At 37.4% G+C, this 288,358-nt stretch overlaps 1 long non-coding RNA gene across 1 annotated transcript; it reads right to left on the bottom strand.

The window, feature by feature from the left end:
- Window positions 1–245,903: 245,903 nt before the first annotated feature.
- LOC150039041 (uncharacterized) lies at window positions 245,904–248,234 on the bottom strand. Its single transcript, XR_016534542.1, has 2 exons — window positions 247,619–248,234; window positions 245,904–246,150 (listed from the first exon to the last, which is right to left on the bottom strand). It is a non-coding gene; the product is annotated as an uncharacterized LOC150039041 (long non-coding RNA).
- Window positions 248,235–288,358: the final 40,124 nt, after the last annotated feature.

Genomic DNA, 288,358 nt, shown 5'->3' with positions numbered 1-288,358 from the left:
TTAAAAGACAAACAAGCAGTGTTTTTTCTAATTAAGACACAAAATGGTCAAAATAGTATATAAATATATACACATTACTAATTGCTGGGGAAATACAAATCAACACAGCATGTTATTGGTTTATTTGTATTAAGAGGGTCACAATTTTAAAAACTAATGTTATTAAGGAATCACGAGATATTTTGTACATTGTTGGCTGATAAGGATGTAAAACAGCAAAAGCATCTGTGGAAAAAATATAGAAATGATTTCAATCCTTAAAAATAGACTACCAATCCCACTTATAGACTAATATTGAAAATTTAAAGAATGTGAAAGAGATGCTTAGATGTCCTTGTTAATTGCACAGTCTTTCACAATAGCCAACATGTAGAAGTAACACAAATGTTCATGAGTGGATAAATCAAAGACATGGTCATTGTATGCACACAATAAGTTAGACTTTTAAAAGCAGTAAAGTCTGCCACAAAGCTAACAAGTTCTGAGATTTTCTTAGTTTGGACCAGTAAAAGTTCTTCCTGTTTCAATGGTCAAAATAATATTGTAAACATGTGTATAAAACAGAGAAACCTTGACTGTTTTGAGAATAAGTGAAAGAAAAAAAAGTAGAAATACTCTTGAGAGGAAAAATATCATGCAATATTAAATAATAGTCAACAACGGATACATTCAGAGACTGACATTTGCTACCAATGTCAACATTGACTCATTCATTTCCATGAAAATCAGTTGGGAATGGCATGAGGGTGGGCCAAGTTGATTTCATGCCATTTTTCCTTCACCACATAATTTCCTTGTAGTCTTCAAGTTGCTTTCCTTGTGGTGTCATATATGGGTTAACATATGACCTAGTTAGGCATAACTATAAACCACATTGAGATGAGATATGACTATGATAATGAAGAGGAGGAGGAGAAGGAGAAGGAGGAGGAAGAGGAGGAGGAGGTTAATGTTGATGATGACAACAGCCATGGTAATGATGATAACAGTTATAATAGGCCAACAGTAGTAACAGATGCAATGTATTCAGGGTTTCCTATATTAAAATATTGTGCTAGGGATATTGCATACATGACTTTCCCACCCCATTGAGGACTGCTGAAATTCAAAAATGCAACTTATGTGGTTATGGAGGTATAGCTTTTCAAATTCAACTTCCACATCATGGACAAGATAACTATTCATTGCAGAGGACTAAGAACTGTGCACTGTAAACCACACAACAGTTTAATCCTGGCCTTCACAACTCTAGGTGTAAACCAGAAAGTTACTCAGGCATCTTTGAAATACAATATCCAAATCTTGTCTGTACCCATCACAGCAGAAATTACTTGTCTTAGTCTGTTTTGTGCTGTTAAAACAGAACGTATATGAAACCAAATAAGGCACAGTGAAAACAAACCTATCAGCACAGAGCTCTGGAATATGGGAAGACATAGATTAATTTTCCAGCCAGTTTCATGTCTAGGTGGTCAACTTTCTTCTTGGATCTTTGCCTGCTACTTTTTTTTCCAAGTCAAAGAAGATAGAATGGCCAAGAATGGTGAAAAATGTCCAAGCTTGTTATTTAGTAACAACATTCAAGCTATCCATGCAGGGAAAGTCCTACTAACCTAAACCTCTCAAAATTCCTATCTTAACATTGTTGCAGTGGTAAACAGAACTAAACATAGGTTTTGGAAGGAACAAATATTTCAACGGTAATATTACTGACAAGCAACAGAACTGAACTTTGCTTTTTGTGAGTGGAATGATCAAACAGCTCGCTGCTTAGAAAATGTGTCATGTTACCATGGACTATAAACATAACAGCTATTGATTTTTAAAAATCAGACAAAGGCCAGACAAGGTAAAGTCACCAGGAATTGAACTATGTCAAGACAAGGCCCTTGTCACCCTTGACAGGGATGTCAATTAAAGTGGAGGTCTGAGACGTATTTTAAAAGCAGTGAACAATGTACCTGCACACATCACATTATCCTGATTATCCTCGGTCAGTGTGTGTGTGTGTGTGTGTGTGTGTGTGTGTGTGTACACATGCATGTGCACCTGCCTGAGAGTGCAAATACTTCAGGGTAGAAAATACACTGATAACTGTAAAGCTAAGCTAAAGCCAAAATTGCATATATATTTCTCACCTAATATAATTTGTCTGCAAACTAAAGGCCTAGGAAGTAATCTTGAGGTAATTTTCATTATCTCCAACTTAGGACTAATAAATTGTCAAACTGGTAAATGGATGGCTCCAAATTTGAACTCTTTCCTGCCTGAAACTGCCTATGCAGTTAAGCCTTCACAGGATATATGAGAAAATGCAATACAATATAGTTTTCCAAGCATGAGGAATCAAATTTTTTCCCTGAACTAATAAGAATATTACAAGCTTCTTTTATAATACATGCATATATAAATATTTTACTTTTCCTTAGGAACCACCTGTCTGATTGAAATGAGCCAAATGAACATTTTCTTCAGAATAGGAGAAAGCCACTTATATCCTATTAAGGATATAAGAGAATGTCAGCTTGTACACATCTCCTCATAGTAATGATTAGTATTGAGTAACAGGGGAAAGAAAGCCAAAGCTTGGAGAGAAGGGAGGATTCTGTGTGGAAAACTGAGTAAAAAGTAGGAGGAAACTATCTTCCAACCAGACAATAATCATGCTGGTATAATCTGTCTGCTAGGACCATGTTGAAACTCTGGAATCTTTTGAAAGTTTATCAATCCTAGGAGAGATTTGGGCAGCAAACTGTGATGCCTATAGGAAAGTTTCAGCTCTTAGCTAATAGCATCTACTTAAATCTATGTACGTGTAGCAGACTGTTGAGTCTATATCTAAAGTGGCTTCTAGAAATCAAAGAGGAACTGACCACCTCTGCAAAGTGGGTTCTTGGTACTGATCATGAAAGTACATTTACTGAGTTATACACCTTTCATCTAGCAAGCCTCAATTCAGCTGGACTTTAGCACATGATTTTGAAGAGCCATCGTTTTTGTACATGTCTAATAAATATGAGTATAGGAGTCAAACTACAGCACCATCACCACAAAAAGTGACTAGAACTTTTATTTAATTTTCTTATTTGTCTTCTTTTCTTGGTTTAAGATTCAGATATGAATATCTAAAACATCTATATTCAACTATGTATGTCTGTAGGGTTGGATAGTAACTGTGCTTGTGGAAGAAACATTTAAGAAATACCTATCAAGATTTTAAGTTTATATTTCAAGTTGATCCTCAGTAAAAAGATAGCTAAGAGCCAAAAGCAAAATGTAACAAAGAAAAGAGATAACTTTGTTAAAGAAAAAAATTTATTCTGAAAGTTGCTATCTTATTATATTCAATTATCCCACCCCAAGACAGGGAAGAAAAACAAACTGGAAACTGTCCCTGAAAGATCCTCATGGAGTCAAATGTGCCAGCAATGACATTCACTATGTTAGAAATCAACTGCATAATTTTGGGCTTGGGGAGGGAGATGAGGAAGGAAGAACCTAATGGGAAGTCTGTTTGCTAGACAAAGAATATCAAATACTGACTTAAAGATGTGGAAAGACCTAAAGCAAGATGAAAGAAAAGAAAACAAAATGATGAATGAAGAAACACTATGAAATACTATAGAAAGCACAAAGATAAATTCTAGAGATTAAAAGAACAAGAACTGTAATTAATTAAAAAAAACCTTTCCTAACAAAAATCCACAACCTGTTGACATTCTTAAGCTGACAGGAATAAAAAAGAGCTCATATTGATTCCAGGGAAATTACAGTAACCTATTGAAGAATGAGGGGGGAAGGATTAAGGAAGAATGAAAAAATCCTAGTAGAATTGTGAGACAGCCATCTAACAGACTTGTTGCACATTGTAGGGATCCCAGAAGGTAAGAAGAAAAAGAACGAAGAGAATCTGTGAAATGAAGATCAAAAGTTCACAAAATTTGACCAGTTATACAGCCATAACCCCACTTTACCATCTCAGCCACAGCTCTACTTCCAACTTTTTGGTAGTTTATTGGAGATAAGACCCTCATGGACTTTCCTGCCTGGACTAGCTTTTAACCACGATACCCAACATTTAAGACTAAAGACATGAGCCAATGGTGACCAACTTAGGAGAAATATATATTTATAATGCTGCATCCAAGAAAGCCCTGATAATTATTATAGCCAAAATTCTCATTCTTAGAATTTAACCTCAATTGGGTGTGAAGAATGTTTCCTGATTTCTATTCAAGAGTAGAAATGAACATATGATTTTAAACTGCTTTATATACTTTTAATTTTTACTATTATATAAAAAAGCCAGAGGAATTTTTGTGGTTGTTTTTTTCCTTTACTTCTTTATTTTTTTCTTTTTTCCTTTCCTACTTTTTTTCTAATGTACTATTTGTAGTTAGTGGTTTAATCATTCCTTTTTTTTCTTTCTCTTCTGTTTTATTCCCTGTGCTGACTATTTCTGTTTTCCGTATCTTTGTCTTACATGTAAGATTATCTAATTTGAAAGGGAAGGGGAGCCACAGAAATGGTGGGACAAACAGTGAACCAATGCAACGATGATATTCATCAGACACAGTGTTGGAAATGCACTTGAGTGGAGGGGGGGAGGAAAAGTGGAAGAAATCAAGGGAGAGAGTAACACTGTTCGAAAAGAAATGCACTTATTAACTTATGTATAGATCTCTACACATCTGTACATCACCATCACCATAAAATTAAATTTAAAAACTCCTTGTTAACATAAAAAATAAAAGCCAAACATAAGTTTTAAAAGTTTAACTTTATTTTTAAAAATACCAGAATCTTTCTTTTTTTCCCCTTTATTTTTACAGATTTTAAAACTAATAAGCCTATACAAAGTGCATGGTATATATTGTTTCAAACTGAGATCTGAACCTGGGAAAAGAAAAATAAATCACAGCCCCAACTCCTCTGCAATAGTAAGGTAAAACTATAGGCCAAGTTAGTAAACAATGAGTTTTAAAACAGAAGTATTGTCACATCTCCTAAAGAAAGTGCTTAAAATGTATATTGGATAAAATAGGTTGGTTAGGATAGCTAGTGCCTTTAAATTTATAGTGAAGATAAGATATATCTTATGAAAGTAGGTTGACAAGGATCTTGACCATCTTTGTTGCCTTCTATAAATGAAATTAAATTAAGTAAGCTAAAAAGGCAAATGGTTTTTTGCACACAGATTCCTGGTATTCCCAAATCTTGCTTCAGGATCAGCTGCTTTCAACCAGGTTTATTCCCCCTGTCTCCCATTCAGACATTTCTGTTATTGCTCACAACCTTGAAATTTGCCCTAAGAAATAGAAACAGAAATAAAAAATAATCTTATAAATATTTCAATAGAATCTATTATTTGTAATATAAATGATTTTTTATTTTATCCCACTGCTGTTTATTTCTTTATCATTAAATGCCTAACAATATTTGCCTGCCAGGTGTATAGGTATTACTCTTATTTTTCATTGTGGCTCAAAAACTCATTATTAATGAATACAAGTGATGGCAGGCTTTCATTGTATTTTTTAAATTATGGATTATGATGCTTATGATGGCATTCAGGTAAGTGTTTTTTAAAAATGTTTTGTATGTGTTCTTTAAAAGGAGAAAAATGAAGACTGAAAGGACACAGTATCTGTTTGGGGATGGGTATTTCTTTTCCTGTCTCATCATAAAAATAAAAATAATCTGACTTGTGGTGCTGGCAGAACTGGTTAAGCACCTGCAGAAAACTAAAGTTGGATCCTTCTTTGTCACTTTGCACCAGGATTAACTCCAAATGGATAAAAGACCTCGAGGTTAAAGCAGATACACTGAAAACTTTACAAGAAAGAGCAGGAGATATACTAGGTCTCCTTGGAACAGGTCAAAACTTTCTTAATAAGGACCAAGAATCACAACAAATCAGAGAAAGTCTGCATTAAACTGCAGAGCTTCTGTATGGCAAAGGACGTAGCTAGCAAATTAACTAGAAAGCCTACAGAGTAGGAGAAGATTTTCACTAACCATACAACGGACAAAGGCCTCATATCTAAAATATATCAACAGCTCAAAAAATTGAATCACTCCAAAACTAATCTCCAAAGGAACAACCATTCCATTAAAAGATCGGCCAAAGACTTAAAGAGAGTCTTCTCTGAAGAAGAAACAAAAATGGCCTATAGACACATGAAGAAATGCTCAACATCTCTGGTTGTAAAAGAAATACAAATTAAAACATCTCTAAGATTCCACCTCACTCCAGTTAGAATGGCCAGGATCAAGAAATCTAATAACAACAGATGCTGGAGGGGATTTGGCCAGGAGCGATCACTAATGTACTGTTGGTGGGAGTGCAAACTCATTCAATCACTATGGAAAGCAATATGGCAGTTTCTCAAAAGACTAAACATAGAGATCCCCTATGACTCAGGAATTCCAGTACTTGGCATTTACCCAATCGGCCAGAAACAAGGACAAACTAAATCCACTAGCACAACGAGGGGAGAGAAATAGGGACCATGACATGAGAAAAGGTATCAATGTATGTGAAGTAATGCATCTTCTATTATTATGTGAGTATAATGTCACCCTTCTATTAATTACAATAAAAATATATGGAAAAGAAAACAAATTAAAAGCTGTACAGCTAAACAAAAAGTAATAATCTGACCTCATAAAGAACATTTTTTTTCAGCCAAGCGTGGTTTTTTCAGCCACTTATGGTGGCTCACACCTGTAATCCTAGCTACTCAGGAGGCTGAGATCTGAGGATCTCAGTTTAAAGACAGCTCAGGCAGCAACATTCATGGCGCTCTTACCTCCAATTAACCACCTGAAAACCAGAGTGGCGGCACTGAGGCTCAAGTGATAGGGTGGTAACCTTGAGCTGAAGAGCTCAGGGACAGTGCACAGACCCAGAATTCAAGCCTCACGACTGACCACCCCCCAAAAAAAAGATGCTTTTCTCCCATCCTGGGTCATACACTCCTTCTCAGTACTTTGTTTTTCAAATATTTCTTCTCTCCTGTCTCCCTTCTCTCTATTCCTAGTTTCTCTCCTCAAAATTCCTCCCTCTCCAAATTTTATTGCAAAATTCCTTGAGTAGACATAACTTGGGGAGCTCAGTAGCTGGGGATTTGAGTGGAATATTTAAATCTCTTTTGTAACTTTATTTTGGCATGCTCTGTGCTTGATGAACTTGTCATTTGTATTTGCTCTGTGCTAAAGGTGTTGGGAAATTAATTCACTCTGATAGTAGGGACTAGTTGCAGAGCATAGACAGGAGAAATGGAACAATATATTTGGGGAAATCAAGACAGCTTGGGACACTGGAGCTTTACAAGAGGGTTTCCAAATTACTGTGTTTTACTCAATAAGTTTCTCCGAAAATATATTACTATTGTCAAGTTTTCTGTCAGAGATAACAGAGTAGCTTTCTCTTGAGGAAGAGTAACCATATATCTGTAGAGGGAAATTAGACTATAACTTTTCAGATGAAGCCATATCAAGCAATTTATAAGAAAAAAGAGGATTGAGGTGTTAGGACCATGCATACATATTATTGACAAATGGAGAAAATTATTTCATATCTCCTACAATTGCTATAATCAAAACTACAGAAAAAGTTAGGTGTATATTTATGGATCTCAAGCCCATATACACTAAATATAGGACTGCAGAAACATAGGGATCTTATAGGTGATACTTGCCTAGTTCCTCAAAATGTGAACTACAAAGCGAGGCAGTGGTGACTCACATCTATAATCCTAGTTGTTCAAGAGGCTGAAATCTGAGGATCATGCTTCAATGACAGCCCAGGCAGCAACATTCACAGGACTCTTGCCTCCAACTCACCACCAGAAAACCAGGGGTGGAGCTGTGGCTCAAAGAGTAAGGGGACTATCCTTGAACAAAAGAGCTCTGTGGCAGAACTCAAGCCCTGAAGTGCTACAACCAATAACCACAACTAAAATGTGAACTACCGAATTATTTAGTTTGACCCAGTAATTCTGCCTCGAGAGAGATGTATTCAATAGAAACTCCAAAAATTGCCACACACATTATATACAGAAATATTCATGAGTATTAGTTATAAACAAAACAAACTTTGCAATCAAGTTGAATGTTCACCAGCTGAAAATATGTAAACAAATGTGTGTTTCAACAAGACCTCAGCAACTAAATTCTGAAATAGAAAAATATGAGCCAATGCATGAACAAGTACTAGTTATCAGTGAGATTAAATAGATTATCTATTTAATTGAAGTCATAAATTGCCATTATTAAATTTGAATTAAGTTTGTGTTTGTTTTTCTCACTTATGTATTTATTTCATTCATTAATAGCAGGAATCCAATTGGTTTCTTTATCTACTGTTAATCAAGAATATTACATAATAAAATTAAATTTTACAGTTGGCAGTTCCTCAGACTATGAATGACAGGATCATTTTATCTGACCCAGCAATTTCATCTGACCCACTCTAAACAGATTCTAATACAATAACACACAGGCTATCCTTTTCTTACTTAATCTATTTGTGTTGCATGTTCTTTTGTGTAGACATCAGCTATGGTTTCATATTTGTATACCAGATTTGAAAGGTCTGCCTAATGAAAAGCTGAGTATTTTAAACACTTGTTGAATTTTACTCAAATTGTCCAGTCCTCAAGTGAAAATATAAAGTACACCTGGATTAAACAATATGCAACTCGTCTGTCTTCAATATAATAATGTCCCTTGGCCATCTATAATCCTAGCTGCTCAGAAAGGTGAAATCTGAATATCTCAGTTCAGAGCCAGCCAGAAAGGCAAAACTGAAAGGCTGTTATCTGTAATCGACCAGGAGAAAAACTATAAGGTATGTTTGGTTCAGGTGAAAAACCATCAGCCATTCAGTGAGAGCTTGAACCTTAAGTTTATGCACCAGAACTTGTAGAAAAAAAAACTCAAATAAAATAATGTCCTGGCATTCACCACTAGCTTTACAAATAATATATGTACTCAAATATATTAATACTTTCCAGCATCACATCAACTACCAAATACATTCGAGATAGTAGACTGATTTTCCTAAAAATCTTACCAGTGCATTTGTTATTGGCTTTAACATCCTTGTTACCTCCGTTTTCTTTCCAAAAATGCTTTTCATTGGAAGATAGGAAGCCAAATCTCTTTTTATCAGTAAAAAGTGCATGGCAAAGAGAGATACTGCAGTCCTGTAAAGAAGCTCATTGTTCAATATGACTCACACCAAATAAGGGAACGGCAGTTGCACACAGCTCGTTTATTAATAATGTCCTCCAGATTTAAATCTGACATACTGACATATTCCCTCCTGCTGAACAGTTCCAGGCTTATCTTTGGTTTTTCTGTTTGACTGCAATACATCCATAATATTTGATTCCATATGATAGATAGTGTGACAAACACAAACCACAACAGGGCTTGTCATAGTAGTACGTGCCTGAATTCCCTACTGTGTTTTATGTAGAGATAGGAGAGTCAAAGTTTGAGGTCCACCCAGAAAAATTTAGCCCAAACTATCTTTAAAAATATCACAAGGAGGTAGCCTGCCCAGGAAGATCTTCAGTTCAATTCTAAGTAAAACAAAATAAAAATCTTTCAGTGCAACCTTTCAAGCACATCTGAGACTGTTGCAACAAATAACTTCAATAAGCTCTTTCCAAAATTTTCGATGACTACCAACAATTATGAGTGTTTCTAGAGAGCCAGATTTAAAGGAAGATGAGTGAAGGGTGAGATATCCCTACATGATGAGACGAAAAAAATTAAACAAGGATAGGAGACCAAGATAGTGTGATTCACAAAAGTTGGAAGCCTGGCTGAGATGTATCTACATATAACTTTATAAGTAGATCTCTCATCGCTTATTTTTGTTCTCCTACTTTTAGCTTTAATTTATGGAGATTGCAAAGATTATTGAGAAAGAATGGCATTTGAGCCTTAGTCTATCACATAACTGTATTTTTAGTCATATTATGTGGCAGCTATCTCACGGGGTTAATTCTGTTGGCTTTAGTTTCTTCTGATCGTGATTCTTTTAAATGGGACATTTTACTATGCTTCAATAAGTGTCCCTACAAATCACCACACAATTCAAAAATCATACAACAAAGGCAAAAATGATTGTGGGAAAAATGATATTGGATACAGAACACTCACAAAAGTACTGATAAGTGAAAAAGTATTAGCTGTGCACAGTGGCTGATGCCTGTAATCCTAGCTACTCAAGAGGCTGAGATCTGAGGATCAAAGTTCAAAGTCATCCCCAGCACTAAAGATCCTAAAGACCATGAAACTCTTATCTACAATTCACCACTAGAAAATGGGAAGTGTGGCTGAGTATCCAGTGGTAGGGCAGTAGCCTTGAGCTGTAGAGCTCAGAGATAACACCCAGATCCAAGGGTGGGGCCAGAAGCCTTGAGCTGAAGAGCTCAGGGACAGCACCAAGGCCCAGAGTTCAAGTTCTTCATGACCCCCCCCACACACAAAATAAAAAAATGATAGAATGTTTAAAGAGGCAGCAGAAGTTTTGTATATATGAAATAGTTAAGAAACACACATTGCTTCAATAAAGACAACAGTTCATCTTTAAGAGAATTTTGAAGTTTGTGGAAGCAGGCAGCTACATGACAGGTGCAGGTAATAGATAACTGTAAGATGGCCGAAAGAACAGAAATTTGTAACACCACAATTAGCATGAATTTGAATTATGAGTTGATGTAGCTCAGAAACATTTGAGGTACACATGAGTGGTTATTTTTCATATTTCACAGACATCTCTTCTACTGGTTACGGTGTTCTGAATCCACCTGTTATTTTCCATAGTAGTTAGAAAACTCATACTATGTTCAAATTTTCCCTCATATAACAATTACTTAGAAGAAATTCACACTTGCAAAACTTACAGAAATGGTTGAATGAATGCCTTATTTAACATGTATGCATATATAATACATATACTACTTTGGGGTTAGGCAATAAAGCCAATCTTAAGTGAACTAGGTTGGGTTTTGTAGGGGGGGGTCATGGGTCTTGAGCTCATCCTCGAGCTCTTCAACTCACGGCTACCACCCTACCCTTGAGCCAAGCCCCACTTCCCATTTTCTAGAGGTTAATTGGAGCTAAGAGTCTTAAGTACTTTTGTACCAGGGCTGGCTTTGTACCTCAATCCTCAGATCTCAGCTTCCTGAATAGCTAGAATTATAGGCATATGCCACTGTGCCTGACTTAATCTAGGTAGCTTTACGCAGTTAGTCAATACCCATTTGATGAAAACCAGCATTGTAGATTCCCCCTTTATACAAAGTTTATGGGATGGGATTCTTGAACCACTATATTAATATATGATTAAGTTAACTTGGTCAAAATCAACTGGGGAATATAAACCAGATCAGTCATTCATAGCATCATCTGTTTGGTGTTTGAGGGATCTGAAGCTCTTTAATTACAGTAAATTTGTTTTCTGAGTTTGATTTGATTCCAAACGATATGAAATTTACTCCCATTCCGAGACGATACTGTGGAAATTGGATAATGTACAATGTGAAACAAGTTGGATGAGTACTATCATGGTGATTATATTTACCCTCAAGGATTCAATCTCGATGGAACAATTTGGGTGAGAAAATAAATCTGAGAGCTGCCAGTATTCTTGAGGTTTTTTTCTCACCACAAAATGTCCTCAGATGAAGGAGCCTCTCCCATACTCATTGTGGAAACAGCTTTATTTTTATTCTTCATGGCTAAATGTCTTTAAGGATTTTATTACTGTTAGATTACAGTATACACACATATACATACATACATACATACATACATACATACATACAGACAGACAGACAGACAGACAGACAGGCAGGCAGGCAGACAGACAAAAATACATGCACATACACAGTTAAAACAGCAAATTCATACAAAAATTTGAACTTACAGCAGCCACAATGACAAGCAAAGCAACAGTGATACTCTAACCCCCACCCCATCTGATCATGATCTTTCCATCATCGGTCTCTTCAATCATCTAGTCCAGTATAGAAGTATGCTAGAAGATGCACACATGCAATTCAAACAAATCTTTCTTCAAGTTACTAAGTGGATGTGGAAGGAGGAATAATACCAGCAGTAGTCTAATTGGGAAATAAACTAACCTGCATTGGATCCTGCTTTTATTTCTGGGTTTCATTCTTGGAACAAATCAAGACATATCGTCTGCTATCCAAACATCCAATTCTTGTTTCCACCTCTGTCCCAAGAACCAACATGCTTCTCACTGAACACCTCACAAATAGCATTACCTTAGGTCTCCTATTCTCTGTGTCTTTAGCTAAACATTTGATGCTTTTTGTTTTCCCTGCATTTTTCTTTTCTCTTCTTTTTTTCTTTTTTTTCCATATCAGGGTGATGTATAAAGGGATTTCAGTTACATTTGTAAGATAGTGAGTACATTACTTCTTGAACATTGTTACCCCTTCCATGTTTTTCTCCCTCTTTCCCCTCCTTCACCCCTCCCAAATTGTAAAGTTCATTTCCAACACATTGTCTTGTGAATATCACAGTTACACTGGTTCATCTTTTGTACTTGCTGCCATTCTACAAAGCAGTTTTATGAATACAATGCATCCTAACCAATGTCACCCCTTTAATCACTCTCCCCATCTCTTCTAACCCCATCTTTCTCTCAATTTTCCTTAGTTTTGTAGGATATTCAAACATTTTATGAAGACATGCTACCACCCCATCCTCACACCCCTTCCTCACTTCATTTCTCTTCCCTGTATTATTTTAATCTTTATTATCTTAACTTTTGCTACTAACTTATCGATCAGTGACTGTATAAATTAACCAGATGTTAAAATCAGACAATTAATGGTTCAAACAGGAGATTAGGGTTTCTATCCAGTTTTTGTAGTGTTACTGTGATCCCAGGGAAGTAACTGTACTTCTCTCAGCTTCAGTTGTTACATTATTAAACTGAATATAATAACCTTTCAGGAGTGCTCTGAGAATAAAATCAGTTCTATAAAACATGGCAAAGTATAAGTGTGGGACAAATACTTCACTTTCCCTATAATTACATTCTTTTGCAGAAAAGAAACAAAAGGATTTCAGTATTAAAAGGTTAGTCCTACCTTCTATAGGGTTAATACAGTATGTCTCAAGGACAAAGAAAGAAGTTAATTGATGTCTGGGACAGGATCCAAGACCTTTACTTTAAAGACTTCACATATTCTTTAGATTATACTGTTTGTCACATGGTTAAAGCCTCTCTCAGTACAATTCAAAAGAGGCAGACAATCTTAACTCAGTATTCATTGAGTTTCTTAGGAAATGCTACTTCAGAACTGTGTTTAAAGCAGAAATAATAAAAGATACCTACTTCACATACGTATATGAGTATGTGTGTATGTATTTGTGTGTGTTTTAGTTATGTGTGTTTGTGCAAGAGTACCCAAAAGAGAATTCAGCAACATTTACATTTCTTCCCTGAGTCATTACCTACTTACATAAATACTTTAAGTTTATATTAGTGATGATAATAACATTATGGAATACAGAAAAATTATCAGAAACTCAAGGAGACAGCTAATCCATAAATTATACATAAGTACTTTATTTTATCAATTGCTATGTACATGATTCTATTTGGATCTATTTCCTCTTTTAAAAGATACCAGGTTAGCACTTGATAACATATTAGGGTGTATTGTGAACTACTGTCAGAATGATTCCTTGAGGAAAATAAGCCCAGAATTTCCCGCTCCCTTTGCACAGCTCCAGGGAATAGGAGCATCAGCATGCATTTTGTCAGAGTTAACTTCAAGTATTCACTGTGGCCCACTGAAATTCCATCTGATTAGCAGTCCTAGGAAAATGACAGAGCAGATGCGGATAAATAGAAGAATACAGATTTTATGTATGCCCCAAATTTCTATATATAATATATGTCCACTTTTCAGAGTTTTTAGTAACTCATGGTCAATGGGATCTGAGTAACAATTAATTCTATTTTATCAATTTTATAAAGGGAATTTAAGATGAGAATGTATCTCAGCTACAAAGTTCTTGCCTAGCAAGTTCAATACTCTTAGTTTAATTATCAGTATAAAAAAGGAATAGATGCAGTGGGGGAGGGGGGAGCGAGGTCAGCCAAGATGGAGAAGGCAAGAATTAGAACTTTCAGGAAGTAATGAAAATTCAACTAGGATTTTGAAAACCGTCACAGCATGATTTCAATTTACTAGAACACATATAATCTTGCAACTAAAATGAGAATATAAATTGTATATCTCAATCTCAAACTTGCTGTTAGAAAAGAGATAACTAGTCTGGCAAGCCAATAGAGTAAAACTTTAAGACAAAAATCAAAATTTCCCTTGTTTATTTCATGTGATTCAGAGAGCCATGACTTAAATTATAGAAACTGATTGAGAGACAAACATGAATAAAGGAAAATAATTTCTGTAATCCTGGTTGCAGTGGGCTTATCTGAACTGACAAATTTTATCCTCCAGATTACTTTATGACTTGTGTAAATTAGAAAAATGGCCCATATACATATTTTCATTTTAAAATGTAATAATGCTTGATTCTTCATTCATAGAACTCTAAAAGAGTGAATAACTGGAAACCAACCAGTTTTACCCACAAATCTTTTTCTCTTTCCTTTAAATTATTGCTACTGAAAAGGACAATTTATACTGGGAATTATTATTGACTATTTGCATAAAACATAAAACTTACCTTGTGGCAGTTTGGATTCAATTAAGCTAATAATAAGGATAAAATGTGGTTGTTGTATTATGCATGTAGCTCATTAGAATTTCTATGGTTTAACACATTTATTAAATTTTAGTTAATGTCAACTCCACATAGAACAAAAAGACCTTTTGTGGTGTAGACACAACCTGAGGGGAAACATAAGCAAAGTCCAACACCATGAAATCAAAGAAGTAAATTTTATATATCCTTAAGAGTAATGAGGTATTAATAATTATGGATAATAAATTAATAACAAAATCAGGACAAAATATATCATTGCTCATGGATAGGAAAAGTCAACATAGTGAAAATGGCCATACTGCCAAATTTCAGTGCAATCCCCATCAAAATCCCATGGACATTCTTTAATGAAATGGAAGGTGAGATCCAAAGGTTCATATGGAACAACAAAAGACCTAGAATAGCCAAAGCAATTCTAGGCAAAAAGAACAATGCAGGTGGAATTATAATACCGGACTTCAAACTCTACTATAGAGCCATAATAACAAAAATACCATGGTATTGGCACAAAAATAGACTGGAAATTCAATGAATAGAATAGAAGTTTTAGAAATAAAAACATTTCTATAGTCAACTTATTTCAACAAAGGAGCCAGAGATATACAGTGGAATAAACAAAGTCTCTTCAATTATTGGTGCTGGGAAAACTGGGCAGCCACATGCAGAAAACTAAAAATTGATCCCAGCCTGTTTCCATGCACAAACATTAACTCAAAATGGATCAAAGACCTCAATATCAGATCTGAAACCCTGAACTACTACATGACAGAGTAGGACAGACAATGGAATTCATAGGCACAGGCAAAAACTTCTTGAACACAGTCCCAGGATCACAACAGATTGGAGAGAGACTCGACAAATGGTACTACCTAAAAATAAAAGGTTTCTGCACAAAGACATAGCTACTAAAGTAGAAAGACATCCAACCAACTGGGAAAAGATATTTACCAATAATACATCAGACAAATGCTTAATATCCAATATCTACAGGGAACTCAAGAAACTAATCCCTGCCCCTAAACCCAACAAACCAATCGCTAAATGGGCAAGGGAACTAAAGAGAGAGGGTAAAATGGTAAAGAAACATATGAGAAAAAGCTCATTATCCATGATCATAAAGGAAATGCAAATAAAAACAACCCGAAGATACCACCTTACCCCAATCAGAATGGCCAATATTCTGAACTCAGACAATGACAAACACTGGCAGGGATGCAGAGAGAAAGAGGAACCCTAGTGCACTACTGGTGGGAATGTAAACTAGTACAGCCACTCTGGAAGGTGGTTTGGAGGTTCCTCAAAATACTAAAAATAGACTTTCCATAAGACCCAGTCATACCACTCCTAGGCATCTACCCTGAGCATCATCACCCAGGACATGAAAAGGACACTTGCACAGCCATGTTCATCTCTGCATTATTCACAATAGCCAAATGATGAAAACAACCCAGATGCCACAGTACAGAAAAAAAAAACAAACCTGTGGTACATATATACAATGGAACTCTACATAGCCAATAGACAAGATAAAATAATGGCATTCTCTAGGAAGTGGATGAAACTAGAGCAAATCATGTTGAGTGAGATAAGTCAAGACCAAAGGAACAAAAGGTGCTTGGTCTCCTTGATATATAGCTATTAGATCCAAACAGTACAAGAGTGATAACTCAATACTCAGGTACTCAAGGTCATTGAGATGATCTTGGAGATATAAATATAACTAAACAGACATAAAAATGTATGATTGGTATATACTCTATAGACATAATGTTATATAGAACAATATTCATCTGTAACATACAAACTCTTAGCTTAATTTTAATTTTGTTCTTAAATTTATGTACCAGTGATTGCATATAGAGATCCTATTCTTGAGTACTTAGTTATTAAACTTGCCATTTGAAATATGGTATAAAAATCAATGTTAATAAAATCTTTTAATTAAAAAATAAAAAAATATATGTCACTGTAAATATATTACATTTTAAAGAACATAGAGAACCAACTGAACAAGACCTAATACCATCTTGATAACATGAGAGTCCCAAACTCTGAATTTTAATTTTTAAAAAATTTTAATGCAATTAGTAGTGGTATTCCCTCCAGGATTCAGTTCAGTAATGCATATGGTATATATTATTAATATATAAATTACAATGTAAATCTTGGCAATGTCTGTTATTTCTGCTATTTTAAGCTATTCCAAAATTTAATTTTAGATAATAAAAGTATTTCCATAATGGAACAGATTGCTGTTCATGAGTTTACTTTAATGCCTTCTAGTTTCTATAGAGTTTGTATTTGTTCAGGTGAATGGTAATTTTCTTAAGCAACAGAAGGAAGAAATAATTATTAGAGCTGAACTGAAATGAAAAGAGCAACACAAGGAATCAGTAAAGCAAAGATGGATATTTGAAAATCTAGCAGATCATTAGGAAAGATGTTGAATAGTTAGCATCCAATTGAAGAATATTGAAGATAATGACAAATTTCTAGACATTCAAATCTACCATAATTGAACCAAGCAATATAAAAAACCAAATACCAAATCAGGGTCATGCATGTGTAATCAAACCTGTAATTCCTTGAGGATCTGGCTTTTGGGGCCAACCCAGTTGACACAATGAGTTCCAGGCAACAATGGGCTATGGATCATTACCCACAATACAAAAAACATTAACAGCTCAATAGTAACCAAGGACATTGAAATATAAGCCCAAGATAAGAGGGATTCACTGGATAATTCTATAAGACCTTTGAAGAAGTAAACATCAGTTCTCCTCAAATTATTCTATGAAACAGAAAAAAAAGCAAGAATTCCTTGCTCATTCTAATGAGGCCAGTATTATCTTGCTACTAAAATTGGATGAGAATACAATAAACAAAATCAAAGATTAACATCCTTGGTGAACCTACATGCAAAAACCACAGTAAGTTATCTGCAAATTAAACTAACCAACTTGTTCAAAAATCATCATTGTTGTGGTTTCAGGGTGTGATGGCCTTTCACAGACTCATGTCCTGCTCATTTTGTCACAAGCTGGAGACACTACTTTAGGTGGTTGCGAAAACAAGTACAAGGAGCCTCATTGGAGGAAATAAGTCACAGGTGGATGCCCTTGAATAACACATCTGGTCTCCAGTTCCATCTTCTTTCTGTTTCTGGCCACTAGAAGTTGAACAACCTAGTCCTTCAAACTCTCCCGCATGATGACATTTGGCTTCACTTGATCTCCAAAGTGATGGACCCAGCTTACCAGGGACCAAAACCCTCTGAAATTGTGTAACTCCCCTCTTGTCATAGTTATGGACAAAACTAAAAAATCACCCTTATATACCAGGAAATGCAAATCAAAAGGACATTGAGATTCAACTTTACCCAAGATAGAATGGCCATTAAAAGAAACAGCAACAAATTCTGGCAAGGATATGAAGAATATATACACTTATATACTGTTTGTGAGACTGTGAATTATTGCTGCCACTATGGATGTCTGTTAATTTATAGTATAAATAGTGTTGATCAAAAATGCCATAGAAAATGTCATGACCTTATCTCTGCAAGTAGTCTCAGTGATTGAGGAGACACCTGGATATACATGGATTCTATGAAGAAACTGAAGCCAAGCAACAGAAGACTCATTTGTAGTTTGGAACCAAAGAACCACTAGTGCTTTCTGACTATAATTAATGTCTATCCCTGCTCCCACAAAGGACTGCCAGTAATGTTTCATCTCCATTCACAGATAAAATAAGCCTCAGACAGGTACTGTTCCCATCCAGAAATTGAGACACTCAGGCTTGGTCTAGATTCAGTATGGAAAGAACAATATTCATTTCCCCCTTATTCTCTGGCATTGCCCTTCAAATCCAAGCATTTGACCTCTAAACCTGGGCTTTTGATAGTATGATTTAACTTTAATTACAGTGAAGGCTTGCCCCAGTGGTGAATCCCTTTCCTAGTTTAACTCCTATCTTAGGCAAAATAGCCATTAGATCTCCATGACTCCCTAAGAAGAAAACGTCAAAGAACATGTGGATAACTATCAGGAACCAAAGGAGGTCAAAAGCCAGCAAAAGATAGGCTTCTTCACATTTCAACAACATAACCATGCATAGAGAGTGGCTCATTGAGAACCTTAGAACATCTGGCTTCTTAGTGTCCATGACTGTTCTTTGAAAGAATGGGGATGAAGCCAAGAACATCATTAATACCATCCTGCCGACCAGCCCACTAGCCCAAAACAAGTATGCTTCACTCCCTCATACAAATAAAGTCAACCAGGAGGTATTCTTCAGACAAAAAAAAGATCATTTTGCCATAGAAAAATATCCAAGTTGCTGAAGCCATTGGGTCATTTTATAACACAGCTTGAGGAGGCCTGCCTGTGGGCAATGGACATGTGCATGTGTGGTTCTGTATTTGTCAATTTGCTGGGAGCACATTGCTCTTAAGGTTATGGTTATGAAGGTAAGCCTTCTGGGGATCACAAATGATCTTTCTTTACAATTATGTTCCATCCAACCTTTCACAAACCACAGTGATCAGAACAAAAAATATAGGTGACAAAAATCACCATTATAAGAATAAATGACAAAATAATAACTATCAGAACATTATATCACTATATATATTGGCAGGAACACTTTAATATATTTCATAAAGGAAACATTGTTAGGCCTTTCCTCTATTACTGGAATTGCTTTCCTGACACCAGAATAAATACCCACATAGATTTGGATATAAGATTGTAGGTTAGCTTTGATAGAAATTAACATCCTTAGACATCTGATTTCAAATCTACCAGACTTAAAAGTCCATGCCCCTACATGCATATTAGGATATACCCTTGTGTGTCATCTCCTAAGATGGTTACTATCTCTGATAGCCAGCCTTATTTGGTATGAGAAAGAAGAAAGTCCAAAGTGCAATCAATTGTCACAAGCATAAGACATAAGACATTATATAGCCAATGTGTCATATAAGCTCCATTGTGAGAGAAGAAAACATATTTTGATAGAAGAAAGCAGAAGGAGCAAAAAGGAAGAAATGGATATGTATAGAGTAGAAAGCAGAAACGAAGTGCCTCACCAAGAGACAAAAATGAAAGATGAAACTTAAGTTATCTGAGAGAATCAGAGACTTGAACAAAAAATAGAGAAAGGAAAAGAAGATGCAAATTTTAATTCTTCATGACTCTCCAGCTTTCAGAACCTACAGACAGCAGACCATAGACAGTCCTTTATTCTGAAAGCTCTCCTCTCATTATCTTTGGTCCTGTTTAGGCAAATTTGCTTAAATTCCTTTTCTTCAATCTTCTATTTCCTGGAATAGCTCATTTAATCTTCAACCAACATTCTGTAGACTGGATAGCAAGACTCTCTGCATTTTTAGGATCCATAAAGTCTATTTTGCAAACACAGATTAGTAAACATTAGCACAACACCAGAATATCCTTTGTCAAACGCATCATGTTTTAATAAAGTTCACTGAGGTATGTGAGCTAAGTCTAGAGGACCCAGATTCCTTATGGGTCAGTAGGTCAGATCAGAATGGCTCTAGTTTACTTCTGCAGTTTCAACCTGTTTGCACTTTTATTATTACTATTGTTTACAAAATCACTGATAGAAACAGCCAAGAAATAGAGTTGACCCACAATATCCTATAATGACTCAAAGATAGATTTTAAAAGGTGAAAAATGCAATTAGGGTCCTTAAACTAAATAAACCATGTATGCAAGTTTAAGTGCTATTCTTCCTGACTCTCCACTATTAATCATGGGCAGGTCTGTCTCTGCAGCTATTAATCTGATGCCACCACCTTGAACAAGGGAAATGGCAAAGCTGAACTAGGAGTCCTGCTGTGAGCACAGGGGCCTAGAAGTTGATGTGGATGGGACTTTTACACTGCGTGGCCTTTTGTTGTTGTTGTTCTGTGATTCTATCAGAACTGGATCTTGAAATTTCATGAAGACAGGTCACCCCTACCTTTGGAGAGTATCAAAAGAGTTCCATGCACGCATGAAGTATAAGGGTTCTCTCACAATTTCTGGCATGAGGATGAAGGCAGTAAGCTGTAGGAATCTTTAAGGAATGCATAGCCAAGTAGTCTTTGCCCCTTTGTATATTTTATCTAGTATTAAATATGGGGTATAGGAAAATATACTGCCAGTTGGTGACAAGCTTTTTAAATGTTGCCATATTTTCAGCTGGTTTGGTCGTTATAAAAATGGACGTTGGAGCCGGACACACGTGTTTAAATTTTAAGATTGACTATAATTTACTAATTAAGCAACTATTCATAAACTATCCTCTCTGTCATCAAAACTGAGGATATTGAATATTTAACTAATGGGATCTACTGAGGAGAAGCAAAACTAAGTAAATATGAAATGTGTAGAGGTCTTAGATTGTTTTGATTGAAAAAACTTGCTACTATAACAAATACTCAATTTTTGATGAAATCTTGCTGATAGTATTTATAATAAAGTTTAGAACAGGCTTATTCAGAAATTCTGCAGGAATAGAACAGGATATAAACCTGGTATTTTTTTTTTAATCTGGTATTTTGTATACAAAATTTCTGTGAAGAAACAAGGAAGCTAGACAGTGGTAGTCTCAATAGTTTTTTTCAGGATTTTACATAACCAAATGAGTGCATATTCTGTTTAGGCAAGAGCTATACATACACACACATTCACATACAACATACAAACATGCACATGCAACACATATACATAGACATCTCTCTAGATAAGAAGACATTGTCTTTGAGATGCTTATAGATATATTTGATCTATTCAGCTCATTATATGTCTGTGAATACATAGAATTTTATATTATATTATAATTATATGTGATAATATAATTAGCAAGAATTTTTGAGAACTTGAGAGTGAAAAACACCAAAATGAAGTTAACTTTTATGTTCCTAAGTAACATAAAAAATGATAATTGTCAAAATTATTACTGATAGTCTCCTCAATCACTCATACCATAAAATAGTTGCATTTGGAAACATACATCCCAGCGAAACCATATGCCTGAGTGTTATGAGAAAGGAATCGCTCCTCCAGTTACAAAAGTAGGGCCATAAAGAAAGCCCCCCTTCTGTAACACAAATCATTCTGCTTTCTGAAGTCCAACCAAACTCTCAGTAATATTTTCCCTTCCATGGAGTCTACAACTCCCATACTCGTACTGAGTAGGTCTAGATTGAAAGTGATTCAACTGAGCAGGCACAGCACGGGGAAGCCATTTTTACAAATAAAAAGCTGCTTCTGCTATTTAACAGCATGTGTCTTCAAAAGTGATTATGCATCAAGTTAAATTCACCCTGGTGATACAGTGATTGTTTTCCCTTCTTGACCATCACTGGAATGATAATGAGCATCAACTATGTTCACTCCATCCAAGAGAAAAGTGTAAAGCAAACCCCTCTCTGTGGGAAACACCTGCTTGTGGGAGGGGCACAGATTGACCTGCAGTTCTATGTATGGCGCAGATTTTTATTAAGCAGATTCTTGAAGTGGTGGCCAGTAGCAGAAATGAGTTCAGAGAGCCAGGGGAACTAGAAATGTGGTTTTTCAATCATTAAGATACTGGGGTTTTGATTTCTGACTGCTACCAGTGTACACTCCCAAGATTCCCCTTTCCAAATGAGCTCATTCAACTAAGGAATCTGAACTATGCCCAGAGTAACATGGACCTCAGAAAATGTTAGTCTGAAAGGGATTCTGTATTGAGCTACATCACTTTCTCATGAAGAAAGCATTGGCAATATAATTGCATGATGTGTTGAAGGTAATATTATACAGAAGTTTAAAAAACGAAAGGTATCTGTCTCTTTTTACACAGGTCCTAAAACCTCAAAGAAGTGAATTCTCAGAAAAAGATTATTCTGTCACTCAGACCTATCAGTGTGCTCTTTACTGTTTTATTTATTTATTTATTTATTTAGCTTTACTTAAAGTGTTCGATTAAGTTTACATGGAAAAGTTCATAAAAATAATTGTATACAATTTGTACAAGTGAATAAGAACAGTAGAACAACCCAATGCTTGGTAAATAGTCTCATAGTTTATGCCACTAATGTGTGCCATGTTAACAGTGTACATGGTTGATGGAGTAGTATAATAAAGAATCTAGTATTGGCCAATATTTTATAGAAGCATCTGATCCATTTTCTACCCTGAAGCAATTCTGTGATAAAGACATCTTTATGACCATAGTGCAAGCAGTAGAAGGGAAATTTTTCAATTCTTTGTAGCAAATTAATGATTGAGCAGGAAGTTAAACAAAAGTCTTCCTTCTCTCTCTCCACTCTTGCAACCTTTTCCCCAGGACACAACTGGAGGAATTATACCCGTGGCAGTGTCTTTCTATGGATCAGAAATAGGTAATGTGTCAGATGAAGACTTGGCTTTCCTCTACAATATAAATAATTTAACAGTGGGGGAAAGATCCCTCAGGAATACTGTATGTTTGTTAAAAAAAACTCCCACACTCATTTTATAACAGTGTACAGGGAAAAGAAGACATAATTCTGTCATGTGTGGCAATGTGGATGAACAAAGAGGACATTATGTTAAATAAAATAACCCAAACACAGTAAGAAAAATGTGGCATGATCTCACTCATGTGAATCTAATTTGACATCAGAGAAGTACAGAGCATCCTGCTGCTTTCAGGAGTTTGGAACGGGAGAGACAGGGACAAAATAGAGTACTAGTATAAAGTGGCAGTTAGAAAACAGGAATAAGTTCTGATGTTTTATTTCACAAGTCAGTCGCTATGGTTTATAAGGTTACATTAACTACTTCAAAATAGCCTTGGAGGATTTACTATAAAGGAGTAATAAATGTATGAGGTCATAGGTTAACGAAATAGCCTTATTTAATTATCACATAATGTATGCATGTATCAGAACATCACACCATACCCTTAATTATGTATAATAATTGAGTGTAAAGCTAAAAGCGATTTACAAACTTCTGACAGACATGTCATCTAATTAAATTCTGAAGTCAATCCATGGACAATGTATCTGCAACATTTCAAAAAGAGAAAATCCTTAATAATTTTTCAGTTTGAGTTAACTGTACTATTTGGTTCCAAAAATCCTGTCCCTTTTTCCCTATACCATTCTGTTAATTTTTACTTAAGTAACCATGAGCTACCTGACTGTGGTAGAAATTTCCTCAAGAAAGCCTACAAAAACTATTCCTCTTCATGTTACTTGTATCCAGGAAGCCAGCAGTGCTTAAATCTTTCCATCGTGAAAACCCATCAGTGAGGAGCAGAGAACAGACTACTTAGAAATCTTCCCCCTCTCTGCACTAGTAAGGAAAAGAGGAGCTGGATAGTAAGTTAGGGCTTGTGTATAACCAGTGAGCTTCTGGCTTGAATTTACAATCTCTTCTCTCTCCATCCAGTGGGGAGGCACGACCTTACTGCCGACCAAACTGAATTCCTGTTTGTTCAGAAAGTTTAGGATTCTTAAAGAAATTCTATAACTTGCTGCAAGTACAGACATCTGTGTACGACAAGGTGTATGGTTTTGCAGAGCAGTTGACCTGGCTTTCTAAACTGGCTCTCTCATCGAATTATCACAGCCTATTTTTATTCCTCTTAGAATATCATCCTATGATACTTCCTAGATGCTTTTCTGCTTTGATACATTACTATTTTGATTATGTTCATTATAATACTGACTACACTTTTAAAAAAAATCTCTACTAATGTATCCAAGGTTTAAAACACATTTATAACAGTGCATTTATCTGTGGCTAAGTGAATTCATTGCCCTAAGTCTAAACCCATGCTTGCACCTTTTATCTGTGGAATTATTTCTACTATTCAATCATAACATTTTTACATACAACCTTCCTTTAGAAACGTTTATACAACTGGATTCTGATTGACAATTATTGAAAATTTGTTTCCTTTTTTTGTCTAGTTCTCGCCCTGAACTCAGGGCCTGAGCACCATTCTTGCTTTTCCCAAGGCTAGAGGTCTACCATTTGAGCCACAGCACCATTTCCGGCTTTTTTCTATGCATATGTGGTTCCAATGAGTTGAACCCAGGTCTTCCTGCATTCTAGGCAAGCACTCTACCTCTAGGCCAAACTTTCAGCCCAAGGACTTGCTTCTTTAAAGAGAAACATACTTTCCTCTACAAAATGAAGGAATCTGACTAGATAATCTATAAATGAGATGGAGGAGTAAAAAGGAGAAAGGGATTCAAATTATTTGCATAAATACAAGATAAATGATCAAAATTCAACAGCAGGTTTGAATTAAGGTAAAAAGAAAAACTACTATATTTACTATTACTAAGAAGGTAATTATTATGTCAATAACATTTAAATGTTATGGGTCATGGACTTCATTGAGAATTAAATGAAAATAGGGATATTTACTGAAATAAAGTATGTATTTGTAGACATAGGCATCTATTCCACTGAAGCCCAGTTTGAGGAACCCTCAATCATTAATAAATCATATCAACACTCCATGCACCAGAAGTGAGTGCTAACATGCTTTATACTTGACTTGGAAGACAAGTTTAAATGTTGCATGATTATATTCATGTCCTACAGGTTGTTTCATGTGTGTTTACCTAGAGTATTAAAATACAGTCCTTATAAGTTTATATCAAATATTTACATGTCTATATGTCAGAATGAAATATATAAAAATCTTCATCAAATTTAATGATTGATCAAATTTAGGGAGCAAAGACAGAACATCTTTTAATTTAAATTCATTTGTCTCTATTATATTAAGAATTTTATGTGAAATATAATATAAATAAATGTACACATTACCAAATGAAAGAAATCCTGTACCATATGAAGTACTATACTTTTTAGTGTGGATTTTATCTTCAAGCTGAGAAACTTGATGACTTGAGTTAAAATTCATATCTTGAGATACTTGAACTTGAAAAATTATGAGGTTGGGTTTTATAGTAAGTTGATCAAATGTAAACTAAAGAAAGAAAGAGATGCTTCTCTGCTTGGGTGATAAATGATTGTGCATCTAAAATTTTATTACAGTTTCACTGAATCATGAAACATACCTAATATAATTAATCATGAAACGAAATATGCTGAGGAAAGACAAAGAAAAAAATTTGAAATCAGCAATATCCTCAAACCTAATAAGAGATATTTAAGATGTTGCTTTAACCTTTATTGCTTTCAAATAGATTTATATTCTTATGTAAGACCTAGTTCAATATATTCTATTATACAAATTTATATACTGTAATCCATAAACATACATAAACCTAGACCACAAATTGCAGAAGTATCAGGGGACAAATAAATTTGAATATGCAAAAAGTCAGAATGTTCTTAAATATATATCTCATGTTTCTTCTGAGCTATTTAATAATAAAGACCAATGGAAGATGAATTCTTACATATTATTGGCGAAGGAGAGGTTGTTCAAATAATTTTTCAGATGGAATATCTTTGCAAACTCTGAGGTTCAGAAAAATTAAGTCAACTAAATTTACTGGTTCTTTAGTTCTCTCTAAAGCATTTATCAAGTAAAGAAAAGTAATCCCAAAGATCTGTATTCTAAACACAAAGTAGGATTTTTATTAACCCAGGGTCTAATTTCAATATAGAGAGTCAGGAAACATCAGCTGAGTCTAAGATTGGGTTGTAAAAGAATTTGTATTTCTCTTCCCAACCCTAGTTGATCCAATCTCTTTGTGAAAAAGTGTGAATCCAAACTGGTGGGGAAATTATACAGCAGTCTTCAGAAAGAAACATATATATATATATATATTTATACTGTACCCATATTGTATGTAATTATACTGTACCCATAATAGGGCTTGATCCATGGCTTCATGCTGTCACTTGGTTTTCTTTTTCGTGGCTCTTTTTCTACCACTTGATCCAAACTTCTATTTCATCATTTTGCTGGTTAATTGGTGCCAGAGTGTATTGAATTTTTCTGTCCTTGCTGCCTTTGATCCTGACCCTCAGATCTGAGCCTCCTGAATACATAGCTTGGGTTACAGTTGTGAGCCACCAACACCTGACTTAAAATTCTTTTTTTACGAAATGAATTCATTTAATACTCAACAGATCTAAGAAGTGAACTGAATCTGAAGTTAGATCTTCAATAATGTGTAAATTTAAACATCAAAATATGAAGCTACTGAATGTCATGACTGTCTGCCTTATTCAGGTAGATAAATTTCTTGCCAATAGCAAGGTACTTGTAGAATCTGGAACATGTTAGAAGATTGTGATTGATTGGATGATCTTTGTAGTGTTGTGCATTCCTGCAATGCTAAACTTTCATGATTGTGAATATAAAACACAGTACAGTACTTGTTTTTGGAAAAGCAAAGTGTACTGAGGTGCAGTTTTACTGCCCACACATTGAGACTTGTATCCATCACTAAATGCTACCCAGACCTCAAGCACATGAAAAACCTTGCTTCTGTGCATAGCATACTTGGTCACATCCCAAGTGTTCTTTCCTCAAGTCCTCAAAGCCCTAATGATCCTGAACATGAAACCATGTATTGTGCTGCCAAGACCACTAATGACCAAAAGCAAATAAGAGGAAAATGAGAGCACGAAGGGGACCCGACCCAAATTTGGAACCTGGCCAGATGTTTGAGGAGTGCCAAATGCTTTCTGCACAGGTCACACCTGCTTAGTTAGCAATAAGAACGTTTGGAAGTTCAGGGGGAAATTAAATAGTTACAGATAAATGATCTAACAATTTTGTCTCAACCAGAGAAGGGACAGGATGCAATTTAATAACATGATCACAAATGGAATTGCAGGTTAATGACCTTGCACTTTATAATTTAATGGAGCACACACAGTTCCAGGCTGAAAGTAAATGGTTTGTCAAATGCAAATGCATATAGTGGCATTTTATAAATAAATTATTATAGCCCTAATTGCAACTAAATTGCTGTGCTTTAATATTGCCTAGTAATTAAGTCATCAGTGGCTTGCTGCCTGGTTTTCTCCTGAACTGGTACTAAATAAAAGTATTTGACTCAGCTAAAGTTGTTCTGAATGTGTCCTCAAACTTCTGTATCTTAGGAGAGAGAGATGTTTATCTCAGATTTACACATAAGGATTATTTTTCTTCCCTTTGTTATTTACACATATTTAGAAAGGCCAACATCACCACCTTGAACTAAATAAACTAAATCTCCTTATCTTTGAGATACATTGTCCATTCTGATGCAGTTTTCTCCTAAAACCTTGGGTCCTTCTTAAGTCATTTATTTTTCCTTACCCCATCTATTCTTTTTCTTTGGTACTATATTGACATTAGTCTTACAAAAAAAAGTGCCACAGCAATTATAAGTTGTAGAGTTGTGTCAAACCATCACAGGGTTTTTTGGGGTCAACATTCATTTCCTGTGCACCCATGGATCTGTTTATCTGTGATATAACTAAACATCATTTTCTCTACTTTTCAATGAGTAGCTCATGGGTCTATGGATATGATACTGCAAAATATCCATTGGTTAGGGTACCAATGTATGTAAAGTAATGCACCTTCTACCTAGTGAATATAATGTAACCCTCTATTAATTGCAATAAAAATATATGGAAAAAAGAAAGCAAAGAAGAAAGGAAAGTTAAGTCAGGTACAAGCTTGTGTGACATAATTAGTTAAACCTATCAATATTTATTCCAGTGTCTACTAACCTTGAGTATTTCTGAAGACACAGTTAAGGTCATCGTTAAGCCACGAAGGTCTTTGTTTGGGCACTGAGCTCATTTACTCAGTGTCCTGCCTCACTTACTTTGGCTAAAGGTGAAAGTTGAACATGACAGCTATTTTGTGCATTACTATTTCAATGCACAAGGCCTTTTATTAAATTAGAAGAATGAGTGATGGGATATTTCTTGACTTCACCATTTGTGAATGATTTCTTATGTCAAGAAAGAAAGATAGCCTGCTTTCTGCAAGTTTTCAGTGAGGTCACTGGGTCTGCAAGGTCTAGATTTCTGGCTTAGTTTATTCTCAAATTCCACCTAGCTTCTCCAGGCCCCCTTCTAATAAAAACAAAATTCTTTGGACTTAGTGAAGAACACAGCTCCTCAAAGGGCAGGAACTGACCTTCAGGAAAGCATGAGGAAAATTTCAAACACCTCAGACTAATTCATTTAGAAAAGTTAAAGCAAGAAAAGAACTGAAATAGAATGGTTATCTTGTAATCCTCGGGATATGAAAAATCTTAACCATTTAAGATGCACATTATCGTTACTCATACCTAATGATAACAAGGAAGGTATTATGACCATAATTTGAGTGCCGTACTATAGTAACTGAAAGATAATAGCTGTCTTATATTAGAGGGATGAAAAATCTTATCCATTTAAGATTAATATTGTTGTCAGTCATAGATAATGATAGCAGTGGAAGATGTTATATCCTTAATTTGGATGTCTTTACTGTCTAGTTAGATACTACTTTCCAATAGTCTGCATTTTAGTCTTCATTTCAAGTATGAGAGGAAGTTACACTTACATTGTCACATTTCTGGATGAGGCAACTAAAGACAAAATTATGACGCAACTTTTTTATATGGCAGTTAGCAGAAGATTTCTGAATTAATCTCACATTTTTTTCCTGCAGCTTGGGCTCTTGAATATCATGTTTTAGCTATCTCATTCATTCATATTAATGTAAGATATAAGACTCTCGGACATACAACCTAACTTTTTAAATTGAAGAACCTCTCTATCTTCTGTAAATTTAGAGATAGCAAAAATGTTGATGAGATATCTTCCAAATACTTGGGTACAGTGACTCATGCTAATAATTCTAGCTACCCATAAAGGTAAAATGGAAAAGATTGCCTGCAAAGCCATCCTAGGAAAAAAAAAAGAATAGATAGAGCCTACTTCAAGAGAAAGCACTGGATATCATGGTTCGTGCTTATTATGCCAGCTACGGCTGAAAGAAAAATAAGTGAGAGGATCTTGTTCCAGGTTGGCCCCAGGCAAAAACAAGACTGTAGGTATCTAAGCCTGACATTATTTGATTTTGCTTTGCTGAATTTTCTTTAAATTTATTTTGCATGTACAGAAGGACTACAGAAAAGAAAATAGGAATTGGCTCAGTTATCACAGGCACAGTTAAAATAGATTCTTCACACTGTTCTTAGACATGAGTTGGTTCTTCAACAAAGTAAGTAGGAGAAAATAATGTAGACCCAGGAATTATCAAAGCTCATGGTCTAAGCCTGGTACTCTCCAAAGCAGCCTCGTTCACTTGCTGGTTCTATTGTGTTCCAAAATATCTCACATTAGATGGATAATCTTAGTTCAACAAAGAGGAAATATGTGTGCCTATTTGTAAACTTGTATATATGTACACATGTGTGTATGCTTCTACGTTTTTTCCCAGACACTTAAAGTACAGACATAGCTACTTCTATTCTTCACATATATGTAATAATCTATCAGAAGTGTGTTAGGATACTATTTATTTTTCTCAATAAGTAATTAAATGGGAAACTAAGATAACTAAAATCAAGAAAGTATGAAAGTTTCACTCAAGTTTAAACTCTTAAAAGGTTTTTGTCTGTTTCTAGACATCTGACTTTCCTTTTATGAGAGCATTTACATTAGATTTAGTTATGACAAGTCCTTTCTCTGCTCCTTTTTGGCATAAATATTCTCCCAGACTCTTCTCAATTTTACAACCCACTAATGCTTCCCTCAAGAATCTAAAAGCCGTATCTTTAAAACATAACCATCAAATAAAAATAATCCCCATTGTCCCATCTTTGTGGGAGGGTAAGAGTCTAACTTTGGTAAGTGCCAATTTGTAGGCACAGATGGCCTTATCTCATGGAACCATTTCCCCACAAATGTCTTTCAGTGTCCTTTCACTTGAACACTTGAGCATTTGGTACTTAAAAGTCTGGTTGAGTTTGATCGCTCTCCCCTTTTTGCAAAGTTGTGAATAACTTTTTTTCCTCTTTCAATGTCTCATTAAATTTTCCTTTGATAAGTATTTTTCACAATCCCATAAACCTGAGAAAAGGTTCTAAAATCTCTTTGTTTTCAAGGCCACAAAACAGTTAGTGTATACTGTTTCAGAAGTTGTCTATTTTATCCCAATATTCATTTGGTTGTCAGTATGACAATCAAATAAAAAGTCAAGACCCGAAAAATCAAATATTTAAAATATTTGAGAACTGAACTATTATGAAAGTTGGTATATTTCATGTGATTCATTTTCTGATGATATCACATCTCATGGATTAGAAAAGAAGAAAGGTCTGTGTATGTGTGTGCACAGCCTTGGTACACACCGAACCCTAGTCAGATACTCATAGTATGTGATCTTAGAGATGCTATTAGCTGCAAGATCAACCTAAATTTCTCTTCTTCCACATAGGTAATGACCAAAAGAGGAGCAGGGACAACATGTTGGTTTTATGGAATGTGAGTCAATTCTTTCATATCTTCCATTTGCTTATTAATAAATAAAGTACAGAAAAGCTTATTTCCCAGGTTACCTTGTTATTTATCAAGTTATGGTGCTGGGATGGTGAGGATTGTGAATAGTGATGAAGAAGAATTCTTCAGGATCTCCAAAAGATAATAACGATTAGAGTAATGTGTGTGGTGTACAACTGTGAGTTTCTTGCCATATTTAGTGTGCTCCGTTTATGGGTGAAAGAGGGAAAAATTGATGCTGTGTGTAGTGAAAAGTTATAAATCATGTAAAGCAAATACACTTGAGCCATAGAATTCTATGTCCTGCAAAGGGTGAATCCATCTATTGAAACAAAAGCCATATAATGAATAATTGTTGTCCTTAATGTACTATGTTGTCTCTATCTCCTTTGCTATCCCTTGGTTATCTCATATTGGTATAGTATCTCACTTTGTTATCTGATATATTGAATTTATTTGTATTTGGATATTTGAAATTTGATAGGGAAGGGGGGAAAACTAAGACGGGAGGGGGGTGTGGGGGGGAGGGAAATGGGTACCAAGACATGTGAAAGGGTATCAATGTATGCGAATTAATGCACCTTCTATCTAGCAAATATCATGTAACCCTTTTACTAATTACAATAAAAAAATTTTTAAAAAAGGGTGAATCCATCCACCCATGACACTTATAGACATTGTCTTGGAAATGAATTTTACAACCAAAGGAGGGGAGAAAAGTCAGTAGGGGGAAAAGTGGAAGAAAGGGAGGGAGAGGGTAACACTGCTCAATAAGAAATGTACTCATTATCTACTTGTAACCGTAACCCCTTTGTAAATCACCTTTAAGATAAAATTTACATTAAAAAATTCTATGTCCTGGTTCTAGACATGATTATGGAGGCTTCACTAAGAAGTTATTAGGTTGAGATGATGACCTATCCTTGCCAGATGCTTATTCCTGGAGTCTAATGCTCAAAATAGCCACTCTCAATACTCTGTTCTGATAAAATTCATATATAACTCAGTAGAAAAAAAGTGAAATTGCTATAGCATAATCTTGACAGAGCTGATGGATGGGTATGAACCAAATCCAATCAGATCATAAAAATGTGAAGTCAAGTGCACTGGCACATACACATAATCCTAGTCTATGAAGGGCTGAGGAAAGATAATTCCAATTTCAAGGCTAGACTGGACCATATAACGAGATCCTAGCTAAACAGCAATAGTAACCCAAGAAATAATTCAGGAGTCACAACTATCTGTTGATTGCAAGTAAGTCATTATATGAAAGCATTAGAGATACATTTTATACATTTTTGCCTTTAACGACATATCCTCTAGATGAAGAGACCTGTTTTTGACATACAGGACAAAGAAAGCAAGTATGCATAAAAGACACAGACATACATAGCTAACTCATGTGTTGGTATTACAGTTAGTTTTTCAGAGTGGAGGCCCTAGGTTTATGTCCAACTGTGCTACCAATACTTCTGGGATGTTATTGCACTATCTATAACAAAAAAGGTAAGTGTGATAGGCAACTCCTCACCATGAGTAAAAGGAAGCAAAAATAGGAGATGAGCTCAGAAAGTCTCTAAGAGAGAATTTTTCTGTTAAAATTAACATCACCCTAACAATAAAATGTTTAAAAAAGAAAGAAAATATGACAATTAAAATCTCCTGATGCCCCCATTGACCTCAGCCCTGTGAAAATAACTTAGGAACAGGAATTTCTCACGAACAATTTCAGTAAGTTTTCAAACCCCAAAGGTGAATGCTATTGTTCTTTTCCTTCACACAACCTATTTTCTGTTCCGTAGAACTGTATTTGTATAAGACTCGGCAACATCTTTGTTGCTAAGAATTAACTGAAATTAAGGGTTGGGGGAATCCAATATCCTCTATCTCTATTTTGTGATTTTTTTTTATAATTCCAGGCAATTTTTCCCATAGTCTCCTTAGATTTAAGGGAAAACAGAACTAATCAATAACTTCTTCATTTCAAGAAACACAAACTAACACTAAGGAACAGTGAAGCCTTGTGAGAGAATTCACCATCAGATGAGGATAATTACAGCTTAGGATAATTATATGTAGGCTGCATACTTGAGCCAGATGAATTATCTGATGAAAACAAGTTTGCCACACTTAAGTAATATGTGATCATATGTTCTATGAGACAAGCATGTCCACTCTCCCCACTCCTCTTCAATATAGTACTGGAATTGCTAGCCAGAGCAAAAAGAAAAGAAGCAAACATAAAGGGGATCCAAACAGGGAAAGGGGAAGTAAAAATTTCCCTCTTTGCAGATGACATGATCCTGTATTTAAGAACCCTTTAGAATCCACTACAAAGTTACTCAAGTAGATTCAAAACTGGCAAAGTAGCAGCAGAGTATAAAAAACTCTCAAAAATCAATGGATTTCCTGCATACAAATAATAAGAAGAGCAAGGCAGAAATCAGGAAAGCAACTATTTTGCAATTGTCTCAAGAAAAATAAAATACTAAAGAATTAACCAAGGAAGTAACTTTAAAACCTGAAAAAGGAAATTAAAACAGATCCAGGAGAATTGGGAGGCTATTCTAAATCTCAAAGCATAAGTAGCCATCAGAATTTCATTCTGTCAAACAAGCCTATCAGTCACTCTCTTGTGACACCTTTAAAATTATGGACACACACAGCTTTATTATATAATTTTAAAGGAAAAACCGGGCACAGATAGTCTTTTTATTGCTACCTCCTTTTTTTGTAATTTACCTTGTGAAAGGACGTGGTGTGAGGGAGATAATGCTCATTTGTTTTATTCCATATATTTTTTATTGTAATTAAGACAAGGGTTACATTATATTCACCAGATAAAAGGTGCATTGCCTCACATACATTGATATCCTTTCTAATGTCTTGTTCCCCATTTCCCTCCGCCAACCCTCACCCAATCCCTTCCCTGTCCATTTTCAAATAATCAATTATGCATATATCCAATATATCAGATAACAAGGTGAAATATTGTAACAATATGAGATAAACAAGGGACAGCAAAAGAGATGAGCGATAACAAAGTACGTATAAAATAACAATCGGGGGCAGGAGTTTGGCCTAGTGGTAGAGTGCTTGCCTAGCGTGCACGAAGACCCGGGTTATATTCCTGGGTACCCCACATACATAGCAAAAAGCCTGAAGTGGGGCTGAGGCTCAAGGGGTAGAGTACTAGCCTTGAGAAAGAAAGTCCAAGGACAGTGCTCAAGCCCTGAGCCCAAGCCCAGGACCGGCAAAACAAAAAAAAACAATCACTCATTATATGGCTTTTGTTTCTATGTCCTTTCATTTAGCATCATACTATATGGCCTAGTGTATCTAGATTTCATTCTATTGTAAATCTCTGCTAAGAGAGCCCAAGGTTTCTACTGATAATGACAAATGAGGGAAACCATTGAGCCTATGTTCCTTTGAGTCTGGCTTACTTCCCTTAATATGATTTTTTCTAAGTCTTTCCATTTCCTTACAAATGGGGCAATGTTGTTCTATCTGATGGCAGCATAGAATTCCATAGTGTATAAATACCACATCTTGTTGATCCACTCATTAACTGAGGGGCATCTGGGTTGGTTCCATGTTTTTGCTGTGGTAAATAGTGCTGCAATGAACACTGTTGTGCTAGTGGCTTTAGTATATCCTTGTTTCTGGAGGACTCGGTAAATGCCAAGTAGAGTAATTGCTGGATCATAGGGGAGCTCTATGTTTAGTGAATTTTGAGGAACTGCCATACTGCTTTCCATAGTGGTTGAATGAGTTTGCACTGCCACCAGCAGTGTAGTAGTGATCCCTCCTGGACACATCCCCTCCAGCATCTGTTGTTATTAGATTTCTTGATCCTGGCCATTCTAACTGGAGTGAGGTAGAATCTTGGGGTTGTTTTGATTTGCATTTCTTTTATGGCCAGAGGTATTGAGCATTTCTTCATGTGTCTATAGACCATTCTTATTTCTTCTTCAGAGAAGACTCTAAGTCTTTGGCCCATCTTTTAATGGGATGGTTGTTCCTTTGGAGATTAGTTTTGGAGTGACTCAATTTTTTGAGCTGTTGATATATTTCAGATATAAGGTCTTTGTCCATTGTATGGTTAATGAAGATCTTCTTCTAACTTTGTAGATTTTCTAGTTAATTTGCTAGCTATGTCCTTTACAATATAGAAGCTCTGAAGTTTAATGCAGTCCCACTTATCCAGCCTTTCTCTGATTTGTTGTGTTTCTTGGTCTTTATTAAGAAAGTTTCGACCTGTTCCAAGGAGACCTAGTATACCTCCTGCTCTTTCTTGTAAAGTTTTCAGTGTATCTGCTTTTACCTGGAGGTCTTTGATCTATTTGGGGTTAATCCTGGTGCAGGGTGACAAAGAAGGATCCAACTTTAGTTTTCTTCAGGTGCTTAACCAGTTCTGCCAGCACAACTTGTTGAAGAGGTTGTCATTCTTCCATCATATTTTTTGGCTCCCTTATCAATGATTTGGTGGCAATAGGTCTGTGGGTCCTGGTCCCCTTTCTATTCCATTTGTCTTCAGGCATGTTCTTGTGCCAGTACCAATCTGTGTTGGTCACTACAGCTCTGTAATAGAATCTAATGTTTGGTATTGAAATTCCTCTACGCTGTTCTTTCTACCAAGAAGTGTTTTGCTATACAGAGTACTTCATTATTCCATATGAAATTTTGGATTGACTCTTCTATTTCTTTAAAGAATGACATTGGGATATTGATAGGTATTGTGTTGAATTTGTAGTTATCCCTTGGCAAGATTGCCATTTTCACGATGTTAGTTCTTCCAATCCAGGAGCATGGGAGGTTTTTCTATTTCCTCAGTTCTGCTTTGATTTCCTTTTTCAGTGTCTTAAAGTTTTCATCAAAAAGGTCATTTACATTCTTATTTAAGTTAATTCCTAGTACTTTATTTTCATTGAAGGTATTTCAAAAGGAGTTGCTTTCCTAATTATTGCCTCATTCCTCTCACTGTTGGCATATAGGAAGGCAGTTGATTTTTGAGGGTTAATCGTATACCCTGCTACCTTGCCAAAGTTTCGAATCAGCTCAAGCAGCTTGGGAGTGGACTCTAAATGGCTCTTGAAATACAGAATCATGTTATCTGCAAACAGGGAAAGTTTCATTTCCTCTTTCCCTATTTGGATCCTCTTTATGCTTGCTTCTTGCCTTATTGCTAGGAATTCTAATACTATGGTAAAGAGGAGTGGAGAGAGTGGGTATCCTTGTCTTGTTCCTGATTTTAGAGGAAATGGCATTAGTTTTCGCCATTAAGTGTATGTGGGTTTGTCATACACAGTCTTCATTATACTGAGGAATGTTCTATGGATTCCTAGTTTCTCCAGAGCTTTTAGCATAAAGGAGTGTTGGATCTTGTCAAATGCCTTTTCTGCATCTATTAAGACAATCATGTGATTCTTGTCCTTGCTCCTGTTGAGATGTTGAATTATATTAATTGATTTGCACATGTTTAACCAGTTTTGCATCCCTGTGATGAATTCTGTTTGATCATAGTGTATAATTTTTTTTGATAAGTTGCTGAAGACGGTTGGCCAGTATTTTGTTGAGAAGTTTTGCATCAATATTCATCAAAAAAATGGGTCTATAATTCTTTTTTTGATGACTGTCTGGCTTTGGGATGAGGATTATTGTGGCTTCATGGAGTGAGTTTGTCAAAGAGCCTTTGTTTTCAATTTCATTGAAGAGCTTGAGGAATATTGGTTTGATCTTTCTTTTGAAGACCTTATAGAATTCAGCTGTGAATCCATCTGGCCCTGGGCTTTTCTTGGATGGAAGGGCTCTTATTTCCATTTCTATTTCAGTGCTTGAAATAGGTCTGTTTAGTTAGATTAGGTCTTCTTGGTTCAGTATGGGTATGTTAATATTGGCTAGATTTGCTAAGGGTCTGTCAATTTTGGTAATTTTTTTCAAAGAACCAACTCCTTGTTTTGTTGATTCTTTCTATAGTTTTTTTGAACTGCAAATTCATTTACTTTTGTTTTTATTTTAATAATTTGCTTTCTTCTACTGGGATTAGGGTTGGTTTGTAGCTCTTTTTCCAAGAGCTAAGGTCAGACATTAAATTGATGGTTTGTGATTTTTCCAATTTATGAATGTAAGCACTCAGAGCTATAAATTTTCCTTTGAGTACTGCCTTTTCTGTGTCTCAAAGGAGCTGGTATTTTGTGTGCTCCTTTTTGTTAAATCATAAACTGTTGAATTTCTGTTCCGATCTCCTCGATGACCCATTAGTGATTCAACAATGTGTGTTTCAATCTCCATGAGTTACAGGGTTTTTGTTGGTGGAGATGGTTGTTCAGTTCCAATTTGATGTCCTTGTGGTCTGAGAGACCACACAGGTTTGCTTTATGCTGTAAAAAGTGGTCCATTTTGGAAAATGTTCCATGTGCTGCTAAAAAAAACATATATTGTAATGTTGCTGGTGAAATAATCTGTAGATGTCAGTTACATCTAGTTCGTCTATACAGTTGTTCAATTCTGAGTTTTTCTGTTGAGTTTTTGCCTGGTTGATCTGTCCATAGGTGAGAGTGATGTGTTAAAATCACCAACAATCACTGTGTTTTGAACTATGCACGGTTTTAGTGAAAGTAAAGTTTGCTTGATGAAGTTTGGTGCTCTGGAATTAGGTGTGTAGATATTTAGGAGGGTTATGTCCTCCTAGAGGAGAGATCCCTTTATTAGTATGTAATAACTTTTTTTATCTTTTCTCACTAATTTTACTTTGAAGACTATTTTATCTGATATGAGGATGGTAACTCCAGCCTGTTTACAGGTTCTGTTGGCTTGATAAACTTTATTCCAACTTCTCACTTTCAAAAAATGTTTGTTTTTGTGGACAAGATGTGTCTCTTGAAGACAGCAGAATGATGGATCTTGCTTTTTGATACAAGTAAACAGTCTATGCCATTTAATTGGAGAGCTAAGTCCATTGATATTGAGAGTTAGGATTGAAAAAATATTTACTAGTTGCTGCCATTTTTAAAAGCTTTCATTGGGGTCTGTGGCTTGACAGTTCTTGCACTACTTAGCTGGTATGATTTTTAGGTGTCATTTCTTTGTCAGTATCACGTTTGTGTTGGTTTTCAATGTGTAGAACATCTTTGAGGATTTTCTGTAATGCTGGTTTGGTTGCTACATAATGTTGCAACTTTTCCTTGGAATGGAAGATTTTTTATTGTTCCCTCTGTTATGAATGAGAGCTTAGCTGGGTACAGTATTCTTGGTTGGTAGTTATTTATCTTAAGAGCATGACATATATCCTTCCAATCCCTTCTTGCTTACATGGTCTCTGCTGACAAATCTGGGGTTATTCTGATTGGTTTTCCTTTACAGGTGATTGTTCTCTTCTCCCTGGCTGCTTTTAGGATCCATTCTTTGTTCTCTATTGATCTTGTACAGATGTGGCAGTGGAATGTCCTTTTCTGGTCAGGTCTGATTGGGGTTCTAAAAGCTTCTTGTATCTGGATGGGCCTGCCCTTCTGGATATTTGGGAAGTTCTCTGAGATGATTCACTGAAGTATATTTCCAATACAATTAACTCTTTCTCCAAGCCTTCTTCAATACCAATTAGAATTAAATTAGGTTTCTTAATTGTATCTTGGACCTCCTGAAGCATTCTCTCATATATCCTAGATTTGGTTTGACTCATTACCTGTTCTTTCTCTATAACAACTAGGTTATCTTCAACCCTGGAGATTCTTTCTTCTGCATTGTCTAACCTCCTATCAATACTTTCTACTTTATTCTTAATCTCCCTCCCTTCCAATTGCTCATTTTTGATGACTTGTATTTCTTGTTTTAGATCATGTATGGACTTCTTTAACTCCTTGATTTCCACTTGAGTGGTTAGCTCAGCAACTTTACCCTCATTGGACATTTGTTGGAGTTTGGTATACTTTTTGTTTGTGGATTCTATGAATTCATCCATTTTTCTTTGTAAATCCTTTATTATGGCTTCCTTTATGTTCACATATCATCTTCTTTATGGTTTCATCTCGTTTAGATATGGCTTCCTCATATATCTCTTTCTGTATGTTTTCAAACTTTTCATTAATCATGTTTATCAATTCCATTTGTATAGCATTTAGAGGACTCTCCTATAGTTTTGCCACTGACTGCCTCATTGTCTGTTTATATTGGATGGGAGATGCTATTCCTTGATTAGCCATTTTTCTTGAGTTTCATGTTCTGCCTATTTGAAAAGAGGAGCAAGATTAATACTGCACAATATTACAATTTTTAAGATATAACCAACCTAGAACTCTTTAGCTGGAGAGACAATAGATGTTCACAATTTTAGGTTGGTATTCTCTCTCTTTTTGTGCACTTAGAGACAAATCTAATACCACCACCGGTCGCCATTTTATGACCAAAACAAACCCTTCAATCCAATCTCTATTGTATTTTAGTCCCTCTGGCCCTACAGTATAAGTGAACACCTAGATAGACAGTATTGCTCAACAACCATCAACTGTAGATCCATGCATTATAAAAGTTGAAGTCCAGAGATAGAAAAATAGTATGGAAGATAAGAGGGGAGTTAAGAAAAGAGTAATGTAGTAGTGTAATATTAATATAGTAATGAAGAAAAGGGATAACTGACCTAAAATGATAGAAGGGTAACATAGTTGAGTACAAAATTTAGAAAAAATAAAACTTATGAAAGTAAGAAGAGTAATATGATGAATATATGAAAAGAGGAAGATATATATAAGTGAGATCAATGATTAAAATTTACTAAAAGTAAAAATAAACAAAAAATAAAAATAAGGAAAAAGCTGGGGAGAGATCCTACACAATTGTGAGTTCTTAGACAAGAAATACTAGGGTTAAGAGCCAACATATTAAAATGCAGGTGGCTGTATCAATAAAAATATCATTTGTATCCAGTCTGTACCCAGTGCTGTCACTATGTTTCTAGGAATGACCAGAATGACAGAAGGAAAAGGGGAAAAAATGGAAATAATCATAACATAAATAAAAAGGGTGGAGGTCCATTGGCAAAAAAAAGAACACATAAAAATGCAAATGCAAAACAGTAGGAAAAAAGGGGGGTATTCTTCATTTTTTTGTGTCTCCACTAAATTTGGAATCCAAACACTTCAAAAAGCCTTTCTCTCTTGCGATTTGGCTTTGCAGTTTTTCTGATCAGTTTGCTTAATTGGGCAGAAAACAAAAGCCTATGGAGCCACGAGTGGCTTTGTTTACCAGGAGTGGGGCCCCACCCAGGAGGAGGAACTTCCCATAGCGCCAGGTGCGGACATCTGGCCAAGCTACCTCTGGGAAAACCTTTGCCCTTTTGAATGATGGAGCTGATGGAACTTTCCCCTACAAAGCTAGAACTGGTATCTTGGTGAGAGCTCAGAAAAACTCACACTGAACCGCCGCCATATTCTGCCAATCTCTGTTCATTTGTTTTTAAATTTGTTTCAGGTTTTAATTTCTGAGTCAAGGCATTTGGATAATTGTTAAAAGTGACATTTTCTTGTCTCCTCATTTTTTCATGCTGCTTCACTTCTTCTGACCATTGGCTTCAGGAAAGATAGTAGAAAGAACAATAAAACAGAGAGCCAAATATAGGATTCTATCTAAAAAAAAAAAGAAAAGAAAAAAAGTAAGCCTCCAACAACTAACTATTAAGAGAGCAAAGAAACTTTTTTTACTATATGGTTTAGTTATTTAAAGAGTGCTTAGGTTTCTGGCTGTGCTTTGGGTTTAACTATGCCCTGCTATGAGCTGATGCAGAGCTGGACAGAATAGCAGCTGGGAAGCATTCGAGATGAACTTTTGTTTCTGCTTCTCAGGTACCTCATTTGGGATCCTTCCATCCTCACCTCTTGTACTTATTCTGACCTATAACTGTGCTCAGCTCACCCGTACCAAATTGCATAAGAGATAGGCACCTGAGTAAGTTCAGGACATCAATAACATGACTTTGAAATATGAGCCAAGACTGCAAATTTTACCCAGAAGATGAAGAGAAGTAATTCCAAAATCCTGCATTTTTCAGGATGAGGCTTTCATTTCCAGTCTATGTGCACACTCACAGTCATGTAGAATCCAAGAAGAAGAAAAGAAGAGAAACAGAGCAAAGGGAACATTTATTCAGATGATCCTCCAGGAGAAGGAAGATAAAAAGTGAAATCAAAGTCATATCACATTACAGAACCACTGGGTTTTCTGTAGCCTAATGTTCAGTTGTTCTCAGCTGGCCCTGAAATTCTTTTTATTCTTACCCCTCCGATCCCTCCTTTTCTTGAATAAATTGCTCTTCCTGGCATAAATATAGACCTCAGTGGGGGAAAAGGACCATATGTATTCTGAAAACCAAGATCTGGCTTGCTTCTCAGTTTCTGGGAAATGGGGTAGTGACATTCAACTTGCAAAATTAGGGTTGATACTAGCTATATAATTCCAATATAGTTCCTACCATAAATTTGAAAATATAACCCTTTGCCCTCACTGGGAATGTTCTCAAATGAACTGAGTGCTGGCTCTCGTTTACTCCTTCAACCATGCAGGTGCTCTTCAGTAAGCTACAATTCCAACAACGATATGAGCTATGTCACAAATGTGAGCTATCGTCATGGTAATTGTAAGTGATGTATATTGGGAAAATGGTAGATAGGCATAAGGAAGTTGGAAGTAGCATATTTCCTCTAGAAGATTATGTATCTCACTGGCAGAATAATCAGGATGAGAATGAATTAGTTATTATAAAGTGTTTCAGGTCGTTAGAGAAAATCAATGCAGTTCAGTGAATTGTCAAAGGAACCACTTACATCTTACTGGACAGACTGGAAAGTGGATTGCACTTAAAATTTCTAATTAATTTTGAATCTTGATGCCTGACCAAAAAGAAGGCTGGAGTCCTGAGAGTGATTCCCTGGCTTTTAGTTTGGAGTGTCAGTGTGATTTGAGGATATCTGTTTCTGCTTTCAGTGCCTGCACACATTGCTTCAGACTATGAGTCTCGGGAGGACTTCGGGCACAAAAGCGAAAGAATAGCTAAACTGAGTGCTCTAGAATCAGAGTGCTCATTTGAACACCAAGATGAACACTGATTAGCACTGTGACCTACGGGAGAGTGGGCGTGGGGTGTGTTGCTCAACGCTCTAAACACAGCTTTAAAAAAAACAGGAAAAATAAAAATACTGATCTTACATTTCCAAACTTCTTACCATCAGTTTTTAAAGATTCCCTTTTGAGAATAGATCCAATAAAATGTCTTCTTCCTCTGTTGAACTCAGAGATTGAATTCAATGCTGAACACATGTTGGCAGGCACACTACTGTTTGAGCCCTGCACTTAGCTTCACTTTTTACTTGGATTCTGTTAAGGTGAAGTCTCCCTTTATTATCTGGCTGATCTGACCTTGGATTATCTTTACCCTTCTTACATCACCAGAAATAACAGGGTCCCACCATTCTATACCACCATTATTTGAAAGAAGTCTCATGAGATTTTATGCCCAGGCTGGCCAGGAACAACTATTCACAGAGTAGCTAGGGTGATAGGCTTGAACGATCAAGGCCTAGTCAATCTTTTCAAATTTCAGAGCAGCATGTGATCGAAAATAAATAAAGAATAAATAAATAAGATGTATAGAGTTCCTTCCAAAATCATTTTTAAAATTGATTTTTGTGTGGTTTGCTGAATTTGGGCAACATGAAGACAAGTACATGATTGTATACTGTTGGAAGCTGAGTGCAGGGTCTGGCTGGCCCATGAATCTGCATCACTGAGTAAGATAACCACACAAAGAAATGAGCTGTCATGTATGAACGCCATGCCTAACTTTGAGCTATATCATCGGTATTGTGAATCACTTTCTGCTGAGACTTGATTACCATTGGGTAGGAATGTGTTATTGCTTTATCACTCTCTGCTGAGACCTATTGTGAGAGTAACACAGGGACCTCCCCCGCCCTGCCCACTTTTGTGCTGATAGGCTCCTGCACCCTATATTAGCTGAATGTATTTCCTCAGTAAACAAGTTCCTGCGTTGATGGGTCTTCCGGATGCATCTGATTGTCCTCTGGTGAGGGAGGGCTGGGTGCAGGTGGTCAGTCAGCCCTCTCCTTTCTTGACTTGTCCTGGTTAGGGCGTGCTCTCCCCATCCATCCTGAGGGTCAGGAGGGACCTAGGACTAAAGACCCCAACAGTGTACCATCCAAATTACTATAGCTTTCATCTTGCTGCCCAGACTCTCTTGATAGGAGGCATTCTCTCCTGCCCTTCATTTTTGCCTTCCCTTGTGCTGGCTGTATTGGAAATACATTGCCTGTCATAACACCTTCATTGTGCATCTGGCTAACCACTTCTGCCAGCAGCCTTTAAGGTGTACGTTGGGAGTGGGGGAGGGAACTGGGACTCTGCCCATCAAGTCTTGTTTAATCATTATTTTGTGAATGAACTACAGATAGAGGTCCCAGTAACTCCATACCTAGTTTCCCAACCTAGAAACCCTATATTGGTTTACAAACAGAGTTTGTAAACAAGTTGTTGTGCCATCAACAGATAATTAATGGGAAGTCAGAAACTGTGTCAACACCTGGGGAATCCTGTAGTTCTAGCCAAGGTCCCAGCTTTCATGGTATAAGAGAAACGGTGCTGGTGACCCAGAAGACAAAGGTGCCAATTAGAACATGGGCATCTTCTACGCAGAAGCATGCCTTAGACAAATAGACTGGGAGGAAAATTTCTGTATGTACTCAATGTCTGTTTGACATTTCTCTCTTGGTTAATATTCATTGAAACTTGCAGGAATCTCTGTTAATACCTAGATTCGAAATCTCAGAGCCAAGTGCTATAACAGAGGGGCCTGATTTGCATCCATGAATATGCAGCATCACGAAGCCCTTGCTTTGGATTTCTGCCCTCTGATGGGTGTCAGTGGTATGTTTATGACTGTCACTTTTCCCTTCGAGACTGAATGTCCCACTCAGGAAATGAACTCAAACTGGAAAGTAGAGGATAGTCGACCTTTTCCCTCTTTCTCTTTGCCATAAAAGTTATATCCCCATTCCCTGAATTGTTTTCACTTCTGTCCAACTTATTTGAAAGGAGAGGTGATTTTATAGCTTCCTTCATCTGTGAGGCTTAAGAAATGGTGAGTCAACACTCTCCTGACACACTACCCAGAATCAAACACACAGACAGAAACTTAGCCATTAGTGACATGTGCGATGATACTGAAAACACAGAAGAAGCACTATTTACAAAGGTTTCAGACTGAATTACAGTATTGGCTATTTTCAAGTCATGTTGAAGGTAAGTGTTACGGTTTCCGATCCAAGAAACAAGACTGACAGAAAGCTAAATTTAAGCAAAAGTTTATTTTGTGCCAAGCATCGAGAATTGCACTGACTGGTCAGGGTCCTCTCTATGGAGACAGTGACCCCTCCCAGCCTCACAGGCTAACTTTTATAGGGCAAAACTTCAAACTACAAGCTTACCAAACTCATATAGCTACTAAAGTCTGATTGGTTACAAATTGTACAGTTACATATGAGTTTCTATTGATTGGATGTCTCCACCTGGCCTGTCCAGACCTTGTTACTGGGCCTTGTTATTGAAAATTGACTGGTTTTTTAGAACTGTTTTGTAAGCACTTTTTAGTCTTTTCATGGTCAGGTCAGTTTGAACTTAAATATAAAGAAGTCTTGTTTTGGATTTCTTATTCAGGCAAGGTCATTTCGTACTTTACATATATAACACAATGGCTGTTCAAATTAGATGGAGTTATTCAAGCTAAGATGGAGTTACTCAGGCTAAAAACTGGCCCTTACAGTAAGAAGCTTTGAAAGGTCTAGACTTGTTTTAGCTTCTTCCTATTTCCTAGAAGAGGGTAACTGGCACTGGGGACACCCTAAAATTCTGTGTGAATGACCACTATGTCTTTCACATCGTCTATCTTCCTTTTTATTTTTTCATTTTGTGAAGGGGGCTTAAATGATCTCTAAGGAATCATGGATTCCATCTTTGCAACTAAAATCAGGCTGCATGCATGGCCTAGGCAAGAGGCTGCCCTGGATCAACTAAATCATCAGGAAATGATGCACAGACCCGTGATCTCTGAGACCTGTTACCAGAAGACTGATGCTGGAAGCTGAGGTCAGCTGAATTCAGTTGGTTGTCAGGTCTCAACTCTGAGACACTCAGAAATGGATTAATGAACTCAGACAGTGGAACACCACTGTAGAAATGTCAGGAACACTTAAAAAGATAGAATACTACTTGATAAGTGGCAGGATTTATACTATCAGAATAGAAAGAAAGATTAAAGATTCCATTTTAAAATGGCCTTTAAAAAGGAAAAAGATCTCGTATTTATGGCATATCCACTGTTCACAGACATTGTCACAAATGTAGTCAACTTTTCTTGAGATTATTTCCTTTCATTTCCTTTTCACAGTCAAAGAAACGGAGTCCCAGGAGTGTTAGGGACTTTGTTAAGATCATGAAATCATTCCTTTTATGATCCAGAACTCATGGCCCGCTATACTTCTTTCTTACTTCTGGCTTTTTTCCATCACATCATGGCAGAGTAAAAGTTATGTATTTTGTTTCTAAATTCCATTGTACATTCATCCCTGCTGTGCTCTATTCTATGAACAAATGAGCTGTTTGCCATAGGTTTCACCTTGTGTTTCTTAAAGTAATGAGGTTCACACTCTGTGGAATAACGGGGAAGTGAAGAACTGAAGGAGCTGGACATGCGTGCTAGGCAGAGTGGAATAATCATTACAAGGGACTATATCCAGTTCAGTATTTTTAGTTTTCTTTGAAAGAGTCAAAAAAAGTATCATAGCTGGAGCTCATAAAGCCTGATCCAAAGCTGAGATGACTTAGATAAGGCCAGAGACATCACAGAATGGGATGAGCTGACTAATAAAAGTGTTTTCAGATATCCTCTAATGGACAGGCTCATTCCCCATGAAGTCTATAAAATAACTCTCTGTCCTGTGGAACTACAACTCCCTTAGACAAGAAACTGTAACATTAACCTCTCAATTTCTATGATTTTTAAGTTTTATTTTATTGTCAGGATGATCTATAGAAGGGTTACAGTTACATTTATAATGTAGTGAGCACATTATTTCTTGAATATTGCTACCCCTTCCCATGTTTTTCTCCTCTCTTTCCCCCCACCCCCCCCAAGGTATAAAGGTTTATCCCAACATATTGTCTTGTGAGTACTGGTGTTTCACTAGTTTACCCTTTGCCCTTTGTCTCATCATCTCGTTTTATTTATTTTTTAAATAATTTTATTGATAAACATCTTGTTTTAATAGATATATCTTCTGTGATCTCCATTGGATTGCAAAATGCTAAATAAATATCAGAGGCAAAATGGTTTGTAAAATAAAACAGTGTGTAACATGACTAAAATTTGAACAGAAAATATATGATCTAAAAATTATAAATGATAAGTACCATTTGTTTTGACAATTTAGACCTGCTCATATTATTACTCTCTTTGAAATATTTCTAGTTCAAACACAAACACTCCCAGAAAAACTGCTGTGGTAAATATGTTGGTTTTTGTTAATATCTTTTAAGTAGTTGTACAAAGGGTTTCGATACAACATGTCAATTTATGTTGGTATTTAACAGTGCTCAGATTTTCTCATGACATAAATTACTAAGAAATAAGAGGGAAATTTCCTATAAATGAAAAGATCTCTAGGATATAGAAACTAAAGCCATATAATGAATGATTGTTGTCCTTAATGTACTATGTTATCTCTCATCTCTTTTGCTGTCCCTTGGTTATCTCATATTGTTACAGTATTTTACTTTGTTATCTGATATATTGGATATATGCGTATTTGGTTATTTGAAATTGGATAGGAAATGGGGGAAAACAAGATGAGGGTAGGAGTTGGGGGGGAGGGAAATGGGGACCAAGACATGAGAAAGGGTATCAATGTATGTGAAGTAATGCACCTTCCATCTGGCAAATGTAATGTAACCCTTCTATTAATTACAATAAAAATATATGGAAAAAATCATATTGCTGGGACCAACGTCCACTTTCCTGGATCAGAACCCAATTTCATGGTATAGAGTCCAGAGGAAATTGCTTTTGAATTTATAGCTTTAGTGATTCTTTGATATCTGGTCATGTTCTGAGCTTCTCTACACTATCTTCAACTGTGCTCAAAGTCTCCAGGCACAGATACCTGTTGCTTTTTCTACTTAACCAAAGACCTTAGGAAGAAGATTCTTAAGCCTGTCAAATACTGCCAGTATGCCCTAGAGGTTTAGACTGGGGTGTGGGAAAAACTCAGGTTTGCTTGACATGGAGAAGCAGAAATCTAACTTGTATTCCTGAAGAGATTTGAAAAGATTAGTGCCTTTAAAGCCTGCCTTATGCAGGAATGTACTTGATCCTCAGCTTCTTCCTTCTGAGGTTTGTTTTGATCTGTGGACCAATGCCAAGTCTCACAAATAGCACAGAGTTTGCTTAATGTGTGTTGTTCCTGGCATTTCTACATATAACATTCTCCAATCTAATATCTAACAAAACTTCGGCAAAAACTCCATCCTATGTGTTTCATCAAGCCAGATTTTATTTTTCTCCCATGCAATGATACTGCTGTTACTTTCTTTGTACACTTGTCAAACTTTTTATGCATTTGTAAATGTAACCATTAATATATATGTATATGCATGTATATACATATATATACATATATGTGTTTATATATATATACATATATATATATATATGCCAGGTGCTGGTGGCTCCCGCCTGTAAACCTACCTTCTCAGGAAGCTGAGATTGAGGTGGTTCAAAGCAAGCCCAGGTACAAAAATCCATGATACTCTTATCTCCAGTTAACCACCAGAAAACTGGAAGTGGTGCTGTGGCTGAAATGGTGGATTGCTAGCCCTTGAGCTGAAGAGCTCAGGGGCAGTGCCCAGGCCCAGAGTTCAAGCTCCACAACTGACATAATATAAATATTCAGAACTGGCACTGTGGTTCCATGATAGAGTATCTGCCTAGTAAGCAGTTCTCTGAACCACCCCCCAAAAATACATAAAAAGTAATTAGTAAAGATGAGTCATTTTCCCACTGTTCAAAAAAGGTAGCATTTAACATAACGTTTCTCACTTTATTCCCTCATTTATTTTGATGAAGAAATTCAACAAAAATCTCCATCCTATGTATTTTGTCAAGCCAGTTTATATATTTCTACCCATGCAATGAATACTGCTGTAGCTTTCTTTGCTACCCTAGCAAAACTTTATATGTGTTTGCATGCATAGCCATAAAAGAAATCTTTATTTTCAGAACTAGAGATGTGGTTGCATGGTAGAGTATCTGCATAGTAAACACAATTACCTGAATTCAAATCTCTGTAAATATTTTTTAAAAATAAGTAAATAAAGGTAAAACTCAATTATTTCCCTTTTTCCATAAAAGGTAGGATGCAACATAACATCCCTCAAATTCCCTCCATTATTTGGATATATATCTTGCAGAACTTCTTAATTACATGGAAGGTTTTTGCTGAGATGCTATTTATGGCCCAAGTGGGTGAGCATAATTTTTGTGCCCAATTCCTATTGATGGAAATAAAGAGTATTTTTACAATGTTTGTGTTACATAGAGTAATACAGAGAATAAAAGCACACCTCTAATCTTGGTAGAAAAGTAGAAAAATACTACCTGCAGATTTGCTGTGTTATACCACATAGGTGTAAGAAATTAAAATAGCCAAAAGACAAACTCAACAGATAAACAGGTATAATTGGGAAAGAAAATCTGGGAAAAGCAGCCATGTCTCCTTCAATCCAACTGTAAAGAAAATGGTGTCTCCCTTACAGCATAGTTCCTTTTCATCCAGTAGAAAGATGAAGTCAGGCAGTCCAGAGGTCAACTGTGGTTTGTTTCACATTTCTGGGAGTGGGATACCAGATGGGAACAGAGGAAGGGGCTCTTTGTGCAAAGATAGAGAAGCTGGATGGGAGAGTGGTCTTATGTTGACTCACAAGATAAAAGGTTTTAACAGCATCTTTGACATCTGACATGGCTGGTAACAGGTTATGGCTTTTATATCTGCAGGTGTGTTTGAAAAGGGGCAAATGAGAGGGGAGATGATTCAATGAGGTTGATAGGCAAGAGCAACACTGGCATTTTTCCACTTGTGTCTATGAAAAAGGGAGATGAATCCTTCTAGTTTACATTCATACGTATATTCATAATGGAGAAACATGTTGGCCACATTTTCTAAATAAGTTAATAAGAAAAACTAGAAAACTAATATTTGCACAAAATTATCTTATCCAGCATAAATCCATTAGCTACCATAACTATTCTACTTTAGTCAGTATTCAGAAATATTGACTGTTGACAATTTTATTTGATTATATTTTCCATGTGAGATCTTGGGGTTAGATTACATAGTCCCTTGCAGATCTAAATGCTGTAACTTAGCAGCCCGGTGAGCCAATCTGTAACTTCACACACCAATTTCTTTTTTGTTAAATTTTATTGTCAGGGACCCTTCCCAAATTGTAGAATTCATTTTCAGCATCTTGTATTGTGAATACCCTTCTTATATTGATTCACCCTTTGTCCACACCAGTTTCTTATCATCGTCAACTATCAAATCTATGCTATGAAATAATATCCTAAAATTCTAAAGCATGCAGGTTACCCTTTTCCCTTAATATTTCTCATTTGTCTTTATCTTCCTTTTTCCCAGTTTTCTTTCTGACCTGAAATTTTACTGTATTGCCCAGCCTGACCCCACGTCAGGCTATCTTTCTACCTCAGTTTCCCAAAGAGCTGGGTATGCAGAACCACCATATCCAGATTCAAACTCTAATGTCACACAGTGATCAATGAGCATTTACTTACTTTTTCTATGAGGAGCCTGATGATGATGACCAAGGAGTCAGATTTCTATGCACAATAATGATATAGGAAACCAAAACTGGCCCCACAGTCTGAGTTCAGATGAAACTCAAAATTTTCTATTAAAGAAGTGGAGGTCATGGGTAAGACAGCAGCCTTGAGCTGAAATTGCTCTACTTCAGCACTCAGGACCAAAATTCAAGCCCCATGACTAACCCAAAAAAATTATATTATAAACTAGTTACCAAGTTGACCCATTGTAACTCTTCTTTTTTATATATCATAGCTTTTCTTCATTTTTTCTTTTCCATGTTTTTCTTTCCATTCCCTTCCCTTCTTCCTTATTTTAACCTTGACTACCAGCTTGATAGATTTTTTTGTGTGAATTTAAGGAAGCTTAATTAAGATGTACAGAATAGAACTTCTGCCATATTAACAATGTCAACTTAAATGAAGCTTTGCTTCCAGTTTCTGCTAATCCTCATGTCATTGTTGATGTTTGGTTATTTTGATTAAATTACATTTTCCTGATAGATTTCCTGGCCCTTAACCATAAAACAATACACCCACATATCTCATGATATATTACACCAGAAATAGATAACAAATTAAATTTCCTCCATATCATACTCATTCATTTATTTATTGTTTTAGATATGTAGGTCTGTCATTTCTCATCAGCTTAATAATTCATTCAAGATTTCATTACACATAACTGAAACAGTAGTTATGAAAAATTCCAAGCATAATCATAGTATTGGTAGGCAAAGAAGTAACTATACTTCTTGTATATTAAAATATATTTTCATATATTAAAATATATGAAAATATATTTCAGGTATTAAAATATTTAATATTTTTATTTTTTAACTAATAGGAAATCAGAATTTATTGACTAAAAATTTTGTTATGTAAACTTTTCCACTCTTTCAAATTGTTTTTGAATCTATACCCTCAAGCAGGAGAAAACAAGAGGTATCAAATCTAACACCTCTTAAATAACTGTAAATCAGGACAGTATATAACAAAACCTTTCTCCAGGTGCTGTATAACAGGAAGCATAGGATTTTGGTCCCTGAATAATAGGAACCCATGAAGCAAATGCTTTGTTTTCTATGACCTTTTCCCCTAAGGATAGATACTTTAATACAGTCATACAAAGTAAATCCCTAACATAGAACCTCTGTTTCTCATTGGTGATTTCCACCATGTCAGAAATAAGGAGCAAATGGCAAAGAATTCTTATTTCATAACATTTATGAGTTTTGAATTATAGAAAATAAAGTGTATTATCTATTCAGATGGTAAAAAGAAGTATATTTAACTACAAAGAATTTAAAACTTGAATTTAATTAGAATCATCATCTCCTGGACTGTCATTGTAGAGATATTCTTCTTCCACTAGACCCCAGGGATGAAATCTTGAAAGAGAAAAATCTGAAACATCAATGTAAAATATGCTTGTGAGACTCTCAGATAGCCTAAGCAGGTAGAAAGTTAAGGGGAGAGGGGAGAAAATGGAGGTATTCTCGGTACACCCATAAAGGCTATGTCATGGCAACCCCACTTCTTAAGAATTACATATCCCAAATAAAAACTCATGAGGGTATAAACGTAAATCTAGTTTAAACCCTAATTTTAAAAGATGAGAAGATTCCTATTTAATTCTCTACCTATGCTTCACATATTCAGGAAGGGCAAAAAGAAAGAAAGAAAGAAGAAAGGAAAGAAAGAAAAAAAGAAAGGAGAGAAAGAAAGAAAGGAAGAAAGGAAGAAAGAAAGAAAGAAAGAAAGAAAGAAAGAAAGAAAGAAAGAAAGAAAGAAAATGAATCCTTCAGATTGTATGTCATTGTTCAGCACAGTTATTTCAATGGTCTTTGATGAATAAAGCTTTAAAGACTTTTTCCTAGTGTTTTGTCATTGGTTAATATAAGTAAAGAGAAAATAAAATTATGTGGCTTTGTTTTTTTTTAGTACGGAAAAGACAGGTCAAGGCTAAAGTTTAAAAGAGAAACAAGTAATAAACTTTCTATGATTTGATAATGGCAACAAATTTTTATAATTCAGACCTCTTGGTAAACTTCCATGGTGATAGCCTGATGGAGCTTTTTGCTGGGAGATTTTCTTAATCTCTTTAATTTTAATTTCCCAGGAAATAATTTATCTCTCATTTGTAATGAGATATTTCACACATCTTCAATTTCTAATAGTAGCAAAAGGTTAAATCAAGATTGAATAAATTATTTTAAGGATTAAGGATATGATTTCACACTCACTCTTCTTAACTACTCCAGACTGGGAGTAGTGCCAAAAAGTAATTTTAAGAAAATAATTTTATAGCAAATGTTACATCCTTAAAGATAATTGTACAATAATATTGGACACTTCACTATGAAATGTGTTTTAATTTAAATACATGTTCACCAATATGTCGTTTACAGTAAGCTCACCTAATTTGTGGATTGATTACAGGCAGATTTTATCAAGATTAATCTGAATAAGCAAGTAAATAATCCAAAAGAAATTTCAAAACAGAAAGCTAATTTTTCACATGTACTTTACATGGCTCAGATGCTATTGAGTTCCTACATAATCTTCCTTTCTCTAAGATTTGTTCAAAACAGGGGTTCTGCTGAGTGACTCCCTGTCTTTTGTTTTATGAAAACATGTCTCCCAGTGAGAAAAGGGTTGCCCCTAAAAGCAAGGTAAAAGTTTAATGTGTTTATATTAAGTGGAGTAAGCCAGACTCAAAGGAACATAGGGTCAATGGTTTTCGTCATTCATCATAATCAGTAGAAAGTAGAAACTCTGGGCTTTCCAAGCAGAGGATTACAATAGAACAAAACCTAGATACATAAGGCCATATAGGATGAAGCTAAGTTAAGGGACCTCTAGTATATGGAAACAAGAGCTATATAATGTGTGATTGTTGTTCTTAACGTACTATTTCTATCTCTTTTGTTGTTCCTTGGTTGTTCTCATATTGTTACAGTATCTTACCTTGTTATCTGGTATATTGTATATATGTTTAATTGTTTACTTGAAACAGGAAAGGGAAGGAGGAAAACAAGATGAGGCAAGGGGGTGGGAGGAGGGAAAGGGAGAAAAAAACGTGAGAAAGGGTATCAATGTTTGTGAAGTAATGCACCTTCTATCTAGTGAATATAATGTAAAGCTTCTATTAATTACAATAAAAAGTTTAATGTGTTTAAATTTAAATGACCAAGTTAAAAGTTGACATTTGCTGAACTACAGTATATAATTTGTGAAAGTTGGGCAATATTATGAGATAATGCATCAAATATCTGCAGTACTCTAGTAAGTACCCTTAATAAGTTTATGTTTGACGTGCATTATTAATGCATATGACAGTAATTTTTGTAACAGTAACATATCTGAATCCATGCTATCTCAAGTTACAGATGCTCAGAACCCTGTATATAGTCTAGGTAAGTTCATTGGAATCACTTTAGAGTACTGAACTCCATGCCCTTTATTCAACAATCATAGATTACAGGAATTCTAGAAAAATAAAATACTGAAAATGATGGAAAATGAAATAAATTTCTAGACTAGAAAATAGGAAATATCTCATATTGTTACAGTATTTCACTTTGTTACCTGATATATCGGATATATTTGTATTTGGTTATTTGAAATTGGTTAGGGAGGGGGGAAAACAAGATGAGGGGTGGGGGTGGGGGGGAGGGAAATGGGGACCAAGACATGTGAAAGGGTATTAATGTATGGGAATTAATGCACCATCTATCTGGCAAATATCATGTAACCCTTCTATTAATTACAATAAAAAATATATATGAAAAAAGAATTATTTTATCAAAAATTATCTCATTCAAGATTATTTCATGTAGGGGCCGGGAGTTTGGCCTAGTGGTAGAGTGCTTGCCTAGCATACACGAAGACCTGGGTTCGATTCCTTGGTACCACATATATAGAAAAAAGCCAGACGTGGTGCTGAGGCTCAAGTGGTAGAGCTCTAGCCTTGAGAAAGTCCAAGGACAGGGCTCAGGCCCTGAGCTCAAGCCCAGGACTGGCAAAAAAAAGATTATTTTATGTTGTAATATTTCCTTTTCTCTTAATATATTTTTATAGTAATATTAATATATAAAGATTTTTCTAGCTCTTAGCCACCATAAAATTTAAATTGTATAAACCTAATAAATGAATAAAACTTCATGGTTCCTCCAGCAAAAAAAAAATAAGAAAATAGGAAATATCTATCTGTAAGTCATACAGAACCAAAATTATAAAATGGAAGACTGACGGTATTAAGTGTGACCATGGCCAATTATCCTCCAGTGTGGAGGGCAGAGAATATCAAGAACAAAACTAAGTGAACTGAAAATTTATAATTACCAATGAAAGAGAGCAAAGACTACACAAATCAATACTGTTAATAGAACAATTTATCGTTTGATTACTCTTAAATATAAGATATTAAAGAATAGGGCTTGGAGTTTGGCCTAGTGATAGAGTGCACGCACAGCATTTTTGAAGCCTTGAATTCGATTCCTCGGTACCACATACACAGAGAAAGCCGGGAATGGTGCTGTGGCTTGAGTGGTAGAGCGCTAGCCCTGAGTAAACTCAAGGACAGTGCTCAGGGCCTCAGTCCAAGCCCCAGGACTGGCAAAAAAATATTAAAAGAAAGTATACTTCACCTTGAGCAAGATGCAATATATACATAAATTGATTTGTTGAATAGAAACCCTTTGTACAACTATCTAAAGATAATTTCAAATAAATATTTGTAATCATCATAAATAAGTAATAAAGAAAGCCATTAATAAAATATAAAAGTAAAAATTAAAGCCCAAAGTCTAATAAACAATTCTTCAAGCATTATGCTAGCAATTGGCCTTAGAGCAGCTTAAAGGCTAAAGTAAAGGCTAGAATATAGTTAGTAACACAAGTTATAGTTAATAAAAGAAAGTCAAATAGATAAAGAAAGCAGCACGTCTCACCTTGGAAGTGGGAAGCAAATTCTAAGTTTTCATAAAGATAATATCACCCAACTACCCTCAGTACATTTTATAATTATGTTTCTAAGATTTGTTGGCACATCCCTCAGGACAAATATAGCAATCATCTTTTGAAAACATTTCCTTCTCTCTCCTTTAATTACCAATAGCTAATTGATTTGTAATTTAAAAAGAGTTATATAAAAGGATATTTTGGGGCTTCTCTAGGAATGCTATGCAACTTTTTGTAGAAGCATCTTAATGACCACATATCAAAATCTCTTCTCCCAGACAGCTTGCAGAGTGTATCTGATCTGATTTTTTTTTTTTTTTGCCAATCCTGGGCCTTGAACTCAGGGCCTAGGCTTTCTCAAGCCTAAAGCTCTACCACTTGAGCCATAGTACTATTTCTGGCTTTTTTTTATGTATGTGGTACTGAGGAATTGAACCCAGGTCTTCTTGTATGCTAGGCAAGCACTCTCCTACTAGGCTAAACTCCCCGCCCCCTGATCTGATCTTTTTATGAGTCAAAATTAATAGTAAAATCTTCTGACAGTTATACACATGAATATAGCATACCTTTGTCATATTTACTCCTTTTATTACTTTCTGCCCCTTCCCCTCTCCTCCCATCCATACCCCAATAGTCTCTATTTTACTTTCCTATCTTCTACCCTCTTCACGTATGAAAGAAAACATGCAACACTTGTTGTGAGACTGGATTATTGTACCTAACATGATGTTTTCTGGTCTCACCCATTGTCCTGCAAACCGTATAATTTCACTCTTGTGTGTGACTGAATAAAACTTAGTTGTGCATAGGTATCATGTTTTCGCCATCCATTCACCTGTTGATGGGTCTTAGACTGATTCTGTAAGTCATCAAGTTAGAGTTCAGCAGTGCTTCATGTGGGTTCAGTGCATGATGGAGACTTAGTCAAACTGGCCTAGAGAAAGTTATCAGTTTAAAAGAAGTTCTATAGCCATAGCAGGCATTTTGACTCACCATGTATGACCCAAATCAGACAAATTTTAGCTTGGTTCTGATCTTCTCAGACATTTAATACAGAGATAACACGAAGATTCCTAAGTATAGCAGATGTGCCTTATATCTGAGTAGTACATTATCAACAAGCATCCACTTGTGGCTAATAAGTCAAGACAACAAAATTCTTTTTTGCAAGGCAAGTGATGATATAGGCATATTAAAAATTATCCTTGGGCCGGGAGTTTGGCCTAGTGGTAGAGTGTTCTAGTATGCACAAAGACCCAAGTTCGATTGCTCAGTACAACATACATAGAAAAAAAGCTGGAAGTGGTGCTGAGGCTCAAGTGGTAGAGCTCTGGCCTTGAGAAAGTCCAAGGACAGTGCTCAGGCCCTGAGCTCAAGCCCAGGACTGGCAATAAAAGATTATCCTTTTGGGAAAGAATTCAGAACTTGTAGGAAATCCAGTTAAAGAACAAAAAGCAAACCCATTAGTGAAAATTTGACTAGAAAAACTAGTCACATTTACCAAATGATCATGACAAGACACTGGAATTGGTTTGATTAGCAGTTCAGAACTTAGATTACAAAATAGCCACACTAGATGTCATATCAGTAATACCACGAATAATTCCAGGCCCAATGATTTGGTTATTAGATGTGTTTCTGAATCCATTATCAGGTAGTAGGCAAATAATACTTAAAAGTAGAAAATACAATTTTAGTAGAGAGGAAAAATCAGAGTAAAAGACTATATTATTTCAGTAGAAACCTTGGGCTCTACTAGCAGAGATTTACAATAGAGCAAAACCTAGATGCATAAGGCCATATAGTACGGCGCTAAATGAAGGGACCTCCAGGATATAGAAACAAAAGCCATATAATGAGTGATTGTTATCCTTAATGTACTATGTTATCTCTCATCTCTTTTGTTGTCCCTTGGTTATCTCATATGGTTACAGTATTTTACCTTGTTATATGATATATTGCATATATGCATATTTGGTTATTTGAAATAGGATAGGGAAGGGGAGAAAACAAGATGAGGGGCAGGGGTGGGGGACCAAAACATGAGAAAGGGAATCAATGTTTGTGAAGTAATGAACCTTGTATCTGATGAATATAATGTTACCCTTCTATTAATTACAATAAAAATATATGAAAAAAGACTGCATTATTGCAACGTAAAGCAAACACAAAGACCAAGGGAAAAATCTTGCAATAAGTTATAGATAGAGAGGTAATAGGAAAACAAAGAAAGGGCAGTGACATGGAGAGGGGCCACAGAACTATTAGACCACATCTCATTCAATGAATTAAGGAGGAAAAGACTGAAGATCTGGTAGGAGTGGCTACAAAAATCCAGAAAGGCTCAGGGTTATTGAGCCAGTCAACAGTATAGAGAAGTCATATGCTTACTCCAGCATCCATGATACATCACTGGGCAGGACAGGTCCTTGAGCAAATCCAGGGCTTCATGCAAGCGAAGGCTAGGCAAGCACTATACCACTAAGCCCCATTCCCATCTCTGGGCTATTTTTTAAACTTGTAAATTTCAAAAAATCTTCTGAGTTTGATCAACCTTTTAGTGTTGTATAACCAACCTACCACCTATGCTCACAAAGCAACTTTGATTTAAGTAAATTATATCTTTGATAAATGAGCTCTGCCTGAATGATTTATCAACATAATATAAAATTGCCCTATAATTGTGTAATTCCAGGCCTACTTTGCATTTGAATTTCTTATTTCAGGCTGAGAAAATGAAGGTGAATGTCTAAGTTATTTCCAATTACAGATTAAGTAAAAATTAGTTTTGTGTGTGGTTCAAACAAGATAAAACAAATAAAAAGTAATAAAAATACAAAACTTCCCTCTACATTTTTATAAATAATATGCCTTCTCAGTGAGACAAAAAGAATACCTTTATGATTTTCTGTTACTAAAAGTGACAGCTTATATTATAAACTTTTTCCCCAAAGTCCACTGCCCCCTACCCTTATTGTCAACTAAGCATCAACTAGCCATTAAAGGCTCAGAGAGATTAAAATTTCAGGGCTTTTGTAGGATAGAAGGTACTGGAATGATTAGCGCATAGGTCACTCTGATAAGCAAAATGGACTCTTGATTATATCAGTTTAGAATCTATATGAACTTCATCATATATGTAACATAATTTTCATCCCATCTTACCAAATGATAGGTATAAGCCTTGTAAGATGGCACATCAAGAATATAGTATACTAAATGCACAACATAGCAGCTACAAGGCACATATATTCATTCAGTCAGTAAATAAGCATTCAAAATACTGTCCATGCCTGTATTAATCATATGAATTACAGTCATAAAAAGCACAGGACTGCTTCACATATATTTTAATATTTAATCTAATTAGTAAAACTAACAATGTGGAAAGAACACAAATCATTAATAACCATCATGCCTAAACAGAAATAACTGGGAACTGTGGACTTCCCAAGAGAAGCACACAGGGCCAATGCTGATGCATTTGTTGCTCAAAAGATTATGTAAACCTAGAAAACTCCCAGAAATTAAGCATCACTTTAAAGATAATTAAGGAGAAAAGATGATTATATTTAATGTTATGTTAATACCATAGATACACATTTTGAAAATTTTAGACCTAAGACTTTCAAAGGTAAATGTTGTAGAGAATCAATATATTAAGAGTTTTCAAAGGTTGGAATATATGTGAACTGTGTCCTCATCTTGATTCTAGCAAAGGACCGGAGAGAGAAAATGGGAGGGATCTAGAAGAATGCATACTGTTCATAAACTTAGATTTGAAAACAAGCCTTAGTTGAAATAATTTAAATATTTATAAATTAGAGCTAGATGTGGACATGTTTAACAATGAAATAATATGATGTCTAGGATTAGCTTTTAAATATTCTTGGAGTTTGAGATGGTATTTGAGTCTGAGTAACATGACGAGCAGTCCATCACTGATGCTAGACACACTGATGTGTACTCTTATCGTGCAAATCTTCGTCAAATTGAGTTTAGTTCCACTGAAGCTGGAAAACAGGATATGATAGTGTTTTCAAAGGAAATGTATATGTGGAAAACCATATTAAGAATTTTTGGCACAATCTGATGTATTTATAGCAAAAAGAAATTAAAAATCTGAGTATCAATATGGAAAAAATAACATATAATTGAATTTACTGATGACCCTGATTTACAGTTAGCATTTGAGGAAGATACAATAGCTATGACTAAGATTCGAAAGAACATATAGGAAGCTTAAATCAAATGGACAAAACAGAAAATATCAAGGGACAATCAGTATTTACAAGGAAAGATTAAGTGAATATTTGAGAAGTAAAATTTAGGTTATTAGAAAAAATTTAGGTTATTAGCTATTAAGAAAAGTGAAGAGGGGATTGATAAACTTACAATTAATCCAGGAGAAATTTTTGTATTGAAATAGAAAGATGCTCAGGAACATTATGTAGAGTAAGAGCTATAAAAATAGCTACACGATCAATGTAGCTTCTCCTAGCACTAAAGTATACTAAAAATTATGATGGCTAGTTTTATGGCATGAACGTTAACATTCTGTATAAATTTGTAACACTCTACACCATTTTCTTATGGCAAAGACTTGACAAAATTGACAAGTGAAAAATCTGAAGTAGCTCTATTCTTGTTAAGGAAATTAAATTAATGAGTAGAAAATTTGTAAAAACAACAATCAGGGTTCCTAACAAGATGAAATCATGGGACAATGCCTACTAATATTTAAGAACAAATGTCACCATTCTAATAATTACTGGTTCTACAACATAGGAGTATTACTTCCTATAGGACATTATAAAGGTAATGTACTACTGATTTTAATATTTAACAATATTATTGGAATGGAAATTAATAATCCAGAACATTTCATAGACAATGTGAAACTGGAATACTAGATATTAACAGTACATAACACTATACTGTGCTATTTTATGATCAATTAGTTTTATTTCAAATTTGGGGGAGGTTTCTGAAGCCTCCTAAATTTAACAAACAGTTTAAATAATTATTAAAGTTAGAAACCAAGTGCTTAATCATCATAAAAACAGGGGAAATTATTTGGTGAACTCTTAATAGACTCTCATAAAAATACTTGACGTATTATGAATAAAGACAGTTTCCTCCATATGACAAAGTGTCTATAATGAGCATTATATTCAATATCAACTTACGGACAATCTCTGAAGTTGCAAGTAATGTAAAATAAATACAAAGTAGAGATATAAAAGGCACATAAAAAAGACAATTCTGCTCACCCCTCTCTTAAGAAAACAGAACCACGACTGGTGCATAATAGATTTAAAGTATTCAGTTGTTTAGTGTTTATTTTTTAAACATAAAGATTTTTACCCTCCATAAAAATACAAAATGGAGTCTTAGAATTTGCCTAATTTGCTTCAATTTTTCCACATGTAAAATGGAGTCAAAGAAGACACCAGGAGTGATGAGAGGCATGGAGTTTAGTGTTACTCTAAAATGGAGACTTGCATCAATCATCATCAAAGTATCTGCTGAACCACATACTTTAAATTCCCACAGCAGAGATAAAGAATAACATTAAATCAAAAAAATAATTTTCCTGAAACATCAGGCTCCAATTTTGTAGTGACCAGAAAGGAAATATAGTATTATCATCATAATAACTGCTATTAAACTATTCCAACACACTATTGCTAACAAAAGGCATGCATCAGGCGAGAGAAGGTGGCCTTTCCTAAATTTACTTCTCTAAGACAATAACCTCCCTATGCAATGAAGGAAGGGCTAGAGCACAGTTTATTCTGATGGTTACCAAGAGAAAGAAAATAACTCGGTGACTCCAACTTTCCTTGAGATAAACACCACTAATTTGCATTTTTAGCATTATATATATGACCCTACCCCCTATAGGAGAGCCAGCTGGCATTCTCATGCCTTCGATTTTTGAAAAAAAAAATTATTGCTAAAATTCTGTCTTTCATAGTAATTTTGAACCCTTAAACATAAATCATTATGATTTCAGCTCACTGTCTTCTTAAAAACAGGGACATTAAAGTCTTTGTGTCTCTGCTCTTTTGCTTCAAAAGAAATGATTTCACGACGGAAATTACTGTAAGCTAGGAGTAATATCCATCCCACATAGACTGGCTGATCATCTGGGCCCAAGAGAATAGATTAAAAACAAAACTCACTGAAAGATGTTGAATAGTAAGGGGTTGAAAGGATGGGCAAATGAGAGTAACCTGGTGAGTCAGTCTGGTCATACTATATATACACGTGTGAAATAGCATATCCAAATCCCTTTGAACAATTAACACACATTCAAAACAAAGTACAGGAATGTACTTTCAGGAATATGCGTACAAGTGGGAAGATATGTAACAGAAGCTAAGTTAAGGATTCACCAAATCTTCTATTTTAACACTGGGTGTAAGTGAAGATGAAGAAAGAAAATATGACTCATTCTGATCATTGGTACTTGGATGGATGTGGAATCTACATTTTGAATGTGAATTGTAAATCTTCCTCCATTCTATCAGAGCCATGACAATTCTGTAATTTTAATGAAAGTGGAACAACAAGGAAGAAACCAGACTTCCTTACTCACTAAATAGACTGGTGATTTCTAGGAAGATATCAAAAACAAAAACAAAACCCAATAACTACCACCTTTGCTTTGAAGAAATGAACATTGTCTTCTCTGGCCTATTGCTACTAAAATGTGTTTGATGTTGTGACTTTAATTAATGGAACTAGTATTAATTATTCTTCACACATACAAATCATGAAGGCTATATTATATATGTCTCCTGTAGAATGTTTGGTTGTCAAGGAAAGAGAATGTAATAGTAAAACAAAACTGCAAGAAACTCATGGACCTAAATAACACGTATTCTATTTTGGAAGACTAGATATCTCAGAATGAATTTAGATTATAAAGACAAATGTGAAATTTTCAGGGTATCTGCTTTTATCTCAAGGTCTTTGATCTATTTGAAGTTGTGGTACAGGGAGACAGGTAAGGACCTATAGCTTTCTGCATGTGTTTAGCCATTCTGCCAGCACCATTTATTAAAGAGACTGTTTTTCTTCCAGCAAGTATGCTTGGCTCCTTTATCAAAGATTAGGTGGCCATAGATCTGTAGATTGATTTCTGGGTCTTCAGTTCTATTCCAGTGGTCCTCGGGTCTGTTCTTGTGTCAGTACCAAGTTGTTTTGATTACTATAGTTCTGTAATAGAGTCTGAACTTTGGTATTGTTATTCTTCCAGTGCTGTTCTTTCTGCTAAGGATTGTTTTTGCTATTCAGGATCTTTTATTATTCCATATGAATTTTTGGATTGTTTTCTCTATTTCTTCAAAGAATGACATTGGGATATTATTGAGTATTGCATTTAATTTGTAGATAGCCCTTGGCAGGACTGCCATTTTCACTGTTAATTCTTCCAATCCAGGAGCATGAAAGGTTATTCCACTTCTTAGATCTGTTTTCATTTTCTTTTTCAGGTTTTTAAAATTTTCACCATACAGGTTCTTTACTTCCTTGGTTAATTCCTAAGTATTTTATTTTCTTTGAGGCTATTACAAAAGGAGTTGTTTTCCTGATTTCAGGCTCACTCTGTTTGTTGTTGGCATACAGGAAAGCCATTGATTTTTGAGAGTTAACTTTATACCCTGCTTCTTAACCAAAGTTCTGTATTGGTTTGAGTAGCTTCAGAGTCAAGTCCATAAGGTTCTTTACATACTGAATAGGAGATGCACTTGGGCTCCTTGGGCATAGGTCAAAAATTTCTTAATAATGACCCTGGAACACAACAAATCAAAGGAAGTTTGGACAGATGGGACTGCATTTAACTGCAGAGCTTCTGTAGGGCAAAGGACATAGCCTACAAGATGAACAGGAAGCCCACAGAGTAGGAAAAGGTCTTCACTTGCCATATAATAGACCAGAGTCTTATATCTAAAATATATCTAGAGCTCAAGAAATTAAATCTTCCAAAAACCAACCCTCAAAGAAACAACCATCCATCCCATTAAAAGGTGGGCTAAAGACTTAAAGAGAGACTTCTCTGAAGAAGAAATAAGAATGTCTGATAGACTCATGAAGAAATGCAAATTAAAACAACTCTGACATTTCACCTCACCCCAGTTAGAATGGCCATTATCAAGAACTCTAATAACAACAGATGCTGGTGGTGATGTGGCCAGAAGTGATTACTATTGCACATTGGTGGCAGTGGAAGCTTGTACAGATACGCTGGAAAGCAGTATGGAGTTTCCTCAAAAGACTAAACATAGAACTCCCTTGGACCCAGCAATCCCACTTCTGGGCATCTAGCCAAATATCCAGAAACAAGGCCATACTAAACCTCTCAGCCTAACTATGTTCATTGCAGCATTATTTACCATAGCTAAGATATGGAACCAACCCAGATGCCCCTCAACCGATGAATGGATCAAGAAGATGTGATACTTATACACAGTGGAATTCTATGCTGCCATCAGAATGACATTGCCCCATTTGTAAGGAAATGGAAAGACTTGGATATAACATAGGCCCCATGGTTTCTCTCATTTTTAACAATTAGTATATGTTTGGGATACTCCTACCAGAGGATCATAATAGGTCAAAATCTATGTACATATATTCATATAGGATGAGGCTAAACAAAATAAACTTCATGATATGGAAAGAAGAGGCTTATCTTTGTGATTGTTGTTTTTAATGTATACTGTGAAGCTATTTCTTTTTTTCTTCCTTTGTGGGTAAGATTTTTCTCATGTGGTCACGGTATCTGTACCTCTATATTGTATATACCTTTATTTGTGTAATTGAAAGTACACAAGATAAGAGAAAAACAAAATGAGAGGGAGAGGTAGGGATAGGGAAAATGTGAGAAAAGCATGGGAAGTGTTGACAATGTTGAAGAAGTAATGTACCTTCTCCCTGATGAATGTAACTATAATCCCTCTGTACATCACCCCAACAATAAAATAATTTTTAAAAGGCAAGTGTGTGGACAAAATGCAGCACTGTTCAGTAAAAGACTTACTGAAAATGGTAGATTTTTTATTAAAGAATTAATTAACAATGATTTTTACATCATATTTCAAATGACAAGTTTAACGAACAAGTATACAAGAAGGGAATCTCTATATACAATCACTGGCACTTAAATTTTAGAATATAATCAAAATTAGGCTGAGGGTTTGTATATCATAGATACATAATAATCTATGTAATAAAACATTATACCTATAGAGTCATAACTTTTTATATCTATGTTGTTGTGTTTATATATTCAATACCATGTCCATAGCATTGAGTATGCAACTTTTGAGTTCTCGCTCTTGTACTGTTTGGATCTAATAGCCACATATTAAGGCTACCCTGTGCCTTTTGTTCCTATGGTCTTGATTTGTCTCACTCAACATGATTCGCTCTAGATTCATCCACTTCCCTGCAAATGCCATTATTTTGTCTTGTCTGTTGGCTATGTAGAATTCCATTGTGTATATATATATATATATATATATATATATATATATATATATAGCACATTTTCTGTATCCAGTCATCTGCAGTAGGGCATCTGGGTTGTTTCCATCACCTGGCTATTATGAATAGTGCAGAGATGAACATAGCTGAGCAAGTACCTTATCATATCTTGGGTTATGATGTTCAGAGTAGATGCATAAAAATGGTATGGCGGGATGGTAGGGAAGGTCAATTTTCAGTTCTTTAAGAAACCTCCACACTGCTTTCCAAAGTGGCTGAACTAGTTTACAATTCTACCAGCAGTGTAGTAAGGTTCCTTTTTCTCCACAACCCTGCCAGCATCTGTCATTGTCTGAATTCAAAATCTTGGCCATTCTTGTTGGGGTAAGGTGGTATCTTAGGGTTGTTTTTATTTGCATTTCCTTTATGACCATGGATGATGAACATTTTCTCGTATGCTTTTCTGCCATTTTAATCTCTTCTTTTGATGTCTCTCTTTAGTTCACTTGCCCATTTAGTGGCTGATTTGTTGGGTTTGGGGGGATTAGTTTCTTCAGTTCCCAGTGGGCACTAGATATTAAGCATTTGTCAGATGTATTATTGAAAAATATCTTTTCCCAGTTGGTTGGCTGTCTCTTTACTTTTGTGGCTATGCTTTTATCTATATACAGTGGACCAAACACACTCTATTCAATTATTGGTGCTTGGCAAAACTGGGCAGCCACATTCAGAAAACTAAAAATTGACCATAGCCTTTCGCCATGTACAAGCATTAACTCAAACTGGATCAAAGACCTCAATGTCAGACCAGAAACCATGAAACTGCTACATGATAGAGTAGGAGAGACACTGGAACTCTTAGGCACAGGCAAAAGATTCCTGAGCAGAATCCCAGGGTCACAACAGATGGCAGAGAGACTCAATAAATGGGACTACCTAAAAATAAAAACTTTCTGCATGGTAGATGGTTTTTTAAGCTACAGATGAGAAGATTCCTGAAAAATTGTAAAGAACCATACCACCTATCTATACACCATAGTAGAGAACCTGGGTTCTGTTGGAGCTCAAAGAACAGAAGTCACAAGAAGATGCATTTGGAGTTTATGGTGGCCAAAATTATCCAGGGGAAGGAAATACAAACATATTGCTCTAGGAAATACAGGGTTTCCTGTTTGAGGGAAGTGTTCATATACAAGCTGAGCACAGAATTATTAGGGGTTTATTAAAACAATGTAAGTTTTCTAAACAGTACAACCACCACAATTTTAGAAGCCATTTCCTGCACTCTGTATCTATCCAATATGATACAAAAGAACAAAAAATTGCGAACATTCTGATCTTCAACTCATGGTGTTGCTACCATCAGCCTTTTCCTTTCACTAAAGAGCCTGTGAAGCCATGGTAACAACCAGGTGTGGAAATGACAGCCATCCTTCTGATGCATGACTGCAGGAGGGAAGTAAACATTCTCCCAGAACTTTGTAAATTTCTTATCCAAGGAGACCTCTGAGAGAAAGCCTGGTTGTTTTTATGTATGAACTATCTATCTTCTGGAATAACCTTTCCCATGTTTTTACTTTCTAACTCTACAGTTATGATGATGAGTCTGGAACAACAACACATCTTCAGAATGCCTTCCCTACTGACCCCTCAGAACTGTTTGGAACCAATAGAGATGCTCAGAACACACTGCCCTTTCCTGCAGCCCTTCAACTCTAAGGTACTCCAAACCCACCCTCCCAATAACTGGCATTCTCTTTCCTTTCATGCCACTTGCTTGTTTCTCATTTTTATCACTTGCAGTTTTGACAAAGGTGAACTTTTTGCACAATTATCTCTACAGCTTCATGTCTCAAGAATGACCTTTCTCTTTGACAGAGGAATAAAATACCCCCGTCTAAGAGAATACAGTTCTCCTGGACCTTCTTTAACAAGCAGCATCTCATTTCTGTGCTTGAGTCTTTCATTTTCTCAACATTTTTATAGTCCCTGCTCATAAAGATAGGTTCATTTTGAAAATCCACGGTATTACTCCATTTCAGTTTTTCCCTTTCATCAGACTTTATTCATTTTTCATTTTTCTTGTTATTTATAACAATAGAAACCCTGGACTTATACTGGAGAGTGACTGATTCAAAGGGAACAATTCAATTTACTTCTTTGGAGCTCGATTCCATGAACATCATATTTACAGAGCACTGGCTTATTTAAATATATCAACCTGTGATGTTTTTAAAGACTCCCTGGTTCTCTTTGAGGTCTGGATAACCCCAGTTACTGTGATGTAAGAAGGATAAGAGGAAAGTTCAATTCTTTCCACACTAACCATAAAACATGTACTCCCGAGAAATGATACTTCTTAGAACTTTACAAATCCCTGAATTACAGTGACTTGGAGGGGGACTTAATAGGAAAGGCAAACTGGAAGACAATTTATTGATCATCTGTGAGTTATATATACATTATACTTCTTACCCTTCATGCACGTGCATTTTTAGCTTGAAATAGCCACATTTGTCTTTTTTGAAATAAGGAAGGCTAGGGAAAGATAACAAACTTGAATATCAAGGTTTTGGGTTTTTTTTTGTTTTTTTCATGACCCCAAAACAATAAAAAAAAAAGCGAGGCAGAGAAACAGTGGTACATGAATGGAAATTTACAAAAACAGACTGGAAACATAAGACAAAATTTTGAGGAGAGATGACGACATACCTATGACACTTATCAGCAGGGAAAACAAATTATTTTGAAAAATATCAAAGTAACTAAATATTCACATAAGACGATATGCACACTTCAAGCTATTTACATAAAATTGTATACAAAAGTCACAGTAGTTAGTAAACAGCGTAATTAAAACTAGTGTAAAGAGCTGAGTAGATAAAATACATACTATCAGTAATATCAAGATCTGTACATTAAACCTATAATATCTCCTCAGCTGGCTGTGATACACACCTGTGAGTCTCTTATGTGAAGTTGTTTTTAAATTGTAATTGTACAAAGAGTTACTAATTAGCAAAGTAATTTATAAATATATTATATCTTGATAAATTTTACCCCTTCTAACATTCTTACCCATTTTCCCCCTAATTATCCCTTTCTTCATTCTTCTTACTTTTGTAGAAACTAATTTCTTAATCTGATCTCTTTCTTAAAATTGGGGAAAAATTAATTTCAGCTGGTATAATATTCTAATTCCTCTTCCAAACATTCAAGTACCAGAAAACACAGACATGTCCTTTAATAAATTTGCCATCCATTTCAATAATTTAGTTACATATATTCTTAAACAATAAGAATAATGTTCTTTGGAATTAAGATTTTCTGTTTATTGTTAGAATTATATCTTACTTTAAATAGTTGTACAAAGGAGTTACCATTCAAAAGAATCAGCTTATGAATATAATGTCTCTTGGTTGATGTTGCCCCTACTCCACCTTCTCAAGATCTTCAGGAGTACTGGAAAAAAATAACTGCCCCAGCTACCCATGCATTTTTCCTCAATGACAGTTTTGCTGTTTCTATGATTAATTTGTATAGTATAGAATCATGAACAAGAAATCCCTAGATAAAAAATAGTGGCCTTTTTATCCCCAAATCATATCACTCTCAGGAGATGAAATTTATTTTTTTATATAAATTTATTTTTTTATATAAAGTTCCACTAATTAAGCAGTGTCAACCACTGGTTACCAGCTGATACTAATAAACGTATTAGAAGACATAATGAAGGAATTGTTATCATAATATACAGTCTATATTGGGGTATAATTATCAAGGCAGGAATATGGAATTTGATGATTTTTTAATGAAGAGTGGGATGATTTTAAACTATTATTATTCATCTCAAAAGCTCATTAGCAATCATATTTTAATCTAATGGAATAAAAATTAACAAAGGGAAAAAGTATGATGGGATAGTTTATCCATGGTTCCCAGTTGAGAAGTTTCAATTTTCTTTGAAGTTGCGAAGATAGTCATAACAAATTGTTTACACAGTGGAGTATTGTTCCCTTAGAATGGAGTGGTCCTTATAAGAGTGGTTTCATTTTGCTGGACCTCAAGCAATAATGAAAAGATTGAGAAAAACAGTAGTAAAATCTGGGGAAGTTTTGCCAGATCTAACGATGGATCTGTTATCCTTAGAACCTCAGAAATCAAGTCCATGTCTGCAATCCTAGTTACTCAAGAAGGTCATATGGGAGGATCATGGATCAGTTTGGGCAGGAAAGTCCATGAAAGTCTGATCTACAATTAACAACCAAAATATCAGAAGTGGAACTGTGGTTCAAGTGGTATATCAGCACTCGTCTTGAGCCACAAAGCTCAGCAATAATGCTCAAATTTCAGGACTTTCACCCATGTGTGTGAAACAAGAAAAACAAAATGCGACCAAGAATATCAAAACTCTTAAATACAGAATACAAAATCCCTCACCCTCTTTGCTTTGGGCATGATAATATCACCAAGGAGCTACTTACTGGAATTATAATATTAAAACTCTCGCACATTAAATATGATTTCCAATGTTTTAGAGTATATGTCAGGGAAAAATGCACCTTTCTACAATGCAAGTACTAATGGATATTATTTTAAAAAATAAACTTCTCCAGGATTCTGAGGATGATTATTTCAAACAATTATGTCAATTCAAGAATCAGGGCTGAGTTAAATTAAAACTGCGATTTTGTTATAACTTTCTCCATCCTCTGTCCTTACTGTCCAATTTTACAGTAGAATGTTTAAAAAATTCGCCCTTTTAACCATGAAAATCATGAAAAATAGTTGATAATGGTCACTGGGATAAGAAATTCTACATTAGAACTTAGCAAATATGCCTCACCAGATGATAGTTTCACTTGAAAGCTACTGGAAGTGGGTACATTTGCCTGGATTTCATTATCACTGAATTCCATTATTTGACCTTAAAAGTAGTTCACTACATTTTTTAAAGTCTTATATGGAGAAATTTATCCAGCATGAGAAGAAATTATTAAAATTCATAGGGGCCTGAAACAGTGGTCTGAGTTAAGAAAGACAGTAAGTTTGATTAAAAAAATAAAACTATTAAGAGCAGAGTGTGTGTAGCTGATACCCACAATCCTAGTTTTTCCAAAGGTGCAGATGGGAGAATCATAGTTCAAAGTCACATCAACCTGGGCAAAAAAATGATCCAAGATGCTTCATCTTCCAAACAACCAGCAAAAAAGCTGGCAAATCAAATGGTAGAGTACCTGGTAAGCAAGCAAGACAAACTAGGGCTAGAAACTGAGTTCAAGATTCCTGGTACTTAAATATAAAGTCTTGGTAGCAAACTGTCTAAAAGATTTCTTAATGGCTCAAACAATAATGCCAACATTAACTGAAAAATATATATTTTTTCAAGAAATTTAGAAAAACTACAATGAGACTGAACTTGAACAGACTTCTCTCTTACACATTCAATGAAACTGTCAAAATCCAAAGTCAAAGAAAGGATTTTGTGAACAGAGAACTGACTCATTACATACAAGCACTATGAAAAACTCCATATATATAAAAGACAATAAATTGATATCTCCAGTGAGCTGAAAGAAAAAAATAATTGGATAAACATTATATCATTTCAAGCAAAATGTTTTATAATAATTATAAAATTAAATATTCCAGGTCAAAATAAAAAGAAATTGGATAGAAGTTCCAAATGACACAAAACATGATATAATTAACGTTAATTACCTCATTAAGAACAGAAGATATTATAAATGCCCTTTTTGTTTGTGGCTCTTTTATCTGAAAAAGGTGGAAGGATAATAATTACAAAACATTTTGGTGAGCTTACCAGATATAAAAAAATACATGATAATGACAACAAGATGGAAGTTAGAAGAAAAAGATTTACATTTGATGTTTTATGCAACTGGCAAAATAGTATTAATCACCCTAAAGAATTTAAAATATTTATGATGAAAAACAAAGCAGAGTTTGCTAAGTTACCCAAAAGGATTTCAGATGACACTTTCCCTGAGCAGGACATCTTATTTACAACAGCTATATACTAATATTTGGTATATATGCCATTTGGACATATTATATTCTGAATGAATTATTATCATATGTCAGGGAAGAAACTTATTGTAAATATATAGATGTATGTACATCATGGACTAAATAGAATACTTTTATAAAAAAATAAAATGGGGCCAGGCACCACTGGCTCACACCTGTAATCCTCATTACTTAGGAAGCTGAGATCTAAGGATCAAGGTACGAAGTCAACCTAGGCATGAAAGTCAGTGAAACTCTTAACTCCCCATTAACCTTTAGAAAACAGGAAGTGGTGCTGTGGTTCAAGGGGTAGGGTGGCAGCCTTGACCTGAAGAGCAGATTTGAAATCTCATGACTGACCAAAAATAAACAAACTAAATAAACAAAATACAATGCAGTCTTTCAGGAAAAGAACTAAAACTAAAATAGCAAGAAGAGAAAAGAAGAAACAAGGAATTAGCTAGGCCCAATATCAAAAGTTAAAGCAAGGCAAACTTGTTGGTATGTGCCTATAGGAGCCTGAGGTAGGAGAAGCCCAGGTTCACTTGAACATACGAATTTATGAACAGCTTAGACAGCACAAGTAGACCTGATTCAGAAAACAAAATAAGAAAATAAAATAGGAAAGAAAGAGGAAGTAAAATGGCTATTTTGTTGTTGTTGTTGTTGCTGTTGAACTTAAAGTCTGTTGCATCTGGCAGCATTTCAATTTTCACTTACACATCTCCCCCAAATGATGAATGCTCCTCTCTGGCAAGCATTGTTTCCTAACCATTCGCATCACAGTGTTTTCACACAGCACTGAACGCTGAAGGCGAATTCTATCCAACTTAGAAGAGGGAGGCTGGGTGCAGTTGCTCACGTCTGTAATCTTCTAGAGGATCAAAATCTGAGGCCAGCCTAGGTAAAATGTTTGCAAAACCTCATCTTAACAAAGACACCAAACAAGTTGGTTCATACTTGTAAACCAAGCTAGGCAGGAAGCATAGGATGGGTATCCAGTGCCAACTTCTGGAAAAATATGGTACTGTATCTTAAATAATAATGGAATCCAATATGGCTGAAGTTCTGGCCCACATAAATAGAGTGCAAGAGAGAGAGAGTAAGAACACAGGAACCCAGCCTGCTGACTCCAGCATGTGTATATCTCTCCAGCTCTACCATTATTCCCTTTAAAGAAGTGTTGCTAGTGAAATTCAGCTACCAATCTCAGAGCAAGAAGCTGTGTTAAGGGAGGAGGGTAGGAAAGAGGAAAAGGTAAAACCATTAACCTATCTCATTATAGCCCTTTATTGCATTTATTTAAAGAGTTTTTACACTTTCTCTTTATGAATCAAAATCCAATTCATGGCCTCAATTTCATGAAAGCTTGGGAGATTTAAAACTCACTCTCTCACATGAAAGTTAAGTTCTTAACTATTCAGCACATGTAATGGAAATGTGAAGAGCTAGGTTTTCAAAAGTCCACTATCTTCACTTTAAAAAAAAAATCAGAGACTTCCAGTGCCTAAATGTAATCAAAAGACTCTTTTGTTCTGTATTGAAAGATTCAAACTTCTTCCTTGAAGCAGGTGAGATCACTAACACAGTGTCAATTCAGGACCCTCTCCATAGCATTGAATAAAGTCGCATAATTGGAAGCTTAGTCAAGCATAACAGCATTCACAAGTGATGGTGCCATTGGATGCCACCCTTATCTTCTTGCTTGCAAACTCAGGCCATTTCACATTGGAAAGAGTTATAACCTCAGAAAGGACAAAGCACAAGAAGCCAATCAAAAGAGAACAGTTCATGAAGGTAATGATATTAATACCTGCCAGCAACTGCAGTGACAAGCCAGGTCCAGGTGCCTGGAGCTCAGAACTCCCGGAGCATAGAAAACGTAGATGTCAAAGAAGAGCTTTCATCAAACAGGCCTTCAAACACACAATAGCATCGATGATGAAAACTGTTTTTAACAAATCATTAATAATGACAGCAATATTTTGATAACTCTCATTTTACTGGAAATAAAGTTTTATCCTAAACACAGATTCTATGTTTTGCTACTCTACTCCAAACATAGTTTTCAATGAACTGCACAGGGAAACATTGATAGCCTACTGCCAAAAGTAGAGATGTTTATAATTTAATTTATACACAGTCTGCAGAGCCCTAAACCATACAGGGAAGATTACCAAATGCAATGCAGAGAAATGGCAACAAATAAATTGTAGTGGAAGGTAAAATAGACCAAGTTACAGTATAGCTTTATCTGGCTCAATTGGAGAGAAATATTTAATTATTGATTCTCTCTGTGTTATTTACTTAGTAAGATAAATTTCTCTAAGACATTGATAACAACAGACCTTGTTTATAAATGAGAGAGATTTTACGGACAGATAACATGTACTACTCACCTGACAAATACCAAATGCATGACCCCATTGATTCCACTTTGTGCCTCTTTCCTTTGTTCTACTTTCTTCCTTCCTCCTCCCTCCTTTCCTTACTTGCTTCCTCTCCCTCCCCTTTCCCCTGTTCTCCCACCCATCTTGCTCCCTTTCTTCCTCCTCCTCTTGACCACTCTCCCAAAGGAGAAATCTGCAGAACTAGAGACTTTCAGATTAAACTCACAACTACAGCTGTGGAGTTTCTGCTAGTCATTATTATTGGAACTCTCTCACTTCTTATTTCCTGGTGCATAAGATAGACTTTCTCAGGCCTAAATTTTCCTATAGACTGTATTTCCCTCAAAATTTCCCAAATGTTGCTGCAGAATTTGCTCCTCTACTCTACATCTTCACCCTAAACAATTTTCTGTCCTTTCCTGACTCCTCTAGGGCTTTTGCTCCTGTTCTTCCTACTTACATTTCTGTCCATACACAAACGCCACCCCTCTAGTTTCCTCAGCATTTTTCTTCCTCCCACTCCTAATCACTTCCCTCTTCATCAGCTGATAATAGCTAGCTGCAGCCATGCTTAGATTTCAGAGCAAAGAAAACTGAGTCTTAATGAAAGATTCATGGATACTTATAGTTCCACTTGAAGAGGGACAGTTATTCATTTCTGAATTCATAACCAGAAATCCTCTCCTCCTTCCAAAATATCTTGAAACAGTGATTAGAACACAACAGTGTTAGCATAGCCCAAGTAGCAATCGTAGATACAAGTTTGCATGAAATACAAGGAATGTGAAAGATGAAACCTCAAACAAATCTCGAAATGCAAAGTAACAGAATAGACAGATTGAAGTGCAATTGGGATGGTGCTATTTTTATGCAGAAAACTTATAATGAAAATCACTTGATATAACAAAAAAAAATCTTGTAACCAAGAAGTTGTGATGTCTGCCCAACTGATTCAACGCTGAGTTTCCAAAAACTACATATGAAATGAAGAAGAAAGCAGTTAGCACAGCTACACAGCTAGCCATTAGCATTTGGTTTTGTACATTTTTTGCCAGTCCTGGTGCTTGAACTCAGGACCTGAGCACTGTCCTTGGACACTTGTTGCTCAAGGCTAGCTAGCACTCTGCTACTTTCTATGTGGTACCCAGGAATTGAACCCAGGGATTTGTGCATGTTAGGCGAGTACTCTACCACTAGCTAATGATTACTCCAAAACTTTTACTTTGTTTAACAGAGCAACAGTTTCACTGGTATCCTTGATAGCACATAAATACAAAAGGACCTGCACACATTATGTTAACGTGGCATCAAAGGTAATTATGAGTATTTAAGGGCAATGAGACATGGCATTAAGTTGGGGATGTATTTTAAAATATCTGACTGCTTCTGAAGTATGATCTGAAATAAATTATATAAACTCTCATTGCCTTTATATACTCCTCTAAATCATAAGGAAAATCACAAACTTTGTAGTTAATTACATGTGTAAAACCTAAACCCAGAAGATGACACACACCAAACATTGGGTTTTAACAAACATTCACATATCATAACAGTGACACACACAAAATATTAGGTTCTAACAAGCTTTTGTGTATTATAACAATTTTTCAGACATAAAGCAAAATATCTTATTTCCTTTAAAAATAACACAATAAAGTTATTAAAATAGATCCAGGTAATGACTTGATCTTCATAGCATCTTAATAAGAGAAAAATGCTTTGTGTCATTCTGACATTGGTACTACAAATGAAAATGCAGACACCAGCTCAAAACATCAGAGCAAGGTTCAGAGACACTGGGTAAACTTGGCTTTCTAGAATACATCAAAGACACTTGCACACCCAGATTTATTACTGTACATTCACAATAACTAAGGCATGGAAACAGCCCAGCTACCCTACAATTGATGAGTGTCTCAAAAAATATGTGATACCTATATACAATGAAATTTTACACAGCCATTAGAAAGAATAACATTACGTTATTTGCAGGGAAATGCATAGACCTAGAACAAATCACATTAAGTGAGATTAGCTAAGCTCAGACAGACAAAATCACATGTTTTCTCTCATATACAGCAGCTAACTCTAAAATATGCTGAAACATGATAAATTATGTAAGACACTGGACATTCATATGCAATGAGGCCACAGAAGGATATTCCTAAGAGAGGAATGCAAAGGTACAATTCCTAGGTACATTTGATAATATAAAATAATATTATTGATAGGAACCACAGGAAATGGAATCCAGAAGTCTTTTCTTCATTGTTATGGTTTGCTTTTCTTTTTGTCTTCTCTGCTTTCTGACTATCTATGGGAGTATAATAGGGAGCACAGACATGGAGAGACAAAGGGTAAACAAATACAGCAGCAGTACTTACTAGACACTATGTTGAAAATAAATCAAACAACTTATGGGTGAGGATGGGAGGGAAAAATGGGGAGAGAGTGAGGGAAGGGGTAAGGTTGTTCTTAATGTACTATGTTATTTCTCTTCTCTTTTTTATTGCCCTTATGGTTAATCTCATGTTGTTATTGTATCTGACTTTGTTACCTGATATAGTGTATATAAGTTTATTTGAAATAGGAAAGGGAAGGGAGGAAACAAGATGATTTGGAGGAGACGGGATAGGGCAAAGGGGGACAAAAACATGAGAAGGGACATCAATGTGAGAAGTAATGCACCTACTACCTAGCGAAAGTAACTGTAACGCCTCTATACGTTATTCCAACAAATTATTTTAAAAAAGAAATGTACTCTTTACCTGACTGATATTAATTGTAACCCCTCTGTACATTACCTTTATATAACAACAAAAAATAAAAATTTAAAGGAAAAAAAGAACTTTGTTATCTAATACCTGGCCCATAGTCAACAACCAGTATATATCACCACAGGGACCTTAATGTCAATAACACCCCATTCCTCTGGTACATCACTAATCGTGACACTATTAATTGTTATTTTGTAATATAAAATCTCTACACTGTTTCTTTTACATTTTAATTTTCACACATACATATCTTAGATGCATAACGCAGAAATGGGTCTATGAAAATATTTTACAAGCCTAGAAAACTCCATGTCACTTATCCCATGATCTTTACAAATTAGAATTTATATTGAAAAATATTACAAATACAATACATATTTATGAAAATAGAATGCTTATCCTAGAAGAATGAAAATGTACCAGCAGGGCATGGGCTGAATAAATTTCAGTAGAAGGAAATGGAGGAATGATGGAGAGCTTGTACAAATCAAGATATGAAATAATACCTGATAACATAAATACAGACAAAAATCACTAAATGAGAAATGAGTTTACAAAAATGTAAACACGGTTGGACATCAATTTTAGGTAAAACAGAATTATGTGTATAGATCTAAAAACAGAATGATCTGCAAAAATTGAATTTGGGGTTTGACTCAGATATATGTTTATATATATTTCAACATATAAATATATATATACACAATATACTTTCTATCTAAATCAAATAGCATGTATGTATGCCTCAAATTTTCTTTCTTTCATTTACATGTTTCCTATTGCATATACTTCTAGAAGTAGGAAGAAATTACATTCTTAACTTTATGAATGGGGATAATTATTGGCATGCCATGTTCATTTTGCAATGAATTACAGGGTAACTAGGTGATTTGTATGATCACCATTCACCAGTGAGTATGATTCCATACTCAAGGAATAATATTTTTTTTCTCAAAGAATCACACTAAAAGAAGAGGATTGTCTTGGTCACATCTCTAGTCTCAGATGCTCACAGGAAAGAGGGCTGCTTTCAAGTTCCTCCACATTGCCTGAAACACAACACTTCTAAGAGGGAAATGAGGGATTCCTGAAGCAAAATTTATATATGAAAATTAGCCAAGGTTCCTTTTTTCTTCTATTTTATTGTCAGAGTAAAGTGTAGAGGGGTTACAGGTATATTCATAAGGTAATGAGCACATTAATTCTTTTTTTATTATTTTTATTAGTTTTTTTATTGTAATTAGTAAAAGGGTTACATGATATTTGCCAGATAGAAGGTGCATTAATTCACATACATTGATACCCTTTCACATGTCTTGGTACCTGTATCCCTCCCCCCCACACCCCCCACCCGTCTTGGTTTTCCCCCCTTCCCTATCAATTTTCAAATATCCAAATACAAATAAATTCAATAAATCAGATAACAAAGTGAGATACTATACCAATATGAGATAACCAAGGGACAGCAAAGGAGATGAGAGACAACATAGTACATTAAGGACAACAGTCATTCATTATATGGCTTTTGTTTCACTATCCTGGAGGTCCTTTCAATTAGCTTCACATTATATGTCCTTATGTATCAAGATTTAATGAGCACATTAATTCTTGAGCATTGCTAACCCTTCCCATGTTTTACTCCCACCTTCCCCCTCCCTTCACCCCCTTCCAAGTTGTACATTTCCAACATATTGTCTTGTGAATATTGCTGTTAGCCTGGTTCGTCCTCTGTTCTTTGTCTCACCATCTTGTTCTTCCTATTCCCTTCCCTGCACCAGGTACGAAAGTCAGGTGCAGCAACAACAGTGGATAAACCCTAAGGGAAAAAAAAAGAAAAAGAGAGAAATAAAAGAAAAAGAGTAAAGAAATAACTTCACATAGTACATTGAAAACAACAACTGCAAGGATAAGTCTCTTGTTTCCCTATCCTGGAGTTTATTTCACTTAGGCTCTTCCTATATCAGTGAAGATTTGATGGGTTTTCAGTATTCTAGAAAATTCCTATCTTCTCTTCTCAATACAACTCTTTCATATAATCCAAAATTTTTCCCTTAGGATTTCATTGCTGTTGTTGCACTGAACATATCAACTCTCCAAGGCATACACACAGAAGCAGAGCTAACTGGCCTTATGGTACTATTGCCTCTGATGGTGACTTGTCATTCCTAATGCTTTTTTATTTAAGTATCGTTATTAGAGAAGGAGAGTAGGGCACATAGAGTTCAAAGTCTAGTGTTTTCTCATGTGCACTTGCTTGACATCCTGCTAGGTTCTGAGATTCCAGTAATGCAGTTATTCCCCAGTGTTATTATCTTGTCTACTTCCTCATTAGAATTTGATAAGTGATATAATCATCCTAAATATTGTATAGGTTAAGTATCCTTGATCCAAAATATCCAAATCCAATATATGTCCAATTCACAGTTTTAGAGTATGAATTTCATGAAAAGTCCAACTTCTTGTGATGGGTCACAATCAAACATAGGCATTCTGAACATAATATACACCATTCTCTTCAAGCCATGTATAAAAGGAATATAAGAAATGGAAGAGAATGTTTAAGACAGAGCCCTCAAGGTCTAATCCTGTCTGGAAATGTCCTCACAGAAAAACCCAGAGATGTAATTTATTAATCTCTTTGGCATCTCTTCTCTCTCCAGTCAAGTCGACAGTTTAGATTATTACAGTTAAACAACTAGTTTGATTGTTTTCCCCTCTCTTTTTTCATGTGTCTCTGAACATCTACTATTTATTGAGTATTTAATATGTGCTACGGCCCTAGCATAAGTGTTTTCCATATATTTCCTTCTATTTCATAATACCTAAAGAGAAATGTATATATATATATATATATATAAATATAGGTTAAATTAATTTCCCAGTCCACTCATCTAGTATGTCACAAACAAGCCATTCATACCTTCACTTATTTATTCTGTCTCCAAGAAATTTATGTAGAATTTATTATATAATGTTATTCTACTATTCTAGGTGCTGGGGATATCATAAAAAAAATCAGGCCAAAAGAGTTCTTCAGATCCTGTTGCATATAATCTACGAGATAAATGACACCTCAATAAAGAAAAAAATGCATAAAGAACTGTGGGGAGAAGAATAAAATAATCAGATATGGCAAAGTGGACAAGCAACTTGGAATGAAACTGTCCAGTATCACCTCTCTGTGCATATGATCTTTTTCAGAGTCTGAAGTGAAAGAGGACTCTATTCACGGCAGCCTCTGGAGGACATGATAATTGACAAAGGATGCATTTCCTGCAGGAAATGCTCCTAACCCACCTCTTGCAATCTATACTCTCCCATTTTCTCCTCATTCTTTACATCCCGCTTGAACTTCTTATGCTATATGAGTTCTGTATGTGTTCCTATTTCAGTTTTCTTACTGGGTTCTGCTAGAAGATATCCTGTCTAAACTCTCTGAGTTATTTCCAGTTGTGTTGTTTTTCTTACCACTGGACATATCTTTAAATATTCACCACAATTAGGACAATTCAAAAAGAAGTGATATGCCTCCTCTTCCTATCTTGACTAGACAGCTGGATGAGTAATGAGAGAGAAATATGATTTGCTAAGATCTACTGCTGCTATTTATCTCAAGAAGTTTCAGTACAAGTCAGTATTTGCTTGCATATGTACACCAACCCTGCTTTAGTGGGAGGAATGAATTCTTTGTCTTGTTGGTCTTTAAATCTGCAATCAAATGCATTGCCAGACTATGCATCCCTCATCCCCCTGTATGTTCCTCTGCTTTTCTGAATGGCTGGTTAGGAATGATTTATGGGAAAACAGTTTTCATCTATAAACTATCAGGACTCCGTTTTTCAATAATGTGCAGCTTCACATAATCTGTGTAGATCAATTCCTCACAAATTTGTCATTTTAAGCTTTTTTATCTTCTTGTAATCTCATTTCTTCCCTTTGCTCTAAATCTCTTTTCTCCAGAATATCTCTTTAATCAAGCAGCCAAATCAGGCCAGTAGATTCCCCTTCAGGTTAGAGGCTCTCTCCGAGCACCCTCAATTTGTTGGAAACTTCTGAGTGAGTGATATACATTTTTGAGTCTGAAAAATAGGACAATAAATCCCATCTACAACACTCCAGGAGTTACTAGATTAACTTAGCAAACTGGTAATTATGAAAGATGATCTCATCACTTTAATCTCAATAGTTTAGAGATTATTATTAGCAATATTATTGGCATTATTGCCATTATCATCATTAATATGGTGACATAATCACCATATAATCAGCACTATTAGTGATGCCACCACTAATATGTGAATATGGAAAACTAAATAAACATGTCAAAAGATCCTGAAAGATGTTACCAGTTCCCAGCCTAATGGACCCAGCTATAATCTTACTTCCTGAATACAACTAATGTTAACAGTCTTATTCTGTATGCTTTACATTACAGTGCTTTCTATAACATTTGCATATTTCTATGCCTTTCTCGATTCTTTTTAGTTGTTCATCCTATTCATCTCAGTGACATGCCACATCTTTTTCAAAATCTCTCTTTTTCCTATATAAAATACAAAGAGAGAAACTAAGTAATATGAATGTAAAAGATACAGCTAATTGGAAAGACAGCTTTTCACTGTCATAAAAGTTTAATAGTCATATCATAATGCATCTTCATTGTGCTCTTAAATATTAGGCAACCAATTTAAAAACTTATTTCTCTATAAAAATGTACATATGGAAAGAAATGCAAATTAAAACAACTCTAATATTCCACCTCACTCCAGTTAGAATGGCCAGGATCAAGAAATCTAATAACAACAGATGCTGGAAAGAATTTGGCCAGGAGGGATCACTACTACACTGTTGGTAGGAATGTAAACTCATGCAGCCACTATGGAAAGCAGTATGGCAATTCCTCAAAAGATTAAACATAGAGCTCCCCTATGACCCAGCAATTCTACTACTTGGCATTTACTCAATCGTCCAGAAACAAGGACATACTAAATCCACTAGCACAATGATGTTCATTGCAGCACTATTTACCATAGCAAAAACATGGAACCAACCCAGATGCCCCTCAGGTGATCAGTGCATCAACAAGATGTGGTATTTATACACAATGGAATTCTATGCTGCTGTCAGAAAGAACAACATCCCCCCCATTTGTAAGGAAATGGAAAGATTTAGAAAAAAATCATATTAAGTGAAGTAAGTCAGACTCAAAGGAACAAAGGCTCAATAGTTTCCCTCATTTGTCATAATCAGTAGAAACCTTGAGTTCTCCTAGCAGAGAATTACCATAGAACAAAACCTAGATATATAAGGCCAAATAGAATGATGCTAAATGAAAGGACCTCCAGAATATAGAAATAAAAGCCATATAATGAGTGACTGTAGCCCTTATTGTACTATGTTATCTCTCATCTCGTTTGCTGTCCTTTGGTTATCTCATATTGTTACAGTATTTCACCTGGTTATCTGATATATGGTATATATACGTATTTGGTTATTTGAAATTGGATAGGGAAGGAGGAAAAACAAGATGAGGGGCAGGGATGGGGGGAGGGAAATGGGGACCAAGACATGAGAAAGGGTATCAATGTATGTCAAGTAATGCACCTTCTGTCTGGTGAATATAATGTAACCCTTCTATTAATTACAATAAAAATAAATGGAAAAAATGTATATATGGGCAGGTGCCAGCGACTCACACCTCTAATCCTAGCTGCTCAGAAGGCTGAGATGTAAGGATTGAAGTTTGAAGCCAGCTCAGGCAGGAAAGTCTGTGAGACTCTTATCTCCAATTAATCATAGAAAAAGCCAAGACCGATGCTGTGGCTCAAGTGGGAGAGCAGTAGCCTTGAGCAAAAAGGAGCTCAGAGACAGCACCCAGGCTCTGAGTTCAAGTCCCAGGACCAGCAAAAGCAAACAAAAAAAAACCCCACCAAACATGCATACATACATGTTGATGTTTAGAACAGGACTAAATATAGTGGTGAAAAATTTAGAATTAATCAAGATGCCCTTTAACAGATACAAAGATAAACAGCCAAGATAAGTGGGGGGAGGGTGGGAGGGAAATGGGGACCATGTCATGAGAAAGGGTATCAAAGTTTGTGAAGTTATGCACCTTCTATCTGGTGAATATAATGTAACCCTTCTATTAATCACAACTAAAAAATTATTTAAAAAAAGATAAACAACCACTGTTATATATCCATTTTATGGAATGTTGTTCAACAGGAGAAACAAACAAATTCCTTTCTATGTTAACTACATAGAGATCACATAAAGACACTAGTGAGGGTACACTGCATGCTTTGATTATACGGTAATCTAGAAAAGGCAAAACTATACAAATAATAAAGTACCAAATGTCCGTAAAGATTCAGAGAAAGCAGAAAATTTATGCTGAAAATAGTGTTGAAACCAATTCATCCCAGTTACTCTATAGGAAAGGAGAGGAGAGTTGTATTCTGGTCTAGACTGGGGAAAAGATTATGAACTTCTGTCTCAAAATCCAGTGGTGATGTGTCTGAGCTCTGTTAGCCAAAATGTCTTTGTGGTGGTCCTGGTGATGAGTGATGAGACTTATTTAACCTCTTGGGAAAGATGGCTAAAGGATTTGTAATTCAGCAGACCCTCATTCGCTTTACTCCTTTAGCCAATGGGAACAAATGGTAAAAATCAGTACAGGAATCTGAGTGGATTTTAGGGAGATTGAACATAAACTGAGCTATTCACCCTGAAAATATTAAAAGAAAATGATTGAACCATGTGTGAGGAAGGAAAAAGAGGCACAGGCTTAGTAAACTTATCCAAAATGCGTGGAACAGAAATTGGTCACATTTCAAATTTAGGTTTAAAAACAATCATGTTATTTATGAAATTCAACAAAATAGTGAAGTACCTTTGCCAAATAAAAGAGATAGGACTGATTTAATTATCAATAGAACTGCTTTGTTTGCAATAAATAAAATGAACAAAATTTCATAAACTGACATTAAAAACAATTTCAAATAAACAAGCAGGTGAAAGAATAAAATTCATGTAAATAATGTACTTTGAAAGAATATGGTATAATATTCAATAATTTGAAAATAAATTGGAACTCTGTATTGGTATAAACAGGAAGGCTTTTAACGAGGTAGATTAATGTTAGTAAATTTAGTGTTTAGAAAACTAGCGTGTTAAATAAACAAAGATACATGAGAAATACCCCTAAATTGGGGGACCTCCTCCAATTTGGCACTGCAACAAGGTCAAGCATTTAAAGAATACTATAAGCCTGTGAAAAGGAGGTCCATGGGAAGATTCTGCATATAACAATAGCAGTGACATATAATGTAACCCTTCTATTAATCACAAAAAATATTTAATAAAAAAACAATAGCAGTGACAAAATAGAGACGTGGGATGAGTCCAAATGGTTACTACATTGTACCCACTGCTCACCTGACTTTAGAAAAATCTAAAATAGTAAATCTATGATTATCAGTCTCTGAATAATTGATAATTTTGGGGTTTGTTTCTTAAAAAGATTACACAAGATTGAAAAGTTTAAACTCAATATCTGGAGGTATACTGAATTTTCAGCTAAACAGAGTTAAAAGTTTTAGGTTTCAGTAGAATGATTCTAGGAAGAGTATTGTGGCCCTGCTGATATAGACAAAGGACTGATTATCAATCTTCGTTTTGTGCAAGAAGAAAGAATTTGGACTTTAGACATGGGCAGACATAGGTTTGATTCCTTGGCTTACTCTTTCAGACTGTGTAATACATCTCAGCCTCACTTACTTCACCTGACAGAAGGAGACAATATCACCTATCCAATGTGTCTGCAGATTAAATACCATGGCAGAACCAAGATTACAACCCAGGAAGTCAAATGCCAGAACCTCATACCAAAAACAGATGAAGTAAAGTGTGCTTTTCTGCACCATCTGCAAGATGTAAGTGCATAGAAATGTGCCTGGCACACAGTCAACACTAACACAAGTAGACATTGGAAAACTCTCCTCCAAATTTCAGCATCTATCCAAAATAGATCAAGGAGATAAACACCAATCATTGGCCTAGCATGTCACCTCAGATACGAAAAACTCCACCTGAGATATAGCAAGAAGTCAGGTGAGGCTGGTGATAGAAGAAAATTCATATTGTGAACATCAGCAAGACATGTACTTCCACAAGCACCTGCAGGGATAATACAGTATGCTCTTTCTTCCCTCTTTTGAATGCTTTACTCATGGCAAATAAATGTTACCCTCTCAAACTAGTACTAGCATAAGGGAATCAATGCAATTTAGATGGATTAATCTGTGCCCTGTAAAGAAGGCTCTTTCCAGCACACCCAGGGAGAAATCTGGGGTTTAAAAGTCAATCATTGCTTTCTATTGTGAGTAAATCGTCTCTACACTAAATTTAAATTTGTGAAGAATTATATTTAATATCTGTTAGAGATGACTATTTTAAAAGCTCCTTCAAGAAACATTTTATTTAAAAGTATGCAGTGGTTTAAGGACCCGAGTTCAGGCCTCAATATGTATAAATAAGTATATAAGTAAATAAGTAAATAAATAGACGACAAGGCCAATTGATTTATGAGTCAAAGGTAGATAGACAGGTACATAGAGTCAATGACACCAGTTAATTTTTATGAATCAAGTATGTACATGACATGCAAAGAGGAAACATTTTAAGGACAATGAGTCTTTTGCATTCTCAAGGCCAAAGCATAGAGAACATAAATATGCATCTCAAGGGAACAGACACTGTTCCTCATGCTGTACCTATAGTGCTAAGTGTGGGTGGACAAGATAGTAGGCTTAACTATTTACAGGCAAACAAAGGATATGTATAGAGTTAAATGCTGTTACTTGAGCAAGTGTGATCTCAATTCTTATAAGAAAAATGTGTAACATTGAGAGGAAAAAATGTAAGACACAAGACTGTGGAAGCTCACAGTCTCAATGAGAACTAATGAACATTATTTGTAAGTTTTTGCTTTATTAATGTTATTCTTAATACTAATTCATGACCTTTTTTAGAGAATTTGAGAATATAGAAAATAAATATAAATAAACAGTGTAAAGTTCACATTCTAGAAACCTAGACCAAAAGTTATGGCTTGTATATCTCTTCTATTGTATTCTATGTATATATATATATATACATTATTTCTTTATAGTTTTTACTTGACATGTTGAATATTTTCATGTATAATTAAGATTCTTCAAAGCCATAGTTCCTGAGTATGTAGTGATCTATAAAATAGATGCAGTATCATCTAATTAATTATACACTTTCCTCTGTTTTACTTTTGCACATGATCCCACAGCAATCAACATTCAGCAAATTCCCTTTACTTGGGAAAAATGTAGCTAAAAATAATCTTTGAGGATGGTAGTGGTTTTCCATGGACACAAAGCATTTATACTGGTGATTTAACCCGGTGTCCTTAAAGTTAGGAGCACTCTGTGTCTGCCTTGGATAATGGAAAATGCCACAATAATGTTGCTAACTTCCAGGAACTATACAGTGTAAAAGAAAGAAGTTTCTTCCAGATTCTCTACTGAGGCTTATTCATGGAGATTTTCTCCACCAAATGAGAAGATGACCTACTTTAAAGCTTCCATATGGAATTGCCATATGGAGGTAACAAGGATGGAGTGTAAAAAAGAGAGAAACCCATGGATTCCCAGCTGTCTTTGCCTCCAACAGTGTAAGTCCCAGCTCAGGTGCCAGACATGTGCTTAAAGGATTCTGGGTGAGTCCAACCCCCACAACCATGTTTCGTCAGCACATGAGTTATCCAAATGAGCACTAACTGAACCCATTCAGTCCAATGTAAAATGATCAGTTATTATTCTTAAGTCCACTATTTTGCGGTGTTGGGCTTTATTTCCTTTTTCACTCAGTAATAGATAACTAGATAGATAATAGATAATAATAAACATGGTATTACATTGTGGCACTGAAAACATAAGAATCATAGAGGAACTTTATAGTGAGTAGAAGCAAAAAATATGAAAAGAACATAACTGAAAGCATTGTGGTTCTTAACTCTAGGTGCGATGGGCAGAAGAGTTCAGAAGAATGACCAAAAACCTTGAATCCACTTTGAATCCACACAGCAAAATGCATGAGATGTGGAATGTATTTATGAGCTGCGAAACAGTACTGATTTTCATTCTACTCTTGCATGAATCTAAAAGTAAAAAGAAGAAAGAAGCATGCATTCTCCAGTTGATTTATAGGTGTATACTGTTCCTATTATTTTGAAAGAATATAAGCAATCTGGAGAAAAGGGCGTTTTATGGTTTAAAATATATCTGAATGGCAGAGTTCCCTCAGTGACTAGAATTAATGATTTTGAGGTGATAATAGAGTAAACCTCGCTGCTGGTACAGTCACTCTAGGAGTGCTGTCTTGTCATGCAGGAATTAATTCCACCCTGAGGTGACCACGTGAAGGGACTTCTGAGGTTGAGGAAACAAGAAGAGGTATAGGGAAAATAGCCTCTAGATATCAGAATTTTGTGACCAAGGTACACATCTGTGGCTGAAAAGGCCTTTAAGAAAAACCAAGATCCAGCCACTGATTGTAACTGAGAGAAATATTGTGTCTATCCAGTCGTAGACAACCATCAGATTTACCAGTAAAATATGTGAGTGTCATTGTAGGACAGCATGGGAGGGGTGAATCATTATGTAACACCAGGGGTTAATAAATTAGTGTTCAGTTTTACACAAAACAGAGAAATTAGTTCGTATTGTAAGCACTGTTACTCCCTTTCTTTTCACTGCAGGAAAATCTATTATGACATGTAAGAGGAAAGATATAAAATCTCTCCAGGTACAGTGTCATATTTTTATACAGTTTTTTAAGGAAATCAATCAATGGTAAGATCAAAACATTTAATTCTTTATCATTATCTTTAAGTAGTTGTACAAAGGTGACATTTAACAAAGCTGTTTGTGAACACAATATATTTCTGTCAATGTTACTCCTTCAACATTCTCACCCAGTCCTCCCTTACCCACCTCTCCCCTCCCTCTTCTTAAATTTGTAGGCTATAGATTGGTTTCTGGCCTACATTCTCCTTTTCTTCTCTTTGTCTTTCCCCAGTGCTCAGTTTAACATGAATGTATTGAGCATAATCAGGATTCCTTTCGTGATCATATTATCAATCCAAGTGCAGACTCTCAGGCCTCAGCCCGCTGCATATCTCTGTAACCACTAATACCTCTATTCACCCCTTCTCTGGGATATGTTGGGAGGAGGATAAATATATCAAAAATGGTGAATGAATTATTTATTGAGTTTGTCAAATGTCACCTTCTGTTTCCCAATACCTGTTTTCACTGAGGAATGTTTCAAAAACTCTTGTTCATAATTCTGTATCAACATTAGTGTGTGTCTTCGATCTGCTTGGTGGGACTTCTCTCCTGCAGCAGGGGCAGGTGAGGGAAAGTAAGATGTCATCCTGTTATTTTTGATAACGCTTGCGATTGAAATCAAGGCCTCATGCTTTCCAAGGAAACCTTTGCTGCTCTTGGTCCATGACCCCAGGATTTTTCCTGAAGTTCTGCTTCTTAGATAGGGTCTCAAAGTTTAGCTGGGATGCCTTTGACACAGATGTACCTACACTGCCTCCAGAGTTGCTGGGGCTGAAGCTCTACCTGGTCAGAGCTGACCCAGTAACATGGGTTGTTCTTAGTTTACATGCACTGTTCGTAAGTATAAACTGTATTTAGGTCTTGTTTGTGTTCCCACACACAGGGGCTGGCTAAAGTGTACAACCAACTGTGTGTTGTTCAGTCATTTAGTATTAAGAAAAATAAGAATATCAGATTATATTATCTGAAAAAAAGAGAAATATTTATTGAGTTCCTTATTTACTAGTCAAGGTGTTCAAGTATCTCTATAATGGTCTCATTTCCATTACCTCAACAATCCAATGGGTTAGGCATTCATTTTATCTTTATTTTACAATAAGTAAGGCTCTAACTAGTCAAATAAATACCCAAGACTATACAACTTTTAAAGTGAGCACTGGAAAAGAAATAAAATGAGTACTGGAGAATCAAACTAAGGTCAAACTGATGCCAACATTCATCCTTGTAATGCCAGGTTGCTCATTTGTATAACAGAACTAATAAGACCTGAGTGTCTTTCCTGCAATCTTGCACTGGGGTAAAGGCAGACAAGCCAGACTTTGAATCTTATACTCAGGACATGTCATATATCAGATATGAGAATTTTTTTTCATTTCCCTTAGCTTGTATATCTTCTTAAGTACAATAAATATAACGATGTTACCCATCTTAATGATTATCATTGTAACTTAATCATGAAACAGAAGCTCAATTAGCCCAGAACCTGGCACATTGTGTGTCTTAATAAATCATGTGGTAATGTCATTATTGTGTGAGTATGAACGAGTTTGGATGCTCCTCATGTAAAGAATCATTCCTAAGTTAATGATGCTTTTGGGTTTTTTTTTTTGTAATGATGCTTTTAAGAACTACAAATAGACAGAAAGCAACTTCTAGAAGCACTTCTTACTTTAACAGATTGTAAGACAAAGTGATCCTTCAGGTCCATTCCATGCTTGCTCATTCTGTGATCTGTCCACCAAAATCGATACATTTCTTCATTGTGAGCTTATCCCTATTAGAGCTAAATTTCTGTCCCCTGTCACCAGGAGATGCCTGACTTAACTAAAGAAGAACCCAGGATGAACACTAAAGCTATTATGAGAAATGAGATTGCTGTCTAGACTGAGGGAAATAGGCTTTGGGAATAAGTTGCATCTAGAATATGATGGAGATTTCCCAGGTGGGGAGAAGAGCAGAGGGACAGGTTTAGATAGACTAGATTGCTCAGGGTAAAGAGGCCACTTGGCCAGCACATAAGAAGGAAAACAAGATGTGCTTGAGGTTTGTATGATTAACCTTTCTCATCTCTCTGATCTCAGCCCAGACACCAAGTCCCTCACAGGAGTCTTCCCTGATAAACCTGTCAAATGTCCCTAGCTTCCCCCTGACATGGGACATGAATTTTCATAATGTGTGGGCAATGATCTTGCTAGTGTTTGTATGATTGTCTAGGTCCTCTTGGTATGAGAGCAGTCTAAGGAAAGAACTGTGCTAACCAGGCTCTCCTCTAACCCCAGGGCTCGTTAGCAAGACTGCACAGCACATGCTCTATGCAAGCATCTGTGAATGAGCAGATGACAGGGCCAGCAAGACAGACTGGAAGCAGATGTTAAAGGGAGTCCGGTGTGGACTTTCTCAAAAGGCAAGACAGAACTGGAACTAAGTGTTCAGAGCTGTCATCAGGAAAAGCATGAAGAAGGAAGACTGCAGGTAAGCACAAGAGGTGGGGACCACACTGAAGGAGGCTATTGCAAACATCTCTGCCACCAGCGGTGTTTGCTTGGCTGTGGGAAGGATCTGGAAGACTCTGATCCTTCCTCTGAGATGAAGTAGTATTTCATGGAAAAAGAAGGGCATGGAATTGGGACTCTTCCTTCCCCTTATCTCTCAGAACAGCTGCTCTGCCAGTCTTTCTTCCTTTTCCAGATACTGCTTTGTAACCACACAGGAATGATCCCTCATACAGCTATCTATAGCAGCTATTTTCCCCCTGGCCACAGCTTTGACAAGAGGATAGTAACCTGGAATGCACGACGTGATAATGAAAAGAGATATTCTTTGTTCCAGGGACAGAGCCTGTATCTTACACACCCTCATACTGTAAATTCCCTGAGTCTCTGAGCCACACAGCTTATTTCTAATCCAAACATTTTCCTCTCCTCCTATCCACTCCTATAACTTTTGTTTCTCTTTTGTTTTTGTTTTTGTTCTTATTTTTACAAGAAACCTTGCTCCCTTTGCCCAGAGGATCTCAAACTCAGAATTCTCCTGACTCTGCCTCTGGAGTCGGTGGGATTATAAGCATGTACAACCATGCCCAGATCTCAAATATGCTTTTATGCTTAGATTTTGATATAAAAAAGGTAAAATCTATAACAGTAGTCATTATTATTCATTTCTATGTAGATTTATACTTTTGTGTGCATACTGTTAAGCTATCAACTTGCTGAGGATCATTTAAGCTAATTCTAATGATTTTGAGTTTTACATGAAAGGCTCCATTGTTCATTCTTCCTTATGTCAATACAAAATAATTGTCTTAGGATATATACACAGAGATGGATACATACATACATATATATATGTACATACACATTCACACACATATTTATGCAAATACACCCAACAAAACAGAAGTTAGAAATACTATATAGCTGTATGTATAGCTACATACACAGCTATAGAGAGAATATATAGTTATAAGTATATAGGTGAACATACATACATTTTTTAAGATTTGTTCAAAAGTATATTCAACTTCACAAAAACAATGCTGACTTGCATAAAGGAGGATTTTACTAACGCATACTTTACCAGCAGTTTGTAAGGGCTCCTGTCCTCCCAATCTTTGACACCAGTTTAGGATGTGTAAATACAGGAAATGCAGAGGGAATTTTGATGCTTATTGCTTTGAAATAATCATGGCAGTCAGAGCTGAATATTTCCTCATTTCTTTATCGACTTCCTACGGATCCTTTTCCAAAGTGGCATTTGTATATACTGCATCTCTTTGTGCACCTTCCTTTTACATATTGATTTGGAATTATTCGTGCAACTATTTGCCTCTTATGAACAAGTAGAGAGTCCCAAGTTCAGACCTTGTACGAGCAAGTAGTAGTAGTTGTACTACTAATGATGATGATAATGCGTAGGCCAAACAATATTTATCCCCATTTGTCCCCATTTCACTCCCCCCCCTCATTTTTCCCCTCCTATTTCAAATGAATAGGTAAACATCTATATAATATACCAGGTAACAAAGTGGGACACAGTAACAATATGAGATTAAACAAAGGGCAACACAAAAGAAGGGAGAAAAACATAATACATAAAGAGTAACAGTCACTCATAATGAAGCTCTTGTTTCCATGTCCTGGGGGTTCATTAATTTGGCCACATCCTATATGGCCTTATGTATTTAGGGTTTGAGCTATTATAGTCCTCTGCTGGGAGAGTTTTGGACAGTATTAATTATTACAGATGAGGGAAACCATTGAGCCTATGTTCCTTTGGGTCTGGCTTACTTCACTTAATATGATTTTTTCCAAGTTTTTCCATGTCCTCACAAATGGTGCACTGTTATTCTTTCTGATGGCAGCATAGAATTCCACTGTGTATAAATACCACATCTTGTTGATCCAATCATCAACTGAGGAGCATCTGTCACCCTATAATTTCTATTGCTCCTTTCTTATTAAATAAAAGTACATGTGATTTGAATTGAGAGACACTCATTAGTACCTACCAATCAACTACAGATTGCTAGATATAGATCAACTCTGTGGAAGACAACCTGATATGTGCCCACTGAATCCTTGGCTTCATGTTGTATACCAGGAGATCTTTTAATCTGCCTTTGATCATGCAATTTAATTTTCTTCACTGTTGAATGTAGAAGAGATATATGAAACATAATTCCACGTGACAGTATGATCAAATGCCTTTCCACACAGTTTCTTTCTATCCAGAAAACAGAAAATGGATATAGACTTCTTCTTAAAGTCCATTTTCTCAATCACTAACAAACCAGGAAGCAATCATTTCTAAGATCACCTTGATGCTTCCAAAACTTGCGTTGATAAGATTGTGTTTCAACCAATTCTGAATTACTCTATCTCTTTTTTTCTGAGCTGAGACCCAGGTTATCAATAATTTTTGAAAGCCTCATTGTGGATTCTTATATCAAGTTTGAAGATAGCTGTTCCAATGAAAACTTTCAAATGATGCATGGAAATTTTCAAGGTGCTTTGATTGTCTCTGTCTTTTCTTGAATCAGTCACATTAAGGAAGGAAGAGTATCTATTTATCTCTCCTGCCTTTTTCCTGCTGAGGACCCTCATCAGGCTAAAGCAATAAGACAATTACCCCATGAAAATAGCCAAGGATTTACTCTCCTCTCAGCCCAATTCTCTTTAATATAGATATACACACACACATATATATATATATATATACATATATGTATATCACTGCATAAGAGAATGAAATGATTTCTTGGTGTCTCTACAAACTCTCTGAAATCACTATAGACCTTTAGTAAACAAAATGATTTATTATAATAATAATAAGTTAAAGACTGTATAAAAATCTAAAGGGAAGGTTTTAGACATCCTTTGCACATTAATAAAAAGAGAAAGAAGAAGAAGCAACAAAATTGATAGCCTCAAAGGCTGACAATCTAAGAAGAAAGAGCAGAAAGAAGAAATAAAATTACACATGGTTAACCTTGGGAGGAGCCTCTTTTATCTTACAAAACTACCAGTGCAAAAGTAAAATCCCCCTTTTCTTTCTTTCAGGATTCCATAGCATTTGCCTTCTCGGAAGACAGCTTCTTCTGATGGGCAAGAAGAGTCTGTCTGTTAGCTGGTAGCCTCATTCCTACCTACAACGCTCACTGCGAGGAGCTCTCCATGGTACTGATAAATTGGGTTCTGCCACCTGTGACTATGAAATCAGATGAACAGACAGATTTTTAATGAGGCTGGACAAAGGCCAATTTTACACGGACTTCTAACGTCCATGGCTACCTTAGTCTATGAAAAAGTGCTGAAATGTGCCACTGCTTCATGAATTTCCAACTCAGGGCAGTTCATTTAAAGGCAATGCAGAGCTAAAGAGAAATTTTACCTCCACACAATTATTGCCAAAGGAATAAATATGGGAAACAAAATTCTCATGGAAATACGAGGAAGATTCTTTTTCTATGATTTTTCCTCAATAATTACCTATTGGAAATGCATTTATGACTCCAGTTCAACTGAGTCAAATAAAGATCCCAGAATATGTAAATGAGGAAGGCAAAATTCATTCCTGAGGGTGAAATTCTAAAGATCATTTGTATAGGCAGTGTACTTCTCCTTCTCTACCTACCAAAAACAAATAATACAGTATTTGAGGGAAAAGCATGTAAATAAAGTTCACTGTAAGTGTTTTTTTCTGATATCTCCCTTTTGTTATACACTCTAATTTACTTGGGTATAAAAAGAGACTTACAGACATCCCCAGTGAAAAAGTGTAGGAATGGCTGAAGCAGGGAGATAAGCAATTCCTTTCCTTGGAGAAGTTTAGTGGAGAGAAGAAAACTACCCTATAGGATACTGATCTCCACTCTGAGTATCATACTGTTGGAGAAATTTGTTTTCAGTGATTGGCCTTGTTGCAAGGTTTCCAGTGATGGGATAAAAGTGCAGGGATAGTATTTTCTTATCTTTCACTCCTTTGAGGAAATCATGCTCCTTTATTTCCATCTAGACAGGAATTTTACTTTTACAAAAATACATAGACATGTTAAAAATATTATTCCATTCCTTTTTCTTTTCTGTGCTGTAAATATTTGGTTTTAATTTTTGTGATGTTCTGACATGAAGTTTAATAGGAGAAATATTATTCTGAATTATAATGTGAATTATAATATTCTGAATTATATATGGTGTGTGTGTGTTTGTGTATGTGTGTGTGTGTGTGTGTGTGTGTGTTGTTAGTGCTTGGAATTTGTTTCAGGGTTTTACACCTGGTAGTCTATACTCTACTACTGAACTGTAACCACTGCCCTATTTTTGTACATTATTTTTAGTTGATTTTATATAATAAAATACACTTTTCTTATGGAGAAAGGGCTCTTACAAAATGACTTATTTGGCCTAGTGGTAGAGTGCTTGCTTAGCATGCAGGAAGACTTGGGTTTGATTCCTTGGTACCACGTACACATAAAAGCCAGAAATGATGCTGTGGCTCAAGTGGTAGAATTGTATTCTTGAGAAATCCTAAAGACTGTGTTTAAGCCCTGAGGATGACACAAAAAAATACCAGTGCAGTATTGGATAGTATGTAGATAAGCAGATGAACTTCACCCACATTCCTCCTTTCATTTTCCCACCTTTGCAAACTCAGAACAAAGGCAATGACTTCAAAGTACTTGAAGACACAACAGTGCCAGGTTGAGGGTTATGAGTGTAAATGTTAACTAAATTTAGTAAGAGATAGCAAGGGTTACATTGGCATAGAATTTCTAGAAATGAAGAGGATTCAAATAGCTTATAGTTGTTTTTTTTTAGCAAATCTCAGTTTGCCTTCCCTAAATCCTAAAGGATACATCATTACATAATTATCCCCCAAAGGCCTGAAATCCAGTTCCTGAGAGCCTAGTTATCAACAAGATGCCCAGCTGTTCAGGATAGCAGCAGAGCCAAAGAATACTAGAGTGAGCCTCAATCAACTGAATGTTGTCTTCAAAATTACTGGGCATGCTTATTCTTTGCTACTAAAATTCTATTCAAAATGCATACAAGATGCATCCAACTTAACCCAGTGGTAATTACATTTGGAGAGTAAATACCGGCTCTAGTTAATTAGCTGTATGCATATAGTATGTGCCAATATTTCTTTTCCTTTTGACCATTTCTTGTTAGAGAATGAAATAAAAATTTACCCCATACACCTTAAAGAAACTGAGAGAAAAAAAATCTCTTCTTCCCTTGGCTGGTTAAAAAAAAAAATAAGCAAACACAAACAGACTTCCACTATTTTCAGTGCCCAAAGAAAGGTTCCTATTTCATTGAAAAAAAATAGCCAACTTAAACAGCTGAAAATGGAGAAATACAAAAAAGGAAAACTGGCAACAAAATGAAAGCATACATTGAAAAGCAGATAGACAGCTCCTTTGATCCAAAGACACTGATTCCATCTATTTAGTAGGTCATTTAAAGGAATGTGTTAATAACTCAGTACAGCACTCTACAATACAATCAGGGGTCACAACCTTACCATTCTTGTAACTTACTTAACAGCACTTTGGCAGTGACAATAAACATCCACCATAGGAAAACGAGAAGGAAGTCATGCATGAAGACTTCTTATACATCTGCCTTCAATTAGGAAGCTCAATATTTTCCCAAATATTACTAATAGCTGTCTCTCCTCTTTGTTTAGAATAGGGTTACTCAGACACCCCCATATTTACAACAAAATTTGGGGAAGTAAATACCTCACACAAGGCAAGAATCATAATCACATCTCTTTAAAATATGATAGCCTATTGGAAACGTGGTCGGAAAAAAGACTCATTCCAGTTGTTAGTTATTTCAAGACTCTCTGATGCACTCCAAGTGAATGTTACCCTCAGATCATGACTAGGTACTATAATTTAAGAACAAAGCTAGATTGAAAACTATCTAAGCAAGTTCTTTCTATAGAAGACTTGTTAGAACAATCCAGAGAGTAAAATTCCTAATTTGCATTATCTCTATGTAATCCTATCTTAAATGTATAACAATGAAAGTTGTTTTTTGTTGTTCCAGCCCTGGGACTTGAATGCAGAGCTTGAGTGCTGTCCTTGGGCTTTCTCAAGGCCTAGAGCTCTACCACTTGAGCCACATCACCATTTCCGGCTTTTTCTATGTATGTGGTACCAAGGAATCAAACCCGAGTCTTTGTGCATGCTAGGCAAGCACTCTATCACTAGGCCAAACTCTCAGCCTCACAATGAAGGTTCTTAATTAAATGTTTCTCAAATGTATTTATTTTATCTTGTACTGGGAATTGAATTCAGGGACTTTAAATTCACTCAACTTGCTTGGGTGGTACGCTCGTACCTGACCCATGCTTTCAGATAAGATTTTTGCTGGTCAGTTAGAAATGGAATCTTTAGACTTTTCTACCAGGACTGGATTCAAACCATAATCTTGCAGGTCTCAGCCTCCTGAGTAGCTAGGATTATAAGTGTGAGTTTCCAATGCCTGGCTATTCATTTAATCTTCATGAATTAATTATTTAAATTTTAAATTTTAGTTGATGCCTGGGCATCATGGTTTCATGTGACCATGAATCCATTCCTCTTCTCATTATCTCTGCATACAGACACATCTTCATTTGTAAATAGTATTTTTCCTAGAAATGGGCATGTATTATTACTGATAGCTCTACTAATTGCTCATATTGATGTTCATCAAATTTTTTTAGATATTTTAATTTATTTCTCTCTGAATAGCAATATATATTAGGAATGCATAACCATAATTCATCTACCAAAAAAAACTGACTGAAACACGAGTTTAATCACACAAAACTAGAGTAAAATATCAAGTTGCTGGCATCTACAATGAGTAATGTTTGATGGGAAATAAAGGATACTTGCCTAAAGGCATTAGAAAAAATGAAGATAGTCGATTCTCCTTTAGATATCAGTGAGTGGTTTACTATAACTTTTTAAAATATCCATTGTGTGAATGGCTTTAAAGAGGAAATTCACATAGGTAGAGAAACTAAAATTGCAAAGTTGCCGTTTTCCTTTTTCACTGTCTTAGACTCCACCTCATCGAGAGATTAGCAACTGTAAGATGGCATGCCATATTCACCGGACAAAAACACCAATGATATATTCCTCTTGCTTTGGAGCTTAGAAAACTAGAAACTATAGATACAAACTTCTTGTTTCCTAGAAAATAGCTCCTGATTAATAACTTCTCCCAATAAAGATGCTGGGGAAAAATATCTAAGATTAAATCATTTTATAAAGCATGATACAGGGTTCATTTTTGCTTCCTTATGAATTTTAGTAACAATAATTTCTCTGTGTGTGCTTACACAAAGCTGTAGGGAGAATTTTTACTTTTTTCTCAGAAACATCTCCAGGGAATTTTTGTATTTTCAGTGTGAATTTACCCAAAGTATTATTCATAAATATAGCTGTGTACCCTTGGAAATATGCTAGTTTCTCCTCACATCCCAGAACCACTTTATTTTACCATTCACAATTCTCTGTTATCAATGTATCTAGTAATCACTCTGCAGAGTAATTAATTAACAATATCTTGAATAAAATGTAACACCTGACATCTATGTTCTACCTGGAATTGTTTAGACTTATCTTCATAATATTCATATACTTTATTGCTCAGACTCAATTACTCTTTTCTAAAAAAAATCCTGGCTAGTGTAAAATGCATCAGTATTAATATATGCTTCCCTACAATGATTGTGGAGTTCTGTACACACAGCTTAAGTAAATACACACTAACATTCTTTGGACATTATTAATCTTCTGAGCTTCTATTATCTGTCAAGTAAAATCTGATAAATAGAAGTATTACATTTGTTTAGGCTCAATAAGAATCCCAAAATTCAATGGTTTTCTAGTCAATAGAACATTGGTGTTCAGATGAGTCATATCTAAATAACTTCATGAAGTAGGAAAGTATATAGTTATCTGGCCTTTCCTCACAGTCAGGAAGATGAGGATGTGGACTGTGAGTTCCAGCCCAGCCTGGGCTAGTGAGACCTTGTTAGAAAAGAAAAAGAAAAGAAAATGCATCATATGGTAATTAAATTTCAAATCTTACTGTCATCCTCAGGTTTGAGTTCTTGTCTAAGTACTTACTATCAGATCATGTGTCAGTTTTATTTTCTTCTGTAAAAAGAAGCTATGGATTTGTCATAAAATATTGTAAGAACTAATAAATTCTTCAAAGCTACTAATACCCACTGAATGTTTGGGTTATTTTTGTTTATTCTAGATTAAGAAGCAAAGAGCAAGATTACAGTTATAATATGACACATAGGCTTGGCATAGTTAAAAAAAAACCAGCCTTGGGGTTGATACCAACACCATCACCAATAGCACAAAATATAAACTCTGCAAATTCTATCTTCTCTACCCATCTTCTATCTTTGCTTGATCCAACTCTCCCTAGCATATGTATGTGTTTTCACACACTCATGCACACACACACACACACACACACACACACACACAAACGCACATACAGCATGGCTATGTCAATAGAACAAGCTAGCTTAGGCTGCAATAGCAAACATCTCTCAAATGTGGATAGCTTAAAAGAATGCTTGCTCACATTTTATGTTCTCAGAGCAGAAGAAGCTTCTTTTTGGTATCTTCTATCATCTGGATGAGTCATCTCTCTCACCTTCTCTGTCCTTTATCATTTTGGTCTCCTTTCCCCAAACTATTACCATCATGAATAGTCATATCTAAAAAAATATCGGAAGTTCTAGCTGCAGACTTTTACATTCACTGTATGTGGGAATCGAGGAAATGTTTCATCTTCCCGGTTTCTAAATGCTTTGTATATACCTGCTTGTTCATTAATAGTGTGTTGTGGTTCACTCAATATTTCCATCTACTGTCAGGACATATTAGCTGCATGAAGATTCATCAAGAAAGTACTCAAACATATGGGAAAAGGGGGCTTATTAAAGGATTTGCATTCATTGAGAGGTTTGAAGAAAAGTAGGTCTAGAAGAGCAGAATTGGAAGACAGGAATAAGTTGGCATCTATGGAAAAGTAGAATGGTGTCTACAGAAAAATCTCAGAAGTTGTACATACCTGGCTGACACCCATGTGTTACAGCCTTCTGAGAGGGGTTATGTTCATGGATTCAATGTTCCTGGGACCACTTGTGATCCTACAGTCTAACACTCAGAAAGAAGAGTTACAGTGTAGAGTCCACCAGATACTGGATGTGTCATCCAGACCAGTAAAGTTTTTGACTGGTTTGCTGTGCAAATCAACCACAAATTTCACTGTTTTGGAAAAAGACTTTTTCTGCTTTGTCAATGTGACATAACCAAATCCAGCTCACCATTCTGCAGTTATTCTCTAGAGAAATAGCATTTTCTCCGAAGATGATCCTAGTTTCTGACACAGGGAGCCATTAAATAATTACTGACTAATTAAAATTCTTGATCAATTGTTTACAAATCAAATACAACAATTACTAGATCCATATTCCTATACAACATAAATGTAAAAAACCAGGCCTGAAACTGACTTAATTTTCTTCCATCATTTATTCCCCTGAGAGATAAAAAGAATATTTTCCTAGAGATAAAAAGATAATTATCTAAGAGCAAACAGCTATTGTTCTTTTTAATGAGGAAGAAAATAAAATTATAATGCTTTCTACATAAGCAAGAAAATGAAACTAGACTTGCATTTTATTCAAGTATTTGGCCAGGCTGAAGAGTTCTTATGTTTGACCATAGACTGGCCTAGAAACCACAATTTTTCAATATTTCTAGATTTCTAGAACTTCCTAGAGATAATGCAGAGAAAAACAAAAATTCTTTAAGAGAAACTCTTAACATAGAAATAGTGAATAATTACATTCATCAATCAACAGAAAATTTGAGAAGCATTAGAAGGAAAAGAGTTATAAACTAAACTACAGCATGAACTAGAAATTACTGATTTATTTACCTAGTAACTTTGGCTAACAAAGAACATCCTTGTGATTAAAAGGCCCAAAGTTTAGATCATATATTCCATAATCCTTCTGGTTCTATCTGATTTTATATAATGTAATTAAAATCTAGTGTCATACAACTGTATCATATAAAAGTATCACATAATTTGTACTACAATCTAATATCAATAGTATATGTATGTCTGCAGGGCAATTTTATTATCTTTCTAACTACAAAAATCAGTTTGTCTCAACATCATTCCAAAATCAACTAAGAAAAGCTCAGATAAGTTAAATAATTTCTTACAAAGCAAATAGAAAAAGGGAAAAAGACAGAAGATAATAAAAGAAGGGAAAGAATACCAGAGGAGGGAGAAAGAGAAAAAATATCTCTAATAGAAGACATCAAGAAATGGATTCCTTAAAGTATAATTAGGTACATTTCTTCTTGCCTTCTAAAATTATATAGTTTCATTAGGGCACAGGAGGTAGAAGAAAAGAAACTCTTACATGACACATACACATAATCAACATTTTGTATTTTCATTTTATTTATTGTGCAGAGGGATACAGAGCTGTATTGTGTGCCCCAGATTTACTGCACCCAGTATATAGCTAAAAGATCCTAGGGTTTGTTATCCCCCCGATTTAGCATCCATTTGCTCTGGAATAATAGCTGTGTGCCACCCCATCTGGTTCCAGAATCTGCATTTTAAAGGCAATGCTGTTGCTGTTGAGAATTTCAAACATGAACAGCTGAGTCAACAGAAAGAGAATCAAAAGAAACTATTTGTTTTGGGCAAATATCACTGACAAGATAAGGACTTTTCTGTTGAATAGATTACCACTTCTTAAAACTCATGTCAATGTGGCAACCTTGAAATCTATTTATTTCTGAGGTTTATTTTAAGGTTCTTTTTTCACCATTTCTGGTACAACCATTTTTCAGCAATGTAATAGAAAAACATTTTATCACATTGAAATACAAATACAAAACAGAACTTAACAATCATTATATCAAAGAAGAAATCAAAATTAAATGGCAAGAGAATAAAGGAATACTTCAGCCTTATGTATCCAAAAAAAATCTCACAGAAATACACATATCTCACAATAAGTATCCTAAATCTAACAAGGAAAAGATTAGGCAAGAGTCAATGATTTAACATTAAGATTCTTTATTATGACATTACTTGAAATCATAAATATTAGATCCAAAACATGCATTGATATCAAAAAGACCATGAAATAAAATTAGGATCAAGATATTCTGATAAGCTGAAGTCAAAAGGAAACTCTGCATCAAAAATTAAACATGAGCCAGGTACGGTGGCTCATGGCTATAATCCTAGCTACTCAGAAGTTTGAAATCTGAGAGTTGTGGCTCAAAGCCAGCCCTGATACTAAAGACTCTTATCTCCAATTAGTCACTGGAAAGAAGGAATTGGCGCTGTGGCTCTATGGGTAGGGCAGTAGCTTTGAACTGAAGAGCTCAAGGATAGTACCCAGAGTTCAAGCCCATGACCCACCAAAAAAAAAAATTAAACATGAAGAAAACATGATCTTTCAAAAGCATCCCATTAGATACTATTTCACCATTTATTTCTAAAATCAGTTTTACAGCATGATGACTTCTTTCCTAAATGAGGCATTGATTGATTAACTAGGCATAGCCACAAAGGAAGTGGCTTGTGATCTCATAGATTTTATAAATCTAAGTTGATTAATTTAGCTGTGAGGCATCAAAAAAGAAAAACAGAAAATATAGCTAGAAGAGAACTCATGATCTGCAAAGTGAGCAAAAAATCTGAAAGAGAATGAAAAAAAAATTATGGAGCCTAGTAAAAAGCAATCCAGAGATAACCAGGGATCTCAGAGTGGATAGTGTCTGCTTTACCAAGCAGTTGAGCCTTGGAGAAGATGTTTAAAGTCATAGCAGGTGAGATGGGAAAGATATTCATTTAAAACACACAGCAATAAATTTATTAAACATGCACATGAGTGATGATGTCTGAGCTTTAAACTTGCATCACACTTTTTGATCTAGTATTTATCAAATAGAATTCAATCTCACATTCATCTGGTGGGTTGTTTGGAACAGATTTTACTGTTGGTTTTCATAAACTAAGGAATGTTGCTTGATAACATATAGCAATCTCTCACAGCACAGGAGAAAGACCTCAATCTCAGGCATACTGGATGGCCTTTAATCAGGAAGAGTTGATCTGTGTGGAGATATAAAAATGCCAAAGCACATCAGTGAGAGACTACAACTTTTCTGTGTTGTACTGAAGCATCAAGCCAGAAATAGTGAAGACTCATGAACAGTGAATGAAGAAATAAATCAAGAAAGGTCAAATGATTGAAATGTAGCTGTGTTTCCCAGCCAGGTAAGAATATCTTCATAAACTGGAACTAGCCCTATTCTCTCTGGGATCTCAAAAGTCAGGAGACATACCCTTAGATCCCTTCTTCAAGGTAAAGAGAGAGGTAAGGGACCTTCTTTATCTTTTCATCAATGAATATTTAACACGTTTCTCTTATACTGCTGAGGCCTGAAGTTCTGTTTCCCTGTTCTGATTTGGTCCCTTTTTTTTTTTGCCTTCCATGCATCTGTCTCCCAGCCAGGAGATATTTGTGGAATGCAGCTTGCCAGACAGGACCTCAGAGTTCTAATATTTCATGGGTCCTTGTGAAATGAGCTGACAGAACAACATCCCTTTGTTACTCCATTTACAGTGGGACCTTGAACTAGAGCTGATCTCTGGCAGGAAGCAGAGATACAATCTTAGCTCTCTCCTCATGTGTGCCAGAATGAGAGTCAAAGAACTGGGATGTGTTAGCAGCAAGGTACAGTTTCAGACTTCCTTGGAAATATCTTAAAATTGTAAATGGCTTATATGAGACCACCAGCCAGTAAACAGAAACTACTTCCCAGTACCTCACCAGCAAATGAGTTCCTTCCTACTCCAGCCCTAAAAGTATGATGATAGACCAGAGTCATGAGATTATCTCACCCTTTCTGAGACAGCCAAAGACATCCCATCCCTTCCTTAAAATGAAGATACAGGAGGGCAGGGGAGAAGCAGCTGTTTCCTGCCTTGCCCTCCAAGGCATAATGGACCCCTGACTGCTCCATAAGAGCTAGAGAAACATCAAACATGAGGAAAACATAGTCTTTTGAAAGCCCCCCCTCTCAGCTATTATTTCGCCATTTATTTCTAAAAGCTGCTTAACTGATGCATACAAACAGCTCCAATCAAAGCTGCAATCAAATGCCTGTCATGGCCAAAAGGAAATAGAATACAAGGGGCTCTGGGTGGTTGTCAGTTCTTAAACATGAGCTATAGGAAAGCTTTCATGCTGACTGTAGGGACAATGGGGGCTTGGTGAAAAGCTGATGCTGTACCTGAGGTGAAACCTAGGTTACCAGGGACAGGAAAAGCCAAGAAGGGTGCAGATGGGCATGGGGAAAGGAACTTGAGAAAAGATCTGCTGTTTCCATCCAATGTAAACTCATATGCTTTAATTCAAGTGTCAGACAGTAAAGTAAGTATCCTATCCTTCTGATTGTATGTGGTTCTCAGTTTTTCTCTTTAAAGAATTACAAAATATGTTGACACCATAATTCTCATCACATCCTAGAATTATGAGATATAGAACTTTCATTCTTTACCTTTGAGAGACAATGCAAAACAGATTGTGTGTGTGTGTGTGTGTGTGTGTGTGTGTGTGTGTGTGTGTGTGTGTGTGTTTGAAGTTAGAGAATAGCAAGGCTTGGGTTTATAGATGCATCTCTTGCCTTCTAGACCCTTGCTCTTCATTAGGATGGCAAAATATGATCCTGGGCCAAAGCCAGTCCATAGTACAGACTCATAAATAAAGCTGTCCTAGAAAACCAAATCTGGACTGTGTTCCTTCAAAGTTCCAGAAACAGAGTAGAAAATTACATTCAAGACCACTTTACAGACCAAAGGGCGAAAGACAAACTGGCTCCTTGCAGAAAATAAAATATATGCATTGATCCTATCTATGCCCCCACTTAGCGTTCCTGGAGTTACTACCATTCAGCCATTATTATGGCTCAGGTTATGGTTTAAGATAGTGAAAGAAAACGTCTCTGTAACGTCTATTTAAAAAAAAACATCTATCAAGTCTTCCTGCAACCTCTGGGGAGGGACTCACTTGGAACTTATCTTCAGGTTCTTTCATCTCACGAATAGAACCAAGCATTCACTTTAGAACAGCACTATTTTGTATTACTTAAAATCCATTTTCCCAATAAATAAAAGTATAGGTACAAAATATACTTACATATATATTTATATGCATGCATGTATGTATGTATGTATGCATGTATGAATGTACCAGGGTTTTTGTTCAGTTCTCCTCCAGGCTGTCCACCCAGGTAGTGAGTGAGTTGTCAGTCTTGCTCAGTATACAACTGGATCTCCCTTAAAAGTGAGACTTTCTCAATCAGCTGCATAAAAAGATGCACCTTACCATTTCAAATATAGGTCCAGATGTTTCATCTCCGGGGACTTTAGGTATTCCTCCTCATCTGTATGCCAGAAACGTGAAGAAGTAAATTGAAGGAAACCAGGAGAGAAGGTTAGCACAGAAAGAGGTTTAAAGCAAAGAGATGAGGAGAGGCAGGTGTTTGTTCACGAATTATATTCCAACTGTGATGTTCGCATCTGTTTTTCTACCAGTATTCTAGCTTTCTGAAAGATGGAACCATATCTGCTTTGTTCACAAACTTTCTACCCCCTGACATATAGAGGCACTCAGGGAATATATGCTGAAAAGTCCATAAAGAAAAGCAGAGTCAAGCTTTGCTGCAGATTGAGAAGAGTATATTTAGCCTCAAGTACCTATTTCTGCCAGCAATTATCACCATTGTATCAAGCAGAAGGGGCTTTTATTTTTTTTGCAAGGAATCCAAGAATCATTTTCAGCAGAAAAAGGAATCCTCTGCTCAGGCCATACTTTTGTAACATTGTCTTTATTCAATAAAATAGCCCTATTCAAATAAGTTCTCACTTATAAGGTAGAGCCTCTCCCAAACCCAAAAGTCCACATAAAATGTTAAGCTTCATAAATTTAAATTTAATTCCTTTCCTTCCATTTCGTCTAGTGTTTAAAATAATTTAATTTTTTATCTGAAGTATAAAGATTTTGAAGAAAGGAACATATTCTTTCACCCTGAAATGGCAATGTTATTTTCTAAAACTGAATGTTTAAATTCAGTATTTTCTCAGAGGCAGTAACACAGGGAAGGATGTCATAACTGTTTATCTTCCCTAAGATCTACTATTGATATCTTTTCAGAAAAGCTGACAACAAAACAGCTAGTCCAGGAATCTGGAAGCCTCCTAGTTTGTTTGATCACCTGCTGGCATCAAATAGGCAGTCAAGGTGCCCAGGGCTCTGGTCCTCAGCCTCAGGAGGAAAAACCATCACAGGGTTTCTAAAACAAATCTGAAGCTGATCTGGAATTGATATACCTTCTTTGGGTTTTTACCAGCCTTTCCTGAGTCAAGTCTAAATAAGTTCATACCATTTATGGTGGTAGTTCCCTATTTCAATGCTAGCTCTTATCTCAGTTATAGTTGTAGAGTCTCTGCTATTGATCAATCAGAAACTTGTCATCATTAGACTCAGAGTTTATATGAATAAAGTACAAGATAGCTAAACTAGATGCAGATTAAAGTGAGCCTAGAAATGTAAATTAATGGCACATACAATACTAATCAGTTTACAAATTAAGCATAAAGAAACACATTAACAGGTTAAGGCCTGGCTCCTCTGATTCTTCTTAGAGGCTCTTCTTCCTCCCCAGAGTGATTGAATCAGAATTTCTCCAGAGTGTGAGTGTATGTGCGAATTTCAACGCATTGCAAATGATCCCAAGATGTATTTCATGTTTAGAGCACTATCCCATGCATGATATCTTGAAAAATATACATGATGTGAATGGATAAAAAGTATGAAGCACAAACGTAGAGCAATATGAAGTTGGCTCTATCTGGTTACAAAATCCAGACAGCTTAAGTTGTAAGTATATGTTTGTAGTAAGCAATGAAACAACTGAAACAAGTCAAAATGTTCTATGTAGACAAAGGTATTCTAAGGTAAACTCCTTCTCATTATGATACCTCACAACATGTTGTATATTTAATAGTGTCGTATTTTAAAAGAAATAAATGCAAACTCAACCCTAGGTACTTTCGGGAAGAGGAGGCGCAGGAAGGAGACAATTGTTAGCTTTAGACTTCAGCTTATTCCATTTGTAATTGTACATTTAACACAATATTTAATCTTTCTTTCCACTCTATCTCTACCCTGCTCTTTCTCTCCTAAGGTAAGCAAAGAGTGTATGAACACCTGTTATCCACAAAGGGACCCATTTTTTATTGGGTGTGTCAGGCTGAAAACTTGGTTTCTTTTGTTTGTTTGTTTTTTGGTTTGTTTGTTTTGTTTTTATTTGTTTGAGAATGCCCTGAATGCTGATGACAACTCTCATAGTCATGGTGAAGAGCAGTACAAGAAAGGGTTCTTGGAGTCTATTTCCTAGGGATAGTTTTCTCTTCTGTCTTAGGAAAACAGCCCTGATGCACCATCTTTTAACTTGAATGTGTTCCTCTGGAGTTGAGCTTCACAGGTTTTCACACAACTGTAATGAAAAAACTACATTAGGACTCTGTAAACAAGTTATTGAAAGGAAGAGTGAGTACTGGGTAGAGAAAAATCAACTGAAAGGGAATTGTGAGATTTCATTAAAACACAAAAATAAATGAACTTAGATACTACAAGCATGAAAATTGAAGGAACTCCAGTTTATCTAAATAGAAAGTTGATAGAAACCATTTACAGCATGCCTGGGCTATACTGAAACCATGAATTAGAATGACAGTGACAGACATTGGATTACCTGTTAGAATAATAATCTGATATAAAACAATAAAGCCATTCATATAATCAACCCCCCTTGATTAAATTGTTGTCATTCATAGTGACAGTTTGGACACAAGACAGAATCCAATCAGACAGAATTAGTCTTATATGACCACTGGTGAACGATGATGTTTTCTTAAGGATCTTATAGAAAGCTATGTGACCAGCATCAGAGAAACAGATGCCCTTGGACTGGCCTGATACAGAGTCTAAAACTGCTGAGGACATCATTTGTATTTTCCTAACAAGATCACAGGGCTCTCCTATGCTTTTCTTAAGTTAGGCTGCTGGAATATAGAAACCATGTGCCTGCCAAGTATTTGAAATCCCCATAGAAAGATAGGTTAGAAGAAAAAACCATGAAAAATCACAGATTTGGGGAAATACAATGTTTAAATGCAAGCTGATATTATGGATTGAATCCTAAATTCAAAATAAAACGTTAAGAGCTGGGTGTGGTGGTTCACATCTGTAATCCTAGCTACTCAGGAGGCTGAGATCTGAGGATCATGGTTCAAAGCCAGCCAGGGCAATAAAGTCTGTGAAACTCTTATCTCCAATTAACCACTAGAAAAAGGGAAGTGGCACTGTGTCACGAGGGGTTGAGCAGTAGCCTGGAGCTGAAGTGCTCAGGGATAACATGTAGGATCAGTGTTCAAGCCCCACAACTGCTCAAAAAAAAAACAGAAAAAGAAAAGAAATAGGACATTAAGAATCAGGTAACCCTTGGCTGTAATCCTAGCTTTTCAGTAGGCTGAGAACTGAGTATCATGATTTAAAGCCAGCCCAAGAAGAAAAATCTGTGGATTCTTATCTCCAATAAACTAGTCAAAAGCCAGAACCTGATATTTGACACAACTCATAGAGCAAAAGAAGCTCAGGTACAGTACCCAGGTCCTGAGTGCCTGAGGGCTAGCACTATCAAATAAACAAATAAACAAGCAAGCAAATAAGCAAATAAATAAATAAAAGAAATAAGACATGAATGGAAAAGCTATAAAAACAAAATAAAGCCTGAATTTTAGTTAATAATATTGAACTCATATTAAACTCTTCTTTGTGACACTCTCATGGGAAATATGAGTGAGTGGCATGTAGAACCTGTACAGTCTTGGTGACTCCTCTAAAAACTAAAATCATTTCCAAGTAAGAAATGAAAAACCATGACTACTATAGAGAACATTCCTATCCCATCTCTTCCTACCTTGTACCTTACAATGAAATCTCCACTTTCCTAGTAAGTGTCACCGAGGAAGTTCCACTATTGTTGAATGCACACCCAAGAAGCACAGGGTTCTGGGAAGTGAGCATTATTTTTGTCCTGGTATGGTTCATGCCCGCATTAACCCCATCTCTTAACTGTTATCACTATTGCTTGCTGCAAGGATAATGTTTGCACATGTTCCCTTTTCAGAAAAAGAGATAATTTTCTGACATTTTCTAGCTAGGAAATAACAATAATGAATAAGATAACATTAAAAAGGTAGGGCAGTATTTTGCATATTGCTTAAGAGGAACCATGTGAACTTTCCCTTCTCAATAAGTACATGGACACCAACAATATCAGCTCTCTCTGTTTGGAGAAGTTTTCTTTTTTGTTTGTTGGTTTGCTTGTTTCTGTTTATGTGGTACTAAGGAATCAAACCCAGTGCTTCAAACATACTAGGGACGCACTCTACCACTAAGCCACATTCCCAGTCCCTGTAGAAGTTTTATAGAAAAGAAATTCCTCTCGTAAACATATATAGAATATTTAAGTAGTATCTATCATCTATCATTGACTATTTGTCTCAGAAATTTCATCTTGTCACTCTATTCCTGGGTCCTGCCTCAAAATAGACCCACTGTGCTTTAGAGACCTTTAGAACAAACCCCACAGTCTTCTCTGCCATTTCCTAACATCAATTTCAGATTTGTCTAAGATGGGGTCTCTTCTCTATTGTTGCAAGACTCTTCTTTCAATATAGAAGAAAATAATAGATGTCAGAGGAGTAAAGAACAATTTCTAACTTTTATGGCACTCACAAGAAAAAATTAACTCAAGCATCTTTTCTCTGCAAGTCTTACCTATTTTACAAATTATAATTTTCTACTTAAATACAGAACCTGATTAATTACCTAAAGCAGCAGGGAAGTTATTCAATTAGTGTGAAATGATTCAAGTTCAAATTAGAGGATTAATCTTCAGAGGTTTGATGGGAGAGATAAAATGATTGAGTTAGGAAGTGAAGACAAAAGTCTCTTAAACTTGAATGGCAACCATTTCTGATTTAATTATTTGATTAAACCACTCCAGGAATGTGATAAGAAATTGTAACCTCTGACATGAAGGCTGCACGGTTGCGTCCAGCTGTGCAGGACCTCATTCTAAATGATTTGCTTTAATATGAGAGATTGATGTCTATGTCCCAAAGAAATTTTAAAATGACCACTTACTTCAAGAAATACATGCAGCTTTTTTTTAATACAAAGATAAGTACAACTTAGGCGTACTTCTCAGAGAATGCATTTGACAATTACAAGGGTAAACAGGGAAAGATGGCAGACTACATTTCCTGGAAGTAAACTAGAATGCAGTGGGATGGTTTTTGAAGCAGATGCATGGATTTGCAGTAGAGCTCCTAACCCTGAGTTGAAAAACCACAGCTGCCAAAACAGAAATAAACAAGCAATATAAAAGAAAGATAACTGCTCCTTAGAAATTTTGAGTACTTAGATTTTGATGATGAGGATAGGATGACCCACATTCACAAGCCACCATCCAATCCCCACCCTGCTTTGAATTTCAGCTGCCTTTAACTCTATCTTTTATCTGTTTGTAAATAAGCACAGGATCTCTCTATTCACCCTGCTTAATTTTGATGTAAAAAAACCGATCAGTTCTTGTTGCAACAGCTCAGTCCAGGCTTCTCCTTCAAGGAGCAGAGGTATTGGCTGGGCTTCCTTGGGGACCAGCACCTCCAGGCTGGGACTGGGACTTCTCCCAACTCAGTCCAATAGAGGCCACTCTGGGTCAGTTCTGGGCTCGGCTGCTGCCCAGATTACAGTTCCACCATCTCTGACTACCTAGAGTCTGACCTGCTGCAGTTGATAGAAACCAAGGACCCAGCTCAGTGGAAGCAAAATCCTGTCTCAAAAATAACCAGAGTAACTGCTCAGTACCTCAAAAAAAAAAAGAAAAGAAAAGATGAAAACTGTTAGATGTTATCTAAAGCAAGTTTATCAATGCAGTGTATGTTCTGAATATAACTACAAGTGCCTTCATCCTCATGCTCTGCCTGTCATACAATCACAGTGATTACTTTCCCAAAAAATGTCTGTGTCCACGTCTCTTACCCTGGGAAGGCTGAGGCTACGATGAAAGTGACAATGTGTGACTCCCAATTAGATGACTAAGACAATGCAGTATCTATCTGTTGTTTCTTGGATACTCAGCCACCATACCATAAAGAAGATAAACTGAGGCTTCCAGACCCCAGCACCAACTGAGCCCTAGCTGACAGCCAGGCCTGTGAGGTGCATCCTGGACCTCCAGCTCTTGCTAAGTAAAATAGAGCAGAGGCCTTCATGCCAGCCTCTACTCAAATGACAATTTTTCCTAAGTCAAATCGATGATTGCTGTTGTTTATTTTAAAAATTACTGGATTTGGAAATAGACTTTAGTGCAATCGATGACTGATTCACTTATTGTTACATGCACCTCGAAAAAGTGGTATGACTTCACAACCTTCTCCCAGAATGAGTGCAAGTAGGAGATGTCTCAGGCTTTGATATTGGGTAGAAGGAGGCATGAGACTATGGCTTGTTTGTCACCAGAGGAATTTGGGACATCTATTTCCTATGTCTCTTAATGACTTATTTGTTGAACACACGCCTGTGGCTCAAACTATAACGGATGGAATGAAATCTCTACATATCAATGAGGAAACAGAGAACCTGTCCCCTCCCTCCATCGTGATGAATAAGAGATGGAGCTCAGGACATCTGTTGACCATTCACTTACTATTCTGAAAGGCTACTAGAGACTCACAAGATCATTTGTCAGAGATAGTCTCATCTCTTTCTCAGTCTTAATTATTGAGTGGGATTTCTCCAGAGACAGGAAAGCTTGATTCCAATTTTTAAATCTACAATGATCTCTGTCCAGATAGACAACTTGAAAAGGGCAAGAAGAAAATAAGAAGTCAGTGGACTTGAAAGTCAAGAGACAAAGCTGGTTATGAGTATAAACAACTATGAAATGTTTATGGATGCCTTGCAGTAGGACTACAAAGGACTTACGATTTAACAAAGCAGTTTAGAACACAGTATTATAACTATTATTCCAGACTTGCCTGACTGATTTCCAACCTGAAATGTCTCCTGAAGAAACTTTTTGAAGACACCATGATTAGACATCTCCTTCTCCCCCATCACACTGACCCCAGTGATTTTTTAAAGATGAGATATGTAAGATCGATTAGATGTCTGTTTGCTGAGACCTGAAGATTTGTAATGCCTTGTGTTATACAATTGAAGAAAATTTAATGAGGTACAGGCTAAATTGCCTTCCTTTTTATGTCACGATATTTGATTTTATTTACCTCTTCTACCCATTCATTTCTGTCAATAGGAATACGTGAAAATACCAGATTTTCTAAAAAAGTTCCTTTGCCAGTCATAAAGGAAAGTGAATGGATCTAATGGGTCTCATTTATGATATATTTTAACTAAAAAGACTGCCTGAGAAGACAGAAAACAAGTAGGTAATCTAGTGGAAAAAACACTGACTTCATCAGCCCGGAAGTGCTCAAAATCATGTCATTCCTACAATGAATCGGACAATTATGAATGGAAACATGGATCTTAAAGATGATTGGCTTTTTCCAGTGTCAGAATTGCCACCATGGTGTCTGAAGCTATTAGCAGCTCTCACGTGGCTAACCACAGCACTGGCACATTGTAGTATCCCTACCTCCATTACTCTGCTTTAATTCCTTATCTGTCAAATGAGTTTTATTAACTAGCAGCACTGAAGGAAAAAAGAAAATAGGATTAAGATAATAGGAAACGCTTGTGTGTTAAATATGTGTCATTTGCTGTAACAGAATGCCTGGTGCTATATAACATATAAGTTAAAGCACTTTATGTAGCTAACAGTTTAGGAGGCTCCAAAGCACACTCTGGCCTCTAGTCCACTCTGGCAAGAGCCTTTAGGCTACATCACACACAGGGTGGGAGAATGTGTAACAGGAAGAAATCATAAGGCAAGAAAGGGAGAATGAAAGATTCAGGGGATAAAAGGCTGGTGTATTAACCATCCTCTCTGGCAGGACCTCACTCCTTCAAGAAATGCATTAAATCATTTTTCCAAAACAAAGTCTCTCCCCTTAGATGCTCTACCTCAAAGGCTCAACCACTTCAACAGCACCACACTGGAGACCAAACTTCTAGCACATGAACTTTTGGAGATACACTCAAGGCATATAAAATTATAGCTATTGGATGTTTACCTTTGTCCTCATAAAGACAAAATTCTGCTGAGTACCAGTGGATTACACCCCTGTAATCCAACTTGGAAGGCTTAAAAGCAGGAAGATTACTGAAGGCCAGCCAAGTCAGAAAAGTTGGCATGACCCCTTCTAACCTGTAGCTGAACACAGTGGCATTGCCTGTCATACTGAAGGGGGGGCCAAGATCACAAGGATCAGGGCTCCCTAACAGTCCAGGCAGAAAAGCTTACCAGTCTCTGTCTCCATGGAGAAAAAAGCGAGGTGTGATGGCAGTTATCCTGGCAATGGTGAGAAGAAGCCTAAGAAGCCTATGAATCATAACTGAGGCCCAAAGCCCTGATGGAAGTGGTGGGGTTTGGTGTTAGAGAATTGGTCCAGCAAGCTTCAGCTCTGAGTGTAGACCCTAGGACTACCAAGAACAAATAGAATTTTTTCCTTTAAGACTAATTCAACCACTTAATGATTTGACTTGATGACATCACTAAAAAATGTGTGTTTCACCCAGCTCACACTGTGTAATAACTACTGAGTATAAATATTCTTTCCATGTTCTGTGATGTATACTTTTGATGGATTTTTTTTGTAATTTGTTAACAAATTACAAATCTGGTTTCAGGAGGTATTTAAGTGGACAATTATGTTGAAAGAAAAATAATTCTACTAAATTATATGGCCATTGCTTGTGGGATCCTGCTGTACAAGCTCTAAGAAATATCATGGTTCTTTTGTTTCCTTCCTCTGGCCGGATGGGTAACTTGGCTTTGATTTGCCCTCAACCATGTCATAGGTTATAGTAACAACAATGCTTCTGCAAAAAAATGAACAAAAGATTTTGTTCCCAGGAAGCACCATGTATCTTATAATTCAGACAATTTCAAATCAAAGGAATTATAGAAAACTCTGGAGGAAAAGAACACTCAGCATACTTAAACTATACCAAATACGAGTGCTTCTTCTCAAGAATATTTTGTGAAACTACTCTCAGTGCCATTTGTGTATTTTTTGTAGCCGTCACAAAATGTTAATCCTTCCTGACAAAATAGCTTGTCATTTACAAACTTGGGATTTATTTAAGTTGACAAAGCATAAAATATTCTTGCCCATCACTGTCATGAAATCACTTAACTCTCAAAGAGTTTACTGGAGGGAAAGCAATAATGATGTAGACAGGAAGATTACAAGTGTAATGATGTATAACCTATATTTTCAGTTTTTTATCAATAATGATGCAATGAAATGGATTTAAAAGAAAATGACTTTCACTAATGTGTAAATAATGTGGTGAACACATCCTAACATGAAGACTTTCACTTTCCAAGTTAAGTAAAAGAAATGCTTTTACTTCTTTAGTTTGTTTTTGAAAAGAGTTCTGCTTAACATTGTCCTGGTCTTCCTATTGGCAATTTGTATCCATCCTTCATAGTAGCTTGGTCTACAGTTATATGCCACCATGCTTGGAAATGCAAGTGTATTCTAGGAAATGCATTTTGTTTTGCCAGTCCTGGGATTGAGCTCACAGCCTGAACACTGTCCTTGGACTTTCTCAAGGCTAGAGCTCTACCTGACCCTCAGCACCATGTCCAGCTTTTTTCCATGTATGTGGTACAGGGGAGCAGTGGCTCAAAGTGGTACAGTGCTAGCCTTGAGCAAAAATGCTCAGGTCAGTTCCCAGACTGACTTCAAGCCCCATGACTGATGAAAAAAAAATTTAAAGCTCTGAAGGAAGAGTGAAAACTGAGATTGTTCTAAGAGTGACAAGTTAAGGTGATGTCAGGAGATGAGTTTAATCAAGATACATTGTAAGTAGGCATGGCAGTATCACAATAAAATCCTCTGTGGAATAGAGGTGAATAAAATGTTTCTTTTGAAAAATGAATACATGGCAATGAAAATTAAATGGGTATCCAGACTGTAAGACTATATAAAAAGAATATAGGAAAAATGTCTTAAAAAGAGAAAAATCAGTTATCTTAACAAAGACAACTGAAACAAAATGAAAAATAATATGGCACAGAGGAGATAGTCTTGTCATATTTAAATAAACCCATACAAGAAAAAAGTAATCTGACACTAATATGTTTTTGCCCACCTCAAATTGTGAATACTGTCTCCCCTTAGTCAAAGCCTAGTCACTATGTCTTGTTCTTATCCTAATTTTACATGTCACTTCTACCTGTGTATCAAAGGAAGTTCCAACTCACCATTGTTCTTTAGTTAAGGATTTGGGGTCTAATCATTCGCATTTCCAAAATATATTTAATGACTGCGATTGGATAACAGCCTCATAACTTTCTTTTCTAGACATGAGCATGTTGTAAGCAATGTCTGGCCTTGCTAACACAGACCTGTCCTTTCAGTGTTCTGTCTCCGTATCAAATTAAGTACTTTGAAGATGTAAGGAGTTCAAAAGATGTTGAATTTATGTAATTAAAGTTATAAATCAGATTGTGGCGTGTTTAGTTCATAGATGCAGTTTGAATTTGAGTTTAGAAATTAATGAGAATTTAAGCCAATGTTATGGAAAACATTACAGCAGCTCTGCAAAAAAAAAAATCAAAACAAGTCTAACATATGATTCAGCACTCCACCACTGTAATTCAAAGGAAATGGATACTATATCAAAGAGATAGTGGTAGGGTCCCCATTTATCCATGCACAACTTTTAGTAACTAGAGTATGGACTCAAGTAAAGTAACAATGGATGGATGAATAGCCAAAAAACAGTGGTGTGTATATCTAATGGAATACTATACAGCAATAAGAAGGGTGATACCCCTTTCACTTGTAGAACCATGGACAGTACTGGAAATCGCATTGTTAAGTGGAATAAGCCAATCATAGAAAGACAAGGGCCTCATGACTTTAATAACATGTGGAAATATAACAGCTGAGCTCATAGACGTAGAGCAAAGATGCGTAAAGAGAGGCCAGTCTGATTAATGGAAGGATGATTAATGGATGTTATTATGAATAAGTTCTGATGCTCTGTTAAATAGGAATATTATAGTTTACAATGGTGTAGCATATAATTCAAAACAGCTATACCATTTTGTTGTTGTTCTTTGATTGACTGTTTGATTGATTGGTTTAGCAGTTCCGGTATTTGAACTCAGCTTGGTTTGCTCGTGTCTTCTGCTGGTCCTCTCACACTCAAGTTACACCTCCAGCACTAGTTTTTGTTGGCTTCTTTGGGAAAGGAAAGTACTGACTTTTCTCCTTAGGGTGGCCTCCAACCCCTACCTCAGCTTCTTGAGTAGCTAGGATTAAAAGTGTGTGTCACTGTTGTCTGGCTAAGAAGGTTTCTATGTTCTTATAACAAATAAATATTTGAGGTGATGGATAATTCATTATTTGATCAGTACATATTGTATACATGTATCAAAACACTACCCTATACTTAATTAACCTGTAAAATTATTATCTATCAGTAGATTTTAATTAAAAATATTTTTGTTTCCATACTTTTTATTACAGATTTCAGGATTGACTGAGTGAACAATTACCTGCCAGCCCAGGCATGATCACCACTTACTTCTATGAGAGAAGTGAAATGCCTATTTAAACCTCAATTAGTATGTCATTTCTGTTATTTGTTAGACAGGAAAAGAGTTCAGTTAATGAGAGTAGTGCACCTAAAGACATATTTATGGACAATGGATAATAAATTCACACTGGCATTTACATTTAAAAAAATAAATCAGGGGCCGGAGTTTGGCCTAGTGGTTAAAGTGCTTGCCTAGCATGCATGAAGACCCGGGTTCGATTCCTCGGTACCACATACATAGAAAAAAGCTGGAAGTGGTGCTGAGGCTCAAGTGGTAGAGCTCTAGCCTTGAGAAAGTCCAAGGACAGTGCTCAGGCCCTGAGCTCAAGCCCAGGACTGGCAAAAAATAAATAAATAAATAAATAAATAAATAAATAAATCAACCTACAGGTTAGAATGTAGAGACCACCAGAAGGGTCACATCAGAAAAGGTCAGATTCCATGATAGGAAATATACTTTCTTGTGATACATCTGTGAGCCCTTTTAGTTAAGAATACATAAAACCTTTATAGCAATTGTCTTTAAATCAACAACTTCATGTTACAGGAATTTTATGCTTCTAGAATCTAGTTGTATTTTTTCACTATGTAAAAGGATGGAATAGCATATTAGCTACTATTGCACATTTACTTTTTTAATTGTATTTTTATTGTTGGGGTAATGTAGAGAGGGGTTACAGTTACATTTGTCAGGTAGTGGGTACATTACTTCTTGAATATTGATACCCCTTCCCATGTTTTTCTCCCCCTTTCTCTCCCCCCACCTCTTCCCAATCATCTTGTTTTTTGCCTTCCCTTCCCTATTTCAACCAAACAAATGAACATATATATAATATACCAGGTACAGATACAGTAACAGTATGAGATAAACCATAAGGAGAAAAAGAAAACAAAATGACTTCATATAATACATTAAGAACAACAATCACAGAGATACCAAGAAGGTCTTTGGAGGGTTTTGTTTGTTTGTTTTTGTAATAGGGGAATTGAACTCAGGGCCATGCTCTTGGCAAGTGTTCTACCTCATGATCTACGTTCTCCTTATGGCAAAATTCTCCAGACCTTCAGAAAGACGCAAATGTGAAAGGACTATGTATATTTTTCTCTATATAGAACAATAAAATAAAGCGTAGGAGGATGCCAGGTTCCCTTTTATTGGTGCAATTTGTCACAAAAAAATAACTGCAGTTCCTGGTTTGATCATTTAGTTTATATCTGCATATTCCATTCAATTATTGTGGATGAGAGGGCAATCTGATTTTCAAAATGGGGCTTTTGTAGGAGATTTGTATGTATACAAATCATACGCAGTTCTCTATTCCCAAATTATTTGATGCAAACACACAGCCTGGATGAAAGCAACATCTTTATTGATACAAATCTTGGAACCAAACAGTTAGGCATATTGTCTCTTTCTCATAGAGAGTAATCCCGATTTCAATATCTTATGAGAATGTACGTAGCAACCAAAAGAGTGTTTTGCAAAGAGTCCGCTGTCTAGAAATATTTTAGAAATCTTGCAAATGGGTAGATTTATGTTTATGTTTTCCACTGGAGATTGACAGGCTGCTTTACAAACACTTAAAGTCTGCTTCAGAGTTACATATACAAATCTAACATAAACCTACCAGTGAAAGAAGCTTGAATGCAATGAACAGTTATTTATCCTCCAGTGCCACAGAATGATTAGTATTTGATTGATCCATATCAAATGGGTTGCTCTCCTTTTCAGATACAGAGATGGAGAGGGTGAAGGAGGGAATTATGCAGAGAAATCTTTGCATTTTCTTCTCACTTGCTTTTAATTACATAAATGATCAGAGTTGTTTTAATTTTCTAGTGTTGATTAACAGCTTCCCTCAGGGGGAAAAAAGAAGAAAAAACCTGTGGCTACAGATATAAAATTAAGATGATAATCTTCTCAGAGTACCTATGTGAAGAGAAATTGGTCAGAACACATTCCACTCAAGAGATTTGAAATTGTATTTCAGTGATGCTAACTGGAGAGCTTGAAACCCAGGGTTCACACCTCATTCTTTCATGGAATTCAACAAGGGACTCTACCCATGGCAGACAATTTGTATCATGTCATCATCACTTTGCATGTGTTGTTTCATCAATGGGGCATGCCCTCTTTCCATCACACCTAACAGTCTCTTAGCAAACACTAAGCAAACACTATGTCTTTTACACATAAACTAGCTAATCTTCACAGTCAGATCTAGCTAGCTAAAGCTTTCCATATTGGAAATTTTCAGTCAGTTGTTACTTTGGTTCCCTTTAGCCTTGGCAGCATGGCATGCTTGTATCTGTTGTCCTCCAGCTTGTGATGAGGCAGGCAGTGGTCTGAAGTCTCATTTTTATTCCTTTCAAACTAATGTGTTCTTTCTCATTTTTAAGATTTTTCTTTCTTTCTAGTATATTTTTAGTTTACTTAATAGTTTTAGGTCATTTTTAATGTCTTTGCTAACTTTAACAACCAAGTAATTTGTGAATTCTCCACTGTAGATTATAATTTATCTTCATTTAGGAAGAGATTTGCTACTTTATTTTCATAGTATCTTTTTGATTTTTTTCAGGGCAATATGGTTTCTGTGATCCCCGCCCCCAGCTTCAGTGATCAGTCATTTTTACTTTTCCATCAGAACTAAATCAAGAATACATAAGACTACTACCCATGTAGCACCCAGGGCAGTAAGCTACATGCTATGACCAAATCTAGGCTTCTATTTTTTTTCTTTTTTTTATTGTAATTAGTAAAAGGGTTACATGATATTTGCCAGATAGAAGGTGCATTAATTCACATACATTGATACCCTTTCACATGTCTTGGTACCCCCCCACACCCCACACCCGTCTTGGTATTCCCCCCTTCCTTATCAAATTTCAAATATCCAGATAAAAATAAATTCAATATATCAGATAACAAAGTGAGATACTATACCAACATGAGATAACCAAGGGACAGCAAAGGAGATGAGAGACAACATAGTACATTAAGGGCAACAATCATTCATTATATGGCTTTTGTTTCAATATCCTGGAGGTCCTTTCAATTAGCTTCACATTCTATGGCCTTATATATCAAGATTTTGCTCTATTGCAGATCTCTGCTAGTAGAGCCCAAGGTTTCTACTGATTATGAGGAATGAGGGAAACCATTGAGCCTAAGTTCCTTTGAGTCTGGCTTACTTCACTTAATATGATTTTTTCTAAGTCTTTCCATTTCCTAACAAATGGGGTGATGTCATTCTTTCTGACAGCAGCATAGAATTCCATTGTGTACAATTACCACAACTTGTTGATCCACTCATCAACTGAGGGACATCTAGGTTGGTTCCATATCTTTGCTATGGTGAATAGTGCTGCAATGAACATTGTTGTACTAGTGGATTTAGTATGTCCTTGTTTCTGGATGGTTGGGTAAATGCCAAGTAGTGGAATTGCTGGGTCATAGGGGAGTTCTATGTTTAGCCTTTTGAGGCACTGCCACACTGCTTTCCATAGTAGTTGAACGAGTTTGCACTCCCACCAACAGTGTAGTAGTGATCCCAGAGGAACCATTTTTATAGAGTACACATAGCCTAAAATGCATAAAACACTAAATAGCCCACTTCTAGAAAGTGTTTATATAAACCCCTGTTCAAGGAAATAATATAATGTGCTTTTTAGAAAAATATAGTCAAATAATTATATGGCTATTTTTGTCAGAAACTTCCTTATTAATATATTTTTATGATCCCTTAAAATTCTGAGATTCCTTCTAAACTTCAGTTGGAGCCTAGCTTTATAGAATCTATGATACAACTTTACTCTTACAGTAATACCATTCTATGTATTGATCAAAATGGAGAGGCCATAGTGACACAATTTCACTTATGTATTTCAAATGTGAAAAAAGAAAAAACATGAAGGAAGATCATCACCCAAGAACACCCAGGTTTGAAAGTACTGAAAGAGAGCTATGGTCTATGATGCCAATCACATCCTATTTCAGATTGGCTTTGCATTGCTTAATTTTTTTGTTTTTTGTTTTTTTGCCAGTCCTGTGGCTTGAGCTCAGGGCCTGAGCATTGTCCTTGGGCTTTCTCAAGGCTAGCACTCTACCACTTGAGCCACAGCACCACTTCTGGCTTTTTCTATGTATGTGGAGTGCTGAGGAATCGAACCCTGGTCTTCGTGCATGCTAGGCAAGCACTCTTACCACTAGGCCAAACTCCCAGCCCCGCATTGCTTAATTTTATTTGTTTTTTGTTCCTTTCACTTCTTCCCACAGCTTGCTATTGTCTGCATGGCCAAGTGCACAACCCTGGCTATTCAAGGCAAAAAGATATCACAATCAGACCATGCATTCAAAATAATTGACTTAGGAACAATGTGTGAGAATTTTCAGATGTCAAATGCAGAGATTTTGAACATAAATGAAGTGGGAAATGCTCATTAATCAAGCCCAAACTGCCTATTTCACAAAAGACATAAAATCAATATAGGTCAAATTTTCTGTTTCTCGAAGCCTATCTCACTAAGCACCTTGAGAGGGACTTTATGGGCAGTTTTCCTGTAGATTTACTGCTTGGCATGCAAGAACATAAACCTCTTTAAATGTTGGACAGAGAGAACTTTAAATTGTGAAACAGATATGCCTGATTGAAAACTAAAAACAATCAAACACCAACTCTACACTATGGAAATTCATTCCACAATAAGATTGTGGATATGGACAGGTGAACTTTAAATTTTTATGCTACAGATATTGACTTTAGTGAGAATGATTCTATAACTCTCCACTAGTATAATAAATACATCACCAAAAAGCAGTGTTCATACCAATATAAAAGATTTGTTTTAATTTTGATAAAATATTGGAAGCATACATGAGATTGTTATTTTACCAAATAACTAAGGAGATCCGAATATCAATTAGTAAAGATACATTAAGTAGCTTAATATCCAAAACATATATGTATAAGGAAATATTTAAATACTAGTGGTCATTAATAATAAAATGTTCATTCAATTACTAAAATTTATTATTAATGCATTATATTACCAAGAATAGTGTTCCAGTCTTTCTCCCTGAACATATGTTTATATGCAAATTGTCATATATCATCCTTTCAATAAGATTCAAAGTAATCACCAAAATAATAGCAATTAAATTAAGTAATGATCTTTTTTCTTTCAGAAAGTTCTCTATAGGTAAGTGAATTACTGCATTATCTGTATATCAATATTTTGTGCTTGATAAACTTACATAGAATTAGAGATATGTATACAAGATGACACTCATTGTGCAATGAAATCATGTTTTTTTCTTTTGCATGCTTTGTAATATCATTTTCCTATAATAAGCTGAAGATTATTCATATAATCATTTCAAAATAGTAACTAACAGTAACTCCTGAAATGTTCTTCACCCGTGTTTTCCCCTCTGACTCTAACTTTGTGAAAGACAAAGGATAGTGGAACACCGTGAAATTTAAGAAAAGTAGAGATATATAAGAGGAACCTACATCCACACTTCTTGATACTACCCAAGGCCTATTCTGATATCCTCTGAAGAAGATTACTTAAGTTTCCTAAGAATAAGCATGGGACAAGTAGGGATAATATCTCCATAATATAACCACAATTATTTCCACAATTATAATTTAAATGTCATATAGGTCTCATGATAGTCTGCACAAACTTTGCATTGACATAAAATAAAAACTATTATATTTTTGCTTCTGTTTTTTTTATTTCTTTTCCTATCCACCCTTTCCCAAACTATCTTTGTTATTTGATGTAAATATTTATCTATATAAAACTTACCTTACACATATTTTGTTCCTCAAAAAAACTATAACAGGCAGGGAGTTTGGCCTAGTGGTAGAGTGCTTGCCTAGCATGCGCGAAGACCTGGGTTTGATTCTTCAGTCCCACATGCATAGAGTAAAGCTGGAAGTGGTGCTGAGGCTCAAGTGGTAGAGCTCTAGCCTTGAGAAAGTCCAAGGACAGTGCTCAGGCCCTGAGCTCAAGCCCAAGACTGGCAAACAACAACAACAACAACAACAAAAACTGTAACAACATGAATCTCTATTTAATGATATGCATTTAAGAAAACATTCAGATGCAACCTAATTATACAAGTATGCCAAGTATGTGTAATTTGCTTTGAAATAAAGCAAAAATTATGTAAGTTAGTAGATTGGTATGTACATATACAACTACAATTAAAAATATTAAATATCAGTAGTGGATATATATTTGTTGCAATTTTTCACACTTAACTTTGAAGTAAGTATTCAAAACTGTTAGAGACATAGAAAATAATAAGAAATAAAGGGGTTGGAGGAATGGTTCACATGGCAGAGGACCAGCCAATGAGTGTAATGTGTCAGATAGTGAGTGTGAGTCCTACTCTCAGTTAAAAGAAAAGTGAAAGCCCTTGGTTTTCTAGAGTATAAAACAAAAATAAATTTCTAAAGATGATGTATGATGTGTTCACAGTAAACTAGGGAAGTATGAATAAGATCATAAGGGAGCAAACTAGATAGCTTACCTGAAAAGCAGTGTCTCAGGGCAAGCAGCCTGAGAAGTTAGGCAACAAAGGAAAACCAATATACTTAGAAAAGTATCTCTTTTCTCCAGTGACAAGGTTGAATATGGGTAGACCGTTCTAGAAGAGTGGAGATTCCAGATGACACAGGTCACATAGTACTCCTCTATAATAGCATTGCTACCAGCCAGACAGGACAGATTGACCAGTCATAAGTCCATGAATCTACTTGAGAGCCTTATTTTGGCTGGAGGCCAGTGGCCAAGAGCATAGCTTTTGCCAAAGGCTGAACTGGACTCTGAAGGCACTGCAGCTAATTGCCCTATTTGCATTGTACAGTCAGTTGATGACTGAATAAAAACCCAATGGTGAACTTACAAGACTGTCTCCAGGAACACTGCCTGGGATCTCTCACCAGGAATCTGAATTAAGTTGATTAGGCACTTTTGAGAGTTGTTCAGTTTGCTTGATCCTGCTGATGTTTGGTTGTAGAAATACTAGTTGTTGAAATACTGGTGAAGGTCTAATCTAGGGTCAGAAAAAAAGAGAAAACTTCCTCCTTCTGCAAACAAATGATGAGGCATTTGGCGAGGTTTCTTCCAACAGACTGCCTGATCTACCAGCATTTTATGAAAATCTCTAATAAGTTCATAGCTTAAAAGTAGTTCTTTTCTTTTGAAAATCATGTCTCATTTACACAACAGACAGAATTCTGGGGCTTCATCTCTCTACAGTTCTCTTCTCACAGTTCCATTCCCTGAGAAGGCCCACTAGTACTTGATCCTAACTTCTCATCTTTGTTTAGAAAGACAAAGAGCTTTGCAAACCTCTTTCAGTATTTTTGAGATTCCTGTGTATACAAAGCTCTAATGTACCTCTCACAGACTTCTCTTCATTTAAGAACCACAACATCCAGCTTTAAGTCCAATGCCTGGAAGCCAAGAATTCACATAGAGTCCACAATAACACATTTTTCTAGGGTGAAATTCAGAAGCAGAAGGTGGTGTGCACATATTTTAATGGAAACAACATCATAACATTGAAGAGAACAACTTCTGTTTTTTATCATGACTTCAGGATTAACAATTTTCTAATACAGTATTGTTACATAATTAGGGGACCAATCACAGAGCAGCTTTTCAAAATAGGTGTTACAGATTTCTTTATTTTTTTTTATTTTTTTCATATATTTTATTGTAATTAATAAAAGGGTTACATTATACTCACTAGATAGAAGGTACATTACTTCACAAACATTGATACCCTTTCTCATGTCATGGTCCCCATCTCCCTCCCCCTCTCCCCCGGCTCATCTTGATTTCCCCCCTTCCCTATCCTATTTCAAATAACCAATTAAGCATATATAAAATATATCAGATAACAAGATGAAATATTTTAACAATATAAGATAACCAAGGGACAGCAAAAGAGATGAGAGATAACATAGTACATTATGGGCAACAATCACTCATTATATGGCTTTTGTTTCTATATCCTGGAGGTTCTTTCATTTAGTGTCATACTATATGGCCTTATGTATCTAGATTTTGTTCTATTGTGAATCTCTGCTAGGATTTCTTATCTTTCATTGCTTCCTTGTTGATAAAGCCAAGGCTCAAATGTTTCTGGATTCCAGTAGATTCCTATCTTTTAGGAAGGATTTAAATAGAGGAACTATAAATATGCTTTTGTGGTTTTTCTGTATTGCTTTGTTTGATGCTGGGGGCTGAAACCTAGACCTCACACTTGCTAGAAAGGTACTCTACTTGAGCCATGCCTGCAGTACTTTTACATTTCCTTGGTTAGCCAACAGAGTCTCTTGTTTTTGCCCAGGGATGATCTGAACCAGGATCCTCTTATTTATGCTTGCCCAACAAATGATATGATAGGTGTAAATTCTCATGCTCAGATATTGGTTGAGCTTGGGTCTCACTAACTATTCTTTTGCCAGGTTGGCTTCCAGACCTGTTACTGCTGATCTTTGTCTCCTACATCACCTTTGTCACCTTACCACAGATGAAAAATTACTAAATCTGGTAGAGATAGGAAAGAGATAACCCAGTTCTTTTTTGGGGCCACAGACCACATTACTTACTATACAAATTTTCTTTCACTGAAAACTCAAAGTACTCAGGGATAATACCTGTAAATAGCATATCCATTCTATGATAGTTGTGGAAGTCAGAAATCTGAGATGAACTTCACAGTTATGTTAGCAGGGGAAAATATTTAGGGATGCTCTAAAAATTCTCTTTCTTGCCTTCATTGCTTACACAGACCAGCATTCTGTAGCTTACAGATGCTCTACTCCAATCTATTTTAGCAATTTCACATTATCCCTTCACACAATCGGGATGATCTTTCTACTACAGTTAATCTTGATTGTCAACTTGGAAAAACTGAGAGATGCCATGGGAATTAATAAGTACATATTTAGATATGTCTGTGAGGGTGACAGGAGGAGGAAGAGGAGAAGGAGGAGGAGGAGGAGGAGGAGGAAAAGCAATTTTACTAAATGTGGAGAACACAGACTGATAGAATGTGGGCCCAAATGGAATGGAATGGGTAGGAAGATGTGGGGAGCCGGATGGCACCTGTTTCCTGCCTCGCTCCTTGTAACTTATTTGGTATGTGAGTGCGAGGCCTTTACTCGTTACTAAGTATCAAGTTGCTCTTCAGTCTGCGCATGACAAAAAAGGGCGTGACCAATCCCGAGTCTCAAAACGGCCTTAGCAACAGAGCAGCCAATGGTAGAGAGCCCCTTGTTCCTTGGGCTTATATAAGCAGTTGCATTTCCCGGCCCAGGGCCCCTCTGCTTCAGCTCTCCCTTCAATCAAGTGGCTCTTCAATAAAGCGTGATACAAGAAGGATCCTCGGGTGGTGTCCGTTCTTCCCTGCTGGTCAGGGGTGTCGGGCACCGCAGGAAGAAGGAAAGAGTACACAAATGAAGGAATTCTTGCTCTCTGTATGCCCTGAATTCAATAGCATGACCTTTCCTGCCCTTTTGTGACCACAAATGTCGATGGCCTAAAACCTCTGAAGATATGGGAAGGAAACACACACACACACACACACACACACACACACACACACACACACACACTGCTTTACTTCAAACTGTTTCCCTCAGATGTTTGTACGAGCCTTGGGGGAAAAATGTAGCAAGCCTTACCTGTATGAAGACTTTTTCCCTTGTATGATAACATGCAAACAGGTTCCAAATATCAGGGCAAAGACATTCATGAAGGATGTAGTCATCTTACAAATCACCTGAAGAGTTTAGTTATTCCCTTAAACAGCAAATTCAACAATAGATACCTTTTCAAATATACTTGACTTCTAGCTTTTACATGGCTCAAGAAGCCAACAGATGCAACTAATTGGAGTGGCATTAATTGAACAAATTCATGTTATAATCCATTGGCCAATTACCTATAAATCTCTCAGGGAAATGAAGGACCAGATCCTAGGTGATTGGTGAATGATTAGAAAATTATTTTGAGGTCTTCCTGCAAAGCATTCTTACAATCCCGCTTTGATTCAAATATGACTGTGAGATAGCTGCTAAAGGAAATCACAGACCCTGGGGGTCTGGGCAGGCACTTGGAATTTCTTTTCTTGGAGCTCATGGTTTAAATTCTCTTCTCTATGTATGCATTGTGCAGGGATTTCTGAAAATTCTATGTGGATTCCACTGCCTTTAATAGGAATGGCCTTCCCTGACAGATTGTCATTATGTAAAATTCTTCACAATATTTCTCCAGGGGTTTTCCTCTCCCTTCTCTATAACATCTGAAACAGATGTACAGAAGTTCATTAAAAAACAAAAAAAAACAACAATTCAGAGCACTTTAATTGATTAAATGTCACTTTTTGGAAAGTTATAACTAAGAGTGAAAGCATCCAAATTAGTTCTATACATCTTATCATATGCTTCTAATTTTTTCTAAACTATTAAGGAATAATGTCAATAATATGGTTCTTCCACACTAGCTAGGGGTTATTTTGTGTTTTTGTTATTTGTTTGCTTTTATGTGGAAAGCTTTTCTCTGGGGCTGAAATAGTATTTAAAACAGAAAAACAATCCATTGTATTAGATCTAAGGAATGACACAAAAAGTCTTCCTCAAGGAAATTAAAGCTGAGGAAGGAAAAAATTCAGTTATACAAATTAATCCAGCTTTTCCATAGAAAGCTTGAATTCTAAGAACTGTCAAAGCTCTTTCTTTCATCTGTTTGCTATAATATAGGCTAAATTATTTGGCTTCATGTTTCTTCTTGAGAATATTCTGCTTAATCTCAACACTGAATAAAGAAGGAACCTTCTTTTTTTTTCAGTGTGACAAAGGGTTTTTATTTGTTATTAAATACTGTGTCCCAGTTAAGCAAAGTATATGAAGTGAGTACTAAATAAATATCTGTTGGATAAAGGAAAATGATTTTTTTATCATAAATCAAGGCGTGTAATTTGTTTTGCTTATCTCACTTTAAAAAATTAAAAATTGGTTACAACTACACTCTCTGATACAGTTTGAAGGTGTGTTTCTCCTAAAATTCATGTTGATGCTTAGGTACCATTATGACAATATTAAGAGGCTTTCATTACTTATTTACTATTTTTTAAGGTACTAGAGTTTGAACATAGAATCTTAGTTGAAACACACTCAGCACAAAGCTGAGTTATTAAAAGCTGGTGGTACAGCCTACCACAGCAACACTAAGGCGACTAAGGCAGCAGAAATTCAAGGACTGTCTCCTACCACAGGGAACTCCTGACTCAAATCCAAGAGAAGCCGGAGTCCTAGGTACTCAGGAGGCAGAGATAGGAAAGATTTCAATTACAGGCCAGCAAAGGCAGCAGATTAGCAAAATCCCATCTTAACCAATAGCTGGGCATGGTGATACGCTACAAAAGCATAAGTAAAAGGAGCCTGGAACTTAATACCAAAAAAGGACTGAGGCATGGCTCAAGTGGTATAACACCTTCCTAATAAGCTCAAAGCTTGAGTTCAACCCTCAACACAAACAAACCAACAATCACAATAAAAAGCCAAAAGGGAAAGGGGGTTGGGGAGGAAGGTGGGTCACAAGGATCTTGCCTTTATGAATACATTAATGCATCAAAGAAGTAGAGTCTCTCCCTCTTGCTCTTTTATCATGTGATGTCTTCCATCATGACAGTTACTTCTCAAAGTCAAGCCTTCTTGAACTAAGGTAACAGGTTTAGTTGCAAACAGTTTAATACTATATTCAAGAGTCTGTATCTCACTTTTTCTTTTCAAATAATCAGTAGGACTCCTCTAAAACACTCATTTTGGTGTATCCAGTTGATCAAACCGAAACAGCTCTGTATGTCTTTCCATGATCATTACTGCTGTATTAGTGAAGTAATCCCTCTCCTGGACTCGGGGCATCCTTAATCCACAATAATTCCACTTTTGCCTTCTTATGTTATCCACAAAGCAAGAAGCCAGAGTGACCTCTGGCTCACGTGGTAGTTTTCCAGCTGTGACTGGGGCTGCACTGTGCTCCATACAGAAAACATGTCTTCTGGAGACTCAGCAACCTGGCCCGCCTCGCCCTCCGGCTTTATCCTTCTCTCCTTCCCTCCCGTTTCCCCCCCCTCACTCCTCCCAGAAATGGAAGAGGAACCTTCTTTTATACTCAAATTTACACATAACTCCCATTACAGAATTCAATAAACTGATAGTAACTAACACAGAATAAATGAATAGCTTTTCAGCAATAATCTGTCATCAAAGATATCATTCAGAGAATGAAGAGTGAGCAGAGAGGGAGAGAGAAAGAGTGAAAAATAAAGAGAAAGAGAGAGAAACAGATGGGGGAAAGAGTAAAAATTAATTATTGAAATAATTGTAAATTTAAATGTATACAAGAACTTCTATTCAGTGCCAAAAAAATCCCTATGAATGAAAAAAGGCACATAATGAGAAACAATCCCTTCCCACCCCCTGAAATGAACAACAAAACAAAACTACGGTTCATGGGGATTCCATTAAAAAAATCTATATTTGTTTTATCTGCGGCAAGCAGACAATTGGACATAACATTACAATGTACAATATTTCCATATGGCTAAGGAAAGAAAGAGGAGCAGGAAGATGAATCCAGATGAATTTTTCTGTGCAGAGAATCAATCTTTGGGCCTCAAGAACACTAGCTCGTGTACTCTTCCACTGAGCTACAGCCCCTGCCCCAGAAAAGCCATTTGAATGGAAAGGAAATAACCTTTGGCAAGAACGTGGAGTCACTGTAACTCCTAGACAATACTTAAAGCAGTGTAAGTTGATTTGCCTAGTTTGGAAAATCACAGTAGATCAATAGCATCAATGGCCTTGTCTTTATTCTGCCTGTGCTAATCTCTTTTGCAAGAAGTACAGTATGGACTTTTTGCCCTTCAGCTCTTGATCTGCTTGATTTATTTTTTGGTAATGCATTCAAATGTTATACAAGCAGACTCATCCAAAGGGCACTTGTGCCCTAGAGTCTCTTTCGGTGTAGACTATGCTTGGAATAGCTTGTTGCAGAATGGGTAGGATAGAGATCTGGGTTATTTGTGTGCCTGCCAAGCCCAGCTTAGGCTTTCTTCTAGAACTTTCCCTCTACCATGGTATGCTTTCCCACTACAGGGTTTAAAGTAGTGGGGACAGACAATCATGTATTTGTGTCTCTCAAACCTTTTTTAAGTTGTTCATCTAAACTATTTGTGATTGAAAGCTTTCTAACCCTATTATATTCCTGATATAAAATGAACCCCTTATCATCTACAAATTTATTCTTGGTTGTTTTCATATGAATCAAATGTTCTGCAAATACAGAGAGAGTAGAATGATTAACATAAAATAAAAACAAAAATAAACATGAAATTTCTCAAATATCTGTCAGAGGTGTATGATATCCTGCTTGGATATCATTCAATAGTAAGAATGAATTTTTTAAGTTTAATTTTGTGGTCAAGGGGATGTATAGAAGAGTTACAGTTACATGCATAAGACAATGAGCATATTTCTTTTTGAACATTGTTACCCACTTCCACATTCTCTTCTCCCACTGCTCCCCAAGTTGTAAAGTTCATTTCTAGCATATTGTCTTATGAGTATCACTGTTACATTGGCTTGTCCTTTGTCCTTTGTCTCACCATTTTCTTGTCCCCCTTTCCTTTCCCAATTCAAATAAACGTATACAAAAGACACAGGGTACCAAAATCAAATGCAGTGACAAAAGAGGATAAAGTAAAGGAGAAAAAAAGAAAAAAGAAATAACATCACACACTACATTAAAAACAGTCACAACTAAATAATGCCTCTTATTTCCACATCCTGGAGTTCATCATCTTATTTGGTCATATGTGCATAACTATTGAGCTATGATGATCTTCTAGGACTATCCTAAACATTTACTAGGGAAACCATGGAAGAATCAAATTTTTGCAGCTACATATTATTGAGCATATAAAACTAGACACAAATCATCAATGCCATCATCAGATGATAGGTAGCAGATTGACTGTAGAGAAATGTGGTTTGGATGAGTAACGGGGAAATGAAAATGGTGTCTGTCCAATGATAATACTCTATTTTTTGTGGGTGTGGTTTGCATAAACATTTTTAATGCCTGAAAACTCCATGTTTGATTAAACTTCTAATTCACAAAATACATTTTTTCAACTATCAGCAGAGCAAATCAGACTTTTCCATATATTTTTTATTGTAATTAATAGAAGGGTTACATTATATTCGCCAGATAGAAGGTGCATTAACTCACATACATTGATACCCTTTCTCATGTCTTGGTCCCCATTTCCCTCCCCCTCCATCCCAAGTGTTTGAGACCAGGTACATACACTACATCCTTAGAAACCTTCCTTTCAGATACTTAAGCCCTAAGAATTGTGACAAGAGTCATGTGCTCCTTTCTGAGAAAGATCAACTAAAAACAAGCCCAGAGGAATCACATTCTTCATATTCCCTGTAGAAAACCAAACAATTCCCAAATTCTCTTTTGGTCTGAATAGTTTATGAAGTTATGTAGTAAATGCTTTATGTGATTTGAAGATGTAGAAAAGCCTCTAAAGGCAGAAACTTTTAATTTATGAAAACCTTGACACAAGGATTGAAAATAGGGGAGGGCATGAGGCCAGGATCCAGACTCCTTTCTTCTAAACTCTGCATGCAAAAGACCATCAACTACTGGTTTGTGGTTTTTCCCATACTACCTGCTTCATCTCCATTCAAAGGAAAGTACATGAATAAAAATAAATACTTAACCTACAGCTTAAACATTAACAACATCCTTGAGAAATAAAGGCATAAAAGGCACCAAATTTGAAAGCTATTAAAAACAAGAAGATTCCAAGACACTATATCCTAATATGGGGATGTTTTAAATCTCAGGCACATTTGGGAATTAATGAAAATAATTCTCGCCTTGTCCTATAAAAAGTGGTTGTAGAAGTTATTTTTAATTTTAAGACAGTTCTATACACACACACACACACACACACACACACACACGTATCAATGTGGATAATGTAACTGAAACCTGGGGCAGGGAGAAAATATTAAAGAACCCAATAAGTTGATTGTTGCTAGTTAATGCTCTTGTGAAACTTTGTAATAGAATTTGTTGAATTAATACATGATGTTTATCTCACTGTTTAATACACACTCTCCCTGATCCATTCCTTGCCTTGTTGTCATAAAATTTCTCTGAATACTTGACTAGAGTTTTAGCTTTTCAAAGGTAAGAACTGTATCACAACGCTTTGATTTTTTTTAATGGTCTCTAGAAGGGACGTTGGCAAAAACTAGGAGAAACTCAATATAATTTATTAAATAATATATACATGAATAAAGAGATGAGCGGTTGAATCGAAGTATACAATTTTATCTATAAGGTTAAGTTTTAGATTGCATTGTGACACATTTCAGATTCACATGGAAAATGAACACAAAGCTAACTTACACATTCATTTATAACCTCCAACCTTCTCTCCATCATCTCATTTGCCATGCTAAACATCTTGGCAATAAGAACTCCTAATCTTTCTGATTATCTTTACATGTTTGGAGGTATAACCTTGTTTCAGAACTTCCTGTAGCCCTTTGACACTGTAATCTCCTGTAACTTGCTATTTCCCTTCATAAATATATCTGAGAAATATATTCATAATGTCAGACTAATTAATTGAATATATACTTATGTTAATATTCTAATTAATTAGAAACAGACTTGTGTTAATATATCAATTAATTAGAAATGCATTCATGTTAATACATCAATTATTTTTCCCTGCTTCACGGTATTATTTCACTGTTTGCAGCCATGATATATTTGTTTATTCTCAACTTCATGGAAAGAAGAGTTGTCCCAGTGTGTCCCTGTCACCCTCAGTGCTGCTGTTGCCTTCCTACCCAGGACTCTGCCTGTGTAAACAAAACTGTGGGATTTTTCTGTGTCTTAGGATGCCTGCATCTTCAACTCCAGTACAGCCCACTGGCTAACTCTCCAAAGTGGCTTGCCACTTTTGTGTATCCTTAGAAGTGTCAAACGTCACTGTCTGCTTGTCGGGAAACTGACTAGTTCAAGCCGTCACCCCGGTATGGAGTCTGTCCAAGTCTGTGAGAAACTGATGTCCAGGCAAGGGCAGAGTTTGATGTCTTCTGTGATCCTAACCACTCCTCCCAGTCCGATTCACGCCTTTGCTTGTTCTGACCCCAGAGTATCTCAGTACCTTCCAGACGTCTCTGTCTGCGTACACGACAGCCTGCTCAACCCAAATTGAAATCTGGTTTTCAAAACAAAGAAATGGCTTCTTTTACCTGAGTGAATTCTGTGCTGACCGTGTTTAGATCTGGGTCACCTGATCCAAGTCTCCCTGGGAAGCTGACAGCTGTGGTGTTGTGTCACTATATGCCTCAGGAGAACAGTGCTCCAGGACAGCAGTGTCACAGGCAGAGGAGCTTAAGTCTTGAGAATTACAGTTTCCAAGTGATTGTTTATGTTCAGTTAATTAAATCCTGTAAGGATTCAGAATAGTTGATTAACCAACAGCATAGTGGCCTTACTTCAAAGGAAGCTGTCTTCAAAGTGATTATTTAAATAAGGATGTGACAAATGAGAAAGAGCCCAGACCACTACAACCATATCTCTGCTAATGGTTACTTTTCTGTGTAGATTTGCTTGGAAATTGAGAATTGCTTAAAGTAAGATGGTGATATATTATAGGGTTCTTGTTTTATAATGATTTATGATGTTCTTGTTTTAATCCTAACTTGCCCAACAAACTAAGCACAAAAATTAAGGTTGTGTTAAGGACTTTCAGGCTACATCCAGGTACCACTCTGTCATCTCATACTACAACTTATTTGCTAATGTTAATCAAGAAGCTCATGTTTGTTGAATGGTGCATCTCTTTATTTTTCCCTTTTCCCACAATACTTCTCCAAAGACACACCTTGATAAGAGAAGAAGATAAGTACTGAAGAAGAATTGATATGGCAGACAGACAGGCAGACATCTGGGAAGTTTTTCTGTATTCTGTGTCCTCCAGACCCAACATCTGATATTCCTAATAATTACTGTATCAAATCAAAAATAATAGAAAACCAAGGTCTTATCTTTGGATCTAAGCATTATCAGATCTAAGCCTTCCATGGGAACACAGAGAGCTCCTTTCTTTGCATGAGACAACAAAAATGATCAAAAAGAAGCATCATTTAAAGTCGTAGCTTATTATAAATAATGCCAAACTGAGTTGGGAGAGGCTCTTCCTTATTCCTGAATTCTTCAGTCTTCCCAGATAGGTTAGTTCTCTGGTTTAGTGACATAATGGCATATTCAGATATGCAAAGGACTTCAAAACTTTAGGGATGGTTACTAGTAGAAAAATGTAGTCAAATAAAATGCAAAACACAAGAGTCTCAAAGATAAGACAACTTCTCTACCTGGATATTGATATTGAATGTTTGTTAAAGAGTTCGGCATGACCAGCAGTCCTTCAGCCATTTAGCTATGGCCTTGGAAAGGGTTGTAAAACCCCAGCTCCATACTTCTTCTTTTGCTCTGCCATTTGCTCCTACCATGATACGCAACTTCCCCACTGCCCCAGAGGCATGAGATCAATGAACCATGAACTGGAACCTCCCAAACTGACTTGAATTAAACCTTTATGATTTTAAAATGTTCAGCTCAGATATTTTATAGTAATAGTAGACTAACATATTATCTTTTGAAAATAATCATTAGTTGAATTTTTGTTTACTCTCCACATACCCATACCATACAAATGTGGAAAATGGTCAGAACTTGCCTCCTAACCTCAATTCCTGTCTCTTCCAACCTTGTGGATGAGCCTCGGCCAAAAGCAGAGCTTTTGAAATCAGGATGGGTTTGAACATTGTGCCTTGCACTTATCCTCTTCGGAGTTCCTTAGCTGTAAGACAGAGATAATATTCAAAGTTAATATATGTGGAGATTATACAAAGATACACATTTATGGGAGCTGTTACTAATAGTCTATTACCTCTCTGTCTTCACTCAAGGACCATTAACATTTAGAGGGCAAGGACTGGGCATGATTCACTTTTGCACCTCTAATGTCACCACCTAGTCCAGTTCAATGCTTCATGAACACAGATTCCCTTTTATGAATTTTGGATAAATGAAGACCCAACTGTAGCCGACAGAAGAAGAATACATAACCACAGAGGAAAAGGTTGACAGAAATGAGTTTTCCTGGCTCTGTGAAAGTTATTTTCTCAGTTGGCTTCCACATCAGTGGCTGGAAGGAATATTTTGCCAACCAGCTGAGCTCTGACTAACATAAAAAGCCTGTAATCCAGGCATCCCACCAGCTTCCTGGATGTAAACAACTAAAATCCAGCCAAGCCTTGGCATACACCAAAAATAGCTGATGTTGATTCCAGCTTCTTCGTGTATTTGCAAACTCGTTCTCCCTCAAAGAATTCTACATGGAACTTTGCTTCATAAGTGCTAACTGATCATTTGTTATGAAAACAAAAGTATTGCCACTGAGGATCCAGCATTTTTGATAAACATCTTGCTTTGCTGTCATCAAAATCACAACGGAAAAGTAAAGGCCTTACCGTGATGAATTTGGCAAATCTTTCACCATTCCAAGAGCCACAAATGTGAACATAGAATATGTGATGCTTTGCAAATTTGGACTTTCCAAATATCTCATCATTCTAATTTGCCTTCTTTTCATCTCAAGAGAGATTATTGCCACCATAATTAAAATAATGACATTGAACCCTGAGTGGATTTATTCCTTTTAACCCAAATTCCCAGTATAAGAGAGATTTGGTCCCTCTGAGATTTTTTTCCTCAAAATACTCTGAAATTATTAATCACATATAAAATATACATGAGAGGTTTAAGTCACCCTCACCTACAAATACACATAGTAATATTTTTTTTCTCAGTTACTAAGCAAAGGCTTAACTACATGAACACATAGGATGTAAAAAGGCATTCTTCTTTGGACTGTTCAGGATTGCTTGGCAATTACTAGTGTGATTTTTGTGGACACAGACCTTCTATAAAGCTTAAATTTTAGTTGAAGCTTTGCAAATTGACCTTCCCATCTCAATAATTCCTCTGTCTTTTCTTTAGATGTGAGCTGATTTAAACCACTTTTATGATAGTCCCTTATCCCAAATCTCTATTTCAAAGGTATATTTTGATGATCCTACAATAATGCAATCAAATACTCAATAAATACAAGTCCAATTTATTCCACTCATTAATTCATGGATAAACTGGATGGCCTATTTAGATTCTAAACATCATCTTAGTATGTGATAAAAACATGTACAAAGAAATTCAATAATAAAAAATAATATATAAAGTCCCAGAAACTTGCCTTTCTATAATGTATCTTTGTTTTATGATGTATCGTAGTGAGGTTTTTAGTACTGGCACAGTGTCTCATTCTAACCAGACATTTTAGGACATAAATTTTTCATTATAAAACATTAAAAATAGTATGTAATAAAATACATAGCATTTATTCATCATTAATTATTGCTGAATTAGAGATCATTAAAACATGAAACAGTAATAATTGCTTTAAGTCAGCTAATAAGTGTAACACGTATAAAGTATTGAGGGATATTTCCTTGTGTTCAACTTCAATGGAAATGCCCAAGCAAATTGTATTTTACCTTCAGAAAACAAAACAAAACAAAACAAGAAAAACCTTTCAAGGGGGAACTCTTATCATCAACACCCTTGACTATACTTCTTTGCAGCCAACACTCTGCAAAAGTCCTTGAAATTGTGATTATAGCCTGTGACACACATGGCATAGTGAACAACATTTAAAACCAATCGCAATGCGGTCTTACAAGTGCACAAAAGTTCCAAATAAGAATGTGAACTTACACCTTTATCTCACCTTTTTTCCCTTGATAATTACCCCATGAGCTTTCAATTAACTAGATATACAGGAGAAAAGTGCATCCTGTTGTGAAACAAGATTATTGTGATACAATACAATGTACAATGTACCATTGTATCCATTTCTACACCCAAAGAAATAAACCAGCCAAGCACTAAACTAGAGGCTAAAAGACATTTAAAAGATATGTATATCTTCTGACCTATAATTAAATCTTTCTCTTTCCTAGATTTTTTTTCTAGGTGAAATCCAAGGGCTAATTCCAGAAGGAAAAAAGAAAGATTTTCATTGAGGCCAATTGGTAACAATAACATCATTATTTCTCTCACCACCATGAAACAGACTCACCAGAAATCCAACTTCTAACAGAATTCTGAGATGGGGGCCAGGAGTTTGGCCTAGTGGTAGAGTGCTTGCCTAGCATGTATGAAGACCTGAGTTCGATTCCTCAATACTACATACACAGAAAAAGCTGGAAATGGTGCTGCGGTTCAAACGTTAGAGTTATAGACTTGAGAAAGCCCAAGGCCAGTGCTCAGGCCCTGAGTTCAAGCCCCATGACTGGCAAAAATATTCTGAAAACTGGATACCAAACAATGCTGGGAGGTAGAAATAGAAATGGGGATACCATACTTGTGACCAAAGTGTGACTATGCTTTCTGAATTCAAACACTAAAATAGTTATTTTAAATGCAAACTATTTAAAATAAAATGAATAGTAAATGTCTGGTCATCATACTTACTTGTTGCCATTTTTTAAAGTCATTAAAGTTCCGGGGTAAAGTGAGTTAAGTAATAAATAATTCAGATATTTCACCCATCTTTACATACATCTATTTTTAAATAAGTTTCTGAATCTATACAAATGGAAAATTTGAGATTTCATTTTTAAAGATGGAAACCTCAACAGTTGGGAATGATGACCTGATAGAATAATACATTTGCAATCTGCTGATAGCATTTCTCACTGTAATTTTGACACTTGACTCTGTGGTTTATATCTATAGTCATCAAGTCTGCTTTCTGTATGTTCCTTTTCCACATGGAAAGCATTTAAATTGGGAAATGACTTGTTATATGTAATACCAACTCCTGTTTACAGTGATATCTGTATTGCAGTGTATATGAGTCTCATTTCTTTGTATCAAAATGCTAAGGGGAGGCACAATTTTTTAACCTATATAGTTGTTCTTTCCATGTGGAGGTCATAATTTTGTTGTTGTATAACATTCCCCAACTTGTCAGTTCTTATCCTGTTTGCCTATTTTTAAAAAACAAAAAATTTGAAGCAGTTATAGCTGCTGAAAAAGGCATTTGATCAAAATTGAAATCACCAGTATTTCCTGATTTCTACTCCTGTGGATCCCCTATGGTCCACTTAGGGCCTTTCAATGTAAAAATCAGCTTTAACCTTTCCTTTCTTTAACTTGATGCCAAGTAAACTATGATTGGGAGCATACGGTATGTTTGGAGGATGACAGCCTGAAATCCTACCCTTAAAATGAGCTTCAAAGACATTTATTCCTTTGATGTATTTCTACTTTATAGTTATACTCTTCTAATTAAATCTCTCTGTCTGCTTTCTTTCTTCTTCTGTATATTACCTTTACTGAAATCACTCTATCTAGAGAAGTAATACATCTTACATTTTAAAGAAGACCTCAAGACATACTAAGACAAAGAAAAGAGAATATTGTACTATGTCTTAGAAATTAATTGGCTTCTTTCTTGATAATATTTCAATAATAATAATAATAATATCCAAATCAATCAGCTAAGCAGAACTGCACAACACAATGGGCAATTGTATTCTTTCCAGAAAAATCATTATCTCAAAGTTTAATAATGTTTCTTTATGTATATGTTGTATATTTAAAGTAGATTTTAGGCAACATGAATGGTGTGTTCATATATGTGTACTGAATTTCTTTTACCTAGCCACAATTCTTTAAAATGTTATGTGCATTACTATCTCAGAACAACTTTGAGTATTTCTGTTAAAAAGGTGAAAGCAACAATGATTATGCATTTGTTGATTTGATGAGGATGAATTTAGAAGAGGTAAGGCCAGCCCAGCCTTTAAAATCTGGAGACCAATTTTAATTGAGCAAAATTTAGTCTCCTTTCTATGAATAAAAAATTATTTTTATTTGCATTGTCTTACCTTGGAAGGAGACTAAAGTAAGAGATCAAGATGATTGGGAGGGACTTAGAGGGGAGGGAAAGTGGGAGAAAAGCATAGGAAGTGTTGGGAACATTCTCTCCCTCCCTGAATTCTTAGAGTAAGAAAGTGCCTGCATAGTTCCTTGCCCTAAGGGCAACATTTTGTAATTAGGTCACTAAGCAACACCTGCCTGCTTGTATTGATATGCAAACATCCTACCCCCTGACCTCCTATCCTGAGCAGTACCCCAACCCCCTCTTGCCTCTCCTGAAGAGGCATATAAACCCCTGTGTGAAAAATAAAATTCGCAGCTTGATCAGAATGCTTGTCTTGCTGCCTTTTTCACGTCTCCTGTCCCTTTCATTCCTCCCTCTAGGTTTTTGACCCTAGTTGACGTCCCACTGGACAGGACAAGGAAGCATATCAGTGTTCAAGAAGTAATGAACCCACTACCTGATCAATGTAACTGTAACCCCTCTATATATTACCCTGACAATAAAATAATTTTTTTGAAGAATAAACTAAGAAAGTGAGCAAAACTTTGCTTTGCCTTGCCGCAGCAATTAAGGATAATGAAAATAAAAAAAACACTCAGCCCCTCAAGCGCTTCCCAGCTGCCTCCTGAAATGGGTCATGTTGCTTGTATTTGTAGTATGTTGGCTTTTTTCATACTCATTTCAGAGTTCTGTATATCTCTAAGGACCACATTCATTAAACATGGGCAGGTAGCCGAAAGCAGTAATCAGATATATATTATTCTATTTAGAAAAATACTTTGTGCTGTTATTGACTTATTTCTTCTGCTAGTTGCCCTACTTCATAATTTCATTTATTCATCTCCTCCTATTCCGTCTTTGAGCTCAATGGTAAAGTAGCAGGCCTCCCAGGAAAACCATTATGTAGAAACTTGTGCTTGGAGAATTCTAAAGGATACAATCACATCCAATCCCCAGATCACTTTCCTCAAGGGCCCACGAAAGGATGAAGATGAAGAGTGTGAGTGAAGAGCTTTTGAGGCAAACCTACAGACCACGATACCCTAGTGAACCCATCAATTCATGGTTACCATTTGTTAACTATTGGAAATTTTCTTTCCATTATTTATAAAGCATTAATAGGAGAGAGCATGAAATGATATAAATAGTCTGAAAGCAACCACTTCTGGAACAAAGCCTTTGTTCCTACATGCGAATGATCATTTTCACTTTTCTTTGACTGTCCTTAGTTATGAGGCTTAAGGAAATGCATCCCAAGTTCTGCTGATAGAGACATATCCTAATAAATAAATTTGCTCCATCCTACACATGTGGATTCAATACTATACATACCTAACCTGTCTTTCCATGTGATCAACTAACGTGCAAATCACTATCCATTTTATCTCAGGCTAAGTTTCATTGCTCAAGTCTTTAGAAAAGTGTTGCCAAGTATTTCTGTAACCTCTGTATAAATAATTTAAATACATTGAAATCAAACGTCTTCTTTAAAAAAAAGAAAGAAACCCTACCTGTGAAACCGGTTTGAGAAGTCATCTCTTCCTCTCAAGCAAGATTTCTCTCTTATAGCCCTCACTCAATCTAAACTAAACGTCTATGAGTCATTCAGAAAAATATACTAACCTTTTATGTGAAACTCATTTCCATATTTGAATTCACTGCTCATATCCATGTCTTCTTTCTTCTAAACTGAGAAGACTGTCTTAACTAATTGCTAATCCCCAAATTAGACCCGTCTAATTGTGTATCTTCAGATTCAGATTCATGTTTGTCTAATTCTTTCCGAGTATATTTCTGCTGCTGGACTCCAGATGATTGCAAACTTTCTAGGTTTTAACTGCTCAGCTACCCGTAGAATTTGGAATTGATCTAATCAAATCTCTTTTTAACTTGGCAAGAAAAGATTGAAAATGGCATAGAAGGGTCTGCTTGAATTTATCTCATCTGCTGAAAAAGAGCTCTATTTGTGATACAATTTTTAGCAAGGTCAAAATCATATTTCACTCATAGTGAATGGGAGGACACAGCAAGACTGTTCTAGATACACCCCAAATTATCTTTTTATTTCTCAATAATCTATACCAAAGATTAAAATTAGTAACTATGTATATTTGTTTGATTGAAAAAACAACTTTGCCTCTTAAATTTTGCCACTGAATGTTCAGATCATATCTTTTGCCCCAGCTTCAGAGAGGAGAATATAAAATAAGTGATTTAACAGAATTCCTCCAGACCAAATAAATAAATAAATAAATAAAACTACTTTAAGACTTATAGTAGCATTCAAATATGTATAATCAGAGCCAATATCAGAATGGTAGGGGAGGAGAGTATTGTGTATCACAGCAAGACATGATTTTCCCACTTTGGGAATTAAAACACAATATATACTTTGATCCTATCATTTAGCACCATATCCTGATATGACTCCTTGTTGATAATAAGGCCAATACAAAAATTGATCACAGAAACATTAAATATACTACTGGCATAATTTAATCCATGAGTCAAATTATATTATAATCCAAACTAAACTTAGGCTTTTTATAAAATATTTTCCTCTATGGGGAATAAGTTTGTTTGGTGATTAACTCATCAGCAAATTGCTTTACTGCATAGAATGAGGCATTGTGGTTGAAAGCATGCACCTACTTTAATAATTACAAATAGTTCAATATTTGAGTGGTTTCAAGAATACTATATCCTTGGATGAAATTTAGCTCAATATTTTTCAGTCTCTCTTGGATTCATGCCTTGGAAATAACTGTAAACACCACATGAAATGTGAAGCTGCCCCTTACATTGCCTCCTAGTTTATCTCCTCAGTAAGTCAGAAAACCTTTGGAAAATTAATAATCACCCACATTTGCACCAGCTTCGTAAACCTGTTGTCCTACCCTGCTTCCTTAAACCAGGCTCATCCAGTAACACATTTGTACCTCTGAACCTTGCATATGAATCTCTCATGCTAAGTAAGACAGCTCACATTTTTTTTGGCCTCTAAGGTTAAAGAAATAAAACCAATTTCCTAAATACTCTGTTGAAATATGCAAAATAATAACTAGTGTATTATAAGTCCCCACCCACTCTATATACAGAAATTTTCTGACAACCATGCCAAGAAATGTTTCCTCTTTCAGTGAGTCTCACTTTGCATTTGCCCTGTTGAGGTGTCTTCATAACTATTCCTCCATTGAAGGATGCTTCAATTAAAGCATTTTTTTCTATTGAAGAATGCTTAGGCAACCTCTAAATATCCTTTATAACAATTCAAATCATTTGGAGGTAAGGAGACTGTTTTTCATGTTCATTTCTCAGAAGTGAATCCATTCCAGACATATACTTCAGATGGATATGGACCCTCAGTTCATAACCTTTTTCTAAGATGTCATTTCTTTGCCTTATAATTTCCCCCTAATTGCAATGAACTGTTTTCTTGTTAAAGGACTAGCATATGTTATCTCCAGCTGCCTGCTCAGTTACATCCCAATTAATTGGTCTCTTCATAATGAGCTTAAATTTGGGGGCAAAAATTTTAATCCTAATTCTGTTATATTTAGAGTGTGGGATAGGCTGACATTAATTCTCATTCATGGCTTATTACTTTTTACCTCAAATTAAAACCAGTAGCAAAAGCTACACTTAGGTCATTAGCTTGAAAAACAAAGCTGAACTGGGGTAAGAATAAACACAGGGTGACATTCAGTGCAGTGGACACTCTGTGTCTCTAGGAACAATCTGCACCATCAGTTATCCTTTAGTAAAGCCTGGTTCTGCTGCTCCCCCTCCCAGACTGCTGCCAAGGCAAACAAATCCTTGGCTTTCCACACACATAAGCCAAGTCCCACTCAATAAACAACAGAATAAACTCCAAGGTCCTTCTTCCAACTCACTCTTTCTTGAGGTAGCCTCCAGAATGAAAGCTAGAGCTGCATGGATATTCTTCCTGTTCGCACCTTAACCAAAACTCTTCTTTCTAGCCTGCTAGCCAGTTATCTCTCCTGTGCCTATTGTCTATATGTAATATTATATACAAATATATAAGATATATATACATAATATCAACAGTATTTATCTTCCATTCTAGTTATACAAGCATGGAGCATAGTTTGACTTTGAGTCTAACTAAGAGTTGAAATGTATGAGCCCAGACAGATGATAACATGCTATGGGATTAAAGTATATCCTAAGAAAGTCCATAAACCTTTGCTCAGAGAACCAGGCTAGCTAGTAAATCACATTTATATAGGGTTCCAGTCTACTCCAAACCCAGGGAAAATGATAAGCATGCATTCTTTGTAATAGTTACTAGTAATTCAAGTGTATATTTTTCTTAAATTTCTGTGCCTGAATTTTTGAGTTTGTGTTTTGTAACTCCAGAGTTTGTAAAATTCTAATGTGATTAGCAACTTGAGAGGAGGTAATTCCAGATACTGTGATTAAGGAAGCTATTTGACTTTGCATGTCACCTAATAGGTACCAGAATATACACTACAACCACATCTCAATCTAGCATAGATTCACCCCATACCACAAAGTCAATAGGCAATTAATAAAAATGAGTGAATGATATCTAAATAAGTAAATAAATGCCTTGTCTGCAGTATACCCTCTAACGACATACATGTGAAGCCTTAACAGCCACTTACCAAAGGCCAAGCTCTGCCCAGCTTTATCACTGGCCAGGTATCTAAGATAGAACCAAAATCATCTCTTCTAGTTTCAACAATCACTGTAGATGTTAAGTAAAACTGGACATCAATTGCCTGACTTGTCAGCCATAAATATGTTTTTCCTCTGACTTCTATGACCCTACAATAGTCTATAAAGAAAATATACACCATAGCATCTAGCATAATGAGAAGAAAATACTAGGAACAGAATAAACATTGTCTGAATGCTCTGTGGAGAAGTGCCACTTTCAAGGATATTTTCTAGCCATCAAGGTGTTAGGGAGCAAGTAGGTGGTAAGAGAAAAACTCTTGCTGATGAGATGAGAAAGAAGATAATCAATATGCAGAAAGTGACCTTGAGATTCGACCTAACTTCATTGTTAAAGATCTGGTTTCTTTTTCCTGCCTTTCTTTTTTTTGAGCCATGAGGATGATGCATTTCAGAATCAAGGTTAGCACCAAATTGCTTGTCAAAACCAAGTTGTTTCAGTGAAAGTCTCTCCCCACTTGGAGTCTATATTTATAAGAAATCAACTTGTTAACACAGATTTCTCTCAGAAGAAAAAGAACAAAGTAAAGTAAGATGTGACATTATATTTATTTGTTAATCATATTTCAGAAACATTAAATACATTTTGAGATGCTTAAGAAAGTAACTGTAATCATGTAGTCAGAAATTAAGTCTGGAAATGTCAGTCTACAGGAAAACCTTAATTGGATTTTTCCACCCTCTATATGAGTTTAACACCCAAATGAAGATGAGTTATGACCAGCTTCTAAGGAAAGTAAGCAATAATCAAGCAGTATTGTTCTACAAAGAAAAGGAGAGCAGTTAAAAGAGGATATTGCCCCTCCTAGATATCTCATACCCAGGCAGCACTCCTTATTAACAAAATTTTGCCCATACCCCTGCAAGAGACTGCATGTCAAGACAGAGGCTCATGAACATACCAAGTCATCTCTCATCCTGATTTCTCTTTCTATCTTCCCTTTCCTCAATCCATCCTGACAAATAGGTGACCTCTAGCCCCTTAAATTTCACAAGTTTTCAGTGAAAGCATGTCACCAAAAAGTCAACACTGCTGTCTAACTTAGTCTTTTCATCTGCAAGAGAGCAATCCAGGCACAATGTGAAACATAGTGCAGGTGATAGTGAAGAAGAAAGCATGGTGGAATGAAAGACTTATTCCATGGCATGATATCACACAAAGACAGCACTTCATTCGGTTTATCTTTAACCATCTTTGGGATATAGATATGAGAATTAAGTTTCGATAGAAAAATAATTAGAAAAAGAGACCCAAATATGTGTGTGTGTGTGTGTGTGTGTGTGTGTGTGTGTGTGTGTGTGTGTGTGTGTGTGTGTGTGTGTGTTTAGTCCTACTTACAAATGTGGCTTACTTGGTCACTATCTCAGCTATGGTTACCAAGGCTCTAGAAAAGTTATCACTGTTGTCACTCTGAGGCTCAACCTCTCCTATCCACATGAGGCGATTCTTCCTACTCCAAGGTACAGCCTCCCTCTTTAGAAGTAATTATCCTCTTGAGATCATTTGCCCCTGCTATAAAAATGTGATTGACCAGTCTTGTCTTTCCTAAGGCTCAGGCTGATTACAAAAGAACTGCAGAGAAGATGGCAGCAATACCAAGCTCTTCTGATTTGATTTCAATTGTGACAACTAATGTATTAAATACTCCTTACAAATACACTTTCAATCGACTGAAAGAAAATCTTCTCTAGGATTAGAAAAGCATTGCTCATTGGGGCTTGAATACTTAAAGAAGATGCCTGTGGGAAACTTCAGTTCTTCTCTGTCCAGTCCACAAGGCTGAGGAAACCTCCATGGTGGTACATTTTTATTTCAGAACAGTGTTTTCTTTCAAAGACCCTGTGATCCCCTTCTCCACATTCTGGGTGTGAAAAATAAGAATCATTTAAACACAAAATTCTTTCCCTGAAAAGAGCCAAGGTCAGAAGTCTGCTGTACTTTGAGCTACCATCAAAATCCTGGCACTTAAAGTCATATTTCCTTATCTTATTCCTGGAAGAAATTTTTAAGAATATTTTGAAGAGGATACTCGCCCTTCCCCAAAGACATTAAGATCTAGAAAATCTGGCCTCAAGCTCACTTCTTGAGAGCAACTCTGAGCAGTTTCTATTTCAAAAATGAAGAAATACCTTCACCAATTTATCAGCATGCGCAGTCTCACACAGGTGACAAGAAGTAGACAGGGGGTTTGAGTGAGGCTTAGTGAGTATACATCTTTGGTTCTTTCCACTCCCACATGGTTCAGTATACCTTTATATCTTCTTTGTATTGACAGCAAGACAATTGTTGATGCCTTCTATCTGAGAACCCACATATCTGGTGATGGCTTATATATAAAACTTTCCTGATCAAAAAAAATCCTCTAAAACAGATACATGTTCTGCCATCTGATGCTTTCTATAAAAAAAATGTGCTATCTTTTAGATGAAGAAGCAGAACAGCCGTGGCTGAGAACATTCATGAAGTCTGAACCCAGTGGTATTCTCTTGCCAAACAAGCCTCATCTAAAGTCACCCAGAAACAGCCAGCAATTGCTCATCTTTTGGCTTTATTTCCAAGAAGTGTCTCAGCTATAGTAAAGTCTGAATGTCAAGATTTATTTATATGATCTCAGACTACTAATACCACTCTTATGAACCCCTGAATATTTGTGTATGAGCTTTCAGGGAATGGATTGAAAGGGGACTTAAAATTTTTATCACTGATGTTAAAATAAAGAAAAGAGTCTTTCACAGAAAATTTTAATAAAGTAAAGCTCTATGATCTATATCCTCTGGATAATATTTCCTTGGTAAAGGAATATTAATTTTCACCTACTGTATTTGGTTCTTAAACTATAAATAATGGCCAAAAAAACAAATAAGTTTCATAATGAAGTACTAACAAGAATGAGTTCTATAAAATATTTAGCTGTAGCATAATATTTATGTGAGTATAATTAAAGCATGACATTCCATAACACATAAGTTTTTTTCCCATAATATGACCCCCATCTTTTGCATTTTTGTTTAAAGCTCCAACTACTGAGCATGAAAAGAAGAGTCTGAAAATGTCAGTGCATTTTTTTTTGCTGCTGCAGCTATTTTCCAAAATCTAATCTTCAAAATGTAGTGATGAGCCTGGCGCTAGTGTCTCTTATCTAGATAGCCAGGTAGGGAAGATCTGGAGGATGTTTCAAAACCAGTCCAGAAAAGTCCATGCAGAAAAATCCATGATATCTCCTCTCCAGAATAATCAGCACAAGTGATGTATACATTTATAAATGAATACATTGAAATGAAATCCTTGTGTGTACTACTTAAAGGTAATAACAAAAATGTAAGTACCAAGCAAACAGCTGGACTAGAATTGTGGTTCAAGTCATAGAATTCCCAAAGCAAGCATTAGCCCTTTATTCAAACCCTAGTAGCAGAAAAATAAAATGAAGAAGTGAATGATACTTCTCAGTAACCCAGAGTTTGTGAGTTTTCTATCCATTATTCTAACCACTTTTTGAATTGAACCTCAAGACTTAGGTCTGTGAAAAAAAATTAGATTTTATAATGAGCTTATTGGGAAGAATAAATAAAGCAGGGAAGATAAAAATCCCATCCGGTGCCTGCAGCCAAAACTGAGAGCAAGAGTATCCAGCACTTGTTGAGCAGTCAGTAAATGTAAAGCTTTCCTCCCTAAGTGGTGACACACTTAGTGGGACTGTGAAAATACCACTTAGCTGTGGCCTGCGTGATTTCATGACAATTTGTTGTCATCACATAGGATTGTTAGTCTCAGGGCAAAATTCTGTCATAGGCTTTTAAATCTTCTATGTGGCCTGGATATTTTTAAATATCTGGTTGGAAAATTGTTTGGTACATGTGCTATTAAGCTTCTCTCTTGAGTTTATGCCAGTTAGCACTAATCAAACCAAGATGTTTCGAGCTGTGTCTATACCAGGTCTCAAAATCCTATGGATACTGTGAAGAGAAAACTAAATCATTTGAGCCCACACAGGAGATAGAATGCATCTGCCATTTTCCTTCTAATGACCACCCTAATGACAGGACAGGATTCAGAGCTGTAGTTGGAGAAGGGAATTAAATTGCAGGAGAGTCAGGAAGAAGACAAACAAGGACGGATGCTCTTGTTAGCATCTGCTAAGCCCATTCCTTGTCATAAACACTTATTCTTCATTACCCCAGCAGGGTGGTTTCCAAGAATATAAATGCTCACATTTGGGAAATTTGTCAATATGATTCTCTAATAATAAAATAGTCAAATTCATGCAGGTGCTTCTGTAAACATGACAGCAGCATTTATCCTTTAAATGATGAGGAAGGAAAGAATAGAGAGAATGACAGCTGACAGTTAAAGAGGCAGAGAAATATTACTCTACTCTCACTTCAGGGAAAGTTAATGCAAGTTCAATGCAGACATTGCAGAGAGAAGGAATAATGGCTCTGTGTAGAGCTTATGTTAATGTAGCAAAAATGTTCTCAACCTGTGATCTTTTCTGCAGTGTATGTAAATAATATGTACATTATATATCCATTTATCCTCGTAAGAAAAAACTCCCAGATAAAATAGAATGTTTTCAAGTGAAAGGGAAATATGGAATGGGTTCTGGAAAGGTCTCTATGATTCCTACTTCCTTATAAGCAGAATGACAAATTCATGGATTCTATTTTTTCCATAATTCCTCAGTTATGGAAAATTATGTTTATTCTGTTTATACAGAATAGTTCTGTTTATATAGAATAAACACGCTACAAAAAATCTTAAAATAACCCTACCTTACAACCCTGCTACAACACACTTCATTATATATAAGAAGGAATGTAAACTAATATACAATAAAGATACATACACACCATGCTTATTTTACTACTACTAACAATAGCCAAGCCACAGAATCTTCTAGGTGCCCCCAAACTGATGAACAAATAAATAAAATAGAGTATATATAACCTCACATTTAAGGCTAATTACCCGTCTCCAGAAAGATCAATGCCAATTATTAAGACACAGGTCTAGATCTTTCCATTGAATTGCAGAGTAAATAGAACATCTCTCTCTGCTGAAATAAAAATCCTCCGGGAAGTAGAGACCATACCAAGATGAGATTAGATAGGCAAATACAATGGGGAGTATTTAGTGATAGAGAAAGCTATGCTTATGCAATTTGGAGGAAATGTATGACACTTGAAGATCATGTCCAACAAGATAAGCTGAGTTGAGAAAGGCAAATATCTCATGCTTTGGTTCACCTTCAGAATTATAACCTAAAACAAAAATATTAACAACAATATTAACAATATTAATATCAATGATATTAATGTTAACAATATTAATAATGATACAGGGTAAGTATTGGATAAAGGAATTCTCTGGATGAGGAAAGGGGCTGGAGGAGTAGGGAAGGAGAAAGGAAAGGGTGATGGGTGGATGAACATTCAGTAAGCTTCTGTTCACCCACAAATCCAAACGCTATTAAAGGACACTGATGAAGTAAGTGATTTTCTAAGAATGATGGGCAAGGCAGAAAGAAGAAATTGGGTATAGTGAGTAATCAGGAAATGCCAGCAGAGCTTAGAGAAATCCTTCAAGCACAGCAAAGCACCAAGACAAACATCAAAACAAATGGATTATTTGTAAAGCGCTGCCTATTTGCTTGGGAAAGGAAAACAGGAAATGAACTGAGAAGCCAAGTGGAGAGCTGGGTGTGTTATTTAGAAGCTGACATCATTGGAGTAGAGGAATAAAACTCAGTTACTAATCAGTGAGACAGAGGGTGAGGTGAAGATGGAAATGTAATATTTCTAATTGGCCCGCATTCCTAACTCCATTATGTACATTAATTGGTTGTTGAGATGAACAGGGGGTTGATCTTACCAGATTAGCAGGGTATCAATTACAGTGGAACTGAGGAATGGCCAAAGAGAATGCCTCAAATGGCACAATGAAGATTAAACACATGACCAAAGATAAAACAGTTTGTTCTTTATTTCTCTCTCTCACTAAACTTGTATAGGCAGCAAAATGAAGCCAAGTAGAACTTAAAGTATCCTGCACTAAAATTATCTTTCCAAGGTTCACGAGTTCATTGTGTAAAATTTTATTTTCTAGGTACCACAAGTGGTATTTCTACTTACACAATTTTGTCCATCACTAGTTTCTAAATTCCCTTTTCTCCTTATATTTATATGTTTAGTAAACTAGATGGTGACCATTTTTTGCAGGTTTGGTTAATATTGTTCCTGGATATGTAGTTAATGTCTGAACACAATCTTGACTCCAGCCTAAGACAGAGACTACAATAATAATGAATGAAATTAACTTGCAGCATGCTGATCATGTGAAGAAATTCAAGTATTTCCATAAAAAGCTGACCCATGTTTATTCATTCTTTTGTCCTTATTTCCCACACAGATCATACCCACTGTACTGGAGCAGGAAAAGCATACTCGTGTTAAGAATTTAATGTGCTCCATAATGGCTTATAAACTTATGCATCTTCATTGCTCATTCAGTTTTGATACTCTTGACAAATTTTGAATCTCTTCAATTAATAAAAGCAAATTTGGCCTTTCCGGATATAGTAGAAATTATTTCCCTATCTATTATTAAAATGGTCTCATATATTCATTGATCTAAAAACTATAGCATGAAAAGTGCCTTTTGTTAGAAAGTTATTCTTTTTCAAACTCTTAGCCTGTTTCAAAGAGAAAAAGAGACTATTTTCTGAGGAATGCAAATATAGATTCAAGGCAACACTCTTTCTAAACCATCACCACTATAGAAGCAAGATTGAGAGTGGGTAGCTCCCGCGAAGGTGTTCTCCCGTGGCACAGATAACGCTAATACCTGGGAATGGCAACTGCAGGTAAAGAAGCGAAAGAGGAAGATGGACCTACTCTTTCAGAATGAGATTCATGGGTGGTCTTGTTTCTTTGGTAAAGTAACCATTTTACCTAGAAGGTTGACTTTTTTTCAAAAATAAAAATGGATCAATATTTTAAATACATCTTACCATGGTAAGACACTTTTGCAATAATAAGAGTTTTTGTGATTGATCAACCCACAAATTATATGAGCCTACAAATCCTCACCATGGGGTGATTTCCTAAAGGTAAGGAAAATATAAAGGACAGAGTGTAACACCCAAACAACACTGATTACAATGTTCGAAACGAGTCCAAATGCCAAACTAGTGAAACAGAGAAACACACTGTACTAGGAGATACACCTGTGCATTCCTCTCTAAATCATTTAGGAATGATGGGTACCAAATGTTCTAAGAAATGATGTGGAACAGATCTGTGAGTTTATGAATAGGATAAAGGAAACTAATCAAATAAGCCAAGTAACTATGATAGTGATGGAAATTAACATCAGCCCTAGCTTCTATTGATAGCAGATAGAGCAGATAGGGTGTTATGTAGGAAAACACCCTCCAAATTAATGATGTAAACCAGTTGATAGTTCTGAGTACCTCTGCAGGTGATGTGGGATGCTCTTCTAATCTGGTCATGCTTGTTCATCCCTTTTCAGTTTAGCAGCAGATATGACTGAGACCCTACTCCATTAAGCTAGCTCAGCTGGAACCACTGGACTTTGCTATTGTCTAGTTGCTCCAATGATTGTAATGGTAAGAATTCTAGAAACAAGAATACAATCTGCAAGCCTCAATATTAATCACCAAAACACAAACCTAAACAAACAACCCAAGCCAGCCTATAGTTAAATACTGAGAAACTCTTCCTGTGTTTTTGAGAAGCTAGAGAAAACAACTCAAGTACATAAAGTGAAATCCTGCTCAACTTCCCCCGCCCTTTAGAAATAAGAAAGCCCCTCTAATACCCTTCCTCCAAGCAGCCACCCAGATGTTCAAGAAAAGGAAATTAAATTACTTGCTCATTGTGAATAACAATGCCAAGCTTAACCTATTCAATTATGACTAAGAATAGTCATGTGATATTTCTAATGTAATCTAATAAAATGATGCAACATAATTTGTCATAGCCTAATCATCTGGTAAAATATAAATGGACAGAAACAAATTTTACATGAACTAGCTCAAATGTTTTCTTTTTCCCATGACTGTTTAATTCTCATTTCCAAAATGTCTGTTGTTTCAGTTACCTATCAAGTACTACCATAAATGTGATACCTTGGTATTAGAAAATTAGTATGTGTGTGTATGATGTGTATTTTATAATTTATAAAAATACTTCTATATAAATGAACTTTTTTGATATATGAATCGGGCAAGGGAAGACGTATTCTCATTTTGTGTGTGTACGTGTGCATCATGGGGTTTGAACTCGGCCTGGGTGATGTCCCTGAGCTCTTCAGTTTAAGGCTACCACCCTACCCTTGAGCCAAGCCCTACTTCCTGTTTTCTAGAGGTTACTTGGAGATAAGAGTTTCAGGTCCTTTTGTACCTGGGCTGGGTTTGATATTCAAGATCTCAGATCTCAGTCTTCTGAGTAGCTAGATTCCAGGCCGGAGCCACCGTGCCCGGCTTTCATTTTTAAAAGTATAAATTTTAAATTTCGCATGTTTTCTAAAGGAAAACCCCAAATCTTAATTTAATAAAAGTAATAGGTAGATAGACAGGTACATGAAAGATTAAAAAATAGGGAGATAGACATTCAGTCATATGTTTATATTATATATTGGGGAAATTTTACCTGGAGTAAAATTATAATTAGCTGCTCAAAGTAAGTGAATGAACTGAGAAAATAAATACTTTATAAGGCCTTTCCAAGGTCTAAGTGTCCCATAGGCTAACCTCAGTGATTATCTTATTTTTTCCATAGGTCTCAGTTGTGACCTATTTAGAATCAAAAGTCAACTTTCCAAATCTAAGTTCCCCCTCTAGTATTAACAATATTCTAAGAATAACTAGAAAATAATAAAAATAATATGCTATAGGAAAGGAAATTATTTTTCTGGTCCTCCAAGCATTTGTTGATGAAATAAGGACATTTGAATACTCCCTTAGCTTTCTTAGGGTGAGTGACAAAAGATGTTGTTAGGAACCAGGAAATTGCCTTGCTCTGCCCGAGCTGAAGTCATGATTTGCTTACTCACTGCCTGTGGTGATGTAACATAGAAGTGAGTTACACGCTTGGTGGTAACACGGACAGGTCATGATTTCAAGCAAAACTAGGGATCAAATTAATGAGTTATATCCTGTGCTCACAGACAACAAATTATAGAAGATGAACTAATATCACCTTTCAGAACATTCTAGAAGCTATAAGAGAATGTTTCTAACTGTTAAGTATACCCAAAGAAATAAAATCTGACTCTGTGGTGGAGATATTCAAGTTGGGGAACCATTTGTAGAAAAGGCCTAGAGTCTCTCCATGAGTCTAATCTTATTAAGAAATGATAGTCCAAGCAGTAAACAATTCAGCCGTTTCCGACTTCATCTTCACAACCCCCTCCATTGTCTTTAATTGTGCTATTACCTGTGTAAGGTAGGTGAGTATGGTGTCATAAAATTATACTTACCCAAAAAACAAAGATAAACCACTATCCCTACTTTATAGATAAGAAAAACTGGAGAATGTGCATCCAGAATTCTAACTTGGGTCTTAGACAGGAAACCCTGATCCCAACACTTGATCTAATATTGGTCACATCCCATTTTCCTTCTAGAATTTCCCAAATTACTCTTTCCATACCTCAGAACACATGAGAAGTGATGAGCTAAAGATCAGTCACTGTGTTTTAAAGAAAATTGATCACAGTCAGAATACAGTAGTTTATAGAAAAGAATCAAACTGAAGTCGGACTTTGAAAAGTCTGTCTCTGGCAAGACACTAACAAAGTAAAATAAAGTAAAATGATTTTCTAAAGTTGGAAGAATTTGGCTAGAGAAGAGAAGGTACAGATAACATATTCAGTAGTGAACACAGAGTCATGTGCCCTTACTCTGTACTGTATTCAAAGGAAATGGGAGGGTAAATAGATGTCATTCTAAGGGAAAAAATAGAGATATCAATAGATATCTATATATGCAAAAATTTTAAAAAGGAGGCCATAAATAATGTGACCTTCTGAAACAAAAATATTTACCATTGAGAATATTTAAACCAAAGGAAGGCAATTGATTACCAATGCCAGATATTAAGAAATAATAGTAAACCAACAAACAAAAAACGCCTTAGACATATAGCCATTCATTCACTCATTTGGAACAATAGGTCAAATTGAGGTACAAAGAGTCAATCAACATTTTTTGTGGGCCATGGATCTTGACGTCTGGGCCTAGGCACTGTCCCTGAGCTCTTCAGCTCAAGGCTACCACCCTACCCCAGAGCCACAGCCCCATTTCCCATTTTCTAGTGATTAATTGGAGATAAGAGTTTCTCATTCTTCAGTGGCGAGCTGGCTTTGAACTGTGATCCTCAGATTTCAGCCTTCTGAGTAGATAGGATTACAGGCATGAGCCACCATGCCCGGCTGGTCAACATTTTTCTTAAAAGAAACAGATAAATCATTTAGATTTTGTAGATCACATGTGACCTATAAAACCCTCATGGATGATTGTTGATTAACTGCTACCTAGACTTCATCACCCTTGACCCATGTACACAAACCCAGCTTTCTTTATCCAAGCTTGAAACATGTATCCTTTAGTTAAAGACTCATTACTTTCTCTATTTTTTGTGCAGATTTACACATATTTTACTTTCTATTATTTGTAAATAAATTTCTTCCTCAAATATGAGTCGTAGAAATTGGTTGTTTCAGTAAGTTAAGTGTTTCTATATGTATAAAGCAAATTTAAAACTATGAACAGATATGGTTATTCATCAAGCATAAAGTATTCCTGTGTTGAACTGTATTAGTAACCTCTACTGGGCAATTCCAGAAATGACTTCATTTCAAAGTGAAATGAACCAGGAACCACATGCATTCAACTCTCCAATGCAGAAGCACTAAAAAAAACCAACATACCAGTCAGGGAAGGCATTACCACAACCCAAACTCATATTTCCACAATTTACTTTCCCTTTTACCCCAGTACTGATTGTGTATCACAGGTGAGTCAGTCTTGGTAGTTTAGAAACCTTGGAGAAGCTCTCCCCCCCTGTTCTTCCATATTCCATGACATAGCATACTGGTTAAATGCAGTTGGTTTTACCTTGGAAAAATCTCTAGATTCAAGTGTTCCTTGCTGAGATACTGTAGGAATACCCAAGCAAGCCTCGCCCACCTCATCTCTGTCTCTCTCACACTCCTTCTTCCCTCTGGATCTTTCAATTCTACTTATTCTGTTCTAATTCATCTAACCAATATAAGTGAAAGTATCTTATTTAAAATTTTAAAAAGGACTTCTGGCATTTCCCTGCATAAAAGCTATCTTGGTTCCATCAGTCATGAACAGTTAAATCTAGATATTCTAACCAATCATGAAAAGCTACCGATAACTCTTCCTATTCCAATCTACAGGTACCTCTCCTCACAGTTTAGTGCCTGAGCAGTGCTTGTTCTAGAAAACTAAGAAGTGAAATGCATTTGAAAGGTTAAATCAGGCAACCAACAGCAGAAGGGGAAGTAAAGGGAAACTTAACTTGAGATGGCTCGGTATGAAGAATAGATCACAGAAAGTTTTCCACACAGGTAAAGGCCTGGATTTAGGCCTACTAAATCCAGTTGTCTAAAAATGATGTCATCACCATACACATTCTCAGACTATCTCACATTCATTTCTCCCCTTTCACCCTACCCATTCTAGAGATTATGCCTGTGATGCCTGTGATTATGCCCCCAGATGCCTGGTAAGCATCTGGAGTCAAAGGTCAGTGGTAGGTAATGGTAATAGATGTCATATATCACTGAACTGATGTGATCTTTGTCCTTCATTGAAGACCACAGCATCTAGAAAGAGAAAAGGGGAGTATATAAATAGTGATCACAAAATGCAGAAAATGTTTAATGTTTTACTGGGTTAATTTAAGCGCATTTTTTGCATACCACATAAATTATCAAAAAGTATATTTTCCCAAACAATATATGTATTCTTATGATGTGTACATTAGGAGCACAGATTTCAAGGTTTTAACTTCTAGACTTTCTAAATCATAACTTTGAGTTACAAAGTTATGGGCCACAAACTATGAATATGTAACCATGGCAATATATGTCTTAATGCTAGAGAAATTTTTCACTTGAGGCTGATATTCTACCATTTGAGCCCCAGCTCCAATGGTACTAGAGAACTTTCAGACACATTATTTTAGGCAGGTGCTCTACTACTTATGCAACACTACCAATGCTAAAAAAAAAATACCATGCTACAAAATGTTCATCTATGCCTCAGGACAAATGAGAGATAATTCAACTCTTATTCCTCTTTGTTATATTTGTAATAACTAGAAATCTTATTTCAAATCACTAAATGTGTTATACTAAAATATCTTTGAGTAAAATATAAATCATCGGCTTAGTTTGGGAGGATAATTATTAACAACTTGTATTCAACCAATCAGATATCTAGACACAATACAGAACATAAATAGTTCAAACTGATCCAGCAGACTTCCTTGTTTCAAATCGTAACTTGCCAAGGATGTGATTTTGATGATGAGCTATAACATGCATGCATCAGTTTCCTTATTTATAAAAGGTGTGTAATACTGATAGCTAGCTCACGAGTGGAATAAAGGAAATGACCTAAATACTGATATGACCATCCAACAGATGAATGCTGTGTGATAGCTGTTATTATTAAATTTATTCTCTTTTTTGCTGCAAAAAGCTTTATTTCATTTGGTCCATAGCTTGGGAAGGGCTACAGGATGGTTAGTTAGGAAGTTGTCCAGTATTATTGAATTGATTCTGTTCATTAATTTCTTGGCTAAGCCTAAACTTAAACACTCATCCTAAGTCAATATTTATTCATTAACATTTTATTCCCTGCCACCAATTTTCTCTTTTAGTTTGTTGGTGGTAACATAATAAACATTGAATAACATGCTACTGAAGCTCATGAGAAAGGAAACTGACCCCTTTATGCTAAAAGCTCTGGAGAAACTAGGACTCCATAGAACATTCCTCAGTATAATGAAGACAACCCCACAGCTAACATTATACTATTGGCAAAAAGCTAAAGCCATTTCCTCTAAAATCAGGAATGAGACAAGGATGCCCACTCTCTCCAATCCTCTTCAATGTAGTATTAGAATTCCTAGCCAAAGCAATAAGGCAAAAAAACAAATATAAAGGGGATCCAGATGGGGAAAGAGGAAGTGAAACTTTCCCTGTTTTCAGATGACAGGATCCTTTTAGACTCCACTCCAAAGTTGCTTGGGCTGATTCGAAACTTTGGCAAGGTAGCAGGGTATAAAATTAACCCTCAAAAATCAACTGCCTTCATATAGTATGAAGCTAATTGAAAGGACCTCCAGGATATTGAAACAAAAGCCATATAATGAATGATTGTTGTCATTAATGTACTATGTTATCTCTCATCTCCTTTGCTGTCCCTTGGGTATCTCATATTGTTATAGTACCTCACTCTGTTGTCTGATATATTGAATTTATTTGTATTTGATTATTTGAAATTTGATAGGGAAGGGGGGAAAACCAAGACAGGGGGGCGGTGGGGGGGAGGGTAAAGGGTACCAAGACATGTGAAAGGGTATCAATGTATGTGAATTAATGCACCTTCTATATGGCAAATATCATGTAACCCTTTTATTAATTACAATAAAAAATAACAAACAAAAAAAATCAACTGCCTTCCTGTATGCCAACAACAAGAGGAACAAGACACAAATCAGGAAAGCAACTCCTTTTGCAATAGCCCCAAAGAAAATAAAGTACTTAGGAAGTAACTTAACTAAGAATGTAAAGGAACTTTATAATAAAAACTTTAAAATCCTGAAAAAGAAAATTAAAGCAGAAATGATTAAGTGGAAAAACCTCCCATGCTCCTGGATTGGAAGAATTAACGTCGTAAAAATTGTGATCCTGCCAAGGGCTATCTACAAATTCAATGCAATACCCATCAATATCCCAATGTCATTCTTTAAAGAAATAGAAGAGGCAATCCAAAACTTCATATGGAATAATAAAAGACACTGAATAGCAAAAACAATTCTTAGCAGAAAGAACTGCACTGTAGGAATGTCAATACCAAACCTTGGACTTTATTACAGAGCTATAGTGATCAAAACAGCTTGGTACTGGCATAAAAACAGGCCCGAGGACCAATGAAATAGAACTGAAGACCCAGAAATCAACCCACAGACCTCTGGCCACCTAATCTTTGATAAGGGAGACAAAAAATATAGAATGGAAGAAAGACAGCCTCTTCCATAAATGGTGCTGGAAGAACTGATTAAGCACCTGTAAAAAACTAAATTTGGATCCTCTGTGTCACCCTGTATCAGAATTAATTCCAAATGGATTAAAGACCCTGAGGTAAAAGCAGATGCCCTGAAAAAATTGCAGGAAGGAATAAGAGATACAGTAGGTCTCCTTGGCAGAGGTTAAAACATTTTTAATAAAGGCCCAGAAACACAGCAAATTAAAGAATGTTTGGACAAATGGGACGGCATTAAACTTCAGAGCATCTGTATGGCAAAGGACATAGCTAGCAAGTTAAATAGAAAACCCACGGAGTGGGAGATTTTCACTATCATACAAGAGACAAGAGTCTCATATATAAAATATATTAACAACTAAAAAAATTGAATCTCTCAAAAAATCCTCAAAGAAACAACCATCCCATTAAATGGTTGGCTAAAGATGTAGAGACTTCTTTGAAGAGGAAATAAAAGTGGCATATAGACACATGAAGAAACGATCAACATCTCTGGCCATAAAAGAAATGCAAATCAAAACAACTCTAAGATTCCACCTCACTCCAGTTAGAATGGCCAGGATCAAGAAATCTAATAACAACAAGTGTTGGCAGAGATGTGGCCAGGATGCACTAAGCATAGAGCTCCCCTATGATCCACCAATTCCACTCCTTGGCATTTACTCAATGGTCCAGAAACAAGGACATACTAAAGCCATGAGCACAACTGCACATGTTCACTGCAGCATTATTTACCATAGCATAGATATGGAACCAACCCAGATGTCTTTCAGTGGATGAATGCATCAAGAAGACATAGTACATATACACAATGGAATCTGTGCTGTCATCAGAAGAATGACATCGCCACATTTGTAAGGAAATGGAAAGACTTAGAAAAAAATCATATTAAGTGAAGTAACCCAGATCCAAAGGAACATAGGCTCAATGGTTTCACTCATTTGTAATAATTAGGACACATCTAGGACTCTCCTAGCAGAGGATTACAGTATCTCAAGACCTAGGTACATAAGGTCATATAAAATGAGATTAAATGAAATGAACTCTAGGAAATGGAAACAAAAGGTTTGTCTTGTGTGATTGTTGTTCTTAATGTACTGTGTTATTTCTCTTCTCTTTTTTGGCCCTTATGGTTAATTTCATGTTGTTACTGTACCTGACTTTGTTACCTGATAGATTATATATATATATATGTATATATATATATATATATATTTGAAATGGGGCAGGGAGGGGGAAAACAAGATGATTGGGAGGGAGTGAGGGAAGGGAAATGGGTACAAAATCATGAGAAGGGATATCAGTGTGTAAGAAGTAATGCACTTGCTACCTGACACATGTAACTGTAACACCTTTATACATTATTCCAAGAATAAAATAAAAAATTAAATTAAATTTAAAAAGAAAGGAAATTGATAATCATCTGAGAAATGAAAAATGAGTATATGTTTTCCTTGTAGTGTTGACTACATCTTTTGTTAAAATTAAAAAAAAATTTACTGTCAGGGTGATGTACAGACGGGTTACAGTTACATGCATAAGGTAGTGGGTACATTTCTTGTCAAACATTGTTACCAACTCCTGAGTTTTTTCCCTACATTCTTCAAAAGTAAAAAGACAGATTGGAAGTTTATGACCATTTAACATCTATGCTAGAATGCTGATTCTCAATAGGGTGGTAATTTCAGGATGATGAAACAAGAGGATTGGGTACAGGGAAAATGAAACAGGGAAAAATATATTCATGATACTCAATGTACCTGTGTGATAAGTGGAGAAGAGTGAACTGTCTCCACTGGGAAGGAGCAGATGGGAGGGTGGAAAATGATGCAAGGGCAGACACTGATCAAACAATGAATGCTTAGATGGACATGTTAAATGGTACACCCCTTGTCCAACCTCCTGAATTTCACAAAATTTTTTAAAAATAAATTAATACATGAATGTCTCTAGATTCCCCCTTCCCCCGCTCCTGCCACATCACCCTTGCTCATTCCACTATGTAAAAATACTTCAAGAAGATGATCATTGATGATCCAGGAAATAGGACTTCAGCAGGCAGCCAAACAGCTAATATCTTCATCATGGATTTTCCAGCTCCCTATAGACTATGAGAAAGACTAAACGAAAGATAGCCCTGTTGATTTTAAGCTGCACCAACTTGTGATAATATATACTAGAAAAGGAGTAGAAAAAAAGGAATCACTCCATTTTGGTTTGGGATTACTAAATTACTGGCTGTCTGAAGATTATTTTACATTTTCCCACCTTTCCTTTTTTGGAGCATACTACACATTTTCCAAAGTAAATGATAGGAAGAGACAACTTGCCAAAACTATTCACGCTAGAGTATTTATGTTTTACGTTATCCAAAATCCTTCCTTATCCACCCCCACATCACCAATTGCTGACATTTGATTAAATTAACCTCCCTGTCTTGGCTCTTACTTAGGTAGCTTATTGGAGTTCTCCAAATTTTTTTTTTACTTTTTTTTTTTTTGCCAGTCCTGGGCTTGAGCTCAGGGCCTAAGCACTGTCCTTGGACTTTCTCAAGGCTAGAGCTCTACCACTTGAGCCACAGCACCACTTCTGGCTTTTTCTATGTATGTGGTACCAAGGAATCGAACCCGGGTCTTTGTGCATGCTAGGCAAGCACTTTAACCACTAGGCCAAACTCCCGGCCCTAGTTCTCCAAATTTTGTAAATTCCTTTTATTTCCGCAAATCTCCTGATAAAAGGCTTGAAAAGGAGAAATAGACAATTTATAAACACATTATATCCTGACTACTCTAAAAACTCCATAAAATTAAAGTGCAATTAAATGAGTTTCAAGTTACGTAAGTAGAACATTCAATAATCCTGTCCATGAGCGTTTTGGGTGCATTTTCGTAATGCATTACTTTAAAATGCGTTACTTTAAAAATTAAAACTCTTTATTTAGTGTGGAGATCTTTTGAAGCTATGGTTACACAAACATTTCTTTTAAAATGAAAGCATGGAATCACTTATAAGGAAAGCCTCATTTTGCTCTAAAAGCTTGGTGGAGAAAAGAATTTGTGACTCATACCATTTTACTAGCTTCCCAGGAGGCTGAGGTCTGCAGATTGGGGTTCAAAGCCAGTCCAGACAGGGAAATCCATGAGAATCTTGTCTTCAGTTTACTTGCAAAAAGCTAGAAATGGAGCTGTGGCTCAAGTGTTAAAGTGCTGGCCTTGTGTAAATAGTACTCAAGAATGGTGCCCAGGCCCTGAGCCTAAGCCCCAAGACCAACAAGGAACAAAGACAAAATGAAATAATATAACAAGGAAAGCTCAATAGAAATAAATGCCTTCTGACTATTTGGTAAATATGATGGCATATTATGCCAAAAAAAAACCAACAAATACAGGTCAAGGAAAATATTAAAATCAACTAAAGACTTTTCTCTTTGTTCCAGATATATCAAGCTCACTATGTGCAAGCAAAAACATAAGATTTTACGTTGTTTTCAAATAACTCACAAATGAGGATTCTTAGTGTGGAATACTTCCAAATACTCCCCAGGAAAAGTTGAAGCAACTGATGCTTTTACCTCTGGGGAAGAAATTGCCATTGAGCATGTCAGTAGAAAGTACCTTGATGAGTATTAGGCTAATACTAACAATTAAGCCAACATAATCTATAAAATCACCTGTTATGCTAATTTTAAAATGTTGAAATATTTATTTAGAACAAAATGGCAGTAATAAGAAGGGAAGATCAAAATGAGAAAAACAGCAGACATCAAAGACTCTCAGGTGCCCCAAACACTGTTGACATCCTGCGAGGTACTAAGGGGATTCAGAAGAAACAAGGAACTCATAATGTATTTGGAAAGATAAAACTAAAAAGCCTAAAGAAATACATGCCACTTCATGCTGATGAGCTTGCAGTTCCTGAGCTGCTTTTAATTAGGAAAGAAAGAATCAGAAAAGAAAAATTAGATCCTAGAACCTGACACAGCTATCACACAACTTCCTACAGTATCCACATAGAGGCGTTCCAATCATGCCGAACTACAACTAACTCATTGTGAGGTGTTATGTAAGTGTAAACATGTATGATGAAAACATAACAGATTGATGATTTTTAAAACATCAAATCAAGAAGGAAATGAGCAGGTTCTATTAATATTTCCTGTTGATAACAACTTGAAGGGCTGTTGTAATATTTTAGATAGAATGGTTAAATATGTGATTCAAATTACATTAAGCTCATTTCATTTTATTGTGACTGCATGATATTTTTGTTAAATATTTGGCTTCTCCTAGGAAAGTTATACCTATGCATATAACATTGAAATATATGATACATTACATTTATGATTCAGGAAACAGAGAGAGCAATAAGAATAGAGATACAATATTAGAAAGTCATTCTAAAGATATATGATACAAGCTTGCCCTCTTGGATTAAAGGATGGAAAAAGTCAGAAAGAATTAAGCCAAGACATGAAGATGGCATTGATTTTGACACAAGGTGTTAGCTATTTGGCCATAGTTATAAGCATACCAAACAACGAAGAATGGACTTGAATACTTTTCTTTTTTTTTTTTTTTGCGGTACTGGGCCTTGAACTCAGGGTCTGAGCACTGTCCTTGGGTTTTCTCAAGGCTAGAGCTCTACCACTTGAGCCACAGTACCACTTCCCTCTTTTTTCCATGTGTATGGTACCGAGGAATGGAACCCGGGTCTTCCTGCATGCTAGGCAAGCACTCTACCACTAGGCCAAACTCTTGGTCCCGAATACTTTTCTTTTTAAAACTGAAACGACAGCATAAAACAACACAGCCTCACGTATTTCTGTTTTGAAATGGTAATAAACAAAAAAGACACTAATGAAGATTTCTCAGAAGTAGTCAACATTCCTTTTCAATTTACATAGTCTTCTACCTGCTCAATAGAGTGAGTGGGAAGAGGAAATCAAGGCAGAGCTTGGCGCAATTAAATGATCATAGAATAGTGAGAAGCATAAAAGCTTCCTGAGTCCACAACAGCGGGAATTCAGAACAATACCAGGCTTCTCAGTTTCAGCATTAAGTAATAGGAAGTTTGCAAAGGGAGGAGTTCAATCAATTGCTGAGTAACAAACCACTCAGAAACCTAACAGTCAAAGCCAACACCATTTAATTATGACTACAAGCTCCTGTTGACACATACTGGTATTTACTCTCTCACTCTGCCAGGATCACATTATTCTCTACGAGGGAGCTCAAGCCATTGAAATGTAACTGGGTAACTGGGGTAACTTCACTGGAGCCATAAGTATAGACCAGTAGTGTTTGTTGGACTTTGTTGTTGTTGTCTGTCGTTAGTTACTATTTCCCTTAGTCAAGTCCTCAGCCCCTCCCACTGGAATTCCTAGGGAAACTTGTAACTGAGCCCTGCCCTGGAGCTTCCACCTAGTCGTCCCCCCACCCCCCAGATACTATCTCCTAGCTTCCTGGAGCAGGGCAGGTGCCATGTTTCTCCCTCTCCTTCTCCTGGGGCCAAGATAGGTCTCCCCAATAAAACCTCCTTATAATTCTCCTTCTGGCCTGCCTCAGTTACTATCACAATTTTTTTTTGTCACCTCTTCTAAGTAAGAAATGTTCAATGTGTTGGGCACTATCAAGTATCTTTTTTATGCAGTATTTATTTTGCCATCTTAGAGATTGAACTCTAGGCCTGGATACTGTCCCTGAGCTTTGTTTCTCAAGACTAGTGCTTTACCACCTGAGCTGCAGCTCCATTTCTGCCCTTTAAGTCAGTAATTGGAGATAAGAGTCTCACAGACTTTCCTTTCTAGGCTGGCTTTAAACCGTGATCCTCCTATCTGAGCCTTCTGAGTAGCTAGGATTACAGGCATGAGCCACCGACAGGAGTTTTAATAATTTACTGCTTTATAATAATTTTATTATAGTATCTCAAAGCATACTATGCAAACCTGAAATAAGAATTTTCACAAAATATTGAGATATAGTCTTTAAAAGTACAATTGCCTTTAGGGGCTGGGAATGTGGCTTAGTGGTACAGTGCTTTCCTAGCACACATGAATCCCTGGGTTCAATTCCTCAGTACCACATAAACAGAAAAAGCCAGAAGTGGTGCCACAATTCAAGTGGTAGAGTGCTAGCCTTGAGCAAAAGAAGCTCAGAGACAGTCCCCAAGCCTTGAGTTCAAGCCTCAGGATTGGCAAAAAAAAAACAAAAAATACAGTTTCCTAGGCAACTAAACAATTAAAAAAAGAAAAATGGGACTGAATTTAAAGCAAGAAACTTAGAAAAGAAGGAAGTAAGAAATAGTAGATTCTCTTGTATTGTATTTTAAAAGACTTGATTTTAATACACACACACACACACACACACACAACCACACACAAGAAAGTAAGGAACATATATATTTTGTCATCTCATTTTCTGTTCTAGACTTTGAAATTCAGTGGCATATTTAAGAACTACAAAGAGCAGAAGGGTATAATAACTGCCTGTCTCATGAATGATTAAATGTTATCTAGCCAAAGAATAGTGCTGGATGCCAAGCTAAGACAAAGAGACAAGGCAAGGGCAGTACAAGAAAGCCCTCAGTGAAATGTAGGCAGGCTGTGAGATGACATTTAGTGCACTTTAAATCAGTTTTAGAAAGAACCACTGGTCTTAAAACCAGTACTGTTTTGAATGATATGGAAAGTCTGGCTTAATAATAAATTTAAATATGAATTTTCAGTGTGGTATCATCTTTAAAATGCTGACAGTGTCTAAAATTATTAGTGATACTTTGTATTCTCTACCTTGGTACCATTCAGGTAAATCAGATGACCCAGGAAATCATGATTTCAGGATCCTTCTTTTAAGATCAACTGAGATTTACAGGAGCTCCTCAAAACAGAGCCCAAGGTCTCCACTGTGACAAATGAGGTGAACTTTGTGGGCTCTATCCCAGCAGGAAATCAAGTGGCTTTGAATTAGGATGGCTGAAAACTATCTGGTGGTCAAAGACATGACCTGATTCTGTGTCTTGAAGAGACAGAATTGGCACAAGTGACTGAATGCTGAAGGTCTTTACAGAGAAGAGTTTTCCTATCATGGGAATTCTCTGAAGTTGGAAGTAGAGAATCCTCTATCCTGGGGTTTGAGTATAACCAAAGAACTTCAGACTTCAGTGATTTTCGGGGCTGATTAAATGTATTAAGAACATTGTAAGTTCAAAAGTAAAATGAGAATCAGAACCCTTGATTTAGCTAAAAAATTATTATAGACTCTACCATAAAAATGCTGTCATTTTATAACAAGTCAATTGTAAGTCTTATTTGGATTTTACCTTTTGCTCATGGAAGTTACACTGATTAGTAATCTGACTGCAGACCAAAGATGGCAGATACATATTGCACATCTTCTTCTAAGCCACGGCAGCGATGTGTGTATGTACACACACATGCATGCATGCACACAGGGCGCTGACTCAATGCCAACAGACCGATTTTTTAATCCTTCTGAACATGAAATCTGGCCATTGTCATTTGTAGGTGGCACACAAAACAATCCTGTTTGTCAAATTCAACCTCTTGCTAAATCTCATATCACTTCGTCTGTCTGTCTTCCTGATGTTTATTTTTAATCATTTCTTATTCAAACCAGTACCTGGTCTATAATGCTACTAATCTCTGCCTAGATATTAACTAATAAATATGATTTTTCAGATTGACATCTACCTACAAGGTATATAAAACTATGTGAAGGTATTGTGCCCAGAAACTTGAAGCCCTCCCTGATAGCCAGAGACCAAAGATCAATGCAAATTGCAATGAGTCGTTTATTGACGAGCTCGAGCATGGGTCTCTGCGCACTGATAGTCGAGTACAGACCAGAGGACCCGAGCACAAGATTACAGCCCCTTTTATACATTTTTTTTGTAGGGGGAAGGCCCCAGCAAGTAATAGCAACAAATCAATATGCCACGCGGGAAATTTATACTATAATTCCATTAAATGATTGGTGCAATACAAAGCAGGAAAGGGGTCGTGGCTAATCATTGGTCAGTCTAGCTGGCTGTCATTTTAGGAGGATGGTTTTATGCCAGATATGAGTCTAGGGGGATCTCCATGGTAACGGACTTGTGATTGGTTGACATCTGCCCTAGTTTGCTGGCCCTTACAAGTCCGACCTCGTTGGTACCAGATGGCTACTATCTCTAGCTTCCGGCTTGGAATGTGTATGCTCCTTACTACAGTGTAGCTCAGTCTGGGAACCAAGGACAAATGGGTGGTTGTAGATTAGCCACAAGGACAGCAGTTGCATTTCTCAGGATTTTAGCAAGCAGATATACAGAAGCAGAAAGGCAAGTTAAAGAAATACAAGTATAACCATCCAAATGAATACAAGTATGAAAATACAAATGGCTAACATAGGTTTACAGAAAATATATAGATATTTTCTATGCTCCTCATTCCCCCCCCTTTTTTTTTAGTCTAGTCAAACTTTGACTATTTACCTCAATATAAACAGGGTTATGTCAGGTGTTTAGGATCATCAGTTTGATAACTCCAACCCTCTTTTTACGAAGGATATCATCGCATTAATTATACAAGGGGCAATTAACAATAACATTACAATAATTACCAGTGGGCCAATAATGGCTGAGATTAGAGAATTTGTCCAGGGGTACCAGTTGTACAGCCTTTTATATTATCCTCGGGACCCGTCTCTTTTTTTGTTGTTGTTGTTTATCTAGTCTCCTCTTGACAGTTGCCAGACTATTTTATTTTAATGTTTTATTACTCCAGCATGGTTTGTTCAAAAGTGACATAGAGTGACACACAAACATCCTTTTTGGGACCCAATAATGTTAAAGTCCGTTTTTCTGGGAATCTGAAAGTCCAAAGTCTTTATATGCTGTCTCCACAGGAGTGATGAATCCAGTAGGTCTTTTTCCACTACCTTTACAGTGGTTGGAGTGCTGGGTATCACAGTGCAGGTACACTTGAATGCCAGGATACTGGAAACCAGATGATGAACATGTCCACAAATCAACTTGTAAGGCCTGTAAGGACTGGATTGAATCATGGTTAACAATGCCAGATAAGATAACACATGGCTTGGGGGGCCAACAATTGTTATCAGACTTGGGCAGACAGCATTTTTTGGTTTGAAGGGGCATATAGTGTGCCCTCCCAGTTCTGCACTCAAGAAAAAGCTCTCACAACTAGGAAGCATGCTTACCAATCCCTCAGGTGGCACAAAGAATAGTTATATACCAGTCTACCAATCCTGACCCAGCTTGCATCATGGCTAACTCAATTACATACCTACCAATTTTACTTGTAATTTTTATTTTTAAGATAATGCTCATACCATTGGCTACATACTCAAACCTTTTATAATTTACATGAACATATCTTTTTTTATCCTTTATAAACCATTTTTTTTACTCCTCTCCCAAAACCTTTACTACTCTTTTTCTCTTTTTTATTTGAGCCCTTATTTACATTTGCACCTCTCACCTCTAGGCTGTTCAGCACTGGATGGAAAAATCCCTTTACCCATCCAGAGTCACCATAATGGCTGTAAAAACCTAGAGGACTTTGAACTTAGAACAGATAGAATGTCCCACCACCAAGGGTTTAGGTCCAGTTCTCTCAGGAAGAGCTTTGGAGTGGTGGAATCAGGCAGGACAGGATGTGTGGCATCAACCTTGTCTCTCAGCAGTTTTAATGGACTGTCACACCTACTGCTGGGTCGCCTGCAAATTTCTATATGGACTGGTTAGAGAAGCTTGCCCTGAGGCCTGACTTTGATGAAGTCTTCCAATGATTTTTTGGTTGCTTTACCTGAGCACACTCATTTTTGCAGGCTGGCACCCCACTGGTTTTTAAGACAGTAGAAGGTGAGACCCCAAAATAATTTAGTAGGGTGACAACTTTTAGTAACCAGATTTTTTTAAATGAGGCTAGGATTTTTTTAGGCAGGCATAGAAGACTTGAACCTGTAGCCATTTTTTATAAATGCAGTCTCCACTCTTGCACATCTGTTACTACTCTTTTTTATATTTTTTAATTTTAAAAATGACTCTGGTCCCTTTATCTAAAGGGGATTGATGGGTGGAGATTCAGCTTCTGTAACTTTTTTTTTTGCCAGTCCTGGGCTTGAGCACAGGGCCTGAGCACTGTCCTTGGACTTTCTCAAGGCTAGAGCTCTACCACTTGAGCCTCAGCACCACTTCCGGCTTTTTTCTATGTATGTGGTACCGAGGAATAGAACCTGGGTCTTCATGCATGCTAGGCAAGCACTTTAACCACTAGGCCAAACTCCCTGCCCCCTTCTGTAACTTTTTTAAGCAGACTCAGAGGCGTTGTCTCTAACCTTGGCCAGGGACCCTAAAAGCTTAGCCGATTTTACCAAGGGGTTACCCGGATTACATATACAATATTTAACAACTGTACAATTTTTTTGGCTACAATAGTGTAGCTTACTTAGCACCCATTTGCAAAGGTATTTTTTTGATTGTCTGGGGAACTTAATCCCTGCGACCCCAATAATGCCTTAGTTTCCTATGTAGGCCTATATACAGATCAATGGGGACATAAGCCTCAGATCCACAAACTTTTCTGAATTTGTGGCTGGTGTCAAATCAAACTTTACTCAGTTAGGACTTTAAACTACCCACTATCACAGATGATTGACAAGTTTCTGCCCAGTTATGAAAGGCACGGGCATTAGTAAGGCATGCTTACAAACTATTTTATGACCTCCCAGCTCTAATTAATATTGAATGGCCAAGCACGAGTGAATCTAGGATCTGACACCATTTCTGCCATCCAAGCAGTGGCTTACTTGCTTTCGTCCCAATAGTGTCTCTTTACATCGGGATAAACATCCTACTGGCATTTTACTTTGTTGGTTGCTGGACTTGAACTCAGGGTCTGGGTGCTGTCTCTCAGTTCTCTAGCTCAAGGCTAGCACCGTGCCACTTTTAAGTTCCAAACTCAGGGCCTGAGTGCCGCTCCTCAGCTCTGCAGCTCAAGGCTTGCACTCTGCCACTGTGAGTCCCGAGCTTGGTACTTGAGTGCTGTCCCCCAGCTTTTCAGCTCAGAGCTAGCACTCTGCCGCTTTGAGCTCCAAAGCAACTCTGCCTTAATAGCACTCTGCTGCCAGATTAGACACCACAGTCTCACAGGGACTTTGCTTTGCCCAGGCTGGCTCAAAACTGTAGCTTTCAGATCAACGAGTCCTACAAAAGGCCACGTTACTCCAATTAAAGCAACAAGGTGGTCAACACAGAAATAGTCTCCAAGCATGATCTTACCTGGAATCTCTGGGTTATTTTACAGCATCCAGTAGAGCCTGACAGGACATTTAGCTATGATTTAGTTGATCTTTAGTGGTTTAGTACCTTAATTTTAAAATTTAACTTTATAACTCCTAAAAACTTAGCTCTATTTTTATCATCTCTTTTTAGGTAGCATTTGTAAAGCCGGAGGCCCCATGTTTTACCTGGTTTCCAAGTCTGGCCCCCTTTTTTTCAGCAGTCAATAGTCCCCTGGGGCCACCCAGACCACCTTAGTCTCAGTCACTACGGCTGCTCCCGCATACCTGCGTCCTTGGGAGCTAAAGCTACTCCCATCCGTGAACCATACCAAGTCAGCATCTGGTAGTGGCTGGTCAGTCAAGTCCTCTCACGTCCTGTGGACTTGTGCCTCTGAGCACAAGTATCTCTTAGCAGTCGTGCAATGGGGCCTCCATGCCCGGGTCAGTCAGCAAAGTTGCTGGATTGAGTGTCTGCGATGCCTGAAAGGAGATTCTAGGCGGGTGGAGCAGCAGACTCTGGTAGTGTGTGAGTCTGGCATTGCTGAGCCATCGGTCAGGTGGTTGCTTTAAAATTCCCTCTATTGCATGGGGGGTGATCACACACAGTTCCTGCCCCATAGTTTATCTGCATCCTTGACCAGGGGTGCAGTGGCAGCGACCATCCTCAGACAAGGCGGCCATCCTGCTGCCACAGGATCTAGTTTTTTTTTGATAAGTATGCGACCAGTTGTTGGGAGCCAGAGTGGAATCAAACTGTACCTTGACTTGCATCAGACGATGGCTATATTGTCTTATTGCTTTCTGGCCCTATTCTATGTAAATGACCTGAGAATTACCATATGAATGTAACACCTGGAGGTTGCCTGGGAGAAGAGGAGGGAAGAAGGGGGAGGGGAAAATAAACGCGGAGTCCAGTCAGTCTTTGCCTGGACGGCGGACATCCCGGACCGAGTGTGTCTGTCTCTCTTCTTTTTCTTCCTAGTCCTTGTCCCCTATTTCAGGAACCCCAATCTGCGAACCCTGGTTTGCTGCCGGTTGGCCCCGGCATCTGGCGCCCGAACAGGGACCCTGAAAATCTGGGACGAAGGTGAAGGACCCCTCCCTGTGGTGAGTAACACATCGTAGGACTATTAAGAGAGTATAGTCAGGAGTAAAAATTATGGGTCAAACTAATAGCCATGGGTTATTTCTACCGATCTTAACAGGCCTATTTGAAGCCCACGGAACGCGGGTGGAAAAAGGGGTGCTTCAGAGCTTCCTACAGTTTGTCGAGGAGGCATGCCCGAGGTCTATAGAGGAGGAATTCCAAAAAGCCTGGCAGCGGATAGGAAAAAGAATTCTAGATTATTATGATGTATATGGCCCCGAGAAGACCCCAATAGAGGCTGCTACTGTATGGAGTTTAGTAAGTGAATACATAGATCCTCTACATGAAAATGCTGAACTTAATCTTGAATTAAGGGAACTTTATGAGTTAAAGGACCCTTCTGAAAAACCTGAGGCTGAGCCATATGCCGCAGCCCAAGAGAGTGAGATCTTGAAAAGGGAACAACAACCAGTAGATATTGAGTATCAGAATTCAGGTTTGAATATCAAGGAGGAAAGTTATGATGAGTCAATGGAGGGCCGAATGGCTACGATGGAGAAGAAGTTAGAAGAAATCCTACATTTTCTATCGAAAATGGGGACAGAGCAGAGAGCCCCCCCAGAAGTAGGAAAGAAATATGACCTTCAGGCCACTATGGTGTCTGATTCTAAACCTTACCCCTCACACCCACCGCCTCCGGCTGCAGCCTTACGGCCTCAATCCCTTTCTCAACCTTTAGGCAAGCCTAAAGGCCCTAGCAACAAGTCCCTTTTAACAGGCACTACAACCAGGCACAGTGCATCGCAATTAAACCTGACTCAGGCTGCTAGAGAGAGGGAAGGTATTTCAGGGCCTCGATGCTTCCCTAGTTTAGTTGATTATGATGAACAAGTAAACCATCAACCTGTTCCTGTTAAACTATTACAGGATTTAAAAAATGCCTGCTCCCAATATGGGCCAACTGCCCCTTTTACTCAAGTAATATTGGAGGCCGCGTGTGCTGGTATTGCATGCCCAAATGACTGGAAGCGGCTTGCTAGAGCATGCCTTAGTGCGGGAGAGTACTTATTATGGGAGACAGAGTTCACTGCACAGTGTCGGGCTAAAATTGAAACAAATAGGTCTAAGAACCTGCCTTACACTGTTGATCAGTTGTTAGGAGAGGGAACCTATAAAAACACCAAAGATCAATTGGGTTATGCAAAGGAGGCCTATTTACAAATAAATGCTGCGGCGAGAGAGGCTTGGAAAAAGTTACGCAATTCCAATCGTACAAAAAATCTAGTAGAAGTTAAACAGGGACCAAATGAGCCTTATCTAGAATTTTTGTCTCGATTAATGGAGACTGCAGACCGCCTAGTACAAGATGAGAATGCAAGGGAGATTATAGTTAGACACATAGCCTATGAAAATGCCAACGCCGCCTGTCAGGCAGCTATCAGACCCCATAGGAATAAGGGAGGAATCACGGACTTTATTTCACTGTGTGCTGATATTGGACCCTCCCATGTACAAGGCCTTACTTTAGCCGCCGCTCCTCAAGGAAAGACTGTTACTGAGTCTCTAAAATATAGAGGTCAGCGGCATTCTCGGGCTGCTAGACCCCCAGGGCGTTGCTTCTCTTGTGGACAAATAGGACATTGGATGACGCAATGCCCACGCCAGGCCAGGCAAAAGAGAGAAAAATCACCTGGCACATGTCCACGCTGTGGTAAAGGGAAGCACTGGGCTAAAGATTGCAGGTCAAGAACAGATCGCAATGGCCGCCCGCTTTCGGGAAACTGGAGGAGGGGCCAGCCCCTGGCCCCGCAAAACCATGGGGCAGTCCCTCCCTCTTCTCGGCCACAAGTGCATCTTCTAACAACCCCCCAAGATCAGTCTCCGGCCTCCTCCGTGCCACCCCAGGAAGTGCAGGATTGGACCTCTGTTCCTCCACCTGCTCAGTATTGACCCCAGAGATGGGGACACAAGCTCTCCCCACGGGGGTCTTCGGCCCCCTTCCCCCGGGAGTGGCTGGATTGCTGTTAGGGCGAAGTAGCTCAGCCCTTAAAGGGATACAGATTACACCTGGCAAAATTGACCAGGATTTTACTGGAGAAATCAAAGTTATGGCCTCTGCCCCGAAACACGTGGTATCGATCCCAGCCGGTCAAAAATTAGCACAATTAATACTTGTGCCTTTACCTCCCGGGGAGACTACTAATTCCCCATGTGGACAGAGAGGATTTAGATCTTCTGATATCTATTGGGTACAAAGCATAAAACAAGAGAGGCCTGAGATGACTATATTTATACAAGAAAAGCCCTTTAAAGGAATATTAGACACTGGAGCAGATGTGTCTGTGATATCTAAAAAACATTGGCCAGCCCAATGGCCCCTGACAACCTCTATGACTTCCCTACAGGGGGTTGGGCAAGCAACTGACCCACAGCAGAGCAGTGCGATCCTTGTTTGGAGAGATGAGGAAGGGCACTCTGGTCATTTTCAGCCATTTGTCTTGGATCATCTGCCAATTAATTTATGGGGTCGTGATATCATGGAAAAAATGGGAGTGTATATGTTTAGTCCTAGTGCTGCGGTCACTAAGCAGTTACTTGATCAAGGCCTCCTCCCCTTTAGGGGACTAGGCCGAGCAGCACAGGGGGAGCTAGAGCCACTCCAACCCCAGTCTCACCCTACGAGACAAGGATTGGGGTATCCCTTGACGGGAGCTGTCGTTTGCCCTCCCCCACATGCTGATCCCATAAATTGGCTCTCTGAACGACCGGTATGGGTTGAACAGTGGCCTCTTTCACTAGAAAAGATCATTGCAGTACAGCAGCTAGTACAGGAGCAGCTGGACTTGGGGCATGTGGCCCCTTCTAACTCTCCATGGAATTCTCCAATTTTTGTTATAAAGAAAAAGTCAGGTAAATGGAGGCTGTTACAGGATTTGAGAAAAATAAATGCCACAATGGAACTGATGGGGGCCCTACAGCCTGGCTTGCCTTCACCCATGGCAATCCCAAAGGATACTTATAAGATTATTATAGATTTGAAGGATTGTTTCTATACTATACCCCTGGCGCCTCAAGACTGTAAGCGCTTTGCCTTCAGTGTCCCCTCTGTTAATTTTAAAGAACCCATGAAGCGATATCACTGGCTTGTGCTCCCACAGGGCATGGCAAATAGCCCAACTTTATGTCAAAGTTTTGTGGCTAGAGCCATTTCTTCCACTCGTGAAAAATTTTCTTCTGTTTATATTGTTCATTATATGGATGACATCTTGTTGGCTTGTTCTGACCCTATCGTCGTACGACAAGCCTTTGGACAACTAAAGCAGGATCTGAGCCTCTTTGGCCTTGTAATAGCAGCTGAAAAGGTTCAGGAACACCCGCCTTTTACATATCTAGGCCATATATTAGGCCCACACTATTTTAAAAGCCAAAAAATACAATTAAAAACTTCACACTTAAGAACTCTTCATGATTTTCAGCAATTCTTAGGAGATATAAATTGGCTTCGGCCTTATCTAAAGCTCTCCACAGGAGAGTTAAAACCCCTCTTTGATCTCTTAAAAGGAGATACCAACCCTACATCCTTGCGCGAATTAAATCCTGACGCCAGGAGGGCCATCCAAATTGTAGAAAAGGCAATTTCCCAGCAACAAATGACCTATTGTGACTATTCTAAACCCTGGGGAGTTTACATTTTAGCTACTTCTCACTCCCCAACTGCTGTATTGTGGCAGGATGGCCCACTTTTATGGCTTTATCTACCATCAACACCCGGCAAAGTGCTGACCCCCTACTACGAATTGGTAGCTAATCTGATACACATGTGCCGAGTGGATTCCCGTAAATATTTAGGTCAGGAACCTCATTTTATCTGTGTCCCATATAATTTACAACAACAAGATTGGCTATTCGCCCATTGCGATCCTTGGGCCAATGCTTGGGCCAATTATACGGGAAAAATTTTGCATCACTACCCGTCTAACAAACTTCTCCAATTTGCTGCGTGTCATACGTTTCTATTTCCTTCCATAGTACAGGCCTCGCCTTTATCCTCTGCCGCTTTGGTATTTACAGATGGATCCTCAAATGGAACGGCTGCTCTGACCATTAATGGGAAAACTCAATCTTGGGTTACAGGTTTTTCCTCCGCCCAAGAGGTGGAGTTAGAGGCTGTTTTACAGGCACTCGTCCTGTTACAAGACGAGCCCTTTAACTTATACTCAGACAGTCAATATGTAATCCGTGCTCTTCAAGTCATAGAAACTGTTCCCTTTATTGGAACTACTAACTCCAATATTCAGACCCAATTTCGCCAAATACAAACTTTGCTTTGTTCTCGCAACCACCCCTGTTTTTTTGGCTTTGTTCGAGCTCACACTAATCTTCCTGGCCCTTTAAGTGAAGGCAATGCGGTCACTGACTCTGCCACCAGAGTTTACTTAACTCAGGTTGAACTTGCTAAGCAGTCACATGCCATCCACCATCAAAACAGTCGAGCCTTGCGCCGACAGTTCAAATTATCTAGGGAAGCAGCGAGGCAAATAGTCAAGACTTGCCCCAACTGTGTCCCTTTTTCACCAGCCCCCCATTTAGGTATAAACCCACGAGGACTGCTTTCTAATCACATTTGGCAGATGGATGTCACGCATGTTCCATCATTTGGCCGATTAAAATATGTTCATGTTACTGTAGATACTTATTCTAATTTTATCTTGGCCACCCCCCTTGCTGGGGAAGCCACTAAACATTGTATCTCTCACTGCATTCGATGCTTTGCTGTGATGGGGATTCCCTCGCAAATAAAAACAGATAATGGCCCTGGCTATGCAAGCCGAGCATTTCAATCCTTCTGCCGTTCCTATAATATCACTCATATTACAGGCATTCCTTACAATCCTCAAGGCCAAGGCATCGTGGAGAGAGCTAATGGATTATTAAAACATCAAATTGCTAAAATACAGAAAGGGGAGTCGTATCCCGCTACCCCTGTGAATATACTTAATCATGCTTTATTTGTTTTAAATTTTTTGAATTTGGATTCAAATAATTTATCTGCTGCTCAGCGATTCTGGGAAAAAAGAGAGCAGCGTGCTTTTGCCTTAGTAAAGTGGAAGGATCCCCTAACTGGTGCTTGGCATGGACCCGATCCTGTTCTAACCTGGGGTCGAGGGCATGTATGTGTTTTTTCACAAGGAGAAAATGACGCCCGCTGGCTGCCTGAACGCTGCGTTCGGATCGTGGAGAGTGACAGTGGCCATCCAAGCAGCGACTCACTGGGCCTACACCCCCAACCCTCCAGTGGTGCATCCTGCGACGTGGAAAGGACCTGAGTTATTTGTGCATGTCTATTGGGACTGCTACTGATCCACTTGTTCCACACATTCATATGAGCTGTGTTTCTCCTCCTTTTACTATTATGTAGGGACCTTTTAACATATTCATTGACTCTACACAATTTAATATGTGACATTATTTTGTCTTTACCATCCCTCTTCTTAATAACCTTTTTTATAAAAGATGCCCAGGTGAAAAGCAAAGGCCTCCAGAGGTAAGTAGAAGTCGGCCGACCCCCTGTATGTCTGTGTTTTGTTTTATTTTTTTTATTCTATTTTATTTAAAAAAAAAAAAAAAAAAAAAAAAAAAAAAGGGGTGCACTGTGGGCCTAAAATAGAGGCCTGGGTGGTCAAGGGACGCCTTGACCCCCCTTCCCCTTCTGAGTTTCTTGTCAATATCAAGGCATACCTGAGAGTCCCACCAGCAAGACATGTCTAAATCTAAAAATAACTGTTTGGTGAAAACATTCATTTGAGCTCATGTTTTTTGTGTTAAGTGTATCTGATTGAGTCCAATTTTCTTGTTATATGTCAATGTCTGATTATTTAAAAGTCTCCGTTTGTCTTGTTCGTGTTACATATTTTTCCTTGTCCAGTTTTGTCTTTAAAATTGGTACCATTTCTAAGTATGGATCCTTATGGTTTTTCTGTGCGTACTCAAGCACACATCCTTGTTATTTATTTGAACATTTCTGGGCCTGGTATGGCCCCTCCCAATCCGCTGCAGCTGAGGTGAGCAGAGGCCAGACAAAGCAGCTGCAGGCTTCGTTCAGTTTCCTTTTTCCTACAACCTGCTGAAGTGACAGTCTAGAGACACTTGGTGACAGGACACAGACTTGTCTTAGTTCTCCTAGGTTTAAGACTCCCACCCAACTTTCATCTGCAAAAAGTAATATGTCTGATATCAGAAACAAACTCTGGAAGAATAAATTTCAGCTAAGTTGCCTTGTTAGAAAGCTTTGTTTAAAAACAAAAACAACAACAACAACAACAAAAAACCTGGTTGTCACCTCCAAGAATAAGCTTTGCAAAAACAACAACAACAAAAACAACAAAAAACAACAACAACAAAAAAACCCTCATGGTACTAAAATTTCCGGAAAATGAACGGCCGATATTAATTTTGCGCGCTTTAAGATCTTTGAGTATGAATGTGTGTACGAATGGGTGTGAGTGAACATGTTCAAGGTTAAATTGTCAGCATGCTGTATAAAACAATGGTTGAGCTCATTTGAAACACAAAAGCAATTGGGTAAATCTAAGTCTAAACTTCAAGAAAATTAGTAGGTTTGAATGTTTCCTATGTCTCAAAGGATTATTGCATTGTCTTAAAGAAAAACTGGTAAATATTTTTCTAGATCCTGAAATCTGCATTTTATTGCAAGGCATACAACTGTTTACATTGTAAACATTGTATCCTGTTTAGCACAGAGATGTTAGGGAATTTGGAATTTATTACTTTAAGTTAAAGTTTGGAAACATGTATTAGAGATTTAAATGTGAAATTGTTCATTAACGTCAGAAATTTTGCCTGTCTGTCTTTTCTTGCAAATCTGATGGTAAAATGTGGATAATGTGATTAGTATTTTAAAGGAATGTTTAAAGGTTTATCTCCATGCTATTGGGTGAAAAAAAAAAAAAAAAAAAAAAAAAAAAAAAAAAAGAGGAAACTAAGTCCAGACCTAGACTTTTGGTGCACTGATGTCTATAGTTCTTGCATTAGGGAAAAACTGTTATTTGAGTTTAAATTGTTGTTGGAGTTTAAGACAGTAATCTAAACTGCAAAAAAAAAAAAAAAAAAAAAAAAAAAAGGCACTTTTCTAAAAGGCAAGAGGAGTGACTTGAGCCCTAGGGGGCCTGAAGGCAGAAGGAGTTCTTTGTGCCCTTAAAGGTTTTTCAATTGCAAATAAAGGCTAAGGTGTTGATTGTTTAAGCCAGTATCAGCAAAAGTTTTAAGAACATTGGAAATGGGTTTCTAAACAATATTTGAAAGTGAAATTGTCTTAAATGTTTAAAGAAAGAGAAAAAAGGAAAATCAGGACTACCAAAGTAATTGCTTAATTGCTATTTCAGCTTACTCTTGTAAGTTACTTTATAGCAATCTCCAGAAGGCCCATGGAGAAGGACAGCAGATCCTCATTCAGATGTAAGTTTGGCCCTCACCAAGTTCCAGGTAAGATCATGCTTAGAGACTATTTCTGTATTGACCACCTTGTTGCTTCTAATTGGAGTAAAGTGGCCTTTTGTAGACTCATTGATCTGAAAGCCACAGTTTTGAGCCTGCCCGGGCAAAGCAAAGTCCCTGTGAGACTGTGGTGTCTAATCTGCCAGCAGGATGCTGGGACAGAGTTGCTTTGGAGCTCGAAGTGGCAGAGTGATAGCTCTGAGCTGAAAAGCTGGGGGGAAGCACTCAAGCACCAAGCTCGGGACTCACAGTGGCAGGGTGCTAGCCTTGAGCTGGAGAGCTGAGAGACAGCGCCCAGACCCTGAGTTCAAATCCAGCAACCAACAAAGTGAAATGCCAATGGCATGTTTATCCCTGTGTGGAGAGACACTACCGGGACAGGAAAGCCTCTGCTTGGATGGCAGAGTTGGTGTCAGATCTTAGAGTCACTTGTGCTTGGCCATTCAAATTAATCAGAGCCGGGAGGTCATAGAATAGTTTGTAAGCATGCCTTACTAATGCCCGTGCCTTTCATAACTGGGCAGGAACTTGTCAATCTTCTGTGATAGTGGGTAGTTTAAAGTCCTAATTGAGCGAATTTTTTTATTTTTGACACCAGCCACAAATTCAGGAAAAGTTTGTGGATCTGAAGCTTGTGTCTCTATTAATCTGTTTAGATCTGACAACTGAAGCATTGTTAAGGTTGCAGAAATTTAGTTCCCCAGACAATCAAGAAAAAGCCTTTGCAAACGGGTGCTAGGTAGGCTGCGCTGTTGTGGCCAAGGATGGTTTGTGCAGTTGTTGAATGTCAAGTATGATTTCTAGTTTGGAGTAGATTGTTGTTCCTGGTGTCTAATCCTTGCAACCCCTTGATAAAACAGGCTAGGCTTCTTAAGGTCCCTGGTCAAGCGTGGAGACGGCACCCCTGAGTCAGCTTGAAGAAGTCACGGAAGTTGAATCTCCGCCCATCAAATCCCCGTTGGACCAAGGGACCAAAGTCATTTTTGGAAAATGTGACAGGATAAATTAGGGGTATAGAAAAGAGTAAAAATTGCACTTGTGTTTCTTTTAAAATAAAAAACGGGGGACATGTTGGGAGCCAGAGTGGAATCAAACTGTACCTTGACTTGCATCAGACGATGGCTATATTGTCTTATTGCTTTCTGGCCCTATTCTATGTAAATGACCTGAGAATTACCATATGAATGTAACACCTGGAGGTTGCCTGGGAGAAGAGGAGGGAAGAAGGGGGAGGGGAAAATAAACGCGGAGTCCAGTCAGTCTTTGCCTGGACGGCGGACATCCCGGACCGAGTGTGTCTGTCTCTCTTCTTTTTCTTCCTAGTCCTTGTCCCCTATTTCAGGAACCCCAATCTGCGAACCCTGGTTTGCTGCCGGTTGGCCCCGGCAACCAGTCTCTTCCAGGGTCCCAGATATTGAGTTAGGATCCCCTTTGCCACTCGCTTCCGTTCATCTACATACAGGTGGAAGGGCTTGGTAACATCAGGAAGGCCTAGGGCTGAGGCTGACAGCAAGGCAGTCTTTATCTGCTGAAACGCCTGGTCAGCCTCCTCTGTCCATTGGAAGGGCACATGATTTTACCTGAAACCTGCTAAGAGCCAAAGCTACATCTGAATGAGGATTGCTGTCCTTTTGCATGGGCCAGCTGGAAATTGCTACAAGGAGACTCACAAGAGCAAGCTAAATAGCAATTAAGCAATTATTTTGTTAGTCCTATTTTTTTTTCTTCCTTGAAACAAACTTTTAGGACAACTTTACTTTTAAATTTTGTTCAGAAACCATTTTTAATTTTTTTTAAACTTTTACATTTTTTTTGCTGCAGTTAAGATTACTGCCTAGAACTCCAACAGTTTAAATCCAAATAAATTTTCCTTAATGCAAGAACTACAAACATCATCAGTGCACCCTAATTATACAGAGATAAGCTTTTAAACATTTTTTAAAAATACTAATCACATTACCCAGATTTTACCATCAGATTTCCAGTGTCAGTTTGCAAAGAAAAAGAGGACGAAGATGGTCCACTCAGTCCATCTGACCAGGTTTAAATGAATGAACAGCTTCTGTGCCAGCTCGTCGTCTTTTACCATGCGTGGACCCTCCCTTAGGGCCTTTTCCACCATGGGAACCCAGAGCTGCACCTTTGCCAGTTCACCTCTCACCTCTAAAAATGGCCACACTGGACTATTCTGTTTCCCCTTTTTTTTTTCTTGGCATTTGATTACCTAAACAACTTTAGAAGACAGGAAAAGTTTCTGACATTAATAAACAATTTTACATTTAAATTTCTGATACTTATCTCCAAATTTTAACTTGAAATGAATTTTAAATTGCCTAATATCTCTGGGCTAAACAGGATACAATATTTATAATGTAAAGAACTCTATGCATTATAATACCAAATTTTTTAATGCAGATTTTAGAATCTTTAGAAAAATTCTATTAACCGGTTCCTTTTAAAATAATGCAATAATTCTTTGAGACATTATAAAACATTTAAACCTAATAATTTTTTTAAAGTTTAGGCTTAAATTTACCCAATTGCCTTTGTGTTTCAAGTATGAGCTCATTCATTGTTTTACACAGCATGCTGACAATTTAACCTTGAACATGTTTACTCACACCCATTCATACACACATTTATACTCAAAGATCTTAAAGCGCGCAAAATTATAATATCGGCCATTTATTTTCCGGAAGTTTAAGAGCTTTGCCAATTTTACTCTTGCAGGTAAGAACCAGGTTTGAAACAAAACTTTTTTACAAGACAATTTAACTGAAATTTATTTTTCCAGAGCTTGTTTCTGATATCAGACATATTCCTTTTTGCAGATGAAAATTGGGTGGGAGTCTTAAACCTAGGAGAACTAAGACTGAAGCCTGTGTTCTGCCACCAACTGTCTCCAGACTGCCACTTCAGCAGGTTGTTAGGAAAAAGAAAACTAGATCAATCCTGCAGCTGCTTCCAGGGTGAAAAAGTAAAATTAAACCTAAGTATCCGGAGCACAAGGAACGGGGGGACCAAGCCGCAACCCGCACAGAAACAGAAACATATCTAGTTATCTAGTGATAAGACGGCGAGAGCCTGTAAGAGAAACTGAAACCGGTTGAAGAGTACAATCAGGGAACTCAGTCCCTGTAAGATACATAACAGACAGTTTTAAACACCACTCGATGAGGCTGCCACTCCCAAGGAGCAGACAAACAGCTACAACATTTTTACAAGTTACAAGGTAGAGCTCTCACAGTCAGAGGCAGCAGTCAGAGGGGCCCTTCCGTCCCCGAGCAAACCTCACCAGACAGATACAAAGACCAAGAGACAACCAAATTTGCAATCATCAATTATTCAGTATTCATGTATACATACTTAGAGATATAAATAGATAGATTTTATTTATAAAATGTTATGTGAAAGCAATGTAATGTTCCTTATTTGCACACAGATTAACAGTGTGGCAGTTTTCACAAATGAATAACTAATGGATCATAGAATTTTACTGGATGGTTTTCTGAGATTTTAGAGCTGCACAGACCTTCAACAGCATCCACTCCAACAGATGGAGAAATTCATGTCTACAATGAGTAAGGAGTTTTAACAAGATTCGCCTAGTGAAATCTAAACTAAGAAATCAAATATTGGCTCTGTATCTTAGCTATGGTAAATAGTGCTTCAATGAATATCATTGTGCTACTAAATTTAGTATGCCCTTGTCTCTGAACAACTGCCAAGGAGTGGGATTTCTGGGCCATAGGGGAGCTCTCTACCATAGCTAAGATATGGAACCAACCCAGATGCCCCTCAGTTGATGATTGGATCAAGATGTGGTATTTATACACAATGGAATTCCATGATGCCATCAGAAAGAATGACATTGTCCCATTCATAAAGAAATGGAAAAATTTGGAAAAAAAATTGTATTAAGTGAAGTAAGCCAGACCCAAAGGAACATAGGCTTCTTGGTTTCCCTCATTTGTAATAATTAGTACACATCCAGGATTCTCCTAGTAGAGGATCACAAAAGTTCAAAAGCTGTGTACATATGTTCATACAGGATGAGACTAAATGAAATGAACTCTAGGATATGAAAACAAGAGGTTTATCTTTGTGATTGTTGTTCTCAATGAACTATGTGCAGTTATTTCTCTTCTCTCTTCTTGCCCTTATGGTTAATCTCATTTAGTTACTGTATCTGACTTTGTTACTTGGTTTATTGTATATATGTTTACTTGTTTATTTAAAATAGGAAAGGGAAAGAGGAAAGCAAGATGATTGAGAGGGGTGGGGGAGGGAGAGGGAGACAAAAGGGAGAAGGGGTATCAATGTTTGAGAAGTAAGGTACCCACTACCTGATGAATATAACTGTAACCCCACTATACATTACCCTGAAGAAAAATAGAAATGAAATTGAAGAGAATATCATCACATTTCTACCACATAATGTTTTTTTCTGATAGATGATCAAGAAAATAACATATATGTTTAAAACACCATAGTTGCAAGACATCCATCCATCACAAACATACACAGAGAGAGAGGGGGGGAGGGGAGAGAGAGAGAGAGAGAGAGAGAGAGAGAGAGAGAGAGAGAGAGAGAGAGAGAGAACCACATATTGTGTTCCAAGAAGCCAATTTTAGGAACCACTGCCACATTTTCACTGCCCTTTTGTTGAAAAGGCTAATGAATGCAAAGTCCAGGACATTGGTGGGGCTAAGTTCTATCTAGGAAATATATCTCCATAAACAGTGTGTATGGAGCACGTCACATCAAGAAAATGGAAACCTATGCTGTAGAAAAGGAAGCCTAACTAGTGGCCCAGTGCTCACTTCCTGGTCTTGGGACTGCACCTGGCTGAGATGGAGCCTGCAGGCCAGTTGGAAGGCGTGGCTGTGGTTTGTGATGTAAAGTAAGGCTACCTCTGGGATAGGCCCAACCCTTCTGCCCTCTTGGACAGCACATGATTCCCCTTCTTTCCCTATATAGAGTAAACATGTGGTTTCCTTCCCTCCCCCTCACCCCCCACCCTGCCCTGCCCACCTTTGTGTTGATAGGCTCCTGCATCCTGTATTAGCTGAATGTACTTCCTCAATAAATGAGTTCCTCCTTGACAGGTCTCCCTGATGCACCTGATTGTCCTCTGGCGAGGGAGGGCTGGGTGCAGGCTCCTCCTGGTGGGGGCGTGTACTCTATCCCTCCTGCAGGTCAGGAGGGACCAAGGACCAAAAACCTGGACAACTGTATGTGTTGTAAGAAGTAAAGGCAGTGTGAAGAAGGAGAGTGAAAAAGAAGGAAGGGAGAAAAGAAGGAAAGGACAGAAGAATGAAGAAGGAGGAAGAAGATAAGAATGAAAGAGGATGGAAGGCAGAGAGAGAAAGAAAAAAGGGAGAAAGACAAGAAGGATGAGAGCAGAGAACTAGGGTGAAGAAATCAAGGACAATAGAGACAAGGAGAGAGGGAGGAACAAAAGGTAAGAAGTAGGAAATGAGATGTAGCAGGTGAAATGTGAGTTATGTGTATTCATGACCTCATTAGATTTATGCTGAATAATATTGTTAATGGATTGATGTGACATAATTAATGCCAAAATATAGTAATTACAAAGTGATTATAATTAAACTCAACAATTAAATTTATGGGCCAAAAATGTGATAAAGGAAATAAGATGCCTACTTCATCAATGAAACATTAGTTAATGAATAATTAATGAAACACTTCAAAAATGGTGGCGCTTACAGCAAGTCTTCACAGCAGGATTCAGGATGAATCTTCAGCAAACATTCACCAAGTAACTGATTTCCTCATGCAGAGAGATTTGTATGTAGAGAAAGTAAACAGAGAAATGAACATTGCACTTGTCTGTGCAACCTTATGAAATAGTCAATACATCCAAATCTCAAAATTATTTCACAGATTGTTTTACTATGGCTACCACATTATGATCATGTAGACAGGACAGAATGGAAGGAGAGAAAGACTGCTAATGTATCATCAAGCCACAACACCACTTTTTGGATTATTGAAAGCTAGAATTCCTTTTATTGAAGACAGAGTATTTTAAATCCACAATTTTATTTTATATTTTTGTGGGTCATGAGGCTTGACCTAGGCCTGGGCATTGTCCCTAGGCTCTTCAGCTCAAGGCTACTACCCTACCCTTGAGCCAAGCCCCACTTCCCGTTTTCTGGAGGTTAATTGGAGATAAGAGTCTCAGGTACTTTTGTGCCCAGGATGGCTTTGAACCTTGACTTCAGTTCTCAGTCTCCTGAGTAGCTACTATTACAGGCATGAGCCACTGCACCAGGCTTAAATACACATTTAAATGCACATTAGGAGCATTGAGATCTTTTCTCCTTCCATCCAAAGGGATTCCTAACCAATATTCCTTTAATATCTGACTAAAGATAAATTTTCTCTCACAAAAGTGACAAACTTTCTAAATTAAGAACAAAACTTGCATTTACTCTAAACTATTATGCAGGTCTTTTTTCCTCTCTTCAGTTTTCTGTGGGTTGGCTTACTAGTACTATAAAAGAAAATTAAATTGTTAGGTCCTTGACACTTCATACAATAAAAGGCCAATCTCAAAGACTGGGCCAAGACAGAGAATTCTAACCTGGTAGCAGAGGGGAGGGAAAACCAGTTCTTTAAAGATAAGACCCATTTTGTACAGGGAGGTTGTGCCTTAAATGTCTAACCCTTTAACACTGTGTAACTATGTATTGCCCACCATTCAGAGGCCATGTGAATCATGGTTTAATTTGACAAAAAATGAAGATAGATTCTTATACACATATGTAGAGATCTCAGAATAAAATCTAAACTGGTTAATTGTGTGGAGCTCACGAAATTTATGTAAACATAAGAGAGATTATAAAGCAAATTATGCTAAATGAAGAATTTTTGTAAAAATGACCCTCTTATGGGAACTGAAAAGCCTCCAGATAGCCCTGTTTCTTCTTGGTAGAGAAAATTATTTTTGCCTCCATACATATGTGCACATTTGCCATCAGTAGGGAAAGATCTAGTGAGTAAATCTTCTACCTCCTTTCCATGGTTCTTTATGGTTTACCTTCAAGAAACTGTCGTTCTTTTTTTCAGATAATTTTTATTGTAATTAATGGAAGGGTTACATTTTATTCACCAGATAGAAGGTGCATTACTTCACAAACATTGATACCCTTTCTCATATTTTGGTGCCCATTTCCCTTCCCCCACCCCTGCCCCTCATCTTGTTTCTCCCCTTCCCTATCCTATTTCAAATAACCAAATAAGCATATATACAATATATTAGATAACAAGGTGAAACACTGTAACAATATGAGATAACCAAGGGACAGCATGAGAAATGGGAGATAAGATAGTGCATTCAGGACAGCAATCACTCATTATATGGCTTTTGTTTCTATATCCTGGAGGTCCTTTCATTTAGCATCATACTATATGGCCTTATGTATCTAGATTTTGTTCTATTGTAAATCTCTGCTAGGAGAGCCTGAGGTTTCTACTGATTGTGACAAATGAGGGAAAACATTGAGCCTATGTTCCTTTGAGTCTGGCTTACTTCACTTATATGATTTTTCTAAGTCAAGAAACTGTCATTCTTGAAGATGGTGCAAACATAATAAACCATTTGCTTTCATAATGCATTTGGATTCACCTAGAGAGAAATACTGCGAGTTTGTTCATTAAACAAAAATAAAGGAATGTTGGAGTTTTCTGAAAACATCTTTTCACATATTTTATGCATAAAATCCCCAGTCTTCAAATGGAAAATAAATGTTTCCTTTCATGACCAGCGGTCTAATGCAAATAACTGCATTCCAAGACAAGACAAATTTATTCTTCAACCTCACTGCTGAATAGAAAAATTGTAAATACTAACTTTCTGTAGCAAACATTAACAATTTTATAAAGAAGCCCTATATTACCAAATTCCAGCTATTTTCTTCAACTCCTTTTTCAGTTAGGCAAAAATGTCATCTGACTTAAATATCAGTCTAAAACATATTCTTCATTCTGTGCTGTTCATTCTCTAAAATACAACTAATATTATTTACAGTAGAGTAGCTACTGGTTAGTCAGCAGTGGAATAAGACTGATATTTAATTTCTCTCAAGGAGGCTCCACTTTTATTTTATTGGTATTAATAAAACTATAATGCCTTCAATAATTGAATTTCCAATTACTTTCTACCTGGAAATACTGAGAAACTTAAAAAAGTACTAATTTTAGAAAAATATAACCAATGTTCCACTGGAAAGGTATTATACTCTAGTTTCGTAAAGTAGATATTCTTAAAATGCACAAAAAGAATTGTAGTGTCCTTTAATTATTTTTAATAGAAAGCAATGATTTTCTTAAAGACTTTTCTTGAAGACTTTTATCTGCAAACTGTACCAAAAGCTGAATGTGTCTCTGGAAATAATTTTAGACTCTTCCTATATTATAAAATTTGCTTCCTCATTAGAAGGAAGCATCTCCACAAACCACATTTAGAATTTTCTCAAAATATTAAACTATTGCTTTTGTACAATGTTAACAAATTGTTTGGATTGGCCGAAACACTTGATTCAATCCAACTGCATTACCTCAATCTTTTATTAAAAGATTACTGAGCATGTGTGTTCTATTCTAAGGTGCTTTGTACTGTTGTTTATTTCTCCCAACACAGATGACCTGCTCTGATTTAGGGAAACTCAGCCTACCACAAATAACTGGCATGGTAGTAACTTGAAGTGAGTTCTGTTTACACTGTTTGCACTCATTTTGGATTTGTACAGTTGTACAATAGCTTACAATGTGATATTATTTAAATTCCATCACTTGTTATTTAGCAAGTTAGCCTCTTTGCACTTCACCATCATTCATGAAAAATGGAGCAGGGAAAAAAAACCTTAGCTATGAGGTGATGAGAAGTAATTTACATCGGGTTTCTGCTGCCCTGTGGATGAGCTCTAACCAGATTCCACCCATTCTACTCACTGAGCAAAAAATACCCAGCCGAGAGTTTGGCCTAGTGGTAGAGTGTTTGGCCTAGCATGCACAAAGACCCTGGTTCAATTCCTCCGCACCACATACATAGCAAAAAGCCGGAAGTGGTGCTGAGGCTCAAGTGGTAGAATGCTAGCCTTGAGAAAGTCCAAGGACAGTGCTCAAGCCCTGAGCCCAAGCCCAGGACTGGCAACAACAACAACAATAATAATAATAATAATAATAATAATAATAATAATAAATGGGGCCGGAAGTTTGGCCCAGTGGTTAAAGTGCTTGCCTAGCATGCGCAAAGACCCTGGTTCGATTCCTTGGTATCACATACATAGAAAAAGCCAGAAGTGGTGCTGAGGTTCAAGTGGTAGAGCTCTAACCTTGAGAAAGTCCAAGGACAGTGCTCAGGCACAGGACAGAGCACAGGACTGGCAAAAAAAAATACCTGACTTTGTGTTCATCAGTTTCCAATTCCTCTACAAGATACCTGAGTTAACCAATGTACAAAGATAAAAGGCTTTCTCTTGAATTGAGTCCAGAATAGGTTGACTCTGTCACTTTAAGGCTGTGTTGAGGCAGTGCTCCATGGGAGAAGCAACATGGTGAAACCATTCAACTCATAGCTTTGATGAAGGGAGAAGAGCAGGCTGAGCTCCACTTAACTTCCTAGAAGGGCACAGCTCTAGGGACTTAACTGGATTCCATGAGGCTACACTTCTTAAAACATTGTACATTCCCACAATTGCCTTAGACCAGTGATTAACCCTTTAACACATGAGCCTTTTTTATAAGCATGGGGACTCATAGTCAAACCATAGGCACTGTCAACTGTGTTGTGAATCCATAGATCTGAGTGTTGTTGCATATTCATGGAATATCTTTGAGTTTTAACATAAAAGAATATGTTCCTCTTAAACTCAGAAATAGGACTAGTTATACAATTCTTGGTTTAAGAAGCATCAATGCTTTACTGGCAAGGAATTCAAACTGACTAGCACTTTTGAAATTTGATCTTTATTTCCTACATTCTCCTAAAGATCAAATAAGTATATGACAGTTGATGAGGGTGAGCTTTTTTGGGGGACAGGGATCAGAAAGATTCATATAATGAAAATTACGTTTATATAGTTTTTATGTACCTTAAGATTTGAAACAAGTTAATTTTGCAGGGGAAAGGAAGAAGACAGGTTTGAACTAAGGACTTTGCACTAGTTATGTAAATGCAATATGAATCATACCTCAGACTATTATTTTTTGAGTTATTTTCTAAGTTAAGGCATTCTTTCTTCCCTAAACTTGGATTGGACAATAGTTTTGCCAATCCAGTTTCTCTTGGTGCACTAATACTTGTTAATTATCTTAACGGATTTTATTTCTATCTTAATTAAAAGAGCAATTTCAATAGAGTTGCAGAATGAATAAAACTGGCATATTTTTACTTTTCCAGTGAACATTTTATGAACTCTTGACGGATTAATCTTAAATCTAAATCCCCTTCCTTCATCGTTAATTATGAAGCTGACATTGCCATCTCTTATCCATCTGGAATGACACTTGTTCCAAAATAAATTTAAAACATGTTCAATCAGACAAAGGGGGTGACAAGTAGGCATTTTGGATTTCAATGATGTATTAAAACTTTTAGCTGAAACTCACTCTGAAAGGTTTATTAAAAATATCTTAAGGTTCGTGTCTTTTTGTGTCAGTGAAAAGACATGGAGTTAGATCACCTGTGACGGAGGACTTCTATCTTTCCCCTCAGCAGTAGAATGGTAGCCTTTGATCTTAAAATGTGTGCACTCAAAATCACATGGCTATCATTGCCCATGACTGAAGGAAGAAAGTGCAAAAATCTCAAAATTGAGAAAGATCAGGGTAATTGGGAAAACACTTTCCCTGAACTAAGAAAATTACAACAATTAGGACCAGTCGCTCTACAAAGGTAATGAGACAACAGTATCACTAACTAATTATATATTCAATAAATGAGGAGGTGATTGCAAGGAATAGTGCTCCTGAAATAGGGAGAAAGAAAATATGTTTATACTGAGTAATTCTTTGATTGCCTAGAATACAGAGGCAGTTTTCATTCTTATCCATGCTGTGCATTATACATATAGTGGCTGTATACCTTGGATTTTTCAAGAGAATCACAGTGGTAAATAATTTTGTTCTTCTCAATTAGACTGGTTCAATAAAAGAAAAATTGAATTCATATATAATGATTGATGAGTGTGTGCATATCAGCACATATTCATATATCAAAACAAAACATTTTATTAGCTCATAGCTCACCCTATTCTTTCTGTTGAGAAAATGGAACCACAGTAACCGCATAGTTTTGGTTTGACAATTGACCTTTAGAAAGAACTGTACATATGTGGAGAAAATATGATGTTGCAAGGTCTTTCTGAATGAGAAAGCACACATACTTATAATCTACCAGCTAGAGTGAACTCACCTAAATATAGGAACACAAAGTCAGCAGACAACATCAATAACATCTACCTTTTAAAATATTGTACAGTATTGTACAGTGTATTTTTATTATTTTTATTGTAATTAATAGAAGGGTTACATTATATTTGCCAGATAAAAGGTACATTTCTTCTTTTTTGTGTGTGGGTCATGGGGCTTGGACTCAGCCTGGGCACTGTCCCTGAGGTCTTCAGCTCACGTTTCCCACCGTACCCTGGAGCCTAGCCCCACTTTCCGTTTTCCTAGAGGTTAATTGGAGATAAGTCTCAGGTCCTTTTGCACCTGGAATGTCTTTGAACCTTGATGCTCAGATCTCAGCCTTCTGATTAGCTAGCATTACAGGCGTGAGCCACCACACCCAGCTAGAAGATACATTTCTTTTTTTTCCCATATATTTTTTATTGTAGTTAGTAAAAGGGTTACATGATATTTGCCATGTAGAAGGTGCATTAATTCACATACATTGATACCCTTTCACATGTCTTGGTACCCTAGAAGATACATTTCTTAACAATCATTGCTACCCCTTATCATGTTTTTGTCAACATTTCTCTCCCCCACCCCTCCCCTCATCTTATTTCCCCCTTCCCTCTCCTATTTCATATAAGCAAATAAACATATATAAAGTATATCAGATAACAAGGTAAGATGAGAAATAACATAGTGTATTAAGTACAAGAGAAACACCTTATATAGCTCTTGTTTCTACGTCTTGGTGGTCCTTTCATTTAGTCTCATCCTATATGGCCTTATGTATCTAGGTTTTGCCCTACTGTAAATCTCTGCTAGGAGAACCCAAGGTTTCTACTGATTATGACAAATGAGGGAAACCATTGAGCCTATGTTCCTTTGAGTCTGGCTTACTTCACTTAATATGATTTTTTTCTATTTTTCCATTTCCTTACAAATGTGGTGATGTCATTCTTTCTGATGGCAGCATAAAATTCCATTGTGTATAAATACCACATCTCGTTGATCCAATCACAAACTGAGGGACATTTAGGTTGGTTCCATATCTTCGCTATGGTAAATAGTGCTGCAGTGAACATTGTTGTGCTAGTGGATTTAGTATGTCCTTGTTTCTGGACAATTGGGTAAATGCCAAGTAGTAGAATTGCTGGGTCATAGGAGAGCTCTATGTTTAGTCTTTTGAGGAACTGCCATACTGCTTTCCATAGTGGTTGAATGAGTTTGCACTCCCACCAACAGTGTAGTAGTGATCCCTCCTGGCCACATCCCCTCCAGCAGCTGTTATTAGTTTTCTTGATCCTGGCCATTCTAACTGGAGTGAGGTGGAATCTTAGAGTTGTTTTGATTTGCATTTCTTTTATGACCAGAGATGTTGAGCATTTCTTCATGTGTCTATAGGCCGTTTTTGTTTCTTCTTCAGAGAAGACTCTCTTTAAGTCTTTGGCCCATCTTTTAATGGGATGGTTGTTACTTTGGAGATTAGTTTTGGAGTGATTCAATTTTTTCAGTTGTTGATATATTTTAGATATGAGGCCTTTGTCTGCTGTATGGTTGGTGAAGATCTTCTCGCACTCTGTAGGCTTCCTAAATAATTTACTAGTTATGTCCTTTGCCATACAAAAGCTCTGCAGTTTAATGCAGTCCCACTTATCCAGCCTTTCTCTGATTTGTTGTGATTCTTGATCCTTATTAAAAAAGTTTCAACCTGTGCCATGGAGGCCTAGTGTATCTCCTATTCCTTCCTGTAAAGTTTTCAGTGTGTCAGCTTTTACCTCCAGGTCTTTGATCCATTTGGAGTTAATTCTAGTGCAGGGTGACAAAGAAGGATCCAACTTTAGTTTTCTGCAGGTGCTTAACCAGTTCTGCCAGCACAACTTGTTGAAGAGGCTATCTTTCTTCCATTCTATTTTTTTGGCTCCCTTGTCAAAGATTAGGTGGCGGTATGTCTGTGGTTTAATATCTGGGTCCTCAGTTCTATTCCATTGGTCTTCAGGCCTGTTCTTGTGCCAGTACCAAGCTGTTTTGATAATTATAGCTCTGTAATAGAGTCTAAAGTTTGGTATCGAAATTCCTCCTGCTCTGTTCTTTCTGCTAAGAAGTGTTTTTGCTATATGGGGTGTTTTATTATTCCATATGAAATTTTGGATTGCCTCTTCTATTTCTTTAAAGAATGACATTGGGATATTGATGTGTATTGTGTTGAATTTGTAGATAGCCCTTGGCAAGATTGTCATTTTCACGATGTTGATTCTTCCAATCCAGGAGCATGGGAGGTTTTTCCATTTCCTTAGTTCTGCTTTAGTTTCCTTTTTCAGGGTTTTAAAGTTTTCATCAAAAAGGTCCTTTACATTCTTAGTTAAGCTAATTCCTAGGTACTTTATTTTCTTTGAGGCTATTGCAAAAGGAGTTGCTTTCCTGATTGTTGCCTTGTTCCTCTCACTGTTGGCATAGAGGAAGGCAGTTGATTTTTGAGGGTTAATTTTATAGCCTGCTACCCTTCCAAAGTTTTGAATCAGCTCAAGGAGCTTGGGATTAGAGTCTATAGGATTCTTTAAATACAGAATCATGTCATCTGCAAAGAGGGATAGTTTTACTTCCTCTTTCCCTACTTGGATCCCCTTCTTACTTCTTGCCTTATTGCACTGGCTAGGAATTCTAATACTATGTTAAAGAGGAGTTGAGAGAGTGGGCATCCTTGTCTCATTCCTGATTTTAGAGTGAATGGCTTTAGCTTTTCGCCATTAAGTGTAATACTAGCAGTGGGTTTGTCATACACAGTCTTTATTATATTGAGGAATGTTCCATGGATTCCTAGTTTCTACAGAGCTTTTAAAATAAAGGGGTGTTGGATCTTGTCAAATGCCTTTTCCGCATCTATTGAGACAATCATGTGATTTTTGTCCTTGCTCCTGTTGATGTGTTGCATTATATGAATTGATTTGCGTATGTTGAACCAGCTTTGCCTCCCTGTGATGAATCCTCTTTGATCATGGTGTATAATTTTTTGATAAGTTGTTGTAGATGGTTGTTTAGTCTTTTGAGGAACCACCATACTGCTTTCCATAGTAGTTGAACAGTAACCCAAACAGCTTGGTACTGGCATAAGAACAGGCTGGAGGACCAATGGAATAGAACTGAAGACCCAGATATCAACCCACAGATGTATGGCCACCTAATCTTTGATAAAGGAACCAAAAATTAGAACGGAAGAAAGAGAGCCTCTTCAACAATGGTGCTGGCAGAACTGGTTAAATATCTGCAGAAAACTAAAGTTGGATCCTTCTTTGTTACCCTGTACCAGGATTAACTCCAAATGGATCAAAGATCTCGAGGTAAAAGCAGATACACTGAAAATTTTACAAGAAGGGGTAGCAGATACATTAGGTCTCCTTGGCACAGGTCGAAACTTTCTTAATAAGGACCTAGAGACAACAAATCAAAGAAAGTCTGGGTAATTGGGGCTGCATTAAACTGCAGAGCTTCAGTATGGCAAAGGACATAGCTAGCAAACTAAACAGAAAGCTTTCAGAGTGAGAGAAGATCTTCACTAACCATACAACAGACAAAGGCCTCATATCTAAAATATATCAACAGCTAAAAGAATTGAATCACTCCAAAACTAATATCCAAAGAAACAACCATCCCATTAAAACATGGGCCAAAGACTCAAAGTGAGTCTTCTCTGAAGAAGAAATAAAAATGGCCTATAGACACATGAAGAAACACTCCACATCTCTGGCCATAAAAGAAATGCAAATCAAAACAACTCTAAGATCCCACCTCACTCCAGCTAGAATGGCCAAGATCAAGAAATCTAATAACAACAGATACTAGAGGGGATGTGGCCAGGAGGGATCACTACTACACTGTTGGTGGGAGTGTACATTATATTTTTAAATAGTCCAAGGAAAGAATCCTTGTCTTGACTGCCTAACATCATCATTGCAAATCTAATCACTAATACCTTCAGTGATAAATTTATAAATGTTATGACATCAGAAGCTAACGTCTAAGGTATGGAAAGAATCCCTCATGAAGTTTCCTAGGATATCCATCTCAATTTGAGAGAGATATCTCACACACTCTTGGGTTCTGATTTGGGAGATGGGATGGCAATAATACACAGTGGTTGAGATGTAGCCTCTCAAAGTGGGTCAGCCAGGTTCAGAGTCAAACTTGGCAATCTACTGGAGACCTTCAGTAACTTATGAAACTTCCTGTACCCCAATTTTTCTCATCTGTAAATGAACATTATAATTCACTGCATTTCCTAAGGACTAAATGAAATAATAAGTATATATGTGGCATATGGCAGAAACTCAACAACTGTAATTAATTTGTTATTATTGCAGTTGGTGATGATGATATTGTTATTTCATAGCCCCTAGTTATGCCTTACAGCTGCTACTTTATGCTTCAACTTAATTAACATCAGTGCTTCAACTTGAAACTTGAGAATTTACAAGCCTTGTGAAGAATAACTCATCCTTAATGATTACACATTTTAAAACTAGTTTCACCTGATCAACAAGGCAAGTCATGTGAAAATCTACCATGATTATCTCCTATATGTCAGATGCTAACTTGGGCATTAAAATCTCAATAGGAAAAAACCAATGGCTCTTTTACTTTCATGAAACACTGAATTGTGATGGTTCTTTAGTGTACTTCATTCCATGACACACTAAGAAAGATTGATTTATATATGGCTTCTCTTCCATAGTATATAGGGTGGTATAAGAATCACAAAATATATGAATGTAATGATAAAATATGTAACACTGGCTATTTGGAACCAGGATGGTTTCCAACCCAAGGCTAAGAGGATAACTGCCTCTGGGATGATATAAATAAATATCAATAAATAAATATAAAATAAGTGTTTTATATTTGCAATATTTCTGTGTTTGTGTATATATGTATGTATGCATGCACATATTATATGTGTATATATATATACATATTTGCATGTTACTTTTAAGGAGTGACCAGTCTGAAAACTAAAGGCATTGAATGATAACTCTGCAAGTTTCAGACTTTTTTCTGGGTCATCATCATGAAATAGTTCATATATGCTAAACGTCTCAAGACAAACAACAAACAACTTCATTCATAGAGGTATAGCCATAATTTGTACTCTCTCAAAGTCTGTGCATACCATCAATATTTGGGTTTGATTGCTTGTGTTATCTCTTAACTTTATCAGTATTTTCATGATGGGATTTTTCAAGAATACAAATGGCCCACCATTTACAAAAATGCTTATCATAAACAAAATGTCTGTAAATTTCTGAGTATGTGACTTATTGGCTGCCTTTGAAATGATACTAAAGTTCAGAGTCAAGTAAAGATTGCATACCTGATAGCAGGCAATGTGGTAAATGTATTCAATAACTTGGTCATTTACGTTTTACATGAAGATCTCATACTTCCCTTATTTTGACAAGGTGACTACTGTCTGCACTCATCACTAGGAGGCACTGGTGTCTTCTTTCTCTGCAACAACTCATCTTGTGTGGTGAAAGCTTAAGCTCTGTGAACATTCCAGGAGGGTCCCTGTGGCGAAATCTACCACCTACTATTGTAGAGCCACAGACTCCTAGAGGTCCCAGAAGATCCACTTCTCATGGTCGCATGAGGTATTAAATAAATAACTCTGGCTCAGGTGCTGAGCACAACATCCACGCAGATACTCAAGAAAGAACAGTTGCTACTGTTCTTCCTCAAGGGAAAATGAAGGTTATTTGAAAAACCCAAACGCAAAGTGCTCAGTACTGACTCTGTGGGATCACTGTGTGGATGAGTTTGCCTGGAAAGGCCTTTTCATGGATATTGAAGGTGGGACTTTTTAGAGAAAACCTGCCTGGGGCATTTTTTTCAGTAGGTTTGACCCACAGAAAAGCATTCTAGAACTGTAGTTCAGCAGCCTCCGATATGTGGCATTCCTTTATATATCAGAATGCTCAGCGTGCCTCCTCTTCCACTGTGCTGGTCTCCTTCAAAGGACTGAGAGCAACAATGGAATAGGTTTTGTCTTGCTGAGAAGTGACCAGAGGGGATCCCCAAGGGTAGCATTCCCAGGTTTCAGATAAAACTAACAGCTTTGCTTCTTTGCCAAAGAAGCAGCACATTTTACATCATGATGAGGAATAAATCTGAGTTCTTGTTATTTTTCCAAAAGAAACAAACCCCTTTCATGTTTCTGCCCAGAAAATCTTTAAACCACGCAGGGGTGGAATTGCCTTTATCACCCTAATACAAAATAATGGTTCCAAAGAAAACCTTATAAAAAGGATTTGAAATGGATATTTTTTTAAAGGAAAAAATGGGAGGAAGAAGGGAGGGGGGAGAAAGGAGGGAAGAAAACAAACTAAAAGGGAAAATGGCCTATTTCCTGCCCAACCAAGGCACTGCCTGCTGTCTCAGGCATGTTGTAGAATTATGTATTTAAGGGGGAAAAAAACTGGACGGAAAGTAATCCAGATTCAGATTTGGTTCTGAGGATCTTATTTTGTTTCTCAGGAGGGAACTTGGTACATTCAAAAGAATGAGCTTGTATAGTCTCCTGCTGGCAGATCTCTGCCCCTTAGGCGCCAATAACAATATTTTTGAATCAACCCAGTGACATTTTTACAAGAGGTATGAAAAAATCTATATTGAAAGAGCCAGCTTTCACCAACTCTGCAGGCGAACCGGAGCACTTGACAGGCTGGGACTGGAAGTGTTCTTTCCGGTGGGAGGGGTGGCGGATGCCTCAGCTCTTCATGACCTTTCTTTCCCTTGGATACATGTGGATCTCGTCTCTGTTACATGCTGACTTTGTAAGACACCTCATTTTAATTTTACATCAAGAGTAGTAGACGACAACCCATTTAGTGGTGAAATTTTCCGTGACCACAAACGCAAGTCTCTCGTGACCTCAGGCTTACCAGGAGAGAAAACACTTCAGGCCTGCATGGCGCAGTTTCTAGGCCATTGAACCCCATGGCAATAAGGAGATCATTTAGCATAGGCATCCAAGTCTCTTTCCCCACAAAATCCTGCCTGCCATCCACCTCCAATCTCACCGGCCTGGAAATAATTCAGCTTTGGTACTCTTCTGTCTAGTTCTTTGGAATGCATCAAATCAATCAAAGCTGCAGGTTCTCTGCACACTCTTGTCTTCCTGAAATGCATTGTCTACTTTACTTTCCTCACCCCAAGTCTTCTGTTGCTTTTCTTTAAACTCAGCTTTAGCCTTCAGCCAATATTTTACTTCAGTGAGTTTGTTCCCATATTTAAGTAGAGTCATCTAATCCCTTTATTGTTCTGTTATGTTGATTTGTTATGTTGCAAGGGGGGGGAGAGAGAGAGAGAGAGAGAGAGAGAGAGAGAGAGAGAGAGAGAGAGAGAGAGAGAGAGAGAGAGAGAGAGAATCTTCCATAAAGTCTACAAGTAATTGGTTGCTATCTACTCTACAAGTAAGTTTATTACTTTAGTGTAATAATCATTAGAAAATGATTATTGATCAGAAAAGATCTCGCTAAAGAAGTGACACACACATGAGGGAGAAGGAGTAAGTAACTATAATGTTACTACTAGCATAACAACTTATGATTTCCATTCACTACTTGTTTGCCCCTATGTGATGTTTATTTGTGTTCTCTTCTTCACATTGCCCACAAAATCATGGGATCTTTTGGAGTTCAGCTAGAAGAAAACTCTGGACATGTAGTCAACCAACTCTAACCACAAGAGAGCTACTATTCACTTTTTTTTGAGCTCAGATATATCAACAGTAAAATGATAACATTATTCTACCAGATTGTTCTTGTCTGTTAATATTATGACATCCAAAAAGGACCTACTTTTGGGCCCAGAACATAATTAGCAATAGGTTTTCTACTTAAATTTCTTTATTGTAAAATGAGTTGTATATCTCCTTTGGTAGACAGGATTATGAATGATCAATTCCATGAGAGCTCATGGAATTCTGAGAGAGACCATGCATACCTTCGACCATGCATACCTTCATAACATACATTGCTAATATTTTCCTATCTCATGTCTGTCTTTCTACCTTATTTCATGTCTATTGCACATAATCTTTCTTCCTGTAATATCATCAACTACTGTTGACTTACCTGGGAAATTCTGACTTTTCTTTCAGGGCCTAGAAACATTTACCTTTTTTTGTAAAGACTTCTCCATGACTCTAAAAGTGAATTAATTATATCTCTTGTCTTTAGCCACACACTCTTTGTTCATGATGGTTCTTAATAAGTTGCTGTACATTCATTTACTTACATAATTTTATTAGATTATAAGCAGTTGAAAGACAAAGAAAGCATCTGTGTTTGCTCTATATATACATTAATTGAGACATACATTTCTGTTTATGTATTCCCATATATTTTTGAGTTACTATTGCCTTATCCTCTGTGTCTGAGGCAGAGATGGAAATAAACATATGAGACACTAGAACTAGACTTAGAAACTCTAAGTTATTGTTGGCTTATAATCAATCACTAGGAAATTCCCAATCTGTGCTCCAATTGCTTTATCTTTGAAATGATCAAAATTTCAGGGTATTTATTAATGAAGATATTAATCATTTTGTCTCCCCAGATATCACTGGCTCACCCCTCTAATCTTAGCTACTTGAAATGACTCAAAGAATAGTTGGTTTTCAGTTAATAATTTATTTTAACTAATCCAAGTTTGTCTTCAAATAATAGTTTTATACTTTCCCTATATGAATATATAAGGCTACTAGTATAGTGTTTGTAATTCCTGCAACCCATATGACCATCTAGTTATTCTTTTAACATATGAATGTAATGAGACATGTATCATAACTACCATTGCTTTCAACAGACAGCTATACTATACATCAATTAAAAACCATAACATCCCCTTTACATAAGTCCATCTATTCTTGTATTTCTTTCCATTCTCTCTGCATATTTTTTACATATATAATGTTCTGACTGAGAAATTTCTTTTAACCTTTCCTACAGTGCATATCTGCTGGTTATGAATTTCCTCCCTTTTGTTTGTTTTAAAAAGACTTTATCTTTCATGTAATTTAAAATGATTCCAGAGGATATAGAATTCTGGTTTGATGTGACCGCTCAAATCTTCTAAATGTTCCATTTCACACTCCTCTCTCTTGCATAGTTTCTGATTAGAATTATAGTATGTATTTGTTCTTCAGGCAGTAATATACTTATTCTCCTGTTTTGGTTTGATGCAATATTATTTTCTTCATTTTTTTCATCTTATGTAGTTTGAATATAAGATGTGTAAATGCCAAGATTTCTATATATGTTTTAGGTTTATTTTGTCTGAGCTTTCTAATCCTGTAGTATGAAGTCTGCTTTTAATTTTGTCAAAATTTTTCTTCATTATTGTTAAATCATTTCTTCTATTTAATTTTCTCCTCTTTGGATATTTTAATGATTCATGTAGTATACAATTACAACATCTTCTCAATTATCCCACAGGTCTCAAATGTACTATATTGATTTTATTTCTATTTTAATGTTTCTTACATTTTGATATGCAAAGTTTCTACTGACCTGTCTTCAATTCTTTCCCTGTCTTCCTGTTTTTTATTCTTTAATTATCTACTGGTACTCTATCAAATACACCATTCCTCCATGTTCTATAGCCACAGTCCTATGTCAGTGGGCAAACTCTTGAGTTTTTAATATGCCAGATCCAGCAACTTACCTCAAAGCCAGATGCAGCTACTCACCTCAAAAAAAAAAAAGAAAAGAAAAAGAAAAAGAAAAAAACATGGTGTGTAAAAAGGCAGCAATGAAGAAAGGACATAATCAAAAACAATCATTCTGTGGGCACAGTCTTCCAGAATTACAGCCCATCTTCAGGATAAAAGCATGAATTATAGGTTCAAATAGTAGAAGAACCAAAGTATCAGAGAATATGCATAATTAAACAGTCTTGGCCAAATTGTGGTCTGATCACTGAGTTCTGGTTCTACAAGGCTGTCCCAGTAAAACCTTTATCATCTGAGGGAAGAATTCTATTTCTATGCGATGATTATTCCGACGTAGGGTAGGGGTGGCCTCAATATGGAGTGATCTGTAAGGCTCTCTCTGCACTTCCAGGAATCAAAGGTGATTGCCAGATTAGGATGAAAAGTCTAGAACTTGAAAAGTCTCCCAGTAAAATACCTTAGTGACTATTTGTGCTTTCATCCCTGATATGAGGTAGACCAGATATCTCCAGTCTTCACACAGGTATGCTTTCAATAGCAATCATTTTACTGTTTGGGAAAAACTAAGAAGGATCATATTCCTTTTTCTCCAAAATATTCAGCTATACATCTGCTCTGGAACTTCCATACATTATTTTCTAGTTATTGTCTTATGTCTCACATATAGTTGTAAATGCATCCTTATTTCTAGGAGACAAAAATAATTTCTCCATGTTATTATATCATAAAAAGCTTTATCTGTTAAGAAAACTTACTGAATTTTAACCTCTATCAAAGAAACAAAGTCACTCTTTTCACTGTGTCTCTTCTCTTCTATCCCTGCCTTTTACTTGCCTCAATAAGTAGTTTCACAGCTTATGATTCTGTAGAAAGTATAACTCTATTGATTGACATGACATTTATTTGTGCTGAGTTTGTTGCCCTAATGAGATAATATATTTATTTTATAATAATAAATAATCCTAAAATGAATCATAAATAGAATCATTTACCTACCCAACATTTTATCTGTAACAAAAAATTAATCTTTTGTTTTACATCATCTACTTTATATTTTTATCAGTATCATTGGTATATAAAAACAGCCCCTAATTTTATACTAATTTCTTATGAGAAAACTTAAATAGAAATTGATTAATTTTTAAATAAATTCTTCTATCACATTGTTTGCTCTTTCCAGTCCATGAACACAAATGACAATAATCAACCCCCTATCATATACATTATTAATAGTTTTTACTTTATTATACCAATAATATTGACTATTCTCTTTGTGCCTTATAGATAGCTCATAAAATATTATACAATAGCTGAACCAGTAATCTAATCTATCTTCCTGGTGACTAAGAGAAGGTACAAAACTAGTGTTGCAACTAATAATGTAAGGTTATACCTTCCTGATAATATTATTCAAAGATGAATGTGAGAATATTCATTAGCCACTGTGGCCAATTATTTGTAATTATAATGGCTTCCCCTGTTTATGATTAACCAACTGGAACTTAACTAACATCCCCACTGTAAATGATCATAAACTGGACACTATGTATGTGGCATTACTAGGATACACTAGGCTACAGGCAGCACCTAAGTGCCCTGTTTTACAATGAGCAACCACATGAGGTGAGATCTCAGTGTTTAAGCATTCAGTAATTATTTAAAGAATTATTTGTTTTCCATCACAAATAATATATATATATATATGATCTATTTTCTGCATATCAACGGCTCATGCATGTAATCCTATTTACTCAGGAAACAGAGATATAAGGATCATGTTTCAAAGACAGCAAAAGTGGGCAGGAAAATCTCCAATTAACCACCAAGCAAAGCCAGAAGTAGAGCTGTGGCTCCAGTGGTATAGTACTAGTTTTGAACAAAAAAACTAAAGGGCAAAGCCCAGAACCAGTGTGGGGGAGGGGGAGGAAGAGGAGGGAAGAAAGATAAAGATAAAAGCACATTTAAAACATGCCCATTTATAAGACTTTAACTCACAAGAGCTATAGAAAAATCTCCCAGTCAGAACATGATTTTATCCCCAGGAAATAAATCATAAGTTAAAACTATGGAACTTAGCTGGGAGCAGTGGCTCACGCCTGTAATCCTACCTACTCAGGAGGCTGAGTATCAAGGTTCAAAGCCAGTCCAGGCACAAAAGAACCTGAGACTCTTATCTCCAATTAACCTCCAGAAAATGGAAAGTGGGGCTTGGCTCAAGGGTAGGGTAGTAGCCTTGAGCTAAAGAGCTCAGGGACAATGCCCAGGCCGAGTTCAAGCCCCATGACCCCCATTTCCCCCCCACCAAAAAAAAACTATGGAACTTAGAACAACAGTTCAAATTCCTCTGTACATTTTTTTTACTACTTTTGAATTATTTCCACTGTGAAGATTCACTCATGCCTCATGAAAAACAATATCACAAATGGAGAGACTCTACGTAGTTTTTGTTTTTGGTTTTGTCCATGGTGCACAAACCCCTTGGCCTTCTTCTAGTTCTGTTCTGAATATCGCACTAAAATCAAAGGGAAGCATCCTGGTCTTTTTTGGTGATGTTGCAAAAACCCTGGGAGTGATGTGGAACAACACTGCTGCAGATGACAAGCAGCCTTATGGGAAGAAGGCTGCTAAGCTAAAGGAAAAATACAAAAAGGATATTGCTAAAGGAAAGCCTGATGCAGCAAAAAAGGGGGTTGGGTTGTGAAGGCTGAAAAGAGCAAGAAAAAGAAGGAAGAGGAGAACGATGAGGAAGATGAAGAGGATGAGGAAGAAGAGGAAGATGAAGAGGATGATGATGAATAAGTTGGTTCTAGCACAGCTTTTCTTCTTGTCTATAAAGCATTTAACCCCCCACCCTGTACACAACTCACTCCTTTTAAAGAAAAAACATTGAAATGTAAAAAAAAATACCATACCCAATGAACACTTACATTTACAAATCATGTGGAAGCCCAATGTGCCCGAACACTCTTTGAAAAACATTATTTTCATTCACGTATGTGTCCTTCCCCAATCTTTCATCTGCTTCCTGACTTAAGAATCCGTCCAAATAATCAGCATGTTCAAATGGTGATTTGGGGACTACTTAACTGCAACCACTCCTGCTCTATAATTGAAGAGATGCTCCTTATTTATCTGTCACAATGGCTCCAGTCTCTAACTACATCTCACTGCCAGTTTCTGAGACCACGCATTATACTACTTCAATGCAAAAATATCTTTCTTCCAAAGAAATGGATTTTAAAATAGGAGTATCCTGATTATTTTTATGTGACAATATTGTGGAAATATAATTCAGCAAGTATTTATATTTCTCCTCCTAAGGATGAACTAACAGTGTTTATTGGATCAAAGGATGTAACCTTTTAGAAGTATTTAGAAATTTATGAAATTTGCCCCACATGCATGTCATATTTTTTTAAAATGTACCTTAGTTGTGTAAGTACCACAAATTGAGGAAGGGAGCTAACTCATCTAAGAGTTGATACGGGGAGAGGCAGGAAGTGACGGTTTAGTCAAACTCGGAAGGAAGAAATTGTCACAACAGACAAAGGGATGGAAAAAATGTCTCCCAGAAAATAAAGAGCATGTGTATTGTCTCCATCTTGCCTGTCAATCTATCATCTTCTCCTGAGCAAAATCTGTCTAATGATCCTTTGAGAAAGCACCACTTCCAAGTTTGTATTCATTAATTGGATTCGATATCACCAATAGCACACTCGTAGGTGCTATATTTTGTTGTAATACCCACAGTGGTAGGTTTTGGAACTAGCATCACAAGAATTCTCAGAGTTCATCCACAACGTCTGTCTTAGGGACACAATGATCATAAGCATCAGAGCATAAAAGCCTAAGGCTGCCATTAGCCATTAACCATTTTCCAGTCTTCACAGATCGCAAGGCCAATGTAGAAATGGAACTCAGGAGTTGGATAGGCCTGGTAACAGCATTTGAGTTTGGAGATTTTCTTACGTGGAGCTAGCTGCCAATGGTGTTCTCCGTGTCTGTATTAAAGGCACTTTGTGGCCTCATAATCCTAAATTGAAATAAATCCCAACCTGTAAATAAATCCATGAGTCTAGAGAAACACATGAAGAATAGCTCTTTGTAATCCAGACTTCTCCGTAAATTTCATTATCTGCTTCTCTCAGGAATTGGCACTGACTTTCAATGTCACGCCTTGTCCACTCCTAATTTGAGAAAGGCTGAAAATGAGACCTGAGAAGCATGGCTGTCAAGTCCCATTTAGCTGTGTTCTCCACCTAACCCAGGCTTGAGTGGCTCTGAAGGTTTCATAACTGCAAAGTTTTCTGTTCATCTGACTATAAATATGTCAGAATAAACATGAGAAACAAGGTGAGATTTTTCTCATGATGCTGATACTCTCTTACTGATTACGTCCCATCTTCTAGCAATATTAAGAGTGTCACACATATAATTTCTTTACTTAGTTATGTATTCTTTTCTCGTTATGCAGATGAAAAACTTAAGACTGTTGTATGCTAGCCAACTGCCAGATTGCCCACAGTATCAGAGGTAAATGGAAAAACATCTAATGCCCAGTTCTTCTTCAAGGTCAATACTAAGAACTTAAGAGCTTAATAAGAATCTGTTGATTGTGTCACAGGAGTGCTTGCCTATTTGCTCTTACTTTCATGGAGGAAAACACAAGATTTCACACAACCTAAAACACCTAGATAGATGCCTAGCAAAGCCCAGATTCATGGAGGAGGTGATGGGGAAGCTCATGTTTCCTTTTTTTTTTTTTTGCTAGTTAAATAACAAATACAGTCTTATTTAAGCTTTTCAGCTGAGGTTGGTTTTGAACCACAATCCTCAGATCTGTTTTCTGAGTAGCTAGGATTACAGATGTGAGCCATTGGCACTCAGCCCAGATTTGTAAGGGAGAATGTTGGTGTTAAAGATGTCACTCATGTTGCTACTGTTGGAAGCAACGAAGTATTACTCTGAAATATTCTGATCCTATTGACCAATTACACAAAACAGATAAGAAAAATGAGGTACAGAGAAATGGATTACTCTCGGAATTGTGATAGGTCCCATTTTGGATTTTGGACCTTTCGCTTGGACTGAACAAATAAGTTGCACCTAGTTTTTAAGAGAACTTGAAATTCAAAGCACATGTCCAAACCCATTTAGCCTTTCATGATAGAAATTAATATCTCTATTGTAGCAAAGATGGAAAGTGAAATTTAAATGATTATCTCTAAAGCTTCCACATTAGTGAGTTAGTAAATTTCAAGGCCATAATTACAACTCTTAAATTTTTTACGTTAGGGTACATCACTAAACAGTTGTAAGTCAAAGTATAAAACACACACACACACACACACACACACACACAATCAATTAATGAATATGGAAAAATGTTTCACTCATCATCGATACTTTTTAGCATGTTTTATTGGATTTTTGTTTGGGTATAAAAAGTAATCATATTCAGTCTTCAAATGTAACAGACAAATCTATCTTGGTATTGATCATATTGGGCTGTTTAGCACCATAGAAAAAAATGACAAAAAAAAGAGGTCTGATAACATTGTCTTTTCGTTACAGGAGGAGATTATATATACTGTTACTGACAAAAGAAAGAAGTTGTTGCAGTGTTTCAGTAAATATAAACATGAAAACTTCATGGGCAAGAAGACATAAGAGATTTTAAGAGTCTAATCTTTGGTCTGCTTTTTTTCGTGCAGCCCAATGGATATTTACATTCCCTGAAACACTGCCATGGCTGCTTTGTGTGCCTTGTCTATCAATAGTGTAAATTTGGAAAAGTCAATATTTTTTATATCCTACCTTTTAATCTGCAAAGAAGAGAGAGCCTTACCTGCTCTCTTGTCTAAAGAAAAATTGTCTTTTCGTAGAAAAAATAGAGGATAAAACATGATCATCAATCCTCCAATAATGAAGAGAACCAAACCCCAAACAAGTTCTCTGCTCTTGATAACTTTAGAGGTTGAGAAGCCATGACAGGTATTGAAGACATACATACTTAACAAAATCCAGGGAGTGAACCAACAGTAATAAAAAGGTAGAGTGTAATATGTGATGAAAGAGAACATTATTGGGAAGATAGTTTTGTAGAGTAGCACCACAGATAAGGGTCAGAGTATCTGAAGTAACACGCCTTACTAATTGTATGAGTACTAATAAATTAGGAACATGCTTTCAATACATGTTTTAACCATCTTTAAAATAGAAGGTTATTAGCCCAACTTGAGAGAGCTGCTTTTAGAACTACATTGTATACAAGCTATACAGAAGCTCCAAGCATAGCTCCTGGTAATGTGTGATCTTCAATCTTTTTTACTCCTGCCTTACCTTTGAAAATCAGGGGTACATTTATATTTTCAATAAAATCTGGCTTAGCTTGGCTTCAGCTGACTAAAATGATGTCACTCTCTTCCTTCTGTGTATATTCCTAAGGTTGTGTTTGCCACTATGTGTGCTGCTCTCCTTTCAACAGTGAACAGAATAAGTTACAGAGAAGTTTCCTCAGTTTTTCCCCTCCATCTCCCATATAAGAAATATAGTCTAGTTCTGAGGATCTCAAAGAAACGCCTAAAAGTTTTAACAAGATCATAGCAACCTTCCAGAGACTATTACCCTTGTAAAATGTATGGTAAAGTGAGCATTCAGCTCCTTGCAGTTGGTCATGAACCTACATGTAGGTGAGGCACAGAAAATCTCACAAGTGTTTCACAGAACTAATAACCTTTATCTGATTTGGAGTCTGGGATCTCCAGAGCATCATCCATAACCCAGGACTCTTGAGATCCTTTTCTACTCATATCAGAATATTCTGAGAGAGATTTGCAATAGAGCAAAACCTTGATACAAAAGGCCATATAGTAGGACGCTGAATGAAAGGATCTCTAGGATATAGAAACATAATCCATATAATGAATGATTGTTGTTCTTAAGGTACTATGTTATCTCTCATCTCTTTTGCTGTCCCTTGGTTATCTCATATTGTTACACTATCTCACTTTGTTACCTGATATATCGGATATATTTGTATTTGGCTTTTTGAAATTGGATAGGGAAGGGGGGAAAACAAGAGGAGGGGTGGGGGGGGAGGGAAATGGGGACCAAGACATGTGAAAGGGTATCAATGTATGGGAATTAATGCATCATCTATCTGGCAAATATCATGTAACCCTTCTATTAATTACAATAAAAATATATGAAAAAAGGAGAATATTCTGAGAAACAAGCGTTTCTTCTCTGTAGGCCTTAAATTCTATATACTTACCAGAGAAGTACCTATTTACCTAATGTTATAAAATACAACTCATGTAACAGATAATTCATTTTAGCAAAACCACCCTAAAAGGATTTGAATCCAGGAGAAGGCAAGTGACAGTGGTTAAACATAAAGTCTCAGCAACTGGTAATATTTTTATTTTAAACTAGTGTATGATGTTGATAGACTGGGCTGTAGGAGAGAATCCTCACATTACATTGCCCACAAAACTTACATACTACATTCACATGCTAATTACAAGTATTTATTGTCATGAAGTTTGCCAATAAAGAATCTCACTGGGATTTTGATGGGATGGCATTGAATTTGTGTATCATTTTTTGGCAGTAGGGCTATTGTCACAATATTAATTCATCCTATCCATGAACATGGAAGGTCTTTCCATTTCCTGATGTTCTCTTTGATTTCTTTCTTCAAGCTTCCAAGCTTCCATTAGATAGCAATAGTATAATAATCATTTTGCTTTGATTTTCTTGATTTTCTTTTCTGATACATCTAATCTAACTTATTGGATGATATTCAAGGAATCCTTTCCAGAAGTTAAAACAGAGGAAAAGTGAAAAAAAAATAAGTGCCTCTTGAGGAAAAAAGAAAGAAAAAAAGTCAAAGGGAAAAAAATTAGTCGTAGAGTCCTTTCTTCAGGTTGCTACCTCTCTATCTTTGCCTTGAGATTCAATTGCAATTGATTTACATATACTGATAGCGCCAACTTCTAAAAATGCCTGCCTAGACCCACTAAGGCAGAGAAAAAGATTCTTACTTATCAGTGAGTCAAACCCATTACCTATATAATCTAAGTGGTCTCCATTCATTCTCAACAATTGAATTTTTTTCTGCATCATGCCTATAAGTTATACTTTTCACTTTAAAATCCAGGAGGAAATATGGAGTTGCCCTTGAAAAATATAAGACTTGTGAAAATTAAAATAGGAGAAAAAGCAAGAGAGGAAGCTACGGAGGTTTGATTTAGCGAAATTTAAAATCACATGAAGGTCCATAGAAGGGCTCAAATGTTTGTTGTATAAAATATCAAAAAAAAAAGATAAATAACTCCTCCACCAAAATAAAAGAACATCAACCATGGGGAAAAATAAATCGTAAGAGGAAATGAATTTTAAAATACTTATTAAAACAACCATGGCATTCTATTTTCATTTATCACAGAGAGAAATAAATTTTATGGAGATAGTAATAGAAAAAGTTCACTAAGCATCTATAAATTTGTTTTGAAACTGCATAAAATTGCCATGAGAAAGCCATTAGAAAATATGTACCAGAGTTTTAAAATCATCTGAAGTCTGGCTTCATAATATTAACTATGAGTGCTTTTCCTATAGAAATAATACAAAACACAGGATAAGCTTTGAGCAAAAAATATGTTTCTTACCAAAACATTTCAGTTAGCAACTGTTTTGTATTTTATTTGTGGAGTAGAGTGGTTTTTAAAATACTAATAAGAAGAAATATGAGGTGACATGTCAAGAAGTTTTACACTAGGCCCTGTTTTCCAAATGTCTCTAGTCTAATTGAAGTAGATGAGGTAAATACTAAAAAACAGTTGAGAAACAAAATTTGGATCCTCCTTAGAGACAAAGCAAAATAGACAAGGGATAAATCTTTTTCTTTTATCTGTCTTTCTTTATGTCATTAATATAATTGATGTAAATGTGCATATAATATTAATAATAAACTATTTTGCAGCATATTTAAATGATACAGGGGAAGTACAATGACAAGGGTAAAATCATCTTTATTTCCTTCGATAAATAATGTCTGTTTGCTTCCTTTGTCCTTTAGATACTCATGGAACAACAAGCAAGGGGGAGATTTCCCCAGTGTACCTGTAATTATGTGACAATTATTTGAACATATGTTCAGTATCATTATCAGGAGCAGAGGAACCTTTATGCCTCAAAAACCATTTAGATATTTATAGCATTACAGATCATATAAAAATGATCAATATCGGCAAATAGCTGTAGGCAGTCAAAAAGTAGTTTACCTGTCTCATTTCATCCCTGAAAGATGATATTTTAAGGAAAACAAACAAGGTCGATATGGTATTTGGGAGTATAGTTTATCTAGACTTCACTATTCTAGCATAGCTTTTGAATTCAAGAGTTTTCAAATGATCAAGTGGTTAAGGTGAGTTAGAACGCAGAGACAAAAGCGAAATGTCAGTTTCTAAACTTGAATCCCTTGTTTCTCTGGCAGAGGAGATCAGATCTCCTAACTTTACTGAGTGTGATACAAAGGAAGACTTAAGAAAACATAGATCTTTGAGTTTCTTAGGCCTAAATCCTCATTAGCCTCAACATGTATGTAAACATGCATGGACAAAGTGGGAGTAATGAAAGAAACTTGTTCATAAGATTATCACAAGGATCAAAGAACTTGGAAAGTACTTATCTAGGTGTCCACATTAATAACTATTATTATTCTCCTTTGTGATATTTCATAGCTCTTAAAGCTATGCATCTGACTTTTAAAAATTAACTGTCATTCTGCAGGTCATAGAGGAGAATCCAAATTCTGTAACTCCTTAGAACAAGGAGAAAGGCCTATGGGTTTGGTCAAAGTGTAACTGGGAAGATGTTGAGGGTTTTTGGAAGACAGAAATCTTCATTTTCTTTCCAGCATCTCTGTTCATAAACCCTAAGATTTAGGGAGCCATGAACTTCCCATAAGCTACCAGAAGACATAATACCAAAAATCTGCTCAGAGTCTTATTACTGATGGCACTGAATAATATATAAGAAAAGCTGGTGAACGGTTTGCCTGCCCTAGGGGGATTGCTCAGAGCACATTAGCAAGAATCAAATGATAAGAAGAGGGCCCCTAAGTCATATCCTGCTAAGCTGTTGGCAACAGGGACTTTCATTTGAATGTTCATCACTCTCTCTTTCTTCTTGGATCTAAGCCCCCATTTAAAGGATTTTGGATTTATGAGCAGTGCCAGTGACGCTTAGCAATTGATTTAGTTTCCCCTGTAATTCGTTGAGGTGATTAGAGAGAGCTTTCCTATCACTGCACTGTAAAGTTTGATTTGAAACAATCCATTAAACCCAAGAGATGTTGAGGACAAATCAGCCCCCTCCACTAACAAATACAGCTTTCTTGGGAGGGCATAAAACAATTTTGAGGGAAGTGTTTGAAATTTAATCAACATTACCTGATGACTTTTTTGGGGTGTGCCAGCAAGCTAAACTTTAAGGTTCAAAAGGAAGAGTCACAATCTATACCAGCATTCCTCAAAACATATATTCATTAGAGGAACTGTTTGCTCCTGTAATAAACATGAAGAATGATAGAGGATGACTCTTAGTTTCAATAACTTTGAATCATTTATATGAACTAATGCATGCTTGAGGGCTTACAATGCTTTTGTACTCCATGCGTTTAATCACAGGAGACTCTGGATGCTGTCATTGATTGAAAGCTATACAATTTCCTTTTCCTTTTCTTTTAGGATGTCACTTCATGTTCTGAAAAGATAACGTACACCAAAAAAATCAATACCGAGGAGAATTCAAATGCTGTAACTCTTTAAAATAACTAACTCACAGTCTAGCAAAATCATAGCAGAAAGCTGACACTTGGAATATGTGGAGAAGAGGTCAAGGAGAGGAGGTAGACAAATGAAGAAAGTGGAGGATGCAATCATAGTATTCAATGTGTAGCCTATGAAACCAGGAAAATTGAGGGACTGGGTGGGATTAAGAGGAATCGAGAAGAATGATGAAAGTATACTGATTATGATTTATTGAGCTCATAAAATTGACTTGTTAAATGGTATCTCCTTTGTATAACTACTTAAAGATAATACAAATATAATTTTATTTTTTATTTTTATTTTTGCCAATCCTGGGCTTGAGCTCAGGGCCTGAGCACTGTCCTTGGACTTTCTCCAGGCTAGAGCTCTACCACTTGAGCCTCAGCACCATTTCTGGCTTTTTTCTGTGTATGTGGTACCGAGGAATCAAACCCAAGTCTTCGTGCATGCAAGGCAAGAACTCTACCACTAGGCCAAACTCCCGGCCCTATAATTTAATTTTTTAAATCAAAGCATTAATCTTTAAAATATCCCTTTCCTTTTCTTTTATGATACCTCATTCATGTTCTAAAAAATTAGTATGTACCAGAAACTTCTTGGATATTCATGTGCCAATAAAAGGTTCAAGTCAAAATGCATATGCATTGGTTATACTAAGTGACTTACAAAAGACTGAATGCTGGGGAAAACATTGCTCTACAAACAAGGAAAAATCTAGGGCCCACTTCATGCATTTCCTACTCTTAGCAGCCTACCTCGACCTGCCCATTCTGAGAATTCACAACATAACCTATGACATGAAAGCTCAAAATACACCAAACAAGGCTATGCATCTCTCTAAATTTGTGTACTCATAACTTTCATGGCCAAAGCCAAGTATAAATTTCAATCTATATTCCTTTTACTTTAGTTGCTAAATTTCTTAAAATATCTAGTGGAATAGGAGCGTTGAATGGGACACTAGTGGAGATAATTGAAATCTTAGCCATTGTGAAGAAAAACATAATTGGCCTTCTGAACTATATCCCTTCCAGTAAGCTTCAGTAAATAAATAAATTTAAAACTTGCTTTCTTTTCTTCCCTTAATGTAAATAGTAGGACACAATAGTAGGTCTCCAATATTCCTGACTCTCATGATATTTTTGGTTTGAGGCCAAGGTCTTTCCCATCCCTCCCCTCCCCACCCCTCTTCTTTTCTTCCCTTTCCCTACCTTCTCTTCTTTTCCTTCCTTCTCTTCTTTCTTTCTTTCTTTCTTTCTTTCTTTCTTTCTTTCTTTCTTTCTTTCTTTCTTTCTTCCAACTTTGTTCCTTCCTTCCCTTTATTCTTCCTTCCTTTCTATCTTTGTTTCATTTTTCTTTCTCTTTCTTCCTTTCTTTCTTTCTTTTTTTCTTTTTTCTGTCTTTCTTTCTAACAGATACAGTTTATTTTTTCCAGCTAAATATTGTTACTACCAAAGGTCAGCTGGAACCAGGATGGATATATTAGACACAAATTGATATTGAAGAGCAGGCTGCTCAAGTCTCAGCGGGGAAAGTCTCTGATCACACATTCTCTAAATCATTACCGGTTGTTTATATTTCCTGTGTATGAATAGTATTTCCTCTTGTCATCAGTGAATGTGATATGCATCTATCATCTCGTTGTTCCTGATAAAATGAAAAATGGTTCGGTGAACAGAGAAGAGTGTCTATTTTTATTCATAAACAGAAACATATGACTATTGGTTTCTACCACAAAAGTGAAATAATTCCATGCTAGATAAACATATGTCTCTTAAGTAACATACCTCCTCTTAATCCTATGTGTACAAGCATCTAGACATTAAAAATATAATTAAATCATTGCTGAAAACAAACTTAGTTTTGCTGCCAGGTATGTTGGATGCTGAAATTCCAATTAAGAAATACATACCCACAGTGATTGGAAAGGCAGCCTTTCCATCATCACTTCTGTCCTCCTGTGTTGTGGCACACATTAAAGGAAAGAGTCACGCTCCCTCACTAGTGATGGGTCCCAGACTGACTCCAGTAGAGACCATCCTTATCTACAAGAGCACCACAAGCCAGGGAGAACAGAACATTTGCAATATTAACATAATTTCATTCCAGAGCCTTTGGAATTAATGGAACCACCATATTAGTTACAGTTTTATTGAACAATAATTATAGAGCTCTATGATGTTTTTCTGAGTTGGAAAAATATTAGGGAGCAAGAGAGAGAAGAGTGAGGATTTCAGAACTGACATTCTGTAAGGGGGAAAGACACACACAGAGGTTGATTAATGTAATAGCTGAAACTTGAAGTCTCATGGGACTCAAATGATGTGACCCTCCTCAACACTATCCCTTCAAGACCAAGCAAAAGCTTCATTTCTCAGAAAATAACCAGTTACTGTCTTCCTCACTTCTACGCATTCTGCCTCTCCATCCACCTCCATTGTTTCTTCTATTTACATACATCGTAGTTGTTGAAGAAATAATTCAATGAAGGACATTTGTAGAAATAACCATCAGTCAATAACCATCCTCACACCAGGCTTAGATGAAAGATATCATAAAACCTGTGCTCATGATTCATGGATCTGCCAGTCACTTATTTGCCAATATCTTTGAAAAAGTATTCTTGGAGTCTGACTGTGAGTACTCTTCCTGACCAACACTGTTTTGAGCATGATTGTAGATCGAAGAACCTGCCAAATCTTTCAACCAGAATCCTGTCATCAGGAGACTGGGAAATGATGTTGGTTCAAAGCCTTTGTTACAGAATCCATGGATTGACTTGAAAAGTCTTGAGTCACATAAAGAACATCTGAAAAAAAATTACAAACTGTATGTAACCCTTCTCATTCCTCCATTCCCCACACACATGTTCTGAGACAACTCTCAGCTTTGATGAGAGTCAAGATATTTTCATAAACTAAAAACAACAAATGCTACTACTCTGGTCCTTAAACTAATTCATCAGTGACCTTCTAAAAGCCATTTGACCACACCATACCCACATTCCTCTTCCTGTCAAATTATAACAATTTAATTCTTTATTATAAGATTACAATTATGATATGCTCATAATTGCTATAAATAGAAACAACATTTTTATAAATATAAGCAACAAATTATTAACTATAAATAATATATGAATAACAAATATATTATTAAATAATAAAATGATAACAATAGAATACTTATATATAATAATAATATATTTACCACTTATAATGATATAATAATATAAAGGGTACATATGCATCATTTCTTTACCCTTTCTCTTTCGTCTTCTTGAAAGATCTCGGGACATTCAGTCACAAAGGCAAGATCCAAAATTTCACTATGTGCTGTTGACATAATTTCCCTTTTGATCATATTTTAGCATTCTGGACTCACTGTTGTCTGAAAATTGTTATTTTAATTTATCCACTAGCCAAAACATTTTTAAACATTTTAAATTAAGGTTGAATGAAAATATTGACTATGTATTTCTGCCTATTAGTTTAGGAATGCAAGATGAAGAGACAAGTAAGCATCAAAATAAAACACAATTAATTACTCCAAGCTGATTCAAATGCCTCACTGGTGCTATTTTAAGGACAGAGTAGTTTTTCTAAACAAATGGGAAACTACAGTGCAGATGCACCAGAACTAAGCTATGGGAAAATAATATTTCCACCAGAAAGAGAAACTAATTAATTTGATTCACCTTCCAGAAACGAAGGCTCTGGCAGGTAAAAAAAAAGACACTGCCTTGATTGTTACAAAACAGCATATTCATATGAATGGAGAGAGAGGGGGGGGGGAGGGCGCGCGGGAGAGAGGGAGAGAACACGGAGGGCGATCTACACTGTGGTGGAATTCCATGCAGAAGCAAGCAACCTTTAGGAATAAAGCTATATTATGTTTTCCTCCTAAGGACAAGTGGGGTGACCACCTGATCTGGCAACACTGATAAAGTTTCTTAAGGTGTACAGAGAACTGTAAGGTTTCCATTTGACAAAACAAAACAAAGTGAACTACCAAGTAATCAAAGTAAGATAGATACCTATGGCCAACATTGTAGCTCCACAGTAAATTAATCAACAAATCAATTAATCAATTCCATATATCAGGACATGATATCTTGCTGCCTCCTCCATCAATCTTTAACTGATGAACTTGTTGACTAAAATTTACCAGGAATGCCAGAACACAGCATTCTTTTCAGAAAATCAAATATTCCCATAAGAAGCCTGCTGCTCATAAGGTCATATAAGTAATGGAAGAAAGTTGTCATGTGGAGAGAAGAGAAAATGGGAAATAAATTACTGAGCTATACACTACAAATAAGAACCATCATCCATCTTGATTTTCCCAAATAGACTAACCAAGGAAAATGACACCTGTGTAAGCATGCAACTCTCAAAATAGATGATGACTGAGCTCAAAATAATATACCTTTCCAAAACGTACAAATCAGTGCATGCACAGCCAGCCCCCATTAGCCTCATTGGTGGATTGAGAGAAGAGAAGGAATATTACTGAAGTATATCGCATGCCCTCAAACTTTGAAAAATACTGAATTTTCTTATGGTCCCTAAGCCTCCTCCCATTATGTAGTTAACATCCAAGATTCTAGAAAAGATAGTTATGAATGTCATCTTGTGAAGAATGGACCTTGAGTTTGTTTCTTAGTATTCTTCATTCTGTTACACAAAGAAAAACCAGTGGGCTAGATAATGTACAACAGTATGTATGTTCTAGATACACCAATAAGTGTGGAAAGAGATAAGAAAAAAATAATAGCTGCAAGCCAGATGAGGTGGCTCACGTCTGTAATCCTACCTACTTAGGATGCTGAGATCTGAGTATCGTGGTTCAAAGCCAGTCCAGGCACTAAAAAATCTGTGAGATTCTCATCTCCAGTTATCACCAGGAAACTGGAAGTGGCACTGTGGTTCCAGGGGTAGGGCTGTAGCCTTGAGCTGAAGAACTCAGGGAAAATGCCCAGGCCCAAAGTTCAAGCCTCATGACTGACGATAAATAAATAAATAAATAAATAAATAAATAAATAAATAAAATAATAGCTTTGCACATTCTGATGACATTATGACATTACTAAATTTTTGGCAAGGAATGATGAAAGAACAATGACCAACCCTCCAATAATCTGAAATTAAGGATTTAGGACAGCTAACTACAATCACATAAGTATCTAAGTGTCAGTGGGACAAAAACATGAGAAGGGGTATCAACATTTGAGAAATAATGTACCTACTACCTGATGAATGTAACTGTAACCCCTCTATATATTACCCCAACAATAAAATACAATTTAAAAGAAGAATCTAAGTGTCAAGGGTCAAGCATGGTTATCAGGTTTATAAACAATTATTGGAAGACTTTGCCTAGTAACAATATAGATAAGGAATTTGAAGGCCTATTGGATTTTTACAGTACTATTGAACTTATAGCTAATTTCCATCCTTAGTAGAATCATCTTCCAATGACAGAACAGTCAGAAAACATATGAAACATGTGTATCACAGGCAGTACCAATAATTTTATCTAGTGTATAGAACAGAAAAGAATAATGTTTTATACATTAGTCACATTTATATTGGTTGGCCTCAATTACTTCTTTACCGGTGGTATGGCTAACATTCCCAAAACCATCATGTCCATTTGTAGAGTATATCTGCATTTTAATTATTCTGTTTTTAATTTCATGGAATCCATTTTACATCTGGAATTCACATAGGTCAACTTTCTGTATTTGATGTGATCCAGACATTTTTCAATGGAATTTCTTTTACAAAAGCATATAAACAGAACCCCAATTCATTCATTTGTTGAATGTGCTACTCTTTCTTAAATTCTAAAATTATTGAATGCACTCCTTGCTTTTAAATCTTACCTATGTATTTACCAGAGATATTTTGTTCCTAGTTTAGTAGAAAAAACAAAATAAATTTGTCCTTGAATCAAAACTTCCTTGAAAGTAAGTGGAATTTCCCAGCCCTAGAATACAACATAAAATTCATCTTTTGGGGAACAAGTTACCGTTCTTCTACATCTTTGCTAAGTGTTCATGTAAAATTTTTAGGATTCTAGGAAGCTTATATGACCAAATACATTCTATTATCTTTCTTCATATGATTTAAGAAACAAAACATTGCAAATTAACTCTTCGGTGGCTTGTTACAGAAAATGGTTGGTGCACCCAGCCATTTATTGCCCTCTGTACAGAGACTATTTCTAAGATTCTACTGAGTCATGTGAAATAGAGAAATAGGAGAATGTCTTCAGTTTAGTGTAACAGACAATGTTCCAAAGTTCAGAAATCTGAAATCTTAACAGATAAAAATCCGCCATCAATCCATACATGCATAAACTTATTGTAACAGTTATGGCTACACATGTACTTGAAACTGACTTCATTCTCACTTACAGGCAAGCACAGCCTATCACTGGTCAGTTGTGGTATTTTGTAAATGCGATCTATCATGGTGGTATCTGCATGTACTCCCAGCTACTCTGAAAGCAGAGGAATGAGGAGTTTCTGAGTCCACTGATTCAAGACTAGCAATGTTGTCATAATACGACTTAAAAAAAATTAGACTGGGGGCCGGGAGTTTGGCCTAGTGGTTAAAGTGCTTGCCTAGCATGCATGAAGACCTGGGTTCGATTCCTCGGTACCACATACATAGAAAAAAGCCAGAAGTGGTGCTGAGGCTCAAGTGGTAGAGCTCTAGCCTTGAGAAAGTCCAAGGACAGTGCTCAGGCCCTGAGCTCAAGCCCAGGACTGGCAAAAAAAAAATTAGACTGGGAATGTGGCTTAGTGGTAGAGTGCTTGCCTAGCATGAAGCCCTGGATTCCATTCCTCAGTACCACATAAACAGAAAAGTCTGGAAGTGGAACTGGAGCTCAAGTGGTAGTATGCTAACCTTAAGCAAAAGAAGCTCAGGGACAGTGCCCAGACCTTCAATTCAAACCCCAGCAATGGCAACAACAACAAAAAATTAGATCAATAATTGTTTAAGTTTTTAAAAATATGAAGAGAATGCTTTAAAAACCAGCCATTATCCTAAAGACCATTCAGTGTTATTTTTTATCAAGTCCACTGTTCTCAGAAACCTTGCTTAGCTCTTGAATATAGTATGTGAAGGCAAATTTTCCTGGAAAGCAAAATGCCTAAAAGGATCTGCATGAGATTTCCTTCTGGAAAAAAAAATGCCCATTTCTCTAGCAAATACAACTAGAACTACCCCCCCTTTCTCTATTGTTCAATGAAGATGTCAATACTTGAGTAAAGGCAAATATATGTTTGAATTCCCACCTTTCCACGCATGTGCTGTGCATTCATGACTACATCTGAATGTCCCCCTCATTTTTATGGAAATATTATGGTGATGACTGTTTCAGAAGCTGATCTGAAAGATAAATATGAAGTTCCTGAAGTAGTGGCTCCACTGTGTTTCACTTGGCTTTAAAAGGAACTACAGGTACATGATCTTACAAAACTGAGAAAACTGAAAAAAAAGATACTTTAATGTTCCTTTGTCAGTATTTTTAATGTTTTTAAATTTTAATATGTTTTTCTTATCTCCAAACAGTTGTTAAAATTGGTTACCAATTCAACCTGTCAGTTTATGAGTACAATACATCTTGATTATTGTCACCTCTTCCATCATTCTCCCCAACTCTCCCATCTCCAACCATTCCTTCACGTTTCCTGGCTTCATCTTTATTTTCACATATGTACACTGAATATTAATGCAATAATATAATCTCCCACTTTTTGTCCCTCCATTCATGACCCCATTCTCTTGATCTCCACACCCTTCCCCAACAAGAAATGGTTCAGCTTCCCTGTGTTCATTATGTTCAACTGTGATGAAATAAATCAGGCTCAGAGAGACAAAGGTTATGCAGCATTTTCTCTAGGCCAAGCTCCATGCCCCTAGTGTCCATTTTTTTATTACACAGTTAATATCTGTTTTGTAATCAGATATGCATGCTTTCTATGTACCAAGCATGAAACCTTCCATGGTGGGAAAGAGTGGTCAGCCCTCTCTGGGACCTCACTCCTAACAAATCATAGCCCATCACCTGTCAATCAAGTTTCCATCTTTGTCTTGGAGAGGCAGGAACAGAGTTGACTCTGTGCACCTTCATCTATGTTTCACAGCTCACGAGGCGCTTACACATTCCACAACAGTATGTTATGCTTACAGTGAAAACTTATAGTTAAATTAAGCTGCCAGGCCATTTGGCCTAATGGTAGAGTGCTTGTCTAGCATGCACAAAGAGCAGGGTTCGATTCCTCGGTACCACATACATAGAAAAAAGTCGGAAGTGGTCCTGTGGCTCAAGTGGGAGAGCTCTAGCCTTAAGAAAGCCAAAGGGCAGTGCTCAGTCCCTTAGTTCATGGCCCAGGACTGGCAAATTAAAAGCAGCCCACTGTGTGGAGTTAATAACACAGATTTCTCATTGTGTCTTGTACATCTTCCTCTATTTCCTCTCTTTCCCATGAAGAATCTATTTATTTTTACTTATTTATTCACATATCTATTTAAAATGAAATTTCTCTTTGATATTCCTCTCTCTAATGTTCAGCTCAAAACCCTGGCAGTAGTGGATAATACCACTTAAATTAAAATTAAAATTAAATTAAAATTGAGCCACTGGATGAGGGAAGAGCTGGAAAGAAGGGAGAAGTCTTTGCAACAGGCAGCCATTACCTTACTGCTGCTTTCCTTTTCTGGAGTCCTTCACTGGACTGGGTCCAGTGTTAGAAAAAAAATAATGGACAGGACAATACACCTATCTTCATCATAGCCTTTGTTTGATGTCCTCCCATATCTGGCCCCAAAGTTCCCCCAGTTTTTTTTTTGGCATTCTTTGTCTTTCTCAGTTCCAGCAGATAGATCATTGGGTTTTTAAAGGAAGCACATGATCTTTGAACCCAAAGATGTAGAAGGTGTATTGGCTCCAACCCACGTATGACCTTGGGGAACCTAAGAGCTTGTTATACAACCTTGAAAATAAAGAATGTATAACCTGACATTCAGGATTGCTATGAGGACAATAAAAAATATCAAACACACTCAGAATACAACAGGTATAAAATAAATATTTTTAACTTTTGGGAAATAAAAGATAGGAGAGGCACCCCAAACACAATAAGTATGAAATAAATATTTCTAGCTTCCCTATAATAAAACACTCATGCCAAAGAGAAATCAATGAAAAAATACTTATTTAGAGACAGCAATAAATTCTGCTTATGGAAGATATATTGGTCCTAAATAGCCTGAATTTACCTCCCAAATTTGACATTGATTTGTTACTCTTGATCAAGAAAATCTCTCTGTTCATTGATTGATTAGTTCTGGTTTGGGTTGTGCTATTGCTCAAGGGCAGAATGAGAAATTAATTTATTCTTGTGGCAGGAAATGAGCTATTTGCATGAGAGATGCTTTTAGATGACAGGTAAGTGCAAATTTGTTTATGGCATCAGACTTTCATTCTAGGAAGATAGATGTTACATATCTCACACTCCTTCTCTGGGATATCCTGGGTAAGTCACCTAAACTCATTAATACTCATCTGTAAAATGGGAGGAGAAGGATCCTTCCTACTTTATTGGACTTTTATGGAAATTAAGTGAGGGGTATTTTTCAATAATCTATAAATGCTCATTTTCCCATGACTATTATGATAAAAGTGAAAATCATCATGAGGACAATGCTATCTTGAAATGCTAATAAATATCACTATGTCAAGAAGCCCTAGATAAAGCCATTTCTGGTGCAATCTGGTGAATCTGATTTTAAGTTATGGAACTCCCTTCTACCACTGCTATGGGTAATGCATCAGGCTATGAACAGCACTACAGCATGAGCTTATTTCTCTACTAGGGTGTAATTAAGCCTGTCACCTGTTAATTATAACATTAGTTAAATACTTTGGGAGGTCAGTAGGAGTAACCACTGAGGAAAATAGTTACTGAAATTTTTCAGCCTGCTTGTGTGGATTGCAGATGGCTCCATATAAAATTATTCATTAGTAATTTCAAATAATGTCTCATCCCCTGAGACTCAAATGAAATGTATTGAATGTGTCTCTCTCCATATATACATACATATATATACATGTGTATAAATATATGTACACACATATGAAATAGTACTACCAAGGACAAAGATGAATAATTCCAGTAGCCCTAAAACCTTACTTAAGATTTTCAAATGGTACATAGAGGATATTTTCAAATCAGGCTTACTTATTAGAGTAGATAAGGATAAACTCTAGATAGTCACTAGAGCTTCTTTCTGTTTGTGTCCATGTTCCTGTTTCTGTACCTAATTAGGCTGTACAACCATAAGACATCATCAAAGTCATTTGCTCCAAAGCCCATGTCCTCAAGGTTCAAAGTTTGCCTTAGCTAGCAGATAAACCAGAGCCCAGGGACAGGCCTACAGCACCACTAGCTTTCCGGTAACTAAACAACATCCAGCTATTTCATCTAGCTACATTACTGATAGCTATTCATAACACTGTCCAAAGCTCTGAGCCCTGTTTAGCAGATAATAAAACTTCAGGGCTTCAGAGGTGAAGACAGTTTTGATCTTTTCCAATTTTTGATCATAGAAGGTAATAAAAGAGAGAACCAGTAAAAGAAGGTTATTATGTGGTGTCATTCAAGTGCTTAGATTTTATGTATTAATGATTTAATGCAATGTTAAAATAGAATTTTCACAAGGTATTTATAGGAGTCAAAATTTTTTCTTCTTTGGAGGAATTTCTGAAATCATTTGGTCATTTTTTAATTCAGTTATTGTGTTTTCACTGCTAAATTAAAAGGGTGAAGTATTTGAGATACATGTACCTCAACAGATACTTGATTCACAAATGTTATCCACTATTCTGAGTGTTATCACTTCATTTTCTTGATAATGTTCATTGAGAACAAAAGTTGCTTCTTCTAAGAAACCACGGTATTTTACCACACTAGTAATTTTATCACACTTGATTTTAACATTTGCATTTAGGTATGTGATCTGGTTCAAAAGAAATTCTTTTTTAAAAAAATGTCTGTTGTGTGGCTTGAGCTCAAGGCCTAGGCACTGTCCCTGAGCTCTTTTGCTCAAGGCTATCACTCTACCACTTGAACCACAGCACCAGTTCTGATTTTTGAGTAGTTAATTGGAACTAAGAATCTCACAGGGCCTTTTCTTCCTAGACTGGCTTCTAACCACAGTCCTCAGATCTCAGCTTCCTGAGAATCTAGGATTACAGGCATCAGCCACTGGCACCAGGCTGAAACAAATTTTATGCAGTTAAGATTATTCAGAAAAAAATCCATCAGTATGAGTAGCAGAGATATTTTCCTTATCATTACTGCCTAAAATAATTTATTAAAAATATTCTCATAGCATTTTGCTGTGGCTTAAATATGGGTATTGACTCCCAGAGGCCCCAGCTGGCAGTGTTGGGAAGTGTTGTGGACCTTTGAAGACATGAGGCTGACTGAAGATCTTTTCTTCATGGGTAGAAAGTCCTCTCACCCTCTGCTTCTTGGCATTCCATGTGAGCAGTTCATTCTGCCATATGTTCCATCATGATGAGCCGCCATTACCAGAAGCCAAATCTACCTTTGTTTCTTGATCTTTCCCTTGAATCTTCAGAATCATGAGCCAAAATAAGTTTTCTGATTTTTTTTTTTACTTTGCCTGTTAGATATTTCATTATAGTGATGGAAGATGAATACACTTTTACATGGCATTCGGTCTTAAAAGAAATCTGGAGATGATTTAAAACATGGAGGAGGACGTATGTAGATGTTATGCAAATGTAATGCTATTTTACAAGGGCCTTGAGCATCTATGAATTTTGAGATTCACAGGAAACCTGAAACCAATTTCCATGATTTGAATTAGAGTGCATGTTCCTTTGTATTGCTTGTCTTGTTCTTTTGGGACAATTTCTGAAGAAAAAAAATAAGTAAACTGATTTTTTCATTTGTCTTGGTCACCTTATCAAAGATAAATTGACTATGAATGTAAGAATTTGATTCTAGACTCTCTGTTCTGTTTCATTAACTTATATGCCTTCTCTTCTATCAGCACTGCATTGTCATTATTACAGCAGCAGCTGGATGAAATATTTAAAACCAGGAAATGTGGGTGCTGCTATGTCTTCCTTCTTTAAAAAAATATTTTGATCATTCTGGGTCCCTGGCACTTTGATATGAATTTTAGGACAAGTTCATACAGTTTTAAAGGACATGGCTTGTGTTAATCTAATTGTTTTAAATCATACTGAGCCTTGTTTTGAGGCATAACATTGATTCTTTCTTGGCTATTCTAAAAATATCCTGTTAGTATTTTTTCATATTTTTATTGTTATTAATAGAGGGGTTTCAATTATATTCACCAGATAGAAAGTACATTACTTCACACACATTGATACCCCTCCTCTTGTTTTTGTTCCCATTTCTCTTCTCCGCCCCCTCCCCTCATCTTGTTTTTCCCCTTCCCTTTCCTATTTCAAATAAACATACACACACACACACACACACACACACACACACACACATATAAAATATACCAGATAACAAAGGAAGATACTGTAACAATATGAGAATAACCAAGGGAAAACAAAAGAGATGAGAAATAATCTAGTACATTAAGAACAACAATCACACATTATATAGCTCTTGTTTCCATATCCTGGAGGTCCTTTCATTTAGCCTTATCCTATATGGCCTTATGTATCTATATCCTGTTTGTATTTGAGAAGAATACTTATTTTGCTTTTGAAAGTGGAGTGCTCCATAAATTTGTATTAAGTGTAAGTGTTTTATAAAGTTCTTTACTCATGTCCTAGATTTCCTTGTGCACCTGCTGCCATTCTTCCCCTCCAGGAGCAGAAGTTGGGGATTAAGTGTAGAAGACAGCAGTTCGAAGAGCCCATCTCTCCACAAAAATGCCTGCTAAGGAAATAGCCACAGAATCCATGGTCTTCTGCATACTTGATTTTAGCTGAACAAGAGTGTGTTAGATTTTGAGATCTATAGATATAAAAAGTAAAGCTGTATTATCTTAAAAATAAATTATTCTAGGCTGGGAGTTTGGCCTAGTGGTAGAGTGCTTGCCTAACATGCATGAAGACCAGGGATCAATTCCTCGGTACTACATACATAGAAAAAGCCTGAAGGGGTGCTGTGACTCAAGTGGTAGAGCTCTAGCTTTGAAAAAGCCCAAGGACATTGCCCAGGCCCTGTTTTCAAGTCCCAAGACTGGAAAAAAAATGAATGAATAAATAAATCATTCTTTGTGATAATCATTACAGTAGAAAGAGGGAATTCATGTGTCATATTAAATTCACATTGTAACACTCCATAATGTCAGGAGTTCTTGATCTTGGCTCCCTGAAGGGAAAATGATGGGGTTGGAAGGCATATTTAGTGACAGAAATGGAAGCAGTAGAGGTAATCAAAACATGTGTGGAACCAGCTAAACAGAGGGTACAAGCCAGAGATGCTGTAAAGCAAAGCACAGGATAGTACATAAAAATGAAACAAAATTGCCCCCAGTTCAAAGTAACAGTAGTACTGAAATCAATTATCCTGACATCCACGTTAGAAACTTCTCAGGACATACTTTAATTTCCCTCCTCCCACAATGTATGTTGTTTCCATATGTTTTATTTATATAAAAGATATAAACAAAGCCAGGTATAAACGGCAGCACACACCTGTAATCAGAGCCCTTGGGAGGTTGATGCAGGGTGATTGACATCTGAGAGCAACCAGAGCTATACACCAAGGCCCTGTCTTGATAAACCATCCTACAAAGGTTTGTAAACTACAGAACACAATGTTAAAATTTAAATGAAAATTTAACAGCTTCCTTGGGGTGTAACTTAGACACTGTATAAAAATATGCATTTCAAAGAATTTGAGTCCTAGATCCCTCATCAGAATCAATATTATTTTTCCATAGTCCTTCCAAAATATTATTTTAAAAACCTGGTACATGGATATCAAAAGCTCAGTAAATATTGCTATTCCATCACTATGCCCATAGTGGAGACAGGGTGGCCTTGATTCATCCAAGTACTTGAGCCCAAGTTTTCTCAGTTGCAACTGCAATTGACTAAGAGATCAGGTGAATTAACCAGCCTTATATAGGGGGAATTTCTCACATGTACATTTCGTCTTCTTAGCTCTAGACTTGTACTTACTCAGCTCACTTGAATGAGATTTCCTAGTTTTTAGTGCTGTGGTGCTTTTGTAGATTATAAATAAATTATGTTAGCAGAGATTGCAATTAAATTGCCTTTACTATGATATTGCAGTGAAGATGTAAGCGGCTTGCTGCCTAGTTCTTGTCTGATTTTGCACACTAAAAACAGTTTTCTCAGTTATAGTAGTTATGAATAAACTTTAAAACTCTTAAAACTGTTTTTGGATGAACCTCTATGAAAAAAATCCAGATTATCACAAATGAGGCAACTTATACTTTAGTAGGCTTCAGTCACTATTAGCAGTGACTCAGAATTCTTCCCTCTACATTTTTCTAGGAGATGGAAAACATTAAGCCATTGATTTCCATATTTCATCTATTCTGTCCTACTAGGCAGATGCTGCTCCAATAAAATATGCTCAAGAAGGTGTGAATTCCACTCCATCTGTGTAACTCCTGTCCTTTATCCTAATCCACGGGTATCAGCTGTCCCTCTCCTTCCTCTTGACATCTGTGTTCACTTCTTTTTTGTTATTATTGTAAAGGTGATATACAGAGTGGGTAGAGGTATATGTGTCAGGTAATGAGTACATTCCTTTTTGAAGTGTCACCTCTTCTCGCATTTTCTCCCAGATTTTTTCCATCTAACTCCTGCCCCTGACAATTTGTACAGTTCCCGCTCCTTACTTCTTTTTTTTTTTGTTTTTTGTTTTTTGTTTTTGGTCAGTAGTGGGGCCTGGGTGTTGTCTCTGAGCGCTTCAGTTCAAGGCTAGCATTCTACCACTGCGCTACAGTGCCCTTTCCAGTTTTCTGGTGGGTAATTGGAGATAATTGTACCTGGGCTGGCTTTGAGCCATGATCCTCAGATCTCAGCCTCCTGAGCAGCAAGGCTTGAGCCACGGGTGCCCAGCTATAGTTCCTTCTCAGCAGTGTGTGCCTACTGAGTATCACTGATTTCATTTCATTTGCTCACCCTTTGTCCCTCCACTTCAATGCTCTCTCTCGTACCCTCCCCAGAACACATAAACTCACATGCAAGACAAAAGGTACAGAAATACAACACGGCCACAATGGAGAAAACAAAAAGCAAAATAACCCTCTTGTGTCCATTTCTTGGAGTTCATTTCAATAAAGGTCATTTGAGTGATCTATGCACATCGCTATTGAGCATTTTTGGCCATCTCCTAAGAATCTCTTCCTTCGGACTCACTGTGTGAATATCTTGCTTAGGTCTATCCTAGCACTGTACACACATGCTAAGCATCTGAGTGTGGCACTGTTAATGCTCACCCTGAGAACATAAGCACAGCATGCTATCCTTACAACACCAATTCTGTATGCCATTGAATCAAAACCCTGAAGACAAGAAGTGAGGTAAATTAAGTACAGAGGGGAGAGAACATATCTTAATCTGTGCCATCTAGGGGCTACAATTCAGAGAAATAGGAATATACAAACTACTTGCTATAGAACAATACAGTATTATAATATTCAATAATACTAGAGAAAGCTGTTTCTATAGAAGGAGCCACTAATTTGGTTGGCAAATGATAGAATAGGTTATGGGAATACAATTTCTTTGCATGGGGAATAACAGAAGTTCTTCCTGTGTGTCATTTTTGGATATAAACTAAAAGACATCTCTTCAAAGTACCATTTCATAAATAAAGCAAACTTAAGACTTATCTCCTAAAGGAAAACAAAATTTACAAAGAGGCATAGATAAACCCTGGTTTAAGTATGGAGAAAAGACATGACAGGGAATATGAAGAGAGATGTCAGAGAAATACTCATGGTGGGTTATGACTAGAAGACTGTCATTGTCAAATAGAAGCATTGGCAGGTACACACACACACACACACACACACACAAGTTTGTATTTAGAACAAATGAATCAAAGGAAAAATGAAGAAGCATGCACCTGTCAATGCAAAGCTCTGTGTGAGTGACTTGGTTACAGAAAGGAACAGACAAATGGATTGGGTCCCTGGAGACTCAGTACATAACAGCCTTCTATCCTGAACAAAATAATGAAGCCCACGAAGCTCAACTTATTATATTTCTATGCTAAAATCAAAACTGGACGATACAGCTGAATATGGAAACAACTAGATCTGAAGGAAATAAGCAGGTCTTCCAAATGCAACTGAGAGTGCAGAAGAAGGACTGACCGGCATTGGACCAAGGAAAGCCACACTGGAGTAGAAGAAAGAATGACACCTAAAAGAGTCCATCATCTCTTTGTAGCTTGTTTTCACCCAGAGGAAAAGTCAAGAAGACTCCACTGTATTTGTAAATCTGTGAACCAGTCTTCCCCAAGTTTATAAATTCCCATCTGTCACCAGAAGCCCCCAGATCCACCCTCTCTCCTCATATCTCACTCCACTTGCTCCTCCACGCCAGGTGATTTTCTTGGAATATTTGTATAGATGTTCTTCAGGAAGCAATTTTTCTGCCTTCCTGTGACTCTTGTCTCCCAGTTTCCATTCTGCTGGTCTAGTAAGATTCTGAAAGTGAACTGTGTCAGGTCTTTCAAAACATTTCCTCATTACTATTGCTAAGTCATTATTAACCAAGTTACTATTGTTTTTTAACTTATTTTCCTAAATAAATACATATATATATATGTCAAAAGAAAATTTCTTAATGTAATGTGTCTGAAGAAAAGTCTTAGAGACTGAATTCAATGGAACTGGAATTTAATGACTTCTCAAAGCATTTCATTAACTATTTCCCCAAACTGCAACTGTGAAGAAATTCACCAAAATCCACTAATGACAATTTTCTAGAAACTCTCCACCCCAGCAACAGCAGCCTGTGAAAGCCTGGGGACTTTGGCCTTTTTTGGGGGGTACTATTTCTATTGGAACAGTTGCATTTTTCTATTCTCTTATTTTTTAAGTAATATGTTAAATAATAGAATGAGTAACCAAGTTAAACTCTAGTTTTCCTTTCCCATCATGCCCCACATGCAATGAGTCTACATAGAGGTGAAGGATGTGAGTCCAAACAAGAAAGCACAAGTTGTAGCTACCCACTTTCTCTTGCAAGAGTTTCATGTAGAATATTTTCTTGGCTTTTGTATGCTTACAGTGTAAATACATGACTTATGCAATGGATTATAGCATTACATTTTGGCCCACAATGACAGTCTGAAGAATCAATAGATACTGTAGACATGGTTGTTTTAGTTAACAGGATGGTGGGACAAAGAGAGAACAAATGCACCAGTGATACTCACTAGACACTATGTGAAAAATGAACTATACAAGTGTGGGGGAGGGGGTTGGAAGGGAAAAACTGGGAGAAAATAAGGGAAGAAGTAACAGTGTTAAAAAAGAAATGTACTCATTACCTGACTTAAGAAACTGTAGCCCTTCTGTATAGCACCTTTGCAATAACAATTTAAAATATAATGAATAAATAAATAAGTGGTGGATGATTGGGATATCTTTGGACTCTATCAATTATAAATGAGCTACTTCTTGAAGAAAATTAGAATTTCTAATTTTCTATCCTTTTTCAGGTTACTCTTTAAGAAGAAACTTTATGAATTAGGGGGCTTCGTCTGTATTGTACTCCTGTCTAAAGAAATCTCATTTTTCTTCTGGGCTCATTCTGAATCACCGAGGAGAGTAACTCCTCAAAGAATGGGCCCCAATTTTTGCAAGCATCCAGGAAATTCTTCAGGGTTTCTAGTTTTATTTAGGTTCAGAGTCCTAGACCTCGTCAAAGTCATGCGGAGTGGACTATAAGTTTTTTTCTTTAAACTATTTATTTGACATCTACCATTCAAATGCTTTATCATCTTACATGATTTCTTCAAAATCTATACCCAAAAGCATTTTTAATAAATACAAAGTGTTTCTGGCAGCTTGAATTATAAAGCAAGATAAAAAGTTTATTCAACAGAATTAATTTCGTTACTATGTAGGGAAAGGAATCACCAACTTTTTGTGAGAACAGTGCTAGACTTCTTTTAAACATTAAGAGCATTAAGTGCTTAAATGACATAAAGCATGCTGTGATTTTCAAAATCAATAGGTATTTTACAAAATGCAAAGTGATAATAAAATAGTAAATGATACAATAATACCATGACACAATAATTAGTAGCATATTATTTAGACAAAGCAAACAAACATTGTTTTACATACTTGTTTTCGTTTTGCCACTGACAATTTAGGAGGACTTAGAGTATGGGCTTTCTAACATTACAATTGTTTTTAGGGTTCGGGTGTAACTCACTCCCAGAGAGTCTCCATAGCAGTCAGAAGGCCCATATTTCCTTTCCCAACACTTTTCTTCAGGTACACGTGCTGCTATTCTGACGCCCAGGAGGTTATATTGCACGGACACTGCCACAAGAGTTGAGATCTGCTCTGCAGCAGAGAAGCCAGGTCAGGTCAGAAGAGCAGCATTCATAGCTCCAGGCAGAGGTCCTGGAGCCCACAGGCTATTGAGTTGGGCCTCCAACGCACGGCTCCACCCTGGCTGCTCCATCTTCAGTGGTGTGAATGGCCCCTGAGCGCCCCCTCTTAACAGTTCTGCTCCTCATTCATCTAGCAATGTCATCAAAACACCAACAATGCTCTCTGGGCTATTTTCAGGCATCGTGTTTTGCCTGAAAAGATGAAAAGAGGATGAAGAACGGCGGTGGCAAAAGAGAAAAATCAAGATTTCATGTTATTGAAACAGATGTCAGTATAAGAATGGGACTACTTATCTGACGTTTCCTCAGAAAAATTAAATGTTTGTCAATCTAATTTTAATAAAGAGAAGAATCAAGTTAACAAAATCAGAGATGAGAAAATTAACATCAACAAATACCAGTGAAATTCAGAGGACCCTTAGAGAACTATTTCAAAATTTATATTCTGTTAAATGCTCAAGTTTAAATAACTATATAATTTTCTGGATTTATGTACAAGAATTGATCCCTGAGAATATAAGCCACCCAAGCAGATCTATACAAAGCAATGAGTCTGAATTAGTTAGAGTCTCTCAACAAAGGAAAGCCCAGAACCAAACAAATTTACGGCTAATTCTACTAGGCCTTGAAAGGAAAACTAACATCAGTGTACCTCAAACTATTCCATCACACAAAAAGAAGGAATACTACCAAATGCATCTTTGAAACCAGTATGATTCTGCTACTAAAATCAGATAAGGATATGACACAAAAAGAAAATTGTTGCATTGATGATCATAGATTCAAAGTTCTCACAAAATACAAAACAAATTCAACACTACATTAAAAAGACCATACTTCAGAACCAACTTGGTTTCATTACAGAAGTGAAAGGACAGTTCAAGGAATATAAATGTAATAATAAGTATCAATCAATAGACACAATACATCAATAAAAACAAAGACAAAAATCATGTATATAAATATAGTGTTGCCTATGGTAATATTAAATATCGTGGTAAAATTCATGATAAATTTCATGATAAAAGTTCTGAAAAATTGAAATGCACCTCAGCATAAAGGCTATACATAAAAAATTTATAGACAATGTTTTCCTAAACTGGGAAAACTGGAATCACCACCTCTAAAATAGAAGCATTATTTCCCATAATCAAGATATGGAATCAGTTCAGATTCCCCTCAGTGGATGAATGGATCAAGAAAAAAATAGTATATATACCCAACAGAATTCCACACTTCCAACAGAAAGAATGATATTGTACCATTCGTAAGGAGTGGGAAGACTTGGAAAAATTATTTTAGGGGAAGTAAGCCTGATCCAGAGAAACACTTATTGCATGGTTTCCCCCATTTGTAGTAGCTAGAATGTGCCTAAAATTCTACAAGTCAACAAACTTGGTGGTGAGCAACAGGTACAATCAAATGAATGAAAGTGTAATAGACTCTATGAAAGTGCAAATAGTTGAATTATTTTAAAAATCTGAGTCCAAGCAGTGGGTACTTGCAAAAGGGGAGGGGTAGAAGAATGCGAGAGAGTGCAGGCAAGAATTGATTATATATACCACAGGACTGGTAAACATAAGGGAAGGGGAGGATCAAAAGAGGGGTGAAGATGTTGACTTGACCATGCACGTAAGCTGCCCTGCTAAATTGCAAAAATAAAAATTCAGCTCACGACCTAAAATTAAGAGATGGGATGGTTTGGAGGAAAGAGTGAGAATGTTGAAAGGGCTGACACTGGTCAAGATGCGCTGTATTCATAAATTGCTTGGATGAATAGCAACTTCTTTGTACAATGACTGACAGGTAATTAGAATATTTCAAAAATGTAGTCCCTTTCTACTGGACTTTGCAACAGAATAAAATCCTAATTCCAAATGGTAGACTTGAGAAATCCACAAAGGTGGAGATTCCCAGACAATGCACACACTACAGCTAGGAAGAAGCAAAAATCTCAGAGGACACATACCAGCAGAAAATAAACAGTTCAAATGTAAAGAGCACATGCAGAGATCATGAAGAAAAGAACAATGGAAGTGAACAGCCACAAGTGTCGTACAGATCCTCATGTACTTAAGACTTAGCACTCGGCTCTTCATGGATCCTCATGAAACCTCCGCCATCTTTCCATGTCTCTCCTCTGTATCCCTTTGATTCGTTCTTGTTTTCCTTTTCCTTCCAGAATAGAAAAGAAGCTCTCCATGAACTCTAAGAAAAAAAGATTTGAGGGAGCCAATGGAACACAGCTTCCTTTTCCTCAAGTGGCTCAGTTCATGCGCTTTGGGTTTCCCAGGACAATTGTAAGCAAAAGTGTCCAGGACAACCTTGTGTGCTGAAGGTGAGCCATCTGGTTCTGCATCTGCACAGAAGAGCATTCTCTGTGACCCAGCACAGACCCATGGCGGAAGAAAAGAGAGGCCAAGTATTATTACAGAGCAGAAGAGAATTTCCCACTCAGTGTTCACCTGACCTTGACTTGGTCTTATCACTTCTGCAAGGTGCATTTTTTTGCACATGCAAATCGGGAGTGACAACATCTAACACATTTGAATTTTTCACAAATTAAGTGTAAGACTGTATGAGAGCATGCACCTGGTAGAGATTGCTAGACTGTGCACATAGCACTATCAGGAAGAAATAAAATTCTTGCAAGTGTAGTCTGTTTAGAAGGAAATAAGAAACATGTCTTATTTCTTCCAGGTAAGTAAAGAAGGGCTCTGAAGGGCAAGGCCTGCCAATACTTCCTAATTGTTATTAAGTGTTCATTATTAAGTTTCTGCAGATCATTTAAATCCAGATCCACTTCTTTCCAAAAAAAGAAAAGGTGCATAGCCCCACACAGCATCTTGAATTTATATTATTTTTCCATAGAGATGGTTCATAAGTCATTCAGTAGTTGGAGTGAAAGAAATGTGTCACCCGGATTTCATCATGATAGAAAAGTCGATGCAAGCCCGAGTGCTGTCAATAACACCAATTACACCCCATTGGTCATGATAAAAAGCAGTTTGCATTTACTTAATACAACGTTTTTTTTAAAAAAATTGATGCCTGATTATAACGTCACCTTCAGCACTGAATCAGAGCAAGCTGACGGGAAAATAAAACATATCTGTCTTCCAATGGCTCTGTTAGCTGCCTAAGAACACTTGATCTATCTATAACACGGAGTGCATAATTCAAAATGACAATAAAGGAAAAAAGGAGCTTGCATAATTTTACACACATGGAAAGTAAAGACGGCTGACAGATTTATGGGTTGTAACCTGCTGAAGACTGTGCAGAAATGTTTCACTCATTCCTCTTTGCAGACAAGCAAATTCTTTCATCTTCAGGCCCTTTGGATAAATTTTACCCCAAGTTGATAGACTTTAAATCTGTCAAAGGGGGATCTATTAAATCTGATTCCATGCTATAAACGGTAGCAGCTGGAGGCTTTGAGTTGTAGCAGCTCTAAAGATGACACACACATCCTCGTGTGGCATTTTATGCTGGAGGACAGCAAAGCTATTGGAGGTTGCCATTTTCCCAGCTGAAAATGCAAAGAGACTCTTTGCAAATCTCACTCCTCATGGTTACCAATCCTAGGCAGTTGCTGCAACTGTCTAGTAACTTCGTTCTTTTTAGCACCACAAGGAAGGATGGAAGGAAGGGAGGAAAAGAAAGAAGCTAGGAAATAGATGAGTGTGGAAGTGAGAAACCCCCAAATCTTCCTGAAGTCAGGTATTTCAGTCAGGCTACAGCTTCCCAGGATGTGTCCAATGATACTTGGCTCATTTTCCAAAATTCACTGGTAATTCATGATCAAAGGCCTAGAGGTCTTCCTTGGAAATGTCAAGTCCACTTCCCAATAGTGGAAGTGGGTGGAGAAGGTAATGCTTTGTGTTTCTAGGCCACAGAAGGCAGGAAAAGAACACCAGCAGAAGAATAACCTTGCTTGTTTTCAGCAATCACAGATACCAAATACTGGAGCACTCATCTTTGTCCACTAAACATTGGCGATCTTAGACACATGCGTGGATTCAAACACATGGGAGTTGGAGACTTCAATACAACATGGTCATCCAGATACTGATCAGTTTGGTGCCAAGCTAATTTTCCATTAAGAGGTCAGATGCCCTGACTCCTAATTCTGACTTTTCGGAGGCAGAAATCTCAGTGGCTCAGCTTAATTTCGGGGTAGAGACCAGATTCAGGCAACTGTGCTCAAGTTCTTAAAAGGGCATGGAGGAAATGGTTCTGTGTTTACACCTCTGATCTCTTCTGCTTTGTTGGTCTTGTGTGCAAGGGTTAAGTGTTTAGACTGCTGCATACCACTCTGAGCCAGTATGCCTCGCTCAGGCTTGTTGTGCATATAGCTGACCAACCAGGGCTTGCTTGCATGGGAGACAGAATCCAGATCTGAGCTTCTTTTTTCAGTGGTAACTGTTTACACCTGAAAGTCAGGGAGGCATTTTGGCCAAACTCAGAATCATAAAAAAGCCAGGTAGCAGAAGAGAAAGTAATATGGGCACATGGGTGTTAGAAATAGCCCTGGATGTTGGGGTGTCGTGAAGAATAAGGATACCAATTAGAAAGGAAACTCTCAAGGCAAAGTTTACTTTTGCAGAAGAGTGCAGCATCAGCCAAGATTTTGTCAGGTAAACACACAGAGCAGGCAGGCTGCTCCCTTTTCATCCCTAACCCTCCAGGCCTCACCCGTCTCATCCCATTGGCTGAGCTTAGGTTCATAATCTGTTTAATTACCAGGATGTAACTAACATCCCAGGAGCATCTAACAGGATATCTTAATTAAGGGCTCAGGAAAAGTAACGTAAATTAATGTGCTGTAAATGTAATTAACAAAGGCCAAGCCACTTGGTCACAGCAGGAATCCTCTAGGAAAATCATCCTCTAAATATTGACAGAAAGGAAACAAACTATTTTGCTAGAAAAGATGCTTTTTCTCACGTTGGTCCATACCCATATTCTCCCCTATTCACGTGGAGCTGGGCAGTGGGCACTGATGGCTCATGTCAGCAATTCTAGCTACTCAGGAGGCTGAGATCTGACAAAGAGATTCTTATGTCTCATTAATCAGCAAAAAGCTGGAAATAGAAGTATGGTTCAAATGATAGAGCACTAGCCTTGAGTGAAAAAGCTAAGCAAGAGCTCCAGGCCCAGACCTTAGCACCTACAGAGAGAGAGGGGCGGGGGAGAGAATACATGGGACCCCTGAAGTCTTGGTATATGTGACCTCACTGGACTGGGGACACCTTCCCTGGGGTTTGCTGCATCTTGACCTCCAGGAAAATGGGCTACATGAATGCTTTTTCCCTGGAGTCTACTTGGGCTGGTGAGAAGACCAGTGGACAGGACACCAGAGGCCTGGGCCTTAACAGTGATCCCAGCCAATGGGAGATATCATTATGGCTTGTGGCGTCTCGCAGCTTCTGTTCGGGACGTCTTCTGATACTCTCCTTATGTTACACATGAGATGAAGGTAAGCTAGTAGAGTACTGGGTTCATTCTAGCTGGTCCTTTCCATACCCACTCACTTCTCCTCTCTTTGCTTCTCCAGACAGTGGTAAAAGCTCCAGCATTGGCAGAGAAAGTGCAGAAAGACCTTGGCTATTTAGACAAAAGAAGGGAACCATATCATTGTGGGTACTATCCAAATTGAACAACATGCTCTTTCCTGGATACTGTCCACTGCTGACTTCTTATAGACCACAGAAAGGGTTGCTTTGGCATTTTGGATTTGTGATTCAGAATAAGCACCAGAGTCTAAGCTCTAGGCTAGTTTGACCTGACTTAGACCCTGGGGGTCAGGCTCATTCTTGTATTACCTTCATTTTGCTGTCCCCAAGCTGATCTCTGGAGCGGACAGAAGACACTCTGAAAGTTGGAATTCAGGCTTCAGGAATGAGATGCTTGAAGCCCCCTGGGGCTCAGTGGAATTCAAGATCCTAAAGAATGAGAAAAAGGAGATTTCATTTCTTGTCTACACCTGAACCTGTAAGAGACTTTCAGTTCTGCACTGCCAGCTGCCTGCAACACCAAACCCCCAGAAAGCAGTTTTACTGCATCAGAAAGCGATATATTCTCTGAAGTTAATGATCTGGAACAATAGATTGGCCTTGGTCAAAAAAATCAATTTTTATTATTTGGAGAAGGGGCTAGATAAAGTCTCCTTTTTCATGATCAGGCTCCCAGATGACACAATCCTAAATTATGGTTGTTCAAGGACAAAGCTTCATTTGGATCAAGATTTGGGCACATTCACATTTTTTTCCTTCTTTCATTAGTTCTTAAATCCATACTTGGTGATGATTCGTGTAACTCTCACTTAAAATAAATCAGTGAGATTTGGTTTCCAACTTAGAGAAGAGTAGACAGGCACTCTTGGATACATCACCGAGTGAATAGTTATTGAGCTGGTTGCTTGTTCCGTGTTGCTGCACTGAGATGCGCTAGCGCTTTGTAACATGGCTGAAACTAGAGCCAGGATCTTTATAGCCAATATGCCTCTGGCTTTTAATGTCCTAGAATGAGGGTAAGGAAAAGATAGTTGGCCACCTCTTTTTTTTTCTGCACTACTGAGTCTCTTGCTTGCTAGGCAGGTACTCTACCACTTCAGTCATGTCACCAGCCCCAAGCTTCCATATAACCAGGAAGAAGTTGAATACCAGAGGAAGTAGTCAGCAAAGTGGAACACTGCCAGGATGGTACCAGATGGGCCTTCTTGTGCCTGATGCTTCAGATAACCTCTTGTGGTTCCCTCTGGCTAAATAATTCTATTTATTCTTCCCCAGAGCCAAGAGTCACATTGTTATTCCTGAATCTTTTGGCTTCCTGGTAAACCCTTGGGGTCTCTCCTCCCTTTGCCTCCCAACTCCAGACTCTTAATTTTTAGATTGTCCATGAGTCAGTTTTGATCAGTTTGCTGACTTTGCTTCGCAAGTCCCCTGTCTGCCTGGAGTGCCCTCATTCCTTTGCTCTGAGGCAACTTACGTAAAGGTGAAAGGTGATTCCCTCCCATAGTCTACAGCCCCTGTGTTAGACCCACATTCCAGAGACGGGCCCAGGATCATGATTGTCTTTCTCTTCAGGCTCTGGGTTTATTGAGAACAGTGCTGATTATTCTCTGTGTCTCTAGAGCTCCCAGTAATGTCTGGCACCCTTGGGAAGGATTCCATAAAGATTCAGGGCAAGAACAAATACATCATTTTTTAAAAGGTGCTTTCCTACAGCTTTCAGCAAAGGCTGACCTTGACCTTTTCTGATTTCACATTTCTTGTTGCCTGCTCTGTAATTCCTTGGCTTTAGATTAAGGTCTGCTGTGTGTGGTTACAACTGTTCGCCCTTGCCAGCGGGAAACTCTGTTCCTTCTTGGGACCATAGCTCAGTGCCTAAGATAAGATTCCCTTGGTATTTGAATTTCTCTGGGGAGATTTGCGCGTGATCAGAACCACCTCCAGGAGGAGGAGCAGCATGTACTTACAATGAAGTAACTTCAGCCTTAACCAGTCCATATCTTGGTAGCTGATCGGAATCCCATGTGCAAGCAAGTACTCAGCTTCCCATGTATACTTCAAGTGTCTATTTTCTTCTGTTCTTCTCTCTTCCTTGAATACTTGCTGGTTATTTCTTATGAGAGGAACCTCCATTCTCTCTCCTCCCTGCCCTTCTTCAGAGCCCCAGTTTTCACCCCATCTGTGGCTTCTCACAGCTCTCCAAATGGCAATTCTCCCTCCCCTCGTCCAAGGGCCTTACTCTACAACCTATTCTTCATTCTTTCTGCATCAAAGTGGGACCTGTGCTAGGAAGAAATGGGAATCACATCTTGTGATGGCTTTTCAGGTAGGACCCCCCCTAGCAGTTCAGCCTGCCTGTGGAGCCTTCCAAGGTGCTCATGAAAGCTGCTTTCAGCTTCTGTTTGCAGTCATTTTATCACACTGCAGGCTGTTAGAAGATATCAATCTAGCTAGTCTTCCATCTAGCTAGCCTTCATTTCCTTACCATTTACTTTCTCCTATCTTAGAAGCCCATGGGCAATCCATGCATATAAATCCTGGGGCAAGGAGAGGTTTTTCTGGATGGAGAGAGAAGTAGGCCAGACCTCAAATTCTAGTTTGGGTGTGTTGAAAACTCGGGGTATGAGTACATGGTGCAGACCTGTAGTTTTGATCTTTTTTTGCATACATATATTTAACTTTTATTTTAATTTTTTCATATAATTTTTATTGTAATTATTAGAAGGGTTATATTATATTCACCAGATAGAAGGTGCATTACTTTACAAACATTGATACCATTTCTCATGTCTTGGTCCCCATTTCCCTCCCCCCACCCCGCTCCTCATCTTGTTTTCCCCTCTTCCCTATCCTATTTCAAATAACCAGATAAGCATATATACAATATATCAGATAACAAGGTAAAATACTGTAACAATATGAGATAACCAAGGGACAGCAAAAGAGATGAGAGATAACATAGTACATTAAGGACAACAATCACTCCTTATATAGTTTTGTTTTTGTATCTTGGAGTTCCTTTCATTTAGCATCATACTATATGGCCTTATGTATCTAGGTTTTGCTCTATTGTAAATCTCTGCTAGGAGAGCCCAAAGTTTCTACTGATTATGACAAATGAGGGAAACCATTGAGCCTATGTTCCTTTGAGTCTGGGCTTACTTCACTTAATATGATTTTTTCTAAGTCTTTCCTTTTCCTTACAAATGGGGCGTTGTCGTTCTTTCTGACAGCAGCATAGAATTCTATTGTGTATAAATACCAAGTCTTGTTAATCCACTCATCAACTGAGGGACATCTGGGTTGGTTACATATCTTTGCTATGGTAAATAGTGTATAGCTTTGATCTTTAGAGGCTAGTTCTATGGGTTTATTGAACCTGTCTATTTAAACCCTCTCTTCACTACTGCGATTTATACAAATGATAATGAGATACAAATAGGTTGTATAGCAAGAAATTTATACCAATTGGTTTCTTCAAGATGCAGACTAGAAGGTCAAGGGTGGATCCCATTGCAGAGTAGACCATGTAGAAGGCAAGTATGCAGCATCAGTGCCAGGGTTTCAGGTTTAAACCGCAAGCAGAGAGAGAAAGATTGCCGATGGTGATGTCATAGTCTTGGTGGGCTTTCCACTATGGTAGCCACCCACTTCCTGACACTTGGTGACCTATCTGTGAGTCCACTCAGATTTCTCATCATTCTTCATGCCCTGTCCTTCTGGCTATTATGCCTGTAGCCTAGGCATTGTGTGTGGATTCTGTTTGATAGGGAGTTCATTTTCTTTATCATTGTCCCATTCCCATTTCCACAGCCAACTTCTGTTTACAGATATGCCTCTTTTCAATGTTTCTAATTATCTTACTCTTTTGGAAGACCTTCTGCTATAGGTAACTGTTTTTTTACATTTATTTTTATTGTAATTAATAGAAGGGTTACATTATATTCGCCAGATAGAAGGTGCATTACTTCACAAACATTGATACCCTTTCTCATGTTTTGGTCCCCATTTCCCCACCCCCACCTCAGCCCCTCATCTTGTTTTCCCCCTTTCCTATACTGGTTCCCCTCTTCCCTATCCATATAATGTGTGATGGTTGGCCTTAATGTACTTTGTTATCTCTGATCTCTTTTGCTGTCCCTTGGTTATCTCATATGGTTACAGTATCTTACCTTGTTATCAGATATATTGTATATATGTTTATTTGGTTATTAGGTAACTTTATACTGAACTTTATACTGCAGTAAAGTTGGCATGCAACTCCTATTCCAATCATTCTCTCTATTAATTACTTTTATTTAGTGAAATATAAATTTACTTGTAATGATGTCAGTTATAATTCTTCTAGATTGGGGAGTCTCGGTTAGGAACAAGCTGGGGGTGGGCATTTGGAAGGTGTTTTGTTTTATGGGAAGATCCACAGATTAGGAAAGTATTTTCAATAGATGTTGAAGGGAGGAGTCATGGAATATGCTAATCAAGTAAAGAAATTCAAATAAGAGGGAAATTTTTAGACTAGATGACTATGAATGGGAAATGTGCCTTACCAAATATTTATGTTTAGAAATACGTTGTATTCTACCACAACAATGTTCATTGCAGTATTATTCACCATAGCAAAAATATGGAACCAACCTAGATGTCCCTCAGTTGATGAGTGGATCAACAAGTTGTGGTATTTGTACACAATGGAATTCTATGCTGCTGTCAGAAAAAATGACATCGACCCATTTGTTAGGAAATGGAAAGTCTTAGAAAAAAATCATATTAAGTGAAGTAAGCCAGACTCAAAAGAATTTAGGCTCAATGGTTTCCCTCATTTGTCATAATCAGTAGAAACCTTCTGCTCTACTAGCAGAGATCTGCAACAGAGCAAAACCTTGATACATAAGGCCACATAGTAGGAAGCTAATTGAAAAGACCTCCAGGATATTGAAACAAAAGCCATATAATGAATGATTGTTGTCCTTAATATACTATGTTATCTCTCATCTCTTGTGCTGTCCCTTGGTTATCTCATATTGTTGCAGTATCTCACTTTGTTATCTGATATATTGGATTTATTTGTATTTGGTTATTTGAAATTGGATAGGGAAGGGGGGAAAACCAATATGGGGGGGCGGGGGGTGTTGGAGGGGAGGGTAATGGGGACCAAGACATGTGAAAGGGTATCAGTATATGAGAATTAATGCACCTTCTATCTGGCAAATATCATGTAACCCTTTTATTAATTACAATAAAAAAGATAATAAAAAAGAAATACGTTGTATTTTTGCAACTGATGTATATGAGATTATTTAAAAACATTTGAAAATTGTTTATTATGAAATCTTTATTTTGAGGGGTACTAATTCTGGGGCTTGAACGTAGGGCCTGTCTCTAAACTTTACAAGGCTTGTATACTTTCACTTGAGTCACAGTTCCACTTTTGTTGCTTTTTGGGGTTTTTTGGTGGTTATTTTGAGATAAAGAGTCACAGACTTTCCTGCCAGCCTGGTTTTTGAATCATGATCCTCAGACCTCAGCCGCTTTGAAACTCATACAAACACAAGTGAGGAGGTGCCTTTTGTGTACTCGTTGTCCATCTTTTGTTTTTACTAGTCCTAGGGCTTGAATTCAGGGCTCAGGCATTGTCCTTGAGCTTTCTCGAGGCCAGCACCCTGCCACTTGAGTCACAGCACCACTTCCAGATTTTTCTATGTATATGATACTGAGGAATTGAATCCAGGGCTTTGTGCATGCTAGGCAAGCACTCTACCACTAGGCCATGCTCCCGGCCTCATTATCCAACTTCTGTAATTATCAGATATAACCAACTTTTATTCATTTGTTTCTCCAGGTTTATTTTTAAACAAATCTCATGTAAAAGATTTGATTTATGAAGTAACTACTAAAATAAGTATTACATCAAATAATTTACATGTATATAGATATAATATTTAAGAACTGAATAATCATTTTTTATCAGAGGTTAATGAATATTTTCATTTCTTGGGATGTTTAATAAACAAGTGATTTTTTTTGTTTATTTTGGTGCTAGACTAAGGACTTGAATTCCTGGATACTGTCCCTGAGGTCTTTTTTCCCCCCCCTCTCAAGAGTAGCTCTGTACCATTTGAGATTTATTTATTTTAAGTTGTGGGGCTTTAACTTAGGGCCCGGGCACTGTACTTGGACACTTTTTGCTCAAGGCTTGTGCTCTGCTACTTGAACCATAGCACCACTTCTGGCTTTTTCTGTGTATGTGGTAATGGGGAAATCAAACACAGGGCTTCGTGCATGCAAGGTGAGCATGCTACTGCTAGGCCATGCTCCCGGCCCTTTATTTACTTTTTAATGCTTACTTGGAGATCAGAGTCTTATGAACTTTCCTGCTCAGGCTACCTTTGAACTGTAATCTTCAGAGCTCAGCCCCTGGAATGGTAAGGAATATAGGTATGAGGTGGTGTCTGTCAGGTGATTTTTATTTTAATTTTTTGTAACTTATTTGAGTTAGAATGCAATGAAACCTTACAGCTGAAGATTGAGTCACCATTTTATATTCACAATATTTCATTACGAAAGAAACTTGACTATCCCTCTTGTAGCAGTTTCCAGTCTGTTTGGCTGTGACCATCCTCATGGGACTGATCACCTGATCTGTGTAGTATGTTTAATAGATCTAGCAGCAACACCAGACTCAGGGAAATTTGTTGGGTAGCTTTTATTAGGAGACATGTAATACCAGATTGTTTTTCTTCCTTGATTAGTTGTTTGCAACATGCTAACACTCTAGTTTACCAACTTCTTCATGTCTAAGCTAGAAAATGTCTACAAAGGGACATTTCACCTCCTTGGCTACTAAATTACTCTGCCATGTAGTTAAAGTAGAAAGGAGAATGGACGACTGATTCTCTTTATTCAAAGCAATAAGTGAATGCTGTAATGTCTTCTAAAGATAGTCAATGGCTTTTATTTTCTTCTACTACATATCACCATGAACTTGTGTGTTGAAGCTAATCTGATAGTTATATCAACTTGTCATACTCTCATACTTGATATGCTTCAACTTGTTGTAACTGTTCTCCTTACTGATATTAAAATGGTCATATCTTAGCCCAATGGACTTCTAGGTTCCTGATGGGGTACATTCATCTTCCTTGTGCCTTGCTCTATCTAGAATGTGTCATGTCTCCTAGGAATCTGGCTCCTTTCATAGAAAATGGCATTTGGAGATAATCCGCAGAGAACTTTAGATGCTCATTGGTGTGGAGTTGACTATTATTTCTAGACATTGGGAGCAAACAGAGGCAGGAAACACATACCCATTTTTTACTGAAATGTATCATGAATTTCTAGTGATATTTTCAGTTTGAATTCTGGATTGTTGAGTTCTTATTTCACCTTTGCCAACCTCACTGAAGGAGGTTCACCTTTGTTAACCTCATTCTGGGTCTTCTTTCTGTCATACTATAAATCCCAAGGTTTGCTGACATGAACAATTACATACATGCAACAGAGACTGAGTGTTTAACATTCTGGCAGTCACAAGGCAGAACATTGATCTGTAGATTGAGCTGAGGAGAGCAGAAAGAATGACTACATATGTTGGCCAACAAGTTTGATTTGCAGAGAAAGAAGACTTAAAATAGGGAAAACTCCTGGACAGTTGTTATCTGTAGTTTATCCTGCTGGCTGGATCCTGGTCACCCAGTGCTTGTGAATCTATCTTCATACCCATCAGCTTCATGTAGAGGAAGTGCTGCCCGGACAGTGGAGTTCATGATGCTGGTGATTCTAGTGGGAGTGAGTTTCTCATGGCAAGGCAGACTGGCTCCTCCAATAATCTTGCTGTCCTTCCATGTGACCAAAAAATGTTGAACTTACCCACCACTGAGGAGTAGAGTAAATTGGGTGCATCTGTATCTCCCACCATCCAGCTACGGTATTTGCTTCATAATGCCAGAATATTCCAATCAAAACTGTCCCTGTTGTTTCCCTTTCCTTCCCTAATTCAAATAACCATATAGACAATATACCAGGTGCCAAAATCACATACAGTGACAAGGGAACCAACAAAATGGTGAGACAAAGGGTGAACTAGTGTCAACAGTGATACAAGACAGTATGTTGTAAATGAACTTTACAACTTGGCTGGGGGCTAGGGAGAGAGGGAAAGTGGGAGAAAAACAGGGGAGGGAATAAGCATGTTTGAGATGACATAAACTCACTACCTTATATATGTAACTGTAGCATTTCTGTACATCACCCTGATGATGAAAATAAATAAACACATACATACATAATACATACATACATAAAAACCAACTCTCTGTGTTGCTTCTCTGTGGCTCACCTCCATCTGCACAGGTGTCTTTAGGTTTTAGTTCCTAATTCTATTAAAAGAAGCCAATATTAATGTGGTATAGGACAATCACCCAGCTATATTTGCATGTACTAAGCTTTTTTCTCTACTCACAGCTTTCTTAGGTTTCCTTTGAGGGAGGAGGAACATCTATTGCACCTTGTTGCTTTGCTGGCAGGGTCATCATTCACTAAAGACAATGTGCAAAGTGGGAAATCTCCTTTGGCACTTTCCAATTACACTCCAGTGTATATTGTAGAGAGTTCCTCTGTATCACCTGAGGGTGGTCATTGCATGATGACCAGACAATAATAAGAGAAACAATCATTGATTACATGTTCCTGTCCTTGTGTTCCCTGTAAATAGATCCAAAGGCAGTATGGGATTCAGAGGAGATTTGTTAGCAAAGGTGATAGGTGACTGCTACTAGGAGATACTGAATGTTGTCTGGTTATTTCTCTTCCATGAAGAGTAGCCGTCGATGTGCACAGACCAGGCACATTAACTCATGGTTGATTGCAACAGACTGACAGACTAGTTTACAATTTTCTTCATTTAGAAGCTGGAAAATGTCTCCGGAGGAAAAAAAATTTCACCTCATTGGCTATTGGATTTGCTTTGTGACATAGATTTGCTTTATAACATATGAAGTAATTGGAAGACCGGCTTGGGCTCAACCTTAAGTCAGATATTGGAATCGGAATTATTAGACATCTACTCTGTGGAGTTTTGACACTGTCCTCACTAATAAGAAAGTATTAGCTTAGACTTTCTTTTCTGTTGTCATTGTGTGGGTTGTCAGGACCCTGGGGACTGGGGAATTACCTGTATATCCTTTGTTCCTGAACAGGGTATCATTTCAAAGCTTCAAAACACTATATTTTTTCCCAACATAAAAGTAACAGTAAGGTTGGAGCCTTAATTGCCTGGTATATATTGACTCTGTTTTATGAACTAGGCCATTTTGAACTGTGCAGGTGACACTCTGCCAATGCAGTGGTATGCCTTGAGATAGAATGGAAACGGGTTCTGATGTTGCCTCTGACTAGCTGGGTGACCTTGGATAAATCAAACCTGACATTTCTATCTATGAACTACAATGCTAACACCTACCTCAGAGGGTCCTTGATGTTCAATTGATCCGTGGTGTTCTACAGGTCTCCACTCAGTGGATAGGACTTTCCTTCGCAATCTGTATTACCACTTGGATTACTGAAGAACCCTAGAAGTGAGGTGAGTCCTTCCTCCTTTTTTCGTGCTTTTCTTTCCTTTTTTCTTGTCCATCCCTCCTCTTCCATCTTTTTTCCCTCTACTCTTTGACTTCCTTTCTCTTATTCTGTTAATTTCCCCTCATCCTCCCTTCATCCCCCCATCCGGTCCCTTCTTCCTCCACTGAAGTTAAACAGCGCCAAGTAACAACACATCAGTGATGTGAGTCTTGCTATGATTTCATTCAAGCAGCAATGTAGCAATGTTTCCAGCCCTGGGGATATCCAGCTCTCTGAAAATGAAAACAGATTAAATGCCATGCCTCCCCTTTATTAGAGATTCAATAAATTTGGCAGGAAAATGGTTGTTATTCTGAGACTGGACATTCCATGACCAATATGTGTAGGTTGGAGCTCCTCCTCTATGTGTGGGACAGTGGCTGACTCCCTGCATTTCCAATGTTTTATTTGTCCCTTTTATAGAAAGAGTTTCTTTTACACCTGGGCAAAAAGTTGAGATGATATCTACACGTAAATTAGGCAAAAGAATCTGAGAAGTTTAGCTAAAAATTTCCCATAAATAAGTGAAAACATGTTCCCTTCTTATGATAGAAACAGCAAATGTACCCTAGAGCACGCAACCAGCTGACTGTCAGCTTGCAGTTTCTGGCCATGACTGTAGTAGTTCAAGTCCACATACATTTTCTTTTTGCCAGTCTTGGGCTTGCACTGAGGGCCTGAGCACTGTCCTTGGACTTTCTCAAAGCTAGAGCTCTACCACTTGAGCCACAGTACCACCTCTGGCTTTTTTCTATGTATGTGGTATGGAGGAATTGAATCCTGGTCTTCGTGCATGCTAGGCAAGTACTCTACCATTAGACCAATCTCCCGACCCCCCCCCCCCCGCCACACAATTTTTATTGTATTGGAAATTCTCAGATCTGATCTGCAGAAGGATAGATTCCTAAAAATAAATCTTACATACCAAGCTTGGGTGATGCACCTTTTATTTTGCCGAATGTAAGCATTAGAAAAAAAAATCCAGCCAGGTGCTGTTGGCTCACACATGTAATCCTAGCTACTCAGGAGTCTTTGATCTGAGGATTAAAGCCAATCTGGACAGGAAAGCCCAGAAGACTCTTACCTCCAATTCATCACCAAAAGGGTGGAAGTGGTGCTGTGGCTCGGTGGTAGAACACTAGCCTTAGGCAAAAAAAAAAGAAGAAAAAAAGAAAAAGTAAAAAAGCACAAGGAGTATTATCCAACAAGATGTGCACTCATTACCTGATTTATGTAACTGTAACTGCTTTGCATATCCCATTTATAGTAACAATAAATTTCCTTTTTTTAAAAAAAAAGCACAGTGACAGCACCCACATGCTCAGTTCAATTCCCATCTGTCACTACCATCATTTAAACCAAATAAGTGACTTCTTAATGACAAAATCAAGGTCTCAGTTTCAGAATGTAGGGTAGAATGTAGTAGCACAGGAACCACAGGGTTATCTGAGCTTGAAGGTGAGAGGCTCAGGAGTCCATTGGCAAGAGTAGAGCTGATGTGGGTTTTGTCCATGATTTATCCTATGTAATATTCATGTATGGTCTTGTGTGTTGTGTGTGGTGTACATACATGCTATGTGTAGGTTCTACTCTGAAAAGGATGAAATCAATAATGCTTGGGGGTGCATGCATAATGGAGTTACCAGTGCTTGTTTGCCTACCCCCTCCCCCCCCCCGGCACTTCTTCCTGCCCTCTGGGCAGACAACACCTCCCAGGTAGAAGCCAAGAGTGCTTGTTGACAGCTAGGACTTCTGGAAACATATAAACACCAACTCAACTCCCCAAGAAACTTACTATATGGTCCATGGCATGCAAAGAAATGTCTGTAGAGAAATCTCGGTGTGGTTTCAGCTTCCTGGCAGGACTACCTCCAACTACAGGAAGCACTCTTACTAGAGCTAGTCCATCTAGGGTCCTCAGGCTGAAAGCAACCTCTGTTCCTGGGTCTCGTGCCTGCTAGACCCCACAATTTTTTTCTCAGTAAAAGCCTGTGGCTGACAGCTCCAGGCAGAGACTTCAAGAGATAGAGGCCATGTACTTCTCCTGAGGCACTTTTGACACAGAAACCTCAGCTACTGTCAGATTCTGCTGGCAGAAGTTCCTCCTAACAGCATTGCTCACAAAGCAGCCGCTCCCTTGTGTTTCTTAGGAGGAGCAAGGAGTCTGGTGAGGAAGCCCACACGTTGGTATATCTACCTTTCATTGTCCTTCATGCATCTGACCCTAACATGGCGTTAGGTCATGCTGACAGGGCAGGAAGTCTTCTATTCTGCCTAAAGTCTTTCCCTCTCCCACACACTGTCCATCCTGACACCAAACTCCATTATCAACCACTTCAGCAGAGATTGTCAGCAATGGCAGGTGTCTCACCTGTGCCAGGCCTGAAGCAAGATGGAGCAAAGGGTAAGAACGCAGATAGGAGGGAGAGCACTCGGAGTGATATTACATCGACAACCCTTGAGAGAGCATCTGGCCTTGTGTGCCAAGCCGGGCCCATTTCACTCAAATGGCCTGCAAACTAAACAAACCTTTGCCCAATGCACTGCAAGCTCACAATCAAGTGAGCCTGGTGTTGGGGTAGGAGCTGCCCATCAGGGTCTCGGCAGGGAGCGAGGCCTGTGTGTAATCACATCCATCTTCTCCAGGGTAGATGATGAAGACAAAAGGGAGCTCCACCTGACCACGGAGGCGGCGATCCTCGGATCCCCAATCACTCCCCAGGACACAGCAGAGAGAAGCTTCAGATTATAGAACTGGACAGAGCCACTGAGATACACTGGACTTATTCTGAAACCATTTGACATAATGAGAATAACATGTGACGGGAATCTCCATATTCACCATAAAGTTATCTCATCCTTGCTAAATGTTAAATATCTATAAATTTCTAATACATATAATATTTACATATTATAATATATAGTATATATGAAACATATCTCTATATATTTAAAGGTCGATGGCAAGGTACAACATTAACATGGAGGAGAAGGGGGAAATCAAGTGATAGTTGCTATATTACTAGCACATCACTCACATATGTGATATATAAACATACATTGTATACACACACCCAACATATTTGCACACCACATATACAATACTCATATGTCCTGCACATGTTTTCACTTACATTTGCTCATCCTATGTACACACAAACCATACACACACACACACACCACATGCATCACATACACTATACATGCCATACATATACCACACACTACGTATCACACACACACACACACACACACACACACACACACACACACTTCTTCTTTCTTCTTCCTCCTTTGTGTTTTTGGGGGCTGGCCTGTCTGTTGTACAACTTGAGAACCCCTACTCGCCCCCAGGAAAACCAAGTGGCATAACTCTGGGTGACCTTTCAGCCCAAAGTCAGTGGGCAGACAGATGTTTGCAGCTGGCAGTGACACTGACATCTTGAAAACCATGAATCCAGACAAAAGGGAGTGATATTTTCTCTCTAAGATTTAAATTTAAGACGTCATTTCACAAAATGGCACTCTCCTCCACGAACAAACAAATAGCTAAGGCGATAAACAAGCAGCTCAGGCAACAAAGAAATATGCTGCACAGATAAATGGCAGGGGAAAGAAACTTTTAAATATGTCTTCAGCCACAGTCTGTAAATGTCTCTCAATGAGTTGTCTTGCTCCTCAGGGAGTGTAAGTAAAGCCTTTCAGAAAGACAAGGAAACTATGAATGAGGAGACAATCCAAAATTTGCTAAGATGCTATGTGATGTTCTGTACATGAAAACAATCCCCTTTTTGCAACAGAAACAAGCATACAATCTGTCTTAAGAGAATATTTTTGTTCTACTGTATTGCATACATATGTAATATATATTAATACTGATTTTTGGGGCAGGGCTCCTGTAAATTGTGTGCTGCCTTGTGTGCTGGTGAGCCAGTGTCACCAGCTTGTCTGTTTATTTAGTCTAGCTCTTCTCCTGGAGGACTTGTGTTTCTGGAGCAGGTAATCTTCATCAGGGGTTGTTTCATTTCAGCCTCTGGGGAAAGGTCTTGGTCCCTTCCTGGTGTCCTCTGGAGAGAGAAAGGGGACAAACAGATAGTGAGCAGTGGACTCAGCATGGCACCTATTTAGGTACAGTGGGGAAATGGAAGAAAGTGTCACCTCTCAAAATACTACAGGATATAAAATAAGTACAGGCCTTTTGACTGTCTAAACGGAAGTGGTTATGTATGGGGACATATCTTCATCAGAAAAGAAGTTAGTTTCTCATCAGGAAATATTTATTTATTTATTGTCAGTACCAGGACTTGAACTTAGGACCTAGGTACTGTCCCTCAACTCTGCTGTTCAAGGCTGGTGCTCTATCACTTGAGCAACCGCTTCATTTCTAGCTTTTTGATGATTCTTTGGAGTTAGGGTCTTAAGGATTTTTCTGCTTGGGCTGGCTATGAAGTGTGATCCTCAGATCTCAGCCTCCTGAGCAGCTACGATTACAGGCCTTGACCAATGCATCGTGGTGAGTAGGGGACTAGTTTTGAGCTAAGTTTTTGAAATTTGGACCCTGTCTTTAGTTTCTTTTTCTTTACCAGTTTGTGGCTGACTCTACAATGCCATTTTGACCATTTCTGGACAAAGCTGGACCTGCATTGTGTGAACCTTTTTTTATGTGGCTTTTTCTCCTTGGCGGTAGTGGGAAGTGAAAGACATTTTGAGTCCTAAAAACTCAACTGTGCTAGAGTGGACAGAAACAACGATGTCATAAAAGTGCGAACGATGGCATGTCTGGGACAAATGAGGGCTCAATAAACCTCAGTGAGGGTGGAAGGGAAAGGATTTGCAGCAGAGAAATTAAAAAAGAGCTGCCACCAGCCTGAGAAGCTTTCTGCATTCCCAGGGAGGCCAAAGAATGTACAGCTCCACAGAACAAAGAAGCGCCATCAGGAAGCCAGCACAGCTCCTCCTTGGGAACTGTGGCTCTCTAAAGAGCCATCACTTCTGCTCTGAGTTTTGAGGATGTTCTAAAAAACAAAAACAAAACCAAAAAAACACAGAACATCAGCTAGAAAAGTGTTTTGGGAGAAAAGGGAGGGAGATAATTTCTGCACAAACAATAACTGGCCTTGTAGCTTAGCCCATTTGGAACCAGTGGAGAGAGAAAGATTGACTTTTGCAAACATAAAAAGTGATGCCTCTAATCTTAGCAACTTCATGAGATCTGAGGATTGTGTTTCGAAGCCAGCCTGGGTAAGAAAGTCTGTGAGATTTATTTTATTTTATCTCCAGTTAACCATTTAAAAATCCAGAAATTGTTCTATGGCTCAAACGGGAGAGTGCTAGCCTTGAACAACAAAAAAACTCAGGCGTTGAGTTTAAGCCCCAGGTCCAGAACAAAAACCAATAAAAAGAGTTCCCTGCTGGTGAGGAGGAACATTTATGTATGGATTATTCCTAAATCTTAGGGGTGAAATTCTGCAGCAGCCCTACTGTGTTCTTGTAGGAGTGGATGCAGGCATCTTTTCTTGGTTGCCACTGAGGTACCTTCTGCTCAGAAATCCAGAGGACGCAAGACAGGGGGCTTGGGGAAGATGCTTTAGGAATGAATGAACTTCTTCAAGTGCTCTATTCAGGCTTTGACACAACTGTCCTGTTCATCTTGAGATGCGGATTTGGGCCCAGAACTGGCAGGACTTTGTGTATCTTGGGAAAAACTCCATCTCTCTTTAGTTTGGAGTTTATTTCCAGAACGTGCCCACTCCGAGTTATGCCACCACAGAATCAGGAGGAGCCCTCTTCTCTTTTTATGAAATAGACAAAAATCTGGAACAAATCTAAAATCTGAGTTAAATATATATATTTAATGGAAAAATTCTCAAGCTTCTGAACTTGGCAGAGAAAATGAGAATAAGAAAGTTTCTAATTGAAGGGAGAAATGACTTTGGAGTGACATTTACATTCATGGAAGGCAAAGATGGAGGAGTGCAGATGTCTCTGGGCCAGCTGCAACCCTGCTGGCCCAGAGCTCCTGCTGTCTCTTTCTGTCCTTGGCAGTGGTGGTGCTTGTGTTTATGACAGCTTGGCACCTCCCAGAAGCAACAAAGACACGGATGTCATCTCGGTGTTCTTCTAGAACCCTATCTGGGTGGTTATCTAACTATCTTCTATCCTCTTCTCTCTCCTCCTCTTTCTCCCCTTTCTCCTCTTTCTCCTCTTTCTCCTCCTCCTCCTCTTTCTCCTGCTTCTCCTCCTCCTCCTCCTCCTCCTCTTCCTCCTCCTCTTTCCCCTCCTGATCCTTTTCCAGTGCTGTGCTGCTACTAGGGCTTGAACTCAATGCCTGGGCACTGGCTCTTAGCTCTTGGGCTTAAGGATAGCTTATTCTACCACATAAACCCCAGCTCCATTTTCGTTTTAATTTTGTTGACTAATTGCAGATAAGAGTCTCACACATTCATGTGTCTGGGCTAGTTCTGAACTGAAATCTCAAGTCTCAGCTCTCTGAGAAGGTAATATTCCAGGCATGAGCTCTTGACGCTTAGCTCCATCTGTTGTCTGTATTGAGGCAGAGGCCATGGCTCTTTGTTCTCTTCTTTAATTTTTTTTTTTAGAAAAAGTGATGAGCAGGGGACTTTCAGTTACACAAATATTGAATACATTTTTTTGAGCACTGTTACCCCATCCCTCATTTTTTCCCACTTGCCTCTCCCTATTCCCCTTCCTCCAAGCTGCTCATATACAACACAGTGTCAAGTGAGTCTCAATGTTGCATTAGTTCATCCTTTGTACTGCAGTTTCTGCGATTCCCTTTCCCTTCCACACATCAAATAAACTTATGTGCAATACACAGGCTACAGAAATTTAAGAGAAACACAAACAACAATAACAAAAAAATCCCTACTTACAAGATATAATAAGAACCTCTAGTTTTCATGTCTCAGGGTTCATGGATACATTTCATTATATGTGGTGTTGTGATCCAGGCAATTGGGTTATTGAGATACCCTGTTAAGAAGACAATAGACATATTCTAGTTCTTACAAATGAGGAAACCATGCAATCTACTCTTCTTTGGGTCTGGCTTACTTCACTATTTTTTTCCAAGTCTTATTCTCTTCTTAGGAGAAAGAAGCTTTGGTTGTCTTTGCTTTCCTGGGTGCCTGCCTATGGGTGTGAAGTTTCTAGGTCAGGGAACAGCAACACATTCCCCATTTGAAACTATGGGTGCTTAGCGACACCTTACAAGGGGAAGGTGGAGGTGGTAGGGTAATTGAGCTTGGCTGGTTCACAAAGCATCTATGTTGTGTCTATTGACTATATCTCCCAAATAGTTCTGGAATCAACCCCGTTTTCTTTGTTCAGGCTAGAACTTTAACAAAGCTTTCTGTAATTTAGGACATTTTTAGTTGCACACAATAGAAACTAAGCTGCAGCCTTAACAAAAAAAGGGGAAATAAAATACATCAGGTTTAGTTCTTGCAAGCCTATGGAATGCAAAAGCAAGGTGAAAGCTGGACTCTAAGAATGGAATCAGAACCTGGGACAGGGACAGTTGAGAGTCATGACCTCATACCCATCTGCCCAAGCTCTGAGTTCCAGTCCCAGGATTGGTTCATACACACACACACACATACACACACACACACCCCACACACACACTCCTGATGGCTGGGCAGATAATATATCTAACGCTTGTATGTGTACCATCCCATTCCTAAGGCAGAGCATTTTGTTTCTGCCTCTCTCTTCTGCACCTTAACACTCATCTCTAGTCCAAGTTCTAGTTTTTTGGGGGGACACAATAGTACCTTTTTGTTGTCAGTCCTATGCCTTGAATCCAGGGCTTGGGCATTATCCCTAAGCTCCTTTTTGCTCAAAGCTAGCACTTGAGCCACAGTGCCTCTTCCGACCTTATCTGACTATGTGGTACTGAGGAATAGAATTCATTCATGCTAAGCAAGCACTATACCACTAAGTCACATTCTCAGCCCCCTACAACTAGTATCTTTTGACAATAGAAGAAACTCTTACATCCACTGGCTTTGAGCAGCAAGTCTAGCTCCTAGCATTTTGCGTCCTCAAACACACCAATTTTGTGTCTGTTCTTACACTCGGGCAGTTTGTTTTCCACTAAATGTCCTCTCTGTCTCTCTCTTTCTTTCGGTACTGGGGCTTGAACTCAGGGCCTTGAGTTTTCCCTTAGCATTTTTGCTCAAGTCTGGCAATCTACCACTTGAGCCACATCTCCATTTTTTGCTTATTTTTTTTCCTGGTTAACAGATGAGTCTCCTGGATTTGTCTGCGTGGGCTGGCTTTGAGTTGGAATCCTCAGATGGCAGCCTTCTGTGTAGTTAGGATTATAGGTATGAACCACTGGTTCATTGCTTAGATTTTGGGTTCCCCCTCACATAATAACTGTTCTCAGGAACAAGAACCCCTCCTCAATAAGATATAGCTGGATAAGTGAAAGGATCTAATCAGGCATAAGGGATCCCCTCTATGAATTCAATATATTGTCAGTGGAGCTTATCTTCTAGGTTAGGAGGGGTGACCCTACAGTAAGCCTCGATTAAGTGTGTATGAGAAAGGAAGAAAAGAGCGACAGGTGCAGATGCTCAAGTGTCACTTGTGACAGCAGGACACTAAGAGGACAAGAGGGAAGGAAGAGTCCTGCTGTCTCAGGCAGGTGCACCCAGAGCACACTGTCTTCTCGTGCCAGGATACAGGTGGAAAAGCTTTCTGACATTCCTAGCTGTCTGTCACCTGGCAGTTTGTTTCAGGTTGAGTGTTGCTTTGGAAGCGGAGGAGCTGAGCATTGCAGACTGTCTGGGGAAGGAAAGGTGGAGTCTCTGTAGCCTGTCTGGATTGCAGGAAATTGAGGTGAAATGAGGAGCGAGCTGAGAAGAGGAGGACAGACACAGGAAACCCAGGTGCCCATGTCTGCAGCAATGCTGGCTTGTGCTGCCCTCCTTCTGCAGCAAAGCTTTGGCACTCTGCAGAAGAACCACAGGAAGTACACAGGAAACGGGGTATGGGAGGGTTTTCCCACAGTCAGGTTTCACATATTTCCTGTTCTTCATTGTAAAGCAACACATGTTTGTTATGGAAAATAATGAACTACAGATAAAAAAATCAAACTCATGTACCTATAAACCCACCATTCAGAAGTAAACACAGCAGTTGATGACTTTTGTCTTTTTCTCTTTCTGTCTAGGTGCTTTAATGCTATGGCTATAAATTTTGACTTAATTATTATCCTTAGTATTACTGGATTAATTAAGTTATCAAGCTGGACCTGGAGTTTGAAACTCAGAGCCTGGGCACTTTCTTTGAACATTTTTGCTCAAGGCTAGTGCTCTACCACTTGAACCACAGCTCCACTTTCAGGGTTTTATGATTTGTTTTTTATGGTTTTCTTTTTGCAGATTAATTGGAGATAAGAATCTCAGATTTGTCTGCTAGAATTGGCTTTGCACCTTGATCCCCAGATTTCAGCCTCCTGGGAAGCTAGGATTATTAGCAAGAACCACTGGTGCCTAGCTGTCAGGACCTTTGTCAACTTAAAGTTATGGGATACCCCAAGGGTTTATTTTGGCTATGTAGCTTGTATCAAATCAATTATATCAGTTAGGAGTTAGAAGTGAGAAATTGCAATGCATTTTTTATTAACTGGTTCAAACAACAGATCCACACATTAGTTATAAATATGAAAATATGCAAAAATAATTGCATTTGTAATGAACACTTGGCAAGAAGGGTGGCACTTTGGTATGTCATTGTAACTTTTTTTAATATCCGGCTTGGCAGAAGATGGCTGGGTCCTCATTTCCAAGTACAATCAATAGAATAAAGTTTGAATGTCCAACAACCATTTCAGGGGCCTCATTTGATCTGTTGTGGTAACCCTGTCAGGTTGCCTCTGGAAAAGCCTACCATATGGTCATGCAGGAAAGGGAGCAAATACCCCACTTACCGTGTATTATTATGGAAATAGTTTTGGCATCACAGACACCCCTGAAAGGGCCATAGGGACCTGTATGAGTCCTGTCTCTGATCTACACTTTGGCACTTTGCCTGAAATGCTGGCATCCAGATGCTATTTTTCCCCCCAGATGAATCTTTGCAGTTTGTTTTAGCCTTTGCCTTGGCCTCTGCACAATGGCAGACCTGCTGTTATAGTGCCTGGCCTTATTGGATCCATAGGCTCTTGTATTCTGGTGATCTGCTGCTCACCCTGCCAGTTGGGAAATAGGAAAGGAAGAAGAAGGGATTGTGAATGGTGAATTAAAAGCCGAGTTTGAATCCTAAATTCATGTGGATTTTTGTGTTCATGGCAAACCCACTTCCCTTCAAGAGATCATTCTTGTCCTTGTTTGGAGTAGGGCTTTTGGGCCCAGTTTGCTTTGAAAGATGATAACAAAATTTAAAAAAGTGATGATCCTAAGCCTCATGTATTCTTCTATGTAGTCTTTCCCCTATGGGATCTCTCTTTGTTTCTCTCTCTCTCTCTCTCTCTCTCTCTCTCTCTCTCTCTCTCTCTCTCTCTCTCTCTCTCTCTCTTTATCTCTCTCTGTGTCTCTCTGTGTCTCCCTGTCTCTCTGTCTCTCTCTCTGTGTGTCTCTCTGTCTCTCTGTCTCTGTCTCTGTCTCTTTCTCTCTCTTTTGGTGTCAGTCCTGGGGCTTGAACTCAGGGCCTGGCTGCTATCCCTGCACTTATTTGCTCAAGGATAGAGCTCTGCCATTTGAGCCACAGCTCCACTGTTGGCTGTTTTGGTGGTAGATTTTTCTGCCAGGGCTGGCTTTGAACGTTGATCCTCAGATCTCAGGCTCTTGAGTAGGTAGGATTATGGAGATGAGCCACTAGTGCCTGGTTTGTCCCATGGGACTTTTTGAAAGGTGTTCCCCCATGGAAGAACATGACTATCACAGTCACTCCCCACAGTGAGTGAGTAGCTTCCAAATTCTACCGTTCACCTGCTTCATGTAAAGCAACTTACACTTGCATTAAAAAGTTAACATAAAGTCATTAAAATAGAAACATAAAGAAAACCAAAAATCATCCAAATACATATTATGGTCTTTACCGCTGGGGATTATCCCTGATGACATTAGAATGATGATCACTTTGTCCTATGCATCTAGTTCACGATTTATCATTGCCACATACTTTCTTCTTTTTAAAACACGTTTATTTAAGTAGTTGCGCAAAGGAGTTTCAATTGGAGATGCCAATCTGGGAGTACAATGCATCTTGATATTGTTTTCCTCCCATTGTTCTTTATCATCTCTCTCAACCCTACCCATCTCCTTAATTCACATGGCTCAGTTTTACATAAATGAACTATTATGACTGCATTCTCCCACCTTTTCTCTCTTTGTTCATCTGACTTTAAAAAATGTCCTAGCTTCATTATGCTAATCTGTAAGTTAGTTATTCTAAAGAGTTACACCATTGAAAGCCTCCACTGTGTGGGCCATACGTCAGTGAACACATTTGTGTGTCTATGCATGTGATCCTGTATGTGTTTTCACATATATTTAGATTTAGATGTTACTACCACAGATGAGAGAAAATACCTGTCCTGACCCTCTCTAACGTTTTCTTCTTAAATATCATCTTATTATGTGACTCCTTATTACTGGGTACAGTTTGGTCCCTTTATTCTGGCATTTAAGACTATTTCCAGATGGTCTTTGGTTTTTGACAATCCCCTCATTTGTCCTTTCTCATATTGCCTCTCCCTAAGCAAACCATGAGCATTATTTCCCTGGATATTCAACCTGCACATTGGATATATTTTGTGGGGATGGGAAATTAGCACTTACTTTATAATATTCAGAATGTATGTGAAAATGGAACCACACAACTGCAGGGGCTGGATGGGATAGGAGAGATGAGAGTGAACTATGGAAGGGATGTTTAGGTCAGCGTGCATTGTACTCATCAACTGACGTGTTAAATTCAAATATCTTTGTACGATTGCAGATAATAAAAAAAGTTTTAAAGAAATTAGGACTTATATGTTCCCACTTAACTGATTACTATATAATCATTATGATTCTGACCCACAGTCACTTCTGAATCCTTACCCTATTCCTGAGATGTTTGTGTATCCCTCTGTCCTGTGGTTTCACAGACATCACCCAGACTATAGATAGTGCTTTGATCACTGCCTTCCATCTGCATGCTCCTTATTAACTGCCTTCAGAAGGTCCCCATCTATTGCACACTGACTTGGTTGAGACTGGGCATGTCAGGTCAGATGCTGTGTGTTTTCTGCATCCTTCAGTATGTGCACATTGTTGGTTATCTGAGTGTCTTATAGATTGCGTACCACTAAGGTGTGGGTGATGCAGGACTAATTAATCCCACTTGTGTATCTGGCAGGGCTAGTTCTGCTCTGGCCTGTGATGCTTGGGTCAGACAGGATTCTAGACCACAAGATGTCAGTGTTGTCTCAGCTACAAAGGATGTGACTAGACTTCACTCCTACATCCAGCCTTGCTTCATGCTGGCAAAGAAGGGCTGGGTGCTTCCAGAAATGTTGAGTTAGACATATACTCTCCTTGCTGCTGTTGGATCCGGAAAGAATTGAAGTGTAGGGGGGAAGATAGAATTCCATCAAGAAGGAGAAAGCACCCAGATAGGGGTGAGCCAAGTGAGAGCTCCCAGGCACCTTCCATGTGGGAACTGGGTTAGTAAAGTTGGAAGCTACTTATTATCCTGCTACATGTCCCGTTAAAGTGCTTTGTAGGGTCATAAAAAGGCAGTTCAGTGGGTTGGGCCAAGCCAGATTTTTTTTTTAATGTGATGCTTGTGTATGTGTATCACCTTTTGTCCTAACTTCAAGTCCAGCAGCCAGCAGAGAATTCAGCCCACTGAATCTGATTCTGGTCATGATTTTCCATAGGAGAAAAAAGCAGTTTATCTTTCTTTGTTGCCTTCCCTTCTTTTTTCTTTCCCTCTTCCCTTCGTTCCTTCATTCCTTCCTTCGTTCCTTCCTTCCCTCCCCTCTTTTTTTTCCCTCCCTCCCTCATTTCCTTCCTTCCTTTCTTTCTTTCCTTCCCTCCTTCCTTTCCTTCTTTTTCTCTTTCCTTCCCTCCCTCCCTTCCTTCTTTCCTCCCTTCTTTTCTTTTTTCGTTCTTATGCCAATATTAGCTTTTTTAAAAAAAATTAATTTTAACGACAAGGTGATATATAGAATGGTTACAGTTACATACATAAGGTAGTAACTACATTTTGTATTGAATATTGTTGCCACCTCCCTTGCTTTTTTTCCCACTTTCCCTCCTTCCCTTCAAAGATCTTTTCCAACATATTGACTTGTGAGCATTGTGGTTGCATTGGTTATTATTCAAGGATGGTGTTCTGTTTCTTGAACCATGCCTCTACTTTTGACTTTTCCCAGATTTATTGGAGATAAGGACCTCCCAGGCTTTTCTGTTTAGGCTGGCTTCCAACTCTGATCCTCACATCTCTGCATCCTGAGAAGTTAGGATTGCAAGTGTGTATCACCAACATCAGGCAACAACATGCTTTCTTCAGGATGCACATGGACCATTATCCTTAGCTGTGACTTCCATTTGAATGGAGTACCAGCCAGCAAATCTGTGGATTTCCTGTTTCTGAATGCCAGAGCTTTGGAATTTTTACCCTTCAGCAAGGAATATCAGAATGGGTCAGGAAACCATTTAGCCTTTGCTTCTGTCCTGGCTCAGCCCTGTAACAGCTTGTAAGCTCATGTGGGCCATATTTCTTTTGGTCTTCAAGCCTTTGAGTATCCTTCCCTCCTTCCAGTCTCCCCGCCCTCCCCGCCCTCCCCGCCCAACTGGTTCTCTCAATTAGCAATGAGCTACCTGCTTTGGAAAGGGAAACCTTGTATCAGCTTCCATGATCTGTGATTACAAAGCTGTCTTCACATTATTTCTGCTCACACAAACTATCAGTAACTATTTTAATGGCAAAAAGTAGCTTAAGGGTTTTCATTGCTGTTTTTTTTTCTATTTATTAACTAGTAGGTAAAATTGGGTTTACTCTCCAAAACTCCAAAAACTAATTTTCTTGAATGCCAAAATGATCCCGGCATATCTGTTTGTTTTCCTCGAATTTATTCTTAGCAAAGATTTTTCTGGCTTGCATGTTCTCTGTGAGTCCTTCTGACTCTTATGAATTCTAGAGTGTGTGTTTTCCAGAAAGCTTAGCACTTAGAGGTCTCACAAATCCTGTAATTTTGTACAGGCACTTCTAGAAATACCATCTTTGTAATAAAATCCAAGTTGATTATATTATTTAACATTTTCTAAACACATCACAGATGACTTGTTTTTTTTAAATTAAAATTGAGAAGAGAAAGAAATCCATGTGCTTTTTTTTTTGCTTTTTGTTTTTGTTTTAATTGAGAAGATGTTAGGCTCTGGGAGCTTCCTAAGTAAGTGTCTCATTTGAAAATGTTGAAAAACATCAATGCAAAAATCAATGCAATGTGACAGTAATGAAAAGATGAATAGTGATTTGAAACAGCCCTTTACCTCCGAGTCTGTGTTTCACTGATACATAGAAAGCATCCACAGCTTTGCCTAGCCATCAAGTTCAGGTTGGGAATGGAAATGGACAGCAGCCACATGTGAGATTGCCACTGTCACTTGGGATTTCCAGTTGTTCACCAAGTGTTTCAAATGTGTGCTACTACCAAAGTCCTATCCATTTATTCAGGTTCCCATCACTCTGAGTGGGCCTAGCTGACTCTAGAAAGACGTAAATGCAAGGAACTTGCATGAGGATTGAGTAAAGACCATAGCTCATCACAGTTACATGTCCCTTGATTCCTTACAAGAGCTCCAGTTATTTCAACCCATCTGCTTCCCCTATAAGTTATGAAGGACAAGTTATATGTAATCGTTTGCATTTTACAGAAGGAGACACTGGGACCCCAGAGACATCCAGGGGGTTGCTCATATTCACATAGGTGACAAGAATAGTAAGCAGCCGATCCAGGATTTGCACCTAGTACAGGCTCTAGAGGCCATGGACTGACAACTCTGCTGAGTACTATGACTTGATGGTGTCTGAAGAAAGAATCCCCCACTGCTTCCTACACTTGGATTCTATGCTTGGCCTCTGAGGAGTAGAGACTTCTCAGAAGCAGGGAAACAGATGGATTTCTGTTTGTTTTATTTCTATGTTGGTGGAGGAGCTGTGTTATGCCCATCACTGGTCAAAGATGTCTTTCTAAGCATTTGTTTATGGCTGGTGGGCCTGCCCTTGTTGCATTTTCCTCTAACCTATTTTTCCTCCCTTGGTTAATCTTACGACACAGAAGGAAAGCTATATTTTAGAGTGGTGTGTGTATATGTCTGTCTGTGTGCTTGTGTTGGAGTGTATCAGGAAAGGCCACGAAATGAGATGACATTTAGTTTAACCTACAGGGATGAACTTGAGAAAAAATATGTCTGGATTAGTGGGTAGGGTTGATAAGGGACATGTTGTACTACCAAATGGAGCAAATATTACAGAGCTAGGAGAGAGCGAAATGGTTACATAAGTATTAGTAATTCAGTGTCAAACATGGTATCCAAAAATATATACTGAGCATGTGTCAAAGATTGATGTAACACATTGAAGAAGGGGAACAAGCGTAAAGGCAAAACTGATTGCAGGGAGGAAATAAGAGCCTGAAATCTACTGTCAAGGAGAGAAGGAATGCAGAAAGGTAATTATGTTAGCGATTAAGATCGTATCTAACAATAAAACTATAACGTTTGCTTATCTTTTGGATTGTACAAATTCATTCTACCAAATACAAACCATTTGCAATTTATCAGTATTCTAAAGTTAACATTTATTTAGACAAAACCATAGTATTACTGAATAGTAAATAGTGAATTAAAATTCCCTTGGAACATAAGGAGGGCTTGCTAGAGAGTATGAGAGTGTGAGATTGAGAGGCATTAGAAGACCTTTTCCTTGTTTCTACTACCGACCTACATTTTTCTAAATACCAAAAGGCTGGAACTAGGGATAAGTAGGTAGACATGGATGGCTTTCTCTGCTATGGTAAGAAATGTAAATTTAATCCTGGTGTAAATTGCTGACTGTATTGACCAAGGAAGTGACACCATTCATCTACGCATCCATCCATCCATCCATCTATCCATCCACCCATACATACATCCAACCCTCTATCATCCATCCACCTATCCATTAACATATCTATAAGTCATGTTTCTACCTCTCAACTCATTTACACACCCATCTACATACTCACACATTTTCCTTCCTTTCTCCTTCTTCCTCTTCATCCACTCACCTGTCCACCTGCCTACTTATGATGCACTTATGTTCTCATTCATCCACCTACCTATCCAATGCATTGGTTTTTTGCCAGTCCTGGGCTTTAGCTCAGGGCCTGAGCACTGTCCTTGGACTTTCTCAAGACTAGAGCTCTGTGGCTAACCTGTTGGAAGTTCTGTTGTGTGGGACCTGGATTAGAATTCAGGAAAGAAGTAAGGAGAAAGACTGCCACACCTCTTTCTAGAGGTGATGATGGAGTTAAACCACAGGGCTCACATGACTGTAGCAATGGTTCTGATTTTCAAAGTGTCACCTTGGCAGCTGACATGGAAACCTGGAGAAGAGAAGGGGCTAGAACTAAGGGAGTACTGATAAGTTAGGAAAGAAGTTGAATGATGTGTGGAAGTTAAAGTAATTTAGATGTTGCTCCTAAACAAGGCCTTTGTTATCAGGGAGAGGCATCATCTCAGAGTTCACCCACAGACAGGAACATTCAACTCTCAGCAAGGCCCCTGGAGGGCACTCCGGGGAGGTTGTGTCAGTTTCATACATGAGGCTATGGGTTGTTCTAGGTTTCTCCTGCATCAGTCAAACGTTAATCTCAATTTGATAGGGATGCCTCTTGTGATGGTTCTACAAAAAGTGATAGTGGTTCCTAAATGTGTTGAATAACTTGGGGATGATTTTAAGAGGAGAAAAGTAATCAGCTATTTTCAAATACACTCCTTTACAGAGCTGAGATTCCCATTGCCAATAAAAAGTAGAATACTTATTTTCACTTAATCCTCTTTGGAGGGCAAAAGCCTACAGGGCTCATTCATGCAGCTTCTCAGGAAACTCCAAGCTTCCAGCTTTCTTTGTGGTTGGTATTTTCTCCAACACTGCTCTTATGTGAGGAAACAGCATTTTTCCATTCCAGGCTCAAAACGGTATGCAGTCATGAGCTTACTGACTTAGTATTTATGCAGGAATAAAAATGCTAGGACTTGGAGAACGTAGAAGAGCCAGATGAGGTCTCATTAGCTCTAATATGTAACAAGGAAAATGTGATTGTATTTCCAAGTTCTATTCTCTCTGGGTAATTATGCACAGTGTTATATTTTTGAAGATCAAAGGGTGACTCTGGATCTGCTTTGCAAATGAGTTAGTGCACTTTGCAAGTCAACTCCCGCAGTCTCTGCTGTATGAGATGGGGCAGGTGTGCTGGGTTATCACCCAGCAAACATACTGAGATGGCCAGGGCAGACTTAAAGCAAATCAGTACAGCATGTTAGAAAACAGGAACGAGGGATATAACCATTGAGATTTTTCAGGAAATTTTAGTTTGGAAGCTGTTCTCTTCCATGAAGTTAGGGCTGTCAACAACCCTAATCCTCTACCCTGATGTTGCAGCCAAGAGAAGAAGGTGTTCTGTCACATAGATACTCGCAGAATTATTTGGAAGGAAGTGTTGGTCCCGAAATCCCAATAATTGCTTGCATCTGTCACTAACAAATGGAAAATGGAAATAGCTCAAGAAATAGACTTAAACTTGCTGAAGTTACTGCTTGCAAGGCTAAACCCAAAGTAATTTTAGACACAGAATATGAAGATTCTTTGCAATATCGACCTGGCTAGAGAAGAGAGACTGATTCACCATAAATTAGTGAGAAGTGTCTATGGGCTATATGTATATGCGTGGAGGGGGGTGCATGTGAAAGTGTATTTCTTGTGGTTTAAGCTTGCCAGATACATTTCAAAGACAGGTATTATTATGTTTATTTGGTCAATAAGGAATCTGATACTCAAAGAAATTAACCAAGTAAAGCAAAAGACTAAGAACACAAGCAAAGCAGGAATATTTCTTGGTTTCTCCTGCCATATACCACTGTGGACATCAGCATTTACCAGTGTTTATTTTTTCTTGAACTGTGCTTTTAAATGTGTTACTTAATTTGTGGTATTCCACGAGATGTTATCAAGTGTCTTGCAAAGTCATCTTCTGTGTGCAAAGAAATTGTTTAAACATGATTTTTCAGCCAGGTGCTTCTGGCTTATGTCTCTCTTCCTAAATACTCAGGAGGCAGAGATCTAAGAATTGTTAGTTGAAGCTAGTCAGAGCAGGAAAGTCTGATAGTCAAACTCTTTTTCTCCAAGTAACCAGCAAAACACCATTGGAAGGGTCACCGTGACTCAATGTTAGCCTTGAGTTAAGTGTTCGAGTTTAAGCGCCAGTACCAGAACATACAAAACAAACTATCCTTCAATATAGAACCTTAGAAACCCTTTAAAAGGCTCCTATGTGTGCTAAACAAAAGACAGTTTTACCTATGTCCTCAATGTATTTGTTTTTGCTATCCCATTTTGTAGTGAAAGACTCTCAGCTCTCTGTTGACTGTTCTCTCCATAGATTGTTTCCCTTCTTCTAGGGACCTGTATATGCAGTTTCTTCTGTGGACTAGATTTCAATTGTTTTTCTCTCAACTTTTCTTGAACACATCTATTGCTGGACTCTCTACATGTTTGGTCATTCAGAACATGGTTGGCAGTTCATGCTGAGTGGATTGTAAGAGGGCAGAGATGATGAGCCTGGCAGCTGCTACAAGGGAAGAGGATGTGCAATCTGAACAAAGGATAGGGCTTCCGAGAGAAAATGATGAGCTGGGGAGAGATCCAGGTAAAGAGGCCATCAGAGGCCCACTGGGAAACAGAAAACTTGCAGTATAGTCTTGGAAACCTGCGAGTGAGTGGAGCTGACACTGGTAGGTCAAGACTGTGCTTTGTCTTTCAGGTATCATTTTCTAAGTTCTTTGAGGAAACTCCATAGTGGTTGCACTAATTTTCACTCCTCCTAGCAATGTGCAAGTGCACTTTCCTCCACATCCTCACTAGCATTTGTTGTGGTTGTTTTCTTGATGATTGTCATTCTGACTGGGATGGAATGGGGTTTGAGTATAGTTTTGATTTGTACTTCCTTTCTAGCTAAGTATGTTAAACATGTCAACGCTTTTCCAACAAGTTGTGCTTTTGAGAACTGCTTTGGGAGCTATAACTATTGTCATGATGTTCATTTCACTAATCCATAAACATGGGAACTCTTTCCATCTTCTGTTATCTCCTTCAGTTCCCCTTTCCAAGGCTTCTTAGGTTTTATTGTAGAGGTCTTTCAACTCTTTGGTTAAATTCATCCTTGGTTATTTATTTTTTGGGGGAGGGGCAACAGTGAATGGATTTTTTGCCAGTCTTGGGGCTTGAACTCAAGGACTGGGCACTGTCCTGGGACACTTTTTTGCTCAAGGCTAGTCCTCTGCCACTTGAGCCACAGCACCACTTCCAGCTTTTTCTGAGTACCGAGGAATCAAACCCAGGGCTTTGTGCATGGTAGGCTAGCACTCTACCACTAGGCTAAGCTCCTGGCCCTGGAATTTTTTTTATTGGTTTATTTCTCAGTCTGTTCATTGTTTATATACAAAAGCAATTAATTTTGTTAGTTCATTTTCTATCTTGCTATGTTGCCAAAAGTTGAGATGTACGTACTTTTTGGTAGAATATTTATACATCTCTCAATCTACTCCTTGGCATGTATTTGAAGAAATATATGTCCAATATATATGATAAATGAGCCAACATAGCCCTTATTTATTGTAGGCCTATTCAAAATAGCTAAATTTTCAAAACAACCTAAGTTCCCAACAGCTGATGAATGGCCAAAGAAACTATCTCTCTCTCCCTCTCCCTCTCCCTCTCCCTCTCCCTCTCTCTCTCTCTCTCTCTCTCCCTCTCCCTCTCTCTCTCTCTCTCTCTCTCTCTCTCTCTCTCTCTCTCTCTCTCTCTCTCACACACACACACACACACACACACACACACTCAAAGAATTTTCTTTGTCATAAAGAAAATGGATGGAACTGAGGATTTTAATGTTGAAAGAGATAAGCCAAGTTTGAAATGCCAAATATTACATGTTTTTGTTCATTTGTGGAATATAGCCCCAAAACAATGGTGATAGTATCATCACCATCAATGACAACATTAAGATAATAATAACAATGTATGAGACTGTAAAAGGGAGATTTCTTGGGGAGGATCAGAAGGGTTAGGGAAAGAAAAATACTGAAGGATAGAGAGAATTGAAGTGCCCGTTCTATTATATCAATATCATCTATGTAGTTATACATATATATCTTATAACAAAACATAGTTGGGAAAGTGAGAGAGGAGAGAAAGGAGAATGGAATTGGAAAGAAGGGCTTGAAATTACTCAAACCTCTCTGTAGTCATGTATGGAAACATGATGATGAAACCTTGTTAAAAACAATTTGTAATATAATGAAACCTGTTATTAATGTATGTTAATTCAAAATAAAAATGGAATGGTTTGAGGCAGCTGTAAATCTGTCAGTAGGAAGTGAGGTTTAAGTTTTGTAATGTAGAAATATTTTTTTTGCCAGTTTTGGGTCTTGAACTCAGGACCTAGACACTGTCCTTGGGCTTTCTCAAGGCTAATGCTCTACCACTTGAGCCACAGCACCACCTCCAGCTTTTTCTGTATACGTGATACTGATTAAACAAACCCAGGGTTTCATGCATGCTAGGCAAGCACTCTACCATTAGGCCATGCTACCAGCCCAAGGTAAAAACAATTCCGAAAATTAGTTATACAATAATGTGAATGTAATCAACACTACTGAAGTATATGTTTAAAAATTATTAGAATAGTAACTGGAAAGTTTTATGTGTATTTTGCCAAAATGGAAAACATAAAGAGCACCTGTGAGTCCCTGCTGGTCCTTCCACACTAGTGAATGCCTAGCAAAAGTACAGATAAATCAGCTGGGGATTTGCAGGCAAGTACCATGATGTGTGTTCAAATCCTGGTTCAGGTCTTTGCTCAGGTCTTTGCACAGAACCATTGAGAGGGTTAAGTGATTAAATTCAGGTAAGCCCATCATGTTTCCCTGGCCATTGAGGGACGCAAAGCACATCCCTAAGCATTGCTTCCTTAGTATGAAGCTTGCCAACACTTTCATCTACCAGAGACTCTGCTCTGCCCCCTTGGCTCTATTCCTTCCGTGTCTCCCAGCTCATTTCCTTCCCCACTTACTTCCTTTCTCATTTTGTGCTCTAGGCTTGGGAAACCTTGTTTCCTCTTAATTGGGGCTTGCTGTTCTGATAAATAATTGTTGTCTGGAGGTGGAATCTAAGTTCAGAAGATGGTTGTCCAAGGCAGTTATACCTTTGGAATTTACTGTTTGCAGGTCCCACACTCTAGTTAACATGTTTATGTATGCATGCATATGACTCTTTATATATTTACCGATAGACTCATAATTTAGATCTAACTTCAACATATCGGAGAAAAATGTGTCATTTGCCTTTCCCAGACTGATTTACTTTACTTAACATAATTTTTTTCAGGTCCAATTATGTCCCTGCCCCAACTATTTTTAAGGTCCAACTATTTCCTGATGGATGAGTAATCCATTGTGTGTGTATGTGTGTTTATAGTCATATATATATGTGAACATAAGTGTGCAAATATGTACGTATCATCATAAATGTGCAAATGTCTTTATCCTGATGTGTAATCTTTTGGATAAATGGCCATGAATGATATCACTGAAATAAATACTAAAGGGCTAGAACACAAATTGTGTATAGGGATGAGATGAAGGGTATGGTATAAAATGAATAGACAGAAGGAAGGTGGACGTACGCTTTCCATGATATTTAATGTACATATGGGAAAGTAGAACTAGGGAGATTGAGATAATGGGTGTGGTTGGGAGAAGAATGACAAAAGGGTGACATCGATCAAGATATATTACACTCAGAAACTCACATGTTGAATTGAAATCCCTTTGCACAGCTACTTAAGAATAAATAAATAAAGATGGAATAGAATGATGGATGAAAAGAGCAGCTTCCTGTGCCGAAGGGCACAGTCTCCTGGTGGTTTTCTCACCAAGGGTTGAAGAGCAACCTAAAGTACCCCTAAGGTACTTTAGAGACGAGCGGCTGAGAACTGGGGAATGGTGGCTATGTATCCTGGTAGAACTATTTTGTTTTATAGCAGTCAATTTTGCTAAACATACTTCAGGAGGAATTGTAACTCCAGTATAATAAAACTATAGGTAGCATTACATTAGGAAATTATTTTTTTAAGTGTGTGTGTGTGTGTGTGTGTGTGTGTGCATTTGCCATTTAAATTATTGTAAATCTATTGTCTTTCAAAATGTTTATTAAAATTGTTATGTATTTCTTTTTTTTTAATTGCCATTACCTTGCTTCATGTTCTCTGCCTGCTACAATCGGACAAGAGAGCAAGCTGAAAGTATAAAATGGCTGTTAGCTTTAGAATTCTAGACAGATGATTTTAATATATCTGAATGAACACTGGGTTATTTAAGAACACTGCTATGGTAGTATCCTTGGAGAATACTGTGCTTTAAAAGAACAGAATGACTGAATTTTGAAGATTTATTATTTTCCTTCTGATTTATAAGTGTAATAGATGTTCATTTTAAAAGTAGAAATACAGAGAACAGCTATCGAAATTAAACTATGGCATATTTTCTAAGTCAGTCTTTTTCTCTCTCGTTCTCATAAACCAACAAGTCATTAGACAATAAACGTGAGTTGTCCACTGAACATTCTGTTTTGAAGGATGTCTTACCTCATCCCATAATATTCCATTTATAATTTTAGTAGTTATTTCATCCACATAGGTTTACAATAGATTGTAGAATCAAATCCTTATGGACATGTACTCCTGAAGCTGATTCTTTAGGTTGCTGGTAAGTGTCTGTGTGTCAGAAGTAGGGCATGAACTCAGTACCTGAGAACTAATCACTTGTTTTTCTCTCGATGTTGGTGCTCTATCACTTGAGTCTCATCTCCACTTACGGTTTAGAGTTTCATGAATTTTCCTTTCCAGGCTGGCTTCTACCTGTTATCCTAAGATGGCAGCTTTCTTAGGTGTGAGCCATCAGTGCCTGGCTTGATAATTATTTTCGAAGTTATAAATAACACTGTGATAAGAATCGTTGTAGAAATGTCTCCATGCATGCCTCTTAATTATTTCTTCAGAATCATTTCCTAATGAGCATGCAAAGAACATGATCTAAAGAATGAGTGCTGAAGGTCTTTTACTATCCTTTGGGTGTATTTTTAGATTTATAGGCATATTATAACGATTGCAATGGAAGGAATCCATGCGACCTATGTTTCTCTGGCTCACTTAATATGTTGTTGGGTTTTTTTTTGCAACTCTTTCCATTTCCTTACAAATGGGGCAGCAGCATCACCTTTTTGATGGAAGAATACAATCCCATTACATATGTATACTACCTTTTCTTGATCCTTTTGGCCGCTGAATGACAAAAATTATACTTAATGTGATAAACAGGACTCTACACAGTGAATGGAGGATATTCTTAGGAAAGGATCACAATAGCTCAATAGCAATGTGCGTATGAAAATACAGAATGATGCTTATTGAAATGCTTTCCAAGCAATGGAAATGAAGGATTTTTATTTTACTTTTTGTGCTGTTTTTCTTTTTTCTGTTTTTCTCCTTTTGTCACTGTTTTTGATTTCTGCACCTTTTGTCTTTTATGTAAGTTTATCTGATTTTGGAAGGGAAGAGGAAGCACAGAAATCATGGGCCAATGGGCGAATTAATTCAGCAGTGAGAGACTATACAACTTGAGTAGAGGAGGATGGAGAGTGAAAAACAAAAACTGTGAGAAAATGAGGGAGAGGTTGACACTGTTCAAAAAAGAAATGTACTCAATACCTGACATAGGTAACTATAAGCCATTTGTACATATTTTCAATAAAAATTAAAAATAAAGAGTGCCGAATGAATCTAGGGTTCTGCATGCTTCTGCAGATTGACAGCTCCTGTTTGCCTTTCTCATCTGGCCCTTCTTCTGTGCTTCACTAACCTGGATCCCAAACAAAGAGAAGCAAAGCAAAAGCCGGCAAATGAACTTGGCCCATTTGATGGGTGTATTGCTATCTCATTATTGTCTTATGCTTTATTTCTTTGATTTCACATGAACATAACTCTATTATGTAGTGTTTATTTTCCACTAATTTCTTATTTTTAACTTGGCTTATCTATTCCATGTTTACATATCAACTTTATTGTCCAGAAAGATGTAGCCAAGTCTCTCTCTCATTTGATGTAAAATTAACTTATATTTTTCTTTTTTTTAATTGTCTTCATTTTTGTTCATGGTGCTTTTAGATGTCCAGAAGTTTAAAAATCTGGAGTAGTAAAAGTGACTTCTTATTTTCGATTTGTTTTCCCCTTTGTTTTTATGATTACAAAGATCTTTTCTCTCTTGAGATCTAATAGCTAATCAATTAGATGACTAGAAAGCAGAATGTTGGGCACATATAGTCCTAAAACTCAATGTATATATGACAATGTATGTGACAGTAAAGCCAGGAACTGAGGGAATCGGCACAATTGGGAAAGATGGAGAATGATAGAAGTGATGACACTGATCACGATGCATTTATTCATAAGTCAACACATTACCTTGAAACCTCTTTGTATTTAAAGCAAATAAAAATGAATTTAATAAAAAAGTCACTTATTTCATTTTCATCGCTGGTAGGTTAGCTTCTTAGTTTATCTCATTAATTGTTTGGAGTTTATTTTAGTTTATAGTATGAAATGAGGACCTGATTTGTTAATTTTAAATGTTTAAACAATGACTTCACTATTATTTATTAAATAAAATTCATATTTTTCTCTGCTTTCAAATGACTTTCTTCTCTTCTTAATAGTATGCTCTATGGCATACGATTAATTCTTTAGTAATGCCTTTGCTAGACAGATTAGTTATGATAGTTTAAAAATTACTTTCTTCTTTGTTACAAAAATATATTTATTTTGTAAGCTCCTCAGGAATCACATTAAATTTTCGATTAGTATTTTATCAAAATACAAAATAATTGCATGTCTTTATGACCCCTCATTAACTTTCTGTTGTTTATCCTTTTATTTTTCAAAGAAGAATAATTTTCTTCACATACTTGATTAATTGAATATTATAGGTTTATTCATTGTTGCCATCATGTATAAAATTTCATCCACATTGAATTATTTTTTTCTTGTGTAAATCACTTATTTATCTTGTAATTAATTATCCAGCTTATTGATGCTCTCTTGCTCGTTCTATATATTTTTTATTTTCTTAAATAATGAATTTTATAAATATATTCATATTTACATGTTATGTATAGCATCTATCTATGATACTTTTGTTTTTTCTTATTTTGTTGATTAGAAATTCCCAAATAACATCCTAATAAACTCAACCTTGACAGGCATTATTTCATTGCTCCCAAATTTAATGGAAATGCTTCTAAAATTAATTATGAGGAAAATGTCTAGAATTGGCTTGAGACATATGATTCTTGACACATCAAAGGCAGGCTTTTAACTTTGGTATTATTAAGGAGGTTTTCCTCTTCCTCATGAATAGGTGTAGATTTAATCAGATGTTTTTATCTACTCTGTGGAAATGGTAATGAAATACATGTTTTTCCTCCAAGTTCTGAAGAACTCTAAACTGGAAAGTAACTGGTGGTTGGCCATGTTTAATTGTTATGATATTTAATCCAAATGCATTTACATATGCAACTTGTTTTGTTTTGAATTTTCTCTCCCTTCCCTCCCTGTTTCTCCCCCTTTTCTTTCTCATCTGAAAGTAAGAGGTTGCAGTTTTGTCAATTCTATGATATTCAGTTCAAGTGCAGTAATACATGTAACTTGTTTTAAAATTTCATTTCTTCCTCCTCTCCCCCTTTCCCTCTTCTCCTCTTTGTTCTTTCCCTCTTTCATCCTTTTTCTTTTTCTTCATTTAATACTATGGTTTAAACTCAGGGCCTTAAGTTTTGTGGGTCAGGCACTGTACCACTTGAGCCATGGCCCCAGACATTGCTCATTTTTTTATGACAGTTATTGAAGCCCCACAATTTTATGAAACAGAGAGACTGTATTCATAGCTTTACAGCTTAGACATAAGCTGTAGATCCTGGGTAATTTTGATCACCTGTCACATGGAGTTTCCTGTGAAATCCCATTTGTGAAATTCAGGTAAGGAAATATACTAACATAGTTGATGCCAGAAGGGTCTTTGAGGCAGAATCTTTTCATTCTGGGAAGGAGAGTGATGGCTAGTATTTCACGGATGAGTTAGTTAATTTTATACCAAAACATTTCAAAGATTTGTCAAACTTGTAGATAAGTAAAACACATTTTTTTTCTCCTTCACAAAGATAAGCAATCCAAATTTGATATTTTCTTCTTCCTCTTCCAAGCAGACATTTTCCAAGACACAAACACACTTAATCTGTCCCTGGAAGGAAAGGTAATATTTGAACAATAAGTGAGAATCTGCTTTTTGATGGAAATATGTGCTCAGAAAAGAACATTTTGAAAATAGATGTCTGAAATGTGTCAATCCTACATGATTTTACTATTGAAAATAATACATGTCACCTATAATATTTTCATGTGTGCATACCCAAAGCCCCTGGAATAAAAAAAGTCTAATTTATCTTAAAACTGTTCAGAGAACTTTGTTGATTTTGAGCTTATTTCGTTAAACAAATCAGAACACTTATTTGTCATAAGTAACTGACAGCTGGGATGCAGTAGATTTACTAACAGAACTGCAGCAAACACCCACGACTTTTTGCATATTGGGTTCGGAACAGGCAGCTAGGAATGCAGCTCTTCAGGCTTTTGTAAGTAGCATGTTGGTTCTGGAATCCATTGAAACTACATATTGACAGACACTGAACACAGATCCTGAGTCTTGGAATGGTTTCACGGACATTTTTAAATTGGGATGAAATGTATTTAGCCCATTGCCTTCTCAAGGTGATTTTCTTCCAATGCAAGACCTCAGAAGACACTGATAAATCCTGTTATCTTTTCAACACCTGTCAGCCATTACCAGAGCCACCCTTGAAACACAGCCAGAGAACCACTCACTTACACTAATTTATAGCTTTATGTATTTCATTTATTGTCATTTTTTGGTGGGGGGTGGTCATAGAGCTTGAACTCTGGCCTGGGCGCTGTCCCGAGCTCTTTAGCTCAAGGCTACTGCCCTATCCCTGGGCCAGCATGCTGTCCCTGGGCTCTTCAGCTCAAGGCTACCACCCTACTCTAGAGCCACAGCCCCACTTCCCATTTTCTAGTGATTAATTGGAGATAAGAGTCTCTCAGCTTTGTATTGTCCAGGCTGGCTTTGAACTGTGATCCTCAGATCTCAGCCTCCTGAGTAGCTAGGATTATAGGTGTGAACCACCAGGCCCAGTTCATTTGTTGTCTTTTAAAGGCTAGGGACAGTAAAGATTTAATATAAGGTAATATATACACTATATAGGGTTTTTATTTTTGTCCAGGCCAGTTTGTTGTACAATACTCCCATTTCTACTTCCTACCATAGCTTGTGTGACACGTGTGTCCCTTTATAGCCAACTTTTCCTGTTGAGATGGGGAATCCCATGATCCATTTCCTTAAGCTGGTCTGGAACTATTGTCTTTCCAATCTCAGCCTTCAATATAGCTAGGATGAAAGGCACATATTACAGTGTCCAGCTACTGGTTGAGAAGAGGACTGAGTATCTCATAATATTTTTTTGCCCAAGTTGGTTCAAACTGCAACCCTTTTGAGTAGATAGAATTCCAGGCATTTGTCCCTGGCATCTGGCTATCGTGGCTGTATTTAAGCCTGCTGATTTTGCTTGATTACAGTTATTTGTTATGTTACATAGTTGACAAGCTCTTTTCTTTGACTGTTAGAATATCTTTATAGACAACATCTTTACCAAAGTAATCTTATTTGGGGTAAATTTTCTCAAAGCACATTATATGCATGCATAAAAAGATCACACTGAAAACCTTTGTGCAGTTTATATGTGCTAATAAAAAGAAAGAAATCTCTTCTGCTCAGTTTAATGATTTTGGTTGGCTTGGAGTCTACGACAGAGGCATTATATTTGAACAAACATCCTGTCTCTATTTTTACTGACTATTTTGCCTTTGTTTAATATGTGTGGTTTTTTTTAAATTGTCTCTGTGTTATACCTTGTTTTTATTCTTAGAGTTTGTAGTTGCATTTCTTCTTTGTTTGGTCTTTATTTTAATAAATTAACTGAGTTATACTTATTATTAATTGTCTTTTCAGTATCAGTTTTTCATCTTTTCTTTTTTGCTTTGCCAAATCCTCAGTCTTCTGAGACCTCTCTCTTCCTTACTGACTTTATCTTATGCATTATATTCAAATATTCACTGCTACAAGTTCATATTTTACAGTCAGGTATTGGTGACTCCTGCCTGTTATACTAGCTACGGGGAAGCTGAGTTTGAGATGGAGAGAACTGAGGTTAGAGGCTAGCTAAGGGTTGAGAGAGCTGAATGTAGTAGCAAGCAAAACTAACATAGTTTCATCACACACAACTGTGTGCCCCGACAACAAGAAAGATCCCTAACTCAAAAATAATTAGCAACTGTGTGTACTGGCTCATGCCTACCATCCTAGCTATTTAGGAGACTGAGATTTGAGGGCTGAGGTTTTGAAACCATCCTGGGCAGATGAATGCAGGAGATTATCTCCAATTAACCAGCAAAAAGTCAGAAGTGGAGATGTAAGTCAAATGGTAGAGTACCAATCTTGAATGAAAAAGTAAGCAAGATCTTGGCATGAAGCCCAAAGTTTAAATCTCAATACTGGTACAAACGAAGTAAAACAAGAGAGAGAGAAAAAAAAGATAGGACTGGAGATGTGGCTCAGTGGTAATAATACTTGCTGAACAAATTGAGGATTATTTTTCAGACCTTAGTACTGTTCTTCCCAAGTTTATTATTAGTTGTGTGAACTTTTCTTGTCATTTACATAATAAAATTTGGCATTTCTTTGGTCCCTATTTACACCAATCATTCAGGCAAGTCTTTACATGGAGAATCTCATTGTTAACGCCATTAAAAAAAATCTCAGTTCATTTACTTCTGAATTTCTTTGTTTCATTTCTATTTAGATTAGTCCCAATATATTTAAAACCATCCTTCTGTCAAACATATATCAATCATCTGGCAGTGTTTGAAGGAAAAATCTGAGTCTAGCTTGATATTTTATTCATTTCAAACACAATCAGCTTTCCTGTTTTCATGTTGATGTAATTCCTTCTCTATCTTTGGAATTTTGAAAGTCACCAGGGCATAGTTAGGTATCATTCCTTGTCATTAATTACATTTGATTCTTGGAGAGCAATGTTACTCCAAGATACCAGAAGAGGTTGCTTCTGTCTAGAAATATTTTCTTTTATTATGGCTCTGATATATGTCTTCTCCCAGTGTCTTATGACTCCTGTCAGGTACATTGCTTAGGTCTATGTGGTTCCTCATTCCATGACATCTATAATTTTCATCTTTTTGTTTCTTTTGTTCTCTTCAGGAAAGGAAAGCCTTCGGAGACCGATCTCTTCTTTATTGGCCTTCCTTTTTGTATTAAATAAAATATAGCCAGGTTCCCGTAGCTCATGTCTGTAATCTTAGATACTCAGGAGGCTGAGATCTTGAGGATGATGGTTAAAAGCCAACTCGAGCAGGAAAGCCCTGGAAACTCATCTCCAAAAACCTACTAAAGCAACATAAAAGCCAGAAGGATGGCTTTGGCTCAAGTTGTAGAGTGTTAACCTTGAGCAAAAGCAGCTCAGGGACAGCACCTAGACCCTGAGTTCAAGTCCCAGGACTGTCACAGACACAAAACCATTTGTCAACCTTTCTTTATTTTCCCCCTTAACCAGATTCCTATTCCTTTTATCTCTTGATTTACAGATCCATGCTTATTTTAACTGAAAACTAAAATCTGTTTTCAAAAGGTATGTTTCTAGAGTGCTGACACATTTCCTTTTCTGAACTCTGGAAGCTGTGTGCTCTTATTTTGATGGGGTGCTTGTATTATTTGTCATTCTCTCCGTGGTCTAGGGAATGGTCTTGTTGGAGATCTTAGTTCCCTTCTCAAAAAAAAAAAAAAAAAGAAGAAGACAATCCGCTAGTCTTAGATGAGTCCCTTGGGAAGACAGAACATGGTTAATCAGATGGAATTCTCAGGGCTTTTGAAACTAAAGCCAGTGATGCTAAGACCTGAGCCAGCAGAGGATGGATGCTCTGTATCGGTCACGGGTGGTTCCCTGGAGTGAAAGCAAAGATGTGGGGTGGAAGAGAGGCTTCCTGCATGTCCCACAAGGGGCAGGGGCAATGCTGTGTCACACTTCCACCTCTGGGGTGTGCTGCACCTGGACTCATCCTATGTGGGGACTTCATGTATCTCATGATGCCTCGTCCCTTCATTCCTGGCTCACTTCTCTAGTCTTTCTTTCAACTCTGGGATTTCAGGTCAATATATTTTCACTTAAATGGAATCAATTTCTCTAGCATTATGTAAATAAGAGTCTATCGGATACATCCTACATTCTACTCTTTTGATATCTAGGTTTAGGAATTTTTGGTTCCTTTCTAGCCCTATCTTCCATCCACCTGCTAAGTCTAAATTCCAACTTTTGCTTAAGACAATCACAATCCTTTATATTCGGTGCACCAAGACCCCTGATCATTAGCACATATTTTTGTATCATCTTCAATGCTTTTTTGTTTAGAAAAGGAGTGGTCTGTCCAGGTCTGATGTTTCCTCGTTAGCCAGCGAGTCAATGTCCTTTGATTAATTTGCCTTGATTGATTGTGCTGTTATTAAAATCATCTCAGATTTTAACCTATCGGATGGCCAATAGTCACAGTCTTTAGCCATATTGTTGGGGTTCACAAATTAAGCATTACATGCAGATATGATGGAAGAAAAAAAGATCATCTTTATTTATTTGATCTTTATGATCAAATTATCAAATTGTAATCAAATGATCTCTGTTTGATTGCAAACAAGGTCCTCCTGACCAAGAATATGAATAACAATTTAGATTGGCATATGGAAAAATAGGAATGAAAAAGGAGGGTGCAATGGAGGTTGGGCAGGCAGAGCCATTCTTCATCTTCTGTGAGGTAGTAGCCAATTTTCTACACATCTGGACAATATTTACCTAAATCACAACTTCAATTTCTGTCAAAATTTTATAAATGCATTTATATTGTATATTTGTAGGAATAGTTAATATAAAGGTAGAAGAGAGCATTAAATGTCTCAAGCTTTCTATTGGCACAATCTGTTCATTGCTGAGAGAAAATGTAAGCACAGGGAAAGCCTGCTACTTCTAGCACTGAAAAACAGCTTATAACACTGTCTTATAGCAGAGTATGAAAGCTTTTATTAGCGAGGCACTGACAGGTGGAAAAATAAAATTGCATCTCTACCTTACTCTTTATACCCAAATAAAAAATCCCAGATACATTGAATACTAAAACTTAAACAATAGAAATAAAGAAAAGTCCTCAAAGGAAATACAAAAGGAAACTTTTAGAGTCTTAAAATAGGAAAAATAATTGAAAGGACTTCACAAAGTTTAGAAATCTTAAGGGAAAAGATGATAAATGTGACTTATAAAATTGAATCATTCCTGATAATAAAAGCACTTCTAAACATGGCTAGGAAACAAATGGAAAACTAAAAAGAAAAATTACAACACAAATGACAGAAGTCCCATCCAACAGAATATGAAGACACCTTATAAATACATAATATGGATATTACTTCTCCAGTGGGCAAAGGACATGAAAGATAGCTTATAAACATGTAAAAATGTAGGAAATATTGCTCCACTTATTATAACAAATATAAATTAAAGCTATGAATTGTCCACTTGTGCAGTCACAAGATACAATAGTATTTGAATTAATACTGAAGTTTATTTATTTATTAATAATTTGTTTTTGCTGGTACTGGGGTTTGAACTCGGGGCCTGAGTCACACTTCCATTTTAATTTTTGGTGGTTAATTGGAATAAGAGTGTCACTGACTTTTCTGCCCAACTGGCTTTGTATCTTTATCCTCGAGTCCGAGCATGCTGATCTGAGTAGCTAGGATTGTAGATATGAACCACTAGTTTCTACTTTTAAGTTGTTTATTTTTCTCAAAGTATTGAGACAAGCAATAATCACTGTATTGTAGTTTCATCTCAGAAGATGATGTAACTTTACTCCCTCACCCGTGGGGCACACAGAGACCCTGGGGACAAGCATTAGGGCATCTATGGGTTACTGTAGTACTCTTTTAGGCTCTTGTATTCAAGGTAGCCTAAGAACTTTATGACAAGTTTCCAGTTTCCCCAGACCTGGAGTATTCCCACTCTGTTGCCAAAATGGCACAGTATTCTACATTCCACATTTATATCTCTACTTTCTGAAAAAACTGGGGCTGTCAAATCCTGGCTTAGCCCAGGTCTGAGGCTAGCCCTTTTCTTCCCAAAAGTGTCATCAATGGGCAAAGGGCCAAAATCACCACAGTGCGGTGTGTGGGAGGGGAGAGTCTGCCACAGAGGTGTCTCACTTACACATTATCGATGACACTACATGTGCATCCACAAGCATCTAAGGAAATCGGGTCTGCTAAGGCAAGTGAAGAAATTACCAGATAGACATTTTAAAATGAGAGTACGTCAATACCCAGAGATTGGAACAGTCTCAGAACTCTATTATGTAGGGGAAAAAAACAAAAAAGAAATATTGTGCAACAATGGGAGAAGGGAATACATATGGCTGGTCAGCATGTGTTGGCATAACTTGTTTCTGAGAATATTACTAAGAATATAATAACCCTGTTTAGTTATATTTTGTGCTTACTTGGGCCATGATCCTTCCAATTTCTGCCTTTGAATTGCACTGACATACTACTTTAGTGGGAGAAAAAGATTCACCTTTTAATTTATGATTCTCCATACAGTATTGGTAGATTTTTTGAAGTTATGTGTATATATTAAGTATTTAAAGAATAAAACATAATAAATATATACACTGGGGAAACAGTCATGGGTTTAGAGTTATTACAGCTGTCTAGGAAAAAAACTCAGTTTTTCTTTGAAAGAAATAAAATATTTAACTTATTTAAAACAGAAATAGGAATCATAAAACTTTTTTGTGAAAAAATATAGAATAATTTGGCTTCCATCAAATTGAATTATCATGAAGATATTGGACACCAGAATTATACAATGGAAACACTACTGCTTGATTATTTTTTAATGGATTTAAATGTGAAGTCAATAGACATTTTCCCAGTTCCTTTCCTCAATACACATTTTCTATAGTACACATTACCACCTGGCCAGGAGTTCTGGAATACTATTGAGTCCATTACTCCATAATATGGTGTGGTTTGATCCCTTGGCCATGTGCGGGTATGGGGGGAGGGGGACGGAGACTGTTACCGAATATAGAATTTCTTTTCCTTAACCTGGTCTTGTTCCTTGGTTTTTCACCATTTCCGAATGTCCTACCTCATTAATTCTGTATCCTCTGCCTGACCTTTTGATTTTTGCCTTGTAAACATCTCTGGCAACTTTTCACTTCTCTTTAATGCAATTTCTTTAAGATCTGTCTCTACCATTCTGTATCTCTTCTTTGTCATCCATTTCCTGTACTTACCTCATTAAGATAGGCTTTGGAAGCCCTTCCCTCCCTCTGACCCCCTATATCACTGTGGATTAGAAAATTAGGTAATTCCTTTGAAGATAATGTCTAGCCCCCATGTGAGGTTGAAGAGATTTCATACTCTTTTCCTTAGCTTCATTTCATCCTCCCTCAACACATACACCTTGCTACTTTTAACCTTTTGGTTACAGGTGAAGCAATTTAGAGGTGCCATGCTGTAGTCAGGATGGAGTTTGATTGGAGGATTCATTGCATTTCTTTGACACTTCCTCAGTCAGATACATCACATTTCTCTATCCTCAGTGGGTTTCCAATACAGGCTCCAGAAACTGGGCCTGTGTAAATTACTTCAGACTGAAACAACAAACTTGCAAAGCCCATTCTGACACTTTCATCCCCTCTTGCCACTGTCACTCAGAACCCTACCTAAGTCCCTTCACCCCTGCCCCCAGCATGCCATGCCTCATCTTCTGACTCCCCTTATGTCACCATGTTGCCCTTCTTTAACTTTTCAATAAAGTTGATCTGTTCTGTTAAGGTTGTTTTCTGCTCTTTCTGTATTCTAATACCCTCAGGACTCAGTTTCCTAACATCCCTGGCAATGTTGGTCCCATTTTGTCTTGATAGTGCTGAGGAAGGAAGTACAACCCCAGGGAAGAGTGCTTGGGCTGCATCCCTGGGCTGCAGGTGGTCAGAACCCTCACCCCACCATCTCACCCTATGCTTTCCCACACAACATTCCCCCCACTATGGACTTGAAACCAGAGTGTGTTTCCCCAGGCTCAATTCCAGTGGTTCCATGTGTCAGATCCAGGTACAAACCCTAGTATATCAAACAAAGAAATGAGTGGTGGTGAAGGACAGAGAAAGGAAGTTTATTAAGAGGCATATACACAGTGTGGGAAGAAACACAGTAAACAATTTGGCTCAGCTTTGAGGTGTAGGCATGAGTTTTAGCTTTAAATAGAGAAAGCATTGTGGCAGAGGGTGACAGCTATACACATTTAAGCAGTTCTAGTCCCAATGTGTCTTGATTCGTGTTCATTATGTTTTTTTTTTACCACTTCTATCTATCATGTAAAGGGAGTAGTAGGTCAGGTTAAACAAGGTCTTATTGCCTGTTAGAGAGTCAGTCCCAAGGAGGCTCTGCTACCTTTCCCTTGGGCATAGTTTTGAAATAAGGATGTTGGTTCTAGTCAGTGCCAGCTTGGCCACATGGTAGATAGGGAATTGGATTTAACTGGTGCCATCTTGTTTTCATGGTGGAGAAAGGGGAAAGTCCCACCTCCCAATTAATGGACATGCCTGAATTCAAAAGTAATGGCAGGGACTTAATAGGTTACTGGACCTGTTAGTGTTATGTCTCGAGCTTGAGAGACTTAAAATTTCCTGTGACCCTGCCCCCTGATTCTGACAAGCTCAGACACCATTAAGCCATGCCTATGTCAATGTCTCCTGTCTGCTGTCCCCTGGCTCTCTTCTGGTCACCATGGCTTCCCACTTCAGCGCTCGAGTGGAGTTGATCTGTTATTGTTTATTCTGCTCTCTCAGTTTTCTAAAAGTGTTCAGTGTATTAGAGGAGCTGCAGAACTTTGAGACAGGAGTCTACCTGCAGATGCCAGCTTTCTAATGAAGATTCCCAATCTGACCTCTCAAAATGTGGCTTCTCTGATTCTCATGATTAAAATTTACCTTACAACAGTTTCCTATCATTCTTGCAAAGATGGTATCTCATTATAAGGATGTCTTTGGAGAACTTCTGCCCTCTCTGGCTACCAAGGTGGTTGCAAAGTAACTCCAAGAGGAATGTAGGTAGCTATAAAGTGGAGGCAGAAATGGCAAGCTTTTATTTTGCTTTTACTCAATTCATGGGCTCAAGTAAAAGGACTAAGAGCTTTCATTATTTTTTGGCAGCAAAAGCAATTTCTAAATACATATAACAGTCCCCCCTTTTTTTGCTTTAATGAAGTCTTCTAAATAACTCTTTACCCAAATACACATAAATATGGGGAGTGCCTATTTTCCAAATAATTGGTACATGTCATTATTTACACTTACCTCTGTCTTACCGAAAACATTAGTTGACAAGTCTATCTGAACTAATGAAATACTTCTGGTATATCTATGTTTTCTACTTTGCTCTGTTACCATATAATGCAGAAGAGAAAGGATCAGAAGAGAAAGGAAGAAAATCTACTCCCCCATTCCTATCCTCCACCCAGAATATTATCTGCAGGCCTCACCTTCTTATTGTCCCCTTGGTTCTAAGGGTAAACTTACTTGGTACTTTTGAGGCTGGAGGCAGATTTGACCCACTGGGGATCTCTGATATCTAATCCCTATGTGCTGAGGACAATCAACACTCCCAGCTCAGAGGACCTGAAGTAGGAGAGGTAGCGACAAGCATGCTTGCAAAGGAGCAAGATCCTCCTGGGAGGTGCTGAGCGCCCCAGAAGCTTTCAGAGCTGCTCCAGAATTCCCTTCATCGAGAACTGATATCTATCAAAGTCACATTCAGCTGCAATGAATTAGGCTTTAGAGAGAAGCATTTTCCCCTCATCCTTCATGGAAATGATTTAAAGATGAAAGTGCAGGCAGTTTAGGTATTGCCTTTGTGTGACCGTCCTGCAACCATGGTCATCAAGGCTCCTCCCGGAGGCAAAAATCTTTCCTAGAATGGGTTCTCTGAAGTTGTGTGGAATTTAGGTACTTTTGTGTCCTAAGGCCTCAGGCACCCCGTTGTCATTAAAATTATCACACGTGGGAGGCTGAGGATGATGACAGAAATGGGACTGTAAACACACACCCAGTTGTTGTCCTAAGCAGCAGATCCTGCTGGAGAGAGCTGATGGACTGGGTGATATTGTCTTCTACAATGGCTCATGGATTCCAGAGAGGTTGGAATGGAAGAGTAGGTGGCACTGGTAATGAGCACTGACCCAATTAGTTGGGTAGAACCAAAGGATGTTGGGTCAGTGAGGATCACAGTAGGTATGGAGGCCAGGCCCTAGGAATAGCAAGTTCAAGTCTCAGTGCTTCTCTGTCCTCCCAGCATGCTCTTTGCTCATATCTGGTCTGCCTTTTGTGTGCTTATCTTCCACTGATGGGCAAAAATTCCCAGGGCAGAACTTTGAAAGTTCACTGGGGCTCTGACTGTGGACTCTGGCCTTCTAGTTTGGGCTCAAAACAATGGCCCAATGACTGACACTCAGAATTCTTTTAGTACAGGTCAAACAACTGAAAGTGGTCACTGCAATGGTCCACCCACCAACTTTCTTGGTGCTGCCATTGTACCCAAGGCCTAGGCCAGAGTCCCAGGAGGCATTGCTTCCATGCCCCTATTCTTTTCTACATTGAACTTGTCACTAGCTTCAGTTGTCCTAAAATATATCTATGGAAGCCATTACAGCCCCAGCTCAAGTTCTCCTAGTTTAGACTCACGGACAGCTCTACCAGCACCCTAGTGTTGCTACCTCCCTAAGAACTCATCCTCTGAAAGCCCAAAGAACTAATTCTAAAAAGTGATACTAGAATTTGAGCCAAAGCCCTGGTTCCAGAAGTCTCAGCACAACAGGGCCTTTCCTGGAAAGCCCAGCAATGATCTAAAGGTGCTGAAGGGGTGAAAATAATTCAGTTCACAAGGTGAACACATTGGGCAGAACAGGGGCTGAAAGACCTGAAGATGAGATTTTTTTTAAAGTGCATACAACAGTCTTGATGTTATGTAGTAAGGAGAAACAAAGGGCTGAATTAGGGGGTTCCTTGGTAGTAGTCCAGCTCACCCTGATCAGATTACTGGTTGGGTAGATTATTGCATACAGGATAGGATCACAAGAATTCCCCGCCCCCAAGGCAAGATTTTGTTGATATGAAGGAGGTCTTTCTGGGGATGGGGGTGAGATTTAATCTTTTATGTTAAGATGTTCATCAGTCACACTTGTTGCTCTCAGGATCAAGATGACCTTGAAGAGTAAAGATCCAGGGGAAACCAGAAGTAGCAAAGCAAAATGAGATGGCATCAGAAACAAAGTGGTCCAGGTACAGATGTCTCATGCCTATAATCCAAGCTACTCAGGAGGCTCAAATCTGAGAATCATGCTTTGAAATTAGCTTATGCAGATAAGTCTGAGAGGTTTATCTTCATGGTTGTTGTTTATAATGTACTATGTGAAGTTATTTCTTTTCTCTTTTGCTCCCCTTATGGTTTATCTCATGTTGTCACTGCATCTAACTTGGGTACCTGGTATATTGTATCTACATTTATTTGTTCATTTGAAATAGGGAAGGAAAAACAAGATGATTGGGAGGGGGTGATGGGAGGGAAAGTAGAAGAAAAACATGGGAAAGGGTGTCAATGTCCAAGAAGTAATGTATCCACTACCTGATGAATGTAACTGTCACTCTTCTATACATCACCACAGCAATAAAATAAAATTAAAAAAATAAATTCTTATCTAATTAACCAGTCAAAAGCCCAGAAATGTATATGCGGCTCAGTTGATAGAGCACCAGCTTTGAGCAACAACAACAAATAAGACAATCTAGAAGAAAATCCTGAGTTCAAACCCCAGTACAACCCGATCTCTGTCCTCCTCACACACACACAAAGAAAAAAATGGAGTCAGGTCAGTGACTCAGCCTGCCTTCCAAACTCAAGTCCTTCTGTTTCTAAAAATCGCTGTGCTGTTTCAACATCTCACTGGGTGGTGAGGACTGAAGTGGCTAAACCTATCCATGTCTGGGTAAGGAATATTTTCTGAGTGTCAATGCTCCTCTGGACTTCACTGGACCTCAGTGAGAGGCACACATGTGTGTCCCATGCTTGGGCATGGTGTACTTGAATCTCAGAAGAATCATTGAGCTGTTTGAATCTGAGAAAGTCCAGATCGATGTAAATGGGTTTTATGTCTGTGCAGCACGTGTCTCTGAAAATGGCTATGTTAGATTTGTGTGTACTAAGGTGTGTTCACTCCTGGGTGCTTGTGTGTGAGTTTGTGCTTTTGTGTGTAGGTGTGTTGATGTCCATGGGTGATCCTGTGGATTCTCTATCCTTTGTTGTTTCTCTGATCTTTTTCTCTCTGGGAGGGTGAGTGATTACTGTCAGTAGAGAATGTTCCAATAAGGAACACTGTGAAAGAAATCATTTCACACTCCCCATAGAACAGATCATGTGCTCTGTTCTTGGCAAGTGAGTGGTTGCTGAGTTACTGCAAGTCAGCTCCTTTCTTCTCCTGCGATGATGCATCGACTGCTTGCTGGATGTTTTTTTTCCCCCTCCTTTAAATACAAGCGAGTTTCTTTTCCTTTTTGTGCATCCTCCTCTAAGCTTGGGAGCACAGCACTGGACAGGGCACCATCTTTCTCTGAGATTTACTATATCTGGCAGAACTTGGGGAGGGCAGCCAAGATGGGGAGGGCTGAGTGTACCCTAGCTCTCTAAGGAGAGATGAGGCATTCTCTAGAATTTGGAGGCAGAGAGCAGCTCTTCTTTATTGCTATGGCTCTTCTGGCTTTAAGACCATTTGTAACAGAGCAGAAAGCTTTATAGGGAAGTATTTATTTGGAAAGAACTGGCTGAGAGGAAGTAAGGAGGGAATGAGTTCAAGCCAGATAAGTCTGGACTCTGAGAAATAGCTAGTTAAGAGAACCAGGGCCAGCAGATCAGAGCCTCATTCTCAGGTCTGTAGTTTTCTTGAGCGACTCCTCACCCTGGAGTCATCCTTAGAGGAGAAGAGCAGAACTTGTGTTCCATACCCTTTCTGTCCTCCTTCCTCACCACTCATTGTCTCTGGGCCTTTTTAATGGTCACTCTGAAAGCTCACTAGGAAAGCTCCTCACACATGCTATGTCAGGCAACGAAGCCGTGGGCACAGCTTTGCCCACCTGGCACTGTGGAAATGAGAAGGAAGCAAGACAGCATGTGGCTTTCCATTACACAGAATATCAGCCACAGAGCAGCGAATGTTAACTCTCAGTCTCCTGACACCCCAGCGAGTGTCCTTTCCATCACACAAAGGTCGTTTGGGATGACTTTTAGGTGTCAGATGACTTTTATTTAAAACCAGAAAATAACTTCCCCTTATGGGACCATACAGTGAAGTGGAAAGTCATGTAACGAGTCAGGAAAAGAGCCTAGCGACAGTGCAATAGAGGACTTTCATCTGGAAGGAATGTTCGTGCCTTTGAAGAGGCAGTTACAGGAAGGTTTGATGTGGGCCAGATATGGAGAGTTCTGAGAATGAACAGCACAGTGGCCAACTTAGATAGTCAGTTCAGTTCACTTCAACCATCGTTTACTCAAGACCCTTTGGAGGCCCAGGGCTGGGAAGGTGCCAGACATACAGAGAAGGAGAAGGCTGTGTCTTCAGGGAGCTCAAAAACAGATGGGGTGGGGGAGTCAGAAAACAACAAAAAAAATTACTCCTAATGAAATGTACAGTCATGTCCCAGCCATTTGGGCTGGAGATGTAACTCAATAGTAGAGCATTGCACAAGGCCTCAAATTTGATGCTCAGTTGTATAAACAAGCAAACTCTCCCAACCCTGAAAAAAAGCTCAGATGTCAGTTTCTGAAGGTTGCTAAGGGAACAGAAAAGGAGATGTACTCCATCTGCTAGGACCCGAGCAATACACAGATGCAAGTGCAATGCACTGTGTATGACGAATTATATGGTTGGTCCAGGTAGAGCTGTGCTTGCAAGATGGGTGGGCAGGTACAAGGATGAGAACAATTTTTTGAAATCCAGATGATATGAGCCCTTAAGCATTCTGGAAATGTTTAATGGGAATGAGATATGGATCAGATTTGTATTTGATATCTTCTTCTGGGACTATAAGCAGGAGAGAGTTCTGAAGAATAAATCAAAAGTAGAAGATCCATAGGGAGGTTGTGGAAATACAGGGAAGAGAGGCCAAGGGTTGGAAATGAGGTAGATGTTGGAGAAAGAAAATGGACTAAATTATATATGTGTGTGTGTGTGTGTGTGTGTGTGTGTGTGCACAAACATGTGTGTGCACTGGTCCTGCAGATTGAATTTTCTTAGGGCTCTACCACTTAAGTCACAGCTCCCCTCTTAACTTTTTTGTTAAGTGGAGATCAGAGTGTCATAAACTTGTCTGCCCTGGTTGGCTTCAAATTGCAATCCTCAGATCTCAGCCTCCTGAATAGCTAGGGTTATAGGCACGAGCCACCAGCACTCTGCTTTAGAACTTCTTGATGAGCAGAGAAATAACCTAGAAGTGATATGGTAAAAGTGAAGTGGGGTGGGAATGAGGACTAAGATGAGACAAATATGCTGATTTATAAAGTGTACTTCAACTAGATATCTATTACTCTGTCTAGGCAGCAGAGCCGTGAAGGGTACAGGAGGAAAGAGAGAGAGAGAGAGAGAGAGAGAGAGAGAGAGGGGGGGGGAGGGAGAGGGAGAGGGGGAGAGGGAGAGGGAGAGGGGGAGAGGGAGAGGGAGAGTCAGAGAGAGAGAGACAGAGAGACAGAGAGACAGAGAGACAGAGACAGAGAGACAGAGAGAGACAGAGAGAGAGACAGAGAGAGACAGAGAGACAGAGAGAAGCATCTGAAAATTAAGAGGTAGATAGGTAGATGGTCGGGTCAGGAGGGGGGCATCGGGTTTTGGACAGGAAGAGGATGTTTGCAGGTTAAAGAAGCTAGATGTTGAGCGGGGTACCAATAACACACCTATAACCCTAGCTACTTAGGAGGCTGAGATCTGAGGATCATGGTATGAAGCCAGTTGGGGCAGAAAGTCTGCGAGATACTTTATCTCTAATAAACTGCCAAAAAGCTAGAAGTAGATCTGTAGATCAGGTGGTAAAGGGCTAGCCTTGAGCTAAAGCTCAAGAGTACCAAGGCTTTGAGTTAAAGACAACAACAGCAACAGAAAGGCTAGATGTTAAGAAAAGTTACACGTCTAGTCACCATTTCTTAATGGAGAAGGAAACAAAGATTTATGCAAGGCATGGTCAGGGCTCAAATAAGCAAACGTGAGATTAATTAGAAAAATATGGATTAGAAATTAGTGAGAATGAATGGGGGCACTCACTACAGATAAGGGCTACCCAGCAGAGCCAAGAATCCAATGAGAATACTTAGGTTTAATTGGAAGTGATGGAATCTTTTCAGTGTTGCAAAGTTTTCTTTAGTAGTGTTCAATTTCCCAGTACAGGACTCTAGTAGATGCATTATTAGAACACTAAACAAAAATTGGGAGTGTGTGTGTATGTGTGTGTGTGTGTGTGTGTGTGTGTGTGTGGTGTGTGTGTGTGTGAGAGAGAGAGAGAGAGACAGAGAGAGACAGAGAGAGACAGAGACAGAGACAGACAGAGAGAGAGAGAGAGAGAGAGAGAGAGAGAGAGAGAGAGAGAGAGAGAGAGAGAGAGAGAGAGAGGAGACAAAACCGAGAGAGCCAATACTGAGTACCGAGGTTTGAACTCAGGGATTTACACTCTCATTTTGACTTTTTAGTTTGAACCCTTGAACTATGCCTCAAATCTAGCATTTTTTGCTGGTTAATTAGTTATAGATTCTGTTAGATTTTTCTGCCCTGGCTTAATTTGAATGGAAATTTTTAGGTCTCAAGTTCCTGATGAGCTAGAATTACCGACATGAACCACCAGAGCCAGCTTTTAAACTGGGATTCTGATGGATAGTGATAATAACACTGATACATTTATAGAATGCATATTATAGGTAGGGTATATAGATCTGAACTGTTGATGTGTTTGGTTTTGTTTGACATTCTTAGCTACTCTAGGAGGTTGGAATTAATACTAGAGTCACTTAACAGATAAGGAAACTAGGACCCAGGTGAGCAAAATTACATATATTATATGTACTGCACATAGGGTTGTAAACCAAATCATTTCTCTAATTCCAGAGGAGGAAGATGGTTCAGGGAGTAAATGATGAGATTAATGTTGCATTGGGAGGAAAACAGGGCTACAGCATCCTGGTAAACTGGAAGAAAATTAAGGGTATCAGGGTCTCATATGTTTCTGAGGTCATATGTTTCACGGGTATGAAAAGGAAGGCTGGAAGAACGATTGACTATGGAGGTCAGAGAGCAATACTGGAGTTGAGGAGGTCAAGAAATATAATGATAGTGTGCTGATGAAATGAAGATGTTGAACTATCTTAAAATGTTGGAAGTGAAAGGCAATAAATTAATAATGGGCATACAGGGGGCTGAGGTTAACTATGCTGGATCCTTGAATTATGAATTGGAAGTTATTTTTCAAGCATTGCTACTCTCCTGATTATTTCTACTTCTTAAAAGCCACCTACTTCACCTAGTCCAGTTTTTCCCAAGGTGCCATATCTATCTTCTTCCAAGGAGTCAGGGAAGGAATTATCAATGATCACCACCTTTTCCTCCTGGGTTTGGAGATCCAAAGAAGCCACAAACACATGTGACACAGGTTGGGTTCTGAATCATTACTACTTTACTGTTTTGAGCTGGTTGTTTCATAGATTTTCACTCAGGAAATTAAGAGAGTGTGTGTGTGTGTGTGTGTGTGTGTGTGTGTGTGTGTGTGCACATGCAGCACTGGGCTGGTTTTAAACTTCAGTCTTCTGCTCTCTGCCTCTTGAGCAGCAGACATGAGCCACAAGAGCTCAGATACATGTTTAGTTCTTAAATACATATCCTGGATTGTGTCAGTGGTGGAGATACAATGAGAGGCCTGGAGGTCTGTGTTTCCCTCTATACTGAGCTACAGAAGTGACCCTGAGAGGCAGAGAATCTCTGGGAACTACTACATGAAAGGCAAAGAGCTGGGCCTGTAAGTTACAGTAGAAAGATCACTGTGCCCACAAATGACCTGGAAATGGAAGGAAAGAAAGGCTTTGGGAAATCTTCGACAGTCCTCCTATCTCTGAGGGTAACTTTTAGATTGTTTTTTATGACTTTTGTAGAGCTACCATGCCTGTGATTTATTCCCAAGGCTGTGCTGTGGCTAAAAGAACACTGTGTATACAACCCAAAGTAATTTCAAACCAATTTACCTTCTGTGCTTGTCCCTCTGTCACCCAGGGAAGTGACAGCCTGCTCTTTGGTAATGCTTTTAAATTGTCCTTTTCTTCCCCCCCCCACATCGCCTCTTCTTTGCAACTGTTCCCCACAACTTTGTCCTCAAAAGTTTCCTGAATGAGCCCACAACTTTCAGCTTCTTATCCCCAGTTTCTATCCTTTTCTTGTTCTTTCACCAACACATACGACTGTGTAACTGACCTTGGAGTCAGAGATACACCAAGTTTGCAAATTAGTCTTATAAGTTGCTCAGTGAACTGAGGGTGGGAACATATTCGTGCACGTACAGATATGTTACTAATTTTACTCCATGACCTTCTACCAAAGCAGTATCATAGGACTATAGAGATGAATGGCATAGAAAGCCCTTTGCAGATTTTTGTTGCTTATATCACCATTGCCTATCCTTAGTGCTTGGCTGTCTTTGAGAATATTGGCACTTGGGGAACCTCTAGGTACCTAAGTTTGCTCACATTGAGGGGTCTTATAAACTCCTGAAACCATCCGCTTCCCTCCAAAACCAATCAGAATCCCAAAGAGAGCAGGAAAGGGATCCTGGTAATCTTATGCGAGTCCCTCCGTCCTTCTGACTGCCATGAACACACAGCTCCCAGTATCATCTCATGCCCACTGGTGACAAGACAGGGGACAAGTATACAGTGACTTTGGGGTTTTCTTTGTGGCCCTGTTTATCTCAGGAGAAGGAATGGAACAGTCTGTGTTCTTCAGTCAGCACCAGTTGAGGATCAGCTGCCAGTCTGAGCTCTATTTCTTTGGTATCAAACTGAAGTTGTCTTATTTTTTGTACTTATTTATTTAAATTAACAAGTAATGATTATATATATATATATAGGAGATAGAGTGATATTGATATACACATATTTGTGATGATCCACTCAGAATATGTGACTTAGCAGTTATGGTAAACATTTATTGATCTTCAAATTGTTGTGCAAGGGGATTGTGGTTTAACATGTCCATTTGGGCATACAGTACACCATAATCTTAGTCACCCCTTCCATCATTCCCCCCCCCCCAAGAAGGAAAACTTCATGGCAAAGAAGGTAGAAGATAAAGCAGAGATTGATGGTTTTAACTGTATTCTTTTTTGTTTGTTTTTCTCTTTTGGTACTGGATCAAACTCAGGAAGTTGCACTTATAAGTTCTGTTTTAGCAGGACTTAGGGCGACCAGCTGTGATTTATTTATTAATTCACAGTGGCCCCATTAGCTAGGAGAAAGTTTTTCCTTTCCTCTCCCTTTCCCTCCCTTTCCCCTTCTTTTCTCTCCCTTTCTTCTCCCTTCTCTTTCACCCCTCCTTTCTCTCTTCATTCCTTCCCCTTTCCTTTTCTTCTATCTCTCCCTTTCCTTCCCTTCCCTCTCTGGCCTCCTTCCCTCCCTCCAGACCTCCCTCTCTTTCTTCTTTCTTTCTTTGCTTAAGAGAAAGTCCTTAGTCCTTAGCTTTTCTTCCCATTAGAGCAAAGCCTCATACTTTGGGCATTTGTCAATACTGGCTTGGTGGACACTTGTAGGTGTCAGTCAGAGCTTAATAAGATCTGTAAACATGCACCTCCAGCAGCATCACACTTGGAAACTTCTTGCCTAAATGAAAGCTAAACAGCTTTTAATTATATATCACCTCTCAAGGACCATTTAAGAACCTAGCCAGTGTTTACAAGCGGATTTGAAATTTTCTCAGTAAAGGAATTAATTCTGTTACTTCTCAGTGCCTGGAAAAGCAAACAAGAGAAAAGTAAGGCTGATTATTTGTTCAGTGATATGGGTATTGGGGGCCTCTGTCTCACGTCAGGCACCTTTAGAATTATATCCAGTTAGAAACACAAATGTTAGACTATATTTGATTGGAGTTCTGACACCCAAAAGAAAAAAGAAAGTGTGTTTACATTGTGGAAGAGAGAAACAAGTTTCTCTACCTTTTTTGGTTCATCTGGATCTTCAGTTGATGGGATAATGTCCTTCCCCATTAGAAAGGCTCTTCCATACTCAGTCAAATAAACTACAAGCTAATATCCTCCAGAGATATTATCATAGTCAGGCCCAAACAGTCCAACTATTCTAAATGAAATGTCCAATTTTTGGCTTTACCTTTCAGCAGAAGAGCTGACTTAGAATCTACCCAAGAGCTGACTGAGAATCTTTAAACATTTGTGAATGTTTAAAGCCACTGTGGGGAATTAACAATATTCTACCTACTATATTAATTCAATTAACACTCAAAATTGACTATCACAATGAAATATTTTACCTGTTTTGTTCAATAGCAATCCTTTGGAATAGGATGTTTTGCTGTTTTAACACTTCTCAGTTCAGATGGGTGGCATCTACA

The sequence above is a fragment of the Megascapheus bottae genome, unplaced genomic scaffold (assembly GCF_031878675.1).
Source record: "Megascapheus bottae isolate mThoBot1 unplaced genomic scaffold, mThoBot2.hap1 HAP1_SCAFFOLD_50, whole genome shotgun sequence".
NCBI lineage: Eukaryota > Metazoa > Chordata > Mammalia > Rodentia > Geomyidae > Megascapheus > Megascapheus bottae.
The sequence above is the reverse complement of the archived record's forward strand: the minus strand, read 5'-3'. Positions and strand labels throughout refer to the sequence as shown.